The 288,358-nt window shown below is 44.7% G+C and overlaps 2 protein-coding genes across 4 annotated transcripts; one reads left to right on the plus strand and one right to left on the minus strand.

Annotated features, from left to right (window-relative positions):
- The first annotated feature begins 2,086 nt into the window (after positions 1-2,086).
- psmd6 (proteasome 26S subunit, non-ATPase 6) lies at positions 2,087-35,387 on the plus strand. The gene is made up of 8 exons (XM_070895224.1): positions 2,087-2,335; positions 4,298-4,503; positions 10,051-10,196; positions 11,709-11,928; positions 27,890-27,998; positions 28,288-28,456; positions 29,738-29,815; positions 34,961-35,387. The coding sequence occupies exons 1-8, from the start codon at positions 2,191-2,193 to the stop codon at positions 35,055-35,057; spliced, it is 1,170 nt and encodes a 389-aa protein (XP_070751325.1). The 5' UTR covers positions 2,087-2,190; the 3' UTR covers positions 35,058-35,387.
- An 11,412-nt stretch (positions 35,388-46,799) lies between these two features.
- Positions 46,800-193,701, minus strand: LOC139277153 (ataxin-7). Of its 3 annotated transcripts, XM_070895225.1 has the most exons (11): positions 193,492-193,701; positions 193,230-193,298; positions 121,223-121,327; positions 64,905-65,139; positions 62,216-62,487; positions 59,945-60,027; positions 57,679-57,944; positions 54,322-54,517; positions 53,222-53,343; positions 51,176-52,157; positions 46,801-50,165 (listed from the first exon to the last, which is right to left on the minus strand). In XM_070895225.1, exons 1-11 carry the CDS (start codon positions 193,655-193,657, stop codon positions 50,148-50,150), a joined length of 2,514 nt encoding a protein of 837 aa, XP_070751326.1. In that variant the 5' UTR covers positions 193,658-193,701; the 3' UTR covers positions 46,801-50,147. The 3 variants fall into 3 exon arrangements, with proteins under 3 accessions (XP_070751327.1, XP_070751326.1, XP_070751328.1); XM_070895226.1 differs by lacking the exons at positions 53,222-53,343; positions 54,322-54,517 and having other exon boundaries at positions 46,800-50,165; XM_070895227.1 differs by lacking the exons at positions 121,223-121,327; positions 193,230-193,298; positions 193,492-193,701 and adding an exon at positions 102,566-102,604.
- Between the last annotated feature and the right edge of the window lie 94,657 nt (positions 193,702-288,358).

A 288,358-nucleotide genomic window follows, 5' to 3' on the forward strand; every position in this document is an offset into this window, starting at 1 on the left:
AAGCAGTTGAAGATGGTTAGGCCTAGGACACTGCCCTGAGGAACTCCAGCAGTGATGTCCTGGGGCTGAGATGATTGGCCTCCAACAACCACAATCATCTTCCTTTGTGCTAGGTATGACTCCAGCCAGTGGAAAGTTTTAACCCTGATTCCCATTGACTTCAATTTTACTAGGGCTCCTTGATGTCACACTCGGTCAAATGCTGCCTTGACGTCAAGGGTAGTCACTCCCACCTCACCTCTGAAATTCAGCTCTTTTATCCATGTTTGGGCCAAGTCTGTAATGAGGTCTGGAGCCAATCGGTCCTGGCGTAACCCAAACTGAGCATCGGTGAGCAGATTAGTGGTGAGTAAGTGCCACTTGATAGCACTGTTGATGAAACCTTCTGTCACTTTGCTGATGACTGAGAGTAGCCTGATGGAGCAGTAATTGGCCAACTTTTCGAATCCCAACGCCAAGCGCAGGCAGCGGAAGGGGTGTGCGGCAAACCAGTCCCACCCATCCCTTCCCTCGGTGAATGTCTGACCAACCTGTGACAGAGTCTGTGGCTCTCGTATTGGACTATTCAGCCACCAAAGAACTCACTTCAGGAGTGGAAGCAAATCTTCCTCAATTCCGAGGGGCTGCCTATGATGATGAGTGATGGTACTGACCGCCAGGCACTTCCCTCCAGACTGTCTGCACATTCTTTTTCTGGGACATGATTCCCTGGGTGCCAAAGAACCTGGCCAAAAATCACCTCCACCTTAAAATCTTGGGGCCTTGGTCATTGCGGACCCTCAAGATCATGCTTCTCCTTATGCCATCACTCTTATACCTACAGCTCCAGTGCGCTCTCTCTCCTCCCTTTCTTAGTCACATGCACTGCTTCTGGCCATTACAGCTGCAGTAGCCGTTTAATTGATTCAGCTAATCCTGATTTCCAAACCTCCCAATGTCTGGGGAGGGGACTCGAATTCGTGGCTGGGGTAAAATTTGGGTGGGAGGCTGAAGACAATAGCTTTGCTTTTTCCAATGTTTAACTGAAGGAAATTATGGCTCATCAAAGATTGGATATTGGACAAGCAATCTGACTCCATATTGGCAGTGGAGGGAGAGAGAGATGATGGAGAGGTAAGAACTGGGTGTGATCAGCACACATGTGAAAGTTAACCCCATGTCTGCTGATGATGCTGGATGTCAAAGAGGGTAACAATGATAGATGCTTAGGAGACTCTAGAGGTAGCATTGCGGCAGTACAAAAATAAGTCATTGCTGGAGATGCCCTTACCATGATCAGATAGGTAAAAGTGAAACCAGTGAGGGCAGTCCACTTAGCTGGATAATGAAGGAGAGGCATTGGAAGATGAGATTTGGTTGACCATGTCAAAAGCTGCAGAGAGGTAAGGAGAATGCAGAGGGATAATTAATCATTGTGACTTTGGTTAGGATTGTTTTGGCTCGGTGGCAGGGATAGAGACCCGATTGGAGAGATTCAGCGTAGAATTGCAAGATGGGCACAGATTTTGAAGAATTATAGGAATTTGGAGAGGAAGGTTAGAGATGGAGTGATTTGCATGGTTCTTGATCACTGATTTTTAAGATTGTTAATACCCAACCTGAGGTGCACCACGTGCTATACCGATTATAAACCTGGTTAACATCTGAGGAACCCAGCACTCCAATGCGGCGTCCAGACAGAGTGAAACTGTCCCCTATTGGCAGAAGGTTCGAGAACCTGAGAACACAGATTTAAGGTGATTAGTAGAAGAACCAAAGACCACACGAGGAAAAACGTTTTTACGCAGCGTGTGGTTAGGATCTGGAATGCACTGCCTGAAAAGGATGCTGGAGGTAGACTCAATCGTGGCTTTCAAAAGGGAATTGGATAAGTGTCTGATCCACTTGATCACAAGAAGGAAAACAAATTGCAGAGTTATGGGGAAAGGGACCAGCTGAAGTTGTGTTGCAGAGAGCTGGCACAGGCTCGCCGGGCCGAATGGCCTCCCTCTGATGCTCTGAGTTGGAAAGCGACTGTCCGGGCCGATGCTGCAAGGCCAGTCGCTGAGCTAGGCGGCGCTGTCGCGGGAGGCGAGCCAAGCCGAGCCGCCGGCTGGAGGCCCCTCGGTGCGGCCGCAGACACGGGGGAAAAGGCTGGTTGTTGGCGAGTTCAGTGTGAGCGAAGAGCCGGAGAGGGGGAAAAAAAGAAAAATGCCGCTGGAGAACCTGGAGGAAGAGGGCCTGCCCAAGAACCCGAGCCTGGGCATCGCGCAGGCCAAGTTCCTCCTGACTCAGGACAGCCACAAGAATGACCCGCAAGTGCGGAGCGAGCTGATGGAGTCGGTGAAGGAAAACAGTGAGTGGCGGCGATCTGCACAGTCACGGGGCGCGGGGCCCGAGCCAGGCGCCGCCGCTCGGCCCGGGCCTGCAGCCGAGGCCTAGCGCCCGGGCGGCGGTCGGGACCATCACGACCACAGGCCGCGGGTTTGCGGGGCTGGCTCGCTCGCTGTGTGGGTGAAATCCTTGCTGGGCAATGTCGGCCCGGAGAGGGAGAGGCATTTTAAACATGGGCTCGGGCCAACGGGCGGCGGCGGCGGCGGCGGCTGGCCCAGGGCCGCTCTCCCCGGCACCGTGCTCATTGTCCCCTGCTCCCGGGTGCAGTGAGCCGCCTGCCGAGTGAGACTTACTTTGGTGTCCGGGCTGTCGCTTGTTGCAATGCCTGTCACCCTTGAGCTTTGGTCCACAAACTGGCACCAGTCGCCCTGAGCCCCCCCCTCGGCAATGTTGGACATCAATAACTTGGGGTGGCACCACATGTTGGTTCCTGCTACTTTTTGTTTTTTTTTAAAAATCATCCCAAACTTCTAAATAATGAGTGACCCCTGAGGGGCCGGGTGTTTTGGGGTCAATCTCTCTGGGCTGTTGCATTAGTTGATCTCACTCAGGGCAGGGTATGTTTGCGTCAGTAACTGGAGAGGAAGAACATTATCCAGTGGCCCTTCCTGGAAATGTTAGTGTGCGAGGCCGATTTGAACTTGGTTTTGATGCTACCGCTCATTGACATAGCTTGCAGAACTTCATTACCTGGGCCTACCTGACTGCTTACTTGAACGAGGTGTTGGAGGGTGACCTACAATCGCGGAACCATATGAGCCACTCACTTAAGGTGTTGCAGCATAAAGGAGCACAGTGATTTATAGACTTGTTTATTTTTGTTCCGTTGTAGATTATCATTTGATAAACTTGTAGTGATTTTGACACATTTGTTCAGCCTGTGTGGATGTCATTGCTTGAACTGTATCTTGGTGTCTGTCATGACAGCCACTACTAGGGCGGGGCTGGGAGAAGGCAAACTTAAATTAAAACTTCCTCATTAACACTTTCTCTTGTCATCTGTCTTTTCTTTAGATGATAATTACAAAGTGCTGGAACCTTTCTGTCAAAGTTACTGGTGTCACCTGGCCCCTCACTATTTGCTTGTAGTTCATGCCTATTTTCTCTACAAAATCTTGAGACTTGGCACCATGCATAGGATATATCGTGTTCTGTTTAAAACATATGATAAATAATGAATCAACAATAAATAGTTTTGGTTAAAATTTACATCTTTTGAAGGACAGATTGTGGGCCTGTTCAGATGGCGTTACTCAAAATTGGTGCAGCGGTGAAAATGCGGAACCCTCTGGACCGAAGCCGTTCTGGATTCTGGGCGTTTCCGGACTTTCGATCATCTATCTTTCGGCACGAATCCGGAAACACCCGAGCCCAGGTTTGGGTATTTCTGGATTTTGGAACATCCAGAAAAGGGGGGGGGCCCTGCCGTGGAGCTGTCTGGGTGGGTACCCACCGTGCTGGAGTTGTTCAGGCGGGGCCCTGCCGTGGTGGAGCTATTTGGGTGGGTGGGTGGGCGGGCGAGGCGAGCAGCGGCGAGGCGGCAAGGCCCAAGGTTGGGCAGCGGTGGAGCGACAGGGTCGCGTGTTCGGATTCCGGTCGACCCTGCCACCACCAATCGGTCCTGATTCTGGAACTCTTGGATTTTTAACTCCTCACCTGTACCATGTGGCCTATTCCTTGTCATGTAATCTTCAATACATATGAAAAATGTTTTGTGGAAATGCCATTGTTGTAAAAATAAATGAAGATGTGAAATATTCAGATCCATGAGCCTGAGAATCAAGTGAGATAGTGTGTTGTCATGGGTGCATTTTGTATATTCATGTGGTGAAAGTTATGTGTTACTGTGCTGTACACCATGGAGTACAGTGAAGTTGAGCATTGTAAAATCCCTGAATTCCAATGCTTTCTTTTTGTTATACAGATATGGCACCATACTATGAACAGCTTTGTAAAGATATCGGGTGGTCAATTGACACAGATCTGTTGAGCAAAATGAAAAAGGCAAATGAGGAAGAACTAAAACGTCTGGATGATATACTGGAAGATGCAGAAAAGAACCTTGGGGAAAGTGAAATCAGAGATGCTATGATGGCTAAGGCTGAGTATCTCTGCAGAATTGGTAACAAAGTAAGAATAATCTGTGCTATATACTTCACAGTGTTGGTTATTTCAATTTTTTGGCCTTGCATATAGTTTGACAGCAAACAAGGTCTGAATAGATTAATTAGCCATAGAAGCTGATCATTTAGTCCCCATCACCTGACTTGAATGTATAGAATCGAGATGAGGTAAAGTGTTGATTTGGAGGATACATTAAATCTGGTAATGCCCAGGTTAGCTTAGTAATTAAATATCACAACTATTATATCAAGGATTCCATTAATGAATATTTTTTTTTTTTGCAAATGCTGTGGTTTTTGTTGAAGTTGAAAGATGAAATCTGGAATGCAAACATATACCATTTTGTTAAAATAACAAATTAAAGACATTAGAGGCTGTTCGGATAATTCTGGTACCCTAACTCTCCTATTATAACATTGTGTGTCCATTTGTAATTGTATGTTGCTGCATAATGTTTTTCCAACTACATAAAATAGCTTTGCAAGCTAATAATTGTCCAGTAAAATCTAACATGTTTTGGGATGGTGGTGTATATCGTGTTAATACTGTAAAGCAAGGAATGTTTGAGATAAAGACAGTTTGTATGGCTTTTTAATTTTACACATGCGTTGCCAGCTTCTGTCGTAAGCATAAACAATTGCAATTACTTCAATTTTCTCTCAAAAAAACAGGTACAAAACCCATAAGTACCCACGTGAAATTTTCTTGGCTTACAATCACTTTAAAAGGATAGCTCCAATATCTAAACAAGTCTAAATTTAATAAATAGAGCACTTGTTCAGTATGTGAAGAAGTTCATGCAAAATGATCAACACTTGGAGTGATCTGGATAAGGTAGTGGAGGCATTAATCTTAGATTTGTTCTAGGTACACTTGAATAAGTGTGTAGGTTTTTGGATGGTGAAACGGAATGGTGGTTAGATCATTAGTAGCCTTTTGGTCCTGGATCTTACTGAGGAAAATGTTTTCGCATGCAGTATTGGTTAACTTTATAAGAACTGGTATTACTTTACACGGTAGAAAGTTCATCAGTCCATCTAGCCTACCAGTTCAATTATCTCCTTTCTTTTCATGCTTGACAAATCTTCTAGAATTTTTTGAGGATGTAACTAGTAGAGTGGACAAGGGAGAACCAGTGGATGTGGTGTATTTGGACTTTCAAAAAAGGCTTTTGACAAGGTTCCACATGAGATTAGTGTGTAAAATTAAAGCACATGGTATTGGGGGTAATGTATTGACGTAGATAGAGAACTGGTTTGCAGACAGGAAGCAAAGAGTAAGAATAAACGGGTCCTTTTCAGAATGGCAGGCAGTGACTAGTGCAAGGTTCAGTGCTGGGCCCCCAATTATTTACAATATACATTAATGATTTGGTCGAAGGAATTGAATGTAATATCTCCAAGTTTGCAGATAGCACTAAGCTGGGTGGCAGTGTGACCTGTGAGGAGGATGCTAAGAGGCTGCAGGGTGACTTGGACAAGTTAGGTGAGTGAGCAAACTCATGGCAGGTGCAGTATAATGTAGATAAATGTGAGGTTATCCACTTTAGTGGCAAAAGCAGGAAGGCAGAATATTATCTGAATGGTGACACATTAGGAAAAGGGGAGGTGCAACGAGATCTGGGTGTTATGGTACATCAGTCATTGAAAGTTGGCATGCAGGCACAGCAGGTGGTGAAGAAGACAAATGGCATGTTGGCCTTCATAGCGAGAGGATTTGAGTATAGGAGTAGGGAGGTCTTACTGCAGTTGTACAGGGCCTTGGTGAAGCCACACCATGAATATTGTGTACAGTTTTGGTCCCCTAATCTGAGGAAGGACATTCTTGCTATTGAGGGAGTGCAGCGAGGGTTCACCAGACTGATTCCTGGGATGGCTGGACTGACATATGAAGAAAGACTGGATAGACTAGGCTTATATTCACTGGAATTTAGAAGAATGAGAGGGGATCTCATAGAAACATATAACTTTCTGACTGGATTGGACAGGTTAGATGCAGGAAGAATGTTCCCGATGTTGGGGAAGTCCAGAACCAGGGGTCACAGTCTAAGGATAAGGGGTAAGCCATTTAGGACCGAGATGAGGAGAAACTGCTTCACTCAGAGAATTGTGAACTTGTGGAATTCTCTACCACAGAAAGTTGTTGAGGCCAGTTCATTGGATATATTCAAAAGGGAGTTAGATGTGGCTAAAGGGATCAAGGGGCATGGAATGAAAGCAGGAATGGGGTACTGAAGTTGCATGATCAGCCATCATATTGAATGGTGGTGCAGGCTCGAAGGGCAGAATGGCCGACTCCTGCACCTATTTTCTATGTTTCTATATCATAATTTATAAAATTTTATATAAAAGAATGTGCATTTCCTTTTTTGAAATCCGTTAAGATATATTAGCTTGGTATATTCTGGAGAGTGGCTTATATTTGGACTCTTCACTGGTCTTCTGTTGGCCAATTGTATTCATAGAACATCGGCAACATCTTCTCCGAGGCGTATGAAAGCACGGGCCTTACACTAAACATCCATAAGACAGAGGTCCTCCACCGACCTGACCCCGCCACACAGCACTGCCCTCCGGTCATCAAAATCCACGGCGCGGCCTTGGACAACATGAACTACTTTCCATACCTCGGGAGCCTACTATCAGAAAGGACAGACATCGACAACGAGGTCCAACACTGCCTCCAGTGCTCCAGTGTGGCCTTCGGTCGCCTGAGGAAGAGAGTGTTTGAAGATCAGGACCTCAATTCTGGCACTAAGTTTATGGTCTACAGGGCTGTAGTGATACCCGCCCTCCTATATGGCTCAGATGTGGATCATATACAGTAGACACCTCAAATCGCTGGAGAAATACCACCAACGCTGTCTCCGCAAGATCCTGCAAATCCCCTGGGAGGATAGACGCACCAATGTCCGTGTTCTCGATCAGGCCAACATTCCCAGCATCGAAGCACTGGCCACACTTGACCAGCTCCGTTGGGTGGGCTACATCGTCCACATGTCCGACACAAGAATCCGAAAGCAAGCACTCTACTCTGAACTCGTAAACGGCAAGCGATCCCCAGGTGGGCAGGGGAAACATTTCAAGGACACCCTCAAAGCCTCCTTGATAAAGTGCAACATCCCCACGGACACCTGGGAATCCCTGGCCAAAGACCGCCCTAAGTGGAGGAAGAGCATCCGGGAGGCCGCTGAGTATCTCTAGTCTCGTGGCCGAGAGCATGCAGAAAACAAGCGCAGGCAGCGGAAGGAGCGTGTGGTAAACCAGATTCCCCACCCACCCTTTCCTTCAACGACTGTGTCCCACCTGTGACAGAGACTGTAATTTCCGTATTGGACTGTACAGTCACCTGAGAACTCACTTTGAGTGGAAGCAAGTCTTCATTGATTTCGAGGGACTGCCTATGATGATGATGGATTCATAGAAGTAGTAATTCCAGTGGCATATCTGAAAACCTATGAAAAATAGGTTCATACTGCTACCGGAACAAGATAGATAAGGGAGATTTACACTGACTTCATGATACTAAAACTGCCTTTTTCCACCTCTGTAATATTGCCTGCCTCCGTCTCTGCCTCAGCTCTTCTGCTGCTGAAACCCTCATTTGTGCCTTTGTTACCTCTAGACTTGACTACTCCAACTCGCTCCTGGCCGGCCTTCCACATTCCACAACGTAAACTTGGAAGTTATCCAAAACCCAGCAGCCCGTGCACTAACCCGCACCAAGTCAAGATCACTCATCACCCCTGTGTTTTCTGACCTACAGTTAAACAGCGCCTCGATTTCAAAATTGTTTACAAATCACTCCATGGACTTGCCCCTCCCTATCTCTCAATCTTTTTCAGCCTCACAATCCCACAAGATATCTGCGCTCCTCAAATTCTGGCCTCTTGAACATCCCTCATTATAACTGCTCAACCATCGGTGGCCGTACCTTCGGCTGCCTGGGCCGCAAGCTCTGGAACTCCCTCCCTAAACTTCCGCGTCACTATACCTCTCCGCCATTAAAATGCTCGTTAAAACCTACCTCTTTAAACAAGCTTTTGATCATCTGCCTTAATTTCTTGTGTGGCTCGGTGTCAAATTTATCTGTTTGTCTGGAACACTCTTGTGAAGCGCCTTGGGACGTTTTACTACGTTAAAGGCGCTATATAAATAAACGTTCTTATTACTCGGGTGGTAGAAGTCAATAGCAATACGGTACTGTAACAGCGGTGTTCAGATATCCTGTTAAGTCACCTCCATCAGCAGTTTGTTCCATGTGTTGTCGCTCTTTTTAATAAAAAAAACTTAAAGGAGAGTAGATCTAAAACATTATGTATATGAATTACTATTTTAAAGCAAAAGTGTTCAGAAAAAGCAGGCCCAATACCCATACAGCCAGCACCTACTGTGTGTGACACAAATGCAGGTGAATCTGTAACACCTTTAACATTGAAAAATCCCATCACATCCCACCTGCAGACATAACTGATATTCCAGGTACTATAATGGGATTGCCCATAAGAGCAAGGGTCCCATGAATGTTTTCAATGAAATGAAGTACCAAAATTGATATGTAGTAGATAATTTAATATTACTAAGAGATCTCCCATGGATTTAGAAATTGTCATTTGCTATCCGTGTAACTATAAATGGTTTCCCCTCATAATGGATTTTGTACAAAGTTCTTTTAAATGTTAAATGTTTTCTTCATTATAAATATTGATGTAAAAAGTCTGACTCCAACATTGTGACAGAGATAGCGGAGAATTTTGCGTCTCCTAGGTTACACTTCACTTAGCTCTGTCTCTGCTTCCTAAATTGCCACAAGTTTTGCTATTTAACTATAATCTTATTTAATACAATACTTGGGTTTTATAAGAGTAGGCTGTAAAGTGAGTACCGAAGTACATTTTTTATCCCTTGCCCTCTAATCACCTGAAGATTACTGTTGATCTTCACTCTCCCTGTGTAATAGCACGAGAGATTGACTAGTCATACTTCGATTTTATATTATTTGTGGTTAAATAACACATCCTATGGCAATTTGGAAAGCAGAGTTGGTTGGAACATGGGAACCTTTCTGCAGTGCAGGCTGAGGTAAAACTTAGGCACTACAGTGTCACCACTGGCTGAAGGGTACAATGTGACCAATTTACATGGGTAGTTTCCACTATAAATGTAGGCTGGTATTTATAATGGGAAAAGTTGACTTGATTGAGAAAAATGTGACAACAGGAAATGAAGGTTTTGTAGGCTGGAAGTGCATGCAACAGTAAGATTTGATATATTATAGCTAGATATTTATAACAATTGCAATTGTTTTCAAAGATTAAAATATTTACTATGTAACTGTTAATTTGGTTGCCTACTCTGGCGAAATTCATTTGGATCCAATCTGGTTGAATGAGTTGGTCAAATCTGCCACTTTGTAACATTAAATGAGCTGATTGGACCATTATTAATAAGTAAACGGAGTTTATTATAATCTTGTTGAATGTTAAACGTGCTCAATTCGTGACTTGAAATGATTCAGTTTGTTTAGTGTAATTAAAAACATTTTGTTTTTAAGGAAGGGGCTTTGACAGCCTTTCGGAAAACATATGACAAAACTGTGGCTCTGGGACATCGCCTAGACATTGTGTTTTACTTGCTGAGAATTGGCTTGTTTTACATGGATAATGATCTGATCACACGTAACATTGAGAAGGCTAAAAGGTACTGCAACATTTGATTTTTGGCTTCGTATGTCTATTCATTTTGGTTTGGCACACATGCATTATCTAGCATGCCCGCCCCCCCCAACCAAATGTGGCACTAAGCCATACATCTGATGTGAGTCATACTCCCTCTCAAAAACACTTTCGGCAGGTACAGTATTATCAAATGCTCATGCATATGTTATTCACGACTGCCTCTTTGTAATTGGTCTTTGGATAATGAATTTGAGGTTGAGTAACTGGGTACATAACACAACACATTTGCCTGTAACATATTAAAATTTAACCTATTTTAGGAAAATAATCAGTTCTTTGCTGTAAAGCTATAACCCTGGAATTTGTGGTGGGTAATAACAGCGAACTCCCCTTTGAAATTGACCGCATGTTCAGGATGTAGTGCATGTGCATCCTAATTCAGAAATCCTGAAGTTGTGGTCAGTCATTCACTGCTCCAACACAGGCGGCAATCTGTGTAATCGGTGAAACTGACAAACATGGGCTTTTCCATGGTAATACAGCTGTTCGGTACCCCATTAAAGGTTGGGCCTTGTTAGATTCGATGTAACTGTGGTTTTAACAGTGTATTGACTGCTAAACAAACAGTGTGGTCCAGAAAAACTAATTTTAATATTGTGGAATGTCAAATTTCTACATTATACAGGTTGAGTGTCCGAAATTTGGAATGTTCCGGAATCCGGACACCGGGTGGATCTGTGGCGGGGTCGTCCAGAAACCAGAAAATGTTCCAAAATCTGGACTCGCCTGCCTCGGGCCGGCCCACCTTGGCCTGACCCACCTCGGCCCTGACTCGCCTCGCCTTGCCTTGCCCCGGCCCGCCCCACCCCACCCCGTTCAGGTTTATCTATTCTCCATGTGAAAGCCTCAACCGTTGTTTTGCTTTCTAACATTTTTTAAAAAGTCAAAATAAAAGCAACTTCTTCACTTCCTGTTTCCCTGTCTGTAAGAATTCAGTGTTGTGATTGGCTGCTTAGACAGCTTGTTGACGTCACAGTAGATCGAGCTATGGGATTTCCACTATGCTACACTGATCTTAATTGCACGTCAAAAGAGGCAAACTTCTCACAGAGATCGCAAGATCTTGCAAATTCCGGTCCAGCGTGTTGTGGTTCATGCACTTTTGTCAGTCCATATCAGCAGCAGCTTGTAGTGTATATGTAAATCAAATTGTGTAAAACGTTTTACAAAGTGTGCTGTTCACACAAATATGTGGTGGCAGGAAATTTAAAGCCGAGCTACTGGCTTTGAATACCAATGGAATCAACAAAGCTTCAAGGTTTTGAAACATCATTCTGACTTCACTGGTATTGTATAGGTTTCTGATTCCGTTGATCTGCGGTGGTTCTGGTGTATCTCTGGCACAGCTCGCAGCTGCTGGCTACAGAAGCGACATTGGCAGAAAGGATGTTAAATTACTTGTAGAGGTGATGAAAAGTAATAAAGTTTTAGAATGTCAACGTGAAATTTTTCAGTGTTATATTCCATTTTGCAGTTTAATTGAAGAAGGTGGTGACTGGGACAGAAGGAATCGTCTCAAAGTTTATCAAGGGATGTATTGTGTGGCAATTCGAGACTTCAAGCAGGCTGCAGAGCTATTCTTAGATACTGTCTCTACATTCACTTCCTATGAACTCATGGATTATAAAACCTTTGTAACTTATACTGTTTACGTCAGCATGATTGCACTAGAACGGCCCGACCTTCGTGAAAAGGTAAGTGTCATAATGGTAACATTATTCAGGGGCAAGTGCATTTGTCTAGTTTAGTTCCAATGTACATAGACATGGGAAATTGTAAAGATTGCATTTGTGCTTGAACTATAAAGTTTTCAACATCTGGTCTAGAATAAGCATGTTCACTTTCTTTTCAATGGCTATTAATATTTTACCCCTGTGCAGAACCTCTACTTAACTTCAAGGCATCTGAATTTGTGTTCTGATTTAATGGAAAAGTGTACTGTACTGTTGTGCTGGATGCACTCAAATCCAGGATACAACCAAAAGTGCAAATTTATATATTGGTGCCGGTTCTTTGAAATGGACACAGACTGGAACAAAGTCTTTGCATTTGTAACACTGTCTTTCCATCTACATTATTTCCCATTACAGACTTTTATTTCCTCTTGCTTGAGTTGGATGGCTTTGGGTTTCAAATTCCCATTCAGATGGATAAGTAAAAGGGTAGCCAGTATAGAGTTCTGTTCATGCATGGTCTTATTGAATAAAGTTGGGAAGCCTATTTTGGCCCTGCAGTTTATGAATGGAGCACAGTGTGCTATTCATTTAATGCATGGTACAGCTACTCTTAAACATAAAAAGAATATAGTAGAGAGGACATTAAAAAAAAATGGACTCCTTTTACTGGGTCTGGATAAAACTTCAGTAACTAAAACTGACTCCTTGTTGGTGATCATTCTCTTCAGGCTTACTTCATTGAAACTGCAGTCCTAAACAAAGGTGGCGAAGCAAGTGATACAGGTTGAACCTCCCTTATCCAGAACCACCACTCGTCCAGAACCATTCCCGGCCACTGAGTGGCGACATGAGAACTCCGACATGAACAAATTGAAGTCCTTCCTTGCTGCCGACTCCTGCAATCGCTGGTCTGACTCCGTGATCCACCCCCCTCCCCCCCCCCCCAAATGATATCTCTGCCGCACTCACAACCCCAAGCCAGCCAGCCCTGATATCCCCTTGCTCGGTACCTGTACCATCCAATTTAACGTGACCACCTCTCGTCCGGAAAAATCCCTTATCCAGACCAGGCCAGATCCCAATGATTCCGGATAAGGGAGGTTCAACCTGTACATTTGTCACATATATATATATATATATATATAACAGCCCTATTCAAACCAAAAACAAAGGAAAAATCCCATTATTAGTTTGTGCAATTTATATTCATTTGAGCATCTTTCTCGCACTGTAGCACAAGTTAGCTCAGTTTAATTGGGGTTTTTTTGTATTAGAGTCCTAGGACTTGTGCAATAATGGGGGGTGGGGGGGGAAATTGCGGTCGGAGGCTTCCTTCGGGCAAAAGCCTCCGACCGGAATTTTTTTTGCGAAAATACCTGGTGGTCCCGGAGGAACGCAGGATTGCGGTTGGAGGCCTAGTTTCGCAGTCCATCATCTGCTGGGATCACATGGGCCTGGACCACCAATGAACATCTAGTATTCTCATTGATAATAATGGGAACACTGTACGAGCTCCCATTGCTATCAATGAGAATACCCCCAAAAACAAGAAACCCAACACAATAAATAAATAAAAAAAACACCTCACATATTTAAAATTAATTGAAATTGAATGTAATTAAATGTTTTAGAAAAAAAAATATTTTTTTAGAAGTTTTGTTTTTTAAAACACGGTTAAAAATAAACTTGCCTTAATGGACAGGGTTTTTAATATAAAAATGAGTGATTAAATTACATCTTTCTATGTTTTAAAACTTAGGCCTAGATTTTCGGAACTTTGCGACCGGGTTTTCGCCACGATTTGACCCTCCGCGGCGAAAACCCAGTCGGCGGGATCCTCGGTGACCTCTGCGGTGGCGCTTTCACCTATCACCGGGGAGAGGAGCGCGACGTGAAACAACATGCAACACCGCGGATTGCGTTACCGTCGTACTTTCGGCTCTCTGGACCCGTACGCCATGCGCAGAATAACGACGGGGTCAAACCTGTCGGTACAGCCCTTCCAGCAGCGGTAAGTATGAAGACCTGCAAAAAGGTAAGTTCAAAGTTTTTATTTTTGAATTATTTTGCAGTGATTTAGTAGGTAAGTGTTTTTTGAATGTGTTTTGCAAGTCGTTCCCCCCCCCCCCCCCACCCCACAACAGCCTCTCGCAGTGCTACCAGCCTTGGACTAAAGTTGCTGAAACTTGCGGTTTGCGCCACGAATCTTCGTGCAATACCGATTTTACCGATGGAAGTAAAGAGCAAAAGTTAGGCCTCAAAACGGTAGCGCAGCGAAAATGGTAATTTTGTCGTAAAATTACCGGTTTCGCAAAAACCCGGAAAATCTAGTGTGTATGCTGGTAAAAGTAGGCTATACACCTGCTTTTACCAGGTGTAAGAGCTTGAAGGATAGCCCAAATCTCTTTCCCGCGAATGTCCTTTTCCCGGGGATGCGTGCGATCTGTCAAAAGCCGGTTCTTGACGCATGCGCATTGTGCACCGAGTACCGGCATTTGCGAGGCCTCTTCGGATGCGTTTGCACATCGTACACACCCGGAGAGGCCACAATTTTTGGCCCAATGTTATTTCAAATCTTCTAGTTTCAGTAGAGCTTCTCTCTCCCTGCCATTTCATCTCTTAACTCCCAGAGCCACTGTCTGCAGTTTCTAGTGTTGTGGGGTAAATAAGATTAGTATTTGATTAGTTTTATATTGTTTTGCTGTGTTCTGTATTTTCACAGGCTGAACTGGGTCCTTGTGTGGAAACCCTTTTATCAATGGAAAAACTTTAGAGCAGAAATCACCCGATCTGCCCAGATTCTCTCAAGATATTGTGTGGACATTAGCCATTTCAAAGTATATTAAAAGCTGAAGCATAATAAATACAGAAGTACAGCTAATCAGTGGCTGGGGCAGAAAAGTTTCTCAAACACCCAGATACCACAATCGTAGGATGTTTCTTAAAGCAGAGCTCAACATCTTTGCAGTAGCACATAGACCCGTGACCAATAGAAAAGAACTAAAAATCCAAGTGCGCCATAAACAAGTTGTAAAACCAGTCCCTAGCAATTGCTCTAAGTATGCATCTGCAGTCTCCCCTAACTTGCAAGGAGAAAATATATAGTAAGAAAAAGACAACACCGAGGCTCAGCTGTCCTGTTTGGTGGATGTTTCCGTGGCCTGGGTTTGAGCTCCATTATACCTGTTCAGATCCCAGAACAAAGAACACGGATGTATTTATATACCTACAATTAAGAAAAGAGCGAATGGCTACTTCATCTGTTGCCAATAGCTTTATACAAGTCCAGATAGTGTCACCATTCCTTGCAGTGTTCTGCTGACTGTGATGCACCTACCCCCTTCCCAAGGCGAAGAGCTAAGAACTTCTGGGTAGCCATTGATCTAGAGAATGACTGGTAAACTCCCCTGGACATTGAGGGCAGAGCCAGGTTACCAGCCTTTGTCAGTTAGCTTAGTTGGTAGTGCTCTCTAATCTTAGTCAGAAGGTTGTGGTTCAAGAAGCACTACAGACTTGAATACTTAAGCTAGACTGACACTTCAATGTAGTGCTGAGGGAGTGCTGCAGTGTTGGTGCTACCATCCTTTAGATGTGAGTCTTAGTCTGCCTGCCCATGTTGATGAAAATAATTCCATGGCACGATTTAAAGAAGAACAGGGATTCACCTGTTATCTTAGTCAACATCCCTCCCTCAACCATCACCACGAAAAAAAAACATTGGTTATTCATTCATTTGCTGCCGGTGGAACCATGCTGCATTCAAATTAGCTGCCACATTTGCCTACATAAGTGACTGCACTTCAGAAAGTAAATCCATTGGTTATGAAGTATTATGGGATATCCTGAGCATGTGATAAGGACATTACAACAGTGGTTTTTAAATTTTCTGAGGATCCCCAGCAAGTATTGCTTCCTCTATGTCCTAATTTCAGAAAGATGGTGTTAACCACTCTAAGGAAAGCATCGATAATTGTAGGTAGTTTTATTAGTATACATCAATGGAAATTATTGCTAGTAAGTGAACAAAATTAAAAATGGGTGCCACCACAGATTTAAATCTTGCTCAGACTAATGGGATGTATCTTTCTCTATTGACTAAGGGTCGTATGTGAAATTAGGTCTTAATCCAATTCCTAGTGGGTATATAGCTATGCCCTGACTTTGGATGATTGCTGTGTAAAATGGTGAAGGAGATACTACATTACTACAGTAGGGGGAGCACTTCTGAGTTTGGGGCTGAGACACATTGTTGGGACACAGCGGAGAGCTTTGCTATGCATCAGGTTGTAATATACCTAACCTGGGCATGCCTTATGTTAGAACTGGGAAAATATTCAATTTTCTAGCACTCATCCCTCACCTTGATGAGAGAAAAAAAAATGCAGAAATTTGATCCTTTTGCCGACTGCTAAAGTCTCAGGATCCTACTTTGAAAACCCCATTATTATAGACATTTACTCTGAAGCAAAAAAACTTATGCTACTCAACAGCAAAAAGCCTTTTCTGTGAGGAGTGTCAACCTCCAGATCATCAGCTAGCACTGCTGAACCCAGCAACCTTTAAAGGGAAAGGCAGGGCAATACATTGACAGCCTTAATAAGAAGCTTCTGCTATCTCCCTGGCACTTTGGGAGCTACTGTGCTCAAAGCAGCCTTGTATCCTGTTTAAAAATTAAATATGTCTGACTGTTGGGGATTGTTCCGTGCTACAGCAGCTGTTAAGAACCTATTTAACTAAGACTAACTGAAGTATCTGCAACTAAAGCTCTTATTCACATTTGTGTTGGCACTAATTTATTTTTCTGTTGCCAACCTGTGACATCTCATTTTTCACCTTCCATAAACTTCAAAATGCAGCAGCCTATATCCTATCCCTCTCTACGTTCTACTCGCTGTTTATCCCTGTACTCACTAACTTACTGCCCCCAATGCATGAATATCCTCATCAGCTGTTTCCATGACTTTACCCCATCGCATCTCTGCACTGTCCTCCATCTTTATGTCCCGTCCAGCACCCTCGAGTCCTTTGACTTTGTGTGCATCCCCTTCCTCTTTGCCTCACCATTGCTACTTTCTGGAACTCAAAAACCCTCCACCTTGCTCTTTTATCCCTACCTTTTTAAAACCTGCTCAAAATACATATTTTTGACTACGTTTTTGGCTCCTGTTCCTAATCTCTCCCTGCAGTACTTAGTATCCATTTCCATATCTCTTTCTACTGTGAAGCACCTTGGGATTTTTTTTACATTAAAGAAGCTGCATAAATGGATGTTGTTGACCGAATAGCCTTCATCCATAGCTATCTTACCTTTTTGCCATGAATTATTTTGTTATGCTCAAGAATCTTGTATTTACCCTACAAAAGGGATAATGCATCATGGCACAAACTTATTTGCACGTTGGTGGGGGTAGAACTTGCCTTCGGGGAGAATGGGAATGCTGTCTGCATCACTTGCAGCTGATGCAGACAGCAGAATGGTGGATGTCTGCAGTTGCTTCACAGTTCATCTGCATGAATAGAAGGTTCACATATCAAATTTAGGAGTGTGGGAATTTGAAGCAGATAGGTGTCTTACGTGAAACAGAGTCCTGGATGTGTATATACACCAGTCTTGGAAGGTAGCGGCAATTGAATATTGGGAAGACAGAAGCCATTGTTTTCGATCCCCGCCAGAAACTCCGTCCCTAGCCACTGACTCCATCCCTCTCCCCAACTTCTGTCTGAGGCTGAACCACACTGTTCGCAACCTCGGTGTCATATTTGCCGTTGAAATGAGCTTTCGATCACATAGTCACAGCATAACCTAAGACCGCCTATTTCCACCTCCGTAACATCGCTCGTCTCCGTCCTTGCCTCAGCTCATCCGTTGCTGAAGCCTTCATCCATGCCTTTGTTACCTCTAGACTGGACTATTCCAACGCACTCCTGGCTGGCCTCCCACATTCTATCCTATGTAAACTAGAGGCGATCCAAAACTCGGCTGCCCGTGTCCTAACTCTCATCAAGTCCCGCTCACCCATCACCCCTGTCCTCGCTGACCTACATTGGCTCCCAGTTAAGCAACGCCTTGATTTCAAAATTCTCATCCTTATTTTCAAATCTCTCCATGGCCTCGCCCTTCCCTATCGCTGTAATCTCCAGTCCCACAACCCCGCGAGATGTCTGCGCTCCTCTAATTCAGCCTTCTTGAGCATCCCTGATTATAATCGCTCAACCATTGGTGGCTGTGCCTTTTGTTGTCGAGGCCCCAAGCTCTGGAACTCCCTGCCTAAACCTCTCTATCTCGCAACACCTCTTTCGTCCTTTAATACACGCCTTAAAACATACCTTTTTGACCACCTGCGCTAATTTCTACTGATGCCTGGCTCGGTGTCAAATTTTTATCTCTTGATACTCCTGTGAAGCACCTTGGGACGTTTCACTACGTTGAAGACACTATATAAATACAAGTTGTAGCAGGACAAGTGGAGAAGATTGTTAAAAACCATGGGATCATTGGCTTTTAGAGGCATAGAGCACAAAAGCAAGGAAATCATGCTAAACCTTTATAAAATACTAGTTAGGCCTCAACTGGAGAATTCTGGGCACCACACTTTAGGAAGGATATCAAGGCCTCAGAGAGGGTGCAGAAGACATTTACTAGAGTGCTACCAGGGATGAGGGATTTTGGTTATGTGGAGGGACTGGAGAAGCTGGGGTGGTTCTCCTCAGAACAGATAAGGTTTAGAGATGTTCAAAATCGTGAATGGTTGATGGAGTAAATAAGGGGAAACTGTTTCCAGTGGCAGAAGGGTCGGTAACCGGAGGACACCGATGCAAGCTGATTGGCAAAAGAACTGGAGGCGACATGAGGAAACATTTTTTTACACAGCGAGTTGTGATCTAGAATACACTGCCTGGAAGGGTGGTGGAAGCAGATTAAATAGTAACATTCAAAAGAGAATTGGATAAATACTTGAAGGAAAAACATTTACAGGGCTATGGGGAAAGAGTAGGGGAGTGGGATTAATTGGATATCTCTACCAAAGAGCCGGCACGGGCACGATGGGCTGAATGGCTAAGCAGTAACTACTACCGTCAAGCCTCAATGTGTGTCCAACAGCAATGGTCAAAGGGAACCATTGAGGCTTGACACTGGATCATGTGCACTGCCAGCTTGGCATTTGATTCCCTAGAACCAGTGCATGGCTAACTTCCGATGGTGTGTGAAGGATACACTCCATTTGAAGAATGAAGACTGTTGTGCGGAAGGTAATCTGTTTTATCATTTATGATATTGCCTTAAAGTAATATGTTCTGTGAAATAGAGGAACAGTGCTGGAAAAGCAGTGGGTGCAGAGACTTGCAATGGGACTGTTTTATGGTACATTATGTTCCCATTGTACGAGAACAATTCTTTATTAACCAGCAATAAACCTGCATGATATTTTGAAAACGTGCTATTCCAAACCATCAAAAGCTTTGTAATAACCTTTTTAAAGGATTTTGAAGAATTCAGATGTGGAACAGTTGCAAAACTGCTGGTTCTTTAACAGAACAGTAACATCTGAAGTTATGCTGGTCTGTTTTAATAGAACATAAATAGGAGCAGGAGTAGGCCATTCGACCCCTTGAGCCTGCTCCGCCATTCAATAAGATCATGGCTGATCTGATCTTGGCCTCAACTCCACTTTCCTGCCTGTTCCCCATAACCAATGACGCCCCTGTAGTTCAAAAATCTGTATCTCCGCCTTGAATATATTCAATGACCCAGCCTCCACAGCTCTCTAGGGTAGAGAATTCCAAAGACTCACAACTCTCAGAAGAAATTCCTCCTCATCTCCATCTTAAATGGGCGACCCCTTATTCTGAAACTATGCCCCCTAGTTCTAGATGCCCCCATGAGGGGAAACATCCTCTCAAGCCCCCTCAGAATCTTGTATGTTTCAATAAGATCACACCTCATTCTTCTAAACTCCAATAAGTATAGGCTCAACCTTGCCTCACAGTACATATAAGAACATAAGAATTAGGAACAGGAGTAGGCCATCGAGCCCCTCGAGCCTGCTCCGCCATTCAACAAGATCATGGCTGATCTGGCCGTGGACTCGGCTCCACTTACCCTCCTGCTCCCCATAACCCTTAATTCCCTTATTGGTTAAAAATCTATCTCTCTGTGACTTTACATTCAATGAGCTAGCCTCAACTGCTTCCTTGGGCAGAGAATTCCACAGATTCACAACCCTCTGGGAGAAGAAATTCCTTCTCAACTCTGTTTTAAATTGGCTCCCCCGTATTTTGAGGCTGTGCCCCCTAGTTCTAGTCTCTCCGACCAGTGGAAACAACCTTTCTGCCTCTATTTTGTCTATCCCTTTCATTATTTTAAATGTTTCTATAAGATCACCCCTCATCCTTCTGAACTCCGACGAGTAAAGACCCAGTCTACTCAATCTATCATCATAAGGTAACCCCCTCATCTCCGGAATCAGCCTAGTGAATCGTCTCTGTACCCCTGCCAAAGCTAGTATATCCTTCCTTAAGTAAGGTGACCAAAACTGCACGCAGTACTCCAGGTGCGGCCTCACCAATACCCTTTTCAATTGCAGAAGGACCTCCCTGCTTTTGTACGCCATCCCTCTTGCAATGAAGGCCAACATTCCACTCGCCTTCCTGATTGCCTGCTGCACCTGCAAACTAACTTTTTGGGATTCATGCACAAAAGAGTTTCATGCACAAGGACCCCCAGGTCCCTCTGCACCGCAGCATGTTGTAATTTCTCCCCATTCAAATAATTTTCCCTTTTTTCTGTTTTTTTTTCCCAAGGTGGATGACCTCACACTTTCCGACATTGTATTCCATATGCCAAACCTTAGCCCATTCGCTTAACCTATCTAAATCTCTTTGCAGCCTCTCTGTGTCCTCGACACAACCCGCTTTCCCACTAATCTTTGTGTCATCTGCAAATTTTGTTACACTACACTCTGTCCCCTCTTCCAGGTCATCTATGTATATTGTAAACAGTTGTGGTCCCAGCACCGATCCCTGTGGCACACCACTAACCACCGATTTCCAACCCGAAAAGGACCCATTTATCCCGACTCTCTGCTTTCTGTTAGCTAGCCAATTCTCCATCCATGCTAACACATTTCCACTGATCCCGTGTACCTTTATCTTCTGCAGTAACCTTTTGTGTGGCACCTTATCGAATGCCTTTTAGAAATCTAAATACACCACATCCATCGGTACACCTCTATCCACCATGCTCGTTATATCCTCAAAGAATTCCAGTAAATTAGTTAAACATGATTTCCCCTTCATGAATCCATGCTGCGTCTGCTTGATTGCACTATTCCTATCTAGATGTCCTGCTATTTCTTCCTTCATGATAGTTTCAAGCATTTTCCCCACTACAGATGTTAAACTAACCGGCCAATAGTTACCTGCCTTTTGTCTGCCCCCTTTTTTTAAACAGAGGCGTTCCATTAGCTGCTTTCCAATCCGCTGGTACCTCCCCAGAGTCCAGAGAACTTTGGTAGATTATAACGAATGCATCTGCAATAACTTCCGCCATCTCTTTTAATATCCTGGGATGCATTTCATCAGGACCAGGGGACTTGTCTACCTTGAGTCCCATTAGGCTGTCCAGCACTACCCCCTAGTGATAGTGATTGTCTCCAGGTCCTCCCTTCCCACATTCCTGTGACCAGCAATTTCTGGCATGGTTTCTGTGTCTTCCACTGTGAAGACCGAAGCAAAATAATTGTTTAAGGTCTCAGCCATTTCCACATTTCACATTATTAAGTCCCCCTTCTCATCTTCTAAGGGACCAACATTTACTTTAGTCACTCTTTTCCGTTTTATATATCTGTAAAAGCTTTTACTATCCGATTTTATGTTTTGCGCAAGTTTATCTTCGTAATCTATCTTTCCTTTCTTTATTGCTTTCTTAGTCATTCTTTGCTATCGTTTAAAATTTTCCCAATCTTCTATTTTCCCAGTAACCTTGGCCACCTTATACGCATTGGTTTTTAATTTGATACTCTCAATTTCCTTGGTTATCCACGGCTGGTTATCCCTTCTCTTACCGCCCTTCTTTTTCATTGGAATATATTTTTGTTGAGCACTATGAAAGAGCTCCTTAAAAGTCCTCCACTGTTCCTCAATTGTTCCACCGTTTAGTCTGTGTTTCCAGTCTGCTTTAGCCAACTCTGCCCTCATCCCACTGTAGTCCCCTTTGTTTAAGCATAGTACGCTCGTTTGAGACAGTACTTCCTCACCCTCAATCCTTATTACAAATTCAACCATACTGTGATCACTCATTCCTAGAGGATCTTTTACTAGGAGATCGTTTATTATTCCTGTCTCATTACAGAGGACCAGATCTAAGATAGCTTGCTCCCTTTTAGGTTCTGTAACATACTGTTCTAAGAAACAATCCCGTATGCATTCTATGAATTCCTCCTCCAGGCTACCCGTGCGATTTGATTTGACCAATCGATGTGTAGGTTAAAATCCCCCATGATTACTGCCGTTCCTTTTTCACATGCCTCCATTATTCCCTTGATATGCAGCCAATTTTCTGGGAGGAGACAGGTAAGGGAAGAACAAAAGCACAATTTTTATCTTTGTCATTGAATATCTGCACATTTGATCTGAATATCAGAAATTTCTTTGGGTTTGATTAACTTAAAGATACTGTCACTGAACAGTAACTACTTTTGTTTATCTAAACTTAATGTGTCCTTCCTAAAATGTTAATCATACATCTAATTTAAGCGATATATCTGTTTTGTGATTTACATCAAATTCAAGTATTTTTCCCATCATTCATTTGTAAATTGGCATTGTGGAACGATCAGTGCATTATAAATTTCTTCGGTGTGGTTGTTTCCTATAAAAAACTGGATTATCTATAATGCCTTGAGTAGTGTTAGTAAACTTGTGCAATAACCTTAACAGGTTTTCAGAAATGTTATTGCTTACATTCTTGTTTGTAGGCACTTGTTACTCAGACATTTTGACTGATTTTCACTGATCAACAACAACTTGTATCTATATAACGCCTTTAACATAATAAAACGTCCCAAGGTGTTTCACAGGAGTATTATAAAACACAATTTGACACCAAGCCACATAAGGAGAAATTAGGGCAGATGACCAAAACCTTGGTCAAAAAGTTATGTTTTAAGGAACATCTTAAAGGAGGAAAGAGAGGCGGAGAGGTTTAGTGAGGGAATTCCAGAGCTTACTGCTTTGGCAGTTGAAGGTAGGGCCACGAATGGTTGAGCGATTAAAATCCGGGATGATCAAGAGGCCTGAATTGGAGGAGCGGAGATATCTGAGGGTGAAATTTAGTGAATGCTGCTTGCATCTCTAACTTAAATACATGAAGATAATCTTACCCTGCTCAACAGTTGATTTCAAATGAGGCAGAAGTAAGTGAGGATTTCTAAATATAAGCAATTGTATCCCAATTTAACAGTCACCATCAGTTATAATTGAATGGTATTCTAGAACTGCTTTAAGAAGCATTCCTACAATATTGTCTGAGATATCTGTTGCTATGGAATCTGAGATAATCAGAGAGTTAGCATGAATTTGTGATGGGTAGAATATGTCTATAGTTGATTTTTTTTTGAGGCCACTAACGTGGTGGATAAGAGAGTATCTGTGGATATTATCTATGTAGACTTCCATGTACACAAATTACAAAGCTTGGTGACTGGTACTAAAAGTAATCAAAAAGGCTAATGAAATTTGGGCTTTTATCTCATTGGGCTGGAATACAAAGGGCAGGCAGTTATGCTTCAGTTGTACAGAGCTTTGGTCAGACTCCCATCTCTTACAATGCAGATTCACTAGAATGATTAAAGGATTAAATTATGAGGACCGGTTGCATAAATGGCTTGTATTCCCTAGAGTTTAGAAGGTTGAGAGTGATCTAATTGAGGTGTTTAAAATGACACAAGTATTTGTTAGGGTGGATACACTATTTCCTCTGGTGAGGGATTCCAGAACGAGGAGGCACAATCTTAAAATCAGAGCTAGGCCATTTAGGAATGGAAATGCATTGTCACACACAGAATAATCGATATATAGAACGCTCCCCCCACAAGACTGGATCAATTAAGATTTTCAAGACTCCATTAAGATTTTCAAGACTGAGCTTGATAGATTTATTGTTAGGTAAGTGTATCAGGGCATATCGATTAAAGGCGGGTTAATGGAGTTGAGTTACAAATTAACCATGATTTCATTGAATGGCGGATCAGGCCCGAGGGGCTGAATGGCCTATTCCTGTCCCAATGTTCTTAACCTGTGTATTATATGTGGCAGATACCATAACACCATAACAATAGAAAAGACGGGCAGTTGTTTCAAAGTTGCTGCTGTACCATCCCCAAAGGGTGGAATAGTTGGGCACTTCAGCTAGTCGCACTCCCCTGCCCTTTCCCTGTAGTCCTGCAATTTTTTTCCTTCAGGTACTTATCCAACTCCCTTTTGAAATCCGTGAATGTAAAATCGTATTGTATTGCATTGCTGGCCTGTATAGTCAGGCTAAGCCACTTAGCCTACCATCAGGTAATAGAGAGGATTGATGAGGGTAATGCGGTTGAACATAAGAAATAGAAACAGGAGTAGGCCATATGGCCCCTCGAGCTTGCTCCGACATTTAACATGATCCTGGCTGATCCGATCATGGACTCGGGTCCACTTCCCTGCCCGCTCCCCATAACCCCTTATCATTTAAGAAACTGTCTATTTCTGTCTTAAATTTATTCAATGTCCCAGCTTTCACAGCTCTCTGAGGCAGCGAATTCCCCAGATCCACAACCCTCTGAGAAGAAAACATTTCTCCTCATCTCAGTTATAAGATGAGATTATTCTAAGATTATGCCCTCTAGTTCGAGTCTCCCCCATCAGTGGAAACATCCTCTCTGCATCCACATTGTAATCTTATACGTTTCGATAAGATCACCTCTCATTCTTCTGAATTCCAATGAGAGGCCCAACCTACTCCACCTTTTCTCATAAGTCAACCCCCTCATCTCTGGAATCAACCTAGTGAACCTTCTCTGAACTGCCTCCAAAGCAAGTATATCTTTTCGTAAATTTGTAAACCAAAACTGCACGCAGTATTCCAGGTGTGGCCTCACCAATACCCTGTATAACTGTAGCAAGACTGCCCTGCTTTTATACTCCATCCCCTTTGCAATAAAGGCCAAGATTCCATTGGCCTTCCTGATCACTTGCTGTACCTGCATACTATCCTTTTGTGTTTCATGCACAAGTAGCCCCAGGTCCCGCTGTACTGCAGCACTTTGCAATCGTCCTCCACTTAAATAACTTGCTCTTTGATTTTTTTTCTGCCAAAGTGCATGACCTCACACTTTCCAACATTATACTCCATCTGCCAAATTTTTTCCCACTCACTTAGGCTGTTTGTCCTTTTGCAGATTTTTTGTGTCCTTCTCACACATTGCTTTTCCTCCCATCTTCGTATCGTCAGCAAACTTGGCTACCTTACACTCAGTCCCTTCTTCCAAGTCGAAAATATAGATTGTAAATATTTGGGGTCCCAGCACTGATCCCTGTGGCACCCCACTAGTTACTGATTACCAACCAGAGAATGAACCATTTATCCCGACTGTTTTCTGTTAGTTAGCCAATCCTCTCTTCATGCTAATATATTAGCCCCAACCACGTGAACTTTTATCTTGTGCTGTAACCTTTTATGTGGCACCTTGTCAAATGCCTTGAAGTCCAAATACACCACATCCACTGGTTCCCTTTTATCCACCCTATTCGTTACATCCTCAAGAATTCCAGCAAATTTGTCAAACATAACTTCCCCTACATAAATCCATGCTGACTCTGCCTGACCGAATTTTGCTTTTCCAAATGTCCTGCTACTGCTTCTTTAATAATGGACTCCGCAACATTTTCTCAACCACAGATGTTAGCTTAAACTGGTCTATAGTTTCCTGCTTTTTGTCTGCCTCCTTTTTTTTTAAAAATAGGGGCATTACATTTGCAGTTTTCCAATCTGCTGGGACCTCCCCAGAATCCAGGGAATTTTGGTAAATTACAATCCACAATCTCTGCTGCTACTTCTCAAGACCCTAGGATGCAAGCCATCAGGTCCAGGGGATTTATCTGTCTTTATTCCCATTATCTTAGAGTACCAACTCCTTAGTGATTGTGATTGTGTTAAGTTCCTTCCCCCCCCCCCCCCCCTTGACTATCCACTGTTGGAATATTGTTTGTCGAACGCCTTTTGGAAATCCACTAAGTACCACATAATAGGCTTGCAAGCAAAGTTGAAGCCCATGGAATAAAAGGGACAGTGGCAGCATAGATACGAAATTGGCAAAGTGACAGGAAACAGAGAGTAGTGTTTTTCGGTCTGGAAGAATATATGCAGTGGTGTTCCCCAGGGGTCAGTTTTAGGACCACTGCTTTTCATGATATATATTAATGACTTGGATTTGTGCACAAATCGTTGAAGGTGGCAGGACCGGTTGAGAAAACAGTTTTTTTTTAAACTGACTGGATCCTGGGCTTCATGAATAGAGGTAGGTATAGAGTACAAAAGCCTGGTCAGCCACAACTGGAGTATTGTCCAGTACTGGGCACCGTACTTTAGGAAGGGTGTGAAAGGTTTGGAGAGTGTGCAGAAAAGATTTACAATAATGATTCCAGGGATTGTTCTTCGAGCAGCGAATGTTGAGGAGATTTGATAGGTGCTCAGAATCATGAGGGGCCAGGATAGGCCAGATAGAGAGAAACTGTTCCTATTAGCGGAAGGGTTGAGAACCAAAGGACGCAGATTTAAGCTGATTGGCAAAAGAACCAAAGGCGGCATAAGAAGAAAACTTTTTTACGCCACTAGTGGTTAGGATCTGGAATGCACGGCCTGAAAGGGTGGTGGAGGCAGACACAATTACAGCTTTCAAAAGGGAGTTGGATAAGTACCTGAAGGAAAATAAATTGCAGAGCTACAGGGAAAGGGCGGGGGAGTGGGACTAGCTGAAGTGCTCTTGCAGAGAGCCGGCACTGGGTGAATGGCCTCCTGTGCTGTAACCATTCTACGCTTCTGTCAGCGAGAACAGATGTTGGCTTCTGCTACTACCCTATAGTAGTAATCTTCATTTGAAGAGCGCCACTATATCCAGAGGTGTTGACAAAATCACATTTTTAGATGGCACTAAAAATGAATTTGCATTTATAATAGTGCCTTTCATATCCTCAGAACTTTACAACTAATGGATTACTTCTGAATTGCAGTCATTGTTATGGAAGCAAACATTGCAGTCAATTTGCTCACCACAATTCCCCATAACCAGTAGATGGAACACCAGACAAATCTGATTTTTTGGGGAGTTGGCTGTGGAATGTTATGCTGAGGGACCTTTCTGAGCAGGCAGACTTTGTTTAACATCTCATCTGAAATACAATGCAGTACCATCTCTACTACACTGAAGTATCAGCCTAGAAGATGTATTCAAGCCAGTAGTGGGGTAAGAACCCACAACGTTCTGACTCGGGTGAAAGTAATTCAAAAAGGAGTTCGATGTAGTCCTTACTCCTAGGGAGATCAAGGGGTATGGCGAGAAAGCAGGAATGGGGTACTGAAGTTGCACGTTCAGCCATGAACTCATTGAATGGCGGTATTTCTATATTTCTATAATACCAACTAAGCCGTCTGTGAAAGACAATATACCGCTACCTCATTTATCTTGTAGCACTCCCACTGAACTCGGGCCTGTAGTCAGTGGCAAAGCTCCAAGTCACATACAACATTTTTTTAAATCCTGTTGATCTTTATCTATCATCTTTGCTGAATAGTTGCTCAATAGCTCTAAAATTGCTTAATTGTGTAATAAGCTGATTTTATAAGACCTTTTGTGGTGTGTGTATGCAGACACACCACAATACAAAGTGCAAAGGAATCTGATTAGTTTGAGAATTAAAGTTTTTTTTTAACATTTAAATCCAGGTCATCAAAGGTGCAGAGATTCTTGAAGTACTGCATAGTCTCCCGCCAGTCCGGCAGTACCTGTTCTCACTGTACGAGTGCCGGTACGGGGTTTTCTTCCAGTCTCTTGGTGAGTGTCCCTTTATTTAATGTTCCGATTCTCTACTAATAGGAAAGTTGCAAATTGGGGGCTGGATGTGGCGAAAGAAAAGCATTCATTATGATCAAAGTAATTTCATAAAGCAAAAGGTTTCATCATTGCAATAAATACACAAAGATATCTGTATTGAGGGATATAGTCATTTAGCACTGCACAGAGAGAATGGTTTGGGGAAATTAATGGGATTAATTGTTTTGTAATGAAAAATAATGTTTTTCCAAGTTCCTGTCAATACAATTTACTTTTCTCTCATCTTTAGCCACCGTAGAACAGGATTTAAAAAAGGACTGGCTCTTTGCTGCTCACTATCGCTACTATGTACGTGAAATGAGAATTTTAGCGTATAGTCAGCTCCTGGAATCTTACCGTTCATTAACGCTTACCTACATGGCAGAGGCCTTTGGTGTTGGTGTTGAGTTCATTGATCAGTAAGTTCATTTCTAACTCTAGTGTGCATATAATTGAATTGAGAAATTGTTATACCTCAACATTTAGGCTCGAGTTTTAAATGCTCAAGTGGTTTAAAATGTTTTGTGCTTGCAGTGCTTTAGTCTAAAGTCTGTTTAACTTAATTTTGATTTGCGTTGTTCTACTCTTACTGTGGAGATTATTATGCTTCCTGTTTAACATGTGACTTAAGATCTTGTGGATTTGTGGGTGACCAACAAATAGTAAAATTCATAAGCATGTGGAAAGGAGTCTTTTAAACCTGTCCGCAAGTAGAGTTGGATAGGCCCATTATAAAAATAGGAAGTTGCAGGATTAATGTCCCTTTAAAGAGAGCTGGGCTTACTGTCATTCATGAGAACTATCTCCCTATAAAAGAATGTATGGATCCAACCAAGACCATTTGGCCCATCAATCCTGTTCCTTTTACAATTTAATCTGACCCGATTCTAGCAAAACCACAGAATATTCTGTTAACTTTTGTGGAATTAGCATGGTCAGAGGAAACTATCGTATTTTTAAAAAAATACAGTAATCCCATTCCCAACTAGATATTGGCTTTTAAAAAAAATAACTTAAAACAATATTAGTAAAGCTACTGTGCTTGGAGGAGAAGGGACTGCTTGAAAGTTAATTGCGTACCAGTGGTTCAAATTCAGTAACTGTGAACTAGAAATTCGTTTTTTGGACATAGTGGTATTTTTTCAGCATTTTTTGCCAAAAATACTGCTAATCACATTGCCATTTTTTTAAAGGCCGAAGTTTAGTCACAAAATGTGCCCAGTGGTAAAAATTGGCGTTACACGAGGATTCGCGGCAGAAACTGTGGTCCTCGCCAACTTTAGTCTGAGGCCAATTACCCTTGGGAGGGAGGAAAACACACACAAAGCAAAAATAAAAACATTTACAAGACCCTTAACTAAGTAATCGTTGCAAAAAAATGTAAAAATAAAAACTTGAACTTGCCTTTTTTGCAGATCTTCATACTTGTTGCTGTTTTTGGGGCTTCAACGCAGGCTTTTCTTGGTGTTTTTTTCATTCAGAATACAGGTGTGCCAAACGGCCAATTTAAAGTGATTAGTGCTTTTTTTTGTCTTGCACGCCGGCGGTGCGGTATTTCAAAACCGTCGGCACAAGACTTTGGCCAATTTAGCTGATTGCCTTTTTCCGCCAAAAATGGGTGCAAGGCTGTCCAATCTCCAGCCCCACGTATTCATAGATCAGTCGAATGTTTTAATAAAATATTTGCATTTGATTTGCAGGGAACTGTCTCGTTTCATTGCTGCTGGTAGACTACATTGTAAAATAGATAAAGTGAATGAAATAGTAGAAACCAACAGGTATGTAATAGAGAATATTGACTGCAAAACTGATGTAACTTAGTTTAAAGTTGATGCACTGTTACTGTTCCAATAACGTGATCTATAAGATGTGTGGGAAAGAGGGATTGCATTGTATTGGGACAGGAAGGAACTGTACCATTGGCACGGGCTCCACCTGGACCCGTCTGGGACCAGGGTCCTCGCAGAAAGGATAAATAGGCTGATCACAAGGACTTTAAACTAGTAAATGGGGGGAGAAAGGCTCAAGTGAAAATTGTAGTACAAAAACAAACAAAAGGGAAGAGTAGAGTAGCAATCAGAAATTGAGCTTTAGGCTCTACAGGTAAATGGAAAACTAAAGATGTAAAGTGATTTAAACCAGGAGGCATAAATAAGAAACATGAGTTGAAGAACAAGTTAGGGTGTGTGACCCAAAGAAGTGTTGTTTATACAAACGCACGGAATACAAGGACTAAGTTGAATGAACTGCAGGCACAAGTTCAACTTGGAGGGTATGACATGGTAGCTATTACTGAGACATGGCTGCAAGATGGTCAGGACTGGGAACTAAATATACCAGGTTATAAGATCTACAGAAAAGATAGGGAAAATGGCAGAGGGGGAGGAGCATCCTTAGTGATTAAGGATGCAATCACTTCAATGATGAGAGGATATAACGAGGGGTAAGCAGGCAATGGAAACTTTATGGGTAGAATTAAGAAATAGGAAAAGATTTAAGACTAGTGGGAATTGTGTCTTGGTCTCCTGGTAGCAGCTGAGAAGTGCTAGATTGTATAAATGCAGAGATTAGACAAGCGTATAGCAACGGCAGAGTGGTTTTAATGGGGGATTTGAACAAGCAGACTAGCACCTGTCAAAGGTAGTGAATTTCTTCAGTGTGTCCGGGATAGTTTTCTACAACAATATGTCCTAGAGGCAACAAAGGGGGCAAGCCGTATTAGATTTAGTCATGAGCCAGATTTAGTTAACAGCCTAACTGCGTGAACATTTATCCAATAGCGATCATAACATGGTCGAGTTCAGCGTAGTGTTTGAGAGAGAGAAACATAAAACAGCTACTAAGATTCTAGATTTTGTAAGGCCGAGTCAGCGGGATGTGGCAGAGACTGTTTACTGTAAAATGGACAAATCTGTTAATGGGTAAAACAACACCAGATCACTGGGAAGTGTTCAAAAAATAATGTGATACAGAACCAGTTTATACCCGAGGGGCAAGAGCTCTACTTGCCACAAAAAACAGCCACGTACATGTAAAGACGCAAGAGACAGCATAAAACAAAGAAAAATCATACAAAAATGCAAAAAATAGCACAGATCCCGGTGAAGGCGAAAGATAGAAAGAACAGCAAAGGGTGACAACAGATAATACGATCTGCAAAAAGGGAGTATGGAGAGAAAGTGGCAAGGATATTGAAATCAACACAGAATTTTTAAATTATATTAGGAAGAGGACAGTCAGGAGCAATGTTGGCCCCTTAAACTGATATTGGTGGTATTGTCAGTGATAAGGAAATGGCGGACATGTTGAATAATTACTTTGTGCCAGTATTTAAAGTAGAGGAAGAGAATAGCATGCCGGAAATCCCAAATAAACTAATATTGAATCGGGGACAGGGACATGACAAGCAAAATAACAGTAATGAAGAAAATAATGGCAATAAAGAGTGACAAATCCCCAGGGCCAGATGGTTTCCATCCCATAAGTAGGTGAGCACATTGCAGATGCCCCAACTGTAATCTTCTAAAGTTCTTTCGATTCAGGAATGGTCCTTTTAGATTGGAAAATGGCACGTGTCAATGCACTATTTAAGAATGACGAGAGGGAAATCAGTTAGCCTAACATCTATTGTCGGGAAATTACTTGTCTATAATTAAGGAGAGAGTGACTGAACACCTTGAAAATTTTCAGCTGATCACAGAGAGCCAACATAGATTTGTGAAAGGTAGGTCATGCCTGACAATGGACTTCCAGAAAGCATGTGATAAAAGTCCTGCATAAGACTGTTAACTAAGGTTGAAGCCTATGGAATTGAGGGCAAATAATTGACCTGGTTAGGAAATTGGCTGAGCAGCAGGAGAGGGTAGCGATAATGGGCAGCTACTCTAATTAGCAGGAGATGACTAGTGGTGTACCGCAAGGATATGTGTTCGGGCCACAACTATTCACAGTACTTATTAATAACTTAGATGATTGCATAGAAAGCCACATATCCAAATTTGCCGATAACAAAGATAGGTGGCATTGTAGGCAGTGTAGATGAAAGCATAAAATTACAAAGGGATATCGATAGATTAAGTGAATGGGCAAAACTGTGGCAAATGGATTTCAACATAGGCAAATACGAGGTCATCCACTTTGGACCTAAAAAGGAGCAGGGTACTTTGTAAATGGTGAAGTGCTAAAAACAATGGAGAAGTGCTAAAAACAATGGAGGTTTAAAGAGACTTGGTTGGTTGGGGGGGGGGTTCAGGTACATAGATCATTAAAATGTCGAACAGGTACAGAAAATAATCAAATGGAATGCTAGCCTTTATATCTAGAGGACTAGAATACAAGAGGATAGAAGTTATGCTGCACAAAGCCCTGGTTAGACCACACCTGGAGTACTGTGAGCAGTTCTGGACACCACACCTTAGGAAGGATATATTGGCTTTGGAGGGAGTGCAGGTGCAGCGTAGGTTTACCAGAATGAAACCTGGACTCATAACAAGAAATAGGAGCAGGAGTAGGCCATCGGGCTCCTCGAGCCTGCTCCGCCATTCAATAAGATCATGGCTGATCTGACGCCAAGGATTAAATTACAAGGAGCACTTCACCATTTACAAAGTACCCTGCTCCTTTTTAGGTCCAAAGTGGATGACCTCGTATTTGCCTATGTTGAAATCCATTTGCCACAGTTTTGCCCATTCACTTAATCTATCGATATCCCTTGTAATTTTATGCTTTCATCTACACTGCCTACAATGCCACCTATCTTTGTTATCGGCAAATTTGGATATGTGGCTTTCTATGCAATCATCTAAGTTATTAATAAGTACTGTGAATAGTTGTGGCCCGAACACATATCCTTGCGGTACACCACTAGTCATCTCCTGCTAATTAGAGTAGCTGCCCATTATCGCTACCCTCTCCTGCTGCTCAGCCAATTTCCTAACCAGGTCAATTATTTGCCCTCAATTCCATAGGCTTCAACCTTAGTTAACAGTCTTATGCAGGACTTTTATCACATGCTTTCTGGAAGTCCATTATAGACCGGTCAGCCTGACATCGGTAGTGGGTAAAATGATGGAATCAATTATTAAGGATGTCATAGCAGTGCATTTGGAAAGAGGTGACATGATGGGTCCAAGTCAGCATGGATTTGTGAAAGGGAAATCATGCTTGACAAATCTTCTGGAATTTTTTGAGGATGTTTCCAGTAGAGTGGACAAGGGAGAACCAGTTGATGTGGTATATTTGGACTTTCAGAAGGCGTTCGACAAGGTCCCACACGAGAGATTGATGTGCAAAGTTAGAGCACATGGGATTGGGGGTAGTGTACTCACATGGATTGAGAACTGGTTGTCAGACAGGAAGCAAAGAGTAGGAGTAAATGGGTACTTTTCAGAATGGCAGGCAGTGACTAGTGGGGTACCGCAAGGTTCTGTGCTGGGGCCCCAGCTGTTTACACTGTACATTAATGATTTAGATGAGGGGATTAAATGTAGTATCTCCAAATTTGCGGATGACACTAAGTTGAGTGGCAGTGTGAGCTGCGAGGAGGATGCTGTGAGGCTGCAGAGCGACTTGGATAGGTTAGGTGAGTGGGCAAATGCATGGCAGATGAAGTATAATGTGGATAAATGTGAGGTTATCCACTTTGGTGGTAAAAACAGAGAGACAGACTATTATCTGAATGGTGACAGATTAGGAAAAGGGGAGGTGCAAAGAGACCTGGGTGTCATGGTACATCAGTCATTGAAGGTTGGCATGCAGGTGCAGCAGGCGGTTAAGAAAGCAAATGGCATGTTGGCCTTCATAGCAAGGGGATTTGAGTACAGGGGCAGGGAGGTGTTGCTACAGTTGTACAGGGCATTGGTGAGTCCACACCTGGAGTATTGTGTACAGTTTTGGTCTCCTAACCTGAGGAAGGACATTCTTGCTATTGAGGGAGTGCAGCGAAGGTTCACCAGACTGATTCCCGGGATGGCGGGACTGACCTATCAAGAAAGACTGGATCAACTGGGCTTGTATTCACTGGAGTTCAGAAGAATGAGAGGGGACCTCATAGAAACATTTAAAATTCTGATGGGTTCAGACAGGTTAGATGCAGGAAGAATGTTCCCAATGTTGGGGAAGTCCAGAACCAGAGGTCACAGTCTAAGGATAAGGGGTAAGCCATTTAGGACCGAGATGCGGAGGAACTTCTTCACCCAGAGAGTGGTGAACCTGTGGAATTCTCTACCACAGAAAGTTGTTGAGGCCAATTCACTAAATATATTCAAAAAGGAGTTAGATGAGGTCCTTACTACTAGGGGGATCAAGGGGTATGGCGAGAAAGCAGGAATGGGGTACTGAAGTTGAATGTTCAGCCATGAACTCATTGAATGGCGGTGCAGGCTAGAAGGGCCGAATGGCCTACTCCTGCACCTATTTTCTATGTTTCTATATTACACAAGTTAGTTTTCCCTAGAATTTAGAAGGTTAAAGGATGATTTGATCTAAGTTTAAGATATTGGAGAACAGATAGGGTCTAGAGAAACTATTTCTGCTGGTTGGGGATTCTAGGACTAGGGAGCATAGTCTAAAAATTAGAGCCAGACTTTTCAGGAGTGAAATTAGGAAACACTTCTACACACAAAGGGTGATAGAAATTTGGAACTCTCTTTTGCAAATTGCAACTGATGCTAGATCAGTTGTTAATTTTAAATGTGAGATTGATAGATTTTTGTTAACCAAAAAGTATTAAGGGAAACGGTCCAAAGGCCCATATGGAGTTAGGTTACAGATCAGCTATGATTTCACTGAATGGAAGAACAGGCTCGAGGGGCTAAATGGCCTACTCCTATTCCAAAGGAAGTGTGGACCAACTTGAGTTTCAGATGACTTCATTTCATTTTACTTAAAGCATTTTAACTTAATTTTAACCATTATTATTGCAGGCCTGACAGTAAGAACTGGCAGTACCAGGAAACCATAAAGAAAGGAGACCTGCTATTGAACAGAGTCCAAAAACTGTCGCGAGTAATAAATATGTAATCTGTTTAACGGATGATGGCTCTCAGTGTTATGCAATGGCCATTTAGGTTTTGAATTGTTCTAGTTATTTCTCCAAACTTGACCTTTTAATATTTACAAATCATGGGTTTAGTTTGTGCCATTGTTAAACATTTATGTACATGTAGTCCAAACATTTTGAGCAACTGTATATAATAAACACCCAGAGCATGTTTTCAAAATCGTGGCTCATGTATTTCAAAGAGAATTGGTATATTTAAAGATTAGGCTGAAATTCCAATAATGATATCAAAGGATGTATTGTTTCTGAACTTTGGTACACTGGGAAATTATTAAATGTTTTCTACTGCCTTTGCATTTTTTCACTTTATAATTTATGGATGAATATTATTTACAGCATGTTTAATGTTGCTATCACTAAATAATAGTTAAAATACAGAATTGGCTGGGGCTGTTGAGAATTTGAGGGATGTTTGAATGCTTGTTAACCAAGTAGCTACAGGGAGAATTACAGGACAGCTAAAGGCTGGATGAAAGAATAAGAACCTTTGTTAGAGAGAGAAAAGACTGACTGCAAACAGCAATCTATGAGGAACAGATTACAACTAACATACATACTCTAAAAGAAGCAGCAGAGTTATTCATGACGAACAACAGTAAGTTTTGGGTAAAGATGCAAATAACTGGATTTCTAAAGCATAAGCTGGATAATTGGGTACTATAAACTATAATAGTATAGTTAAACGGGAAATCTATTCTGCAATTCTTGCAACAAAAAAAGATGAGTGTTAACATTTTGGACGAGGGAACCGTTGGTACAATTTCTAAATTTGTGGATGATACCAAATTCAGGATATAGTTACTGAGGAAGACTACGACAAAATACAAGATACAGCAGAATGGGAGTGTAAATAGCAAATGAATTTCAATATAGATAATTGTGAGGTGGTGCATTTTGGTAGGAGAAATAAGTAGGCCACATCCTCCTGTCCTAATAGAGCAAAGATCGAGGAGTACTGATTCAAGAATCTATGGCCCCAAGTTTCCACATGATTTGCTCCTGATTTTTAGGAGCAATTGGTGTAGAACGGAGTATCTTAGAAATCGGAATTCTCGTCATTTAGTTTGCTCCAGTTCTAGTCAGTTAGAACAGTTTCACTTTGGAACAGAATTTTTTTTTCAAAAGGGGGCGTGTCCGGCCACTTATGCCTGATTTCAAAGTTTCGTGAGTGAAAACTTACTCCAAACTAACTTAGAATGGAGTAAGTGAAGATTTGTGTACGCTCGAAAAAACCTTGTCTACACTTTAGAAAATCAGGCATAGGTTACAAATCAGGCGTAGGGAATGGTGAGGGGGTGTTTAAAGGGAAGTTTACAAACATTAAACACTTCAGTTTTACAAATAAAGAGCCATCATCAATAATAAATGATAAATACATCAATAAATCAATCAAAAAAAACATAAATAATTAAAAAAAATACAACATTTTCTACTTACCGACTGCAGCACCGGGAGCCCTCCAACAGCGTGCTGGGATGCCTCCCTCAGTGTGTCTGTCAGTGTCTCTATCTCTCTGTCTGTGTGTCTCTGTTTCTGACAGGGAGGGGGGGGGAGAGGGAGGATGAAAGGGCCGGGCCCGTCCCCAGCACCATATGTACAGGTAGGTGGCGGGTCGGGTGGGAGATTCGGGGAGGGAGGTCAGGTCGGATCCAGTCCGGGGGCGGGGAACGGGTGTCTGGTCCAGTCCGGGGGGGGGTGGCAGCGGGTGTCGGGTCTGGGGGGGGGGGGAAGCGGGTGTCGGGTCTGGGGGGGGGGGGGGGGAAGAGCGGGTGTCGGGTCTGGGGGGGGGGGGGGGGGGAGAAAGAGAGTGGGTGTCCGGTCCAGTCGGGAAGTGGGAGTCGGGTCGGGAGGAGCCTTATTCACGCAGCCCCAGTGAGGCCATTCGGCCAGGGCTAGGGGCTGCACACCACTGAGATGGAATGCGATTTGTTACAGTCTCGGTAGCCTGGAACTACTGAACTTGCGTGCCCACTGTAGCGCGCATGTGCAGAGGTCCCGGCACTGTTTTTGGCGCAGGGACCTGGCTCTGCCCCCTACAGCTCGTGCTGCGCTGTGCCGAGGGCCAGAGGACCTGCAGGGAGGTGGAGAATCTGGAGGGTTTTTTTAGGCACACTTTGTGGCGCGAAAAACGGGCGTCCAAGTCGGGACTGCGCCGTTCTAGGCGCGTCTCGAAACTTGGGCCCATTAAATGTAGCAATGCAGGTTACCAAGGCCATAAAGCACCGAGGTTCATTTCTAGAGGAATAGAATTGAAAAGTTACATTAAACTTGAATAGAACCTTGGTTAGACAACACTCGGAGTACTATGCAGAGTTCTGGTCACCGTATTTTTTAAAAAAAAAGAGGCAGTGGAAAAGCTACACAGATATCAGAAGTGAATCATAGAATGGTTACAGCACAGGAGGAGGCTATTTGACCAGTCAAGCATATGCCAACTCTGCAAGAGCACTTCAGTAAGTCCCGCATTTTCCCTGTAACCCTGCAAATGTTTTTCCTTCAGGTACTTATTGAATTTCATAGATTTACACCCCTCAAAATAAATTTCTCCTCATCTCTATTTTAAATGGGTGGCCCCTTATTCTAAGATCATGCCCTCTAGTTCTAGTCTTCCCCCATCAAGTGATCAGGAAGGCCAATGGTACCTTGACCTTTTATTGCAAAGGGGATGGAGTTTAAAAGCAGGGAAGTCTTGCTACAGCTATATTATAAGGTATTGGTGAGGCCACACCTGGAATACTGCTTGTAGTTTTGGTTTCCATATTTACAAAAGGATATACTTGCTTTGGAGGCAGGTCAGAGAAGGTTCACTAGGTTGATTCCAGGGATGAGGGGGTTGACTTATGAGGAAAGGTTGAGTAGGTTGGGGACTCATTGGAATTCAGAAGAATGAGGGGTGATTTTATCAAAACATGTAAGATTATGAGGGGGCTTGACAAGGTGGATGCAGAGAGGATCTGATCTTATTAAATGGCGGAGCAGGCTCGAGGGGCCATATGGCCTACTCCTCCTCCTATTATATTTATGAAAACCACGATTAAATCCTAACCACTTGCCGTATAAATGTTTTTCCTCGTGTCGCTTTTGGTTCTTTTGCTCATCACAAAATGTTTCCACTGGTTCTTGACCCTTCTGCCAATGGAATCAGTTTCTCTCTCCAGACACATTTTGAACACCACTATGAAATCTCCACTCACCCTTCTCTGCTCTAAGGAGAGCAACCCCAGCTTCTCCAGTCTATCCACGTAACTGAAGTCTCTCATCCCTGGAACCATTCTTTTAAATCTATTCTGTGCCCTCTTTAATGCTTTCAGATCCTTCCTAAAGTATGGTACCCAGAATTGGACACACTACTCCTGTTGGGGCTGAACTAGTGTTTTAAGGTTCATCATAACTTTGTACTCTATTCTACTTATGAAGCCCAGCATTCCGCATACTTTTTTAACCGCTTTCTCAACCTGTCCTGCCACCTTCAACAATTTGTGCCTATACCTCCTTTAGAATTGTACCCTTTAGTTTATATTGCCTGTCCTCGTTCTCCACATTTTTCTGCATTCAATTTCACCTGCCATGTATCTACCCATTCCACCAGCCTGTTGTCTGTCCTCTTGAAGTTTATCACTATCCTCACTGTTCACTATACTTCCAAGTTTTGTCATCTACAAATTTTTTAATTGTGCACTGTATATCCAAATCTTAAGTAATTGATATCCAGAAAAGCAGTGGTCCTAGTACTGATCACTGGGGAACCCCACTGTAATTTACTCTAATAAACAACTTTTTAAAATGTATTCATTCACGGGATTTGGGCGTTGCTGCAAAGACCAGCATTTATTGCCCATCCCTAATTGCCCTCGAAGGTGGTGGTGAGCTGCGTTCCTGAACTGCTGCAGTCCATGTGGTGAAGGTACTCCCACAGTGCTGACTTTGTTTTACTGGTTTGTTACAACTGAGTGGCTAGCTAGGCCATTTCAGAGGACAGTTCAGAGTCAACCACATTGCTGTGGGTCGGGAGTCACAAAAAGGCCAGACCAGGTCAGGACAACAGGTTTCATCATTCTTCTTCGGCAGTCCCTTGGAGTCGAGGAGGACTTGCTTCCACGCTAAAATGAGTTCTAAGGTGACGGATGAGACCAATGCGGGATCTACAGTCTGATACAGGTGGAGCAGATGGTGGGGGGTGGGGTGCTGGATTTGTCATATGCTCCTTCCGCTGTTTGAACTTGACTTCCAAGTCTTTTCATCAGGAGCACACGGAAGTGTTCGGCGCCTTCTTGGATGCTTCTCCTTTGAGCAGGAGACCAGGGATGCCCAAGAGTCGGGGAAGTAACATTTTTTCAAGGAGGCTTTGAGGGTGTCCTTGAAACATTTTCGCTGCCCTCGTTGGCCGTGGCGTAGCTCGGAGTAGAGTGCTTGTTTCGGTAGTCTAGTATCAGGCATACGAATAATGTGGCCAGTCCATCGGAGTTGGTCGAGTGTGGTCAATGCCTCGATGTTGGCCTGAGAGAACGCTAACATTGGTATGCCTAGCCTGCCAATTCATTTTCAGGATTTTGCGAAGGCAGCGTGGGTGGTACTTCTCCAGTGCTTTGAAGTGCCTACTGTACATAGTCGATGTCTCTGAAGCATATAGGAGGACGGATATCACTAGAGCTCTGTTGACCATGAGCTTGGTGCCGGGTTTGAGATCCTGGTCTTCAAACCCTCTTTTCCTCAGTCGACTGAAGGCGGTGATGGACTTCGTCATCGATTCTGTCCTTGCTGATAATAGGCTCCCAAGGTATGGGAAGTGGTCCACATTATCCAAGGTCTTGTCATGGATCTTGATAATCGGGGAGCAGTACTTTGTGGCCGGGGCAGGCTGGTAGAGAACCTTTATCTTACTGATGTTTAATATAAGGCCCAGATTCCCGTACGCTTCAGTGACGGTGTCAACGATAGTTTGGAGTTTGGCCTCCGAGTGTGAACAAACTGTAATTACAGTCTGCATACTGTAATTCAATGACCGAGCTTGGAACAACCTTGGATCTGTACTGGAGGCTACAGAGGTTGAACAATTTCCCACTTGTCCTGTAGATTAACTCCACTCCAGTGGGAAGCTTGTTAATGGTGAGATGAAACATTGCAGCGAGGAAGATTGAGCAGAGCGTTATGAGACAGCCTTGCTTAACCCCGGTCTGCACTTGTCTGTGGTTGTTCCATTGATAAGAATTGCGGCTTGCATGTCATCATGAAGCAGGCGGAGGATGGTGATGGACTTGAGGAGGACGCTCCATAGTCCCTCGATTGACAGAGTCAAAGACCTTTGTGAGGTCAAAGAAAGTCATGTACAGAGGTTGATGCTGCTCCCTACATATTTCCTGGATTTGTCACAAGGTAAAGATCATGTCCATTGTGCCCCTTAGTGGGCAGAATCCGCATTACGATTCTGGGAGGAGCTCTTCAGCCATTGGGAGGAGTCGGTTGAGGAGGATTCTTGCGATGATTTTCCCTGCGGCAGACAGCAGGAAAACGCCTCTGTAATTACCGCAGTCAGACTTGTTACCTTTCTTGAAGATAGTCACGATTACGGCATCTCTGAAATCCCCTGGCATGCTCTCCTTCCAGATAAAAGAGGTGAGATTGTGGATTCGCGCCAAGAGTACTTCTCCGCTCTGCTTTAGTACTTCGGCAGGTTTAGTTTTTTTTTCAATTGTCGGATGGCCTTTTCAACCTCATGCCGCTGAGGTGGTGGCGGGTATCATGCTGTGGGATGGAGTCAAGGACACTCGCGTCAGACAGAGTCTTAGTTAAGGAGATCTTTGAAGTGCTCCTTCCAGCAGGCACTGACTGCCTCTCCGTGGAACAGGACCTCGAGTGCTTGGGCCATAGGTGGCCTTGACTGCGCTTACAAAATCTACACATGTCGTGATTGTCGGCTAGTTGCTGGATCTCCTGCACTTTTTCCACCCACCATCTGTTCTTTAGGTCACAAGTTTTTTGTTGGCCCTCGGCCTTCAGTTGGCTGTAGGTCTGCTTTCTTTCACTCAAGTTATGGTGTTGTTTCCAATTCAAAAATGCTTGCATTTGCAGTTTATTAGCTCCTGGATCTCCTGGTCATTCTCATCGAACCAGTCTTGATGTTTTCTCATAGAGTAACCAAGTGTCTCTTCGCAGGTGCTAATTATGGACACTCTGTGGCTCCAGTTCATTGGAGGTCGTCAGGCTGGCTGTGAGGCGTTGGCTGAATAGGGCTTTGTTTTCACGGTCTTTGAGTGCTTCAGCATTGATTTTTCTGCGGCAGCATTTCTGTTGCCGTCACTGTTTAGAAACTAGATTGATGGAAATAACAGAGCAGATTAGGCGGTGGTCAGTCCAGGAGTCGTCAGCTCCCGTCATGGCAGATATCATTGCGGTTCCTCGCTCGGACGATGATTTAGTCTAGCAAATGCCAGTGCCTGGAACGAGAGTGTAGCCATGAGGCCATGTACTTAGCTTTCTGACAAAACAATGTGTTGGTTATGACAAGATCATGTTATAAGCATTTCATCAGGAGGATGCCATTGGAGTTGGTTTTCCTTACTCCTTCCCTGGCAATCACACCTCTCCATATGTCTCATTATAATAGTGATTAAACTCCAAAAATACTTCATTGGCTGTAAAGTGCTTTGAGACGGCTGGTGGTCGTGAAAGGCACTATCTAAATGCAAGTCTTCCCTTGCCTGAAGGACATTAGTTAACGAGTTGGGTTTTTCCAACAATCCACTAGTTTCATGGTCACTTATGGATACTAGCTTTTTAATTCCAGATTTATTTAATTAACTGAATTTAAATTCACCAGCTGCCATTGTGGGATTTGAACTCCTATCTTCAGATTATCAGTCTAGGCCTCTGGCTTACTAGTCCAGTAACATAACCACTATGCTACTATACCCCTACTACTCTCTGTTCCTGTCACTTAGCCAATTTCATACCATGCTGCCACTGTCCCTTTTTATTCCATGGGCTTCAACTTTTCTGGCAAGCCTATTATGTGGCACTTTATCAAATGCCTTTTGGAAGTCCATGTGCACCGCATCAAAAATCTCACAATTAGGTTCATTAAACACAATTTGCCTTTTAACAAATCTGTGCTGGCTTTCCTTGATTAATCCATACTTGTCCGAGTAACTGTTCATTTTGGCCGGGATTACTGTTTCTAAATTCTTCCCCACTACCGAGGTTAAATTGACTGACCTGTAGTTGCTGGGATTATTGTTCACCTTTTTTTGAACAAGGGTGTAACATTTGCAATTCTCCAGTCCTCTGGCACCAATCCCATATCTAAGGAGGATTGGAAGAATAGGGACAGTACCTCTACAATGTCCACTTTTACTTCCCTCAGCATCCTAGAATGCATCCCATCTGGTCCTGGTGAGTTATCTGCTTTCAATACAGCCAGCTTTTCTAGTGCCTAATCTTTATCAATTTTTAGTATCCAGTATCTCAACTACCTCCACTATGACTGACTGCATCTGTCTTCACCAAGGAAGAAGATGCTAAGTAGTCATTTAATATCTCAGCTATGCCCTCTGCCTCTTTGCGTCAGCCTCCCTTCTGGTCCCTGATCAGTTCCACCCCATCTCTTACTACCAGTTTACTATTTACATGCCTCAAGATGATTTTTGGATTCCCTTTTACGTTAGCTGCCAATCTATGCTCATACTCTTTGTCCCTCATTTCCTTTTTCACTTCCCCTCTGAACTGTCTATATGCAGCCTGCTTCTTGTATTCTCAACCCAACATTGAAAGACTTGGATTTATATAGTGCCTTTCATGGGACCCCAACTATTTACAATCTATATTAACGACTTGGAGGAAGGGACTGAGTGTAACGTAGCCAAGTTTGCTGACGATACAAAGATGGAAGGAAAAGCAATGTGTGAGGAGGACACAAAAAATTTGCAAAAGGACAGACAGGCTAAGTGAGTGGGCAAAATTTTGGTGGATGGAGTATAATGTTGGAAAGCATGAGGTCCAAAAAAAATCAAAGAGTAAGTTATTATTTAAATGGAGAAAGATTGCAAAGTGCTGCAGTACAGCGGGACCTGGGGGTACTTGTGCATGAAACACAAAAGGATAGTATGCAGGTACAGCAAGTGATCAGGAAGGCCAATGCAATCTTGGCTTTTATTGAAAAGGGGATGGAGTATACAAGCAGGGAAGTCTTGCTACAGCTATACAGGGTATTGGTGAGGCCACACCTGGAATACTGCATGTAGTTTTGGTTTCCATATTTACGAAAGGATATACTTGCTTTGGAGGCAGTTCAGAGAAGGTTCACTAGGTGGATTCCAGAGATGAGGGCATTGACTTATGAGGAAAGGTTGAATAGGTTGGGCCTCTACTCATTGGAATTCAGAAGAATGAGGTGTGATCTTAACGAAACGTATAAATTTATGAGGGGGCTTGACAAGGTGGATGCAGAGAGAATGTTTCCACTGATAGGGGAGACTAGAACTAGAGGGCATGATCTTAGAATAAGGGACCACCCATATAAAACTGAGATGAGAAATTTCTTCACAGAGGGTTGTAAATCTGTGGAATTCGCTGCCTCAAAGAGCTGTGGAAACTGAGACATTGAATAAATTTAAAACAGAAATTGTTTTTCTTAAATGATAAGGGGTTATGGGGAGCAGGCAGGGATGTGGAGCTGAGTCCATGATCGGATCAGCCATGATCTTATTGAATGGCAGTGCAGGCTCGAGGGGCCGTATGCCCTACTCCTGCTCCTATTTCTTATGTCCGCCGGATGCCAATTAGCACACAAGCAAGCTCCCACAAACAGCAATGTGATAATGACCAGATAATCTGTTTTTGCAATATTGATTGAGGGATAAATATTTGCCAGGACACCAGGGATAACTCCCCTGCTCTTAGAAATAATGCCATGGGATCTTCTATGTCCACTTGAGAGAGCAGATGAGAACCTTGGTTTAATGTCTCATACAAAAGATGCACAGCACTCCGACAGCACAGCACTCCCTCGGAGTGGCAGCCTAGATTTTCTGTGTTCAAGTCCCTGGACGTGCGTCATATGCCCCTTTTTCTGCTTCATACTATCTATTTATCATCATCCAGGGAGCTCTGACTTTGGTTGCATTCTCTTTCCCCCTCAATGTACCTCAACTGTACCCAAACCATCTCATTAGAGTGAAGAGTGGTTAGAATGTGGAACTTGCTACCACATGGAGTAGTCAAGGTAAATTGCATAGATGCATTTAAGGGAGAAAGGAAGAAGTTATGTTGATAGGGTTAGATGAAGTAGGTTGTCAGGAGGCTCGAGTAGAGCATAAATACCAACATGGACTAGTTGGGTTGAATGGTTTGTGGGTGTTGTAAATTTTATGTAGTTTTGAACTCCAAGAGAAACCAGTTATCAATGTTCCAACAACACAAGCAGCTTACCATCCAGATCATTACCCCATCCACTACCTTAAACATTCACTCACTCCTCCAGCACCGGTGTACTGTGACTGCAGTGTGCCAGCTACAAGATGCACTGCAGGATTCTCAATCCCATGACCTCTACCACCTAGAAAGACCAGAGCAACAGACGCACAAGTCACACGCCATCCTGACTCGGAAATATATCACCGTTCCTTCATCAACACTGGGTCAAAATCCTGGAACTCTCTCCTTAACAATACTGTGGGAGCATCTTCACCACACGGACTGCATCAGTTCAACAAGGCAGTTCACCAACTTTTGAAGGGCAACTAAAGATAGGCAAATAATGCTGGCCTTGTCAGCGACACCCACACCCTGTGAATTAATAAGGGAGCCAGACCCACACAGGTCACGGTTTCCTGGCGTGGAAGCAGCCTACAAACCGGCCACTACAAAAAGGAGAGTTCTCTTTTTTTCCCCCTCCAAAAAAACAATAATCATGGAGTAAGGAGGTGTGTGCCTGTCCTCCCTCAACCCCCGGCACTTAACTGAGGGTCACTTCCAGTGAGGCAAGTGACCCAAAATTCTGAAGAAACTGTTTCACCCAGAGGGTGGTGGGGGTCTGGAAATCACTGCCTGAAAAGGATGGTAGAGGTAGAAACCCTTGAAGTGCCATAACTTACAAGGCTATGGACCAAGAGCTGGAAAGTGGAATTAGGCTGGATTCTAACTAGGCGAGTTGCCTATGTTATTGAAATGAGGCCGGAGGCCCAATTTCTGGCAGGCACTGGATCTCCTGGTTGGGGTGCGTTTGTGGGCCCAGCTGAATTTTGAACTCAGTCTCTCACTTGGAAGACCAGATGGGAGGTGTAAAGAAGGTGCACTTCTTAAAAGCATAAAGCTAAGGGATGAATATTACTGTAAAATAGAAGCACAAGAGATAGTGACCAAAAATTTGCTGTGGCAGGGCTCCCACTATTAGACGTCCGTTTAAATGTTGGTATTTTTCACTGCAAGTTGCTAGAAGTGCAAGATGGAACTGCGCCCTCTACAGGGCATCTGGGTGAACAGGGTAAACAATTATGGGAGGTCTGAAAGGGTAAACAATTATGGGAGGTCTGAAAGAAGGAAAGGGAAGGTAAAAGTTCAAGTCCACAGTGGTAGTGTTAAATCAGTTGTGTTATGGTTTAAGCTAGCTAAAGGTTGATCTCTGCCTATTTTAGACCATGGCTTAGTTAAGACATGTACAAGCATCTCACTTTTGGATTAAATCCACTATAGGGATTAAGAGTATCGTATGGCATGGCAGGGTCTAATCTAGGTAGATTTAGACATTTTCCATTCTTGCAGATGTTGACTGAAGACCAGTGCACATCAGAATTTCTCCTAATTCCCAGCTCTCACTATACCTAAAATGTTACTGCTCACTAATACTGTTGCAAGACGTCAGAAATGTGATATCTTACTCATTCAGATTTAGCTTATTTCATCTCCCCATTTTATGGAATGGGAGTGGGGAAACGAGACTGACCCATCAGCACTGTGGACTATGTATAGTACGTGTGTACCCAGTGAACCACATTCATCTTTCTAACTGACATCAAACCACCACTACACAGCAGAATTGCCTGCATTAAGACGGCTTCAGATTGATCTCGTGTAATAACACTGACACTTGGACAGGGAATAAATAGACAAGAGGCCAAATAGCAAGTTCTGGGATTTTTCTTCAACTAAATCAAAACAAAAGGGGTCATATCACAGAAATGTTATTGCATATAGCTATAACCATCTCTGACAACTGAAAAAATACATTGTTGGTCAGCTCGACTCCTCACTGATGAAATGAGCTGGAGTTCCTGCAACAACTTGACTTCTCTGTACAACCAACAATTTTTTTTTAAAGTGTGTAAAGAAAGGGTTGATGCAAAAAGAGATGTAATGCAAACAGTTTAGAAATTATTTTTCACAAATCTACACAACTTTAAAATAGTCATTTCCTAAAGTTCCCATTCCAGTAAAAGTCCAAAAGAAAGAAAATTGCATAAATTGTAACATGTATCTATTCCAAAACACAGTAAAATCTGAGCCTGTAAATAGTGCAGGCAATGATCCATCCATTCCAAGTTTCCCACCAAACTAATCCCCGACATTTCTAGCTGACTTCAAAGACTGAACAAGTCGTTTGTGCATTTTGTACCCCAGGATTCATATCCAGATCTTGGATAGTTTAATTCTCATAAATGGTACGCAAAGAATCAAAGACTACATTTGTTATAAATAACAGTATAAATTATTTTTATTTACAGAACTTGTTACAAAACAAATAGACTATACATTTTCAAATATCGAAAGATTCTGACCCATGACATTTGTTCATGAATTATACAGCAGGCAACACAAAGTCCAGCTGATACCATAGCGACCAGGTGCGCTTGATTATGCATACTTCTGAAACTATTCACACTTTACACAGGAGGTTGCTTTTAGAACCAGGCTCAAATAATGAGCAGGAGCAAGATGCTTTGCTATCAGGCTTACATTCACATGAGATGTGTAGTGTTAAACTCTTCACTTATGTCTGTATTGCTTTTGCCTTTGCAATTGTTTTATTCCTTACATTAAATAAACCTGAATTATTAAACAGGTCTGAGTGCCTATTTTAAGACAAGAATACTTCTCCTATGTTCAGAATGTTGATCTCAGCTTTTCATCTTAAAATAAATTTTATTTGAATTTGCAGTATTAGTATAGGATCCTGTCGAGGACATTTTTTTTTAAAAAGAGGAAGACTTACTCCTGAAACATTGCATTTTGTGACCCTATTAATCCAAAGAATTTTAGGAGATACTCAGTGAAATCCAAGATATTTCCTTTCCAAAAGGCACCATCACCTTCAAAATATAGTCAGGATGAGAATATTTACATTCCAGTAGTATTAGATACTTATGGGTCAAACTCAAAATTACAATTATTTTAATGAGCCAAGTTATACAGCAATAGTGCTTTAGACCTTTCACTGTCAATTATTTAAAACATGGTGCTTCAACAAAAGGTACAGAAATGTAAAGGCCTTTTTTTTGCTCTTGGCTGGTGGTACAACCATACCCACACACACACACATTATACAATCATAATTTGAAAGAAATTGGTATATATTCATTTCACAATTGAGAAAGATTCAATCATTCCAAATTAATTTGTTGATAAGGTTTAAGCATAATAAGAAACATTAGGAACCCACAGGTGGAAAAAGCAAGCTCCTAATCTAAAACTGAACATTCAATATTTTTTTTTTAAATGTTCAATTTAAACAGTCGTTTTGAAGCAACTATCAGGCACTTTAATTTTTGACTAAAAGCTGCAAAAATGATGTAGTTAAAAAGCAGTTTCTTTTCAGATGTTGTGTCTGGGATGATTTTCTGTTGAATGCAATTGTTACATTGGGAGTTAGGGCAAATGAATATTTTATTACAGTGAAATAGTTGAGGCTTTCATCTCTTTCCCTCCCCCCCACTTCCAAAAAATAAATCATTTCACTCCCAAATTCCAAAATGGACAAAAGTTATATAAAAAGTGCCCCATAAATCTTATACTGTAGGTATTTTGCATTATTGGCTGGGCAGTGAATCTCTAAACAATAAGGTACTTTACCTGTTATTTATTAATTCCTAAATAAATAAATACCAGATGATTTCAAAATTGTACCAAAACTGGATATAAGAAAATGACCTGTGCAAAAATACATATTTAATATGTACAATTTTAACAAAATATGCATTCTGAAATAGGGATATTTCCATACTTTTGTATAATCCATTAAACAAGAAAATTCAAAATAAAAAGGTACAAAAATTGTGACATACTCTTAGTTTGTTGAAAATTGGGGTAAGAAAACTGTGAGTTACAATTGATAACTGTCCCAAAGGAACAAGTAAGCTTCAGTAAAAGCCAGTCTTAAAAATATCTACTTGGATGCAGAAAGTGTGCCATTTTATTACAGCAGAAAGGAGCAGTTTTCTTTCCTTTTTTAATAATTTCCATAGAAGCCTTTACAATCTAAAAGGAAATGGCATTACTTGGTCACCAACTTAAACTGTATCACAATAAATTGCATTTACAACAGATGGCTCCTTTTATTGATTTCCTGCCATTTGTCCAACAATGATTCCAAGAGTATATTTAACTATATACGAGTTTTATATATTTTTTAAAAATCTGTCTATATAGAATTCACTAAACTGTCCTCAAAAATCTGTGTTAAGATTAATGTAACAGATTATGTTAGTGTATGCTCACATTCTCCATACTGTGCACACATTGTTCCTTACATCTAGATTGGGGAGAAAGTGAAAGATGCAACACTAAATTGATGTTACAAACATTTGCTTTCACCAGTTATACTCCCCAATTTGTAGACCAATAGGGAAAATGTTGAAAAGTGCCCAAATTCTCAATAAAGTGGTCATTTAGAAAAATTTGTGGAATTTTTATTTTGAAATCCCTGATTTTACACATATTATGTTCATCTGACATGAAAATTTACAACTGTATCCCTTTTTACTAAAATCTTTTCCAGAATAGTTGGGAGTATGGATATAATCTATTAGTGCAAACATTATCTGGACTACAGATAGGCCAAAGGGGAGGAAGCAGCGTACACTAAAATCATTTTATTTTCTTACCATTTTCTACAGGCAAGACCGAGCTGCAAATGCCACTGAACCCCAGCAGTTTGTACCACATTCATGGTACAAAATGTATTCATGGATCCATTTAAGCAAATATGAATGTTTTATTCATAAAGATAAAATTGTTGCATTTATACTCCAAACATGATGCAATTTCTTTCAGCTCACCAGTCTGCTGTATTTCTAACCAGGGAGCAGTTAGAATTTATGCACAAAATTCTTAAAATAAATCACTATAAACAGAACTTGATAGCATTTGCTGGACTGTAACTTCCCAATTTTGTCATTTTAGTTCCACAATTTTTTTTCTGCTCAAAAAAGCCAAGGTTTGTGGATTTAACAAAAATAAAACAGTAATTTCAAAGTAACTACCTGACACAAGTCATCATACTTGGCAACTGTTTAGTTCAAATGTAGACACAATACACACAAATCTAATGAAAAAATAAATACAACATATCTGCTTTGTGATACAAATTTCCAGTAGATGCCAAGGGGCTTTGGAACAAAGAAACACCCCAATAACTAATTTGTCATTATGCTTATGCTTAAACTCTTGGCAGTTCTGAATCCAAAACTGTTCAGCAAATGCACCTGTGAATAGCGGTAAATAGTTTAAAAACTGCACCTTTGCATAAATCTCATAGATCAGTAGTCATTTCTTCTATCAACGTACCCAAGGTTTAATACTGATTTGAACAGTTGCAGTGGCCAAATTATATGCAGATGTCCATATCAACTCAATTTAAAATGTGCCACTACAGAAGGTGGCATTTCCACAAACTTGGCTTCAGAACCTGTATACAGTTTTGATTCTACTATCCACAGTACCTCTAGACCTGAGGAACAAGGGAAGTCGAGATAACTCCAAGGCCTCTTGCAGTTCAGAGTGCCTGTTTATTTTATTTTTTTAAATCAAAAGATGTCCAGTTTCTTCCAGAAGAGCATTGGTCATCAGGGTCGCGCCTTTGGCTGCAAAAGATAGAACGGTTTAATTAACCATCAAATTCGCATTGTAATTTTTCACAAGCATTCTTATTTTAGAAGAAAGCAACCTCACGTGTACAAAAAAAGTTTACCTCGTTTATTAGAAATATTGCAACAATTACAATCCTCCACAGAAATGGGAACACCCATTCCTTTTTCCTGCAGAACCCAACTACGACCATACTCTGAGCTGGGTTCACCAGGCCCAAGTACCCTGTTATCTGGCAAGAATGCTGGTCTCAATAGATCATTTTTATGAATGGATGCCTTGTTCTGCAATATTAGAAATAAGGGGACGATACAAAAATTATTCAACAATAATGGGCACTAATAACCATCATTGGCCAAACACCATTTTGCCAACAAAACAATGTGAAGTTTCCACATAACCGCAGGTGTTACTGAATTTTCCTCATGGAAAAAGGGTGCATAAGGGTCCTTCTCCCCCACCTGCTCCGAGCATCAATAGCAGCACTTTACTACTTTTGTGGAGGGGTCGGGAGAAGACAAGTAGATGCTACCATTGGGATATTCCAGTTGACATTAAAGCACTGACTCTTAATTCTGACTTTCCAAATAAAGATCAAGGTAATAAGGTACAATTTTATAGTTTATAAATTCTTAAACATCCCTCGCTGATATTTATGGACATCAGTTTGCTATATAGCATAAACTGTAAATGACAAGTTTACAATTACACAAATAAATCTGGGCAAATGGACTTGTAAAACTTGTGAATTATAGTTTTGGTGCAAAGACCTAGGAAGTCCATCCTTGCAGGAATCCAAGAATTTGTCGGTCGTTCCAGCAACAAATAGGCAAGCATTGTTAGTCCACAACAGAGATTCATGAAATTCAAAAGTAACATTTGCACAATTATAATGCAATTTAATATTTGCCAACCCCTAAAACCTAACCAACACCCATGGGGGAAGCTGCTCTTAAAGAACCACAGCTTGCTCGTAGTCACTTATCCATTTCTCAGTATTTCATACCTGATGAAGGAGAGAGTTGTTGGAAAGCCCTGGTGTTCCTGGGATCACACTGGGATGTTTTGAATGAACATTGTTTACCACAGGCGGTTTGGCAATCTTGTTCGATTTGTTACCACTGTTTATGGTGCTGGAACCTGGTGAGCTCTTCCGCTTTTTCCCTTCCAGCTTGTCCAGTGGGGTATGTGGATGTGAAAAGCCACCATGTAAATTTAAAGTCTGCTCATTTGACTGATGGACAAATGGCCCGAGTGAGAGAGTGGAATCACTGCTGTTCATAACCACACTCATCCGTTTAATTGATTCTGCAGGGATCCCCATTTGAAGCCCCTTTCCTGATTGGTCATGTTTGAGGCCTAAAGAGTTCACCTTGTTCGTACAATTGAGGCCAACATTGTGTGTACTGCTATAAGAGGAGGAGACAGATGAGTAGTAAGAGGTCACCAAGCTCCCAGAATTCACACAATTTTTCTTCAGCGATTCTGTGGAATGAGTGGAAGAAGAATGCAGTGGCAGTGCAGAAATATTTTTTCTTTTCTTTCCAGAACTGCTGCTGTTACTGTTGCTACTGATGTTGCTATTACTATTACTGCTGGTAGATGATGGATCTTTAGGTTTAAAAGACTTGCTGAGCTTCACTTTTTGAGGTTTATTAAATACAGGTGAAGGAACCGAAGAAACAGGCATCACAGAAGGTGAAGACACGTGTCTAGATTGCATACAATAAGCAGGGTCCATGATGCCCAAGGCAGCAGGGTGAGCATTTAGAGTAGTTGCATATGATAGCACAGATTTACTGTCAATGGATGACATAAATGGCGAAGAAACTAACACTGGAGATGTCATTAATGATGAGGACAATGATGTAGACGAGATAAACCCTGCAGCGTTAACACTGTAATGCGATAGCGGTGAGGAGTTCATGCCAGTGCTGTGGGGGTTTGACTGTGCTGATGTCGGACTATCCACTGCAGGAGGAATTTTTCTGAAAGAAAAAAAGAAAGCAAATTATTTTGCTCAGGTACAAGAGAAGGCAAATTTCAACCATAAAAATATTTATTAAAAAAATACTCAAAAACTGATTTCACACAATACTCATCCAGGATAAAACTAGACTTTGAAAAACCATGATGATTTAACCTATCTACAAATATCTATCCAGTTAACAGTTATAATTAAAATTTAAGGTTCACGCTTTTTAAAAAAATTTTGATTTTAATTTTAATTTTTTTAAGTTTGTATCTTAATAAAATTTCTCATCACTAATAAATCTTTCAATTAAACAAGCTATAGTTTAACATTACATTTTCAGAGTTCGTTGTCTTTGATTTAAAAAGTTAATGTAATTGCACTGTTGCAGTTTTTCACACTCCCTGCATTTGCACAATCCTCTCCATTGGAAGATCGTCAGTCATTACCAATGCCATTTCTCAGCTGGTCCAGCAGAAGGTGGATTTAGTCAGGAAGAGGTTAATCCAACATTTTTTGGGTAGATTTTCAGTTTAGGATCATTTGTGGCAGGAAAATCAGCAGCAGTTTTAAATAACTAAATATTGTAAGGTTTGAAGTGTCAGCCTCGGCTCATTCAAAGTACTCCCCCTTCCCCCTTTAAGTCAGAAGGATGTGGATTCAAGTTCCACTCCAGAGACTTGAGCACATTATCTAGGCTGATTCAGTAATGCATTACTGAGAGAGTGCTGCACTGCTGGAGGTGTTGTCCTTTAGCGGAGTCTGCCCTCTCAGGTAGACGAAAAAGATTAGATTGGCACTATTTTGAAGAGAAGCAGGGGAGTTCTTCCTGGTGCCCAGAACAACATTTATGCCTGAACCAACACCCTAAAAACAAAATATCTTATCTCATTGCTGTATGTGGAACCTTGCTGTGTGCAAATTGGCAGCCCCATTTTCCCAACAATAAATTGTGACTACACTACAAAAATACTTAATTAGCTGTATAGCGTTTTGCGATGTCCTGAGCTTATGAAAGGTGCTATATAAATGCAAGTCTCTCTTAAAAAGAAAGGTCGCAACCATTTGTTTTATACTTACTTCCACATCTGTGAATTAAGATGCTTTTCAACCATAGAGCTAAGTGCACATCGAAAGTGGTCCCATCGCCTGTCAAAGACAAAGCAACCTCGACCAACCTGCCGGCTCCCAAAGGTGCAAAGCTAATTCAAAACAAGAATGTTGAGAAATTCTGACAATTAAAACAAAAAAAATCTGAAGGAATTGGGAGTCAAAATGTATATTGTAGATTATGTATAATACAATTGTAATTTCAATAGTCACAGACAAAAAGAAAAAGTTCTGCTTGAAATGCGTGCTGTATCTGGGCCGAGAGTTTCCGCTTTGTATTTTTCTGCCACCCCCCAATTTTACACAGACTTATTTGCATTTCATCTGCCACAAAATCTGCTGTGAATCAGCACAATCGGTCAGCGTTTTAAAAACAGTTTTTTGAATAAATGTTTTTAAATATATTAACTGTAGCAACTTGCTGCAGTTTGATTAATACAGCTGAAAATTAGCTTCACAAAAAAATAAGCATTTTTAGTCTCAATTCTCCACCTGTGAGTAACCAGATTCTAAATGATTGAAAGTGACAAAAAAAAATACAGAACCATTTACTAGTTATATTAGGGTACAGTAGTCAATGTCTTCGTAAATTTACGAAAAAATTAAATTCAAAAGCTTTTGCAACGTTCCTTTAGTGTCCTTGTGCTGAAAATATCAAGTTGAATTTTTGGAGCCTCCTCGAGGACCTGCAAATGGGCGCAATTAGCGGAAACTCCCAATGGTGATTAATTCATCCTGACATGGCCAGTTGTGTGGGCGGGGCCTGTTTCTAGCATTATTATTTAAACTAGCGCAAAAGATCGCTGAAACTCTTTGCGCTGAACGTAATTTGCACTTAAAATTCTGCGATTGTGTGTTGGTTACGCCGATTTCAGGCAAATTATGATGGGGGAAAAAAAATGGGCGCAACCGAGCAGAAACACTACCGCCCCCACTCTCCTCCCCCCCCCCCCCCCCTTCCCTCCCCCGATGCTAAATAAGTAGGCTGCACAATGAACAAAAAACTGAAAAAATCTGGACATCAAGAACTATTCCCATTTTGAATTTCATCAACAATTTGCTAAACTTACAGCTGCTGGTCTAGGGTGATGTCCAGAATAATGGCAGTCTAGTTTTTCTGCAGATTCCTCTTTCTCATCGCATTCTCCCTCATCACTAGACAACCTGGATGCGGAGTCTGGTCCTACTAGTGAGGGGTGAAACTCGTGTACCGATGCAGCGTCAGTAATGGTATTGCCACTGTGCTGTAATGTACAACTGACAGGCCTTTAAAAAGAGTCAATTAATAGTGGTTAGAGATGTGGTTGCTCTCCATTACATTGCACTTTTACAACAATTATATCTGGAGTAATGTGAACACTTTTGATACCACAAAGAAAATACTCGCATCTGGAGCCAATTCAATACTGTACTACAGTCCTCCACTATGTTGAGCCTAGCAGTAATCCACATCAAATGGTGCTTATTTTGCCAGGTCATGAGTAAACTGTGTAGTACTATTCAAACAAGCACCCAAGCCACAAGCACTTTTGTAATAAGTAGAAATAAGTGACATAGAAACATGGATCATCAGTTTGACAGGTTACACTCATTGAATGTTTATTGTATTCAATGCCTTTCCATCAAGTCGGTATAAACTGCTCAGAAATGTTCCTGTGCCAACTACTATATAATGTTGGTTGTGTTCAAATATTCACGGTGAAAAAGAAATTGCCACTAAGCTTGACTGCTTTGTCATATTTAGCAAAACTAAATCATCAAAATAACCTAGTATTTGAAAAGCATGACTTCAGCAAGATTCCTATGAGAACATGGTGAAAATGTGTTCTTAAATTGAGGTCATAATGCACACCTCTTTACAGTACATGCTTAATCAAAATGGTGCACCAAAATGTTGGAACAATGAAACATTAAATTCATGTCAATTTAATTTAGCAAAATCAGACGTTTTTGACATTGGGAATATCTGCACCCCATTCCAGTGTCAAGTATAAGATGCTTAAATGCAATTCTTGTATATGTGAAAACTTTCCAAACGAGTACCTAAATCCGTGGTGTGCAGTATTGTGGCTCTCTCTCCCCCTCCCTCCCCCATTTCTATTAAGCAGTTCCCTTCAACTGGGAAAACAAGGCAGACAAATCACCAAATTATTTGCTTTGGAAGTTAAGTGCCAGAGCACACCCATACATTGAGTTTCCATTTATAATATTGCCTATTTTTATTGGTATTTATATAGCTGATTTGAATAAATTAATAAAACTGTCTAAACTACATGTTTATCACAACTCAAAAGTACCAGAGGTCACCATCATAACCATCTCTAACCTTCTCAGGACAAAATGTTCTTGGTTGAAAATAGGCATTAAAGCTTCCAGTCATTCCATCTACACACCCATTCTCACCAAGTTGGGAAGCATTCATGTTAAGTGAAATTGGAGGCAACATAATGAATCATTGAACATCTCGTACTGTATTCTGTAAACAAATCTGAATGTGTTGCAATCCTTGAATTGTTAATTTTGAGTGGGAAGTGGAGCAATGCTCTGAAGAATCAGGGTGGCAGAAAGGAACGTTAGCAACTAGAGTTGGAAGATCCAAGCTATTCTAAAGTTCATTCCAATCTGGAAATGTTCAGAAACACATTAATAGTGACCATATTTTCCTATTATGCATTAAAGAAAATGTTTTAAGTTCAATACATGCATAGCACAGGTTCAGCGTATTGTAAAACTCATTACAGATTGAGAACTATGGAAACAAGATTCAGAAATAAAAAGGCCCGTTCTGGAGCAATCACATTGGATATATTTACGCATTGTAATACAGGTTGGACCTCCCTTAGCCGGCACTACCCCTCGACCGGCATGATTCCAGTGCCCGGGGGCACATGCAAAGAACGCGGCCGACCTCCACCCTGACTTTAGGGCCGCTCCGACACTCGGCCTGCCAACACTTTGTGGTCTGCCGAGGGCCGGCCGACACTGCGGGCCTGCCGGGCCACCGACCTCCTCCCCTCTCCCCCCGACCTTGGACCGCTGACCTCCCCTCATCCGGCAAATTCCCTTATTCGGCACAGACCAGGTCCCGAGGGTGCCGGGTAAGGGAGGTTCAACCTGTAATATAAAAATTCAAGTATCTCAAGCTCTTGTGCGACTTTCCACAACACTGCAACTGTGGCTGGCTGACAGAAAATACAAATTAACCAGTGCAAGTCCTAAATTTCTAGTGCCTACCTCCACCTTCCATCACAAAGACACTACCCCACTTGCATGTTGTGCTGTGCAACATCCAAATTGCGGGTGCCAACTCTGGTTGGACGTATTCCTGGAAGTTTCATCACATAATCTCCTGCCTCCAACCACCGCATCCATATAACCCTTTCGTTCCCCCTCCCCTCCCCTCCCACCGCCCGGCCTCCCAAATCTCTAATGTATTTATAACGAATAAATTAAAGTGTTCGAAGAACCTTTTAAAAAAAAAAGTCACTTCCCCCCCCCCCCCCCCAATGCCCATGATTATTCTCCCAAGTTGCTCGCAGCAGTGACCAGGAGAACAATCTTTCATTTCTGGAGACTCCAGAACAATCCTGGAGCGTTGGCAACCCTACTCCAAACACCCAGCTGTATTTACACAGCCATACATTAGAGTGGCATGCAGCCCTGGGACCAAATGGCTGGCTTACAATATGCATTATTCACACACTCAGAATTTCCACTTTTTTTTTTCCCTGTTTGCCCTATTTAAAAAGGAAATCCATGTCTCAAACACCTTGGGCTGGAAATTTGGCGATTTTTGCGACCAGGTTTTTGGTGCTATTTCATCCTTTTTGGCGAAAACCCGGTCGGAGGAAATTTTATTGACGTTTTGCGGCGGCTTTTTTCAAATTCCGCCGTGCAAGACTAAAAATATGGCTTGCCCCAAAAATTTGGCTCTCTGCGCACCCGTATTTTCCACCAAAAAGACCGACAGGGGAAAAAAAAACTGCGTTGCAGCACTTGGAGCAGCGAGAAGTATGAGGACCTGCAAAAAATGTAAGTTAAAGTTTTTATTTTTTTTTTTAAATTCGGTTGCAGCAATTTGCTAGATAAGTGTCTTATAAATGTTGTGTGAATTTTTTGGCCCTCCCTAGGCCCAACTTGCAGCGGTATCGGCCGCGGACTAAAGGTGCCGAAATTTGCGGTTTACGCCGCGATTCATCGTGCAACATCGATTTTTACTGCTGCGCAAATTAAACCTTGAATTTACAGCCTCATAGCGACAATGGTAATTTTGGCGAAAAAATACTTTTATCGCTGAGAACCGAATCTCTAGCTCTTTGTAAAGCTAAGTTTTGATTAGCCATGTTCACAATGCTTTATTAATTTTTTTTTTTAAATATAAAAAAAAAGTCTGACCACAACACATTCAAATTTTAAAATCACCATACCTTGGAAGACTTGAATTGTGAAGTTTGGCTTTGCCAGGCACCGTCTGTTTTACATCCGATGCAACATTTCCATGGGAATTCTGATGCAATTCCTGGGAAGCTTTTGATGGCGAGGGATGCGATTCCCTGAGAAGGGGTGCCTGGTGATGATGCTCAGAGATTCGATGAGATTCTTTTTCCCTGGGTTTGTTTTTGTGCTCAGCCAACAAAAGGTCAAAATGTTTCCTACGACCTGGTACAGCTCTCCGTTGGCTCAAGGAATGTGTCTGAATGTTTGAGAATAAATTCACTTGAATGCAGGCATTACAAAAATATTTGCCATAACATTTCCTTTAAATATAGTAACTTTACTAGTCCCATCTTGCAGATGGAGTAGAATGTTGGAAAGTGTGAGGTCATGCACTTTGGCAGAAAAAAAAAATCAAAGAGCAAGTTATTATTTAAATGGAGAAAGATTGCAAAGTGCCGCAGTACAGCGGGACCTGGGGGTACTTGTGCATGAAACACAAAAGGATAGTATGCAGGTACAGCAAGTGATCAGGAAGGCCAATGGTATCTTGGCCTTTATTGCAAAGGGGATGGAGTATAAAAGCAGGGAAGTCTTGCTACAGCTATATAAGGTATTGGTGAGGCCACACCTGGAATACTACGTGCAGTTTTGGTTTCCATATTTACGAAAGGATATACTTGCTTTGGAGGCAGTTCAGAGAAGGTTCACTAGGTTGATTCCGGGGATGAGGGGGTTGACTTAATGGGGAAAGATTGAGTAGGTTGGGCCTCTACTCATTGGAATTCAGAAGAATGAGAGGTGATCTTATCGAAACGTATAAGATTATGAGGGGGCTTGACAAGGTGGATGCAGAGAGGATGTTTCCACTGATGGGGGAGACTAGAACTAGAGGGCATGATCTTAGAATAAGGGGCCACCCATTTAAAACAGAGATGGAGAAATTTCTTCTCTGAGGGTCATAAATCTGTGGAATTAGTTGCCTCAGAGAGCTGTGGAAGCTGAGACATTGAATAAATTTAAGACAGAAATAGACAGTTTCTTAAATGATAAGGGATTATGGGGAGCGGGCAGGGAAGTGGAGCTGAGTCCATGATCAGATCAGCCATGATCTTATTGAATGGCGGTGCAGGCTCGAGGGGCCATATGGCCTACTCCTGCTCCTATTTCTTATGTTATGTAAATGTGTACTTATCAATGCACATTTGTAAATATTAAACACTTAAATGAAGTTTACAGAAATAAATGTAAATTATTTTTGTAATGAATCATACAAAAAGTATTAGAAATGAGCTGACAAATACCAAATACACTGTTAAATGTGCAAAATCAAACTGAATGAGCAAACACTTTGTTCTGTACAAACAAGACCAAACTATCATCTTTTCACTATTATCTACTTTTGGAATAGTTTTTCCACAATGTTTCAATAGATCATGGTCATAGGCAGTCCCTCATATCGAGGATGACTTGCTTCCACGCCAAAAAGGGATGAGTTTGCAGGTGTTTCAATGAAGGACCCAATATTCCAGATCCTGAACTACATGTTGAAGATGCCAGTGCATGATTTATTTTTTAAACGTGTAATGGCCGTTGCACACCAGCCAGCACACGGGCTTGACAGAGCTAGGTCTTGGTCCAGTGGCAAGGGTTAACCAAGACAACTGGAGACCAGCTCTGCTGTACAGATCTAGTGCGCACACATATCACAGTGTGGGCTGACGATAACTCTCACCCTCTCCTGGGCCCTGATCACGTCGCTCTACAATCTCTCGCCGCTCCTCCTGTACCTGCCCATGCTCCAATCAGCAATCTGGACCTTGGTGACGTCCAATCCAGTCGCCCTCTTCACAGCCGTCGCCCTTTCTGAACCGGCTCGTGCTGCACCTTGAAGTGGTATGCCGTCACGTTGCTCCTTTGAAGGCCCCGACCTGCTGATGGTCCTTGCAGGTCAATACAATTCATCTGCCACAGACTTCAGGATAACCCAAAGAGAGGAAAGGAAGTTGCTCGAGTTTCATCTTCTGAAATCTTCTCATTCAGCCTTCCTCCAGTCTTCCTGTACTCCCAACCAGATCTCAACTACTACTTTGTAAATCAAATGACAACTCGCATGAAATAGTACGAATAGGTCCAATTATAGCTTCTGACATTATGCTTAACTAGTGGCAGTGATTCTGTTCTCACAGCCGTGACAACACAAATCAAACCAACATGACTCCTTCGCAAAGAAAAACACAAAAGTCAACAGTAACCTACCTTGCATGTCAAAGATCTTGTACATGGTTTCTTGGTTTCAAGATCGACAACACCACAGTGTCTGTTTGGGTCAAACTCCCGTTCTATCAAAAAACAAAGATGATGTTAAATGTGTAATACAGAACATACTATTGATTTTCTCTTTTTGCCTGGTTAATGGAGAACTATTGTTTACAAAATAAACAGGTAGGAAAAATTCTGCTGCTGGCCTGACATTTTAAGATTAATTTCCCCACAAATATTTGTCTGACAAGACAAACATTAGTGACAAAAAAAAACTCCCTTTCCGCCTCTCATCCTAGCTAAAATTGCAAATGGCTCCCTCTCCTCAGGCACTGCCCCCTCCCTTTCAAAACTGGAGTTATTACCAATGTTCCTCCTAAGGTGCGTGGCCAGTTATTATTCCCCCTTTCAAAACTGCCGTTATCTCCCAAACTCCTTCCCACACACAAAATACCCACCTCGATGACTCTATCCTTCAAAACTACCGCAGTTGTGCCTCATGTTAATAGTGTTTTACAGTCAGCTTTTATAAAGACTGGAGAACGCATGTGTGATATTGCAGTATTTCAGGAGCCAGTATATGAAGAGTTTTGCCGTTATTTAACTAGATACTGGGCAGCACGAGATGCATTTCAGGATGAGGGGTCAGCTTACAAGAGAGTGACTGGTGATTGTGAACCGGAGAGAATATCTAGCACAAAACTCAATTTTGACAGAGGCTAATTGTAACAACCCTTTGTCTGCCCCATCAGGATCAGTTAACTCAGCACATACTGAGGGCCAAACATTCCTGGTCTAAATAGCTTAACTCCACACTGGGTGGTGTACTCATCAACTGAGCTATCAGAACTCACTGGGGCCGAAATTCAGGTGCACCAGAAAGCTGGCACACCTATGACTTTTTTAAACTATTAATCACCGTTGGAACTCCTGGTGCGGTGAGTAGATCCATTTTCAGGACTTAATTTTTTTCAAAGTCCTACAGGAAATGGATCATGGGGGGGGGTGGGGGGGCAGGGCGGGTCCTGGACTCTCAGCCAGGCTGACTGGCTGAAAATGGGTCATCCGCCGCTGTCAATCAATGTGATGTCACAGCACGTGTGCGTCACCCCGCTCTCTCCCCTTTAAAAGGGAGAGATTCTATCATTTTTTTTAAACTTTGGCTACTGGGCCACCAGGGCCGGTTTCAGCCGGGCCAGCAACCTGGCACCCAAGAGGAGGCACCAGGCTGCCCGGCCAAACCTGGAGGCACTATTTTGCTGGCTGATCGGCAAGCAAAAACTCTTCCATTGCGGCCGTGGCAGTGGACCCTCCACTTTAAGGGCCGTTGCGCTGCTGGGCCGCACAGTCTTCAGAGGATGCACCGGCAGAAAAACCTGCCAGGGGCACCGCGCGGCGGGGGATCGCCGCATCGAGCTGAAAATGGATAGGTATTTATTTGATTTTAATTGGGCGGTGCATCTACTTGGGCGGGTTGGGGTCCAGGCCGAAAAATCCCCGACCTGAATTTTGATCGGGCGGCCTGTTGACCCCAAAGCAGCAGCCATTCGATTTTTAGGAATGGCCGCCACAAACGGGGACCAACGGGTCTTTTTGAGACCCTGAGTTTCAGCCCCCACTATGTTCACCTGGTCTCTTACTTGACAATTATACTCTCTCCAGACTGCGGTAACTGAGGTTTGGTAATCTTTCCTCATAACTCGTCCCCTTTACACTGCTTTCTTTTCTACAGGTTTGTGGTGGTGTAGTAAGCAGAGCTGCTTCCACTTTGCTTCATGTGGGTTTACTGTTCAGCCAATCAATACAATGGCAGCTTCAAGTTAAAATCAAGTAACTGATGATTCAAAATGTATTTACCCAAATCAGAAAGCAAGGATGTCGGCCTGTTTTACCATAGCTAACCTTTGATTCACACACATCTGCTCTACACAATCATTCCTAATAGGTGCAAAGAACAGTGTTTAAGTGAAAGGAGAGCTGTATATGGTTGAGCTGACTGTCCCTGTAGTAGAGAATCCTACCATCGACTTTATCCACAATATATTCAAAGAAGTTAAGGAGGATTTCCAGGTGTGATCTTTCCCTTCTAATATCCTGACAAATAAACAAGATGCATTGTAAAAGATGATACAGTTGAGATGTTTAAGTCCTAACTATCCTCTGCAACTTCTAGGTTAGTTTTCAGCAAATTAATTTTTTAAGCAGTTATTTGATATCCAAAAACATTACGACAGTTCCACTGTTCTATAAACATCTATTAGGACTCACCTGACAATCGCTTATGAGAAGAGGACTTCTTGATATTTTTACCATCTTCAAGTTTCTTTTCTGAGGATGAAGGAGTTGACAGAAGATTTTTACCATTGGGTATCTGTCCAGTGGAGGGCAGGGGTGCCTTTGGTATTGTAGGACAATTAAGGCCAGTTTTTATTGAAGCACTCACAGTGGTGGAATTAATGGGAACTGGCATCATTTTCAATGATGTGCCATCAATCTTCACATTAGGATGCATCTTCTCTGGTTTAACCACTGAAGTCATGCTGCAGAATATGACGATTTTTTTTAAAAAATGGAACACACTGCACATTTTGTACCTTTGGTCTTAAATTGAAGTTTAGGATAACCAGCTCCTTTACTGACTATTTCTGGTCAAAATTTAAAATATATAGATCATGAACTAGAACGCTCCTTATAAAAATATAACTTATTTTAAAAATATGTACTTACTGTTTGCTAACCTCTTAACCAGAGCCATCACTCCATAAATGTTCAGAGGCCAAGCGGTCTGCTGTCTCAGCCAGGAAACAGCCTGACAACTTTTAAAGATTTTTAACTGTACCTAAAGCAAATATTTAGACACTTGAGCTTTACCAATTGCACCTTTGTATTTTTGGATCGGAGTGTATAAATCTACTTCCCTTTTTAACCAACACTGCCCTTGTCTAACCTGAAGATTCCCCATCCGATTTTTTTCTCCACTCTATAAAAGGACACACCAGCGTTGCTATAGGTATGGAATAGATGATAATGGAAAATAACTTGAGGAAACAAAGCCTGGAATTAATACTGCACTGGCCAGAACAATTACGACTTACTGGTTTTCAGTAAACAGAATATGAACAACAACTCTTGGAATAGTTACCGGGAATGCCTATAAAACATGCATATATAAAGAGCTTGAAAAGCTGACAGGTGCTGAGCATCACAGTGCAATCTATGAGAAAGGGCGGGTTAGCTGATAGGAACATCAGCTAGGTACTCAATCTTTTGATCAAGTGCCACAATCCCAATTGATGTCTTGTTTGAGGGCCATAGGAATGTTCCAACATTGTACGACAGGAATGGGCAGGAGACTGCCAGTTCTCTCGATTACTTTATACTGCTATCGAGTGTCACAGTGTGAAGGTTAGACAGATATCAATGACATGGAGGTGAGGAGATGATGAGCCCCAGTCACTAGAATGCAGCGCCTAGCTGTTGGGTAGAGTGAGCCTAGTTTCCAGTCCAGCTTCTTGGGAAAAGGCACTATGTGGTACAATAGAGGAATTTTTTTTTTTTTATAAATGAAGCTGAAGTGGGAGGGAAAGAAAAGTCTGGAAAGATGAAGCATTTACTGGATGTTGCTCTGCATTGGAGTCTTTCTTTCTCCATCCCCCCCCCCCCTCCCCACCCCCATTTCTGTTCTCGCTTCCACCTCCCTCCTGTACCCATTTTCTTTCTTTTCATCTTTGTGCCGCTCATTAAGTGGGACATCCCAGCCTCAAAATGATTCTTTTAAACTGCAGATCCTGTCGACAAGTGCTAGGATATCTCGATCCCAGAAACATTCCCTGGCTTGGCTTTTTATTCCTGGAAAGCATAACGAGGATGGTGCTGAATCCCAGCTCCGGCAACACCCCACGAAGCATATGGAGATCCATTTCATAATGAGCACGACATATATAAAAATCATATAATCGGTATGATCGCGGAGGAAACGATTAGAAAGCATAGTATGGAGTACTTCCAACAATGTTCCTAAACGTGTGCAAAGTGAGCCTACTAAATTGATCAGATATATCAGCAGAATAAACGGTTACAGAAAGAGGAAATACTGGAAATACACAACAGGTCAGTCAGCATTGGTAAACAGAAAAGACATTACTATTCGGGGTGTAATCCTTCAGGTTTCCAGCATTTTGTTTTCAGATTTCCATTTTTTCTTTTTTTTTTTTAAAAACTATTCCTAAAACTGCATTCAGCCAAGCTTTCAGATACAAAGATTTCTCAAATTAAGACATTAATTTCCTAGTCTTTGATACATACATTGAAGTTTGAAGAATTTAATTTCCAGTGGCTAAATGAAATCCCAAATTGTATCAAGTATATAAGTTAGCAATTTGTTAAGCTTTCTAGAAATGTTTTGTAGTGACACTGTTTTAGAAATATTTAGAACGATTCTCACCAGTGTTTGATATCTGAATAAATTGATTTAAACAATCTTAAGCAAAAACCACTTAGCCAAGTTTGATCAACAACTCAACTGACTGGGACAGAGTACACTTGGAGGTCTAAATGCTTTTTTTTTTCTGGGGGTGAGGGAGCAGATGGATGAAATGAAGTACAATCATTATGGACAGTGAGTTACAACAAGTAAACATCAAGACATTTCTGCACTGCTAACCATCAACAAGATGTGAACAAAGACAAACCAGTTTGATAATCAAAGAACCCAAGCTACTGAATGTTCAGGAAAGGGTCACAGTCACCTTACTGGATAGTTCAAGGTTAATTTTGAAATGTTTAGCCGAACTGTTTGCGAACCTTGGCAGTCAGGGATGATAATCAAATTAGAAGTTAGGGTTAAATTAGCTGAAAATCGTGGTGCTAAAAATTAGTTCTGTTGTGAAAAGACAATGCAGCAGAAATGTTTTGTGAAATCAAAATATAACAACCAAAAAGAAAAGCATGCACTAACTTTTTATCATGGTGCATCTTGCCATGGTGAAGCAGGTAAAGTGGTCTGCTCATACCACTGATGTGAAGTTTATCTTTGGGGGATTTTTGTATCTTGGAGCTGGATGAAGCACAGTTTCCACCAGAAATTCGACTGTTCCCACAATCACTACTGCTTCTGTTTTTTGAGAGGATGGAAGGATAAGAGTATAATGGAGGAGTCACAGGTGGTTTGCTTGATGTACTGTGTCTTCTTTCTGTGTACAGAAAACAAAACAATTCAACTTCCAGCCAACAATGGGACAGCATCAACTAGATTCTTCTGTATCCAAATTTTCATTGTGAAATACGAATCCCAAAATAAGTCTCGGCTCTTGGGAAGTTTCAACACTTGTAATAATAACGCTGGAAGATTTCCATATAATAGCACAATATCAGGGGAGCAAATCTCCATTAGTCAGTTATGGCAAGTTGCATCTCAGTCGAGCTAATATTGCATCATAGAAACATAGAAAATAGGTGCAGGAGTAGGCCATTCGGCCCTTCTAGCCTGCACCGCCATTCAACGAGTTCATGGCTGAACATGCAACTTCAGTACCCCATTCCTGCTTTCTAGCCATACCCCTTAATCCCCCGAGTAGTAAGGACTTCATCTAACTCCTTTTTGAATATATTTAGTGAATTGGCCTCAACAACTTTCTGTGGTAGAGAATTCCACAGGTTCACCACTCTCTGGGTGAAGAAGTTTCTCCTCATCTCGGAAATATTTCAAGGACACCCTCAAAGCCTCAACATCCCCACCGACACCTGGGAGTCCCTCGCCAAAGACCGCCGTAAGTGGAGGAAGAGCATCCGGGAGAGAGCTGAGCACCTCGAATCTCGTCGCCGAGAGCGTGCAGAGAACAATCGCAGGCAGCGGAAGGAGCGTGCGGCAAACCAGTCCCACCCATCCTTTCTTTCAACAACTGTCTGTCCCACCTGTGACAGAGACTGTAATTCTCATATGGGACTGTTCAGTCACCTGCGAACTCACATTTAGAGTGGAAGCAAGTCTTCCTCGATTCCGAGGGACTGCCTATGATGATGAAGGCAAGTATGTCTTTCCTTAGGTAAGGAGACCAGAACTGCACTCAGTACTCCAGGTGTGGCCTCACCAATGCCCCGTATAATTGTAATTAGACTTCTTTACTCTTATACTCTAATCCCTTTGTAACATTTTTTCTTAATTGTAATTTAAACATAATTGTAACATCATTTCTTTCTCGGAATCCTAATTTTTTTGCATAAGGTATTCTCTACATACAAGACCTTTTACTTTCTGCTTCCCCTATTAAAATCATCTAGCAGTCTAATAGCTTTGAAATAAAATATAATTCCATTCTCCCAATCTAATATGGAAGTTACATTGATTCTATAAGATTTGTGAAACCACAGCCATTGCTCCAAGTTAGCATGATATCTCAAATACTGACTGCATTAAGTTTGAAATTGGCCAGACCATTCCAAGGGGGAACCAAGATGTGCTTTTACTTTATAGAGCTTCTGTTGAAGACAATCCAAACTTGCGTGGCAGTGCTAGCAACACCAAAATCCACCTAAAAGGTGACTTGTACTGCAGGCCCCAGAGATAACTAAGTGCCAGTCACCGTGCTTTCTGATCACGGCAGTTCCATGGTTCGGTATCAGGCAAGCAAGGCAATTTTCAAATCACTTGCTTGTATGGACTTTCAGTGGCCATTAGAAAAGGTGCAGCAGCCAGAAAGTCTTGAATTGCAAATGATCACATGCTCAAGTCTAGCTTATTGCTCTGGTGCTGTGGAATCCGTGACACAACAAAAAAATGTAACGTTTCCACTTGACCGAGAGCACATGGTATTATAAAACCACTGCTTCTTGAAGTAATGTGTTACATCAGCATAATACTTGACAGGTTTATGTTAAAAGAGGCCGACAGTTCAAAAACTAAGCAAGGAACTTAAATTATAAGATGTGAGCTAATGATATTTCTGCTGCAGGAGAAGATTTTTAGTGATTGTTAAAATTGCTCAGCAGATACCTGTGAATGTTGATAATTGCCCTCATAGTATAATGTACCAGAGGCCATGTCGAATACAGACCATGCTCTCCTATCGACTGACATGAAGCAGATAAGCAGACATTGATGGGGAGGATCCAACACTGCCTCCAGTGCGCCAGTGCAGCCTTCGGCTGCCTGAGGAAGAGTGTGTTCGAAGACCAGGCTCTCAAATCTACCACCAAGCTCATGGTTTACAGGGCTGTAGTAATACCCGCCCTCCTGTACGGCTCAGAGGCACGGACGATGTGCAGAAGGCACCTCAAGTCGCTGGAGATATATCACCAACGATGTCGCCGCAGGATCCTGCAAATCCCCTGGGAGGACAGGCGCACCAACATCAGTGTCCTTGTCCAGGCTAGCATCCCCAGCATTGAAGCACTGACCACATTCGATCAGCTTCGCTGGGCAGGCCACATAGTTCGCATGCCAGACACGAGACTCCCAAAGCAAGTGCTCTACTCGGAGCTCCTCCATGGCAAACGAGCCAAAGGTGGGTAGCGGAAACGTTACACCCTCAAAGCCCCCCTGATAAAGTGCGACATCCCCATTGACACCTGGGAGTCCCTGGCCAAAGACCGCCCTCGGTGGAGAAAGGGCATCCGAGAGGGCGCTGAGCACCTCGAGTCTCATCGCCGAGAGCATGCAGAAATCAAGCGCAGGCAGTGGAAAGAGCATGCGGCAAACCAGTCCCACCCACCCCTTCCCTCAACGACGATCTGTCTCACCTGTGAGAGTCTGTGGCTCTCTTATTGGACTGTTCAGCTATCAAAGGACTCACTTCAGGAGTGGAAGCAAGTCTTCCTCGATTCCGAGGGACTGCCTATGATGATGATTATGACAGAGAGCAAATATCTGCTTTTGTCCCAAATGTAAATCATCAATATTTCAACCTTCTGCGCTTGGAAGTGAAAATCTCAGTATTCAAGCACCTGTTTAAACGTTCTTGGACTTTGATCTTGAAAGCAGAATGAGAAGCAGAACTACACAGCATGTAATTTATCTCTCCTGTTCACTCCCAACATCGTTTCTTTCCTACACTGAAAGCAAAAAAGTGATCGCAAACACACTTCTCTGCAAATGTTTCTCTCCATCAATCAATTAAGTGAGAAGTGCTTAATCCGTTAACTCCCCCCTTTGCAGGGGAAATACCATGCCTCTGCTCAGGGCCAGATAGCATGGCCAAATTCAGGAACTGTTTGCAGAATCACAAGCACAAATCAAAACATTCCCTAAAACTCCTGACACTGTGTTACAGCAACATGCTAGAAGAACATAAGAAATAGGAGCAGGAGTAGGTCATCTGGCCCCTCGAGCCTGCTCCGCCATTTAATAAGATCATGACATTAGCTTGGATGATGTGGAATCTATATGGGTAGAGCTGCAGAAGACCAAAGGGCAAAAAACGTTAGTAGGAGTTGTGTAGAGACCTCCAAACAGTAGTAGGGATGTTGGGGAGGGCATCAAACAGGAAATTAGGGGTGCATGCAATAAAGGTGTAGCAGTTATAATGGGTGACTTTAATATGCACATAGATTGGGCTAGCCAAACTGGAAGCAATACGGTGGAGGAGGATTTCCTGGAGTGCATAAGGGATGGTTTTCTAGACCAATATGTCGAGGAACCAACTAGGGGGGAGGCCATTTTAGACTGGGTGTTGTGTAATGAGAGAGGATTAATTAGCAATCTCATTGTGCGAGGCCCCTTGGGGAAGAGTGACCATAATATGGTGGAATTCTGCATTAGGATGGAGAATGAAACAGTTAATTCAGAGACCATGGTCCAGAACTTAAAGAAGGGTAACTTTGAAGGTACGAGGCGTGAATTGGCTAGGATAGATTGGCGAATGATACTTGGGGGGGGTTGACTGTGGATGGGCAATGGCAGACATTTAGAGACCGCATGGATGAATTACAACAATTGTACATTCCTGTCTGGCGTGAAAATATAAAAAGGGAAGGTGGCTCAACCATGGCTATCTAGGGAAATCAGGGATAGTATTAAAGCCAAGGAAGTGGCATACAAATTGGCCAGAAATAGCAGCGAACCCAGGGACTGGGAGAAATTTAGAACTCAGCAGAGGAGGACAAAGGGTTTGATTAGGGCAGGGAAAATGGAGTACGAGAAGAAGCTTGCAGGGAACATTAAGGCGGATTGCAAAAGTTTCTATAGGTATGTAAAGAGAAAAAGGTTAGTAAAGACAAACGTAGGTCCCCTGCAGTCAGAATCAGGGGAAGTCATAACGGGGAACAAAGAAATGGCAGACCAATTGAACAAGTACTTTGGTTCGGTATTCACTAAGGAGGATACAAACAACTTTCCGGATATAAAAGGGGTCAGAGGGTCTAGTAAGGAGGGGGAACTGAGGGAAATCTTTATTAGTCGGAAAATTGTGTTGGGGAAATTGATGGGATTGAAGGCCGATAAATCCCCAGGGCCTGATGGACTGCATCCCAGAGTACTTAAGGAGGTGGCCTTGGAAATAGCAGATGCATTGACAGTCATTTTCCAACATTCCATTGACTCTGGATCAGTTCCTATCGAGTGGAGGGTAGCCAATGTAACCCCACTTTTTAAAAAAGGAGAGAGAAAACAGGGAATTATAGACCGGTCAGCCTGACCTCAGTAGTGGGTAAAATGATGGAATCAATTATTAAGGATGTCATAGCAGCGCATTTGGAAAATGGTGACATGATAGGTCCAAGTCAGCATGGATTTGTGAAAGGGAAATCATGCTTGACAAATCTTCTGGAATTTTTTGAGGATGTTTCCAGTAGAGTGGACAAAGGAGAACCAGTTGATGTGGTATATTTGGACTTTCAGAAGGCTTTCGACAAGGTCCCACACAAGAGATTAATGTGCAAAGTTAAAGCACATGGGATTGGGGGTAGTGTGCTGACGTGGATTGAGAACTGGTTGGCATACGGGAAGCAAAGAGTAGGAGTAAACGGGTACTTTTCAGAATGGCAGGCAGTGACTAGTGGGGTGCCGCAAGGTTCTGTGCTGGGGCCCCAGCTGTTTACATTGTACATTAATGATTTAGACGAGGGGATTAAATGCAGTATCTCCAAATTTGCGGATGACACTAAGTTGGGTGGCAGTGTGAGCTGCGAGGAGGATGCTATTAGACTGCAGAGTGACTTGGATAGGTTAGGTAAGTGGGCAAATGCATGGCAGATGAAGTATAATGTGGATAAATGTGAGGTTATCCACTTTGGTGGTAAAAAGAGAGAGACAGACTATTATCTGAATGGTGACAGATTAGGAAAAGGGAAGGTGCAACGAGACCTGGGTGTCATGGTACATCAGTCATTGAAGGTTGGCATGCAGGTACAGCAGGCGGTTAAGAAAGCAAATGGCATTTTGGCCTTCATAGCGAGGGGATTTGAGTACAGGGGCAGGGAGGTGTTGCTACAGTTGTACAGGGCCTTGGTGAGGCCACACCTGGAGTATTGTGTACAGTTTTGGTCTCCTAACTTGAGGAAGGACATTCTTGCTATTGAGGGAGTGCAGCGAAGATTCACCAGACTGATTCCCGGGATGGTGGGACTGACCTATCAAGAAAGACTGGATCAACTGGGCTTGTATTCACTGGAGTTCAGAAGAATGAGAGGGGACCTCATGGAAACGTTTAAAATTCTGACGGGTTTAGACAGGTTGGATGCAGGAAGAATGTTCCCAATGTTGGGGAAGTCCAGAACCAGGGGTCACAGTCTGAGGATAAGGGGTAAGCCATTTAGGACCAAGATGAGGAGAAACTTCTTCATCCAGAGAGTGGTGAACCTGTGGAATTCTCTACCACAGAAAGTAGTTGAGGCCAATTCACTAAATATATTCAAAAGGGAGTTAGATGAAGTCCTTACTACTCGGGGGATCAAGGGTTATGGCGAGAAAGCAGGAAGGGGGTACTGAAGTTTCATGTTCAGCCATGAACTCATTGAATGGCGGTGCAGGCTAGAAGGGCTGAATGGCCTGCTCCTGCACCTATTTTCTATGTTTCTATGGCTGATCTGATCACGGACTCAGCTCCACTTCCCTGCCCGCTCTCCATAACCTGTTATCGCTCAAAATAATCTATCTCCACCCCCTTGTTATCTTATATGTTTCAATAAGATCACCTCTCCTCCTAAACTCCAATGTGTATAGGCCTAACCTACTCAACCTATCTTCATAAGTCAACACCCTCATCTCCGAAATCAAACTAGTGAACCTTCTCTGAACAGCCTCCAATGCAAGTATATCCTTCCTTAAATACGGAGACCAAAACTGTACTCCGTACTCTCGGTGTGGCTTCACCAATACCCTGTACAGTTGTAGCAGGACTTCTCTGCTTTTATATTCTATCCCCCTTGCAATAAAGGCCAACATTTCATTTGCCTTCCTGATTACTTGCATACTGTGTTTCATGTACAAGGACCCCCAGGTCCCTCTGTACTGCAGCATTTTGTAATTTCTCTCCATTTAAATAATAATTTGCTTTTTTATTTTTCCCACCAATGTGGACAACCTCACATTTTCCTACATTATACTCCATCTGCCAAATTTTTGCCCACTCACTTAGCCTGTCTATATCCCTTTGCAGATTTTGTGTGTCCTCCTCACAATTTGCTTTCCCACCCAGCTTTGCGTCATCAGCAAACTTGGCTACATTACACTCGATCCCTTCATCCAAATCATTAATACAGATTGTAAATAGTTGCGGCCCCAGCACAGATCTCTGTGGCACCCCACTAGTTACTGTTTGCCAACTGGAAAATGACCCATTTATCGCGACTCTCTGGTTTCTGTTAGTTAGCCAATCCTCTATCCATGCTAATATATTACCCCCAACCCCATGAACTTTTATCTTGTGCAGTAACCTATTATGTGGCAGCTTATCAAATGCCTTCTGGAAATCCAAACACACTACATCCACTGGTTCCCCCTTATCCACACTGCTTGATTGAATTATGCTTTTCCAAATGTCCCACGACTGCTTCCTTAATAATGGACTGCAGCATTTTCCCCAACAGCTAACTGCTCCAATAGTTTCCTGCTTTTTGTCTGCCTCCTTTTTTAAATAGCGGTGTTACATTTACGGTTTTCCAATCCGCTGGGACCGCCCCAGAATCCAGGGAATTTTGGTAGATTACAACCAATGCATCCACTATGTCTGCAGCCACTTCTTTTAAGACCCTAGGATGCAAGCCATCAGGTCCAGGGGACTTGTCCGCCTTTAGTCCCATTATTTTACCTAGTACTACTTCTTTAGTAATTGTGATTGTATTAAGTTCCTCCCTACCTATAGACCATTGATTATCCACTATTGGGATGTTTTTCGTGTCTTCTACCGTGAAGACCAATACAAAATATTTGTTCAACGTCTCTGCCATTTCCCTGTTCTCCATTATTAATTCCCTCGTCTCATCCTCTAGGGGACCAATATTTACTTTAGCCACTCTTTTCCTTTTTATGTACTTGTAGAAACTTTTACTATCTGTTTTTATATTTCATGCTAGTTTACTTTCATAATCTATCTTCCCTCACTATCATTTTTTGAGTCATTCTTTTCTGGCTTTTAAAAGTTTCCCAATCTTCTGGTTTCCCACTAGTCTTGGCCCCATTGTATGCTCTTGTTTTCAATTTGATACCATCCCTTATTTCCTTAGTTAGCCACGGATGGTTATCCCTTCTCTTAGTCTTTCCTTGTCATTGGGATATATTTTTGTTTCGTGCTATGAAATATCTCTTTAAATGTCTGCCACTGCTCATCAACCGTCCCATACTTGAATCTATTTTCCCAGTCCACTTTAGCCAACTCTGCCTTCATACCTTTGTAGTCTCCTTTATTTAAGCTTAGGACACTGGTTTGAGATCCAAATTTCTCACCCTCCAACTGAATTTGAAATTCAACCATGTTGTGGTCACTCATTCCTAGAGGATCCTTTAAGAGATCATTTAGTAATCCTGTCTCATTACACAGTATCAGATCTAAGATAGCTTGCTCTCTGATAGGTTCCACAACATACTATTCAAGGAAACTATCCCAGATATACTCTAGCTTCCTCAAAGCTACCCTGGCCAATTTGCTTTATCCAATCAATATGAAGGTTAAAATCGCCCAAGATTATTGCTGTTCCTTTATTACAAGCCTGCATTATTTCGATTTATACCGTGGGATTTGCCATCTGGAACTACAGATTCTGAAATTAACAGCACTTGGGAGTTTAAAAAAAATACTTACATTTACACAGTCCATTATCATATCTCAATTCTCTCAAGGCACCACATCATGAACTGCTCTGAAGTGCAATTACTTGGGTGTACATTAAAAACTGTAATCGATGTGTACTTCTGATGGTGCACCTTGAAAAAGTAATCAAATATCCATGGGAACACCCAATTTTTTTCTCTTTCATACTGGTCGTACAAAATTGTCCTTAAAACCTGTTATCCCTCAGGCTATCACCACTGCGATAACTCATTGTGGCATGTCTGCTCCCCTGGATGGCTGACAATTTATTTTGAAAGGGCAGCTTTTTACTTAGCTGTTCCAATGTAAGCAGGTCAAATTTCAATGTTCGCTTTCTGAATTGGTCCTTCGGAATCTGTTTTCAGCTGGCTCTGGAGCCAGACAGAATTTCAGATGTCGGTTCCAGTTCCAGAATGGAGCATGGATTGGTGGAGGCATAGGGGCAGGTAAGATTTTAAATCTACAAAAGTTAAAAACTAAAATGAATATATAGAGACCACACCTGGAAAAAAAATTCAAAGGCGAAAATTGTATATTTTACTATTGTATTGATACAGTAATAAAATGCCTCAGTTAGGAGTTAAATATTGTTACTGTATTATTTTCTCGACCAAAAGTTTCTCTCCTCCTCAAAGCATCAAATTTTAATAAGATTTGGTTCCAGTGTGTTGATCAGTACCTTTGATAAATGTCAGCAGGCTATTTAACTACCAAAGGCATCATAGCCAAGCTCCAACTCTTCAGCCGATACCAATATGTAGACTTTAATTAGGGACGGTCAAATATATACGGGTAGGGGCCTGAACCTATTTCCTCTCCCCAACAGGGGTGCAGAGGCAAAATCTGACACTACTGTCAATCTAGTGACACTGTATAGATTGAAGATTGAACCCAGAGCGATTTCCTGGCCTGTATGGCTCAGATACCTGTGCAGAAACGTGCTGAACCATCAGGAGAGCATTTAGTGCGCTATTAATTTAATTTTAAGTACCATTGCTGAAATCTTGAAAAAAGCTAGCTGAAAGTACAGACTTTTCTGGAAATGCTACTTAGGGATTACAACTTTAATTAGCATTTTGAAACAAAGCATCATGCCAGAAATACATTAGAATCTTTAATTTGCAGTTACAAGAATGTAAGAGACAGAATGTCATGTTACTGTGTTCTATGATTTGTCCCAATTACATTCTGCACTCACTGAGTTCTTCTCTTCCCCCACATTTATTTCTGCGATTTTACAAGCTTTTCTTAGTTTTTTTCTATACAAGTAACGACCTTGTTTATAATTTAAATCAATAAAAATGCCACATATTAAGCAGGTCCATACTAAAAAGACATTTTAGCTATTGCATCTGTTTTAACAACTTTACAAGAAAACCAAAACTTAGTTTAAAAGTGTGTTATGGTGAGAAAATAGATGAAGGGTAAATTACAATCTAGAACACAATATGGGAAGTGAGATTTTAAAAAGCTAAACAATGCATATGTACAGTTACTGGCACACACGTATAATCCTAATTTACATGCGTCAAAACGCTCATCCAATTGGCTAGCTATCCATTCAAAACAGTTCAGAGAGACGGAAATTGGCACAGAACAGTACATGACAAGACTTTACTTTTCTGCAAAGTAGTCCCTCAGCATCACTCACTCAAAGGCACGCGTCGACACAGTGGGCCATATTTGTGGTTTCAGCTTTATCCCTGCTGGATTTGTTTTTAAAATGTATTAGCGATGTTGAGCAATGTTGGTAAGGCCCATTTATTTGTAGGATTATCCAAGGATTGCAATGCCTCAAGGAGAACGGTCCCCACCACCGGTTAGGTAGACAATTCCAAGGCTTTGACCCAGCAACAAAAAAAAGGAACATATGTAAATATTCAAGTCAGGATAGTTTATGATGTGGTAGGGAAAGAACAGGCGATTCCTTAGTGGGGAGTAGCTGTCAAAAGTAGCCAATGGTGGAGGAGGTGGATATCGAGATCAGTGGCAGGGGTACAGGCCAACTCGATTACTTTGCCCTGGGTAGTGTTAAGCTTCTTGAGCGTTGCGGCTGCACCCACCCAAGCGAGTATTCCATTGCACTCCAGTCTTGAGCCTAGTAGAGGGTTGCAAGGCTTTGACGACTCGCCACAGCGTACACAGTCTCCGACCTTCTCTTGTGGCCACGCTGTTGGAGACTGGTCTGATAAAGCTTCTGGCTCAATGGTGAGCCTCTCCCCGGATGATGCTGGGAGACTCCGATAGCAGTGCTATTGAAAGTCGGGGAGATGACCATTACATGGTACATTGTGGTGCAAACGTTATCTGTCGCTCGTCAGCGTGAGTCATGATGCTATCTAGGCCCAGCTCTAGGTTGGCATGAACTATTTCTTTATCAGAGGAATTGTGAACGGAACTATAGGTAAGCCCTACTGCCATCCCCACTGAACCTGGCTGAGGGTGTGTCGGAGGCAGCGGGAGTCCGGGGAGGCCTATAAAAGGCCCAATGTCGTCGGGAGGCCAGCTGGTGCAGCTGTAGCAGGGGTAGAAGGTAAACAAAAAGGTAGAAAGAAATCAAAAAGGTGACGTCACAGCCAAGGGTGTAAGTGATTGGCGAGTAGTTTTTCTTTTTCTTTTCCTTTATCAGTAGGTAACCTTCATCATTGTTGTTGCCAAATTAAGTTAATCTAGGGGTTAAGTCATGGCAGGAGCGCTCAGACATGTGTCATGCTCCTCCTGTGCTACGTGGGAACTCGGACGCTTCTAGTGTCCCCGACGACTATATATGCGGGAAGTGCAGCCTGTTACAGCTCCTGACAGACCGCATTGTGGCACTGGAGCAGCGGGTGGATTCAATCTGGAGCATGCGCGATGCTGCGGATGCCGAATAGCATGTTTAGTGAGTTGGTCTTGCCGTAGGTCAAGGTTACACAGACAGATAGGGAATGGATGACCAACAGGAAGAGCAGTGGAAAGAAGGTAGTGCAGGGGTCCCCTGCGGTCATCCCCCTCCAAAACAGATACACCGCTTTGGGTGCTGTTGGGGGGGGGGGGGGGTATGATTCATCAGGGCAGGGCAGGGTAGCAGCAGCCAGGTCCATGGCACAGTGGGTGGCTCTGCTGCACAGGAGGGCAAGAAAAAGGAGTGGGAGAGCGATAGTGGTAGGGGATTCTATTGTAAGGGGAATAGATAGACGTTTCTGCGGCTGCAATCGAGACTCCAGGATGGTATGTTGCCTCCCTGGTGCAAGAGTCAAGGATGTCTCGGAGCGGTTGCAGGACAGTTTGAAGGGGGAAGATGAACAGCCAGTTGTCGTGGTGCTAATAGGTACCAACGATATAGGTAAAAAAACAGGATGAGGTCCTACAAGCTGAATTTAGGGAGCAAGGAATTAAATTAAAAAGTAGGACCTCAAAAAGGTATAATCTCAGGATTGCTACCAGTGCCACATGCTAATCAGAGTAGGAATCGCAGGATAGCTCAGATGAATACGTGGCTTGAGGAGTGGTGCGAAGGGAAGAATTCAGATTCCTGAGACATTGGAACCGGCTCTGGGGGAGGTGGGACCAGTACAAACCGGATGGTCTGTACTTGGGCAGGACCGGAACCAATGTTCTAGGGAGTGGTTGCTAGTACTGTTGGGGAGGGGTTAAACTAATATGGCAGGGGGATGGGAACCTATGCAGGGAGTCAGAGGGAAGTAGAATGGGGGCAGAAGCAAAAGATAGAAAGAAGACAAGTAAAAGTGGAGGGCAGAGAATCCCAAGGCAAAAATCAAAAAGGGCCACATTGCAACAAAATTCTAAAAGGGCAAAGTGTGTTAAAAAGACAAGCCTGAAGGCTCTGTGCCTCAATGCGAGGAGTGTTCGTAATAAGATGGACGAATTAACTGCACAGGCAGCAATTAATATGATATCATTGGCATCACGGAGACATGGCTCCAGGGTGACCAAGGTTGGGAACTCAACATCCAGGGGTATTCAACATTCAGGAAGGATAGACAGAAAGAAAAAGGAGGTGGGGTAGCGTTGCTGGTTAAAGCGGAAATTAACGCAATGGTAAGGAAGGATATTAACTTGGATGGTGTGGAATCGGTATGGGTGGAGCTGCGGAATACCAAAGGGCAGAAAACGCTAGTGGGAGTTGTGTACAGATGACCAAACAGTAGTAGTGAGGTTGGGGACAGCATCAAACAAGAAATTAGGGATGCATGCAATAAGGGTACAGCAGTTATCATGGGCAACTTTAATCTACATATAGATTGAGCTAACCAAACTGGTAGCAATACGGTGGAGGATGATTTCTTGGAGTGTATTAGGGATGGTTTTCTGGACCAATATGTCGAGGAACCAACTTGAGGGCTGGCCATCCTAGACTGGGTGATATGTAATGAGAAAGGACTAATTAGCAATCTTGTTGTGCGACGCCCCTTGGGGAAGAGTGACCATATTATGGTCAAATTCTTTATTAAGACAGAGAGTGACAGTTAATTCAGAGACTCAGATCCTGAACTTAAGGAAAGGTAACTTCGATGGTATGAAACGTGAATTGGCAAGAATAGACTGGCAAAGGATACTTAAAGGGTTGATGGTGGATAGGCAATGGCAAACATTTAAAGATCACATGGATGAACTTCAACAATTATTCATCCCTGTCTGGAGCAAAAATAAAACGGGGAAGGTGGCTCAACCGTGGCTAACAAGGGAAATTAAGGATAGTGTTAAATCCAAGGAAGAGGCATATAAATTGGCCAGAAAAAGCAGCAAACCTGAGGACTGGGAGAAATTTAGAATTCAGCAGAGAACAAAGGGTTTAATTAGGAGGGGGGAAATAGAGTTTGAGAAGAAGCTTGCTGGGAACATAAAAATTGACTGCAAAAGCTTCTATAGATATGTGAAGAGAAAAAGATTAGTGAAGACAAACGTAGGTCCCTTGCAGTCAGATTCAGGTGAATTTAAAATGGGGAACAAAGAAATGGCAGACCAGTTGAACAAATACTTTGGTTCTGTCTTCACGAGGGAAAACACAAATAACCTTCCGGAAGTACTAGGGGACCGAGGGTCTAGTGAGAAGGAGGAACTGAAGGAAATCCTTATTAGGTGAGAAATTGTATTAGGGAAATTGATGGGATTGAAGGCCGATAAATCCCCAGGGCCTGATAGTCTGCATCCCAGAGTACTTAAGTGGCCCTAGAAAGAGTGGGATGCATTGGTGATCATTTTCTAACAGTCTATTGACTTTGGATCTGTTCCTATGGACTGGAGGGTAGCTAATGTAACACCACTTTTTAAAAAAAAGGAGGGAGAGAGAAAACACGGAATTATAGACCGGTTAGCCTGACATCAGTAGCGGGGAAAATGTTGGAATCAATTATTAAAGATGAAATAACAGCATATTTGGAAAGCTGTGACAGGATCGGTCCAAGTCAACATGGATTTATGAAAGGGAAATCATGCTCAACGAATCTTCTGGAATTTTTTGAGGATGTAACCAGTAGAGTGGACAAGGGAGAACCAGTGGATGTGGTGTATTTGGACTTTGCAAAGGCTTTTGACAAGGTCCCACACAAGAGATTGGTGTGCAAAATTAAAGTACATTACCCCCAATACCATGTGCTGACGTGGATAGAGAGCTGGTTGGCAGACAGGAAGCAGAGAGTCGGGATAAACGGGTTCTTTTCAGAATGACTAGTGGGGTGCCGCAGGGCTCAGTGCTGGGACCCCAGCTATTTACAATATACATTAATGATTTGGATGAAGGAACTGAGTGTAATATCTCCAAGTTTGCAGATGACACTGAACTGCGTGGCAGTGTGAGCTGTGAGGAAGACGCTAAGAGGCTGCAGGGTGACTTGGACAGGTTAGGTGAGTGGGCAAATGCATGGCAGATGCAGTATAATGTGGATAAATGTGAGGTTATCCACTTTGGGGGCAAAAACACGAAGGCAGATTATCTGAATGGTGGCAGATTAGGAAAAGGGGAGGTGCAACGAGACCTGGGTGTAATGGTACATCAGTCATTGTAAGTTGGCATACAGGCGGTGAAGGCAGCAAATGGTATGTGGGCCTTCATAGCTAGGAGTTTTGAGTATAGGAGCAGGGAGGTCTTACTGCAGTTGTACAGGGCCTTGGTGAGGCCTCATCTGGAATATTGTGTTCAGTTTTGGTTTCCTAATCTGAGGAAGGACATTCTTGCTATTGAGGGAGTGCAGCAAAGGTTCACCAGACTGATTCCCGGGATGGCTGGACTGACATATGAGGAGAGCCTGGGCCTTTATTCACTGGAGTTTAGAAGGATGAGAGGGGATCTCATAGAAACATATAAAATTCTGATGGGACTGGACAGGTTAGATGCAGGAAGAATATTCCCGATGTTAGGGAAGTTCAGAACCAGGGGACATAGTCTTAGGATAAGGGGTAAGCCATTTAGGACGGAGATGAGGAGAAACTTCTTCACTCAGAGTTGTTAACCTGTGGAATTCCCTACCGCAGAGAGTTGTTGATGCCAGTTCATTGGATATATTCAAGAGGGAGTTAGTTATGGCCCTTACGGCTAAAGGGATCAAGGGGTATGGAGAGAAAGCAGGAAAAGGGTACGGAGGTGAATTATCAGCCATGATCTTATTGAATGGTGTTGCAGGCTCGAAGGGCCGAATGGCCTACTCCTGCACCAATTTTCTATGTTTCTTTGCCACGAGCCTCATGGAACCCCAGTTTGCGAGATCTGTCCTTTAGTACGGTGATCATTTACACTATATGATGGAGGATATCGTCACTATGAATGTATGACCACGATTTGCCCACTATACTGAAAGACCAGTATAACTGGGTAGCGCTGTAATATGGGTGTCAAAGTCCTCTGCTCCTTTCTTTTTTGCTGAGTGACCAATCTTAATGAAAAGCGCTCTCATCGCAGCGGAGATGAAGAAAAGGCACTGAGTTTTCTATTGGTGATCGATCATCTGGACAAAAAAAATCTGTTTACATCAATCAATTTCATAGAAGCATTGATATTGTGGAACAGGAGCTTTAAAATGGCTTTACATTGTGGCTATCCAGACAACCAAACTGATTTCCCACCTTCGTATAACACGGGTGAGTGGTTTAGAGCAGGATTGCTCCCAGTTCTATAATCCCATCTGCTCTCACCATGACGGCTTTTTGGCCAACGACTGCATGGACTAACACACTCATAAAATAGTCAGATCAAGGCAGGTTGTTAACTTGAGCTAGCATCACTCCACCTGGAGAAATTGACTCTAAACTGACTACCGTGGAAACTAGGAGACCCGATAAATTTAAATCCTGCAATTCACGGAATCCACCTAATTGAATTATATATAAATTGGAGTTTAATTTAAATAAAATTCCACAATGCTTTGAAAAAGGGAAGATAAGAATTCATTAAATTGTCAGAGACCCTTAGTACGGCGGTCTCTGCCTGAAATAAATGGAGCAGTCAAGACGCTATAAGCAGCAACTTTGAAATTGACGTTAATGCAAATGGGTAATGGTTAGCGCTTTTTGGACGATATAAGCAACACCAAGTGGTGGGGACTGCAACAGAATAAATGACAAATCCCAGCATAAACCCAGGAACAAGGCAACAAACCAGAAAACAAGTAGCCATACAGACCAATCTTTTCAGAATATTTAGGTTTGTGGCAATTTTGCTGTATTAACTTCCCTTCAGGTATTTAACTCCCAGCAAATTTAAGGGCTCAATTTTCCTCAAACCGTTTTCTGGCATATTGTCAGAGTTTCACCAGGTTTTCTAGGCCAGAAACGCGGCAGAAATATTTTGCCAAACTTTCCCCGATGTATAATTCAAATTTGGCGCCGTGCAGCGTGTCCAGTCTCCTCCCTGGAGGGGGGGGGGGGGTGGAGCCTGCTATCTGCACCAAAAAACAATGCCACACCTTCTGCGCATGCTCGGGGAAAATAAAATTACTTTTTTGACATCGTTCCAATGGACGCGCATGCTCAGTGCAGCTCGGATTTGGCAATCGGCCATTTTTAAAGAGCCAGTTGTGTGTGTGAGAAGGAGTACTGTGAGAGAGCACTGGAAACAAAAAAATCACAGCTGGAGCAATCCAACAATGCAACGCAGACCAAGGACCAAGAATTTCTTATTGGAAGAATTGGAGGAACTAGTTACTGTGATTGAGAACAGACGGCAGGAGCTGGATACCAACAGAGGTCACATAAAAGTTCCACCAAATGAAAAGAAGAAACGCTGGAACCAAGTTGCAGAAGATTACTGTGCAATGGTGACCACCCCGAGATCTGGAAGCCAGTGCAAAAAGAAATGGCAGGACCTTGGTCAAGTAGTTAGTGCAAGTAATATTTTCATTTATTCAATGTAATTGTAAATGTGACCAGCCGTATATGTCCCATCCAGCAGAAAGATACCCTCTCTTTAAAAAGTTGCATTTTCATCTTTGCAGAGGAAAGTGGCACACTACAAAAGGGAAAGAACTCGAACAGGAGGAGGCCCAGCAAATCTGCACCCACTGACACCCTTGGAAGAGAGGGTCCCTGCTTTGATGGGTCCTGCCTGGAGAAAAGCAATCAGTACTGCACAAGCTGGGCCCACATTTGAGGGAGAGGGCAAGTCCTGAAAATTCATCGTGGCCCTTCAAATCAACCCGCTGCCTGGCCTGCTACGTGTGAGTCGACTCATGGCACCCATCCTGCCCCCTCCTGTGCTGCTAACCATTTGACTGTTATATTTTGCAGAACTTGAGGCCAACCCTGACGACGCAGAAGAAGATTCAGACGAGGATGAGCTTGGAGAACATCTTCCAATCCCACCCTCCAGACCAAGAGCATGGGGGTGAGAGGGATGGGGAGGGGGAGGGAATGGAGCTGGATGAAGCTCCCAACATTGCACTGAATATGGAGGAGGTGCTGCTCATGGAGGTGCCAGCCCTTTCCATGACTAGTGGTTTGAGTGTTGGTGGGACATTCCGTAGTTTCCCACTGCCCCAGGCTGCGGGTTCCAGTGGTGTGTTGAAAGCCACACCCTGGGGAGAAGGGGAAGGAGAGCTCGACCACGCTCTCGTGAGATGCGGGATGTAACAGATGTGATTCAGATGATGTAATTGAGTGCGGAAAGCATTGACCTTACCCGATCATTCCCGGACACAGTCAGTGGGGCGAGTGATGAGGTAAGCAGGACTGTCGGGAGAAGTAACAACACTCACGAGAAATGGAAACAATATCCGGGACCATCAGTGAGGGAATAGTGGCCATGAGGGAGGGAATGTTGCAGGCCACTGAGACACTGTCAGGGTGTGTGAGGGACAGCATGTGTGAGTTAGCTGCTGCAATAAGGCAACACGCCCAGATCCCGCGCCCATTGACAAAATCAACTGCCACTCCCATTCCAATCCCCACACCAATCTCTGAAGAGCCCCAAGCCTGGCCCTCCAATTTGACACCTGACGCTGACACCCCCCACCCTCAAGAGGTGCGCAGTACCCGAGATGTTAGAAGGAATAAGCTTGGTACCAAGCCCAGAAATGCTGTGCCACCGCCTGCGGGCAGGGGTGGTGGAGAGTCCAAGACTAAGCACAGCGGGCGGTCTTAGGATAAGGGGGATGAGAGATGGGGGCAGCCTTTCTTTGCTGTTGTTATTAATAGTTACTGTTGTAACAGTTCTCAAATTAAAAAATGTTTTTTATAAGTTATGTAAATTTACAAGTTTTTAAAGTGATCTTAAAGAGTGATCTTAAAGTGAAGTTTGATACAAGAATAATTTTATTAAAGTTAAGTCTTCTCCTCTCTTCTCCTCCCCCTGGAGGCGAACCCCGTGCCGCTGAATCTGGACAAGAGGCAGATTCTGCCAGCCAAACCTACAACTCTCCAGGCCTTCAAGACGTTTGATGGTGGCGTGTGAATGAGTTAAAAAAATAAGAAAACTTGTGAAATCAAAGAAATTCACACTTCTTCGTTGACAGGTTTAAAAAAAAGTTAAACTTTATTATTGATTTTGACAGTGTTCTCGACTCCCTCCAAAATCTTCGATTTAAAAACAACGGTGTCTTTTCAGCGGAGATTTGTGAATGTCCGCTGGTTTCTTAACTCACCAGAAGGTTTTTTGGGAGTGGCCAGATACGCCAACGTAATGGAAACATGTTGGCCAAACTGCAAACAATTGAAAAAAACTTGCGCAGGCATGAGGGAACGCCCCGAGGTGAAAAAAAACTGGCCTAGAAAAATCGTAACGAAGTCAGTTATGCCAGGGCAGATCGCAAGTTTGAAAAAAAGCACCAAAAATTTAACTCTACGCCAAAAGCAGCCTACTCCAAAAAAACGGCACAAATCACTGGGGAAAATTGAGCCCCAAGTCTTGAAAAGTACATGAAAAAACATTCATGAAAAAAAAACAGTTCTTAAACCACAATAAAACTACATTTTGGCTGGTGGCATATCCAAATATTAGTCCATGGGCAATCAACTCCTAGCCTGGGGAAACAGACATAGACCAAGAGAAACAGTGCACCAAGGGCTGCAGCTTCAAACTAGAGCTGAATGTGCAAAGAACTGAGCTTTCAAACTTTGTTACAGCTCTATTTAGATTTACAATCGCAGCTTAAAAGAACACGTTATTGTATGTATAAATCTGGCTAGACTTTAGCAGTTAATGATTGTCATGTTAAACCAATGTGCTTATGTAAATGAATGGTGAGCATTAACGAAAGTGAGCCAGAAGTCAATCTTTTGATTAAGTGAGCATTAACCATAAAATAAAATGAACGCCCAAGAAAGCAGACTATATTCAGGGACATTTCAGACTCCCAGAGCTAACCAGTTGTGTTCTCGGCATATGCATTTTTATTCTAAAGATGTAATTAAAAAACTGTACAAGTATCAGTAGTAGGCTCATTACTATGTTAACTCAACCCATTAAAATAGTTCACAAAATACTAATACGGCTCAGCATTTTACTCCACTCTTTCTTACTCCAATCTATTTTACTTTAAATTGTAATTTCTGCACAATCTAAATTAGTTCATAAGCACTCCCTAAACATGGTTCAAAAATGTTGCTTTGCCGTTTTCTTCTTACTTCAATGTTCAAAAAACTTATTTTCATTTGCTGAAAATTGGCTTTAAATTGTAGCTATCCAGACAACCAAAAGCCAGACTTGCAAGATTGACTAGATCAATTTCGCCTATTTCTCAAACATTAAAACTAGGAAGAGCTTTAGAAGTAAACTGATCATTGACCCTGCAATTAAAACATTTCCAAAACTATAAATCATTGCAGACAGCAGAATGCGGAGAGGACATTTAGTTCTAAAACACACATGAAAACTATGTCAGGATCGTACATTAAGATTTTATGGAATTCATTTTTAGGATTACAAAATGTCTAGTGCCCTGATGAATGCACTATTTAATTTTAAATATCTTCAGAACACCAATTTTCCACAATATGGATAGCCCTCACATGGTCCCTTATTGTCTTCCCCTTGCACTTCAATCTCGATTCACTTAATGCCACTTCATCTTTTACTGGCTTGCAGTTTATCACTTACTTATTGTATTTGTCACCCGTTTATCTGATCTTGCTTTGCCTTAATCCTCTGGTCTGCATCTGGATTAAAACTTCTTTTCCAGTGACAAAGTACTTTGCATACAAAAGGTGGTTCTCCCAAATAGAAGGGTGCAACAAAACACACTTGTTGTACTAGTCTTGCGACACTGTTTACTTACATCTACTTTGTGAAAATACAAAAAAGGAAAATATAGACCTTCTGTAACACAAATTAGAGTGAAAATTCCTCAAAAATATCCCCATTACCTTTTCAAATACTGTTTCAATACAAACACCAAAGTGGATCTTCCCCAAGAAGCCACAACAATTAAAGCAAGATATTTAACAGAAGCTTTCAATGAGTGAGCAATATGCTTTACACTAACATTTTATTTAAAAAAAGAGTACTATAGATATCAGAACACAGAGTGAAACAAAAAGCACCAATTTAAAATTAAAGCAATTTTGGGCTCTAACAGCTGCATACTCAAAAGGATAGGTCAACCAATTACAGCATACCCACTTCGAATAAGCATCTGATGTTTCCTCCTACATGATCATACTGATGCAATTGGGTCAAAGATCAGGGGCCAGGGCCTGATCAGGAATAACTTGCTGAGGCCCTCTACACGAACTTCTTCAATCAATAGTTGACGAGTATATTTTTGACCACATTAAGTTATTGATTTTATGCTCTACAACTGGTTTTTGCTCAAGAGACTGAAAAATTTAGGTTTACACAAATGGCTAGCCCTTTTGAAAACATTCAACTTGATGGATACCCATATATTAAAAACAATGTGTTCTCAAAATGTCGGCAAAACAGGCCAAGCACATTTATTGCCCATTTTTGAACGGCAGCATCCATAGTAATTTTTCCCTCTGCTAGCCCACTAATTACCAGATTTATTGAATACAGTTTCACAATTTTCTATGGTATGATCTAAATGCATGACCATAGAATCATAGGGCTCAATTTTGGCCCGCCCCTTTTTCCGGCGCACTTACCGGAGATGCGCCGCTTTTCTCCGTTCAGAAGTGCGGCGAAAAAATACCTCCCCACTTTAGCCTCTGTCCGGCCTCTCCCCGGTTGTCGGCAGCGTGGCCAGTCGAGTCAGAGGCGAAGCCAACGTCCTGCGCTGAAAACAGTGCTGGGACGTCCACACATGCGCATTGGAGTCGGGTCGCGATGTCCATGCATGCGCAGTAGCGCCGAAATTTGGCAATCGGCCATTTTTAAAGGGATACGTAGCTGCTTGTGTTTTGGTGCCAGAAGGAGTGCTGTGGAACGAAATTAACTGCTGGAATCAAGAAGCAGTGCTCTGTTTGTTAATATCAGTGCTGCATGCCAGAAGAACATAACATAAGAACATAAGAATTAGGAACAGGAGTAGGCCATTTAGCCCCTCAAGCCTGCTCCGCCATTCAACAAGATCATGGCTGATCTGGCCGTGGACTCAGCTTCACTTACCCGCCCGCTCCCCATAACCCTTCATTCCCTTATTGGTTAAAAATCTATCCATCTGTGATTTGAATACATTCAATGAGCTAGCCTCAACTGATCCTTGGGCAGAGAATTCCATAGATTCATAACCCTCTGGGAGAAGAAATTCCTTCTCAACTCGGTTTTAAATTGGCTCCCCCGTATTTGGAGGCTGTGCCCCCTAGTTCTAGTCTCCCCGACCATTAGAAACATAGAAACATAGAAAATAGGTGCAGGAGCAGGCCATTCAGCCCTTCTAGCCTGCACCGCCATTCAATGAGTTCATGGCTGAACATGAAACTTCAGTACCCCCTTCCTGCTTTCTCGCCATAACCCTTGATCCCCCGAGTAGTAAGGACTTCATCTAACTCCCTTTTGAATATATTTAGTGAATTGGCCTCAACTACTTTCTGTGGTAGAGAATTCCACAGGTTCACCACTCTCTGGGTGAAGAAGTTTCTCCTCATCTCGGTCCTAAATGGCTTACCCCTTATCCTCAGACTGTGACCCCTGGTTCTGGACTTCCCCAACATTGGGAACATTCTTTCTGCATCTAACCTGTCTAAACCCGTCAGAATTTTAAACGTTTCTATGAGGTCCCCTCTCATTCTTCTGAACTCCAGTGAATACAAGCCCAATTGATCCAATCTTTCTTGATAGGTCAGTCCCGCCATCCCGGGAATCAGTCTGGTGAACCTTCGCTGCACTCCCTCAATAGCAAGAATGTCCTTCCTCAAGTTAGGAGACCAAAACTGTACACAATACTCCAGGTGTGGCCTCACCAAGGCCCTGTACAACTGTAGCAACACCTCCCTGCCCCTGTATTCAAATCCCCTCGCTATGAAGGCCAACATGCCATTTGCTTTCTTAACCGCCTGCTGTACCTGCATGCCAACCTTCAATGACTGATGTACCATGACACCCAGGTCTCGTTGCACCTTCCCTTTTCCTAATCTGTCACCATTCAGATAATAGTCTGTCTCTCTGTTTTTACCACCAAAGTGGATAACCTCACATTTATCCACATTATACTTCATCTGCCATGCATTTGCCCACTCACCTAACCTATCCAAGTCACTCTGCAGCCTAATAGCATCCTCCTCGCAGCTCACACTGCCACCCAACTTAGTATCATCCGCAAATTTGGAGATACTGCATTTAATCCCCTCGTCTAAATCATTAATGTACAATGTAAACAGCTGAGGCCCCAGCACAGAACCTTGCGGCACTCCACTAGTCACTGCCTGCCATTCTGAAAAGTACCCGTTTACTCCTACTCTTTGCTTCCTGTCTGACAACCAGTTCTCAATCCACGTCAGCACACTACCCCCAATCCCATGTGCTTTAACTTTGCACATTAATCTCTTGTGTGGGACCTTGTCGAAAGCCTTCTGAAAGTCCAAATATACCACATCAACTGGTTCTCCTTTGTCCACTTTACTGGAAACATCCTCAAAAAATTCCAGAAGATTTGTCAAGCATGATTTCCCTTTCACAAATCCATGCTGACTTGGACCTATCATGTCACCATTTTCCAGATGCACTGCTATGACATCCTTAATAATTGATTCCATCATTTTACCCACTACTGAGGTCAGGCTGACCGGTCTATAATTCCCTGTTTTCTCTCTCCCTCCTTTTTTAAAAAGTGGGGTTACATTGGCTACCCTCCACTCCATAGGAACTGATCCAGAGTCAATGGAATGTTGGAAAATGACTGTCAATGCATCCGCTATTTCCAAGGCCACCTCCTTAAGTACTCTAGGATGCAGGCCATCAGGCCCTGGGGATTTATCTGCCTTCAATCCCATCAATTTCCCCAACACAATTTCCCGACTAATAAAGATTTCCCTCAGTTCCTCTTCCTTACTAGACCCTCTGACCCCTTTTATATCCGGAAGGTTGTTTGTATCCTCCTTAGTGAATACCGAACCAAAGTACTTGTTCAATTGATCCGCCATTTCTTTGTTCCCCGTTATGACTTCCCCTGATTCTGACTGCAGGGGACCTACGTTTGTCTTCACCAACCTTTTTCTCTTTACATACCTATAGAAACTTTTGCAATCCGCCTTAATGTTCCCTGCAAGCTTCTTCTCGTACTCCATTTTCCCTGTCCTAATCAAACCCTTTGTCCTCCTCTGCTGAGTTCTAAATTTCTCCCAGTCCCCAGGTTCGCTGCTATTTCTGGCCAATTTGTATGCCACTTCCTTGGCTTTAATACTATCCCTGATTTCCCTAGATAGCCACGGTTGAGCCACCTTCCCCTTTTTATTTTTACGCCAGACAGGAATGTACAATTGTTGTACTTCATCCATGCGGTCTCTAAATTGGAAACAACCTCTCTGCCTCGATCTCGTCTATCCCTTTCATTATTTTAAATGTTTCTATAAGATCACCCCTCATCCTTCTGAACTCCAACGAGTAAAGACCCAGTCAACTCAATCTATCATCACAAGGTAACCCCCTCATCTCCAGAATCAGCCTAGTGAATCGTCTCTGTAACCCCTCCAAAACTAGTATATCCTTCCTTAAGTAAGGTGACCAAAACTGCAGGCAGTACTCCAGGTGCGGCCTCACCAATACCCTGTACAGTTGCAGCAGGATCTCCCGGCTTTTGTACTCCATCCCTCTCGCAATGAAGGCCAACATTCCATTCGCCTTCCTGATTACCTGCTGCACCTGCAAACTAACTTTTTGGGATTCATGCACAAGGACCCCCAGGTCCCTCTGCACTGCAGCATGTTGTAATTTCTCCCCATTCAAATAATATTCCCTTTTACTGTTTCCCCCCCCCCCCCCCACAAAGGTGGATGACCTCAAATTTTCCGACATTGTATTCCATCTGCCAAACCTTAGCCCATTCGCTTAACCTATCTAAATCTCTTTGCAGCCTCTCTGTGTCCCCTGCACAACCCGCTTTCCCACTAATCTTTGTGTCATCTGCAAATGTTGTTACACTGCATTCTGTCCCCTCTTCCAGGTCATCTATGTATATTGTAAACAGTTGTGGTCCCAGCACCGATCTCTGTGGCACACCACTAACCACCGATTTCCAACACGAAAAGGACCCATTTATCCCGACTCTGCTTTCTGTTAGCCAGCCAATTCTCGATCCATACTAATACATTTACTCCGACTCCGCGTACGTTTATCTTCTGCAGTACCCTTTTGTGTGGCACCTTATCGAATACCTTTTGGAAATCTAAATACACCACATCCATCGGTACATCTCTATCCACCATGCTCGTTATATCCTCAAAGAATTCCAGTAAATTAGTTAAACATGATTTTCCCTTCATGAATCCATGCTGCGTCTGCTTGATTGCACTATTCCTTTCTAGATGTCCCGCTATTTCTTCCTTAATGATAGCTTCAAGCATTTTCCCCACTACAGAGGTTAAACTAACCGGCCTATAGTTACCTGCCTTTTGTCTGCCCCCTTTTTTAAACAGAGGCATTACATTAGCTGCTTTCTAATCGGCTGGTACCTCCCCAGAGTCCAGAGAATTTTGGTAGATTATAACGAATGCATCTGCTATAACTTCCACCATCTCTTTTAATACCCTGGGATGCATTTCATCAGGACCAGGGGACTTGTCTACCTTGAGTCCCATTAGCCTGTCCAGCACTACCTCCCTAGTGATAGTGATTATCTCAAGGTCCTCCCTTCCCACATTCCCGTGACCAGTAATTTTTGGCATGGTTTTTGTGTCTTCCACTGCGAAGACCGAAGCAAAATAATTGTTTAAGGTCTCAGCCATTTCCACATTTCCTATTATTAAATCCCCCTTCTCATCTTTTAAGGGACCAACATTTACTTTAGTCACTCTTTTCCATTTTATATATCGGTAAAAGCTTTTACTATCAGTTTTATGTTTTGTGCAAATTTACCTTCGTAATCTATCTTTCCTTTCTTTATTGCTTTCTTAGTCATTCTTTGCTGTCGTTTAAAATTTTCCCAATCTTCTAGTTTCCCACTAACCTCGGCCACCTTATACACATTGGTTTTTAATTTGATACTCTCCTTTATTTCCTTGGTTATCCACGGCTGGTTATCCCTTCTCTTACCGCCCATTTTCACTGGAATATATTTTTGTTGAGCACTATGAAAGAACTCCTTAAAAGTCCTCCACTGTTCCTCAATTGTGCCACCGTTTAGTCTGTGTTCCCAGTCTACTTTAGCCAACTCTGCCCTCATCCCACTGTAGTCCCCTTTGTTTAAGCATAGTACGCTCCTTTGAGACACTACTTCCTCACCCTCAATCTGTATTACAAATTCAACCATACTGTGATCACTCATTCCAAGAGGATCTTTTACTGGGAGATCGTTTATTATTCCTGTCTCATTACACAGGACCAGATCTAAGATAGCTTGCTCCCTTGTAGGTTCTGTAACACACTGTTCTAAGAAACAATCCCGTATACATTCTATGAATTCCTCCTCAAGGCTACCCAGTGCGATTTGATTTGACCAATCGTTATGTAGGTTAAAATCCCCCATGACTACTGCCGTTCCTTTTTCACATGCCTCCATTATTCCCTTGATTATTGTCCGCCACCGTGAAGTTATTATTTGGAGGCCTATAAACTACGCCCACCAGTGACTTTTTCCCCTTACTATCTCTAATCTCCACCCACAATGATTCAACATTTTGTTCATTAGAGCCAATATCGTTTCTCACAACTGCCCTGATATCCTCCTTTATTAACAGAGCTACCCCATCTCCTTTCCCTTCTTGTCTATCTTTCCGAATCGTCAGATACCCCTGTATGTTTAATTCCCACCCTGCAACCACGTTTCTGTAATGGCCACCAAATCATACCCATTTGTAATGATTTGTACCGTCAACTCATTTACTTTATTTCGAATGCTGCGTGCGTTTAGGTACATTGTTTTAGTATTAGTTTTTAAAGCATAATTTTTAGTTTTGACCCCTCCTGCAGCCCCTTTATATTCATACATATTGTCCCTTCCTATCACCTTGTGGTTTACATTTACCCCAGTGCTACTCTGCTCTGTTGCCTCCCGCCTTTTGCATTTTTTCTTGGGGTCCTGTTCATCTGAGCTCTCCCCCACTAACTAGCTCAGAGCCCTCTCCTGGGTTCCGAATACTCCTCACATTGAGGCACCAAGCTTTCATGCTTGCCTTTTTATTGCACTTTGACCCTTTAGAATTTTGCTGTACAATGGCCCTTTTTGTTTTTTGCCTTGGGTTTCTCTGCCCTCCATTTTTACTCATCTCCTTTCTGTCTTTTGCTTCTGTCTCCATTTTGTCTCCCTCTATTGGTTCCCATCCCCCTGCCATATTAGTTTAACTCCTCCCCAACAGCACTAGCAAACACTCCCCCTAGGACATTGGTTCCGGTCCTGCCCAGGTGCAGACCGTCCAGTTTGTACTGGTCCCACCTTCCCCAGAACCGGTTCCAATGCCCCAGGAATTTGAATCACTCCCTGCTGCACCACTGCTCAAGCCACGTATTCATCTGAGCTATCCTGCGATTCCAACTCTGACTAGCACGTGGCATGGTAGCAATCCCGAGATTACTACTTTTGAGGTCCTATGTTTTAATTTAGCTCCTAGCTCCTTAAATTCGTCTCGTAGGACCTCATCCCTTTTTTTAAACCTATATCGTTGGTACCAATGTGCACCACGACAACTGGCTGTTCACCCTCCCTTTTCAGAATGTCCTGCACCCGCTCCGAGACATCCTTGACCCTTGCACCAGGGAGGCAACATACCATCCTAGAGTCTCGGTTGCGGCCGCAGAAACACCCATCTATTCCCCTTACAATTGAATCACCTATCACTATCGCTCTCCCACTTTTTTTCCTGCTCTCCTGTGCAGCAGAGCCAGCCACGGTGCCATGAACTTGGCTGCTGCTGTCCTCCCCTAATGAGTCATCCCCCTCAACAGTACTCAAAGCGGTGTATCTGTTTTGCAGGGGGGATGACCGCAGGGGAGGGAAGCAATGCTGTATTTCTGAAAATCATTGCTGCATGCAAAATAAGGACTGTGTGTTTGGAAAAATCAGCATGTCCAAGAGCATTGGAAAAGTGCGGAGAGTGTCAATACAGCAATGCAACAACGTGCACCAAGAACGAAGAATTTCTTGCATGACGAAGTGGAGACACGAGTTAATGTCATTGAGAACAGATGGCAGGAGCTGGATACCAGCAACAGAGGTCGCACAAAAGTGCCACCCAAAGAAATGAAGAAACGCTGGAACCAAGTTGAAGATTACTGCGCAGTGAAGTGAACACCAAGAGATCTGGAAGTGAAAAGAAATGGCAGGACCTTGGTCAAGTAGTTAGTGTAAGTAATATTTTCATTTATTCAATGCAATTGCAATTGTAAACGTCACTAGCTGCATATGCCCCATCCAGCAGAAAGACACCCTCTAAAAAGTTGCATTTTAATCTTTGCAAAAGAAATTGTCCCACAACAAAAGGGAAAGGACTTGAACAGGAGGAGGCCCGCCAAATCTGCATCAACTGACACCCTTAGGAGAAGGTCGCTGCTTTGATGGGTCCTACCTGGAGAAAAACAATCAGTACTGCACAAACTGGGCCCATTCGCGAGGGAGAGGGTAAGTCCCGCAAATTCATTGTGGCCCTTCAAATCAGCCTGCTGCCTGGCTAGCTATGCATGAGCCTACTCATGCCACCCATCCTACCCCCTCCTCTGCTGCTAACCATTTGACTGTTGTGTTATATTTTGCAGAACCTGATGCCAATTGTGAAGATCCTGAAGAAGATTCAGACGCGGACAAGCCTGAGCATGAGAATATCTTACAAGCCAACCCTGCAGACCAACATTGGGGGGGGGGGGGGGGGGGGGATGGAGATGGATGAAGGAGAGAGTATTGTACTGAAATCGAGGAGGTCGCGTTAATGGAGTTGGCATTGGCAGCCCCTTCCATGACCAGTGGTTTAAGTTCTGGTGCGACATTCCTTGGTTTCAGCCAGTCCACGATTAGTGGTTTCAGTTCTGATGTGATATTCCACGGTTTCCCAGCGTTCAAGGTTGAGGATCCTGGTGCTGGTGAGATGCAGCATGGAACACCCAGGGCCCCACCGTCCGAGATTGGGGGTCCCAGTGGTGGTGAGATGCAGCATGGAACAGCCAGGGCTCACCGTCCCAGCCTGTGCCTCCCACTGGGGGGGGTGCCGTGAGGCAGACCCAGGGTGAGGGGAAGGAGAAATCGACCACGCTCTCCTGAGATGCAGAATGCAACAGATGTGGTTCAGATCATGGCATTGGGTGGGGAGAGCATTGACCTTACCCGATCACTCGAGGACACCATCAGTGAGGTGAGTAATGAGGTAGCGGGACTGTCGGGAGAAACGACAATAATCATACCCAGCCCCCCAAGCCTCTCCATTTGCTTGCTGCAGCCTGTCTGGTGATTTTGCTTCCTGCAGCCTGTGTGTGCTCCGATGTTGGTGGTCCAATTGTTCCCGCCCCTATCCCAGGCCGAGTGGCCTCCCGCACCGGCTGGCCTGCTGCCTTCCCGGGACAAGTTTTCAGATGAAGGTGGGACTTACTTGTATTTTTTATTTGTTATTGAATGCTTATTACTTTCTGTGTTTTATTTAGTGCTTTCTAAGTCTTGGTGCTTTCCGTTTCCCTTCCCGCCCCTATCCCAGGTCGAATGGCCTCCGATGTACCGACCTGCGCTGATTTCTTAACTCTCCGCAAGGGTTTTCTGAAGTGGTCACATACGCTGGCCTAAGTAGATCTGGAGTAACTATTAGCTGGCCAAAGTGGTCTAAATGGCCAAAACTGGCGTAGGTGGCTGGTAACGCCCCCTTAAGAAAAAAAAAACGAAACTAAAAAAATCTTAACTAACTCACTTACACTGGCGCAAAGTGAATGTGCAAAATGGGGATTTTTAAGATACTCCAGAAAAATCAAATTGCTCCAAAAAAAAAGAGCAACTCCTCGCCACAACTGAGCCCTTAGAATGGTTACAGCACGGAAGACGGTCAATCAAGCCCGTGCCAGCTCTCAGCTGTTCCCCTGTCCTTTCCCCAAAGCCCTTCAAATTTTTTCCTTCATATACTTATCCAACTCCATTTTGAAAGATAAAATTCAGTCTGCCTCCACCACTCTTAGGCACTGCATTCCAGATCTTAACCACTCGCTGTGTAAAAAGAGCTTTCTTACGTCGGCTGCAGTTCTTTTGCCAATCACCTTCAATCTGTGTCCTCTGGCTCTTGACCCTTCTGCCAATGGGAACAGTTTCTCTCCATCTATTCTGTCCAGACCCCTCATGATTTTGAACACCTCTTATCAAATCTCCTCTCAATCTTCTCTGCTCCAAGGAAAACAACCAGAGTTTCTCCAGTCTATCAACGTAGCTGAAGTTCCTCGTCCCTGGAATCACTCTCATAAATCTTTCTTGCACCTTCTTGAAGGCCTTCACATCCTTCCTAAAAAGTGTGGTGCCCAGAATTGGACACAGTACTCCAGTTGGGGCCAAACCAGTGTTTTATACAGATGCATCATAATTTCCACACTTTTGTACTCTTATAACCTTTATTTATGAAGCCAGAGATCCTGTAAGCCTTTTCTAACTGCTTTCTCAACCTGCCCTGCCACCTTCAACGATTTGTGCACACATACCCCCAAGTCTCTCTGTTCATGTACCCCCTTTAGGATTGTACTATTTAGTTTATATGTCCTCTCCTCATTCGTTCGACCAAAATGCATCACTTTACACTTTTGTGTGTTAAATTTCATCTGCCACATGTCGACCCATTTCACCAGCCTGTCTGTCTGTCTGTCTGTCTTCCTGAAGTCTATCACTCTCCTCCTCACTGTACATTATACTTCCACCCACGTCCAAGTCATTAATATGGATCAAGAAAAGCAGTGGGTCCTATCTTCGGGAACACCACTGTATACCTGCCTCCAGTCAGAAAAACAACCACTACTCTGTATCCGGTCACTTAGCCAATTTCGTATTCATGCTGCCATTGTCCCTTTTATTCATGGGCTTCAACTTTATGTGGCAAGCCTATTATGTGGCACTTCATCAAACGCCTTTTGAAAATCCATGTACACTGCATCAACCGCATTACCCTCATCAACCCTCTGTTACCTCATCAAAAAATTCTAAGTTGGTTAAACACAATTTGCCTTCATCAAATCCATGATGGCTTTCCTTAATTAATCCACCCCTATCCAAGTGACTTATTTTTGTCCCCGATTACGGTTTCTAAAAGCTTCCCGAGTACCGCGGTTAAATGGACTGGCCTGTATTTGCTGAGTTTATTTTTTAACACCCTTTTTTTTGAACCTCTGAGTTGCTGTCCAGTACCAGAACCACTACATCATATCCAAGAAAGTGCACCTGGCTGCAAGTTTAGATGAGGAAGAGCAGTAGTTCATGAGGACACCAAATGCAAGGGGGACCCTCATTCTCCTCCTCAAACTATGTTTGCTCCAACTTCAAATGCAGCACCAAACAATACTGATGCAAAGCCTTGTACAAACAAAATGGTTTTATCTACAAATAGCTCCCTCCACAGAAACAGAAACTAATTTTGCAAGACAAAAAATGCTACTAAATACTAGCTGGAAAAAAAACACAACTTTAGCTATAGAAACAGTCCTTTACAAAATCCAACGTCAGTAGGCCAGGGTAGTGAGTTAGTCATGCATCAGTTTTAAGTGAACAAGGCAATTCAGGAGTGATGACCACCTGAAAAACATACAAAAAGTCAGCATGGGAAATGATGCAATAAAGTTAGCAAATTACTTGGAGATTGGTACTGCCGAAAAGTTCAGCCTCCCCTTGCCTATTATATTTCTCTGACGTATAACATGCCAGATTTCATGAGCTCTCTCGCCCCCAGCAAGGCTTCATTGATTACACAGAGACTCGTAAAAATTAAAGCTATGGTCATAAGAGAACTGGTCATCCACCAAGACACAAATGGAAATCACAGCAAAAAAAACCAAACAAACAAAAAATCTCAGACCCATAACTTAACAGGTTTTGGCAACAGTATAATCAGTAAGCCACAATCACCTTAACCGACAACTACAGCATGTGTGGATTCTTTAGCGCAGTCAAGACCACCTACGGCCCAATCACCTACCCCATTGAGGGCCAAGAACGGAGAGACACTTATCAAGGACAGAGAGGCAGTTAGTGCCCGCTGGAAGGAGCACTTAGAAGATTTCCTTAAACGAGACTGTGTCTTTGACGCGAGTGTTCTCGGCTCCATCCCGCAGCATTCTACCCGCCACCACCTCAGCACAACCCCAGCCGACAGGAGGCTGAAAAGGCCATCATACAACTGAAGAACAAGAAGACTTCAGGAGCAGATGGAATCCACGTTGAAGCACAATGGACATGATCTTTACCGCACGTCAAATTCAAGAAAAAAGTGCAGGGAGCAGCACCAACTTCTGTACATGGTCTTCTTTGACCTCTCAAAGACCTTCTACACGGTCAACCATGAGATTATGGAGTGTCCTCCTCAAATTCGGCTGCCCTCAAAAGTTCGTCACCATCCTCCACCTGCTTCACGGCGACATGCAAGCCGTGATCCTGACCAACGGATCCACCACAGACCCAATACACATGCAGACCGGGGTCAAGCAAGGCTATGTCATTGCACCAATGCTCTTTTCGATCTACATTACTGCAATGTTCCATCTCACCCTCAATAAGCTCCCCGCTAGAGTGGAGATAATCTACAGAACAAAACGGGAAATTGTTCAACCTCCGTCGCCTCCAGTCCAGATCCAAAGTTGTCCCATCCTCTGTCATTGAATTATAGTATGCAAACAATGCTTGCGTTTGCACACACTTGGAGGTTGAACTCCAAACCATCGTCAACACCTTCACCGAAGCGTACGAGTGCATGGGCCTTACACTAAACATCCATAAGACAATGGCCCTCTACCTACCTACCTGCCCGCCACACAGTACTGCCCCCCAATTATCAATCTATGACGAGGCCTTGGATAACGTGGACCATTTTCCATACCTCGGGAGCCTACTATCAGCAAGGACAGAAATCGATGATGAAGTCCAACACCACCTTCAGTGCGCCAGTGTAGCCTTCGGTCATCTGAGGAGGAGGAGGAGGGTGTTTGAAGACCAAGACCTCAAACCCGGCACCAAACTCATGGTCTACAGAGCAGTAGTGATACCCACTCTCCTATTTGCTTCAGAAACATGGACTATGCACAGCAGGCACCTCAAAGCACTGGAGAAGTACCACCAACGCTGCCTCCGCACGATCCTGCAAATCCATTGACGCACCGTCGGTGTTCTTGCTCAGGCCACCATCCCCAGCATCGAAGCATTGACCACATCGTCTGCATGCCAGACACGAGACTCCCCAAAACAAGCGCTCTACTCAGAGCTCCCAAACGGCAAGCGAGCCCCAGGTGGGCAGAGGCAACGCTTCAAGGACACCCTCAAAGCCTCCTTGAAAAAGTGCAACATCCTCACCGACACCTGGGAATCCCTGGCCCAAGACCGCTCAAAGTGGAGGAGATGCATCCGGGAAGGTGCCGAACACCTCGAGTCTCTTCGCCGGGAGCATGTGGAAACCAAGTGCAAACAGCGGAAGGAGCACACGACAACCCAAGCACCCGACCACACCCCCCCCCCCCACTGTCCCTTGAACCAACGTCTGCCCCACCTGTGATAGAGACTGTAGGTCCTGCATCGGACTCAGTCACCTGAGAACTCATTTTTAGTGTGGAAGCAAGTCATCCTCGACTCAGAGAGGGACTGTCTAAAAACATAATGGAAAATGATGCAAACATTGTTCATGGCATCACACTCCGTAAAACCACTGCTACCATTCCTGAAAAGGTATTGCCCTGCAATATTGAAACTTTCTTGACTATGACTCAGTAAAAATACTACCTGAGATGAGCAAGTATAAAATGTTACAGCTGTAATCTTAAACTCCAGATTTTACATGGCAATTCACGTCCTCGCCATGGAATACTGCCAGAACAGAGACTTGCATTCTCAGAAAGCATCCACTGCCCCCTGGGGGGGGGATAAAAATGTTCACAATCAGTGTCATTCTTGAATTACTCGCAGTAAAAAGGGTCTACCTCCTTTTTCTTTGCTAACAGATTTGGGGGATGGGGGGGGATGGAAATTACTGGTTCGGCAGCTTTAAAACACAACCCAGTGAGCCTTCCTAGACAGATTTTAAGCACTTTTATCTTGGAGTTTTCAACTTGGTTTTGGGACAGCATTATACCAACCTCCATGCAACTTGCTCCCCACTGCATTATTCACCAGGCACCAGTCTTTGAAGGCCTGTAAGCTGACAATAGGGAATACAGACGCCCATTGGCTGTGTTGTGCAGTGCAATGGCTTCAATATGGGTCTTGAATTTCAGTTTTCATTGGACAACATTTGATACTATGGTCAAAAATCACTAAACCATCTCTGGATGTTCAGATCAGAACCAATAAATCCAGTAGCAGCTCACAAATCCCACAACAAATGGGCCTCCACTGTGGTTGGAACAAAGGAGGTCAGCTTTTTTTGGATTTACAAATCCATGCAAACAGGGGAATTGCATCTTTGACATTAGGATTTCTGAAACATTCATGAACCCAATAGCCAAACAGTGAGTCAATACAAGAGAATACAGACACATTATTTGAATCCTTTCTCCTTTTTACAGATCAAGGAAAATTGAATTAGATGCAGGAAGAATGTTCCCGATGTTGGGGAAGTCCAGAACCAGGGGACATAGTCTAAGGATAAGGGGTAAGCCATTTAGGACCGAGATGAGGAGAAACTTCTTCACTCAGAGTTGCTGACCTGTGGAATTCCCTGCCGCAGAGAGTTGTTGATGCCAGTTCATTGGATATATTCAAGAGGGAGTTAGATATGGCCCTTACGGCTAAAGGGATCAAGGGGTATGGAGAGAAAGCAGGAAAGGGGTACTGAGGGAATGATCAGCCATGATCTTATTGAATGGTGGGGCAGGCTCGAAGGGCCGAATGGCCTACTCCTGCACCTATTTTCTATGTTTCTATGCAAGTCCCTTCACTTCGAAAGTGCAATACAAGACCCACCGGTCATGAATTCCTAGTTCTGCTTGAGTCAGTGCTTGCACTCACACATCTGAGTCATAAGATTGTGGGAGAGGCTTCACTTTGGCATTTCAGTTCCAGGCCTAAGAAATTCTGCATTTTTATAAGGGTTGCCTTTCCAATGAGATGTTAAGCTAAGGCTCTGACTGCCTATAGAGATGGACATGAAAGATTCATGGCACTAACTGAAGAAGAGGACACTATTCTTGTATCCTGGCCAACATTCATTCCCTCATCCAATATCATCAATGCAGATTACTGGACATTTATCTCATGCATGTTTGTGGGACTTTGCTGTGTGAAAATTGGCAGATAGATTTATCTACAATACAAGAGTAATTCAGCGGCTGTGAAATGCTTGGATTGTCCTGCAGAAAAGATAGGGTTGTTCTTTTTATTGACTGGCTCACTCAAAATGGAGCTGGTAATGAGACAGAGTGGAAAAAAAAAACAGTAAAAGGGAATATTATTTGAATGGGGAGAAATTACAACATGCTGCGGTGCAGAGGGACCTGGGGGTCCTTGTGCATTAATCCCAAAAAGTTAGTTTGCAGGTAATCAGGAAGGCGAATGGAATGTTGGCCTTCATTGCGAGAGGGATGGAGTACAAAAGCAGGGAGGACCTGCTGCAACTGTACAGGGTATTGGTGAGGCCGCACCTGGAGTACTGCGTGCAGTTTTGGTCACCTTACTTAATGAAGGATATACTAGCTTTGGAGGGGGTACAGAGACGATTCACTAGGCTGATTCCGGAGATGAGGGGGTTACCTTATGATGATAGATTGAGTAGACTGGGTCTTTACTCGTTGGAGTTCAGAAGGATGAGGGGTGATCTTATAGAAACATTTAAAATAATGAACGGGATCGACAAGATAGAGGCAGAGAGGTTGTTTCCACTGGTCGGGGAGACTAGAACTAGGGGGCACAGCCTCAAAATACGGGGGAGCCCATTTAAAAGAGTTGAGAAGGAATTTCTTCTCCCAGAGGGTTGTGAATCTGTGGAATTCTCTGCCTAAGGAAGCAGTTGAGGCTAGCTCATTGAATGTATTCAAGTCACAGATAGATAGATTTTTAACCAATAAGGGAATTAAGGGTTACGGGGAGCGGGCGGGCAAGTGGAGCTGAGTCCACGGCCAGATCAGCCATGATCTTGTTGAATGGCAGAGCAGGCTTGAGGGGCTAGATGGCCTACTCCTGTTCCTAATTCTTACTTATATAGTGCTGTAAGGACCACTGTCCTAAGGCCCAAGTGTTTTCCAGTGCGCAAAATAAGCTGATCGCCTAATAATGGATGTGGGTGAGCGGTGTGGGGGACGTATGAGAACGAGCACTCCATCAATTTCAGTTTTGGCATTTTCAATTGATTGAGCCTCTAGGGATTGACAATAAATGCCAGCCTGCCCAGTGACACCCACATCCCGAGAATGACTTTTTAAAGAGAGAGAAACACATGAGAGAGCACAAGCAGAAGAATATAAGAGCATGCATATGAGCAAGCCCAAAGGGTCCCAACTCCCGAGGTAGTGGGAGGTTTTGACCCACTGATTCACCAAAGTTACCAACCTGATTAAAGGATAGACATTTCAGTGGAGAAACCAGAGCGGTACAAATAGCCGCAGTTAACCTACAGCTGGGCACATTGAATAAACAGACCCCCAGCCATTTAAGTATTGCAAAAAAAAAAACTGTGTTCAGAAATACTATCCAATAAATTATATCCAATAGCCTTCATTGTTTACTAATAAATGTTCCCAGTTACTTCAGAAACAGTCTGGATTCTAAGTTTTCTAGTTTTAATGTTAAAGCAAAATGATGGCTTTAATATTATAAGCTAATAAAATTCCATTTTGACAAAACCCAAAATGTTCAGCAGCATGCATCTTGGAGAAATGGACTCGCTTCAGACTAAAACTGAAAACACTCCACTCCCCATTTTGGCCACAAACATGTGTCAAACATTTATCTACTTTGCATAGTTAAAATCCCCTATTTTACAACTCTGTGTACTGAAGTGACTTGGAGACAACACCTCCAACCATGTTACATACAGCAAAACTAACAAACCGTAACAAATGAATAACTAGATATGGTACTGTTGGTCCAAGAGATTGGTATCGGCCAGCTCCCTGTCCCTCTCGGACTAGTTCCATGGAACCCGCAACATCTACCTGTACCACCAGGATAGATAGATAAGGTGTTAGCATGTCGCATCTGAAAGACAGCATCTCTGACAATACCGCACTCCCTCGGTATTATACTGGAGTGCCTGCCTGGTTAACGTGAAGTCCTGGAGGACTTGAATACACAAACTTGTTGCTCAGAGCCAAGGTGGCACTTGCTTTTGAACATCATCCCCATATAATACTGGGCAGTTTTGAATGAAACAAGTATCCAGAGCAAGTGTTGTGAAGTTAAAATCATAGGCTCCTCCAAATTCCCCACAAGGATTTATGTGAATAAAATAATTTGTAATTAACAAGACAGCACGAATGACACTAACAGCTCAACTACAGAACTGGAGTCAGGAGATGGGGAAGGAGAAAACAAATATGGTCACAAAGACTGGCCTTAAATGATCTTGCTTTTGTAAATACCCCGATTGTTTCAACAACTCACACATGGATACAGTACAATATTTGATGAAGATTATAAGAACACAATTTGAAAATTGTTGGCCTCCACAGTATGTAATCTGTGTTTAAATTTACACATTTGCATTGTAAAGGCAATTTCCAAAGAACAAAGGAACGAATAAAAACCAAAGTGCACAATAACTGGACAGTTCATATTAGAAGGGAAGTGAACAGCTTGTAAGCAAACCTTCCTGTGTGTTCATAGTATTTCCTGTGTCATGCAGCCACAATTACCACTGCCTTAAAAGGGCTCTTAAAAAAGAGATCAAATATCTAAAATCCCACTCGTTAGAATGTCACTGATATAAATAATTGCATCCGTTTACTCGATGGCAAGAGCTTGCAGCACGGAGAAAGGTTTATCCAGTGCAAACCTCAGCACTCTGGCACAGTTCACTGTAAGCTTTGCTCCATCCGCTTTTGCCAAAAGTACTCGAACAACATTTCAGAGTGGCTTATATGCAAGGTTGGTCACAGCAGTTAAACCCTCATTTTGAGATGATCTACTTTGATTCACTTACACCACTTAGGTTGTTAAGAGGAACTTCAACAACATTCAGCTGCAGATTAGTCTCGGTAACATAACAGAACACGGACGCCTCAGCTTCATGCACTGACAGTAACGTAGCCTACACTAACCTTCTGCAAACTCCATCCAGATCTGGGCGTTCTGCCAAACTCCTTTCATTGAAAGCTGCACAAGAAAATGCAACTGAAGCCTACGGCCCAACATAAAAAAGCAGAGGCTGATCAGAGGAGCCTCTTTATTAATTCCCATTTGTTTCTACTTTGATACTGAACTGGCCTGGAGGCCTCACATCATAACGTGCTTGCCCATGAACTAACAGGCATCATGTTTGGGATTATGCAACACTTGCTAACAGTAATATGCTCGAGACACAAAGGTCCTGGAAGATGGATACAAAAACAGAAGTTTCCAATGTTCTCTTATATGGTGATACCACAGGCTCTGGCTGGAGGAACTGTTTGTACTGCAAAAACTTGTGAATCTGTGAAGATTCACCGTTTAACTTCAAAATACTGATACCTTTGCTCAGCAGTAAAATGAGAGAGAATTGCTAGACTACTGACACTAATGGTCTCCCTCATTTCTGCACCCGTGAGGAAATGATCGCGAGTTACAACGCTATACAATATACAGGACAAAGTGGCAGGAAACCGAATAAATCCAAACATGCCAGATTCCAGGAAAATAAGATCGAACGGATGGGAGGAATCTCAAGCACCATTTTCTAAAAAAAAACGAACTTCAACAGTAAAAACAAATAGCATTATCTTGAAATGTTAAACACCTGTTCGCTCCACAGATGCTGCCTGATCGGGAGTGTTTGCTGTATTTTCTGTTTATTTTAGCATCAACATCCTTTTGATCTCTTCAGTTAATTAATAAAAGATATAGTGATGCCAGCAATGGAAATTACTCCTCCAACGTCCTCCCCAATAATGCAAGGGAACGGAATGATCACGGACTAGATTAAAGTATCCTGGGTGAATGACCATCAATATTCATTCAGTTGTTGCATGCTTTTGAGTTTAACACTTCTTTCAAACAAATTCCCCGATTACATCAACAGCAGCAACTCGCATTTAGATAGTGCCTTTGGTATTAAAATGTCCCCAGGCACTTCACAGAAGTGGAATCAGACAAAAGTCGATGCCAAGTCAAAGGCGACTATACAGGTGCAGCGTCCAGAATCTGGAGTCCCAGAATCCGGAATGTTCCAGAATCTGAACCGATCGGTGGCAGGGTCGTCCGGAATCCGTAAAATGTTCCGGAATCCGGACTCGACGACCCTGCCGACCTCGGGGCCTTACCTCGAGGTCTCCTCAGCGGGGCACTTGCCCGAACACCTCAGCGAGGCCAGCCCACCCGACAACATCCATTGCGGGTCCCAGACAGCCCGCACAGCTTCCTTGGCAGGTACCACCACCCCCCAACCCCCTTCTGACCTTCCGAAACACCTGAACCTGGGCTCGGGTGTTTCCGGATTCGTGACGTCAGAAAGATGTCCCAAGGTCCGGAAAACCGCGGAATTCGGAACGGCCTTGGTCCCAGATTCGGGACGCTGCACCTGTATTAGGAGGGCTGACTAAAAGCTTGGTCAAGGAGGTGGGTTTTATTAAAAGATCTTTAAGAAGTGAGATGGAGGAGTGGTCTAGGGAAGGAATTCTAGAGCATTATGGTGAAGATGGCTGAAGACACAGCCACCAATGGGGAGGGAGTGGGAGATACACCAGATCAGTCAGAGGAAGAGAGTGTTCCCCCAGGGGTTATAGATCTGGAGGAGGTCACAGAGATAGCGAGGGGAAAGACCACTGTTCCCTGGAGCTCCCACACAGCCGGCTTACTAGTTTTTAAATGCAGAAACCAGGCCATCGAGGATTTTTGAATGAGCCGCGCGGCCCATAGACAATTGGAGGGAATGGTGGGAGAGACCATTGAGGGATTTAAACCCAAAGGAAGAGAATTTAAAATTTAAGTCATTGGGGGACCAGGAGCCAATGTAGGTCCGTGTGATCCTGAGCGGGACCTGATGTTGAATAGGATACAGGCAGCAAAGTTTATGGAAGGTGACGGATGAAAGGCTTCGAGCCACAAGAATAGTCCAGTCCGGAGATGACAAGTGCATGGAGGAGAGTTTCTGCAGCAGATGGGCTGAGGAAGGGATGTATGGAGGTGAGCAATGTTAAGAGATGGAACTCGGCAGTTTTTCCAATGGAAAGGATGCAAGTTCGAAGCTCAGCTCACGGCCAAATAAGATGAGGTGATTGCAAACAGTCTGATTCCATCCCCTCCCCAGCCAGTGAGGTTGAATCAGTGGTAAGTATATTGAATTTGAGGTGGGGCCAAAGTCTATGGATTCAATCTTCCAATATTCCACTGGAAGACATTGAGTTTCATCCAGGAGTGCCTTAGAACACATACAAAAACAAAATTCTGGTGAATTGACCAAAAAATTGCCTTGTTTCAATTTTTTTTTTAAATTTCAATTAAAAAAAATATTTAGTGATGGTGAAGAGAATCTCTCGGTAAAACCAAAATGGACCATTACTCCAGCTAAAATCAAGATCCAATATTTTGAGAACTGAAATTCTGCAATTGGAGAAAAAGGCAATCAAATCTTAAACTTCAGTACTCCTTAAGCTGAATAACCTCCTCCTTTGCTGGAAAATTCTAAATGTATGGAAATTCCATCGTTTACATTAGGAAATAAGACAAGTACAGATATCAGCAGGATCGTGTAAGGCTCCGACAATCTTCAGGATTTTGTGCAACCTTGTTTTGTTCCGTCTTTTTAAAGGTCCCACGAAGATTCGTCAAGGAAACAATCACACACTTTCAATATTTAAAAAAAACCCACTGGTCATTTAAAAAAAGGTTTAAAATGAAAAATACAGGAAAAAAATGCATTGTACACATCCAGTCCTATTGAGCACTTCACAACAGACAACCTTTTTAGGCGTATCGCTATGATCACAAGATAATTGCAGATGAGGAAAGCCATTCAGCACATCTAACTTAATCCATCGAGAGAGATTGTAATGACACCCCCCTCTCCCCCATTGCAGCATCCAATTATTTGATTCCAGGGTTTTTGCTATCATCACTCATCCCAAGCCTTGATTACTCATTCTAGGAATTTTCTGTTATCAGTACCAAAATTAGGTTTTACTCGTTTGACCCCGTGTCCCCTCGTTCGATCTCCCCAGTTTAATCTGAAGTAATATTCTGGGTTAACATTTTCTATACCTCCAAGATTATCTTGCAGATGTCTCCTTTCTAGCCGAAACGCACATGTTTCTCCAACTTTCCTCATATCTCAGACCGACGACACCGGAAATTGGTCTTATGGTTCTACTCTGCACTGCCTCCAGTGCTTGAATGCCATTCTTATTCCTTGGCCAGAAAGGTAGACTGTATCCAAGGTGCAGTCTGACCAGAGTACAAATTAAGTCCACTTAAATGAATATGATAAAATAATAAAACGTTTAATCTCCATACACAAGTCCCTTTTTCACTTGATCGCTAGTCCTGTTAAATGAACAGTTAAATGAATAAAATGTTTAAATAAATTGCAAAATGTACTTATTCATTTAAGTGCCGCAATGCCACGCTAAAGCCAACTGGTTAGCCCGAATTGGCAAAAAGGGCTCAAGTTCTTTTTGCAATTGTTTAAGTTTTGGTGTAAAACTCACATAGTAATCAATCAATTCAGTGATTTCAAGGTCATTTTCACTTCATCAGTTGCTAGGGTTGAAACACTTTTGGCACTCAATGTGTCGAGCACTTTTTGTTCAGGTATGGAAACCCACTCATTGGGTACTAATACTCGAGCTTTGGTACGCTTAGAATTTAGCGGTGCACAAACCTGTGGCAACAAACTAACAAATGAATAATGGAAAAGCCACCTTTCTTAAAAATAAAGATTTTATAAGTTGTTTTTAAGAAGATCGTCTTTTTTTTTTAAATAGAGATTTGTTGTACTGCATTGTAATGTGTGTATTGCAACAAAGCAAATTACATAAACACACTTCGTTATCCAGAACAACTACAAGACTGTTCTTAGATCTGTCTTTCGGATGAGATGTTAAACCGAGGCCCCGTCTGCCCTGCCAGGCGGACGTAAAAAATCCTATGGCACTTTTTCCAAAGAAGAGCAGGAGAGTTCTCCCCAGTGTCCTGACTAATATTTATCTCTCAATCAACATAACAAAAAACAGTTTATCTGGTCATTATCACATTGCTGTTTGTGGGAGTTTGTTGTGCACAATTTGGCTGCTGCGTTTCCCACATAACAGTGACTACACTCCAAAAGTACTTCATTGGCTGTAAAGCACTTTGAGAAGTCCAGTGGTTGTGAAAGATGCTCATATAAATACAAGCCTTTCTTTCTTTTAGTGCTGTAATTGCAATTCAGCTTGCATTCCATTGTTAGCTCCTTGCCAAACTCGATACATTGGTTAAAACAGATAAAAGTATAGAAGAGTTAAGTGAATAAAATTACTTGCCAAAAATCATTATTCATTGAACCGTTTTGCACTATACTTCTTCTAGCTTGTATTCTACCATTTTGGCTATGTAGTTTAACATTCTACTGACTTTGTTGATTGCTGCTCTGCATTGCTTGGACATGTTTAGTACTGTAAACTTTTCTGCACTAAATCTAACACTGTTTACTTAACCTATTTTAATCTAAATCTTTCTGTAATTTGAGCTGCACCCTGGTTCCACTCACTGTCTTAATTTGGTCTCATGCAAATTTGACCATTTTGCATAGCGCTTCTGAATCCAGGATATTTATTCAAATTACAAAAAGCAGTTGCCCAAGCATGTTCTACAACCTTGGTTTCATCTCCCCCACCCTGACTCACCTCCCCTACCCTGACATGACTCCAAGTACTCATCATTCCCTAGCCTTCAGCCAGTTTCGCATCCATTCAAAAGCAAAATATGGAAATCTGAAATAAAAACAGAAAATGCTGGAAATACTGGGGTCAGGCTTCAATGAGTGTGTGTGTTTTAGGGCCAAAAATTGCGGTCAGAGGCTTCCTGCGGGCGGATGCCTCTGATTTTTTTTTAATGGATGCATCTGGTGGTCCCGGAGGAATGAACACTTGCGCTCCGAGGCCTGGATGCGCAGCCGAGAGGCCCACGTATTGCAGGAGTGTCTGCGTATCCTGGGATCACGTGGGCCTGGGCCACCAATCACAATTTAGTACAGGTTAAATCTCCCTTATCCGGCACCCTTGGGACCTGGTCTGTGCCAAATGAGGGATTTTGCCAGATGAGGGGAGGTCACCAGAGGACTGTGGCTACAGGAGTTCCAGCCGGGCGACGGAGGAGGCAGCTGATCGAGGAGCGAGATTATATTGGCGAGTAGGATTTTGACCGGCCGCGTTCTGCACATGCGCCGGCCAGGAATGATGCCGGATAAGGGGTTCAAGCTGTATTCTTGAATGGGAGCTCCCATTACTATCAGAGAGAATACCCCAAAAATCAAACAAAGCACAAACAAAATAAAAAAACATTGCTTATTTTTTTTTTTTAAATAGAAATTGCATTAAATTAAATGTTGAGAAAAATTTATTTTTTGAAATTAAAAAAAGTGTTAAAAATAAACTTATCTTCATAGACAGGGTTTTTAAATATAAGAATAAGTAATATTTATTTTTTCTATATTAAAACTCTTACGCTGCTAAAAGCAGGCCTTACCAGGCAGAAGAGTTTGAAAGACATTAACTGGGCAAGAGTTGGACAAATAGCCCAATCTCCACCCATGAAGGCCCTTCTCCCAGAGATGCATGCGAGACATTTTGACAGATCGCAAGTGCACATGCGCTTCGAGCACCTAAACCCAGAACTTCGTATGCACGGAGAGGCCACAATTTCAGGGCCAATGTTTCAGGTCGAAGACCCGTCGTCAGTTCTGACGAAAGATCATCGACCTGAAACGTAAACTCTGTTTCTCTCTCCACAGATGCTGCCTCACCCCCTGAGTATTTCTAGCATTTTGTGTTTTTATTTCGTATCCCTTCCATGGTTTGTCCTTAAAACCCCCAACGCTGAGTTTATTTAATAAACTTTCATGTTGAACTTTATCAAAACTCTTTGGAATTCAAGGCATGCCCTATCATAGGGCTTATTACATATCAGCTGGGTTGTAACTACCTCAAAGTAGAGGAGGTTGGTTAGGCAGGATCTTTGACTTCTGAATCCATGCTGCTGTTAACCAAGTATTATTATACAAATAATTCTCAATTTGAAATGGAATGGAAGGAAGACTAATGGGTCTGCAGTGTACGTTCTTCCAGGTACGTTTCCATTTTACTGCTCTTTTTGAATATGGGCATTGACTGTTCCCCATCTATTGGTACCTCCCCAGTGTTCATTAATTACCTCAATGCTGCCAGTGCCTCACAGATCTCCCCCTTAGCATCTCTCATTGGACAAATACTATCTATTCTTGGGGATTTTTTGTTTTGAGCCAATTTAGTTTGACCAGGACTTCCATCTCAGTTACAACTAAGTAACTACTAGTGTACTTGGGAATATCTTTGCTTGGATGAAACATGTCACAAATATCTTCACAGAATCATAGAATGGTTACAGCACAGGAGGCCAGTCGAGCCCGTGCTGGCTCTCTGCAAGAGCACTTCAGCTCGTCTCACTCACCCGCCCATTCCACATACCCCTGAAATTTTTTTTCGTTCAGGTACTTATCCAATTTCCTTTTGAAAGCCATGATTGAATCTGCCTCCACCACCCTTTCAGGCATTCCAGATCCTAACCACTCGCTGCATAAAAAAGTTTTTCCTCATGTCGCCTTTGGTTCTTTTGCTAATAACCTTAAATCTGTGTCCTCTGGTTCTCGACCCTTCTGCCAATGGGAACAGTTTCTCTGTCTACTGTCTCAACCCCCTCATGATTTTGAACACCTCGATCAAATCTCCTCTCAACCTTCTCTGCTCCAAGGAGAACAATCCAGATTCTCCAGTCTATCCACGTAACTGAAGTCCCTGGAACCATTCCTGTAAATCTTTTCTGCACTCTCTCCGAGGCCTTCACATCCCTCCTAAAGTGTGAATACTTGGGAGAAAGTAGATTACTATTTTCTTCATCCTGATTTTCAAGCTCACTCGTGACTTTTATGGTTTTCACAACTTAGCTGACTGTCCTCTTTCTGTCTCGGCACAGTGAAGAATGTTTTACTGCTTTGCTACCAAGAACTTCTGAAAACAACTAATCTTCAAATGGTCAGTGAGGAGAACCTACCAGTAAAAAAAAAACAAATTAAAAAGGCAATTGGGAGTGGGGTGTTTGTGGGGGGTATGACTGTGAATCAATCAAATCACATGTTCTTCAAAACAATTTTTGTCTGCCATTTGTTCCCCTCAGTAACTATTTTTATTTTGGACACAAATTTCAAAGAAGATTGTGTTTTTCACAATAACATGGTTGCACTTATCCACTGAATTGGCATTTTACTGTAGTTTTACCTGAAGGCTTCAGGCTCTCTCAAAATCTGTGTCTTGGACTTTGCCCAGCGTTGTGGTTCTATTAATTGAAGGCAGATCCTGCAGTCTGAGCATGTGCAGTGAGCAACCTTTCCAAGGACACAAGAGCGATGCTCCCTTTAAGCCGTGAGGCCACCCAACGCTCCGAAGCTCCCGCGTAGCCGCCTCACCGGCTTTCAGAGGGTGAAAACCACACATGTGCGGTATTTTCAATGGGCCTTGCACCCAAAGGAAAAAAAATTAACATTGCACATCAGTAGCATTTAGTTAGCCCAATTGGTACCTGCACAAAGCTTCTGTTCAAAGAGTTTCACAATTACTTAAAGAAAAAATTCAATAAGGTGATGCTTAGTGTTTTTGTTTGGGGAAAAAAAAAGACCAAAATAAAAATAAATGACCCACTTCAAATTATACATCCGGTGCAACAGCTTTTATGTCCAAATACGAATGATTTATTTTTCCCCTCAGTGAAAAAGTCAAATTGCGCCAATGTTTCAGCTCGTGTGTTTTTGAAAGTGATTGAATACAAACCAGACCTCTGAATTGGAATAGGTTTTTTTTTTTAAATATAGCTTAAATTAAAGTTATTCTTCAATTGTTACTTCAGAAAACACATGGGAGGATGAAGCTGTAGGAGAAATAAAGCATCAAATTAAAGCGTGCAATTGTAAAAAAAAAATTTATTTTTAAAATCTGAGTGTTCTTTTGTGGGGAGACTGGGTTTACAAATTAAATTAACCATTAGTCAGTTAATTACATTACCCTGTTTGTATTTAGCCGTTTATCTTGCAGAAATTAATTACATTGCCTCTTTACTGACTGTAAACATTCTAATTAAGTACAGCTGTTAGATTAAGTATACAGTTAGCAGCTACAGTATTAAAGTGCTTTTTGTACTTTACACCATCTTCAGGCTGGAAACAGGGATGACAGCTAGGGATTGTGACGCAGAATACCCAGAGCAGTTTCAATCACCTCCGGCAGATTCTCCTCTGCATTCTCTCCATTTCACCACCACCAGTCCCCGACTTCAACACCGCCACCCCTCAATACCACTGTGCCCAGATTCTCTCAGATCCTGGATATAGAAACATAGAAAATAGGTGCAGGAGTAGGCCATTCGACCCTTCATCGCCATTCAATGAGTTCATGGCTGAACATGCAACTTTAGTACCCCATTCCTGCTTTCTCGCCATACCCCTTGATCCCCCTAGCAGTAAGGACTATATCTCACTCCTTTTTGAATATATTTAGTGAATTGAGCTCGCCACCCCCAACGCAGAGCTCCCAAGCAATGTTTCCCGAAAGTTTCCAGACATTAGGAGACCCTTTCCACAGTTTCCAGACCCTGGGAATCCCCCTACCAATGCTCTGGTTCTAGACTTGGTACTACCCCTTCAGGATTCTCTGCCCAGATTACTGATCAATTCTGGTACCTCCTCACCCATCAAAAATCTCCAGAACTCTGGGACTTGCCCAAAACCCATGTGTTGCCATACCAGAGGCACCAGTCCCCTCGAGACATCCATCAATCCAGTCATATTGATGTGCCCCACTCCACTGTTCCCTCAATTCAGACATATTCCCCGTGCTGCCATCTGCTCTCCCAGCATTACCAGGCGCTGAGAGGTCGGTTAATACCATTACAACATTTCAATGGCATATTGTTAGTACATAAACTATTATATATTTTTAAGTTATGAAAATCTAAATTTTTCTCACAACTTTCTCCCCATCTCTCAGTGAGGGAGAACATAATACATTTGACCCAAAGCCTTTAATCTTGTGTTAAAATTATTCTTAATAATTTGCTCGTTATAGCTCATCTAAACTCAAGAACATTAATTTTGAGTCCGATGGGTGTCCGACAGGTTTAGGAATTTACAAACCAAGTTACTAGGAAAAAGTCACAATAGTAGTTTCTCTTCACTCAATATAGAACACGCACTCTAGGAACACACACCACTTACCTGACCCTAAAACTGTAGGCACAGGTTGGCAAGACACTTGCTCAGCAGCAAGTGCACAGAGGTACTGCTGGAGTTTAACCAGCTAAAGCTGTGCACCTCATCAGTACACATCATTGGTAAGCTTCCTGCTGCTTGTCCAGCTGTGGCCATCCTATCTGTTGGGGCCCTGGACTGCCAGATTATCTGGAGCAGAGAGAAAACAATCCCAATAGAATATGAAAAGAAAACGAAAGAGGAAAATTATGAGGGGGAGAGAGGGGGAAATAATTTTGATCTTAGATTATTCAGCCAATATTATTCTGGTTATACGATTTAGATAGACATGAAAACAGTACGGTTTTATTAAATTAGGTAGTGTTATGCTCTTTATAAATATATTTTTCATGCTAATCTTGCCCTACCATTATGCACTAAAAGATTAGTGAGTACCTTGCAAGTTTTTGATATTCAATTTAATAATCTCAATCTAATCAGTTTTCTCTGCTGCATTGCTCCTTTAAAATGCTTCAATTGCAATATTTAAATAATGAGCAACATGATACAAGTCTAATATTACAACTATTCTTCTCAACAAAGTAGAATGGGGCTATAAGCTCTGGCGTTTAAAAGAATGAGAAGTGATCTCATTGAAATATATAAAATTCTTAAGGGGCTCGACAGGGGTAGATGCTGAAAGTTGTTTCCCCTGGCTGGGGAGTCTAGAACTAAGGGTCTCAGGATAAGGGGTCAGCCATTTAGGACGGAGAGGAGGAGAAATTTCTTCACTCAGGAGGGTTCTGAATCTTTGGAATTCTCTATTGCAGAGGGCCGTGGATGATGGATGAGTCAATGAATATATTCAAGACAGAGATCGATAGATTTTTGGACACTAAGGGAATCAAGGGATATGGGGATAGTGCAGGAAAGTAGAGATGAGGTGGAAGATCAGCCATGATCTTATTGAATGAGACCATATGACCTACTCTGCTCCGGCTTCTTATGTTCAAAGCAAATCTGGTAGGCAAGTGACAGTTAATTTCTACAATTGAGAGTTACCCTGGATAGTTCTCAATTCATAATCTTTATTACTGTTGTTATAAAGGAAGTGTTTGTGTCATCGAAATGATGAAATGCACCAACAAGCTTATCAACTGCTCAAATTAGGCACCACCCTGTGGTACAATTCAAACACTACATTGCAGAACAGCTAGGTTTAGCAACATAAAACTTACAAGATCACAACATAATTAAGGACGAGGAAGGCCTTTTGGTCCAGCTTATTCATCAATCTAGAAAGACACTAAAATTCCCTCCATTGCAGCATTAAATTGTTTCTTAAACGACTCCAGGCTTTTCACTATCTATTCCTTCCACAAGATGATCATTCACTGTGTGAAGAATTGCGCTATCGGTCTTAAATTTACTTTTGATTACTTTAATCCTGTGTCACTCTTGCAATTTAATTTAAAGTAATATTCCTGGCTTACTTTTTCTGTTCTCTTAAGAATCTTGTATACCTCTTCAAGATCATCTCTCATACCTCGTTTCCAAGCTTAAAAGCCTAAATGCTTCCAGTTTTCCCTCAAAACTCAGACCACCCAGACACTAGGGATCAATTTTCTGTCCCATTGGTTCTAACTGCTGCTCTGTATTACTTGGGGATTGGGTGTGAAGACTCTTCCAGCTTTATCTTTAACTAGTACAATATCATTCATAGAGTACGTGACACTTATTTTTCCTCATGCACTTGTCTGCATTAAATGTCATCTGTCATTGTTCAACACACACACACACACACACATCTAACTCATTCTGTAATTTCTGAGCTGCCGCTTCAGATACTGCTACCCCTCCTAATTTAGCATCACCTGCAAATTTGATCGCTTGGCACTGATATTCCAGCCACAATTAACATGACACCATCTAAATAATCAGAGCAATATAGGGTAAACGCCACTGAATACTGGATTGCAGTTCTCCTTTCAGGGAAGCTTCACTCATTTAATTTTCTGGAAGTCAAACAATGTTGCATATATTTAACCTCCTTAAGCTCAACCGTCTGAGGTTAGGACATTATTGGAATCCCAAATGGACTATAATCTTGTAATTCACTCTGTGCAATTTGCTTTAAACAGTTTGGACTGTTTGTCTCAACCAAAATGGGATTTTATAGTGTGAAGAGTTTTGTATTCATGACATTAGACTAATATCAATGGACACTAAAGGGGAAGATTTCCTTCAATTCTGATGAAAGGTCATCGACATTGCCCAAAATTTGCTGGGAAAATAATGGCAAGCATAATGTGCACGCTGTTATTAGTGTATAGAGGACAGAGAGAGGCTGCAAAGAGATTTAGATAGGTTAAGCGAATGGGCTAAGGTTTGGCAGATGGAATACAATGTCGGAAAGTGTGAGGTCATCCACCTTGGGGGAAAAAAAAGTAAAAGGGAATATTATTTGAATGGGGAGAAATTACAACATGCTGCGGTGCAGAGGGACCTGAGGGGTCCTTGTGCATGAAACTCTTTTTGATTTTTTTTTTTTGAAACATCTGCCTCCCCGTCGGGGAATTGAACCCCTCCCAAAAAGTTAGTTTGCAGGTGCAGCAGGTAATCAGGAAGGCGAATGGAATGTTGGCCTTCATTGCGAGAGGGATGGAGTACAAAAGCAGGGAGGTCCTGCTGCAACTGTACAGGGTATTGGTGAGGCCGCACCTGGAGCACTGCATGCAGTTTTGGTCACCTTACTTAAGGAAGGATATACTAACTTTGGAGAGGGTACAGAGATGATTCACTAGGCTGATTCCGGAGATGAGGGGGTTACCTTATGATGATAGATTGAGTAGACTGGGTCTTTACTCGTTGGAGTTCAGAAGGATGAGGGGTGATCTTATAGAAACATTTAAAATAATGAAAGGGATAGACAAGATAGTGACAGAGAGGTTGTTTCCACTGGTAGAGGAGACAAGAACTAGGGGGCACAGCCTCAAAATACGGGGGAGCCAATTTAAAACAGAGTCGAGAAGGAATTTCTTCTCCCACAGGGTTGTGAATCTGTGGAATTCTCTGCCCAAGGAAGCAGTTGAGGCTAGCTCATTGAATGTATTCAAATCACAGATAGATTTTTAACCAATAAGGGAATTAAGGGTTACGGGGAGCGGGTGGGTAAATGGAGCTGAGTCCACGGCCAGATCAGCCATGATCTTGTTGAATGGCGGAGCAGGCTCGAGGGGCCAGATGGCCTACTCCTGTTCCTAATTCTTATGTTCTTAAATAACCCAGCAATGTGAGGCGAGGAGGAGATACAGTGCGAGTTACATGTTTCTGGACGATTTAGGCTGCTCCATTAGCCCAGTGAAAACGGAATCACGCCCTTAACCTCCCAGTGAGTTTTTTTTTTTAAAATTGCTGCATTCGCGCTGTTAAAACAAATTAAACGCACCGCAGAAAATTAGGGGGTGGTGCTTAATGACATAAGGATCCTTGTAAGACGCGATTGATGTTCCTGCAATGCCACTCAACCTTGGAGGCCCAGAAAAGAAACAACTGAAACTGTGGAGTATCACTCCTTCAGGTAGTAAATTATTCCTAGAGGTTTTAAAATGTAATTGAAAAAAATAATCCTTATTTTTCCCGTGTCTTTTTCTCTCTAAATCCAATCTTTCTTTTCTTCTCTAAATCCAATCTTTCTTTTCTTCTCTAAATCCAATCTTTCTGTATCCTATTTGACACTAATTCGCCGTATTTCCTTCTCCGTTGCTCCTCGATTTCTTTCTCTATCCTTAAATCTTATTGGTTAATTTTGTTTGATAATATTCCCATGAAGCACCTTGGGACGTGTTACGATGTTAAAGGGGCGATATATAAATGCAAGTTGTTGTTATTCAGGACATGGACTGTTTACATCCCGTAGATATCTCACATCGAGTTATCAGCTTGCACTTGCAACAATTTGTGGCGCAAAATGTTTCAGCTGAAGGGCGAGGAGAAGCAACGACATGCCCCGCTCCAGCAAGTCCTGGGCCACTGACTTGCTCTCGTCACAGATGTCTGACCTGCTGAGTGTTTTCAGCATTTTCCATTGTTATTTGGGAAGATTTCTTTATGTAAACAGGCTCTTTATACACATTTGTGATTTCACTATAAATAGCAAACAATGAAAGCATCATTCCTCCGCCCCCCCCCCCCGCCCGCCCTCCTCCTCCTCCCCCTCCACAATTAAAACAGATCTTCCTAAATTCTGGAATAAAAATCGGTATTGCAGTTAGAGAGTATTGTCTTATAAATTACAAAATCAAACAGAACTGAGCAATGTCAAGATGCACAAAATGATTGACAGTAATATGAACAGTTAAGTCAATTATTTACACTTGCTGGCTTAATATATACACTATAAGTAGTTAAGATTTTATCTTCCAGAATTGATGGACAGTGCCTGTATGCAGATCACCATTAATAATAACCGGCTTGTCATTCATTAAAGGCAGCATATTCAATGTTCACAATAAAGATGAAGGATTTCAGAGTGATGATCAAAATAGACATTCAACATGTGTCAATAATTCCCACACTTACAGGAGAGGTTCTGTTTGCATGTGTAATGTAACAAAGTCAACAACCACATTCCCAATAGGACTGGGCCTGGAGAATGTTCACTTTCAACATTACTGGTTTTGAAAAAAAATTCTATGCGCGGGAAAGAAAGACATCGGCCCCAAGTTTCCACATGATTTGCTCCTGATTTTTTAGGAGCAACTGGTGTAGAACGGATTATCTTAGAAATCGGAATTCTCGTCATTTAGTTTGCTCCAGTTCTAGTCAGTTAGAACAGTTTCACTTTGGAACAGAATTTTTTTTTTCCAAAAGGGGGCGTGTCCGGCCACTTACGCCTGTTTTCAAAGTTTCGTCAGTGAAAACTTACTCCAAACTAACTTAGAATGGAGTAAGTGAAGATTTTTGTACGCTCGAAAAAACCTTGTCTACACTTTAGAAAATCAGGCGTAGGTTACAAATCAGGCGTAGGGAATGGGGGGGGGGGGGGGGGTTTGAAGGGAAGTTTACAAACTTTAAACACTTCAGTTTTACAAATAAAGAGCCATCATCAATAATAAATGATAAATACATCAATAAATAAATCAAAAAAATTAAGAAATAATTATTTTTTTTTTAAATCAATAAAAAACAAAACATTTTCTACTTACCGACTGCAGCACCGGGAGCCCTCCCCCACACAGTGTGTCTCTGTCAGTGTCTCTATCTCTCTGTCTGTCTGTGTGTGTCTCTATCTCTCTGTCTGTCTGTGTGTGTCTCTCATTCTCTGTCTGTCAGTGTCTGTGTTTCTGACAGCGAGGGCAGGGGAAGGAGCAGGGGGGGGGGGGGGGGGAGGGAGCAGGGGGAGGGATTGGGGGAGAAGGTGGAGAAGAGGGGGAGAAAAGGAGATGGGGTGGGGAAAGGAGATGGGGGGGGGGGGGGGAAGAAAGAGAAAGGAGATTTGGGGGGGGGGAAGGAGAAGGGGGAGGGAGGCTGAACGGGCCGGCCCGAGACTTCGCGCAGGGCCCGTCCCCAGCACCAGATTTACAGGTAGGTGGCGTTGGGTCGGGTCGGGGGGGGTGGTGGGAAGAAGGTCGGTTCGGTTCGAATTAATAAAAAATGTGGTGTATTTTTTCTATTTTGTTTAATCATGTGTGTATTGGTGGGGTGGGGGGGGCGGTTTCTCATTCATAATGGGAACTCCAACTTATGGAGTTTCCATTATTATGAATGAGAACATACTTTACAGTGATTGGCTGCCCAGAGCCATGTGACTGCAGCTCCAGCCCTGCACATGTCCTGATGTGCATGCGCTGCGACGCAGTCAGTGGAGGCCTCAGGACCGAGAACTCGTGTGAGCGCAGCAGCTTCGGGTAAGTGCGCATCTTTAACTTTTTTTTTAAAAACCCGATCTCATATATATTGCATTGCAAATTTATAGGTGCTTTTTTTGTTTGACATGAGAATAATGCAAACATAGAATAATCAAGCAAGCGAAGAACCTCTCTCAACATAGCATTTAAGAGTCATGTAACAGAACCGTCATTCCCCCACCCCCCTACAATTCATTGATTGACTTTTGCTGGATTTCCCCAATGGTGGATTATGCATTCACAGATACACAGGCAAATTAATCTTGAAGACATACATCAGCTGTAAAAGATTTTAGCTCGACAATATACAGATAGTATGTGATGGCCCAAAATGTGATTCTCCTCTTACATCAGTTTAGCACACTTTATTTTCTTTCAGGGGACCATTAATACGGACAGAAACAATGGCTTATGACCTCAAAAGGCCGAATAGGACCATTGAGTCAGAAGTGCCAGACATCGGAAAAAAAATCTAAGTGCCTAGTACAGGTATAACCTCCAAAATCCGGAAACCTCGGGACCAAGGTCATTCCGTTTTTTCCGGATTTCCGAACAGAAATCTGATGTCCCGAATCTGGAAGTCCCTGGGCCGAGTTTCGGGTTTCTCCGGATGTTGGAGACAGGGACAGGGGCGGCAGGGGTGATTCGGGCCCCGAAGCCGACAGGGACAGATGCTATGGGTGATTCGGGTCCTGATGTGGCAGGGACGGTAACTGCAGGGGAGGGGATTAAGACCCAGATGCTGCCGTTCGGGGAGGCTGGGAGAAGAGGGGGAGAGAGATTCGGACCTGGATACCGACGGAGATACGTTTTGTGGGGGGGGGGGGGGGGAGATTGACATTAACCTTGACAGGGTCAGCAGCTGTGGGGTGATTCGGATCCCTTTGCAGATAGAGACAAGGAGTCGTCCAACAGCAGTACAGCGGTTGGCGCTTTGGATTCATGGGTGCCCGCGGATTCAGAGTGCCTCTTGTGTCTTTTGCAGTGCGAGTTGTGTGGGAGTGCTGGTGAGTGGGAGTGTTGTTTGTACAGGTTTCATAGTGCAGTCCTGTGCTGTTGGTGTTTGGAATTTTGTGCCGTTTAAGTCGCTGTTGAGGGGAATGTCGGGTTTCGAAATGGATTCCAGACGCTGACTCGTGCGATCTGCATGGTGTCCGGTTTTTGGAACTCCAGATTTCAAAAGGTTGTACCTGTACACAGCAAATTTTGGGGCCATTCAAGTAACTTTGATTACTCTAATGATGCCTTTAGTACTTTTAAAAAAAAAATGTATCCTAAACAGCAATGACAAATTTGTGAAACTTAAAGGTTTTAAACCAAAACAATTGTGGTAATATGGAAGGGTAACGTGGATGCCACATTTTACAATACACAGTCGTTCAGCTAAAATAGACTCTTCCATCATGAAAGGAAGCTAAACCAACCTTCCGGGGTCATCCCAATACAAAGAACACATCCCCATTGAACATTTAGTTTAGACCTGAAGTATTGAGATACTCTCAATTCCATAAAATGAAATATAAAATTGTTGACCATCACAAGTTTCCCACAAAAAACATTTCAAAAGCTAGGAAAACTATTTGAACTTTTGTTCTTATAAAATTTAAGATAATTTGGTTTCGCCCTTTTTTCCCAAAGACTTCAACAGTTCAAACATTAGGCCACGGAGTTGCAAAATGCTTCGTAGCACCTGGCTCTTCACGATGACTCAGAATTCTCATGAAATTAGACAATGGACATGCAGCAGTTCCTTCGGGAAACCACTGATCACAAGAGGCCAAAACACCATTACATAAATATAAAACATTTTCCAGAACCCTTAACAATACAATATTTTTCCTAGAAGGTGATTCATCGGTAAAGCCAATAGACTTTGGCAGTGGGTTAGGAACAGAGGTTAATGAACATAGAACTGAATCCAAGTCCAGGTGGTTATGCAACACTGTAGATGTTACAAAATGATGGGAAGAAATCTTATACTGACAGAAGACTAAATAATCCCTTTGCTTCTAATTAAAGCTCAAGCTGTTTTGAATGTCATGAATATTTTAACCAGAGTACTTTATATACACACACAACCATATTAGAAAGGCTTGCATAAAGCATCAACTTCCTGCAAATGTCACATTTACTTTCCCATCACACTTGGCTGACACCACCCCTATGGTTCTCTGGTGAGCAATGCAACTAACCCTGTATGATATTCCGACAGAGTAAGTCTCATTTTTAAGTTCAAAGTCAAAATAAAGCATTTACTGAGCTTGTGTTCCATATTAAAACAGAAGGCAAAACTTGTACTTATTTAAAAGTCCTGGTATATCACCTGAGCACCAGTTAATGATGATTTGTGTGTGGTTCCGATTTAATTTTGGGGAATAGACACCCAAGTAAACCATGTACAGCAGGCACCTGAAAGCGCTGGAGAAGTACCACCAGCGTTGCCTCCGCAGGATCCTGCAAATCCACTGGGAGGATAGACGCACCAAAGTCAGTGTTCTCGGTCAGGCCAACATCCCCAGCATCGAAGCACTGACCACACTCGACCAGCTCTGCTGGGCAGGCCACATCATCCATACGCCCGACACAAGACTCGCAAAGCAAACGCTCTACTCGGAACTCCTACACGGAAAGCGAGCCCCAGGGGGCCAGAGGAAACATTACAAGGACACCCTCAAAGCCGCCTTGATAAAATGCAACATCCCTACCAGCACCTAGGAATCGCCGGCTAAAGACCGCCCTAAGTGGAGGAAGACATCCAGGAGGGCGCTGAGCACCTCGAGTTTCGTCGCCGAGAGCATGCAGAAAACAAGCGCAGGCAGCGGAAGGAGCGTGCGGCAAACCAGACTCCCCACCCACCCTTTCCGTCAATGACTGTCTGTCCCACCTGTGACGGAGGCTGTAATTCCCGTATTGGACTGTAGTCACCCGAGAACTCCGAGCGGAAGCAAGTCTTCCTCGATTTCGAGGGACTGCCTATGAATTAATGGTACACCACCTGAAAATACTACCCCATTTTGAGCACCAGTTAAATGATAGGTAGGGGGTTCCGATTTAATTGAGAAATATAGACACACAAGCTGTATTGAAGCCAACAAAGTAACCCATGCATATGTAATTCATCCCCTTAACCATGTCATTTTTCATACAACCCAAGCTTTTCCTGCCCTCCATGGTAGCAATTTGTCAAATCCATAAAAGGACGACAAGTCAACTGAACAGATGACAGTGCAAATGTGCAATAATGTCAGAGGTAAAATATCACTAAGGACATCTTGCATTGAAGAAAGAATTACAGAAAAATTATCTGCATGCACCAATATAAAACCAAGAATAAAAAGGTTTAGCAAAATTACCTAGAATGTATCTATATATATTTAAAATGTATTGAGAGTAAACTTTGAACTCACCATAATGTGCTTGAAAGGCCTGGGGCTTTACAACCTGATTACAATGATTACACATCACCAGATAAAAATCATCATGAGCTGGACATTGACCAAATATTGGCATATCTGTGTAAAAAGATAACCAAGATTAAATTTAGTTTTATACTGAAGCTACTAAATGCCCCATCATGTTCAAAAATGAAAATCTACATCAACCAAAAGTGCATTTGTATTTTAAAATTTAGTACTCAAAAAACAGTAAATTACATGCACATTAAAAAAAAACTTTATATTTTAAACACACCCACGAGTGCAAGATGTCTTTGATAAATTATAGTTATCAGTTATTTCATGAATGTACAGTTAACATTTTAAAAACAAATAATCTAAATAAAGCCACAGTTTTCAAAGCAATATTAGCTACATTCTTCATAAAGCAAATTACTTCAAAGTGGTATCTGCAATAATAACAGTTAGATTTCACATCAGAACAGCCAGATCGACAAGCACAGAAAATCTCCTGTATCGCCTTCTCCTCCCCCTCCCCCAAAAGGAAGCCAAAATACTAACTAGTAAACTGCTGCTGCAAATAACCTGACCAGTAACAGTCATGTGATCACATTATCCAGGTCAAACCCTGCAAACAGCAGTTAAACCTTGGTCCTGCGTAATGCCACCTGAATCATCAAGCTGTGTTGTGCACGCCTGTGTGAAAATAATGCATTATTGTAGGATAGCAAACCCCAAGATGGAAGCTAAAGGCTGCAATTTGACATCAATACACAAACTGCTTCAGTTTTGCTCATGGTTTAGGAGATCTAAATCCCCAAAAGAAACTCGCTCCTAGATACACAGCGGAGGCATATTTATCTGACTACTAACGCTGGCAATACTAAATATTTAACCTCAGCTAAACACATTTGGAGAAGTAAAAAAAAATGCTGTTCCACTGCTGCACTTTTGCTTACTCACACGCTCAGCAAAGTACTGGCATGGCAAAGACTCAGCAATCATTTTTTTTTTTTAAATACCAGACTAGGAGCAAGGGTCCAGAATAATGAGCTAAATGAAATGTTGGAAACTTGCTGTACTAAATGCAGGCAGCAAGCAATGATGTGCCGTACTGGATGGAGGACTGTAATAAGCTGGGAGAATATACTAAAAAAAAACACAATTATGCAATAAAGCCCACACTTTCGTGGAAATTGAAAATTAGTGACCTTGCTTATTATTCATTTGGCAAGATACAAAATGAAAGATCCCGAACCAAGGGAAGATGCTCCATATTGCGTGCAGGAAGGTTTGCATTAGAATCATAGAAATTTACAGCACGGGAGGCCGCCATTTCGGCCCATCGTGTCTGCACCAGCCGACCAAGAGCTATCCAGCCTAATCCCACTTTCCAGCTCCTGGTCCATAGCCCTGTTAGTTACTGTACTTATGTGCACATCCAAGTATTTTTTAAAATGTGGTGAGGGTTCTTGTCTCGGTCACCCTTTCAGGAAGTGAGTTCCAGACCCCCTCTACCCTCTGGGTGAAGAAATTTCCCTTCAAATTCCCTCTAAACCTCCCCACAATGACTTTAAATCTATGCCCCCTGGTTGTTGACCCCTTTGCCAAGGGAAACAGGTCCTTTCTATCCACTCTATCCAGGCCCCTCATATTTATACACCTCAATCAGGTCTCCCCTCAGCCTCCTCTGTTCCAAAGAAAACAGACCCAGCATCTCCAATCTTTCCCCATAGCTAAAATTCTCCAGTCCAGGCAACAATCTGGAAATCTCCTCGGCAAGTGTGGAGGTAGAGCAATGGTCAGAAATGGTTGCGGGATATGGGAGCGATGGGAAGGATTTAGCAAGGCATGGATGTATTAGGGAGAGGGTTTGCTGTGTGTGGAAATACTGGGAGGAGTGGGAACAATGGAATGAGGACTGCAAGTGTTGCTATCAAAGGTGCGCCAAGGAGATTTTTTTTTTTAATTGCCAGAATGGTCAGTTAGGTTCATTTCACCGCTTCTGCAGTTTTAACAAAAATCGAGAGATTTTTTTTGTGGGTGGTCTTGAAACAAAAATCAATCCATTTTGTTAATAAGTTCTGTTGTTCCACAGAGGTTCAAACATCAGCACTGTGCTTTCAAAATGACTTACAGCAACAACTTGTATTTATATAGCACCTTTTAACTTAGTAAAATGATCCAAGGCACTTCACAGGAGTGATCAGACAGCGAGCCATATCTGAAGATATTGGGACAGTTTGCTCAAAGAGGCAGGTTTTTAAGGAGTGCCACAAAGGAGGTGACGGAGTCGTGGTGGCAGTGCTGCGAGTGTTTTTGTGGCGGAGGAGCAGCGAGAGATCGTGGCGGAGGTGCGGTGAATGAGGGCACGGGGCCCAGAAGAGCCGAGGGCCCAGGGGGCAGCAGGGGCCAGCCCACGCGGCGATAGGTGTGCGCACTAGGTCCGTGCAGCAGAGCAGGTCTCCAGTCGTCCTGGTTAACCCTTGCCACTGGATAAAGGCCGAGCTCTCGCAAGCCCGTGTGGTGGCTGGTGTGCAACGGTCACCACACGTTAGAAAAATCCACACACAGGCATCTTCCACCCCCTCAATTGGAGTTCAGGACTGGAACATCGGGTCCTTCATTGAAACATCTGTGGAAGCAAGTCATCCTCGTTCGAGGGACCGCCTATGATGATGTTGATGATGATGATGGCCACATTCACTGCCTATAGGTCCTTTAAATTTAGTGGGGTATTTACACGGTTTGAGCACCTCAGAATTTAAAGCCAGATCCCATGGAACAGTTGGGAATGCAGAGACAAGGATTTTTTTTTTTTTAAATGGGAAGAATCGGAAGTGGGGAGCATAAACAGAGAGGATGGAAGAACAGCACCACCATCTCCCTTGGAGACGGAGTTAGGGGAGGGAAGTCAACGTTTTTAAATTGTTACAGAAATAGTGCAACAGGGAAAAACAAGTACAGGAAGCAATTGCAACACTTGCAGGAAGTGCATGCCCATACACAAGACATTTAAAGTATTATAAAGATATAAATGCACATTATACTGAGACACAGAGTGGGAAAGGAGAGATCACATGCATGTTTGTAGAAGGATAGTAGACATATGTTACAGACGGACCAGGTTCAATATACATGACATCTTAAATGAATGTATTCAAAATATCAGCCACAATGACAGCTAAAATGAGGAAAAGCCAGACATATTGCTTGAAATTTAAAAAGCCTCCTCAGTATTAGAAGCACATCATAGAATTTTTATTGATTTGTATAATTTTAAATAGAGCCACCGAATGTTTATTATCTCTATGTTTACACGTGTAATTCAAATTCAATTATGTATTCTTTTTGAGCTTTACTTATATTCCAGCAATGAATTGTTAATAGCACAATATAAACATCAGCATGTGAACAGCCAACCAACAAGCTAATCTTTTAATCCTGCACACCTGCTGTACATTACTCACTTGTTTTATATTTTTACAGTAAACGTCTGCCATTTTATGAAGTCTCCTTTATAATATTTTCCCCTCTTCTCCTGAAGGCTATGACTCAGTCTCCGGCACAATTTCCCGGACAAGGGCCGACCGACCCCTGGTGCCTCACTCGAGGTCATTCTTCATGAATGAGTCAAGGGGCATGTGTCAGCAGGCATCACAACGGAGCTTGATCCCACTCCCAGCCCCACACACACACACACACACACACACACACACACACAGCCCGTGTCACTGGATAATGATCAGGAACCCTGGTATAAAGACACAAACAGCAGGGGAGGCCAGCAAACACTGCTCACAAAGGACAGTTCACTTTTCCAGCAGCAGTTTGTTTTAAAGTCAGGCGAAACTGGTAATACCTCTTTAGGCGGTCCCTCGTATCATTGAATCAGAAGTTTACAGCACGGAAGGAGGTCATTTTGGCCCGTGTCCGCGCCGGCCAACAAGAGGCTATCCAAGCCTAATCCCACTTTCCAGCTCTAGGTCCGTAACCCTGCAGGTTACAGCACTTCAGGTGCACATCCGAGTATCCCCACTACTCTCTGAGTGAAGAAATTTCCCCTCAAAGCCTTCTACCAATTACTTTAAATTTATGCCCCCTGGTTGTTGACCCCTCTGCTAAGGGAATTAGGCCCTTTCTATCCACAATATCCAGGCCCCTCAACGAGGTCACCCCTCAGCCTCCTCTGTTCCAATGAAAACAAACCCAATCTATCTAATCTGTCCTCATAACATAGATTCTCCATGCCTGGCAACAACCTCATAAATCTCCTCTGTACCCTCTCCAGTGTAATCGCGTCCTTCCTGTAATGCGGTGACCAGAACTGCATGCAGTACTCTAGCTGCGGCCTAACCAGTGTTTTATACAATTCAAGCATAACCCCCCTCCTCTTGTATTCCATGCCTTGGCTAATAAAGGCAAGCATTCCATATGCCTTCTTAATCACCTTATCTACCTGGCCTGCTACTTTCAGGGATCTGTGGACATGCACTCCAAGGTCTCTTTGTTCCTCTACACTTCTCAGTATCCTACCATTTAATGTATATTCCCTTTCCTTGTTAGCCCTCCCTGTGATATATTCACAGAGCACAGCACACACCGCTCCCAACATGGAGGCAGCTCTCTCGGAAGCCTCCAGAAACTGCCTAGTTCTGTTTAATGATCAACTATGCACTTGCAGTACACAATACGTCCACATCCACAGTGTGGGGCTACAAACATTACAAGCTTACAGACATTACACTTCTCCCTCCTTAATGAAGAAGCCATCATAACAATCATCATACATAACTTTCATGTTTCTACATAACAGGATATAAACTTATTTTTTTTCCATATTTACAAATTTAACTTCACCACTTGTTTTCTGTTTCGAAGAGGATACCTTCGCTCTCGAACAGAACCTTCCAAACATGGTGTCGAATCTAAACTCATTCGAGGCTCATCCTGAGGAACGTTTTCCTCCACGGAATTTCCTTGATTTTCATTTGAACTCACTAACTTCAGGCTCTTTGTTTTCCTGACTCGGACTCAGACTTTCATTCTGATTCTCTCCTGGATTTGTTTCCAGTACATTAAATTTAGGATTTGCTACTGGTGTATCAAAATTATCTGATGAGTCAGAAATAATTGAATCATTCCCACCTTCAACTCCTTCCATGTCTGTAGGTAAAATATCAATATGAACAAACCTAACCTGTCCATTATCAAACATCTTTACCAAATATGTGCAAGGACCACATATCTTCACCATTCTTCCTGGTAACCACTTTAACCATTTATGGTGATGGTTCTTCACTCTCACCTTCTGGTTTAATTTCACACTTTTCTCTTTTACTCTACCGTTATCATGATTCTCTCTGTCTTAATTGTGTCTCTTCTACGGACTGTGCCAAATTTGGCTTTAACAACAAGAATCTGGTTCGTGGCTGTCGTTTGAGAAACAACTCTGCTGGTGTTCGATCAGTAGTTGTATGAGGAGTATTTCGATATGTAATCAAAAAATTAGCCAATTTGTGATCCAATGACAACTGTCGTTTGCTTGGATTAGGATCTAACATTTGCTTTATGAGGGCACGTTTTATAATTTGTACAGTGCGCTCTGCTGCACCATTCGAAGCAGGATGGTATGGTGGAACCTTGGTATGTTTCACACCATTTTTGCTCGTAAATTGTGCAAATTCTTCTGAACGAAATTGTGGTCTATTATCCGAAACAATTTCTTCAGGGAGGCTAAATGCAGAAAATAATTTTCGCAAAATGTCCAATATTTTACTTGTTATTTTCCACATTAGAAACACCTCAACCCACTTCGAATGGCTATCACAATGAACAATTGTTGTCCTTCTAACTCAGCAAAATCAATATGTAACCTTTGCCACACCCTGGGAGGCCATTTCCATGGCTGTAATGGTACTGGTGGTGGTTGCTTGCTGACCTTACCATCGGACTTAGGTACAACAACAATGAGTGTAGCCCAATTACATCGATCAATCTTACATACAATGTTCTCAGTCTCTAGTCTTTTGAGTTATGCTCAACTTTCTCCTGGAGTGCATATGGTACGGAATGTGGCTTGTAGTAAACTGATCGAACGTACTTTTGTAGCCTGACACTCGCCTTGAAGCCTTGGATCATACTGCCCGTTTCACAGAACACCTTCGGATACTGCTTGATAACCTCATCCGTTGATGAAAATCTCGCTTCCACACAGAAACTCTGACTCCAATCCAGCTTCAGTGAGATCAACCAATTTCTTCCTAGTAAGGCAGGCTTGTCTCCTTTCACTACTATTAGAGGCAAGTTCTGAAATTGATCTTTATATTTCACCGGTACGGTGATACGACCTACCACAGGAATTTTCTCTCCAGAGTAGCCTCGCAGCTCTATCTTGGATTTCTCCAGTTGGAAATCACGCAATTTGTCGTGATATAATGACTCCGGTACTACACTCACGGATGCACCAGTGTCAATTTCCATTGGTATCTTGAATCCTGCAACATCCATGTGGATTTTGATGCTTTCCGAATCGCTGTCCGTTAACCTCATGCGCCTGATGATGTGTAACTCTAACATCTCCTCTTCCTGTTGTTGTTCTTCCATGCTATGAAGTCTCTTGGAATTTCTACTCATAGCTTTGAACGCTGGACTCAAAGCTTTAAAAGCTGGTTTACCCTTCAGTCGGCATGCCTTCGCAAGATGCCCAGTCTTCCTGCAGAAGAAACACTCTGCCTTCACGTATGGACAACTTTGAGCAATGTGTTGTCCCAGGCACCTATAGCACGACTTCAACGCTCTGGTAGAATTTCCAGTTTCTGAGACTTTCGGCCATGCCCGTCTTTTACTTTGAACTGCAGGTGATTTACCTCGGTTGACTGACAACCGTAATCATTATTTAATTCTCAGGAATATTGTTCGGCCATGCCCATCGACCTCACTGTCTGACAAGCAATCTCAAAAGTCAAGTCATCCGTCGTCAATAACTTCCTTCTGATCGCATAATTTTTCACCCCACAAACAAAACGATCCCGTAATGCTCGGTTTTGAAAGTTTCCAAAATTACAGTGCATCGATAGCTTTTTTAATGCTATGATGTAATCACCGATACTTTCATCAGCCTTTTGATGCTGAATCCCGAAACGATAGCTTTCAGCAATTTCTAACAGTTTGGGGTTATAGTGCTGCTCCAGCTTCGTTAAAATCTCTAAGCGTTGTGTCCTTTGGCTCATCAGGCACAAGCAGATTTACAAGGGTTTCGTATCATGCCGGACCTGCCTCCGATAAGAAGATCGCTCTCTCACGTTCCAACACAGCCCGGTTCTGGACTGCATTGTCTGGAACTTCGATTGTGTTATTTGCAGTGAAATACATTTCTAGCCAATCCACATACGCTTTAAAACATTCCCAGTCGTGTCTATATTCCCCCAAATGTCCCAATACACCTGCCATTTTAATCTCTAGCTGTTCACACCGTGTGCTGTATTTTACCTCGGACTTTTGTTGCTTTTTTCCCCCCCCCAAAGACAGAAACTTCCAAAGTGTCTTTGTCGGCTGGCTGAATCCTTCACCAACAAAAATTAAGCTTTAAATCATCCGAAAAATCCCATCTTCCGTCGCCAACTGTGATATATTCACAGAGCACAAGCACACACAACTCCTAACATGGAGGCAGCTCTCGGAAGCCTCCGGAAACTGCCTAGTTCTGTTTAATGATTAACTATGCACTTGCAGTACACAATACGTCCACATCCACAGTGTGGAGCTACAAACATTACAAGTTTACAGACATTACACTCCCAAAATGCATTACCTCACACTTCTCGGGATTAAATTCCATTTGCCACTATTCTGCCCACCTGATCAGTTGATTGATATCTTCCTGCTATTCAGCAGCTTTCTTCATTATCAACCACATCGTCGATTTTAGTACCATCTGCAAACTTCTTAATCATACACCCGATATTGAAGTCTAGATTATTGATGTATTTCACAAAAAGCAAGGGACCTAGCACTGAGCCCTGCAGAACCCCACTGGAAAACATCCTTCCAGTCGCAAAACCATCCATCAATATTACCCTTTGCTTCCTGCTTCCGAGCCAATTTCGGATCCAACTTGCCACTTTACAATACAAGAACATAAGAATTAGGAGCAGGAGTAGGCCATACAGCCCCTCGGGCCTGCTCCGTCATTCAATAAGAGAATGGCTGATCTGATCATGGACTCAGCTCCAGCTCCCCACCCACTCCCCATAACCCTTTATCCCCCTATCTTTTATTTCTGTCTTAAATTTATTCAAGGTCCCAGCTTCCACAGCTCTCTGAGGCAGCAAATTCCACAGATTTACAACCCTAAGAAATTCCACCTCATCTATTTTCAATGGGCGGCCCCTTATTCTAAGGTCATGCCCTCTAGTTCTAGTCTCCCCAATCAGTGGAAACATTCTCTCTGCATCCACCTTGTCAAGCCCCCTCATAATCTTGTACGTTCCGATAAGATCACCTCTCATTCTTCTGAATTCCAATGAGTAGAGGCCCAACCTACTCAACCATTCCTCATTCCCAGAATCAACCTAGTGAACCTTCTCTGAACTGGCTCCAAAGCAAGTATATCCTTTCGTAAATATGGAAACCAAAACTGCACGGAGTATTCCAGGTGTGGCCTCACCAATACCCTGTATAGTCTTCCCTGCTTTTATACTCCATCCCCTTTGCAATAAAGGCCAAGATACCATTGGCCTTTCTGATCCCTTGCTGTACCTGCATACTATCCTTTTGTGTTTCATGCACAAGTACCCCCAGGTCCTGCTGTACTACAGCACTTTGCAATCTTTCTTCATTTAAATAATAACTTGCTCTTTGATTTTTTTCTGCCAAAGTGCATGACCTCACACTTTCCAACATTCTACTCCATCTGCCAAATTTTTGCAGATTTTGTGTGTCCTCCTCACACATTGCTTTTCCTCCCATCTTTGTATCGTCAGCAAACTTGGCTACATAACACTCAGTCCCTTCTTCCAAGTCGTTAATATAAGATTGTAAATAGTTGGGGTCCCAGCACTGATCCCTGCGGCACCCCACTAGTTACTGGTTGCCAACCCGAGAATGAACCATTTATCCCGATTCTCTGTTAGCCAATCCTCTATCCATGCTAGTATATTACTCCCAACCCAATGACCTTTTATCTTGTGCAGTAACCTTTTATGTGGCACCTTGTCAAATGCCTTCTGGAAGTTCAAATACACCACATCCACTGGTTTCCCCTTTATCCTCGTTACATCCTCAAAGAATTCCAGCAAATTTGTCAAACATGACTTCCCTTTCATAAATCCATGCCGACTCTACCTGACTGAATTTTGCTTATCCAAATGTCCTGCTACTGCTTCTTTAATAATGGACTCCAACATTTTCCCAATCACAGATGTTAGGCTAACTGGTCTACAGTTTCCTGCTTTTTATCTGCCTCCTTTGTCCTGGATTCCATGTTATCGAGGATGACTTGCTTCCACACCAAAAAGGGATGAGTTCACAGGCATTTCAATGAAGGATCTAATATTCCAGATCCCGAACGACACATTGAAGGGTGAAAGATGTGCATGGATGATTTTTTTTTTAAAGTATGGTGGCCGTTGCACACCAACCACCACACGAGTTTGACAGAGCTAATTCTTGGTCCAGTGGCAAGGATTAACCAAGACGACTGGAGACCAGCTCTGCTGCATGGACCTAGTGCGCACATATAATCGAAGTGTGGGCTGGCCCGTGCTGCCCCTGGGCCTCTTGCCTCAGCTAGGCCCCGAACTCACGCCTCTGCTGGGCCCCGATCACATCGCTCTGCAATCTCTCGCCGCTCCTGCTGTACCTGCCCACGCTCCAATCACCGACCTGGGTTATGGTGATGTCCAATCCAGTTGCTCGCTTCACAGCCGTCGCTCTCCCGGACCTTGCAGTGGTATGCTCCTTTTATACTGGTAATACAGGAAAATGCTGAATGCGCCCATGTGGTTTTTCCTCAGAAGTTGACATAGGAACATTCAATGTAATTTGGGATGGAATATTATAACCTGTGATTTTGTCACCAAGATTCAGACCATTTGTTCAGCGGTCAATGCTGCTCCCCCACCAGAAAGCAAAACCTTGCCCCAAGCTCCTCCCTTGCCGATCCCTGAACCTGCATCTTTCCGCTCATCGTTCCATCTCAACTTTCCCACAACTGAATTGCTCCAATCAGGTTTCTGCCCCTGCACCAAAACAGCCCTAATCAAAGTCACAAACAGCATCCTGCGACCAATGTTCATCGTAGTTCTTTTCGGTGCGCAGTCCATTAAAAAGTTTGCACGTGCGCAGTTCCTCCGGCTGAAAAGCCGGTGAACAGCCTGCGCGGCACCTCCAGACCGCTGCACGGCTTAGCGGGAACATTGCCTGCGACAGTGACCGTGGTATATTCATCCTGGCTGATACAGTCAACCACATCATCCTCCTTCAACCCCACTGCGCAGCTTAGGTCTATCCTCTCCTGGCTCTACTCTCACCTATCCAGGGCATCTCCAGCAATGGCTTCTCTTCCTGCACCAATATACAATTACAAGTTGTTTATGCTGCACCATTACCTGGAGTCCTCCAAGAATCTTCTTGGCCCCCACCCCATCTACTTACTGCCCCTTGGTGACATCATCCACAGCCATGGGGTCAGCTTCGTTGTACACGATGGCACCCAACTCTACCTCGCCACCATCTGTCGCAATTCTCCTTCTGCGTATGCAACATCCAGCCCTGGATGAGCTGCAATTTTCACCAACTAAACACTGGAAAGGCTGAAGCCATCATCATCTTCGGCTCTCACCGCAAACTCTGTACCTTTGCCACCGATTCCATTCTCCACCCCATTCACGGTCTCGGGTGGACCCACACTGTTCACAAACTCGTGCTAGGCGCCCAGATCTGAGCATCAGAAAGCATATCCTCTCCGTCACAAAGATCACCTACTTCCATCTCTGTACATCGCCTCTCACAGCTGTGTGTGTGTGGGGGGGGGGGGGCGAGAAGAGAGAGAGAGAGAGAGAGAGAGAGAGAGAGAGAGAGAGAGAGAGAGAGAGAGAGAGAGAGAGAGAGAGAGAGAGAGAGAGAGAGAGAAAGAAAGAAAGAAAGAAAGAGAGAGAGAGAGAGAGAAAAAAAAGTTGGATCTGATATTTTTTTCCCCTCTCAAAAGACATCTTAAGCTGGATGGAAGTTCATTTATCCATGGCTATCCTGGGTCATTCTGACATTGGGTGCACTTTGTGGTGAGCTTGAGGCGATATGATCGATGCAAGGTCAGTAGGAATTGAATATATTTATACTTTCAAACATCACCGGAGTCATTAGGGGGCTTTTAGGGACTCAATGATGCTGTTTTTTTTTTAAAAAAAACAGCTGATTTCCTTATTTATTCTTAACCAGAAACTCATTCTGGTGCACAAATCACTAGGTGGCTTAGATACTGTACTCTGATGAACCACAATTCAACAACGGGACATCTCGCTCCTGACCCAAAGTTACACGACAGGTCGTTTAACATTGTGCTGGACTGTTACCATCACCGACAGGCATAACTTTGAGGTAAATATTGAGCTTTACTATGGGTTTTCACATTGACAGAGCCTAATATTTGCGACCCAGTGATTTTAATAAATGATAGTGGCTTTTAAAAAATATATATTTTGACATAAAGCCGACTCAAGCAGAGAACATACCCCAGTTTATTCCTCTAATGCAATAGTTACAATAATTAGCCACTCTATCTCTACCCTTTCCTTGAGTGACAGCCATTCAATTTGAATACAAACATTGCATCCAAGTGGTTTGAATTGTGTTTGATTGCCAGCTCATTGAGTTTGACAGAGTTGGTTAACTCTGCTCGGTAGTATTTTGGAGCATGGCTCAAATTGGACAAGCTGTCTGAAGACTTGAGAGAGGAATAGTCAGGCCAAGAGTTGAAACTTGAGGAAGATTATGGCTGCCAGCACTTCAAGGATCAGGAAGGGACGTGCATCCAAGCTTCTTGTGATTTATATACATTTCAGATTGTTCTGCAAAGAGAAAGGTTGCCAAGCTTTGCAAGGGGCTCATCTGCCACAAGTGGTGCTGCCAGTTACATGGTTATCCACCAAAGTAAGTGACTATGTTGTGTTTCTTTTTTTAAAAAAGCATGACCTCTTTCTGCAGATGGCTGCCACATCTGCACCAACTCCCTCACACGATGCTGAGATTAATGCTCAAACTGCTAACCATGTCAAGCTTTTTGCTGCCATTATGGAGAAAGCACTCGGCATTTCCTTAAACTGGTACAGCCAGGGTACAAAACACATACAAAACATTGCGAGTCATAACCTGTTAGGCACCTGTTCAGCCGCACCCACCACAAAAGGATGAAATCATGGAACATAAAACTCCAAAATAATTGGAGGCTATTAAAATCCTTCTAGAAACATTGGGAACAATGTGACTGAACTACAGCTGGAAACGCCGAGCACATGGCCCTCAGAAACATGGCTGCATCGTGGACGGGTCTGAATTTCACAAACCTGAAAGTACATAGACTGAAAAGGATAGCATAGGTGATTTGGGGGGGGGGGGTGGGCATAAGAGTGATCATCTTTGCACTACTCTTTCATTTCCTAGCAATGAGGCGATATTGCAAGTGGAGAAAATAATGAAAAAACACTCTGGTGTTTCTGATGAACCCCAGTTGGAGCCAGAGTGCTGTTGTATTATAGACCACCAAATGAAGACAAATAGCTCTGTTGTGTAGTCAAATCACTAAAGTAGCCAAGCTGGTAAAAGAAAGTCAAAAGATGCTATATAACTTGCAGTTATATAGCATCTTTTACGACCACTGAACGTCCCAAAGCATTTACAGCCAATGAAGTACTTTTGAAGTGTAGTCACTGCTGTAATGTAGGAAGCACGGCAGCCAATTTGCACACAGGTCCCACAAACAGCAGTGATAATCTGTTTTAGTGATGTTGGTTGGGAGATAACTATTGGCCATGACACAGGGGAGAATTCTCCTGCTCTTCCTCAAAATAGTGATATGGGTTACATAACAACATAAGAAATAGGAGCAGGAGTAGGCCATTTGGCCCCTCGAGCTTGCTCCACCATTCAATAAGATCATGGCTGATCTGATCATGGACTCAGCTCCACTTCCCTGCCCGCTCCCCATAACCTGATATCGCTCAAAAATCTATCTCAGCCTTAAATATATTCTATGACCCAGCCTCCACAGCTCTCTGGGGCAGAGAATTCCATAGATTTACAACCCTAAGAAATTCCTCCTCATCTCAGTTTTAAATGGGCAGCCCCTTATTCTGAGACAATGCCCCCTAGTTTTAGTTTCCCCTATGCGTGGAAATATCCTCACTGTATCCACCTTGTCAAGCCCCCTCATTATCTTACATGTTTCGATAAGATCACCTCTCATTTTTCTGAACTCCAATGAGTATAGGCCCAACCTATCTTCATAAGTCAACCCCCTCATCTCCGAAATCAACCTAGTGAACCTTCTCTAAACAGCCTCCAATGCAAGTATATCCTTCTTTAAATACGGGAGACCAAAACTATGCAGTACTCTAGGTGTGGCCTCACCAAAACCCTGTACAGTTGTAGCAGGACTTCTGCTTTTATACTCGACCCCTCCTTGCAATAAAGGCCAACATTCCATTTGCCTTCCTGATTACTTGCTGTACCTGCATACTAACTTTGTGTGTTTCATGCACAAGGACAGTCACTGTTTACCAACCAGAAAATGACCCATTTATCCCGACTCTGTTTTCTGTTAGCCAATCCTCTATCCATGTGTCATGTATGTACTTTTTGGATCACTAGCCACTAGATGGCGTCACCATTGGGCTGCATGCACAGGTGTGCAGCCCAATTATAAAAAGGCCAGCCATTTTGTATATTAGTCACTTTGGGCCTTAATAAAGCAGAGCCAAGGTTATACCTCTTGGGAGTTAAACAGTACTCAGTCTTATTGCATACATAACACCATGCTAATATATTACCCCCAAACCCGTGAACTTTTATCTTGCGCAGTAACCTTTTATGTGGCACCTTGACGAATGCCTTTTAAGTTTATCCCAAGATGACAGATGGGACCTCGGTTTAACAGCCCATCTAAAAGACAGCACCTCTGACACTGCAATAGTTCAACACGGAGAACTAGCACAAGATAGGATAATATCTTAGTGTTCAGAAATGGGCCATAGTTTATAGATGTCTTAGAGGCAGGGAAACACCATGCTGATTCAGATTTATCCTGAATAAATTTTTAAATGTGGGGCTACGGTAAGTTTAGGGCTAATAGTATGCTGTGGCTGCATTTTCAAAAGACGTGGCTCACTGAGATAGAGCCGCCTAGCCAGTTAAATGGGGGAAGGGAGCGCTAGTGGAGGATTAGTGCAATACGCAAGGGAAATAGGACACACAAAAATGTTCTCGTATGGATATACAAGGTTTCACAACCTACGAGAAGAATGTAGGATGAGAGAAACGCCATAATCGTTTTATGGGGATATCAGCAACTTACATTAATAAATGTATTTTAAAGGCCTATAAAAAGTGAGTAATAGTGTTCTGGACAGGGTATAAAAAGCAGTTATGTTACGAGTCAGACGGAGCTTGGTTAGAGAACAAATAGGACTGGTGCAGGTAGAATTACAGACAAGGGCAAAGCAGAAAGGTTCAACAGATACTTTGCATGTTTTTAAACTGAGAGGGGGTTCGACTTTCCTCTTGTATAGCAGGTAAAACTAAGCCTCCACAGTTTGTTGCATAGCTCAAAGACTATATTTAAGAGTCTCAACGTGGACAATCTATTAGCATGTGCACTCCAGGAGAGAGTCGGCGTATTTACTGAGGCGTATGAAAGCATGGGTCTTGCGCTAAACATCCGTAAGACAAAAGGTCCTCCACCAGCCTGTCCTCACCGCACAGCACTGCCCCCCCAGTCATCAAGGTCCACAGCGCGGCCCTGGACACCGTGGACCACTTCCCATCTCGGGAGCCTCCCATCAACAAGAGCAGGCATCGACGACGAGATCCAACACCGCCTCCAGTGCAGCTTTCGGTCGCCTGAGGAAAAGTGTGTTTGAAGACCAGGGCCTCCAAACTGCCACCAAGCTCATGGTCTACAGGGCTGTAGTAATACCTGCCCTCCTGTATGGCTCAGAGACATGGACCATGTACAGTAGACACCAAGTTGCTGGAGAAATACCACCAATGATGTCTCTGCAAGATCCTACAAATCCCCTGGGAGGACAGGCGCACCAACATCAGCATCCTCACTCAGGCGAACATCCCCAGCATTGAAACACTGACCACACTCGATCAGCTCCGCTGGGCAGGCCACATAGTCCACATGCCAGACACGAGGCTCCCAAAGCAAGTGCTCTTCGCGGAGCTCCTTCATGGCAAACGAGCCAAAAGTGGGCAGCGGAAACGCTACAAGGACACCCTCAAAGCCTCCCTGATAAAAGTGCCAAATCCCCACCGACACCTGGGAGTCCCTGGCCCAAGACTGCCCTAAGTGGAGGAAGTGCATCTGAGAGGGTGCTGAGCAACTCAAGTCTCAACGCCGAGAGCATGCAGAAATCAAGCACAGACAGCGGAAAGAGCATGCGGCAAACCTGTCCCACCCACCCCTTCCTTCAACGACTATCTTTCCCACCTGTGACAGGGACTGTGGAGGCACCCAAGGACTCAATTCAGGAGTGGAAGCAAGTCTTCCTCAATTCCGAGGGACTGCCGATGATGATGATGATGGTGGAAGAAGCACCAGGAGCAGACTTAATTTATCCTTGGGTATTGAAGGAAATGGTTGAGGTTGAGGTTGTTACTGTTGCTGTAGTAAATATTTCTCAACAATTCCTGAAGAACTGGAGAAGTATCAGATAATTGGAAGGCAGCACACAGTGCCCTTATTTAAAAAAAAATTTAAATCACAAGCTGGCATGGGTTTAACCTCCGTGCTGGGTATGTTGATGAAAAGCACTATTATGGACGTTTATTAATGATCACTTGCAAAGCTCAGGCTAGATAGGAAATACTCAAATACTGCTTCAGGAAACTCGTCATGTTTAACAAATCTTACCAGTTTTCTAAAGTAGTCACTAGAACAATAGATCAGGAAGATCAGAATGTCACCTACTCAGATTTCCAAAAAGCTTTTTCCAAAAGCGTCACAAGAGAAGTTGTGTGAAAATCAAGTCCACTGGTGTCAGGGGTGACACTGGAGGATGGATTGCAAATTGGCTACAAAGAACTGCAGGCAAATAGGGCTGCTTCCCAATTCCAATGTGTTGAGTCACTCAAGGTGTCCCAGGTTTCAGTGCTGGGTCCTCTCGTTACTTAACTATCGGAGCAGGGCATAATTAGTGGTGGTGTTAAAATTTGAGGAGGATCCTAAATTGTGTAGTAGAGTCAAGACCTTAGAAAGAAATAGATTACAACTGAATATAGATAGATTGAAAGCCGTTTGTCCACTTGGACCCACACCCCCAATGTAAATGTGTGCAATAAGTGCACAGAATTTAGGTAAGAAGTCATCATCATAGGCAATCCCTTGGAATCGAGGAAGGCTTGCTTCCAATCTAAAAGTGAGTTCTCAGGTGACTGAACAGTCCAACATGGGAATTACAGTCTCTGTCACAGGTGGGACAGACAGTGGTTGAAGGAAAGGGTGGGTTGGGAGTCTGGTTTGCCGCACGCTCCTTCCGCTGCCCGCGCTTGCTTTCTGCATGCTCTCGGTAAGGAGTATAACCTGGTTGGTGCAGGTTAAGGGAGGAAGACGAGAGTGGTCATTGACTGCTCCTCAATGTTAAAAGGAGCATCAGGCAACTACAATCAGAAACAACAAGGCTCCGGACACTCTTGCTCGAAGGGTTGATTATAAAACTAGGGCCATGGTATTATGGTTATACAAGGAGACACCTGGAGTACTCATACAATTTTGGACCCTTTACCTCAAGAGGAGGACATTTAGGCTCCAGAGAAGAGAGACAAGGATAATCATCAGTTTGAGACAAGAGCCTGGGTCTGAATTAGCTGGAGGTGCGTACTTATAGGCGATCTGAATCAGGTTTCCAAAATTATTAAGGGCATCAGTAACATACAAATGGATAGATTGCTTGAGATCGTGGAAGCAGGGTGAACTAATTAAATTGAGAAAGCAGGGAGTGAGGCTAGATGTGTTGAAGTTTTATTTTTCTCAACAAGGTGATCAACCAAGTGACCAGCATTCCAGTGTGAGTGGAAATGAATGACTCTTTGTATTCGATCAAGGCGGTGTTAGATGCATTTTTGGAAAACTATGAGGTCATGGCAGTAGTGACCAACGGATTGCGGCTTTTTAGTGTTTGCCCGATTGCCTTTCAGGGGTTTGAGCAATTTTTTGATGGAAGTTTTTCTGAATTAGCTATGGGGTTGTTTCTTTACGGTGTGGACTCAGGGAGGAATCCATAAGAAGTAGAGCGACATGTTTGGGCCTGATGGCCTTTTTCTCATCCCAAGTACAGTTACATTTTCACAGTTTAATAAGTTGTTTTGGCAGTTGAAGGCCAAGTCACTTTCCAGCATAATGTTATTCCACTAACTTCCAAAGTCAATCAGAACCCTTAATGGCACATGCTAAAACATGCAAGTAGATGAAACTAGAAAAGTGGAGAATTCCCCATTTCATTGCTAGCACACTTAAAATTTACCTAGATATCCGAGCAAGTGAATACACTCTAGGACATGGAGTGAAGGCTCACTAAGGAAGTGGTTGATGTCACTGAAGCCAAGAAAACATCTACAGTAAAATAAAGTCAACAGCAGTATTGTTTAACATGGTCCAGTGGAATTATTTAACATGGTCGAGATCTGGCAGTTGATACCGAGGTCAGCTGAATGCCAGGCACATGTGAATCATTAGCCCTTAGATCTGAGGTTGCAGAGTTGTGAATTGAACAAGGAAGGAGGGCCGAGGCTGATGTATGATAGGGGAAAGTGTCAAGAGCAAGGGAACTATTGACATGGTTAATAGCTGCAGCAACTGGTACAGCGCCAGAGGAAGGCAAGTTGGAGAGGGAGCTAGGAGTGAGAGTAATTGTTTCTTTTCCTGGAGTCTGCAGAGAGTCAGGTTGCTGGAGGCAGGCAGAGATATCAGGAAGATACACAGTCTTGACAGTGATCAAAATCCTGGTAAAGGAGGAGATACGCAAAAGCAGGAGAACGGTGACAGAAGCAGAGTCCGAGACACGCATGCGTACACACACACAGTTGAGTGGTACTCCCAATATCTAATTATACGACATTATAACCCAGAGGGGCAAAAATGCCTTCTCTCCTTGACATAGGAACTGGATAGTGTGTCTTCTGCACATACCCACTTATGCTTCTGCAATCTTTCTAGTAGCGGAATGTTTACAATAAAAAGTTATGCTTTTTTATTTTTCAGACGGCAAGTGAACATACAAACCAGTAGTTATGATCGAACTCAAATCCGTACAAGTTGTCTTTGCGTAAAAGTACAAAATAACAAACGTGCTACACTTCCACACATCAATAAATTATCTTGTTTGACTGGTGTCCTGACCAATATTTATCCCTCAACCAACATTACAAAACAGATTAATCTGGTCGTTATCACATTGCTATTGGGACCTTGCCGTGATTCCCATATTACAACAGTGACTCCACTTCAAAAGTACTTCATTGGTTGTAAAGCGCTTTGAGACATCCGGTGGTCATGAAAGATGCTATATAAATGCAAGTCTTTCATTCTTTTAAAAATAATTTCTAATTACGTTCCTGCATTTGAACTTTCGGCGTCTAGTGAATGCTTTCCCAAGCAACTTTCGGTTTAAAAACCTGACCATCAGCTTGTCTTTTTCCGATTTTTATCTTCCTGTGTTGACAACCCTTGCTGTTTGGCGGGATCGGGGATTTTCAAAGATAATGGGATGAGGTGTTTATCGATTAATGAGACAGGTTAAAGATTTATCGATCGCTTTTCGGCTTTGGGAACACATCTTCAATGTCTAGCTCACTCGCATTTTAGCTACCTTTTATCTCTGCCTTAAAAAATGAAGACACTTATTTTATTTTTAAAAAGACAATATTTAAATGCAACTTCTTTCCAAATACTCTGGAAAAATGGTGAAAAAAGTTGAAATTGTGTTGCAGGCCTTTGATTATGTAGGACATAAGAACATAATAGGAGCAGGAGTAGGCCATACAGCCCCTCGAGCCTGCTCCACCATTTAATACAATCATGGCTAATCCGATCATGGACTCGGGTCCACTTCCCTGCCCGCTTCCCATAACCCTTTATCGTTTAAGAAACTGTCTATTACGGTCTTCAATTTATTCAATGTCCCAGCTTCCACAGCTTTCCGAGACAGTGAATTCCATAGATTTACAACCCTCAGAAGAAATTTCTCATCTCTGTTTTAAATGGGCAGCCCCTTATTCAAAGATCATGCCCTCTAGTTCGAGTCTCCCCTCTCAGTGGAAACATTCTCTCTGCATCAACCTTGTCAAGCCCCCTCATAATCTTGTACATTGATAAGATCACCTCTCATTCTTCTGAATTCCAATGAGTAGAGGCCCAACCTACTCAACCTTTCCCCATAAGTCAACCCCCTCATCTCTGGAATCAACCAAGTGAACTTTCTCTGAACCGCCTCCAAAGCAAGTATATCCTTTCCAAGACTGCACGCAGTATTCCAGGTGTGGCCTCACCAATACCCTGTATAACTGTAGCAAGACTTCCCTGCTTTTATACTCCATCCCCTTTGCAATAAAGGCCAAGATTCCATTGGCCTTCCTGATCACTTGCTGTACCTGCATACTATCCTTTTGTGTTTCATGCACAAGTACCCCCAGGTCCCGCTGTACTGCGGCACTTTGCAATCTTTCTCCATTTAAATAATAACTTGCTCTTTGATTTTTTTCTGCCGAAGTGCATGACCTCACACTTTCCAACATTATACTCCATCTGCCAAATTTTTGCCCACTCACTGAACCTGTCTATGTCCTTTTGAAGATTGTGTGTGTCCTCCTCACACATTGCATTTCCTCCCACCTTTGTATCGTCAGCAATCTTGGCTACATTACACTCAGTCCCTTCTTCCAAGTCGTTAATATAGATTGTAAATAGTTGGGGTCCCAGCACTGATCCCTGCGGCACCCCACTAGTTACTGATTGTGAACCTGAGAATGAATCATTTATCCTGACTCTGTTTTCTGTTAGTTAGCCAATCTTCTATCCATGCTAATATATTACCCCCAATCCCATGATCTTTTATCTTGTGCAATAACCTTTTATGTGGCACCTTGTCAAATGCCTTCTGGAGGTCCAAATACACCACACCCACTGGTTCCCCTTTATCCACCCTGTTCGTTACAGCCTCAAAGAATTCCAGCAAGTTTGTCAAACATGTCTTGCCCTTCATAAATCCATGCTGACTCTGCCTGACTAGATTATGATTTTCCAAATGTCCTGCTACTACTTCCTTAATAATGAACTCCAACATTTTCCCAACCACAGATGGTCAGCTAACTGCTCTATAGTTTCCTGCTTTTTATCTGCCTCCTTTTTTTAAGTAGGGGCTGGGACCCATCGTGATTTTCAGCTTTCCCTCTCCCCTAAGGGCTCGGGGGCAAGACATTTATTCTCTGATTGACACCAGAAATAGGGGCAGAGAGCTACTGCTCCACGATGCAACTTTTGGTGATTACAATGCATCCCCCCCTTTCTGTTGATTATTTTTGTTTCCATTTGCTCATGAACAAGTTAGTTTTACATTGAAAAATAACAAAAAGTTATTGAAAGATATAACAAAAACAAAAAAATAATCTTAGTGTCTGATTACATAATTAAGAAAAATTACAAAAAATATAAACCTAAATATACTTCACTTTGGGCAAAGTGTCATTTTTTTTAACATCTCTAAATGAAGTAGGATATTTAAAACCAGGTGATCTAATCGGGGTGTTAAAAATGTTAAAAGGATTTGATTGACACATATGGAGAAATTATTTTCCTCTGCTAGGGGAAATCAAGAATGAGAGGGCATAATCTTATTAGAGCTAGACCACTCAGGAAGCACGATTTCACAGAACGTGTAGTAGAAATTTGGAACAACCTCCTCAAAAAGCTGGTGGACGTTGGGATATTTGGAGCTCAATACCAAGATAGTTTTGTTGAGGCAAGGGCATCAAAGGATTTAGAGTGAAGGCGGGAAAACTGAGTTGAGGCGTGGATCAACCATGATCTAACTGAATGGCAGAGCAGGCTTGAGGGGCCGCATGGCCTATTCCTGTTTCTGTTTCCAAGAAATCAAATAGAGAATTCAGAAGAAACGTCTTTAGCCAGAGTGGTGAGAATATGGAACTCGCTACCACAGGGAGTAGTTGAAGCGAGTAGTATATATACACACATTTAATAGGCAGTTAAATAAGCACGAGGGCGAAGCTAAGAGTTCGATGAGGAAAGACGGGAGGAGGCTCGAGTGGGGCATAAACGCAGGCATGGACTGATTGGGCCGAATGACGCTTTTCGGTGCTGTATATCCGATGTAATGTTCCTATATCGGGGTGTTTATCTTGATTTAGATAGAACTTGTGTTAGAACATAATTTGAAATCAGAAAAAAAATACTGAGTAGGAGACACAAAGGAGATAGAAAGACCATGAAAGAGAGACTGGGTACAGACTTGGAATTACAAGGGGGCATCGGATGAAAGGGAAAAAGATAAGGGGACTAGAAATTCATCGTATTACCGGCCAAATAATGTCCATTTATCGCCCAAAAATAGAAAATTGATGAAAAGCGTCATTTACCGCCCAAGTAACACCTGGCGGTAAATTCATTTAGCACCGGCCCTCATGAAATACCACCCACCCATCTTTTCCCAACGTTATTTTGGAGGTCATCAGTCGTGCAACGCCCAAATAAGGCCCAAAAATAACACCGGCAGTAAATTCATCAATAAGATCCATTTTACAGCCGGACTGAAATACTGCTCTGAAAACACACATCTTACCCAATCTTAAACCGGTCTTATCAACGCCATTTTGATTAAAGGATGATTTGACAGAAGGCTGATCAGCGTTAGTTATAGCTTTACAGTTATTATGGAGTAGGATTTTAAGTGTATTTAAGGGATTTTTATGATATTTTGAATTATAAGGAAATTTGAAGCCATTTTACAAAATGGAATGGACGTGTGTGTTTATTGAAGGGTATTTGAGGATACAGGTCGAACTTCCCTTATCCAGAACCCTGGGGACCTGGCTTGTTCTGGATAAGGGATTTTTCCAGACGAGGGGTGGTCACGTTAAATTGGATGGTACATGTACTGAGCAAGGGGATATCGGGCTTGGGGCTGGGAGTGCAGCAGAGAGATCATTGGTTGGGGAGGGGGGGGGGGGGGGCGGCGGGGGGCAGCGGATGGCGGGGTCAGGGCCCCTGATTGCGGGAGTCGACAGCGAGGAAGGACTTCAATTTGTTCAAGTCGGAGTTCTGCGCATGCGCCACCTGGTGGCCGGGAGTGGTTCTGGACGAGCGGTGGGTCCATATAAAAGGGAGGTTCAACCTGTATTTGAAAACATTTGTGGAAATTTAAATGAATGGCGCCTGTAACATCTCAGCCCTGTATTGCTGACTAATTGTCTAATGCAGAAGAGATGGAAGGCGGTTTATTGCAGAGCATTATGAAAGTAATCAAAGAGGTCGTAGACGGAAGAGGAAGAGGAAACGAGAAAGAGAAAGTCGCAGACGGAAGAGGAAGAGGAGGACTTCCCCCCCAATGAATTTTGAGGGAGAAGCGCTCATACCTGGACCTGACTGATACACAACACATTAGAAGGTTGCGGGACCACCTGAAGAGAGAGAGTGGAGGAGGAGGAGGAGGAGGAGGAAGGGGAGAATGTGGAGCCTGGCGATGAAACCATGCCACCCCCACAGCGGAGGCTTCGTGGAGCTTTCGCCACTGCAAAAAATTGTTACAACAGCAGCTCATAAATGAAGGCTTTGCTTGAACGGAGAAAGTTGCGTTTAAGTTTTGCCTGACCACTGCATGGAACCGTTGAGTACGGTTACCCCTCTTTTTCTAAAAGTTAGACTCTGTACAACAATGGTTTCGTTGAATAAAAAGATTTATATAAAATTTGTAAACTTTCAAAACTTTGTACAATTAACATCAAAATATTTTAAACAACTAACAATTAGTAATAAAAATTTTCAACGAAGAAACAGTAAAATAAAAATAAACACTGGCAACAAACAAACACGAACAAGAGCAACAGCAACAAAACAGCCTACACCCCTCCCACCACTCTTCCTGCGGCCACCCCTGGTCCCCTCCCCCACTTACGTTCTTTTACTCCCATTTCCCCTATCCCTATCTGCGGTGGGACCACAATGTTATGCAGCAACGCCTCGGGACCAACGCTGCTCTCGTCAGGGGATAGGCAGCGTAACCACCGGAGAAGCACGGGGTGTTGAAGACCCCATTTTTGAGTCGGGAGACTGTTGCTATGGCAATTGGGGGGGGGGGTTTCATTGCCATATTTTGGGCCCGTCAGTTGCCGCAGGGCATCGGCGGACTCAGGTGTTCCGGTCCACCGCCGCAAGCAGCCACGCGCGACATGTCCCTCCGACTGCCGGGCGGATCGTACGCCGACGTTCCCGGCAACCGCAGCCATGGCCTGGAGCGTCCACCGACCCACGTCGACGCTCAACCTCAACAGTCACCATATCCTGGTGCACGCCTGCCTGTAATCGGAACATTGCCCCATCAACCTCCGCGGATTTGGTATAGGGGTTCGTGCACTTGGGGTGCAGTGCTGCACACCGCTTGGTTCTGCGATTTCCGTGGCGGGGAACCCATGAAAAGTGGATCTCGAAGAGGAAGTGGTGACCACAGGTAAAGTGTGGAAGCCCTGCCCCTCCCCCTCTACCACCTCAACTGGACGAGTCATCAACACCCGGCAACAGCGTTCACTAATTCCTCTTCCGTCCCAACTCTGGTACTTGAGACATTCGGAAAAAATTTAGTGGATTTATATTACTGTATTTGGATTTCTCGTTCTCTAATTTATATATTTATGTTAATCTTTCTCTCTCTCTCTCCTCATAGGTCTTCTCTCCACAGTCGCTCCACTCAATACAACTAACTCAATGCGCATGCGCGACCCCAAAATGCGGGAAAAAAATGTGTGGGAAAAAAAAACTATAAAAGTCGCGCATGCGCAGAAATACCATCCATTTAAGTTAAGAGTCTTGCGTGAGCAAAAATAAGATCCAAATACCGCTAGCCCTACCACAGGTCATATTTTGACAAAAAGGGAGACCCTCAGTCATAGCTGTATTTTGATGGTTTAAAAAAAAAACGCGATCTTGGAATACCACCGAAAAACCGGTGGTAGGGCTAAATGATGAAAATACAGCCCAATGAAACAAGTAACCTGGTGACTAGTATTACACAAACCGACAGATCCAAAGATCAAGAGAAAAGTCAGGCACAAGAAAGGGCCATAAAAACAAAAATGATCTGATGGCTAAAGAGAACAGTTTAGAAAAACTAGTTAAGCTAAAGGAAGACAAAATGCCAGGAGACACATCCTATAATCCCAAGGGAGATGGAGGAAAGAGGAGGAAATTGCTATGGCCCTAGAAATTATACCTCACAGCTCTACTGAATGTGGATGCGTGGGTGCTGGAGGACTGGAGAGTGGCCAAGGTAGTACCCATTTTTTTTTTTTAAAAAAGAGCTAATCCAGATAAATACAGTTTAAAAAATTCATTTACAGGATGTGTGCATCGCCGGCAAGGCCGGCATTTATTGCCCATTCCCAATTCCCTCAAGCAGATGGTGGTGAGCTGCCTTCTTGAACCCCTGCAGTCAGTGTGGTGAAGGTACTCCCACAGTGCGCTTAGCAGGGAGTTCCAGGATTTTAAACCAGTGACGATGAAAGAACAGCGATATATTTCCAAGTCAGGATGGTGTGTGACTTGGAGGGGAGCGCAGAGGTGATGGTGCTCCCATGCGCCTGCGCCCCTGCCCTTTTAGGTGGAAGAGGTGGTGGGTTTGGGAGGTGCTGTGAAGGAAGCCTTGGCGAGTTGCTACAGTGCATCTTGTAGATAGTACACACTGCAGACACGTTGCGCAGATGGTGGAGGGACTGAATGTTTAAGGTGATGGATGGGGCGCCAAACGGGCTGCTTGGTCCTGGATAGTGTTGAGCTTCGAGTGTTGTTGCAGCTGCACTCAGCCAGGCAAGTGGAGAGCATTCCATCACACTCCTGTCTTGTGCCTTGGGGAGAGGCTTTGGGGAGTCAGATGAGTCACTCGCCGCAGAATACCCAGCCTCTGACCTGTATTTTTGGACCAAGGATGTAATGAGGTCTGGTGCATAGTGGGCCTGACCGAACCCAAACTGAGCACATTATTGGTGAGTGAGTGCCGTTTGATAGCACTGTCGACGATAACAATCTTCCATAAACTTTGTTGATGCTTGTACAGGTATATAAAAGAGAGTAGCTAAAGTAAATGTTGGTCCCTTACAGGATGAGACTGAGGAATTAATAAATGGGAAACAGGAAAATGGCAGAAACTTTTGAACAAATATTTTGTATCGGTCTTCATGGTGGAAGACACTAAAACTATCCCAATAATTGACAATCAAGGAGCTATTGGGAGAGGGCGGGGGGTTAACTTAAAACAATCACTAGCACTAGAGAATAGTACTCGGCAAGCTAATGGGACTAAAGGTGGACAAATCCCCTGGACCCAATGGCCTGCATCCTAGGGTCTTAGAAGAAGTGGCTGCAGAGATCGTGGATGCAATCTACCAAAATTCCCTGGATTCTGGAGAGGTTCCAGCAGATTGGAAAACTTCAAATATAATTCCCCTTTTTAAGAAAGGAGGGAGACAGAAAGCAGGAAACATTTTCTATGTTTCTATTACTACTCGGGGGATCAAGGGGTATGGCGAGAAAGCAGGAAGGGGGTACTGAAGTTGCATGTTCAGCCATGAACTCATTGAATGGCGGTGCAGGCTAGAAGGGCTGAATGGCCTACTCCTGCACCTATTTTCTATGTTTCTATAGACCAATTAGCCTATCATTTGGAAAATGCTGGAGTCCATCATTAAGGAAGTAGCAGGACATTTAGAAAATCATAACAGTCAAGCAGAGTCAGCATGGTTTTATGAAAGGGAAATCATGTTTGACAAATTTGCTGGATTTCTTTGAGGATGTAACGAGCAGGGTAGATAAAGGGGAACCACTAGATGTATATTTGGACTTCCAGAAGGCATTCGATAAGGTGCCACATAAAAGGTTACTGCACGAGCTCACGGGGTTGGGGGGTAATATATTAGCATGGATAGACGATTGGCTAACTAACAGAAAACAGAGTAGAGATAAATGTATATCATTTTCAGGTTGGCAAACTAACTAGTGGGGTGCCACAGGGATCAGTGGTGAGGTCTCAACTATTTACAATCTATATTAATGACTTGGATGAAGGGACCAAGTGTAATGTAGCCAAGTTTGTTGATGATACAAAGATAGGTAGTAAAGCAAATTGTGAGGAGGATGCAAAGAATCTGCAAAGGGATATAGATAGACTCAGTTAGTGGGCTAAAATCTGGCAGATGGATTATAATGTGGGAAAATGTGAGGTTATCCACTTTGGTAGGAAAAATAAAAAAGCAAACTATTTAAATGGGGAGAGATTACAAAGTGCTGCAGTACAGACGGATCCTGGGATCTTTGTATATGAAACACAAAAAGTTACCATGCAGGTACAGCAAGTAATTAGGAAGGCAAATGGAATGTTGGCCTTTATTACAAGGGGGATAGAGTATAAAAAGTATGGAGGTCCTGCTATAACTATACAGGGCTTTGGTGAGACCACACCTGGAGTACTGCGTATAGTTTTGGTCTCCTTATTTACGGAGGGATATACTTGTATTGGAGGCAGTTCAGAGAAGGTTCACTAGGTTGATTCCCGAGATGAAAGCATTGTCTTATGAAGAAAGGTTGAGCAAGTTGGGCCTATACTCATTGGCGTTTAGAAGAATGAGAGGTGATCTTATTGAAACGTATAAGGTCCTGAGGGGGCTTGACAGGGAAGATGCAGAGTGGATGTTTCCCCTCCTGGGGGGGGGAATCTAGAACTTGGGGGCATAGTTTCAGAACAAGGGGTTGCCCATTTAAAACTGAGGAGATAAGGAGAAATATTTTCTCAGTGTTGTGAATCTGTGGAATTCTCTACCCCAGAGAGCTGTGGAGGCTGGGCCATTGAATATGTTTAAGGTGGAGAGACACAGATTTTTGAATGATAAAGGAACAAAGCATTATGGGGAGTGGGCAGGGAAGTGGAGTTGAGGCCAAAATCAGATCAGCCATGATCTTATTGAATGGCGGAGCAGGCTAGAGGGGCCAAATGGCTTACTCCTGCTCTTATTTCTTATGTTCTTATATCAAGATTAGACTGATGGGGCGGTATTTGGCCAAATTAGTTTTGTCTGGCTGTTTGTGGACAGGACATACCTGGACAATTTTCCACTTTGTCAGGTAGATGCCAGTAGCTGTAGCTGTACTGGAACAGTGTGGTTAGAAGTGAGGCTAGTTCTGGAGCACTACAACCAGCAGGATATCGGGACCATCAGCCTTTGCTGTAGCCAGTATGCTCAGCCCTTTCTTGATATCACATGGAGTGAATCAAATTGCCTGAAGACTGGCTTCTGTGATGAAGGAGGAGGCAGAGATGGATCATCCACTCGCACTTCTGGCTGAAGATGATTGCAAAAGACAAGGCTGAAGCATTTGCATTCACTTGCTGGGCTCCACCATCATTGAGAATGGGAATGTTTATGAAACTTCCTCTAGCCATTCGGATGTTTAATTGTCCACCATTCACAATTGGATGTGGCAGGCCTGCAGGGCTTTGAGTTGATCCACTGGTTGTGGGAATTGCTTAGCGAGGTCTACAGCATGCCGCTTCCTCTGTTTAGCATGCTTGTCGACCTGTGTTGTAGCTTCACCAGCTTTGCACCTCATTTTTAGGTACAGCTGTTGCTGCTCCTGGCATGCTCTTCTATATTCCTCATTGAACCAGCATTAAGGCCCCTGGCTTGATGGTAATGGTAGCCATGAGGTTACAGATTGTGGTGGAATACAATTCTGGTGCTGCTGATGGCCCACATCGCCTCATGGATGCTCAGTTTTGAGCTACCAGATCTGTTCCAAATGGGATAGATTCAAAACGGTGGTAGTGCCACAAACACAATGGAGGGGGTCCCCTCAGTGTGGAGACAGGGCTTTGTCTCCACAAAGATTGTACGGTGATCACTCCTACTAATAGTCATGGACAGATGTATCTGCGACAGGTAGATTGGCGTGGACGAGGTCAAGTAAGCTTTCCCTAGTGTTGGTTTCCTCACCACCTGCTGCAGGCCCAGCCTGACAGCTATGTTCTTAAGCTCAGTCAGTATTGGTGCTACCGAGCCACTCTTGGTTATGGACATTGAAGTCCCCCACCCAGAGTACATTCTGTGCCCTTACTACCCTCAGTGCTTCTTCCAAGCGGTGTTCAACATGGAGGAGCACCGATTCATCACCCGAGGTGGTAATTTAACAGGAGGTTTCCTAGCCCATGTTTGACCTGAAGCCATGAGACTTCATGGGGTCCAGAGTCAATGTTGAGGACACCCAAGGCCACTCCCTCTTGACTGTATACCACTGTGTCACCACCTCTGGTTGGTCTGTCCTGCCGGTGAGACAGAATATACTCAGCGATGGTGATGGAGAGTCTGGGACATTGGCTAAAAGTTATGATTCATGAGTATGACTAGGTCAGGCTGTTGCTTGACTCATCTGTGTGACAGCTCTTCCAGCTTTGGTACCTGTCCCCAGAAGTTAGTTTAACATTTTTGGTAGGGAACATTATAGAAGCTTTAAGGGTGAAATTACTATTTATCTAGATGGAGAGAAAATAGTTAGAAGCTGCCAGTACAGATGTCAAATGGACACTCGCTCTTAACAAATCTCAGAATTCTTTGAGGCATCAAACATGGTTGAGGAAGGAAATGCAGTGGATGTATTGTACATGGATTTGATAGATTACCAGAGAAGATTAACCACTGTAGATTTACAAGAAGGATAGCAAACTAGATTAAAACGTTAGTTAGAAGGGAGAACACAGTAAGAGTTAAGAGCAGTTTCTCAGCGCCATTGGAAGTGGGTAGTGGTGTCTCAGAGCTCGGTTCTGTGGTTACTTCTGTTCATGGTGTACCTCCATGATTTGGATATAGGCCTAGAGGAAGAGTAGCTGAAATTTGATGATAAAAATTATATATATGTAATACTGTATAGGACCATAGGAAGCTTGAAAGGGAGATTAATAAAATGAGGGAATGAGCTAAAATAAATGCCAGATGAAATTCAATGTCAGTGAGCAGGAGGTGAAACATTTTGGTCGTCTCTGAATGGAAGGAGAGATTTGAGAGTACAGGTTCAAAGGGCATTAAAGGCAGCACTGTGGGCGGATAACATGTTAATGAAAGTCTACGTTTTATCACAAGACAGAGAATCCAAAAGCCAAGAGTGAATGAGGAGCCTATATAAAACTTTAAGACCTCAGTTAGAGTACTGTATGTGGCATTAAGCTCCACACTATAGGAATGATGGAGGCTTCGGAGAGCATACAACAAAGGGATGGTAAATGCAAATACAAAGACAGACTTGAAAAATTGAGTCTTTTGTCATTAGAACAACAGAGATTATAGGCCAATATGATACAAGCGTTTAAAGTTATGAAAATATAGAAAGGAGCAGACTTCCTTGAACAGTGTGTGGCTGTGGAATTCACTTCCAGGATTAGTGGTTGAGCCAGAAACGGTATTAACATTCAAGATTAGATTGGGTAAGTGAAGGAAGGAAAATCAAGATAAAGGGATGTGGGAGCAGGATGGGTAAAATCGGCTGAAATGGAGGATAAATGCTGACACAAACTGGATGGGCTGAATGGCCCGTTTCCATGTTGTAACGTCTATGTATTTTGATGTGGACCATCACCACTTGTGTGGTCACGTTTTGGCACTCCAGCTGTGAAGTTAGTGGTTAGATTCCGGGAGCTTGAAAGTTGGCAATCGATATTGGAGTGAAAAGAATGAATATATCAAGAAAAATTCTAGAGCTAGTTCTTCTCATGGGGAAAAAAAAACACCAGAAATAATTGAAATGGAAGATCAACTTATAATTACTTTTCTTTATTGCAACAGAAAATTGTCCAAGATTGTTACTTGTTATTCCTCACTCAAGGCAACTGTAGATTTAGTAATGGAAATGCAAATGTTGAAATTGTTCAGAAGGACCCTAATCACAGATTACTTCAGTGTTAATTACTTGAACAAATAATGAAGAAAAAAAAATCTTAATTCAGATAAATGTTGTCCTTATCCACAGGTAGCCAAGGTCGAGAATTATAGTAAGAGACAGATTCATACAATGAAGGATGACTCTGGTGTGCCAGTTGTGCACTTGTACGTGAAAGCATTTTGTACAGAGAATATTAGCATCTATATTCTTAGAATGCCATTAGGTTTGCCTAGTTTTCATGGTGTATATTTTTGTGCAGTAGTTTTCAGTAAAGCTAGTATGCTTTAGTGAACATAAATCATAGGAACATGTGGAACTGGTTGCTATGGTAGTAATGATGCTGAATGTGTGAGGAGGATGTGTGTTAGCTGTGTAGCACAAGCAAATATTTTATTTGTAGTGCTGACACCACACAAAGCTCAATCATTTGGTCATTTTGTTGCAACCAGCACTCACTATTAACAATGAGGTGGTAAGTTAGTATTTGAGAACATGTGAACACACATTTCAGAGAATCAAGAGGCCATAAGTTACTTTCAAATTTATTTTTTTCAAACATTACAGTACCCTCAATGCAAATGGATTCAAGTCAATGTTTTCCTTGGGTAGCAAGTACAGAAATGAGAATCAAACATAATTCCATCAGTGGCATTGCAACACACATGGGATGATTTATAATAAATCTCCTACACTGCTGATTTCCCACTTAGTTACAACACTGGGAGCAGGCTCCCAGCGGACGGGAAAATGCACAACACAGCCATCATCTGACTGCTCCCATGCACCACACATCTATCGGTTCAACAGGTTCCCACCCTCTCTTGGCTGCAGCAGAGAAGCAATGCACAAAAATCAGCAAATGCAGAAAAAGCAGAGTAGGAATTAAAGTAAAAGGGAGACAATATCAAGGGAGGTAGCACAGAGGTTACAGCTGAATAGTGTGAGAATCAGCACGTGTTGAAATCTTGATAAACTGACTGATGTGCCCTGTACTATTCAGGAGTTCTACAAAGTACGATTTCTAACGTAGCGAACACACATTCCCTCCCGCCCCGACAAATGAGTCTACCATTTTTTCTATTCCACTCTGCTCACTAGATTTTGACAGTTACAAATCTCCAAATCAAATGCCACATTCATTTGCAGGAAAACTTTTTAAATAATTAAAATGCCTTATGCAAATACCTACACTTTGGGTTTTAAAGCATCTTATCGATGGCTTTAGGGTCTGTGATTTATTCAGCAACTACTAGATCTCCCATGCTGTTGTTCATGGCTAGTTCAGGGCATAAAATACATGATTAAATAAATTCATAGTCCGCCCAAAGTAATCCAGCAAATTTATAGACAATATACATGACTTATAGAAGGGAAAGGTATTACATAATCTATAAAACGACTTGCATTTATATCGCGCCTTTCACAACCACTGGACGTCCCAGTGCGCTTTACAGCCAAAGTACTTTTTGAAGTGTAGTCACTGTTGTAATGTCGGAAACGGGGCAGCAACCAATTTGCACACAACAAACTCCCACAAATAGCAATGCAATAATGACCAGATAATCTGTTTTTGTTATGTTGAGAGAGTGTAAATATAGGCCAGGACACCAGGGATAACTCCCCTGCTCCTCTTCGAAATAATGCCATGAGATCTTTTACATCCACCTGAGAGGGCAGACGGGGCCTCGGTTTAATGTCTCATCCGAAAGACAGATGAAATGTACAAGCCTATAATGTATCGATATTGAAAGGTACAAGCCTTAATTTTAGAAAAGTTGATTGAAATGCAAATTTTGTTCAACAACTTGCATTTAAAGCACCTTTAGGTCAAAAATCATCGAGGCGTTTCACAGAAGTGCACCCTCCCCAAATTCTCTCATTTCTTATTATTTGCATTATACAACATCTTTTTTGTTTCCTTTCCAATAGTGGGTTTTCAGTATTTTCTTTTAAAAAAGTAGTTTAATTTATTTATCCCCCTTCCTGCCCAAAATTATACTAATTTATTTACGTCGTCATCATTTCTACCCCCCCGTGCCCCCCTCCGCCTTACTTCTCATGAAGAATTTATAGTTCTTGCTTAAGCTGCCACTGCTGAAACACTTCGCCAGGAGGACTGATCACTAAATCGCCAATGAGCAAGGTCTTGAATAATGGTCATTCACCACGGTCCATCTGACTTAGCATCAAGCACCTCACGCATCTCCTTCAGACCCTAGTGCAAACATCAGTCCCCTAAGCAACATGCGTTTTAAAAAAGGTGTTTGCAATGTTAGAAATCGTACTTTAGTATAGTTTCTCAGATTACTAACAAAAACAAGATGGCAACTGAAAACCTTTTTAAATAAGTATTTCAGGTGAATTCATTGGATCGCTTTTTTTATTCTTGCTAGCTGCTCCCTTAATCTTTATTGGTAGTTTTCTGACCCGTTGAGTTTTCTACTAGCTCTCCCAATCATTAATATGTCATGCAGTCAGCATCAGTTACCAGCAGTATGCTTTTTAAAATATTTTCCAATCAAATCAAGCAAGTGCATCACAATATGCCACATTGCACATGTAAAATTGCATGTACTAAATGTAATACTTAATAGATATACAGCTATATACAACGTTCAGCACTATAGAGGTCCTTGGTCTCAAATTTACACATCCAGGAAATTCGTTCTCTCAAGTGTCTCGTCAGGATCACCAACACATTCCAAGTATCAACTCCAAATATTAATTCTCAAAGTTATCGCTAGCTTTAAAACAGATTCATGGATTACAGGGTCCTGCATATGCAATTTTTAGGACTTTGGAAAAGGATAAGTTAACTACAATATAAATTTTAGCACCATATCATTTTATCCATTCATGGACTTTTTGGGTAAGATGCTGTTTCAGCTTTTTCCATACTCCACGCAGTCCAGTATGATTTACTAATATAGAGACTACTTGAAAGAGGGATGCTGAACAAAATTCAGCTTCCTTCTTGCATCTGATATTTCACTGCAAGCTATAAATCCTATGGGGATGGGAAAGAGTTTAAGTGTAATTTATTAGTGGAATAAACCAAGCTGGAGCCTGGTGGCGAGTTCTTGCGTGCCCCCAAACAGGGCAATCTCCCTTACTTCCAAGCAATCTCCTTACCTTGAACAGATAGAAGCATTATAAGATGGCCACAGTTAGCATTTCTAATTCCTTCACCATCCTCATTATAACCATTTCAAGGAAAGATTGGCCCGGATTTTATGGTCAGCAGTGAACAAATGGCGCTCGCAGCTGGCCAGAGACTATTTTGCACGGCAATTTACAGCAATTAGAGATCCATTTCAGAGTGGTACCCTCTACAGAGGATCTGGGACCTGTGTGAGCAGGTCAAGCAACAGCGTGTCTCTTCAACCAATCGGATTGAAGAATCCTCACTGACACACAGTTAGAACAGGGGTTCTCAACCTTTTTGCTTCCGAGGCTGCCCCTCCCTGGTTATAAAAATTCTACAGCCCCACTATTATTTTCTGTATAAAAATTAATTACAGTAATAGCTCTAAAGAAGAATTTATTAAGTCCTAAATTTACATAAGCAAAATACTGCGGATGCTGGAAATCAAATAACAGAAAATGCTGGAAATGCACAGCAGGTCAGCAGCCTCTGTGGAGAGGATCAGAGTTACCGTTTCAGGTCGGACGATAGATCATCGACCTGAAACGTTAACTTGGTTTCTTTCTACACAGATGCTGCCTGACCTAAGTATTTCCAGCGATTTCTGTTTTTAATCCTAAATGTACATTATGTGCCCAGTTTCTGCCCACGGTCCGCTCCATCCCATCAACCATTTGCTCAACAGGCTCAGCTGGTTTTGTGCACAAAGGCAGTAAGGATTCTTCAATCAGATTGGTTGAAGAGATACGCTGTTGCTTGTGGAATTCTCTGCCCAAGGAAGCAGTTGAGGCTAGCTCATTGAATGTATTCAAGTCACAGATAGATAGATTTTTAACCAATAAGGGAATTAAGGGTTACGGGGAGCGGGCGGGTAAGTGTAGCCGAGTCCACGGCCAGATCAGCCATGATCTTGTTGAATGGCGGAGCAGGCTCGAGGGGCTAGATGGCCTACTCCTGTTCCTAATTCTTATGTTCTTATGTCCTGCTCACACAAGTCCCAGATCCCCTGTAGAGATCAGACTGGACTAAAATGCCAGCTCCACGTCCTCCATTTCAGAAACAGAATTTCCCCCTTATTTTGATACCAAATCTGAATATAGCGCTGAAAGACAGTGATTTGATTAACAGCACCAGCGGATGACACGTGAGAAATAAACAACAACTTTTATTTATATAGCGCCTTTAACATAGTAAAATGTCCCAAGGCGCTTCACAGCAGTGTTATAAAAGCAACACAGATAAATTTGACACCAAGCGACACAAGAAATTACGACAGTTTGGTTAAAGAAGTAGGTTTTAGGAGAGTCTTAAAGGAAGAGAGAGAAGTAGAGAGGTTAAGGGAGGGAGTTCCAGAGCTTGGGGCTCAGGCAGCTGAAGGCATGGCCAGCAATGGTTGAGTAGTTTTAATCAGGGATGCTCAAGAGGGTAGAATTTGATGAGCGCAGACATCTCGTGGGGTTGTGAGGCTAAAAATGATTAGAGATAGGGAGGGACAAGACCATGGAGGGCTCGTAAATTTTGAAAATCGAGGCGTTGTTTAACCCGTAGCCAATGTAGGTCAGCGAGCACAGAGGTGATGGGTGAACATGACTTGTAGAGAGTTAGGACACGGGCTGCCAAGTTTTGGATGACCGAGGTTACGTAGTGTAGAATGTGGGAGCGACTTTACCCACCCGACCTCGTCACCATAAATCCTCCTCCTCAACCCTTTCACAAATAGCCAGCGGTATCTCAAAGGACACGAGTGCCCAGCCTAGGCCTCTACAGAGAAGCGCATGGCCATGGATATAAAGCTCAGAGTTGGAGGGCATTTTCTCTTCTCACCAGTTTGCTTCACCTCCATTTTGTGTGCAACATCCCCGTGCCTTACTCAACTATTTTCAAAACTGTGCGCTTTTACCTTTTTATTGCCTCATTCAAACAACTATTTTGGTGATCAATGTATTAACTGCTCCTCTGCGCCAGGCTGACTTGACTTCCGCCCTGCAGTTCCTTCCCCTGCCGTTTTGTTGCATTTAGTCAGATGAACAGATTTGTCCCTCTTCAAGTTCTGACAAACGCTCAACAACCGAAGCATTAACCTGATGTTTTCTTTTTGCGTGATCCGTCTTTATTTCTTTGACTCTTACCCTTTGAACTCAGCCCTCCCCTCTGCACTTGGTTCAGTGCAAGAAGCTGCATACAAGATTGGTTTCTTGCCATTTTAGTTGCTGCCGGTTCTGGACGTGGGTCTTGTGCAGCCGGCAGAAATTGGCAGGTAAACGCGCTGGATCTGCCCAGGCTGGTCGGTAGCTGGAATACCACTTTGGAAAAAAAATGTTTTAATTGAGTCTCACCAATAACTGACCTTAGTGTCTCAGTGGCCAGCTTCAAGTGTACCTGGTAAACTAACTCGAAGGTTGCCAACAGCTCCAGGAGAACAATAGGTCAGGAGCAATGTAAAAACAGCTGGAGAAGGAACTGGTTTATGTCCAGATACCGAAATGGAATGATCCAAGTTGAAACATTAGACAATCTCGTTGCATTCCAAATGGCAACTGCCCCGTCGTGTATTACCAGCAACTTGTGTTTTATTAATTTTCACCATTTAACTCTCCCTCTGTGCTAGTGGTGATGTTATTTACGGAGCGTGCGCAAAACTGGCTTTATTGCAACGGGGTTGAAAGACGTGCGCGCGGTACCTCAGCCCATGCAAATGGGATTTCTTGAACCAAACAAACGGTGTCCAACAGCAAGAACCTGAATTGATTGCGCACGCACAGACTTTGTATCGCTGAGACTATTCCACGCGTCTCAATATGCAGGGGAGACTACTGATGTTTATGCCATAAGTCAGTAGTCTCCCCTGTATATGGATAAGACAATCCAACTGGCAGACTCCCAGCTATCTTCTCGTGGACGCCGAGGGGGCTGAAGACCCTTGATTGGAAACAGTGCACGAGTGGAATTTTGAATGGGCCACACAGCCCCCCCACCACCCCCAAAAAGAAAAGGGGGAATATTGCTTATCGCACTGTTAAAAATTTACTTTCATTTGAATGGACAAGCCTGAACCTTTTCTGGCGTGTTTAGTGGGTATCTATTGAGCAAGTCCGCAACTTTACGCCCTTCGTGTATTTCAATGTCGAGGGTCTCGGCGAGGTACTGATGTAGCGAAGCTTGTGAACATAAAAACATAAGAACATAAGAACATAAGAATTAGGAACTAGGAACAGGAGTACCATCTAGCCCCTCGAGCCTGCTCCGCCATTCAACAAGATCATGGCTGATCTGGCCGTGGACTCAGCTCCACTTACCCGCCCCTCTCCCCGTAACCCTTAATTCCCTTATTGGTTAAAAATCTATCTATCTTTGACTTGAAAACATTCAATGAGCTAGCCTCAACTGCTTCCTTGGGCAGAGAATTCCACAGATTCACAACCCTCTGGGAGAAGAAATTCCTTCTCAACTCTGTTTTAAATTGGCTCCTCCATATTTTGAGGCTGTGCCCCCTAGTTCTAGTCTCCCCTACCAGTGGAAACAACCTCTCTGCCTCTATCTTGTCTATCCCTTTCATGATTTTAAATGTTTCTATAAGATCACCCCTCATCCTTCTGAACTCCAACGAGTAAAGACCCAGTCTACTCAATCTATCATCATAAGGTAACCCCCTCATCTCCGGAATCAGCCTAGTGAATCGTCTCTGTACCCCCTCCAAAGCTAGTATATCCTTCCTTAAGTAAGGTGACCAAAACTGCACGCAGTACTCCAGGTGCGGCCTTACCAATACCTTATACAGTTGCAGCAGGACCTCCCTGCTTTTGTACTCCATCCCTCTCGCAATGAAGGCCAACATTCCATTCGCCTTCCTGATTAGCTGCTGCACCTGCAAACTAACCTTTTGGGATTCATGCACAAGGAGGACCCCCAGGTCCCTCTGCACCACAGCATGTTGTAATTTCTCCCCATTCAAATAATATTCCCTTTTACTGTTTTTTTTTCCCCCCCCAAGGTGGATGACCTCACACTTTCCGACATTGTATTCCATCTGCCAAACCTTAGCCCATTCACTTAACCTATCTAAATCTCTTTGCAGCCTCTGTGTCCTCTACACAACCCGCTTTCCCACTAATCTTAGTGTCATCTGCAAATTTTGTTACACTACACTCTGTCCCCTCTTCTAGGTCATCTATGTATATTGTAAACAGTTGTGGTCCCAGCACTGATCCCTGTGGCACACCACTAACCACTGATTTCCAACCGGAAAAGGACCCATTTATCCCGACTCTCTGCTTTCTGTTCGCCAGCCAATTATCTATCCATGCTAATACATTTCCTCTGACTCCGCGTACCTTTATCTTCTGCAGTAACCTTGTGTGGCACCTTATCGAATGCCTTTTGGAAATCTAAATACACCACATCCATCGGTACACCTCTATCCTCCATGCTCGTTATATCCTCAAAGAATTCCAGTAAGTTAGTTAAACAGGATTTCCCCTTCATGAATCCATGCTGCGTCTGCTTGATTGCACTATTCCTATCTAGATGTCCCGCTATTTCTTCCTTAATGACAGTTTCAAGCATTTTCCCCACTACAGATGTTAAACTAACCGGCCTATAGTTACCTGCCTTTTGCCTGCCCCCTTTTTTTAAACAGAGGCGTTACATTAGCTGCTTTCTAATCCGCTGGTACCTCCCCAGAGTCCAGAGAATTTTGGTAGATTATAACGAATGCATCTGCTATAACTTCCACCATCTCTTTTAATACCCTGGGATGCATTTCATCAGGACCAGGGGACTTGTGTACCTTCAGTCCCATTAGCCTGTCCAGCACTGCCCCCCTAGTGATAGTGATTGTCTCAAGGTCCTCCCTTCCCACATTCCTGTGGCCTGCAAATTTTGGCATGGTTTTTGTGTCTTCCACTGTGAAGACGGAAGCAAAATAATTGTTTAAGGTCTCAGCCATTTCCACATTTCCCATTATTAAATCCCCCTTTTCATCTTCGAAGGGACCAACATTTACTTTAGTCACTCTTTTCCGTTTTATATATCTGTAAAAGCTTTTACTATCTGTTTTTATGTTCTGTGCAAGTTTACCTTCGTAATCTATCTTCCCTTTCTTTATTGCTTTTTTAGTTATTCTTTGCTGTTGCTTAAAATTTTCCCAATCCTCTAGTTTCCCACTAACCTTGGCCACCTTATACGCATTGGTCTTTGATTTGATAGTTTCCTTTATTTCCTTGGTTATCCATGGCTGGTTATCCCTTCTCTTGCCGCCCTTTTTCACTGGAATATATTTTTGTTGCGCACTATGAAAGAGCTCCTTAAAAGTCCTCCACTGTTCCTCAACTGTGCCACCGTTTAGTCCTTGTTTCCAGTCTACTTTAGCCAACTCTGCCCTCATCCCACTGTAGTCCCCTTTGTTTAAGCATAGTACGCTCGTTTCTGACACAACTTCCTCATCCTCAATCTGTATTACAAATTCAACCATACTGTGATCACTCATTCCGAGAGGATCTTTTACTAGATCGTTTATTTTTCCTGTCTCATTACACAGGACCAGATCTAAGATGACTTGCTCCCTTTTAGGTTCTGTTACATACTGTTCTAAGAAACAATCCCATATGCATTCTATGAATTCCTCCTCCAGGCTACCCCGTGCGATTTGATCAATCAATATGTAGGTTAAAATCTCCCATGACTACTGCCGTTCCTTTTTCACATGCCTCCATTATTCCCTTGATTATTGCCCGCCCCACCGTGAAGTTATTATTTGGGGGCCTATAAATTACGCCCACCAGTGACTTTTTCCCCTTACTATCTCTAATCTCCACCCACAATGATTCAACATTTTGTTCATTAGAGCCAATATCATCCCTTACAACTGCCCTATCATCTTTTATTAACATAGCTACCCCACCTCCTTTCCCTTCTTGTCTATCTTTCTGAATCGTCAGATACCCCTGTATGTTTAATTCCCAGTCTTGACCACCCTGCAACCATGTTTCTGTAATGGCCACCAAATCATACCCATTTGTAATGATTTGTGCCGTCAACTCATTTACTTTATTTCGAATGCTGCATCAAATGTGAAGGAGCAGGGCAGCTCGGATATCGACTGCCCAAATCCCACGTTTCACTGTGCATGTGTGAACGCTGGAAGTTGCTGTCCAATTTACTCCTTAGTAACACTGATAGCCTCACTGTTATTCTTACCGCAAAAATCCTGGCCATTGTGTAACAGGTTTTGCAACATAATATCCAAGGAATGTACTGCAAATTATGATTAAATGGTATACCCATGTTTTAACATGGGAAATGTACAATAATTGCCACGAGTGAATAAAATGGATACACAATTCAGTTAGTACAGCATTGGTTGCACAAGGCCACCCCCGTGACCCACCAACATTTATAATTTAGGCAAAAACTCACTACCATACTGCACGTTTGACTGCATTATAATCCAGAAGACTGCAGGGCACCAATGTATACATGCAGTACAATCTTTGACAGAAACTATCAATATTTAATTGGCGTAGACTCTGTGGTTCATATTGGTCCATATTTCCAGTTTCAATGACGGCAAAACGGCTCGCTGATGCACGCAGCCATTACTGTGTAAAACAGACAGCAACTTCTGGCGTCTGTACATGCACAGTTAAACATGGAATTCCCAAAGTTGCTGTCAGTGATACCCTGCTCCGCCACAGGGTGCGCTCTTAGTCTTCGCAGCTACAATCAACAGAATCAGTGATTTGATGTCAACTTCGGCTTTTTACGCACTATTCTCACTGTAAAAAAAACAAGGAAAATGTTTGGCCTTGTTCAAATCAGGAGCAAGTTTTTAAAACGGCAGACTGAGTCAAAATTAATGAACAACCTCTCTGGCCCTGAAAAACTAATTTAACAAATCATTCACTCAGACCATTTAAAAATTGCATGATTAAGAATTTTTTTTTATATATAAAAGAAATTATTTGAACTTCTCCCCTCATGCATGTGCATGTCCCAATTATTGTATTGCTTTCCGTACAATGAATTATAATCCATGCTTTTTATTTCCTACTTTGCGGTCTGCGAGAACTCATTTGGATTGGTTGATGCTGCTGGAAGCCATGGAGCCCCTATAAATGGTGTCAAATGCAAAGCAACGTCGGAATAGAGGAAATCCACACCACAGAGCCCGTTAAACCTTTGTGGGCAGCAGCGAGCTTCGACAATGACCGCAAAATCTAGGCGGGTCGTTATCCCAATTCTGATGGAGAACAAAGGTCTATAGTATGGGTTAATAGTGGGTAATAATAATGGGTTACAAGGACACCCTCAAAGCCTCCCTGATAAAGTGCAACATCCCCAGTGACACCTGGGAGTCCCTGGCCAAAGACCGCCCCAAGTGGAGGAAGTGCTTCTGGGAGGGCGCTGAGCACCTCGAGTCTCGTCGCCGAGAGCATGCAGAAATCAAGCGTAGGCAGCGCAAAGAGCGTGCGGCAAACCTGTCCCACCCACCTGTTCCCTCAACGACTATCTGCCCCACCTGTGGCGGGGACTGTGGTTCCCATATTGGACTGTTCAGCCACCTAAGGACTCATTTCAAGAGTGGAAGCAAGTCTTCCTCGATTCCGAGGGACTGAATAGGGCACGCTTTAAACACCCTATGACTGAATAATAGGGCACCCTTTAAAACAAGCTTCCAATGGACCTTTATATAAATCAGCATGTACAATTTACTTCGCAAAATATAGCAATGATTATTTTTTTTTTGACAGTCAGTTTACAAATATGTAAATTGTCTTCAAACTATCCTGCCTGTAGATCTCATCTCGTAAAAATTAGAACACTAAAATGAAGAAAAAGGAATTTAGCACCTCCTTACATCCTTGGGAGATTAGAAAGCGTTTTACAACCAACGATTTATTTTTGAAGTTAATTTTTGCTAATTTGGAAAGTGTGCACACAGCAAGGCTTCTCAAACAAATGAGACAAAGAAAAAAAGAATGACATTTAGATAGCGCCTTTCACAACCTCAGGACGTCCAGTTAATTGGTTTATCTTGGTGGGGATGGTTGAAAGAGGAATGGTGATCAGGATACCATAACTCACTGCTTGGTTTCAAATAATGCAATAGGATCTTCTACATCAACCTGTACAGGCAGACAGGACCACCGTTTAATGCCCCATCGGAAAGATGCCACCACTAGTAATACAGCAGCCCCTCAGTACTGGACTGAAGTAGGATTACTGGAAGCAGCTTGATAGGGATAATGACCCATGGTTACACAAGATATTTCTCTCGGAGGGAAACGTTGAGAGCTCAGAGACATCACAGGCTGGCTACATTACATCACAAAGTGTGAATAGTTATGGAAAGTCTGAAGTGCCGATTGGGTTAAATGGCCATAGATTTTATGTTACGTGGCAACCATTATATGTTGTTGCCAATATTGGCTGTACATTTAATACAGATAAAGGGAAGTACAGTAGGCTTTTTTTTTTTAAAGTCAGATTTTATTCCTTTCATCTTCTAAAGGGGCTTGGATTGAGAGAATCTGCTAACTGAAGGCAGCGATTCTTGGGTCACAGGCCGCTGGACTGCCCGATTTTCAGCCAGCAGAATTTGGTGTTTCGTGTTGGCCAGCAGAGATGTTCTATTAATTTTGAAACTTCAGTATGTTTCACAGTACAAGCAAGCTAGCTTCTGTATAGAGAGAGGAAGTGAATGGTGTCTTTATTATGTATTAGAGAATAGTGTGATTCACTGTTTTATACTATATATTTATTTACTCATTTTATTTCAGATACATTTTCTGCAGATTTAAAGTCCAAGCCTCTATTTGATTGAAAAGCAGACTGAATTTATATTCAAAGACCAGAGAATTACTTGGTAGCACGTGATGCACTATACAAGCGCTACTAGAACGCAAGGATCTGTTGCAATCCCTGGGACTTGCTATTTTTTAAACCTAGATCTTGGGCATGAAAAGGGGCACTCTAGAAAGATCATAGGGGATGTGAAGTCTACTTAGAGTGGGCGATGACACTAAGAAAATATCTAGCATAAAACCAAACGTTACAATAATGTACAAGATTTTTTTTTACAAAAAACTAGATGTTCAAAAAAACTGGACACTTTTTGTATGACAAATATTTTCATTGAATTTATATTTGATGATAAAGGAAATAATTTAGCAACACCTGTATATTAATTTTTTTTTTAAAAAGGAAGATTTACATCTATACAAGACCTCATCACAACTCCCAAAAAACTTCTCTTGTGCTTCACATAAAGTTACTTTGAATTGCTGTGACTTGTGTGGACAAATTATTTTGCACACAGAAAATATCCCAAGATCAACAATAAGATGAATGGCCAATTAATGTTTATGGTGACATTAGTGGAGGGAATAATTTCAGCCAGTGCACTGCGAGAGCTCCCTACTCTAGAATAAATGTCACGTCATAGTATTTTTAAATGTCTACTGATCCATCAGAACAGGCAACAGACACCTTGATTTTAAAAGGTCTGCTCTGAAGGAAGGCACTCCCAACAATGGAGCACTTCTTCCGTACTGCAGTACAGCATCAACACATGCAAAACCGCTCCAACTGTAGAGTTGCACTTCTGACTCGGAGGTAAACATGCGCTATAAGGGAGTCAAACTTAACAAGCACCAAACATTTCCCCCACATAGATAGTTCCGGATTCAATTAATGTGTGTAGTACTGAATGGGGAGGAGAAAAATTACAGCCAAATTCAACCTTCAGAAATGATTACATTTAGCAAGTACCACAATAACTATATTACAAAGACACAGAGCATGAAATCAAACTAGCTCAACTAAAACAGGAGGCGCGGGTGCAACTCAATCCCTACGCCAAACAGCTGCCTCGCATTAGGCGATCTGTTGGGATATTTCCCATCACAATATCTCTAAGGTTATCTCCAACATGACAGCAGAGTATATAAGGCACTTTGAGCATGCACCACAGGATTCAATTTGGAAACCCAAAACTCTCCACATAACAGCCAGCTCCAGAGAAAGTGATAAATGTGATTGGAGAAGACAGGTAATTGACATACAAGCCAAGTAAATAGAGAATATAATTTAAAAGTTGCATTTAATTTCAGATAAGATTGGTTTGGATTGACCAGCAGTTACCAAATACAGTAGTATCAGCTCTGAAGAAAACCAGAGATCGACCCAGTTAAGTTTTTGCAACAGCCTGCTGGGAAGTTATTTTAACATTTTCTTCAAACAAGTCAACCTTGTCCACCCTGCCTCTAACTCTGGGACCTAAAATCACTTTCAAACGCCTCAATTCTCAGCAATTCTCAGGATATAAAGCCGTCAAGACACCAGCAATTGCAGTTACTCAAGTACGAGCTAAAAGGACAACTCATTTGATATTACCTCAGAATATTCTGCAGGAGAAAAATGGAAAATGAAAAATTGGTCATTGCAGTGAAAGCATCTCCCTACATCAAAATGAAGTTTCCTACAGTGGAAAACCTATGTTTCATAAAGTAATCTATCTTCAGTTTCAATGAACTACTCCATCATTCAAATTGCTCCCCGATTGGTCTCCACTCATAGTGACAATTGCTTTGGATCATTATTGTTCATCATGCCTCAATCAGCAAAGCCTTTTTTAGGATGTATGAAATCAGGTAGGATTGTCACCAGTTCTGAGACGAAGACTGCAAAACCAGTTGCCAGATATTATGAAACGACATTAGGGAATTTATAAGTGACCATAGCTCAGACATTGATGGAAGATGGTGGCAGAATTACTTGCAAGAGAGAGATTCCAATTTCAGCTATCTGGAAAGCCTAGAATGCGTTGTTACTGTGTGAGAGAGAGAGAGAGAGAGAGAGAGAGAGAGAGAGAGAGAGAGAGAGAGAGAGAGAGAGAGAGAGAGAGAGAGAGAGAGAATACAAACTGGAGGAGGGAGCGTTCATGTCGGCCTGTGATATGCGCGGTTGTATAAATGGCCCCGATTTTGCGGTGGTAATGACAGCGAAACGGTCAGCGTTTACCGTCATCACTCCTCTGAAACCAACAGCAACTTCTGGAGTCAGTGCATGCAGATAAACACAGAAATCCAAAAGTTGCTGTCAATCATTCCTTGCTCATCAACAGGTTACGCTGTGGAACTCCCAAGCCAGAAATAAATTCTAAAATCACACTGTAGGACAAAAATCTCTCATTACTCTGGAATATCACTGTTAAACCTCCCTGAAAACAATAAGCCTTGTTGAAAGAGGTATAACTGGGTTTTTAAACAGTGTATTGACTGCTGAACTGCTCGGTCCCTGAAAAAAGTGTAAATTTTTTCCATTAATAAGAATTATGTGGTTTTTATATATAATGTTTAAGTTTATATTTTAGCTTCTACCTTAATCGTATGTATATGTTCCAATCTTTATTTTGCTCTCTAAAATTTATAATAAAGTAAATTACAATCTGTGCATTTTACTTCCTGGTTTGCAGTCTAAGAATTTTTCAGTGTGATTGGTTGCTTAGTCTGCTTGATGATGTCATTGTTTCTGGACGCTGGAGATTCACTTGATTTGGCACAGATTCAAACTAACCTCAGGAGAGCTGAAAGTCATGCCAGAGATCGAGATCTTTGTGGACAGCTTTCTTTCAGGTCAGCGTTGAGCGCCATCGCTTCGCCACTAACTGCAAATTCTGGGCCAACGTGTTTTATTATGGGAGTCAGTGATGCTTCCCCAAGGACAGAGTTTCCCCTCCCTGAAGCCAAGCTTCAGCAGTAGGGTGTGGGAATCAGTGAGTCGAGTTAGGTTTTGTTTTATTATTTTTATAACCTGCTGTGTATTGTGAAGTCATAAATTTGTACAAAAACTTTAATTAGAAGTTACTTATATTGATGCTTTGTTGAATCAGTGTTATTTACTTAGTATTTCTCATTGAGGCACATACTGTAGAAATGTCACAGAAGTAGTTTTTAAATTTAGACATTAGTTATAATTAAATCTTTCCAATCTTGTGTTCTTTCTTTGATTTATAAATTGTTATTCATCTCATTAACAAAAAGTCAAATGTTTTATTCGGGGCTTAGTGATAGTAAGACAAAGTGAAGGTAACTGCAATAACATTTGCAAACACTGGGCAAATGTCACATGATCAAATGTCACGTGATCAAACATCCAGGAATACATCAAACCAGAGTTGGCAACCCTACGCTCGTATCAGGAGGAAAGGAGAGAATATCCACGAATGGGAGAAAATATGTGGTTGCAAAATAAATTAAGGGTAGTACAATTATCAAATGCATTTTGCCATTGTATGTATCGTTAACAGAAACAAGACATTTTAACTTGCGAGCACAATTAAATTTGGGCACAGGATTTTAGGAATTAATATTTTCACATCTGCGTGAAGTTCGTGCTCATTGAACCGAGGAATGGAACAACTGCCATTCAGGCACCCACTGTCACCTACTACAGCAGTGTGCCTTTCTTCCAATTTCCACACCACCCATTCTGTAGCCTCCAGCAGTGAGATACAGTCAGGTTAGCAGTTTTATACAGTAGCCCCATAAGTGGGAGGAACTGAACGGAGACTACCTAAACGCATCTTCTATAGGACCCTGGCAGCAGACAAGAGACTTTCATCCCATCAGAGCGAGCAGGATCTGAATCCCGAGTCCTGGGCCTCGATTTAAAACACCCCTGCCCCTGACAGGCAGAAAAGGATCGGCGAGGGGTTAAAACGCTGAAAAGATTTGGCGCCACGCCGTAATTTAAATGTCCACACAGGCAGATTCATGGCCAGCCCCACATTCATCGTTCTTCTTCATTCCTTCTCCCCTCTTCTACTGTTTAAAAAAAATCAAGGCCCTGGTAGCTAACACACTGCACCAACTAATCTCCAAGGCTGGGGTATTTTAAGGAAGCAGAGAGAAAATGATGTTACCAGACAATACTGTATAATATTTAATTGTAGCTCTGTATAAATTACACAATTATAAAATTCTTTGTTTTATAAGTCATTATAGAACATGAGCTGCAACAGTGATCACCTTGGAGGAAACCAGTTGTATATAAAAATGATACCTAGGATTACTACAAGATACATATCCACGATAGAGTTCACAAGGATAGTTCTATTTAGATTTCTCTCTCATTTCCAGCAGCAGATATAATATGAACATTGGTGACTTGTAAGCTCCATGTAGCTGAAGTGATGGCATTCACAATGAATGATTAACTATGCCTTAATCACTACAGGTTTATAGAGTGATAAATTCAGCAGCTACTGGCAACAGACAATGCAAGATCCTGCAAATTCCCTGGGAGGACAGACACACCAACGTTAGTGTCCTCGATCAGGTCAACATCCCCAGCATCGAAGCACTGACCACACTCGACCAGTTCCGTTGGGCGGGCCACATTGCTCGCATGCCTGACAAGACTCCCAAAGCAAGCACTCTACTCGGAACTCCGACACGGCAAGCGAGCCCAAGGTGGGCAGAGGAAATGTTTCATGGACACCCTCAAAGCCTCCTTGATAAAATGCAACATCCCCACCGACACCTGGGCGTCCCTGGCCAAAGACTGGCCTAGGTGGAGGAAGAGCATCTGGGAGGGCGCTGAGCACCTCGAGAACTCATCGTCGAGAGCATGCAGAAATCAAGCGCAGGCAGCGGAAAGAGCATGCAGCAAACCAGTCCCATCCACCCTTTCCCTCAACGACTGTCATTCCCGTATTGGACTGTTCGGACACCTAAGAACTCAGAGTGTGGAAGCAAGTCTTCCTCGATTTCGAGGGACTGCCTATGATGAGGATGACAATGAACGCTGACTTATTTCCTGGTAATCTTTTATGGACCATAACATTCTCTTGGTACATACACAACCACTTCCAAACAAGACAATACCAAATCTCCAATGCTATTAATTCTACCTATTTATACTAAAAGGGAATTATTAAGTGGCACAGTCTCTGAACTGTTAATTCAGAATACAGGTTGAACCTCTCTTATCCGGGACTCCTTTCACCAGCACCACCCCTCGTCCGGCACCATTCCAGCCGCCGGGTGGTGCATGCGCAGAACGCAGCCAGTCAAAATCCTACTCACCAATATAATCTTTGTCCTTGATGCCGGGGTTATCGGCTGCCTCCATTCTCGTCATCCTGTTGGAACTCCTGCAGCCACAGTCCTTGGGCCTGCCGCTCCTCCCCACAGGTTGGGCCCGCTCGGGCCGCCGACTCCACTCCATTTGGGCGACCTCCTTTCCCCCCTCCGCCCAACAACCTCAAGTGACCTCCTCCCCTCCCCTCCCCTCCCTCCCCCCTCACCCCGGGCCAATGACCTCCCCTCATCCGGCACAGGCCAGGTCCCGGATAAGGGAGGTTGAACCTGAACTTATTTCTGGTTACTACACTACTTGAATCAACATGGAATATGAAATCAGTGTAAATAATTGAGGGCCAAGGAAAGTGACAAATTTATGCCATATTCTGTGTTAAATCTGTTTTATGCATGAAAATAAAAGTTTGAAACCATCAAACTCACATTAGGTACAGCATGTTTAAGAAAATGCAATTGTGGAAGTTTTCAATTTTTAATGCAAATTATTTTGATACCAGAAAGATGTATTAAAAAATACATTTGGTCTCAATGAGGAGGAAAAAATGCATGATAAAGCACGAGAAATGTGACTTTGGGTCTGTTGAGCCTAACATTTTGGGTATAAATTTACAACCAGTTCAGAGCAGGTGCAAGATCAGGAAACTCGCGCGAGCTGCACTTTTGCATGGGGGGGGGGGGGAGGAGGGCAGAGCCATGTTACTGTACAGAGGCTTACAGCATAAAAGAGCAAAGACATTTTGGCGCAGTGTAAAAACAGGTGCAAGTCATTTGCATCTGATTTTCCTCATCTCCTGCCCTAAAAATTGGCATTACACTGTTTACGACATTGCTTCGGGGCAAATTTTCAGGAGATAATTCTTCATGATGTCACATAAATTAGCCAACTGTTTCCAGCAGCCTATCAGAACAGGTTTAGAAAGGCTTAAAAAAAAGGTACTTTTTATACAAATAGAAACAGAATTTGATTCAAATCTCTTGTCCTTTGTGGTGCTTTTGATTAGATAGTCCCAGAATGTGCTCATCGCGGTTTTAAAATGCAACATAATGTTGGATGGCATGTTGCAGGCAACAAATCTTTCTGAAATGTGGCACGTTACAGTTAGCTAGTCAGAAAAAGTGCAAATTCTAAAGTGGCATGTTAATGCTGGATTTCTTCATAATGAAATGTTTTTAATTCTAAGATCTTTGCAAAACAACCTTATTTGTTGAATCAGCAGGTTTACTTCACAAATTGTGTTAATGTTCACATTTGTGGAATTGGTTTACCTTCAGTATGGTCATGAACTATTTGAGCATGACCAACACCACAAGCTGTTCCCTGCCCAGAGTCTACATGGTTATTTTATTTTTGAAGCAATCAGTCAAACACAGATTTCTCATTTCTGCATTTCAGTAATTAAATAGGAACTTGGAAGATGGATTTCTCCCCCACGGCCCTCACCATTAAAATTAGGGCTGTTCCGGCAAATGTTTTAGTATTGTAAACATTCATTATCTTGCAGCACTGTACCAAATAGCAGCAAGACACAGGTTCAAATCCACAACTCACCAAGTTAACAATCTCAACTGTGCAGTTCCTAGAAGACAAGATATAGAGGCCAGAAGTTTTGTCAAAAAGTAAACAAAAAAAGTACACACTCATGACTACAGCCCAGACTGGTTGGGCACATTTTCAAATGCATAATGGAGATCAAGTTATCAAGCACTTAGAGGACAACCAGCAAAAATTTGTTAAAGGCAAGTCAACTGACTGTATTGATAAATGGAATGTTGCAGATGTAATGTATATGGATTTTCAGAAGGTGCTGATAAAATGCCTCACAGGAGGCTTGATACAGCATCCCAGCTGCCGTGCACACCAGAACAAGTGTTTTGGCTCCACAATTGGTCGCAGCCTCGATTCAGACATGGATGCGGACACTGAATACTAGAGGATTAACGAGATCAGATGCATGGCACCAGTAACCTGCAAAACTGCGACCAAGGACAAAATCCTCTAGTAACTGGAGTCATACAGGACACAAAAAAGGAAAGTTGTTGGAAGACTAATCATCTTGGTCCCAGGACATCGCTGCAGGCATTCTTGCGGGAAGGGTCCTTGGTCCAACCCTTCTTTAGCTGATTCAGTAATAACTTTCCCTCAATCAAGGACAGGAATGGGGCCATTTGCTGAAGATTCTACAGTGCTCCGCTCCATTCTCAACTCTTCAGCGAACAAAGTATCCCAATGTCAGTCTACAACATCCAAGCTTGGGCTGACAAGTAGCAGGTAACATTCACACAAGTTCGAGATAGTGACCATCCCAAAACAACAAAAAAGCCCAACCACCTGCCCCTGACTTAACAGCACCACCATAGCCAAATCCCCAACCTTCAACATCCTGAGGGTCATCAATCATCATCACCCCCAAGTCACGCACCATACAGATGGACATATATTGTGATGACTAACATTAGTAGAGCAACATCCTGAATTCCCTACCTAACACTGAATGCCTTGCAGCATTCATCGAATATATTCAAAGGGCCGAATGGCCTACTCCTGCACCTATTTTCTATGTAAAGAATGCGTATTGGAAGGCTACCAATTTAGCAAGACAAATTTGCTAAAAAGGAGGATATGTCACAGCAGACAGTACAAGTCTTCACAATGAGGCTGATCAATTAACACAAAGATGGGCATATTAGTCTTTGCGGACAACTGCAATTACAACACATTCTGAAAGATGTGGGCATAACAAAATGTAGCAAAAAGTCGCTTTAGCTGATTCGCTTCAGTTACAAGAACCCACTGTTTCCACTCTTACTTTAAATTCCGTATACTAAATGACCGCACCTTCCCTGGTTTTTGTATAACTACACATACTCATTTTTCAAATATTTAATATACATTTAATTACCTTCTGTGGACATTAAGCATTTTCATAAAGGTTATTTTTCACCAATAAAATTAATTATATTAACTTAGTTTAATAGATTTTACTAAGTTGAAGCTTAAATAGGAACTTTGAAAAAACTTGTCTTTTGAAATGTGCTATTGAATAACTCAATTGCCAGCATTGTTTGGTACCCAAGTTCCAGCATTCAATAAACATCAAACCTGCAAATTGCAGAATTTTACACAGAATTACAGCACAGAAGCAGGCCATTCAGCCCAACAGTCTGTGCCAGCATTTATACGCCACTCGAGCCTCCTCCCATCCTTCCTCATCTATCAGCATAACCCTCTATTCCTTTTTCCCTCATATGCTTGTCTAGCCTCCCTTTAAATGCATCTATACCAGTTGCCTCAACCACTCCCTAAGGTAGCAAGTTCTACATTCTCACAACTCTCTGGGTAAAGAAGTTTCTTCTGAATTCTGAAGTATCAGCTGTGGCTCAGTGGGCAACACTCTCGCCTCTGAATCAGAAGGTTGTGGGTTCAAGTCCCACTCCAAGGACTTGAGCACATAAAAAAAATATATAGGTTGGTACTCCAGTGCAGTACTGGGGGAGTGCTGCACTGTCGGAGGTAGCGTCTTTCGTTTGGATGAAACGTTAAACAGAGGCCCCGCCTGCTCTCAGGTGGACGTAAAAGATCCCATGGCACTACTTCAAAGAAAAGCAGGGAAGTTATCCTCGGTGTTCTGGTCAATATGCACCCCTCAAACAACATAAAAACACAGATTAAATGGTCATCATCACATTGCTGCTTGTAGGAGCTTGCTGCCGCGTTTCCTACATTGCAACTGTGACTACACGTCAAAAGTCCTTCATTGGCTCAAAGTGTGGTCTAACCAAGGTTTGATACAAGTTTAGCATAACCGCTCGACTTTTCAATTCTATCCCTCTAGAAATAAACCCTTGAGCTTGTTTTTTTTTTAAATGGCCTTAACCTCATCGCTACCTTTAGTGATATGTATTTGTAATCGGATTGCTTTGTTCCTCTACATTCTTATTTTCCAAGTAATACATGGTCTTATTTTTCTGACTAAAATGTAATACCTCCCACTTGTTGAAATTCATTTGCCAATTGTATGTGCATTCTGCAAGTTTATTAATGTCCTCGAATAATTCATTGCAGTCCTCTTCAGTATTGACGATAACCCCCCACCCCCAAATTTGCTGTCATCCACAAATTTAGAAATTGTTTTTTGATTCCAAATCGTTAACATAAAATGGTGAATAAAAGTGATCCCAGCACTCATCCTTGTAGGACCCCACTTTCCACCTTCTGCCACTGTGAACCCTTTACCCCTACTCTCGGCATTCGGTCCTGAAGCCTGCTAGCTATCCGTTCTGCTACTTGCCCTCCGACTCTGCATTCTCTAACCTTTTTCATTCGTCTATTATGTGGCATCTTATCGAAGGCCTATAGGAAATCTAGACAAATTATATTATTGCATTACCCTTTCACAGTACCAATGTACAGTAGGCACCTCAAAGCACTGGAGAAGTATTAGTAGTAGTATTCGGCTGTCCCTCGTATCAAGGATGACTTGCTTCCACACCAAAAATAGATTTCACAGGTGTTTCAATGAGAGACCTGACAATCTAGGTCCCGAACTACGTACTAAAAGGTGGAAGATACCCGTGCATGGATTCTTTTAACGTGGGATGGCCGTTGCACACCAGCCACCACACAGGCTTGACAGAGCTAGGTCTTGATCCAGTGGCAAGGGTTAACCAAGACGACTGGAGACCAAGCTCTGCTGCACGGACCTAATGCGCACGCATGCTCCTACTATCCATAGATCGCAGTGTGGGCTGGCCCATGCTACCCTTGGGCCCTCGCCTCTCCTGAGCCCCGAACCAGTACCACCAAAGTCGCCTCCGCAAATAAATTGGCAGGATAGGCATACCAACATCAGTATCTCCTCTCAGGCCAACATCGAAGCATTGACCGCGCTCAACCAGCTCCGATGAGTGGGCCACGTAGTCCACATGCCCGATACAAGGCCCTCGAAACAGGCACTCGACTCAGAGCTCAGTCACGGTAAGCGAGCCCCTGGAGGGCAGAGAAAACGCTTCAAAAACATCCTCAAAGCCTCACTGAAAAAATGTAACATCCCCACCGACTCTTGGGAATCCCCGGCCCATGACCGCTCAAAGTGGAGAAGAAGCATTTGGGAAGGAACCGAACACGGAGTCTCTTCATGGGGAGCACGCGGTAGTCTAGTACAAACATCGGAAGGAACGCATGGCAACCCATTCACCCGTCCCTTCAACCACCACCTGCGGTAGAGTCTGTAGATCCCGCATTGGGCTCATCAGCCACCTTAGAACTCATGTTCGTGTGGAAGCAAGTCAGCCTCGACTCCGAGGGGTCATGTATCCTACATGGCCACTGTTGGTACTATCACAAGGTGTGCCACCAGAGGGCACAACAGTGGGAGACTTGTAGGTTACCTGTACAGGTGTGCCTGGCCTAGTATAAAAGGCAGGCCACCATGTGTGATCCTCACTCTGGAGTTAGCAAATAAAGGACTACGGTCACTACAGTTCAAGTATAACTAACACACTGCCTCGTGAAGTCTTTGGGGTCAAGTTTCGGGCCGCGCCTAGAACGGCACAGCCCTGACATGGATGCTTGTTTTGCGCGACAAAAATCTACCTCGTAATTCTCGGGCTCCTTGCTGGTCTCTGGGAACTCGGCGCGGCACACAGACAGCAGCGGGGGGCGGAGCCACAGAGGCATGCCGATTCTGCAAGTGGAGGGGGGGGGGGCCAGGCCAAGTCAAATGAGGGAATGTCGTGCCGGCAGCCCTGCGTGTGCGCGTTGGAGCGTGCGCATTGGAGCGCGCAGTAGCCCAGAAACATTGGCACTCGGCCATTTGTAAAGGAACTTAAAGAAAAGTGCTGATTTGTCTCATAGACCTCTGGAAAGGCTTGGGATTGAATTTTGGTGATTTTTTGGTGTCTGAAGGAGTGCTTTTAGCAGCACTGTTGAATAAATCACCCGCTGAAATCAGCGAGTGCTGCTTTTCACTGCTAAACTTCCAGAACAGGTGCTGCATAGGTGCATGCAAATTAAGGGCTGTGTGTTTTGAAAAATAAGAGTGCCAATTCAATACAATAGAACAACGTCCACCAAGAACAAAGAATTTCTTGCTTGAGGAAGTGGAGATATTAGTCAACGTAACTGAGCAGAGATGGCAGGAGCTAGATACCAGCAACAGAGGTCGCATAAAAGTGCCACCTAAAGAAATGAAGAAACGCTGAAACCAAGTTGCAGAAGATTACTGTGCAGTGGTGCATACCAGGAGATCTGGAAGCCAGTGTAAAAAGAAATGGCACGACCTTGGTCAAGTAGTTAGTGTAAGTAATATTTTCATTTTTTAATGTAATCGTAATTGTAATGTGACTATCCGTATGTCCCACCCGGCAGAAAGACGCAGTCTTGAAAGTTATATTTTACTCTTTGCAGAAGAAATTGGCCCACAACAAAAGGGAAGCAACTCGAACAGGAGGAGGCATGCCCAGTCTGCATCCACTGACACCCTTGGAACAGAGGGTAGCTGCCATGATGAGTCGTACAGGGAGAAAAGCAATCAGTACAGCACAAGCTGGGCCCGCACGCGAGGAAGAGGGCAAGTCCTGAAAATGCATCGTGGGCCTTCAAATCAATCTGCTGCCTGGCCTGCTATGTGTGAGAGGACTCATGCCACCCATCCTGCCCCCTCCGTTGCTGTTAAACATTTGACTGTTCTGATATATTTCGCAGAACATGATGATGATGATGCCAACCGTGAAGATCCTGAAGATACAGAACAAGAACCAGTACAACCAGATGCGGACGATCCAGACTGGATGATGGCGGCGATGACTGAAATGTCTTCAAGGAAGAGCTTCCAAATTAATGTTTATGAGCCCCCATTAAGGGGCATCAGAGTTTCAACCCCTTGCATAGGTTCTGGTTCCACCTTCCATGGTTTTGATTCTGATGTTGCGGGTCCCAGTGGTGCTGGTGATATCATAGAGCAGTTTACACCCATTCACCCACCGTCCCAGCCCACGCCTCTCGCTCTCGTACTGCCGTCAGCAACACCGAGCGTCCCACCGTCCCAGCCTGCGACTCCCAGTGTACTGGTGCCGCGAAGCAGACCCAGGAAGAGGAGGAGATTGGAGACACGCTCTCCTGAGATGCAGCGTGTAACAGATGCGGCTCAGGTTGTGGCATTGGGTATGGAGACCAATGAGCTTACCCAATCACTCATCGGTAGCGTCAGTGCAGTGGGTGAAGGTGCGACAGTCCTGACGGGAGAAATAGCAGTAATGACACGGGAACTTAGGGAGGGAATGTCCGAGGGAGTGCAATCGATGGCACAGGCCCTCATGGAGATAACTGCTGCAATAAGGGCACACAGCCCCGCCAATCAAATGACACCCCCATGAAGAAGTGAACATTCACTGAGATGTGGATGAGAGATGGTTGCAGCCTTTCTTTGCTGCTTTTGTTCTTGATGTAGCTGTAGTAGCGTTTCTCACATTGAAATTGTTTTGTAAGTTTTGTAACTTTACAACATAATTGATCTTAGGGTTTTTAAGTGATCTTAGTGTAAAAGCTCTCACTTTTTGTAACTTATTTAATTTTACACCTAAAAGTGATCTTGAAGTTTAAGTGATCAAGTGTAAGATTTTTCACATTGAAATTGTTCTGTAACTTTACAAGTTTAAGTGATCTTAAAGTTTGTGATCTTCAAGAGTCATATTAAAGTGAAGTTTGATACAAATATTTTTATTAGTGACGTTAACTTGTCAATAAAATATTTTTTCATTAAAACTGAATCATGTTCCATTAACACAACACAATGTAGGAACAACTCCAAAGAATAAACATGCCCATGCGCAACAGTGGTCGCAGAACCCTCAGGCATCAGTAATTGAAGGGTTCACGGATGAGCTGTTAGCGCAGGGCTCGAGCAATCGTTAAAGGAGCACGATGGACGGCCCTCCTCCAACCTCGTGCTCCGGCATCAGGCACTTGCATCCTTTCCTGATCGTCGTTATCATCCACATCCTACTCTTCCAAAATACTATCATCATGTACTGGACCCTCATGTGAGTCTTCTGGTTCCACTACCAGCTCCTGCTGCCTCATGATGGCTAAGTTATGGAGCATGCAGCACACAACAGTGAAGTGACCGACAATCAGAGGAGATTATTGCAAGTGGCCTCCAAAATGGTCCAGGCATCGGAAACGCTGTTTCAATGTGCCAATGGTCCTCTCAATGATGCTGCGCGTCGCAATGTGCGCCATGTTGTATTGACGGTCAGCTTCTGTCCATGTCACACGTAAGGGCGTCATGAGCCAGGTGGTCAGGCCATACCCTTTGTCTCCCAGTAGCCAGCTCTGCCCTTCTGGCTGCTGCTCAAACATGTCAGATATAACGCTGTCGCGTAGGATGAACGCATCGTGGGTGCTGCCAGGGTATCTCGCATCGACTGACATGATGCGCTGCTTGTCGCCACACATGAGCTGCACATTGATAGAGTGGAAACCTTTCCTATTCCTGTACTGCTCAGAAGCCTCCACAGGTGCTCGCAAGGCTATGTGGGTACAATCAACGCAGCTCTGTACCTTTGGGAAGCCGGCAATCCTGAAGAAGCCCACAGCCCTCTCATGGATCGCTTGTGCGGTCATTGGGAAATTGATGAAGTCATTCCTTTGCGCATACAGTGCAGCCGTGACATGGTAGACGCAGGCATGTATTGCACGTTGAGAGATGGCGCACACATCTCCAGTTGTAACCTGAAACGATCCCGAGGCATAGAAGGCAAGTGCAGCGGTTACCTTCACTTCAACAGACAAGGCAGTTGGCGTTCTGCTTCTGGGCTGCAAATCTGCTCTCAGCATATCACAGGTCTCAACGACAACTTCTCTGCGGAAACGCAGCCTTTTGACACAATCAGCCTCGCTCATGTCCAGGTATGAGCGTCTGGCTCGATATTGCCGACGTGGGTATGGTCTCCTGCCCATCAGCCTACGGGCTATGACGTTCCTGGTGCGGTGAGCTCTAATTAATTCTCTCCTATGCAGTGAATTGCTGGCGAACCATTGCATAATCCGTGGTGTTGACAATGCAGCACCCATTCTGCAATTACAAATTTAAGTTTCAAACTGGCTATCTGTCTGTCCCTGTCTCTGGCCGAATGGCCTCAGCCTCCCTCGCAGCTCGAAGGCTGCTTGCTGTGTCTTCGGCTGCCGTCGAGCCACTGACGCCACCCGTGTCTCGTACATGGAAGGAAGGCCTGCCTGAAGCACCGCAGCTCGAAGGCTGCTGTTGCTCACACAGGTAGCAATATTCAATATTTTGTATTTGCTTTGTTTATAATTTTTTATTCGGGATGGCTCTTTATTTGTATAAGTAAAACTGTTGAATGCTTGTAAAATTTAATTACTCCTCCCCCCCTCGTTCCCAATGCCCGTTTTGTAGCCTACGCCTGATTTCTAAAGTGTAGGCAAGGTTTTTCTGAGCGTACAAAAATCTACACTTACTCCATTCTAAGTTAGTTTGGAGTAAGTTTTCACTGCCTAAACTTTCAAAACAGGCGCAAGTGGCCGGACACGCCCACTTTTGGAAAAAAAAACTGTTCCAAAATGAAACTGTTCTAACTGACTAGAACTGGAGCAAACGAAATGCCGAGAATTGCAATTTCTAAGATACTCCATTCTAAACCAGTTGCTCCAAAAAAATTAGAGCAACTCAGGCCGAAACTTGACCCCATTATTAGACCATCCAAGAACACAACACAACACAAGGGACTGCCCAAGAAGCAGCATTACCCTTGTCTACACTCTTACCTCTTCAAAAGAATTCAGTGGCGTTGGTCAAGCAAGACTTTCCCTTTTGAAAATCAATGCTGACTATTCATGGTTATATTTTTGGTTTCTAGATGTTTTTCTATTTTCTCCTTCAGTACGGATTCCAATTTAAATCAATATGTTAAAGCCGTTTATATTAGAAAACGCATCTAAAGAAAGGAGGCTATCACTTGTATTTTAGAGATTAAATATGTAACTATGTTCAAACAGCAGAGATTTAAAATTTGCTGACATTAGGTCATTGTGATGCTAAAAGTGGTAATAACTTTAGAGTTATGTAATTTGGGCATGTTCTCACTGGAAGAGAATTGAGAAACAATATGATTGCTGTTTTTAGGATTCTAAAGGGATTAGATAATGTAGACGATGATAGGCTGTTTCACCTTATCCAGAACAGTCAAACCAGAGGGGACATGGCCTGTGCTTGAAAGGGGTGGTGGGAGCGGGGGAGGGGAAGAAAGGCAGCATAATTTCAAAACTAATCTGCGGAAACAATATTTCAGTGAGCGAGCGGTCAATCTATGGAACAGGCTCCCTAGGGGAAAAAATGGAAGCAGTTAATACTGATTCATTCAAATGCAAATTAGAGAGATCTCTTTCAGAAAATAACATTTTGGGATACAAGTAATCGGAGATATGACATGCTGGAGAGGTGACTTTGGACCGATGGTTCCCAAAGCTCGCCAGCACTGGGGGTTTGTGTCATGTCTGGGTCTGCTGTAGACTAATTGCTAGGATTTGTCAACAACCCCATTATTATATCATGGGATGGTAGATGGCAATCTGGAAGGTCCATGTTTTTTCTCATCTAGCAATTCCTACACAATGAAGTGGAGTGATAAATCATTTGCTTTTGCAGAATCAGGAAAAAAAAGAATCAGATTCACAACTCAGTATGGAGTTGACTTATAAACCTACTTTATAAAAAGGTGGCATTATTGATTGAACATACTGTAGCATGCACTGACGAGATGCAAGTTCACACCTGCTATTCCCCATACAATAAGTTTGCAATCTTAAGTGAAGCATTTATGCAGCCATGGAGAAACTGCTGTGTTTGGGGGCGGGGGAGAGAAAGGAGAAGAGGAGAAAGACTATTAGACATTTCACCTCATTGACCAAAGGCAAGTGCAACCAACAGAAACCCTGGTGCCGTCTATTTGTCTGGCCGCTGAACGGAAGGGTGACATGGTTTGGTGTACCTGAATGAGCCAGATAACATTTGGACTACAGATGTTATATACATGTAGGTAAAAGTGAATGTAGAAAATCAATGCTAAGTCACCCAAATATTTTAACAACCAAAAAACATGATTGGTACCTTATGAGAAATTTAGAAAATACAAGTAAATTATTTCCATATATACCATGCCAGTAGTATAAAGAGAGTAGCATCAGTTAGCCATCACTTGTGCAGTAAATAAGCTAAACTAGTGCCAGTCCATGAAGTCACTCAGTGGGTCCCAGTTTATCTCCGTTCCAGATACTGTGTCTATCCCCAATCTAATTAATTTCAGTACCAAAGTTTCTCTATGGATTTTTATAATGGCTGACATATGCAGGTTATCTGAAATAATTTTAGAGTAAGGAGCATCGCAATGTAAAGTTCTTTAAAGCACAACTAAAGTAATATTTTTAGCCGATTTCCTTTTTGCAGGACAACATTTGAGCTCATCTGAAGGCAAGCAAGTTTGCTGAATTTTCTAAAAATAAAAATCACAGGAAGCATATAATCGGCCTAGTCATAACTAATCTATTATGCAAGAATCAGAATTAGTTAAGTATCAGACTAAGTTGATCTTGCTACTTTTAATAGCTATAGGTTTATGAAAGCCACACATATTTGGAAATACTGCCACATTCTGGAAGAATTCCACCATTCCAATGTGTAGCCTGCAACGTACGTGTGTGACCAGTTAAATCAGAATCATGATACATTATAATTACTGTTCTGCTGTACCATTCTCTACAGCTTTTCCTTTCATGAAACTGTAATAATGTCAGTGACCCACAATTTTCATCTCAACCCTAAAAACACTCGAGCAGCATTGCTGCACTCGAAAAAAAAGTCAGCAACACTCTAAATGTCCATCATCAAGGGCACCCCTTTCACAATACACTCTGCCTGTTGTAGTCCTTGCTGTCTGGTACCAGAAAAACTGCTGCTGGGAAGGAACAGCCAGAAGGTTACAGTCGTGGGTCAATGTGGCACTGACTCAGGGAAAGTATTTCCGACGAGAAAAAAAGCAACTTTTTACAACCATAAGCTTTGAATGGAATCATCATCATCATCATCATCGGCAGTCCCTCGAAGCGAGGATGACTTGCTTCCACGCCAAAAAGGGATGAGTTCACAGGTGCTTCAATGAAGGACCTAATATTCCAGATCCCGAACTACATCGTGAAGGGTGGAAGATGTCTGTGCGTGGATTTTTAAATGTGTGGTGACCGTTGCACAGCAGCCACCACACGGGCTTGACAGAGCCAGGTCTTGGTCCAGTGGCAAGGATTACCCAAGACGACTGGAGCCCAGCTCTGCTGCACGGACCGAGCGCGCACACACATATCGCAGTGTGGGCTGGCCCGTGCTGCCCCTGGGCCCTCGCCTCTTCTGGGCCCCAGATTCACACCTCTCCTGGGCCCCGGTCACTTCCCTCTACGGACTCTTGCCCCTCCTGCTGTGCCTGCCCGCACTGCAATCAGCGACCAGGCTTCGCAGCCGGCGCCCTCCTGCAGCAGCACGCGCTGCTCCCTGCAGTGGTATCCCGCCGTACGCTGCTCCCTTCAATGGCCCCGGCCTGCTGATGAATAAATAGTGAAAGCTTGTTTCCACTGTTTGGCAACAAGGGGACTTAGTCAGGATTATAACTACAAGAGGAAAGGGAGAAGCTCGATTTCCCCCCCCCCACACAGATGTTTGTTTGAACGTGGAATGCTTTGTCATATGTGGCTATTAACACACAGACTATAACCTTATTTATAAAAGGAATTGGCAAGTATCTCAAACAGAAGGGCCAATTGGCCTCCTCCTGTTGTGAGATGGGATGGGTAAACTTGGGTTCAACACGTAAATCCTTAATGGCTGTATGATGGGGGTGGAAGTTTGAATAATGGAATCTATACGGAGCAACTGATGAATTACAAGTACACGGTGGTACCTTAGTGACCAGAAAAGAGGTGCTCACCCTCCCCCTCACTCAGTGAATAATGGAAATTGCCAGATATTTGAGCCCCTCTCATTCCCCATATTTCATCTGACAAAGTGAGCTTTAAGCTATTGATTCCACCATGTACAAAACTAACCCCAACTCCCCACTAAAATTCCTATGGATAATCAAGAAAATATGCATCCTGCAAGTTGTGATATGTCCATTATTCAAACTTCCACCCCGCCCACTTTCCAAATATCATAGCCATTAAGGATTTACGCATTGAACCCAAGTTTACCCATCCCATCTTACAGAACAGGAGGAGGCCTTTTTAAATAATGTTATTGTCTGTGTGTTAATAGGCACATATGACAAAGCATTCCACATTCAAACAAACATCTATGGGGGAAAAAAATCTAGCTTCTCCCTTTCCTCTTGTAGTAATAATCCTGACTAAGTCTCCTTGTTACTGAATTGTCAAACAGTGGAAACAAGCTTTCACTATTTACCCTTTCAAAACACAGCAACATTTTGAAAAAAACCATGAGATTTCTCCTTAACCTTCTCGGATCCAGCGAGTAAAAATTTTTAAAAAATTTCAAACCTTTTCCTATAACTAAAACCGCTTATTGTAGTAGCTTTGTTATTCCCTCTCTGTGGTTCAAATATTCTTTCTATAAATCGAATGTCTAAAACTACACACAATACTCCAGCTGTGGCCTAACCACCATCCTATGATGCAAACAATCCCATTTACTTTTTAATGGTCTTTTCTACCCACTCTCATCTTTAAAGATCTATGTTTCTGGGCCCATGAATTAGTGTTCCTCCAATAAACAGAATCTTACTACTTACTGTATACTTCCTTTCCCAGTTCTCTTTCTCAAAATGTATTGCATCACATTTCTCTGCAATGAATTGAGTCTGCTACTTATCTGTCCACGACACAAACTTCCTGTATTCCTCCTCACATTTTGCAACCACAAGCTTCAGTATCAATTCTCATGTCCAAAGCATTTATTAAAACAGGACCCAGCACAGATCTCTAAAGCACACCAACTACGCAGAACCGGTCAATCTAAAAAACATCTATTTATCCCAGACTCTCTGTTCCCACCCCACCCCTCTCCCTAGTCAACTCTCTATGGACACAGATACATTCCCTTGAATACCATGTACCTTAACCTTCAAAGTAAGTCACTTATGTAATACTTTATCAAGCTCTTAAACTGACCCGCTTTTTACAAATCCATGCTGAATGTCCCTAATTAGCCCATGACTAAGTACTACCTTATTTTGTCCCTTTCTAATTTCATATCTCTGTACTGACAACGATCAGTCCACACTAAAAATACTCAATTATAGCTTCTATTTATTCCTGAAACAAGTGCATTACATATTTCACCCAATACAGATTTGTGCCGAAGCATGAACTTCAAACTGAAAGAAGCTCTGATCATGCAGCCTGCACCAGTAACAGACATTCCTCCCTATAAATCCGATACCCTTGCTTCAGAATGACAGAAAGTCTAGAGCCCTGAATGTTGTAGACTCAGGTAAGCCTGATCTCAATAGTACAGTAGTATTTACCAAGTGTTGCTTTAGAATCAGAATGCTACAGCACAGGCAATATATCCCATGAAGTCTACATCAGTTTTTCTCCATGAGCCAGGCATGCAACTTTCTTGCTTGCTCTCCATTTATTAAAATTGGTCTTGCATATCACACACTCTTTATTTGGGCATTACCATTTCAGTCAGGGTTCTAAGTGGCACCTTGATAAGAGTTTTCATTATTAAGTGAGCAGCAACTGTGTATCACATGGTCCCATCACATGTGCACACCTCTAGCACTAGACAAGAGCTTCAGAAACTAAACCACCATTACCATCATCATAGGCAGTCCCTCGAAACGAGGATGACTTGCTTCCACGCCAAAAAGGGATGAGTTCACAGGTGTTTCAAATGAAGGATCTAATAATACAGATCCCAAACTTCATCCTGAAGGATGGAAGATGCCTGTGCATGGATTTTTTTTTATTTTTTTAAAAACATGTGGTGGCCGTTGCACACCAGCCACCACACGGGCTTGACAGAGCTAGGTCTTGGTCCAATGGTAAGGATAACCCAAGATGACTGGAGACCAGCTCTGCTGCACAGGCCTAGTGCACACACATATCGCAGTGTGGGCTGGCCCGTGATGTAACCATCATTACATAGCTTCAGGGACTTTACACCCCAGGACAGAACCAATATTACAACCTTCCTGTACGTAATAGATACAGGTATGATTTATTATATATTAACGAAAAAATTGTAATGGACAAGGTCATAAAAATTTCTAACATCAGCCCACCTCAGAAAACGTGACATTGGACCTCCTGAACCCTCCATTGCTCCTTTTACCATATGCTCCCTACCGTGGAATTTCTCCCCCACACTAGATTTTTATTTATTTTTCCCCTCCTCCATTTTTAAATGATCTTACTTCAGGCCTCTAGGCCCAATATGCCACTCGCCAACAATCGACTCTCGCGTTGCAACAGTTCGGATATCATACCTGAAAAACCATCAGTGTTGCCTTTTGCCCTCCCCACTGATATTTTTCCCCTTCCTTACACTACTCCAACTCCCGCCCGCCCACCCATTCCCGAGTGAGAAGCAGCCTTCATATTTAACATTTATAATTTTTAATAATTAATTTATTATACGTTTAATTTTTATTTAATATATTCACATTAAGTCACTCAAATTTTAAATTAAAATTAATTGGAAATAATGCGCCTCAAATTCTGGCCTCACTGGGTCTGTACGAAGCCCGTCGAGGCCTCGCAAAAGCCGGTTTTCGGGGCGCGGTGCGCATGAACCGAAAACCGGCTTTCCCGATCTGTCTCTTGACAGATCCTCCACATTGCCGGGAGAAGGACATCCGTGCAGGAGATTGGGCTATTTGCTTAACTCATATCCAGCGAATGTCCTTCAAACTTTTACGCCTGGTGAAAGCAGGCGCATAGCCAACTCTTACCAGTGTAAGAGTTTTAAAACATAAAAATTAAATTTAAACACACGCTTTTATAGTTAAAAACCCTGTCCATTAAGGTAATTTTATTTTTAACACTTAAAACACATTAAAAAAAAGTTCAAAAAAATTTTTTTTTTTTTCTAAAACATTTATTTATTATGCTGCGTTTGGGTTTTTTTTTAAAAAAAGGGGTTTTTCTCCTTGATAGTAATGGGAACTCATACAAATGGAGTTCCCATTTTTATCAATCAGAATACTGCATCGTGATTGATTGTCCAGGCCCATGTGACTCCAGCTTGGACTTGCGTACCTCAATAGGCATCTCCCCATGTGCTGCACAGCAAATCTAGGTCTCCGACTGGGATCTTACCTTCCTCCGAGGCCACCAGGTACTTCGTAGATTTTTTTCGGGTTCGAGGTATTTGTATGAAGGAAGCCTCCGACCTCAATTTTAGACCCATGATTTCAATATTTCATTTGTTTGCACTACATACTATCTTGTATTATTTCTATCATTTTACAATGTTCCTTAAAAAAAAAAGAGACATTAGCGCTTAAAATCGAGACACAATGTAGGAGCACTACTGGAAATTAGTACCATATTAGCATCACAGGATCCAATGTAGTGGACAGCAGCATAGTCAACAGCTCCAACGGGTAGTTAATTCCTTCCTTCAAAACGTATTTAATTGGCTATAAAACACTTTGGGATGTCCTGAGGTTGTGATAGCATGCAATTTATTTCTTTCTGTCCCACTCACCATGGGAAATGGTGTGGGAGATTGACTCTTACCCTTTAATAATCCTCTTTCAAGCCTGTAGCTGATTCAATTTTAAAATAACTTATTTTTAAAAAACATATATAGTATCTTTCATGACCTTACGATGTCCCAAAGTGCTTTACAGCCAATTAAATACTTTTTGACGTGTAATCACTGTTGTAATGTTGGGAAACATTACAATGATTGCGGACTTCAACAAAGACTTGCGGCAAATATTCCAACCACTTGTGTAAAGAAATTGTTTTTCACCTCCAATTCTTTGATCATCTTAAATTTGTACCCGCTCCTTCCCATCATGCCAACCATTCTTAAAAAAAAACTACTGAACTTCCATGGCCCTTCATAATTGCTTATTCTGATCAGCTCTAGTAAAAAGATCCAACTTAGAACTCAAGAAAATAATAGGAGCAGGAGTAGGCCATACAGCCTAGAGTCTGCTCCGCCATTCAATATCATGGCTGATCATCAAGCTCAACTCTACTTTCCTGCCCAATCTCCATATCCCTTGATTCCCCAAGAGTCCAAAAATCTATATCTCAGCCTTGAATATACTCAAAAACTCAGCATCCACAGCTCTGAGTGAAGAAATTCCTCCTCATCTCAATCTTAAACGGCCTACCCTTATCTTGAGACTATGCCCCCTAGACACTCCAGCCAGGGGAAACAACTGCTCAGCATCTACCCCATCAATCCCTTTCAGAATCTTATAGGTTAAACAGCTTCCCACTGGTTCTGTAGTTTAGTTCCACTTCAGCAGGGAGTTTGTTGATTGTGAGGTGGAGCATGGCGGCGAGGAAGATTGAGAAGAGGGTTGGAGCGATGACGCAGCCCTGTTTGACCCCGGTCCGGACGTGAATTGGGTCTGTAATGGATCCGTTGGCAAGGATCACAGCCTGCATGGCATCATGCAGCAGGCGAAGGATGTTGACAAACTTTTGGGGCCATCCGAAACGGAGGACGATGCTCCACAGACCCTCACGGTTGACAGAATCTTATATGTTTCAATGAGATCACCTCTTATTCTTCTACACTCGAGTATAGGCCCTTTCTACACAAACTATAAGACAGCCCTCTCATCCCAGGAATCAATCTAGTGAACCTTCATTGTACTGCCTCCAAGGCAATTATATCCTTCCTTAGAAAAGGAAAGCAAAACTGTGCACAGTACAAGTGTGGTCTCACCAAGGCCCTGTACAATTGTAGCAAGATTTCCTTATGCTCATACTCCAACCCCCCTTGCAATAAAGGCCAACATGCCATTTGCCTTCCTTATTGCTCGTTGTACCTGCATGCTAGCTTTCTGTGTTTCTTGCACAAGGACACCCAAATCTCTTTGCACAACATTTAAAAAAAAGTTTCTCACCATTTAAAAAATACTCTTTCTATTCTTCCTACCAAATAAGCTCACATTTCCCTACATTATACTCCATCTGCCATCTTATGCCCGCTCACTTAGTCTATCTATATCCCTTTGCAGGCTATTTGTGTTTTCCTCAGTTTACTGTCCTACCTAGCTTTGTATCGTCAGCAAACTTGGATACGTTACACTTCGTCCCTTTATCATTAATATAGATTGTAAATAGCAGAGGCCCCAGCACTGATCCTTGCAGCACCCCACTATTTACAGCCTGCCAACCTGAAAAAGACCCGTTTATCCCTACTCTGTTAACCTATCTCGACAGCCTCCTTTCATAACTAATCCCTGGTAATATCCTAGTGGAACTTCATTACACCTTTTCCATTGCTTCTCTCTCCTTCCTATAATGGGATGCTCTTATTGCCACAGATAACACCAATAAAAGTCTCTGGGTTCATTTAGCATTCTCTTCTCTCTTTCCCCCCCCCTCCCTCCAGAATGGCATCATTAAATCCCCAACAGGACCAATGAGAACACAGGCCAGTATTTTATCATTTCAGTTAAGTTCAATGAATGATCGATTAAATGTTGCTAAACTATAAAATTTTGTATACAATATGGTTAATTAATCTCAAAGTTCTATTGGAGGAGTGAAATGGGAACTACCATTTATGGTGTAACATACACCATTTCAGTCACCTCTAACCAGGTGGTTTTACTTTCTCCACGAGGAATCAGAGGGCAATGTGTGTAAATTTGCATTGAGACACAGCATGTAAATCTATAGGATTTGAAACTGAACTATCAGATATGACCACAATGTGTTAATTTGAAATTCCTCTCGCCCCTATTTTGGTGAATGTGCTAACCTATTTAAGCACTGTTAGCTAATGCCTCTTAAAATAGAAGAGGAAATTCAGACATAGAAACATAGAAAATAGGAGCAGTAATAGGCCATTTGGCCCTTCGAGTCTGCACCGCCATGTAATACGATCATGGCTGATCCTCCATCTCAACACCATATTCCCGCTTTTTCCCCATACCCCTGGATGTCTTTTGTTTCTAGAAATCTATCTATCTCCCTCTTAAATATATTCAGTGACTTGGCCTCCACAGCCTTCTGTGGTGGAGAATGCCACAGGTTCACCACCCTCCGAGTGAAAAACACGCTAATCTCGGTCCTAAATTTCCTACCCCGAATCCTGAGACTGTGACCCCTTGTTCTAGACTTCCCAGCCAGGGGAAACATCCTCCCCGCATCCAGTCTATCCAACCCAGTCAGAATTTTATACATTTAAATGAGATCCCTGCTCATTCTTCTAAACTCTAGTGAATACAGGCCTAGTCGGTCCAACCTCTCCTCACACGACAGTCCCGCCATCCCAGGAATCAGTCTGGTGAACCTTCGCTGCACTCGCTCTATGGCAAGTATATCCTCTCTTAGGTAAGGAGACCAAAACTGCACACACTACTCCAGGTGTTGTCTTTGTACATGTGTACTTATTATCCCACAAAAGATCAAAGCCACACTTTTCTTTAAGTTGAGGCAGAAATTTAAATGAACAAAAAAGCTTGCATTTGTACAATATTGTCTCCCTAAAGTTGTGGAGCAACAGGGTGAGTATCAAGATGCAGGAAAAACAAAGTAGAAGTTTAAAGAAAAAAATGAAAAGTGACATTTTGCTATAAATGTTTTTTTTTTTACAATTTCCACCTCCAGAGTCTTATGATACAATATACATTCAATTCTCAAATCCAAAGAGAAGGTAAAATTGACAAATTTGGGGTGAACAAAAAAAAACATAAGCGCAAAATGATTGAACTAACAATTTAATGTTCTAACAGACGTGCAGGAGCACTTGTAAATCACTTCTCAAAAAGAACAGAGAAGCTAAAGAAAGAAAGTCAATAATTAACTTTGTGAAAAGAAAGTTTGAGACTACCAACATTTCCAGAACTTACATTTTGAACTGAATAGTCAGCAAGAGAAAAATACTTCATTATTAAGGTATTGAGGAAATTTCCAGATATACAAAGAACAGGAATGATCAACAAGAATAGGTATAATGTTTTAAAGATTTATTTTTGTTTTAATTCCTTCAAAATCTGATGGAAGAGTTTTAATATTAAAACTTGTAGTAAGTGAGCAAAGTCATAGAATAAATTCCTCGTTTGATGGAGGAAAGCCATTTCCATTAAACTACAGATACATAATTTAGAGGGTTTAAAAAAAAACACGACATTACTCTACAATCGGTTTCATCCAGGGATTTATGGGTTTGCTTAGAAAAGCATAAATCATGATTTGGATTCTTGATTTAAATCAAGAAGTTTTCCTGAAGCTTTACTAGTACCAAGGCAAGGGAAATTACCTTTCAGATCAACTTAAAAATAAAGCTCTTTGTTGAAATTATATTCATTCAGGGTTGAGATATTTGTTGGTGTGTGTTAAACCAAGGAGCTACTGAAAATGTATTTGTCTATTGAATTACTTTAGTCTGAGGTAAAAGACTTATCAAGAAAAGGTGATATCAGGGCTGGTTGGACTTGCTGCACACTATGTTATTGAATAAATTCTCCATTTTTAAACTCATCAGTGAAAGCAGCTGGGTGGGGGAAAGAGTCGGTAAGAGACCAAGGCATGCCTATAATATAAATTTGGAGCCACTTTTTTAAAAAAAATTAACACGTACCGATTAAACAATTACAAATTTCACAGTCGTAGTTCGACGTTGAAGGAATAAGTTATTTGACCTTCATTGCATGTACATTTTGCAATAGCTGGAAAATTAAAAGCAGTTGTAAACCTTGCTACCACGATTAAAACAACATACATTTGGACAAGTTGAGGAAGAGTGTGTTTAAACTTCCAAAACTTCTGGAAAAATCAGACCTTTCCGTGGCTCAGCCACCTATTTATAAACTGGATTATGGAATTTAGGATTCCCCTTCCTTCTCTCTTTCTCTTCCCCATCCCAACCAGAGTCTTGGGCTCGATTTTAACTAAGCACCAAGGAGAAAACTGTGGCTGTGGACCGGCCGTCCGTTATATACCTTGCACAATTTACTTTTAACTGCGGGGGGGGGGGGGGGGGAAGAAGGAGGAGAAAATCGGGTAGGTTGTACAACAGGCAGCCGATCTGCTATCACTAGGTTTCCCTTCCAGAAGTGGAAGTGAAACTCTATCCATTAGTGTTTTTATTTGTATCTGGTGTGTACAGATCTACCAAAATCTTGGTGTTCATAAAACACAAATGAAGTCAGTCAACCTAGGACCAATAAATAATAAAACAGATAGAGCCTTTTCTACTGCCTTCGAGTGTTATAAACTGTAAAACAACTGCAGTTCAGTATATACAATGTGTTTGGTTTCCTCATCAGTAAATGATATGGAATTATGGAACAGGAGGCAACTCTTTCCCCAAGATTAATGTAACTTTTTCTATCCAGCCACTATGTTGGCTATATTATTTCCTTTATAACAAGTGACTACACTTGAAAAGTACTTCATTAGCTGTAAAGCATTTTGCAACATCCCAAGGTCGTGAAAGGTGCCATACAAATGCATGTCTTTCTTTTCTACCAAAAATAAGCATCTGTACAATGTTACTTGATACTGAATGCAAAGTAACTGACTATTCAATATATTGTACGGATGTATATATAGGCAGGGTAGATAATATTACATGAATCTTATGGAAGAGAGTGTGTTGCCTGTTGCACCAGTTTTTCCCAGTGTCATTTACTGAACAAGGAATGCAAGCACGTGGGGAATCAGGGCAAATTCAGAAAACATCACAAATAGCATTTCAAATCAGAACTCAAATAATTTAAGGTTACGGTGTTTAATGACCATCCACAATTTTTAGGTATTTATCCCTTACAGTCGACTAATCCAATTAGTCAGGCTCTGGTGATCAACGAGTATACTCAAATCAGCAGAGACCCTTTCTGTTTTCAGCATTTTTTTAAAAAAAGTGTCAAAGGTTGATCTGGTCACATCCATGTCGTCATCACGACAAACTCTATACTCAGGGCTCTGATTGGCTGGAAGGAGGAGATAACAAATTTGAATTCAGTAAATTAAGCCATATTTTGATACTTGTTCCAGTCTCCGATATGGTTGAAAAAAGCCAGGAAGGGGACGAAATAGGATAAGAAAAAAAGTTAAGGCTATTTCCAAAGTTAGAGAATTAGTTATAGGTTCATTAGATAGGAAGAGGGACTAATAAATAATGAAGTAGACAGGAAGACAAGCCAAAATATTTTTAAATGTTATTTCAAATTGGTGCAAATGCTTTGTTTCTGTAGTCTATTACAGTAATAAAGCAACATGTCATTTTTCATAGCTATCTGTTCAGCATCATTGTGCACAAGCTAAAAGGTTAACCAGACAAGGGAGATGTCATTTCCCCAGATCCAACAATTGAGGAGCTAAATGCAGCAATGATTTTCATTTTCCAACATTTTAATTCCAACAAGACTCAAGTCATATCCCAGAGGATATGCAGCTATCAACATGAATGCTAAAACGAGACTCTCCCAATATACAATGGCATTTTTAAGCCCAAATGTCTGACTTTTTAAAAACTGCTCATCATTTATTATATCTTGCACTGACATTCTAACCTGGGAAAATCATTTGTGCTGCGAGCGACATCTTGCATCTATCCATTCATTATTTAAGGGTGGTGTTGCTATGGTAAAATGCCTAGCAAGACCCAATAAACATGATCTGTGTCTTACATAGGAGTGTGCAATGTGATAATTACCAACAGCATCTGATTTTACAGATTTAATCAAATGTAGCTACAAATAAAGCAGCACTAGAAAAGTTTGCATTGCAGAACAATTCCAGAACCTAATGAATGTTGGTAATTAGTAATGGAATACTATTTGCACTCAGTGTCAACAAAGCTCATATCAGGTACATCTAGCTCACTCTGAACTATCCCAAAACATATTTCAATCCCAACTCAAGAGCAAACCTATTGCACCAGTGCAACTTTTCCAATTCCCACACCAACAGTGTGGCCGCTTATCAAAACCAAATTGATGTTGAATTATGGACAGTTTGTGCCATGACTTCATACTCATCATCTTGGAAAATAGAAACAACTGTCCAAATTCATTTTACTCAAGACCTTAACAGCCAGCAGAAGAATCATGTATCAGCTTGGATGGATTCAAACCAAAGTCCCAAACAGTAAAAAAAAAGTTGAAATGTAAATATGGCCATATAGTAACAGAGGCCAAAAAAATTCACCAGCAGCATATTTCTACTTAATTTTAAGATATAATATTTCATCAACACCTGTTCTAAATTTAAATCTGATAACTTTTAGATTGAAGAACAAGGAATGCAAGTCTTTTGTCCAATTTCACTCCCTCCTAATTTAAAATGGCTGAAATTTCATTCAACACCAACACTTATCTGTGAACCATACACAGATTGGACAATGTCTAAACTATAGTACGTGATTCAAGAAGAGCATAGAAGGTAAAGTGGGTAAATTCACATCATAAATTTACCCAGTGTTCAGGCCTACCAGTTACAAATCAACATAGATGGTTACCATAATACTAGAATTTGAAAATGAGTTATGGTACAATTTAAGTTTGATAAACTGTAAATTTACAACTTTTCTATCTGAACTTTAAATTGCCCATATGCCATTGCAAAACAAGCTGGGGTAACAAGTTATTAACGGGATATTACTGATCCTCAGGTTAGTTTGACATAAATGGAAGCAAGAGGAGCTAAAACCTTCACCTCTTGAAACAGTGTAATTGTGTGATAAGCTTCTGCGGAATCACCAAAACCTAGCAGAACGTCCCACTTACAGTGAATTATTGTTGCTGATTTAAAGTTTCAATTGCTCCAAAAAAATACTACTATCTAGAACCACTCCCTCATTACCTGACAAACAAGATAGCAATTGAACCTTAACACGTAGATCAGGGAAAGCAACTTTTGGAAAATAGGAAATGGTTACTTGGGGGGAGGAAGAGAATGGGAACTTTGAACGTTTTTTTTGGGGGGGGGGGTCAACCAAGCTGCCCCACAACATTTGAGCAAAGCATGCATCCATGTACCAGGCCCCCCTCTCAGTGTAGTTGCTAGTGCCTGCGAAGCAGAGTCGCCAGCCCGCCAGTGTGCGGTAAAGAGCCTGTGCAACTCACACACACACAGAGACAGACAGGAGCAAAAACACAGCAAACTTTGGAGCCGCCACTCACCTTCCCGGCTCAGCCGCATGACCTCGCGGTTCTTCCCGCACTCCTTAAAAGTTTCCGCCGATTCGGTGCCTGTGTAACAATTGGACACATCAGTCAGTGGAGTTCAGTCACATAGTTACACTTGCCTTCCCCTTGCCCTGCGCCAGCACACGGCTCAGGCTCAGGCTCAGCCCCGCTCACCACACGCAGATAAACCTCTCCCCCCGCCCCACACACCGCCCGCCGTTACCGGGGCCCCCCCCCGCCCGCCCGCTGGGCTCACCGTCCGCCCCTTGCTGCTTGGCGGCATCGATCCAGTGGCTCCACGGCTGCCCCAGCAGCGCCTCCGGACTGGGGAGTCTCCGCTCCACAGTCGCCATTGCTGATCCTTCTTGCTGCCTGGCCGCTCTTCGGGCCGCGCTGACGTCAGCCTCGGCCGTTTCCGCCATCTTTTCGCTACATTGTGCAAGGGCTTTCCTTCCCTTTAAGGAGGAGGCGCTGCTGGCACTTTCTGTGACATTCTCTGCAAACACTTGCCTTGCCTTTAAGGAGGCGGCGCTGCTGGGACTCATCATCATCATCATCAGCAGCATCATCCCTCCATGGCAGGCAGTGCCCCCTCATCATCATAGACAGTGCCTCGGAATCGAGCTGAACTCGCTTCCCATCATCATAGGCAGTCCCTCGGAATCGAGCTGAACTCGCTTCCCATCACCATAGGCAGTCCCTCGGAATCGAGCAAGACTTGCTTCCACTCCTAAAGTGAGTTCTTTGGTGGCTGAACAGTCCAATACGAGAGCCACAGACCCTGTCACAGGTGGGACAGATATTCGTCAGGGGAAGGCATGGGTGGGGCTGATTTGCCGCACGCTCCTTCCGCTGTCTGCGCCTGATCTCTTCATGCTCGCAGCGTTGAGACTTGTGGTGCTCAGCCCCCTCCTGGATGCACTTCCTCCACTTAGGGCGGTCTTTAGCCAGGCACTCCCAGGTATCGGTGGGGATGTTGCACTTTATCAGGGAGGCTTGGAGGGTGTCCTTGTAACGTTTCCTCTGCCCACCTTTGGCTCGTTTGCTGTGAAGGAGTTCCGAGTAGAGCGCTTGCTTTGGGAGTCTCATGGCTGGCATGCGAACAATGTGGCCTGCTGGGACTCAGTAACATTGTGGATGGAGTTTTCTTCCCTTTAAGGAGGAGTTGCTGCTGGGATTTAGTAACATTGTAGGTCAACGAGTACAGAGGCGATAGGTATATGGGACTTGGTGCAAGTCAGGACACGGGCAGCCGAGTTTTGAAAGACCTCAAGTTTACGTAGGGTAGAATGTGGGAGGCCAGCATTCAGTGCGGTAAAGAGCCTGTACAACAGCTCTGAGTTAAGCAACGCCTCGATTTCAAAGTCACAAATGACATCCTTTGTGACTGTGACAAAGGTAAATTATCCCTCCTTGTTCTTCTTGGCTTGTCTGCAGTTTGTCGACCAGGCCAACATCCCCAGCATCGAAGTACTGACCACACTCGACCAGCTCCGCTGGGCGGGCCACGTTGTTCACATGAGTGACACGACTCCCAAAGCAAGCGCTCTACTCGGAACTCCTACACGGCTAGCGAGCCCAAGGCGGGCCGAGGAAACGTTTCAAGGACACCCTCAAAGCCTCCTTGATAAAATGCAACATCCCCACTGACACTTGGGAGTCCCTGGCCAAAGACCGCCCTAAGTGGAGGAAGTGCATCCGGGAGGGCGCTGAGCACCTAGAGTCTCATCGCCAAGAGCACGCAGAAACCAAGCGCAGGCAGCGGAAGGAGCGTGCGGCAAACCAGTCCCACCCACCCTTTCCTTCAATGACTGTCTGTTCCACCTGTGACAGAGATTGCAATTCCCATATTGGACTGTTCAGTCACCTAAGAACTCATTTTTAGAGTGGAAGCAAGTCTTCCTCAATTTTGAGGGGCTGCCTATGATGATGATGATGCAGCGTTTAACATGGTTGACCACTCAATCCTTTTCCAATGCCTCTCCACCGTCATCCATCTGGGTGGGACTGCATTCACCTGGTTCCGTTCTTGTCTATCAAATTGTAGCCAGAGAATCACCTGCAACGGCTTCTCTTCCCGCTCCCGCATTGTTACCTCTGGTGTCCCTCAAGGATCTATCCTTGGCCCCCTCTATTTCTCATCTACATGTTGCCCCTTAGCGACACTATCGAAAACACAGCGTCCGTTTCCACATGTACACTGATGACACCTAGCTCTACCTCACTACCACTTCTCTTGACCCCGCCACAGTCTCTAAATTGTCAGACTGCTTGTCCGACATCAGTTCTGGATGAGCAGAAACTTTCTCCAATTAAATATTGGGAAGACCAAAGCCATTGTTTTCAGTCCCCGTCACAAACTCCGTTCCCTAGCCACTGACTCCATTCCTCTCCCTAACATCTGCCTGAGGCTGAACCACACTGTTCGCAACCTTGGTGCCATTTTTGGCCCTGAACTGAGCTTTCGACCTCATATCTGCAGCATAACTAAGACCGCCTATTTCCACCTCCATAACATCGGTCATCTCCGCCCTTGCCTCACTCATCCGTTGCTGAAGCCCTCATCCATGCCTTTGATATCTCTAGACTTGACTATTCCAACACACTCCTGGCTGGCCTCCCACATTCTACCCTACATATACTTGAGGTCATCCAAAACTCGGCTGCCCGTGTCCTCACATCAAACCTGTTCACCCATCACCTCTGTGCTCGTTGACCTACATTGGCTCCCAGTTAAGCAACACCTCGATTTCAAAATTCTCATCCTTGTTTTCAAATCTCTCCATGGCCTCACCCCTCCCTATCTCTGTAATCTCCTTCAACCCCATTACACCTCAAGATTTCTTCACTACTTGTTTCCCTCTGCCTCTGCACTGAACGACTTCTCATCCTCGGTGATTTCAACCTCCATCTCAATTCATCATGCTCTCTCTTCTTTGAGTTCACTATCCTCCCTTAATCTCTCTGTCCATGTAAATTCCCCAACCCATATTCACGGCCACCCGCTCAACCTTGCCATCTCTCATGGCCTCGCTGCTCCCATCGTATCAATCGCAGATAAGGCCCTCTCTGACCACTTCCTCATATCACTCTCCACTCACGTCCCCTTTCCCCCCAACCCCAACCCTACCTTCTTCTGTGTTTGCCCCTGGAAAAAACTGTCTCCCAACTCTTACAGCGGCATTTATCAACTCCCAACTGTCCAGCCTTTGGCCCTCCATTCACCAGGACATTTCTGCAGCCACCGATCTCTTCAATCACTCCCTCACCACCATCTTTGATGCCGTAGTCCCTGTTAAAACAATTTATTTCTCTCACCCTGGCCGTTTCCCTGGTACAGCCCTGATCTTCGCTCCCTTAAGTCCAAGGGACGAAGACTTCAACTGGTTTAGCCATTCACCGTCAGATCTGGCTGGACCACATCAAGTATTATAGGATCCTGGTCTCGTCTACCAAAATTGCTCACTATTCCAGAATCATTCTGGAATGTAAAGATAAACCCCGGTTTCTATTCTCCACTGATAACCATCTTTTTAAACCACTTTCCTCGGTCTCCGCCCTCACCTCTGACAATGTGTGAGGAGCTCATGGACTTATTTGTCTCTAAAATTGAGACCATCTGTTTTGCCGCCTCTGCCTCTTCCCTTCTTTCCCCTAGCCTACCAGGCCAAATCTCCTCTAAGGGTCCCCCCTGCCCTAGCACTGACCTCACATCTTTCTCCAGTTTCTCTCTGATCTCCCCTCATGACCTTTCTGAGCTCATCCTGCTCCCTTGATCCTATTCCTACCAAACTGCTGACCACCTAACTTTCTTTTCTGGCACTATGTTAGCTGACATTGTTAATGGTTCTCTCTCCTCAGGTACTGTTCCCCTCGCCCTCAAATCTGCCGTCGTCACCCTCAAAAAAACAAACCTTTGACTATACATAAATTAGAGATGATCCAAAACTTGGCTGCCTGTGTCCTAACTCTCACCAAGTCCCGCTCACCCATCACCCCTGTGCTCACTGACCTACACTGGCTTCCAGTTAAGCAATGCCTCAATTTCAAAAGTCTCATCCTTGTTTTCAAATCTCTCCATGGCCACCCCCTCCCTACCTCTGTAATCTCCTGCAGCCCCATAACACCTCCCCCCCTCCCCGAGATGTCTGTGCTCCTCTAATTCTGCCCTCTTGAGCATCCCTGATTATAATCGCTCAACCATTGGTGGCCATGCCTTCTGGTGCCTAGGCCCTGAGCTCTGAAATTCCCTGCCTAAATCTCTCCGCCTCTCTTTCCTCCTTTAAGATGAGCCTTAAAACCTACATTTTTGACCAAGCTTTTGGTCACCTGCTCTAATTTCTCCTTATGTGGCTCGATGTCAAATTTCTTGTCTTGTAATACTCCTGTGAAGCACCTTGGGATGTTTCCCTATGTTAAAGGTGCTATATAAATACAAGTTGTTGTTGTGGAAGGAGTTTCCTTCCCTTTAAGGAGGAGGCGCTGCTGGGATTTCAGTAACATTGTTGCAAGTGGCCTGCCACGGTGCAACTCTGCACTCTTTCCAACAAAGAGAAACACCACACACACAAACTAATAGACTAACAAATGCACTGCCTGAAAGGATGGTGGAAACAGATTCAATTTCAACTTTCAAAATGGAATTGAATAAATGTTTTTTTGCAGGGCTGTGGGGAAAAGAGCAGGGAAGGGGGGGTAATTGTAAAGCCTTTTCAAAGAGCTGGCCCAGGTAGGATGGGCAGAATGGCCTCCCTCTGCGCAGTGTCATTCTCAGATTCTGTGAGTTTGCCACTGGATTCCCCTCTGACCGCTCACGCGGGATCCACTGGATTCCCCTCTGACCAGTCGCTCGTGCAGGATCCAATGGTTTCCCCTCTGACCATCTGACCATGCAGGACCCACTGGATCCCACTCTAACCAATCACTAACACATGATCCACTGGATTCTCCTCTGACCAGCCGCTCACGCAGGATCCATTGATCCCCCTCTGACTAGCCGCTCACACAGGATCCACTGGACTCCCATCTGACCAGCCGCTCACTCGGGATCCACTGGTTCCCCTGACTAGCCGCTCACTCGGGATTCACTGGATTCTCCTCTGACCAGCCGCTCACACAGGATCCCATGATTCCCCTCTGACTAACCGCTCACGCGGGATCAACTGGATTCCCATCTGACCCACCACACATGCAGGGTCCACTGGATTCTCCATGACCAGATGGTCACACTGAATTCGCTGGGTTCCCCTCTGGCCAGTCGCCAATGCAGGAACCACTGGATTCCCACATGACCAGCAATTCACTCGGGATTCACCGGATTCCCCTCTGACCGATCGATCATGCACGATCCAATGGATTCCCACACAGCCAGTCGCTCACGTGGGACCCAGTGGGTTCTCCTCTGGTCAGTTGCTCACATAGGATCCACTGGGTTCTCCTCTGACCCGCTGCTCATACAGGATCAACTGGATTCTCATCTGATCAGCCACTCATACATGATCCAGTGGATTCCCCCCTGACCACCCGCTAACGCAGGACCCACTACATTCTCCTCTGACCAGCTGCTCACACTGGATCAACTGGATTCTCCTCTGACCAGCCGCTCACGCAGGATCCCACTGGATTCTCCTCTGACCACCCGCTGACGCAGGATCCACTGGATTCCCCTCTGGCCAGCCGCTGACGCAGGATATAACTGCAAATCTTTTGTCTGGTTTCCGGCGATCGGAAATAAGGTTAGGGTTGCAACTCAGATGTTTTCTGGCCATTTAATTGCTCAGTACCGCTGTATTGTCAAAATATTTACTCCTAACAAAAAGTGGTTACGGTTAGTAGTTAGGGTAGTTTTATTTTAGATGCTGACTGAAATAATGTTTTTTTTTAAAGTCACGAAAATCCGACAATTTAAGAGTAGTTATGCGCCTTTCAATGATTTTAAATGGGGCGCAAACCATCTTTCCCCAATATGAACGGTGTGGCGTACCTGTAGCTGGGGCAGGTGGCCCTTGTTCTGTACAAACACGCCAGTGCCACACTTCCTCAACTCACCTGCGCTGCACTCGCGTCACGGCGGAGCTCCAGCCCACAGCAGGAATGCTCCAAACTCCTCCATCAGCAAAACAGCCAGCCTGAAACTCGCAATGGGTGAGTCAGTTTGCAAATATTGACAAACATCTCCATTTAATGGTTAGTAATGCAGCTTGCCTCCCTAATACTCAAATCATTACTGTATTATCCAGGTAAAGCGGACCATTTTCTGTTCTTTCATGAGACCAAAATCATTTATTTCCCATTCAAACGTTTTACAATATCCACGTATTGCGAAAAACATAATACAGTTACAAAAAGTTAATTGTTTTAACATCCTTTTGTTTATTTCTGCTTGGTGTGTATTTCGGTTCATACAGATAGGGTATCAATAGGTCACTGACTAACGAGATTAAAGCTGTATCGTCTGGGTTAGGGATTGTTATCGACTGACATTCGCTCAATTAAGTCCTCAAACCAGCTCCCCTCCCCATTGGACCATCAGCATTGTGTAATAGACAGGAATAAAGCAAAATAATCTTAAAGTTAATGATAATTCTCCACCCCCTCTCCCTCCCTACACCCTCTCCCTCCCTCTTTCTCCCCCCTCCCCCCCCCCCCCCCCGTCCTCTCCACCCCCCCAGTCCTCTTTCTCCCCCCCCCCCCCCCGTCCTCTTCCCCACCCCCCCCAGTCCTCTTTCTCCCCCCCCGTCCTCTTCCCCACCCCCCCCCGTCCTCTTCCCCACCCCCCCCCGTCCTCTTCCCCACCCCCCCCCGTCCTCTTCCCCACCCCCCCCGTCCTCTTCCCCACCCCCCCCCCGTCCTCTTCCCCACCCCCCCCCGTCCTCTTCCCCACCCACCCCCCGTCCTCTTCCCCACCCCCCCCCGTCCTCTTCCCCACCCCCCCCCCCGTCCTCTTCCCCACCCCCCCCCCGTCCTCTTCCCCACCCCCCGTCCTCTTCCCCACCCCCCGTCCTCTTCCCCACCCCCCGTCCTCTTCCCCACCCCCCCCCCCGTCCTCTTCCCCAACCCCCCCCCCCGTCCTCTCTCCCCACCTCCCCCCCCGTCCTCTCTCCCCACCTCCCCCCCGTCCTCTCTCCCCACCTCCCCCCCGTCCTCTCTCCCCACCTCCCCCCCGTCCTCTCTCCCCACCTCCCCCCCGTCCTCTCTCCCCACCTCCCCCCCCGTCCTCTCTCCCCACCTCCCCCCCCGTCCTCTCTCCCCACCTCCCCCCCCGTCCTCTCTCCCCACCTCTCCCCCCGTCCTCTCTCCCCACCTCCCCCCCCCGTCCTCTCTCCCCACCTCCCCACCTCCCCCCCCCCGTCCTCTCTCCCCACCTCCCCCCCCGTCCTCTCTCCCCACCTCCCCCCCGTCCTCTCTCCCCACCTCCCCCCCCGTCCTCTCTCCCCACCTCCCCCCCCGTCCTCTCTCCCCACCTCCCCCCCGTCCTCTCTCCCCACCTCCCCCCCGTCCTCTCTCCCCACCTCCCCCCCCCCGTCCTCTCTCCCCACCTCCCCCCCCGTCCTCTCTCCCCACCTCCCCCCCCCGTCCTCTTTCCCCACCTCCCCCCCGTCCTCTCTCTCTCCCTCCCCCCCGTCCTCTCTCCCTCCCCCCCCCGTCTTCTCTCCCTCCCCCCCCCGTCCTCTCTCCCCACCCTCCCCCCCCCGTCCTCTCTCCCCACCCTCCCCCCCCCCGTCCTCTCTCCCCACCCTCCCCCCCCCCCCCCCGTCCTCTCTCCCCACCCTCCCACCCCCCGTCCTCTCTCCCCACCCTCCCCCCCCCGTCCTCTCTCCCCACCCTACCCCCCCTCGTCCTCTCTCCCCACCCCCACCCCCCCTCCGTCCTCTCTCCCCACCCCCCCCCTGTCCTCTCTCCCCATCCCCCCCATCCTTCCCCCCCCCACCTCACCCATCCTCTCCCCCCCCCCCATCCTCTCCCCCCCCACCCCCCTCGTCCTCTTCCCCCACCCCACCCATCCTCTCCCCCACCCGTCCTCTCCCCACCTCCCCCCTCTCCCCCCCGTCCTTCTCCCCCCACCCCCCCGTCCTCTTCTCCCCCCACCCCCCCGTCCTCTTCTCCCCCCACCCCCCCGTCCTCTTCCCCCCCACCCCCCCCGTCCTCTTCTCCCCCCACCCCCCCGTCCTCTTCCCCCCCGTCCTCTTCCCCCCCCCACCCCCCCGTCCTCATCCCCCCCCGTCCTCTCACCCACCTCCCCTGGTCCTCTCACCCACCTCCCCTGGTTCTCTCCCCCACCCCCCCGTCCTCTCCCCCCACCCCCCCAGTCCTCTCCCCCCCACCCCCCCCGTCCTCTCCCCCACCCCACCCGTCCTCTTCCCCCACCCGTCCTCTCCCCACCTCCCCCCTCTCGCCCCCGTCCTTTTCCCCCCACCCCCCGTCCTCTTCTCCCCCCACCCCCCCGTCCTCTTTCCCCCCCCCCGGTCCTCTCACCCACCTCCCCCGGTCCTCTCACCCACCTCCCCCGGTCCTCTCACCCACCTCCCCCGGTCCTCTCACCCACCTCCCCCGGTCCTCTCACCCACCTCCCCCGGTCCTCTCCCCCACCCTCTCCCCGCCCCCTCCGTCCTCTCCCTTCCCCCCCCCGCCGTCCTCTTCCCCCCCCCCCCCGTCCTCTCCCCCCCCGTCCTCTCCCCCACCCCCCCTCTGTCCTCTTTGCCACCCCCCACGTCCTCTTCCCCCTTCCCCCCATCCCGTCCTCTTCCCCCTTCCCCCCATCCCGTCCTCTTCCCCCCCCCCGTCCTCTCTCTCCACCCCCCCCCCCCATGTCCTCTGTCCTCTTTTCCCCCGCCATCCTCTATCCCCCCCCACCTCCCCCCCGTCCTCTTTCTCCCCCCACCCCCCCTCGTCCTCCCCCCCACATCCTCTTCCTCCCCGTTCACCCACCCTTTCGCTGCCTCTTACCCTCTCCTTCCATCCTCCCCTCCTGTCTTTTCTCCCCCCCCTTCCTCTGCCCCTCTTCTCTCCCTCTCTGCCCATCCTCCCACCTCCTCTCACCCCTGTCTCAACCCTTCTCTCTGTACCCCCTCTCCTCTCACCCTTTCCCCCACCTACCTTCTCCTTTACCTCCCCCCACCCCGGCCTTCAGCAGTGATTTGAACGTGAAGATCACATGTTGTGGCATAGTGAAAGAAATCATTCCTTCAGATTTCAGTCAGTAGTGAGGTGAGTACATATGTTTGGGAAATCTAGTCAGTTTAGCAGCTTACATTCACATGAAAAGAAGGCAATGTTGCCCAATTACCATGATTAATTGCCCCCCCATACCCTGGGTAGCATGTTCTACACATGCTCCCACTGACCAACAACATGCCCCACCTGAACATACATCCTGCCACACCACTGCCCCCGCCCCCCCCCACCCAGAACAGCTATGTGCAGCCCCCTCTACTTACAGTCCTACTTACCACCACCTCCACCACCTTCATTGTGCAGCAACAGTCATTAATTTAACCAACCTTGCTGCGCTGCAAGTTGCACCCAACTGAGCACTATGTATCTACCTCACCCTGATGAATTAGATGTCCTTCACATGTCCACCTCTCTCGCATCCCCCCCACTTTCCAGCAGCATTACCCTTCACTGAAAGAGAAATCACGATTAATAAATCTATTTAGAGTTTTTTGAGGATGTAACTAGCAGGATAGATAAAGGGGAACCAGTGGATGTAGTATATTTAGATTTCCAACATGCATTCAATAAAGAGCCACATAAAAGTTTGCATTGCAAGATAAAGGCTCATGGGGTTGGGGGTAATATATTAGCATGGACAGAAAACAGAGAGTAGGGATAAACGGGCTATTTTCCAGGTTGGCAGGCTATAACTCGTGGGCTGCCGCAAGGGCCTCAGCTATTCACAATCTATATTAATGACTTGGATGAAGGGATCGTGTGTAATGTATTTGTTTGCTGACGATACAAAGCTAAGTGGAAAGTAAGCTGCGAGGAGGCCACAAAGAGTCTACAGGTTAAGTGAGTGGGTAATAAGGTGGCAGATGGAGTATAACGTTGGGAAAGGTGAGGTTATTCACTTAGGTGGGAAGAATAGAAAACAGAATATTTTTTAACTAGTGAGAAAGTATTAAATGTTTCAAAAGCAAAATACTGCGAATGCTGGTATCTTGAATAAAAACAGAAAATGCTGGCAATCTCAGCAGGTCAGGCAGCATCTTTGCATCCAATTTCCTCCCTTCCTTCTCCTTCACATGGTCCATCTCTGACTCTTCCCTTCCCATCCTTGACTTCTCCGTCTCCATCTCTGGGGATAGGCTTTCGACCAGTATTCACTATATGCCCACTGACTCCCATAGCTACCTGGACTACACTTCCTCCCACCCGGCATTCTGTAAGGATTCCATTCCGTTCTCCCAGTTTCTCCACCTCTGTCACATCTGCTCTGACGACGCCACCTTTCACACTAGTGCCTCTGACATGTCTTCCTTTTTCTTCAACAGAGGATTCCCTCCGCCGTGGTTAACATGGCCCTCGACCGTGTTCTATTTCCTGTACCTCTGCTCTCACCCCTTCCCCTCCCTCTCAGGACCATGATAGGGTTCCCCTTGTCCTCACCTTTCACCCCACCAGCCTCCATGTTCAATGGATCATCCTCCTCCATTTCCATCACCTCCAGTGTGATCCCACCACCAAACACATCCCCTCCCCTCTCAGCATTCCGAAGGGGCTGCTCCCTTCGACACCGTGGTCCATTCCGCAGTCACCCCCAACACCCCCTCCCCTTCCCACGGCACCTTCCCGTGCAAGCGCAGGAGATGCAACACCGGCCCTTTTATCTCCTCCCTTCCCACTATCCAGGGTCCCAAATATTCCTTCCAGGTGAAACAGTGATTTAATTGTACTTTTTTCAATTTAGTATACTGTATTCACTGCTCACGATGTGGTCTCCTCTACATAGGGGAGACTAAGCGTAGATTGCGTGACCGCTTTGTGGAGCACCTCCGTTCAGTCCGCAAGTGTGACCCTGAGCTTCCGGTCGCCTGTCACTTTAATTCTCCACTGCATTCCCACTCTGACCTCTCCGTCCTCGGTCTTCCACACTGTTCGAACGAAGCTCAAGGAACAGCACCTCATCTTTCATTTAGGCACTTTCCAGCCTTCTGGACTTAACATCGAGTTCAAAAATTTCAGAGCGTAACCGCTGCCAACCTTTGTCTTCCTTTCCCCTGCCCTTCTCAGAGCCTGTTTCTTTCTTTTTTTCTGCTTGTCTCTAATGGCAGTTGGTCATAATCCCACCATTAACACCCTATCTCGACTAATGTTTTTCTAAATCCTGGCATTATCATTTGAATTTGGGCCATCATCCCTTTTGTCTCTCTAATCTCTCCTGTCTTCCAACCTATCACAGACCTTCCCTTTTGTTCTTTCTTCCCCTCCCCCTTTCAGTGCTTGTTAAGAATCTGTTCTTTTCGAACACTCTCCAATTCTGATGAAGGGTCATCGACCTGAAACGTTAACTCTGCTTCCTCTCCACAGATGCTGCCTGACCTGCTGAGATTTCAAGTATTAAATGTTGGTGCTCAGAGAGATTTAGGTGTCCTAGTACAGGAAACACAGAGTTAGCATACAGGTACAGCAAGCAATTAGGAACAACACTCAAGAAGCTCGACACCATCCAAATCAAAGCAGCCCGCTTGATTGGCACCCCATCCACCACCTTAAACATTCAGTCCCTCCACCACTGGTGCACCATGGCTGCCGTGTGTACCATTTACAAAATGCACTGAAGCAACTCGCCAAGGCTTCTTCGACAGCACCTCCCAAACCTGCGACTTCTACCACCTAGAAGGACAAGGGCAGCAGGTGCATGGGAACCTGCAAGTTCCCCTCTAAGTTATCCTCCATCCTGACGTGAAAATATATCGCCTTTTCTTCATTGTCGTTGGGTCAAAATCCTGGAACATCCTCCCGAACAGCACTGAGGGCATACCTTCACCATACAGACTGCAGTGGTTCAGGAAGGCGGCTCACCACCACCTTCTCAAGGTCAGTTAAGGATGGGCAATAAATGCTGGTCTTGCCACTGATGCCCACATCCTAAGAATGAATATTAAAAAAAAAAAATGGCATGTTGACCTATATTGCAAGGGGGTTGGCGTACAAGAGTAAGGATGTCTTGCTACAATTATACATCTCTCCACAGATGCAGCCTGACCTGTGTATTTCCAACATTTTCTGTTACAATTGTACAGGGTTTTGATGAAACCACACCTGGAGTACTGTGTACAGTTTTGGTCTCCTTATCTAAGTAAACATATGTCTTGGAGATGGTGCAACAAAGGTTCACTCAGTTGATTCCTGGGATGAGAGGTTTGTCCTATGAGGAGAGATTGAGTAGATTAGGCCTATACACTCTGGAGTTTAGAAGGATGAGAAGTGATCTAATTGAAACATATAAGATTCTGAGGGGAGACAAGGAGGAATTTCTTCTCTCAGAGGGTCGTGAATCTTTGGAATTCTTTACCACAGAGAGCTGTGGAGGTTGAGTAATTGAATGTATTTACGGTGGAGATAGACAGATTTTTGAACGATAGGGGAGTCAAGGGTTATAGGGAGCGGGCAAGAAAGTGGAGCTGAGTCCATGATCAGATCAGCCATGATCTTACTAAATGGCGAAGCAGATTCGAGGGTCCAAGTGGCCTACTCCTGCTCCTATTTCTTATGTTCTTATGTAGAAGTAGACCATACGGTCCCTCAAGCCTGCTCCGCCATTCAATAAGACCTCAACTCCACTCTCCCGCCCAATCTCCGTATCCCTTGATTCCACTAGAGTCCAAAAATCTATCTATGTCTGCTTTGAATATACTCAATGATTCAGGGTAGATGTTGAGAGGTTGTTCACCCTGGCTGGAGAGTCTAGAACTAGGGGGCATAATCTCAGAATAAGGGCTTGGCCATTTAAGACTGAGATGAGAAGGAATTTCTTCACTGAGTATTGTGAATTTTTGGAATTCTCTACCCCAAAGGGCTGTGGATACTGAATCGTTGAGTATATTCAAGATTCACGACCCTCTGAGAGAAGAAATTCTTCCTCATTTCCATTTTAAATGGGTGACCCCTTATTCTGAAATGATGCCCTCAGTTCTAGATTTCCCCCACTAGGGGAAACATCTACCCTGTCAAGCATGCTCAGAATCTTATACGTTTCAATAAGATCACCTCTCATTCTTCTAAACTCCAATGAGTATAGGACCAACCTTTCTTCATAAGTCAAACCCTTCATCTCAGGAATTAACCTAGTGAAACTTCTCTAAACTGCCTCCAGTGCAAGTATATCCCTCCTTAAATAAGGAGATTAAAACTTACGCAGTACTCCAGGTGTGGCCTCACCAATACCCTGTACAGTTGTAGCAGGACTTTCCAACTTTTATACTCCATCCCCCTTGCAATAAAGGCCAACATTCCATTTGCCTTCCTAATTACTTGCTGTACCTGGATGCTAACTTTTTGTGTTTCATGTACAAGGACCCCCAGATCCCTCTGTACCACCGCATTTTGTAATCTCTCCCCATTTAAATAATAATTTGCTTTTTTATTTTTCCTACCAAAGTGGATAACCTCACATTTTCCCACATTATAGTCCATCTGCCAAATGTTTGCCCACTCACTTAGCCGATCTATATCCCTTGTAGATTTTTTGCATCCTCCTCACAACTTGTTTTCCACCTATTTTTGTATCATCAGAAAATTTGGCTACATTACACTTGGTCCCTTCATCCAAGTCATTAATATAAATTGTAAATATTGGATACCCCAGCACCGATCCCTGTGGCACCCCATTAATTACAGTTTGCCAACCTGAAAATGGCCCATTTATCCTGACTCTCTGCTTTCTGTTCGTTAGCCAATCCTTTATCCAAGCTAATATATTACTCCATGAACTTTTATCTTGTGCAGTAACCTTTTATGTGGCACCTTATCGAATGCTTACTAGAAATCCAATTACATGACATCTAGTGGTTCCCCTTTATTCACCCTGCTCATTACATCCTCAAAGAACTCCAGCAAATTTGTGAAACATGATTTCCCTTTCATAAAACCATGCTGACTCTGCTTGACTGCATTATGATTTTCTAAATGTCCTGCTACTACTTCCTTAATGATGGACTCCAGCATTTTCCCAATGACAGATGTTAGGCTGACTGGTCTATAGTTTCCTGCTTTCTGTTTCCCTCCTTTCTTAAATAGGGGCGTTACATTTGCGGTTTTCTTGTCTGCTGGGATCTCTCTAGAATCCAGGGAATTTTGATAGATTACATCCAATGCATCCACTATCTCTGCAGCCACCTCTTCTTTTAAGAAGGATGGAGACCATCAGGTCCAGGGGACTTGTCCACCATTAGTCCCATTAGTTTGCCTCGTACTTTTTCTCTAGTGACAGTGATTGTTTTAAGTCCCCCCTTAGCCCCTTGATTAACAATTATTGGGATGGTTTTAATATCTTCTACTGTGAAGATCCGTACAAAATATTTGTTCAATGTCTCTGCCATTTCTTTGTTTCCCATTATTAATTCCCCAGTCTCATCCTCTAAGGGACCAGTGTTTACTTTAGCTACTCGCTTCCTTTTTATATACCTGTAGAAGTACTTACTGTTTTTATATTTCTTGCTAGTTTACTCTCATAAGCTATCTTCTCTCTCTTTATCATATTTTTTTAGTCATCCTTTGCTGATTTCTAAAAAATTTCCCAACCCTCTGGCCTTCTACTGTTCTTCGCAACATTGTATGCCTTTGTTTTCAATTTGATGCCATCCTTTACTTCCTTAGTTAGCCAGGGATGGTTCATCCTTCTCTTGGAGTCTTTCTTTCTGACTGGAATATATCTTTGCTGAGAGCTATGAAATATCTCCTTAAATGTTTGCCACTACTTTTCTACAATCTTACCCTTTAATATATTTTCCCAGTCCACTTTAACGAGTTCTGCCTTTATACCTTTGTAATTACCATTATTTAAGTTCAGGACACTAGTTTGAGAACTAGCTTTCTCACCCTCAAACTGAATTTGAAATTCTACCATGCTATGATCACTCTTCCCAAGAGGATCCTTCACTACAAGATCATTAATTAATCCAGACTTGTTATACATTACCCAATCTAAAATAGTCTGCTCCCTGGCTGGTTCCATAACGTATTGTTCCAAGAAACCATCCCACAAACACTCTGAACTCTTCCTCTAGGCTACCTTTGCCAATTTGATTTGTCCAATCGATATGAAGATTAAAATCGTCCATGATTATTGTCGTACCTTTGTTACAAGCCTCTATTATTTCTTAATTTATACTCTGTCCTGCAGTGTGGCTACTGTTTGGGGGCCTGTAGACCACTCCCACCAATGGCTTCTTCCCCTTTATTATTTCTTATTTCCACCCAAACTGATTCTACATATTGATCTTCTGAGCCAGTATAATTTCTCAATAATGTACTGATCTCACTCTTTATTAACAGAGCTACCCCACCTCCTTTTCCTTTCTGCCTATCCTTACGAAATGGCAAATACCCTGAATATTGAGTTCCCATCATTGGTCACCTTGCAACCACGTCTCTAATGGTAATCAGATCATACGCATTTATTTCTACTTGTGCCGTCAATTCATCTATCTTGTTACGAATGCTGCATGCGTTCAGATGTAGAGCTTTTAATTTTGCCGTGTGTGTGTATACACTCTGTCCCTTCCTGTCACACTCAGGTTATCATTATCCCTATTGCTACCCTTCATTTTGTCTTCTTTCTCTTTTTACATTTCTGCTCAGCGAACCCCTTCAACCCTGACCCATTTAGTTTAAAGCCTTATCTACAGCCCTAGTTATTCGATTTCCCCAGGACACTGGCCATACCAATGGAACAGCTTCCTCTTACCCCAGGCCCCAGTACTGTTGCCAATGCCCCATGAATTGAAATTCATTTCTCCTACACCAGTCTTCGAGCCACACGTTCCTCTCTCTGATCTTATTTACCCTATGCAAATTTGCCAGTGGCTAAGGTAGCAATCCAGAGATTATTACCTTTGTGGTTCTGCTTTTTAATTTAGCCCCTAGCTGCTCATACTCCCCCAGCAGAAATCTTTCTTTGTCCTATCTATATCGTTTGTACCTATGTGGACCACGACAACTGGATCTTTCTCCTCCCACTCCAAGTTCCTCACCAACCCAGAAGAGATGTCCTTAACCCTGGCACTGGACAGGCAACACAGCCTTCTGCTCTTAATTCTTAAGTTCTTATGCCTCCCAACCCTCATATCTCTCCCTCCTCCCATTCCTCTCTTTCCCTCATTTATCTCTTCCTCCTTCCAACCCCACCTCTTCTCCCCTCTCTTCCTGCTGGCTCATTTGTCGTCATCATCCTCATTCATACTCCTCCCCCTCTCTCCTTTCCTCCATCTGCCCTATCAAAGGTACGTTTCATTGTATATGATCACTGGAATTTAATGGAAATAGAATAAGATTAGAATGTATGACTTTAAAATGTGGTGAATTTGTCTGCATGCACAATGATCTCCCACCTCTTCACCCCACGTCACATGAAAATTACACTTGGTTTAGACTCACTGCGTGCAATGCAATGAGATATGCACATGTAATGAATTATATATTAAAAATGCTTCGGTAGATTGCAGCATTTCATTTCAAAATTTATTGAAAACCTCTATGTCGACTGTCTTTATGACTTTTTAAACATTAGATTTACCTGCAATACCGGATACACCTGTGGGTGGAACTGTGATAGGGGTTTGCAATGTTAAAGTTTTAGCCAATGTTTACAACGACTAATGGGATTAACATCTGAGCTGTTAACACTATAGCTACTATTTTATATCGAGAGTTTTATTCTGCATTCAGTTGTAAGGTTTGGTCACCAGGGTTGCTGTGGAGCAGCCTATAGTTCTGAGCCTCCCGTCTTGTCAGCCATGTTGGTAGACAGTAAAGGTAAGGAGGATGTTGTAACTGTAAATTTAAATCTATTTTCTTTGGCCCCATACAAGTCATCTAGTTCCTCCCATTTGGACAGTTTCCCTCCTCCCTCCCCATCATTCATTGGGTGACAAGCTTCTGGACAGTTCAAGTCAAAACAGCGTGGGGTTAGGTTTTCAAAAAGTCTGGCGCTAAAACATGACCTGACGTGACATGTCTATTTGAGTTCTCATCACTGCATTCTGTGTGGCTGGAATCTAGGGCTACTGTCTCCTTAGTCAGACACATTGGGCTAGACTTTCCACTTTTGTGCAGATCGGCCAAAAATGGGCGTTATTTCCAGTGTGGGTGGTAAAAATGGGTTTTGAGATCGCCGGAGTATCATCCATTTTCAAAACCCTAACTTTCCAGTTTTAAAAACGGACGTTACCACGAGCGATCTGAAATGGGTGTTAGCGTTAAATTTTTTTGACCTTCTGCCACAAAGTGCCGCCGATCATAGCGACGGCATGGCAACGCTCGTTTCCCGCATTTCAGGAGGTCAGGGGTCCTCATTACATGCGCATAAGAGGAGACGGGGAGAGAGAGGGAGCAGAAAGGGACTGAACATGTGTGTGGGTGTGGTGTGTGCTTCTTTGGCTGTTGTGGGAGGCAGGAGGGAGATTTACCAGCACCAAAAAGCCTACGAAGCAAAAAGAAGATAGTTGGCACCGAGTTTTTGTGGAAAAAATAAAACTTAACATGAAAGGGTATAATTACACTTAACTTGAATCAACTTAAACTTTAACTGTCACGAAGGTAATGCACACCGTTGATGCACATAGAACATAAGAACATAAGAATTAGGAACAGGAGGAGGCCATCTAGCCCCTCGAGCCTGCTCCGCCATTCAACTAGATCATGGCTGATCTGGCCGTGGACTCAGCTCCACTTACCCGCCCGCTCCCCGTAACCCTTAATTCCCTTATTGGTTAAAAATCTATCTATCTGTGATTTGAATACATTCAATGAGCTAGCCTCAACTGCTTCCTTGGGCAGAGAATTCCAAAGATTCACAACCCTCTGGGAGAAGAAATTCCTTCTCAACTCGGTTTTAAATTGGCTCCCCCGTATTTTGAGGCTGTGCCCCCTAGTTCTAGTCTCCCCAACCAGTGGAAACAACCTCTCTGCCTCTATCTTGCCTATCCCTTTCATTATTTTAAACGTTTCTATAAGATCCTCATCCTTCTGAACTCCAACGAGTAAAGACCCAGTTTACTCAATCTATCATCATAAGGTAACCCCCTCATCTCCGGAATCAGCCAAGTGAATCGTCTCTGTACCCCCTCCAAAGCCAGTATATCCTTCCTTAAGTAAGCTGACCAAAATTGCATGCAGTACTCCAGGTGCGGCCTCACCAATACCCTATACAGTTGCAGAAGGACCTCCCTGCTTTTGTACTCCATCCCTCTCGCAATGAAGGCCAACATTCCATTCACCTTCCTGATTACCTGCTGCACCTGCAAACTAACCTTTTGGGATTTTCATGCACAAGGACCCCCAGGTCCCTCTGCACCGCAGCATGTTGTAATTTCTCCCCATTCAAATAATATTCCCTTTGACTGTTTTTTTTTCCAAGGTGGATGACCTCACACTTTCCGACATTGCATTCCATCTGCCAAACCTTAGCCCATTCGCTTAACCTATCTAAATCTCTGTGTCCTCGACACAACCCGCTTTCCCACTAATCTTTGTGTCATCTGCAAATTTTGTTACACTACACTCTGTCCCCTCTTCCAGGTCATCTATGTATATTGTAAACAGTTGTGGTCCCAGCACCGATCCCTGTGGCACACCACTAACCACTGATTTCCAACCCAAAAAGGACCCATTTATCCCAACTCTCTGCTTTCTGTTAGCTAACCAATTCTTTATCCATGCTAATACATTTCCTCTGACTCCGCGTACCTTTGTCTTCTGCAGTAACCTTTTGTGTGGCACCTTATCGAATGCCTTTTAGAAATCTAAATACACCACATCCATCGGTACACCTCTATCCACCATGCTCGTTATATCCTCAAAGAATTCCAGTAAATTAGTTAAACATGATTTCCCCTTCATGAATCCATGCTGCGTCTGCTTGATTGCACTATTCCTATCTAGATGTCCCGCTATTTCTTTCTTAATGATAGTTTCAAGCATTTTCCTCACTACAGATGTTAAACTAACCAGCCTACAGTTACCTGCCTTTTGTCTGCCCCCTTTTTTAAACAGAGGCGTTACATTAGCTGCTTTCCAATCCGCTGGTACCTCCCCAGAGTTCAGAGAATTTTGGTAGATTATAACGAATGCATCTGCTATAACTTCCGGCAACTCTTTTAATACCCTGGGATGCATTTCATCAGGACCAGGGGACTTGTCTACCTTGTGTCCCATTAGCCTGTCCAGCACTACCCCGCTAGTGATAGTGATTGTCTCAAGGTCCTCCCTTTCCACATTCCTGTGACCAGCAATTTTTGGCATGGTTTTTGTGTCTTCCACTGTGAAGACCGAAGCAAAATAATTGTTTAAGGTCTCAGCCAATTCCACATTTCCCATTATTAAATCCCCCTTCTCATCTTCTAAGGGACCAACATTTACTTTAGTCACTCTTTTCCGTTTTATATATCTGTAAAAGCTTTTGCTATCTGTTTTTATGTTTTGCGCAAGTTTACCTTCGTAATCTATCTTTCCTTTCTTTATTGCTTTCTTAGTCATTCTTTGCTGTTGTTTAAAATTTTCCCAATCCTCTAGTTTCCCACTAACCTTGGCCACCTTATGCACATTGGTCTTTGATTTGATACTCTCCTTTATTTCCTTGGTTATCCACGGCTGGTTATCCCTTCTCTTACCGCCCTTCTTTATCACTGGAATATATTTTTGTTGCGCACTATGAAAGAGCTCCTTAAAAGTCCTCCACTGTTCCTCAATTGTGCCACCGTTTAGTCTGTGTTTCCAGTCTACTTTAGCCAACTTTGCCCTCATCCCTCTGTAGTCCCCTTTGTTTAAGCATAGTACGCTCGTTTCTGACACAACTTCCTCACCCTCAATCTGTATTACAAATTCAACCATACTGTGATCACTCATTCCGAGAGGATCTTTTACTCGGAGATCGTTTATTTTTCCTATCTCATTACACAGGACCAGATCTAAGATAGCTTGCTCCCTTATAGGTTCTGTTATATACTGTTCTAAGAAACAATCCCGTATGCATTCTATGAAATCCTCCTCCAGGCTACCTCGTACGATTTGAGTTGACCAATCAATATGTAGATTAAAATCCTCCATGACTACTGCTGTTCCTTTTTCACATACCTCCATTATTCCCTTGATTATTGCCCGCCCCACAGTGAAGTTATTATTTGGGGGCCTATAAACTACGCCCACCAGTGACTTTTTCCCCTTAATATCTCTAATCTCCACCCACAATTATTTAACATTTTGTTCATTAGAGCCAATATCGTCTCTCACAACTGCCCTGATATCATCCTTTATTAACAGAGCTACCCCACCTCCATTCCCTTCTTGTCTATCTTTCCGAATCGTCAGATACCCCTATATGTTTAGTTCCCAGTCTTGGCCACCCTGCAACCATGTTTCTGTAATGGCCACCAAATCATACCCATTTGTAATGATTTGTGCCGTCAACTCATTTACTTTATTTCGAATGCTGCGTGCATTTAGGTAGAGTGTTTTAATCCTAGTTTTTAAACAATGATTTTTAGTTTTGACCCCTCCTCCAGCCCGTTTATATTCAGTGGCCCGTTTTGTTTTTTGCCTTGGGTTTATCTGTCCTCCACTTTTACTCATCTCCTTTCTGTCTTTTGCTTTTGTCTCCATTTTGTTTCCCTCTGTTTCCCTGCATTGGTTCCATCCCCCTGCCATATTAGTTTAAATCCTCCCCAACAGCACGAGCAAACACTCCCCCTAGGACATTGGTTCCAGTCCTGCCCAGGTGCAGACCATCCGGTCTGTACTGGTCCCACCTCCCCCAGAACCGGTTCCAATGCCCCAGGAATTTGAATCCCTCCCTGCTGCACCACTGCTCAAGCCACATATTCATCTGAGCTATCCTGCGATTCCTACTCTGACTAGCACGTGGCACTGGTAGCAATCCCGAGATTACTAATTTTGAGGTCCTACTTTTTAATTTACCTCCTAGCTCCTTAAATTCGTCTCGTAGGACGTCATCCCTTTTTTTTTACCTATGCCGTTGGTACCAATGTGCACCACGACAACTGGCTGTTCTCCCTCCCTTTTTAGAATGTCCTGCACCCGCTCTGAGACATCCTTGACCCTTGCACCAGGGAGGCAACATACCATCCTGGAGTCTCGGTTGCGGCCGCAGAAACGCCTATCTATTCCCCTTACAATTGAATCCCCTATCACTATCGCTCTCCCACTCTTTTTCCTGCCCTCCTGTGCAGCAGAGCCAGCCACGGTGCCATGAACTTGGCTGCTGCTGCCCTCCCCTGATGAGTCATCCCCCTCAACAGTACTCAAAGCAGTGTATCTGTTTTGCAGGGGGATGACCGCAGGGGACCCCTGCTCTACCTTCCTTGCACTGCTCTTCCTGCTGGTCTTCCATTCCCTAGCTGGCTGTGGACCCTTCACCTGCGGTAAGACCAACTCGCTACACTTGCTATTCACGTCATTCTCAGCATCGTGGATGCTCCAGAGTGAATCCACCCTCAGCTCCAATTCCGCAACGCGGTCCATCAGGAGCTGGAGGCGGATACACTTCCCGCACACGTCGTCGTCAGGGACACCGGAAGTGTCCCTGAGTTCCCACATGGTACAGGAGGAGCATGACACGTGACCGAGCTCTCCTGCCAATGCGGTGGGGGAGGATTTCCTGGCGTGCATAAGGGATGGTTTTCTAGACCAATATGTTGAGGAACCAACTAGGGGAGAGACCATCTTAGACTGGGTGCTGTGTAATGAGAGAGGATTAATTAGCAATCTCGTTGTGCGAGGCCCCTTGGTGGAATTCTACATTAGGATGGAGAATTAAATAGCTAATTCAGAGACCATGGTCCAGAACTTAAAGAAGGGTAACTTTGAAGGTATGAGGCGTGAATTGGCTAGGATAGATTGACGAATGATACTGAAGGGGTTGACTGTAGATGGGCAATGGCAGACATTTAGAGACCGCATGGATGAACTACAACAATTGTACATCCCTGTCTGGCTTAAAAATAAAAAAGGGAAGGTGGCTCAACCGTGGCTATCAAGGGAAATCAGGGATATTATTAAAGCCAAGGAAGTGGCATACAAATTGGCCAGAAATAGCAGTGAACCTGGGCACTGGGAGAAATTTAGAACTCAGCAGAGGAGGATAAAGGGTTTGATTAGGGCAGGGAAAATAGGGTACGAGAGGAAGCTTGTAGGGAACATTAAGACGGACTGCAAAAGTTTCGATAGATATGTAAAGAGAAAAAGGTTAGTAAAGACAAAGGTAGGTCCCCTGCAGTCAGAATCAGGGGAAGTCATATCAGGGAACAAAGAAATGGCAGACCAATTGAACAAGTAATTTGGTTCATTATTCACTAAGGAGGACACAAACAACCTTCCGGATATAAAAGGGGTCAGAGGGTCTAGTAAGAAGGAGGAACTGAGGAAAATCCTTATTAGTCGAGAAATTGTGTTGGGGAAATTGATGGGATTGAAGGCCGATAAATCCCCAGGGCCTGATGGACTGCATCCCAGAGTACTTAAGGAGGTGGCCTTGGAAATAGCGGATGCATTGACAGTCATTTTCCAACATTCCATAGACTCTGGATCAGTTCCTTTGGAGTGGAGGGTAGCCAATGTAACCCCACTTTTTAAAAAAGGAGGGAGAGAGAAAACAGGTAATTATAGACCGGTCAGCCTGACCTCAGTAGTGGGTAAAATGATGGAATCAATTATTAAGGATGTCATAGCAGCGCATTTGGAAAGAGGTGACATGATAGGTCCAAGTCAGCATGGATTTGTGAAAGGGAGATCAGGCTTGACAAATCTTCTGGAATTTTTTGAGGATGTTTCCAGTAGAGTGGACAAAGGAGAACCAGTTGATGTGGTATATTTGGACTTTCAGAAGGCTTTCGACAAGGTCCCACACAACAGATTAATGTGCAAAGTTAAAGCACATGGGATTGGGGGTAGTGTGCTGACATGGATTGAGAACTGGTTGTCAGACAGGAAGCAAAGAGTAGGAGTAAATGGGGACTTTTCAGAATGGCAGGCAGTGACTAGTAGGGTACCGCAAGGTTCTGTGCTGGGGCCCCAGCTGTTTACATTGTACATTAATGATTTGGACGAGGGGATTAAATGTAGTATCTCCAAATTTGCAGATGACACTAAGTTGGGTGGCAATGTGAGCTGCGAGGAGGATGCTATGAGGCTGCAGAGTGACTTGGATAGGTTAGGTGAGTGGGCAAATGCATGGCAGATGAAGTATAATGTGGATAAATGTGAGGTTATCCACTTTGGTGGTAAAAACAGAGAGACAGACTATTATCTGAATGGTGACAGATTAGGAAAAGGGGAGGTGCAAAGAGACCTGGGTGTCATGGTACATCAGTCATTGAAGGTTGGCATGCAGGTACAGCAGGCGGTTAAGAAAGCAAATGGCATGTTGGCCTTCATAGCGAGGGGATTTGAGTACAGGGGCAGGGAGGTGTTGCTACAGTTGTACAGGGCCTTGGTGAGGTCACACCTGGAGTATTGTGTACAGTTTTGGTCTCCTAACTTGAGGAAGGACATTCTTGCTATTGAGGGAGTGCAGCGAAGGTTCACCAGACTGATTCCCGGGATGGCGGGACTGACATATCAAGAAAGACTGGATCAAATGGGCTTGTATTCACTGGAGTTCAGAAGAATGAGAGGGGATCTCATAGAAACGTTTACAATTCTGACGGGGTTAGACAGGTTAGATGCAGGAAGAATGTTCCCAATGTTGGGGAAGTCCAGAACCAAGGGTCACAGTCTAAGGATAAAGGGTAAGCCATTTAGGACCGAGATGAGGAGAAACTTCTTCACCCAGAGAGTGGTGAATCTGTGGAATTCTCTACCACAGAAAGTTGTTGAGTCCAATTCACTAAATATATTCAAAAAGGAGTTAGATGTAGTCCTTACTACTTGGGGGATCAAGGGGTATGGTGAGAAAGCAGGAATGGGGTACTGAGGTTGCATGTTCAGCCATGAACTCATTGCATGGCGGTGCAGGCTCGAAGGGCTGAATGGCCGACTCCTGCACCTATTTTCTATGTTTCTATGCTTATTTCGAATGCTGCGTGCGTTTAGGTAGAGTGTTTTAATACTAGTTTTTAAACCATGATTTTTAGTTTTGGCCCCTCCTGCAGCCCCTTTATATTTATACGTATTGTCCCTTTCTATCACCTTGTGGTTTACACTTACCCCAGTGCTACTCTGCTCTGTTGCCTCCTGCATTTTGTATTCTTTCTTGGGGTCCTGTTCATCTGAACTCTCACCCATTCTAACTAGCTCAGAGCCCTGTCCTGGGTTCCGAATACTCCTTGCATTGAGGCACTGAGCTTTCATGCTTGCCTTTTTATTACACTTTGATCCTTTAGAATTTTGCTGTACAGTGGCCCTTTTTGTTTTTTGCCTTGGGTTTCTCTCCCCTCCACTTTTACTCATCTCCTTTCTGTCTTTTGCTTTTGTCTCCATTTTGTTTCCTTCTGTCTCCCTGCATTGGTTCCCATCCCCCTGCCATATTAGTTTAACTCCTCCCCAACAGCACTAGCAAACACTCCCCCTAGGACATTGGTTCCGGTCCTGCCAAGATGCAGACCGTCCGGTTTGTACTGGTCCCATCTCCCCCAGAACCGGTTCCAATGCCCCAGGAATTTGAATCCCTCCCTGCTGCATCACTGCTCAAGCCACGTATTCATCTGAGCTATCCTGCGATTCCTACTCTGACTAGCACATGGCACTGGTAGCAATCCCGAGATTACTACTTTTGAGGTCCTATGTTTTAATTTAGCTCATAGCTCCTTAAATTCATCTCGTAGGACCTCATCCCTTTTTTTACCTATGCCGTTGGTACCAATGTGCACCACAACAACTGGCTGTTGACCCTCCCTTTTCAGAATGTCTGCACCCGCTCCGAGACATCCTTGACCCTTGCACCAGGGAGGCAACATACCATCCTGGAGTCTCGGTTGCGGCCGCAGAAACACCTATCTATTCCCTTTACAATTGAATCCCCTATCACTATCACTCTCCCACTCTTTTTCCTGCCCTCCTGTGCAGCAGAGCCAGCCACGGTGCCATGAACTTGGCTGCTGCTGCCTTCCCCTGATGAGTCATCCCCCTCAACAGTACACAAAGCAGTGTATCTGTTTTGCAGAGGGATGACCACAGGGGTCCCCTGCACTACCTTCCTTGCACTGCTCTTCGTGCTGGTCTTCCATTCCCTAACTGGCTGTGGACCCTTCACTTGCGGTAAGACCAACTCGCTACACATATGACCTGCACACCCAGCAGTGTTGCAGCTTTGTAAATAACAACAATGTTCTTTCAAGCAAAGCGTTCATTTAAAAGCTGCTGACTTAGCAGCTATGTAGTCATCACGGGCCCTTTCCTGTGGTCTAGAGTGGGCTGGGGGCATGGTTTCAGCATCAGCCTGATTGTCTGGCCCGAGTCCAGCATCCACGTCCTCGTCCTCCTCTTCCTCTCTCTCCTGAGGTGGACCGTCAGACCCTTCTGGCAACTCTTGTCCCCTCCTGATAGCCAAAGTTGTACAGCATTGAGCACAAATTGAGCTACCTGCTCAGGGTGGTATTGGAGCTCTCCTCCTGAGTGGTCCAGGCATCTAAAGCGCTGCTTAAGCACTCCAATAGTTTTCTCGACGATATTGCAAGTGGCTCTGTGGCTCTCAGCTTCTGTGTGGGTTTCAAGCAGGGGGGGGTCACACCTTGAGTATTGTGTGCAGTTTTGGTCTCCTAATCTGAGGAAGGACATGATTGCTATTGAGGGAGCGCAGCGAAGGTTCACCAGACTGATTCCCGGGATGGCAGAACTGACCTATGAGGAAAGACTGGATCGACTACGCTTATACTCATTGGAATTTAGAAGAATGAGAGGGGATCGCATAGAAACGTATAAAATTCTGACGGGACTGGACAGGTTAGATGCAGGAAGAATGTTCCTGATGTTGGGGAAGTCCAGAACCAGGGGACACAGTCTAAGGATAAGGGGTAAGCCATATAGGACCGAGATGAGTCGAAACTTTTTCACCAGAGAGTTGTGAATCTGTGGAATTCTCTACCACAGAAAGTTGTTGAATCCAGTTCGTTGGACATATTCAAAAGGGAGTTAGATGTGGTCCTTACGGCTAAAGGGATCAGAGAGTATGGAGAGAAGACTGGGGTGGGGTACTGATGTTGAATGATCAGCCATGATCATGTTGAATGGCGGTGCAGGTTCAAAGGGCCGAATGGCCTGCTCCTATTTTCTATATTTCTATGTTCTTAACGAATAAGTTGCATCTGTTTTCACAAAGGAAAGGGACAATGCAGATACTGCTATCAAGGATGGGTGTGATATTCTGGATGAAATAAATCGAGTGAGTGAGGAAGTATTAAGGGGTTTAGCAGCTTTGAAAGTTGATAAGTCCCCAGGCCCGGATGAAATGCATCCCAGGCTGTTGAATGAAGTAAAAGAGGAAATAGCAGAGGCCTTGGCCATCATTTTTCAGTCATTTTTGGATTTGGGCATGGTGCCGGAGGATTGGAGGACTGCTAATGTAGTCCACTTGTTTAAGAAGGGAGAAAGGGATAGGCCGAGTAATTACAGGCCTGTCAGCCTAACCTCAGTGGTGGGAAAATTATTGTAAAAAGTCCTGAAAGACAACATAAATCTACATTTGGAAAGGCAGGGATTAATTAGGGACAGTCAGCACGGATTTGTTAAGGGAAGATCGTGTTTGACTAACGTGATTGAACTTTTTGAGGAGGTAACCAAGAGGGTCGATGAGGGTAGTGTGTACGATGTAGTGTATACGGACTTTAGTAAAGCTTTTGATAAGGTCCCACATGGTAGGCTGGTCAAGAAGTTTAAAACCCATGGGATCCAGGTCAAAGTGGCAAGTTGGATCCAAAATTGGCTCAGAGATAGGAAGGAAAGGGTAATGGTTGATGGATGTTTTGTAATTGGAAGGGTGTTTCCAGTGGGGTTCCACAGGGCTCAGTGCTGGGTCCCTTGCTTTTTGTGGTATATATCAATGATTTAGATTTGAATATAGGGAGTATGATTAAAAAGTTTGCAGACAATACTAAAATTGGCTGTGTGGTTGATAATGAAGAAGAAAGTCATGGGCTGCAGGAGGATATCAATCTACTGGTCAGGTGAGCAGAGCAGTGGCAAATGGAATTTAATTCAGAGAAGTGTGAGGTGATGCACTTTGGGAGGGCAAATAAGGAAAGGGTATACACATACGAAACGAATTTAAGGAGCTAGGAGCTAAATTAAAAAGTAGGACCTCAAAAGTAGTAATCTCGGGATTGCTACCAGTGCCACGTGCTAGTCAGAATAGGAATCGCAGGATAGCGCAGATGAATACGTGGCTTGAGCAGTGGTGCAGCAGGGAGGGATTCAAATTCCTGGGGCATTGGAACCGGTTCTGGGGGAGGTGGGACCAGTACAAACCGGACGGTCTGCACCTGGGCAGGACTGGAACCAATGTCCAAGGGGGAGTGTTTGCTAGTGCTGTTGGGGAGGAGTTAAACTAATATGGCAGGGGGATGGGAACCAATGCAGGGAGACAGAGGGAGACAAAAAGGAGGCAAAAGCAAAAGACAGAAAGGAGAGGGCAGAGAAACCCAAGGCAAAGAACAAAAAGGGCCACTGTACAGCAAAATTCTAAAAGGACAAAGGGTGTTAAAAAAACAAGCCTGAAGGCTTTGTGCCTTAATGCAAGGAGTATCCGCAATAAGGTGGATGAATTAACTGTGCAAATAGATGTTAACAAATATGATGTGATTGGGATTACGGAGACGTGGCTCCAGGATGATCAGGGCTGGGAACTCAACATTCAGGGGTATTCAACATTCAGGAAGGATAGAATAAAAGGAAAAGGAGGTGGGGTAGCATTGCTGGTTAAAGAGGAGATTAATGCAATAGTTAGGAAAGACATTAGCTTGGATGATGTGGAATCTATATGGGTAGAGCTGTAGAACACCAAAGGGCAAAAAACGTTAGTGGGAGTTGTGTACAGACCTCCAAACAGTAGTAGTGATGTTGGGGAGGGCATCAAACAGGAAATTAGGGGTGCATGCAATAAAGGTGCAGCAGTTATAATGGGTGACTTTAATATGCACATAGATTGGGCTAGCCAAACTGGAAGCAATACGGTGGAGGAGGATTTCCTGGAGTGCATAAGGGATGGTTTTCGAGACCAATATGTCGAGGAACCAACTAGGGGGGAGGCCATCTTAAACTGGGTGTTGTGTAATGAGAGAGGATTAATTAGCAATCTCATTGTGCAAGGCCCCCTGGGGAAGAGTGACCATAATATGGTGGAATTCTGCATTAGGATGGAGAATGAAACAGTTAATTCAGAGACCATGGTCCAGAACTTAAAGAAGGGTAACTTTGAAGGTATGAGGCGTGAATTGGCTAGGATAGATTGACGAATGATACTTAAGGGGTTGACTGTGGATGGGCAATGGCAGACATTTAGAGACCGCATGGATGAATTACAACAATTGTACATTCCTGTCTGGCGTAAAAATAAAAAAGGGAAGGTGGCTCAACCGTGGCTATCTAGGGAAATTGGGGATAGTATTAAAGCCAAGGAAGTGGCATACAAATTGGCCAGAAATAGCAGCGAACCTGGGGACTAGGAGAAATTTAGAACTCCGCAGAGGAGGACAAAGGGTTTGATTAGGGCAGGGAAAATGGAGTACGAGAAGAAGCTTGCAGGGAACATTAAGGCGGACTGCAAAAGTTTCTATAGGTATGTAAAGAGAAAAAGGTTAGTAAAGACAAACGTAGGTCCCCTGCAGTCAGAATCAGGGGAAGTCATAACAGGGAACAAAGAAATGGCAGACCAATTGAACAAGTACTTTGGTTCGGTATTCACTAAGGAGGACACAAACAACCTTCCAGATATAAAAGGGGTCAGAGGGTCTATTAAGGAGGAGGAACTGAGGGAAATCTTTATTAGTCGGGAAATTGTGTTGGGGAAATTGATGGGATTGAAGGCCGATAAATCCCCAGGGCCTGATGGACTGCATCCCAGAGTACTTAAGGAGGTGGCCTTGGAAATAGCGGATGCATTGACAGTCATTTTGCAACATTCCATTGACTCTGGATCAGTTCCTATGGAGTGGAGGGTAGCCAATGTAACCCCACTTTTTAAAAAAGGAGGGAGAGAGAAAGCAGGGAATTATAGACCGGTCAGCCTGACCTCAGTAGTGGGTAAAATGATGGAATCAATTATTAAGGATGTCATAGCAGCGCATTTGGAAAGAGGTGACATGATAGGTCCAAGTCAGCATGGATTTGTGAAAGGGAAATCATGTTTGACAAATCTTCTGGAATTTTTTGAGGATGTTTCCAGTAAAGTGGACAAAGGAGAACCAGTTGATGTGGTATATTTGGACTTTCAGAAGGCTTTCGACAAGGTCCCACACAACAGATTAATGTGCAAAGTTAAAGCACATGGGATTGGGGGTAGTGTGCTGACGTGGATTGAGAACTGGTTGTCAGACAGGAAGCAAAGAGTAGGAGTAAATGGGTACTTTTCAGAATGACAGGCAGTGACTAGTGGGGTACCGCAAGGTTCTGTGCGGGGGCCCCAGCTGTTTACATTGTACATTAATGATTTAGACGAGGGGATTATATGTAGTATCTCCAAATTTGCGGATGACACTAAGTTGGGTGGCAGTGTGAGCTGCGAGGAGGATGCTATGAGGCTGCAGAGTGACTTGGATAGGTTAGGTGAGTGGGCAAATGCATGGCAGATGAAGTATAATGTGGATAAATGTGAGGTTATCCACTTTGGTGGTAAAAACAGAGAGACAGACTATTATCTGAATGGTGACAGATTAGGAAAAGGGGAGGTGCAACGAGACCTGGGTGTCATGGTACATCAGTCATTGAAGGTTGGCATGCAGGTACAGCAGGCGGTTAAGAAAGCAAATGGCATATTGGCCTTCATAGCGAGGGGATTTGAATACAGGGGCAGGGAGGTGTTGCTACAGTTGTACAGGGCCTTGGTGAGGCCACACCTGGAGTATTGTGTACAGTTTTGGTCTCCTAACTTGAGGAAGGACATTCTTGCTATTGAGGGAGTGCAGCGAAGATTCACCAGACTGATTCCCGGGATGGTGGGACTGACCTATGAAGAAAGACTGGATCAACTGGGCTTGTATTCACTGGAGTTCAGAAGAATGAGAGGGGACCTCATAGAAACGTTTAAAATTCTGACGGGTTTAGACAGTTTAGATGCAGGAAGAATGTTCCCAATGTTGGGGAAGTCCAGAACCAGGGGTCACAGTCTGAGGATAAGGGGTAAGCCATTTAGGACCGAGATGAGGAGAAACTTCTTCACCCAGAGAGTGGTGAACCTGTGGAATTCTCTACCACAGAAAGTAGTTGAGGCCAATTCACTAAATATATTCAAAAGGGAGTTAGATGAAGTCCTTACTACTAGGGGGATCAAGGGGTATGGTGAGAAAGCAGGAATGGGGTACTGAGGTTGCATGTTCAGCCATGAACTCATTGGTGCAGGCTCGAAGGGCTGAATGGTCTACTCCTGCACCTATTTTCTATGTTAAGCGCTAGGCCACTTAATAGTGTCGATGAACAAAGGAACCTGGAGTGCTTGTCCACAGATCCCTGAAAGTAGCAGGCCAGGTGGATAAGGTGGTTAAGAAGGCATACGGAATGCTTGCCTTTATTGGCCGATGCATAGAATATAAGAGCAGGGATGTTATGCTTAAATTATATAATACTTTGATTTGACCACAGCTGGAGTATTGCGTCAGTTCTGGTCACCGTATTATAGGACGGACGTGATTGCACTAGAGAGGGTGCAGAGGAGATTTACTAGGCCGCTGCCTGGAATGGAGAATCTAAGTTATGAGGACAGATTGAATAGGCTGGGTTTGTTCTCATTGGGACAGAGGAGGTTGAGAGGAGACCTCATTGAGGTGTACAAAATGTTGAGGGGCCTGGACATAGTGAATAGTAAGGGCCTATTTCCATTGGTGGAAGGGTCTTTTAAGAGGGGGCATAGTTTTAAGGTGGCTGGTGGAAGGTTTAGAGGGGCTTTGAGGGAGGGCTTCTGTACGCAGAGGGTTGTGGGGATCTGGAACTCGCTGCCTGGAAGAGTGGTGGATGCAGAAACCCTCATCACTTTTAAGAGATGGCTGGATGGGCATTTAAAGTGCAGGGTTATGGACCTCGAGCTGGTAATTGGGATTAGACTGGATGACCTTTTGTTGGCCGATGCAGTATTAATGGTAAGTACTGCAGGGAATTGAATACGGCCAGGGTGATCTACTGGACTAGTTTCCATCGCCTGGATAGGTCAGAGGGAAATTTTCCCAGATTTTCTTCTCCTTAAATTGGCCTGGATTTTTATCTGGTTTTTGCCTCTCCCAGGAGATCACATGGCTCCGGTTGGGGTGGAGTGTAGAATGTTTCAGTATAAGGGGTGTCGCAGTTGTGTGAGCCGGACTGGTTGGGCTGGGTGCTCTTTGCCTTTCCGTCATTGTTCATCGGTTTATATGTAACCTTCAGGGCTGCTGACCGAGGGCCGTGCGGCTCTTTGTCGGCCGGCGCGGACACGATGGGCTGAAATGCTTCCTTCTGCGCTGTAAATTTCTAAGAAATATAGAAACAATGTCAACATGTGGTAAAAATTACCTTTTTAAAATCAAAATTCTGTGTACACAAATGGCAGTGATTCAGTGGTGTGTGTGTTGGTTGGGTGACATCAGCCTATACATACTGATTCAAACATAGAATACTAAGGTACCAGATCAGTTGCCATTCACTATCATTGTATAGAATTCCTAATCCTGGCATCAAACTTGCATATAAAATCCTGATCCATAAAATGTTAATTAAAGCATCTATTAAATGATCTTTTTCTTTAATATTCGGTGCAATAAATATTGGGATCCATCTGCTGCAGAATTGCACAAGAGACCGGAACATTTTTCAAGTCTAATCACTTCTGAGTAAAATACTGCTTTTGTTGTTAAATATTATCTATTCACCACCAGGGATAAGAGAAAACAATTGGTCATTCTTGTATTATTGCATTTACTTTCTATCATTAAGTCATGAAAGTCATTAAAGCCCTTTTAATTATTCTTTTTATTGCAGTAGATAATTTGAAAAGAATGATGCACAATGAGAAATTCAAAGCTGATTTAGTACAAGAACATTTATTGCATGGTCAACAAATCATATTTTAATAACATTGTCAATGTACCCACAAAGATTCTCACAACAATGATAAAATTATTGAAACAAAGCAGAATGATTCAAGGTTACGCTGATGTTTTGGCAGATCATCCATATCCAATGTAGTTTTAGCCACACCAGTCAATCAGATGTAGGTCCATTTGAGAACACACAATGATTTGCGAAAATACTTAATCTGTGTATAAATTATGCTTTTAGTGGGCAAAGCAACCACCACTGCAGAAGCATGAGTTATATTCACAATTATTAAAATTGTCTGCTATGTTTGTGAAAACATAGTCAGTTAATACACACACAGTACTTCCTGTGTGACTATTATATATTAAAAATGTTGAGTGGTCTCAAGATTCCAAAGGTATTGTACCAGCAGGTAGTGCTGTAAATATAACGTTATGTGACAGATTGGAAACAATGGGGTGCCACTTAACATTGTATAACCACCCTAAACTGAGACCTGAACAATTCACCTGTATTTAATTATTTTAAAAGTTCATGATTAGGAGGGGGAAAATAAAGTATGAGAGGAAGCTTGCAGGGAACATAAAAACTGACTGCAAAAGCTTCTATAGATATTTGAAGAGAAAAAGATTAGTGAAGACCAACATTGGTCCTTTGCAGCCAGAATCAGGTGAATTTATAATGGGGAACAAAGAAATGGCAGACCAACTGAACAAATACTTTGCATCTATCTTCACTAAGGAAGATACAAATACCTTCCGGAAATACTAGGGGTTCGAGGGTGTAGCGAAAAGGAGGAACTGAAGGAAATCCTTATTAATCAGGAAATTATGTTAAGGAAATTGATGGGATTGAAGGCCGATAAATCCCCAGGGCCTGATAGTCTGTATCCCAGAGTACTTAAGGAAGTGGCCCTAGAAATAGTGGATGCATTGGTGATCATTTTCCAACAGTCTATTGACTCTGGATCAGTTCCTATGGACTGGAGGGTAGCTAATGTAACACCACTTTTTAAAAAAGGAGGGAGAGAGAAAACAGGGAATTATAGACCGGTTAGCCTGACATCAGTAGTGGAGAAAATGTTGGAATCAATTATTAAAGATGAAATAGCAGCGCATTTGCAAAGCAGTGACAGGATCGGTCCAAGTCAGCATGGATTTATGAAAGGGAAATCATGCTTGACAAATCTTCTAGAATTTTTTGAGGATGTAACTAGTAGAGTGCACTAAGGGAGAATCAGTGGATGTGGTGTATTTGGACTTTCGAAAGGTTTTTGACAAGGTCCCACACAAGAGATTAGTGTGCAAAATTAAAGCACATGGTATTGGGGGTAATGTATTGAAGTGGCTAGAGAACTAGTTGGCATACAGGAAACAGAGAGTCAGAATAAACGGGTCCTTTTCAGAATGGCAGGCAGTAACCAGTGGAGTGCCGCAGGGTTCAGTGCTGGGACCCCAGCTATTTACAATATACATCAATGATTTAGATGAAGGAATTGAATGTAATATCTCCAAGTTTGCAGGTGACACTAAGCTGGGAGGCGGTGTGAGCTGTGAGGAGGATGCTAAAAGACTGCAGGGTGATTTGGACAGGTTAGATGAGTGGGCAAATGCATGGCAGATGCAGTATAATGTGAAGAAATGTGAGGTTATCCACTTTGGTGACAAAAACAGGAAGACAGAATATTATCTGAATGGTGACAGATTAGGAAAAGGGGAGGTGCAATGAGACCTGGGTGTCATGGTATATCAGTCATTGAAGGTTGGCATGCAGGTACAGCAGGAGATGAAGAAGGCAAAAGGCATGTTGGCCTTCATAGCTAGAGGATTTGAGTATAGGTGCAGGGAGGTCTTACTGCAGTTGTACAGAGCCTTGGTGAGGCCACACCTGGAATATTGTGTTCAGTTTTGGTCCCCCAATCTGAGGAAGGATATTCTTGCTATTGAGGGAGTACAGCGAAGGTTCACCAGATTGATTCCCGGGATGGCAGGACTGACATATGAGGAGAGACTGGATCAACTGGGCTTGTATCCACTGGAGTTTAGAAGAATGAGAGGGGATCTCATAAAAACATATAACATTCTGACGGGATTGGACAGGTTAGAGGCAGGAAGAATGTTCCCGTTGCTGGGCAGTTCCAGAACCAGGGGTCACAGTCTAAGAATAAGGGGTAAGCCATTTAGGACTGAGATGAGGAGAAACTTCTTCACGCAGAGACTGGTTAGCCTGTGGAATTCTCTACCACAGAAAGTATTTGAGGCCAGTTCATTAGATATATTCAAAAGGGAATTAGATTTGGCCCTTGCAGCCAAAGGGATCAAGGGGTATGGAGAGAAAGTAGGAAAGGGGTACTGAGGTTGAATGATCAGCTATGATCTTATTGAATGGCGGTGCAGGCTCGAAGGGCCGAATGGCCTGCTCCTGCACCTAATTTCTATGTTTCTATGTTTCTATTATGGCTTCTCCAAATTGACCAGAGCGTGCTGCAAATCAGAGTGTGCAATGTGAATTTTGGTGTCCTTTTATTTTAAACAAATCTGAAAGAGCTAAAAGTGATTGTGACTCGTCAAATCATGAGTGGGAATCACTTGAAGGCGTCTGCAGAGAAGCCATAATGGCAAAACGAAGACTGTGCACAGAAAAGGAAAGTGAGTCTCGTTCCAATGCAAACTGACAAAGAAAGCCAATGGTATGTTGGCCTTTGTTGCAAGAGAATTTGAGTATAAGAGTAAAGATATCTTACTGCAATTATATAGGACCCTGGACCAAGACCGAGCTCTGTCAAGTCTGTGTGGTGGCTGGGATGCAATGGGCAGCACATATTTAAAAAAAATCTACGCACAGGCATCTTCCACCCTTCAGGATGTCGTTCGGGATCCGGAATATCATTGAAATACCTGTGAATTCATCCGTTTTTGGCGTGGAAGCAAGTCATCCTCTTTTCGAGGGACTGCCTGTGATGATGATGATGATGATGATGATGATGGCCCTGGTTAGACTGCACCTGGAGTATTGTGTACAGTTTTGGTCTCCTTACCTAAGGAAGGATATACTTTCCATAGAGGGAGTGCAACGAATGTTCACCAGACTGATTTCTGGGATGAGGGGATTATCCTATGAGGAGAGATTGAGTAGGCTAGGCCTATATTCTCTGGAGTTTAGAAGAATGAGAGGTGATCTCATTGAAAATATAAATGCAGGGAGGATGTTTTCTCTGGATGAGGAGTCTAGAACCAGGGGTCACAGTCTCGGAATAAGGGGGCAGCCATTTAGGACTGAGATGAGGATAAACTTCTTCACTGAGAGGGTGATGAATCTCTGGGCCGTGGGGGCTCAGTCTTTGAGTATATTCAAGGCAGAGAACTATAGATTTTTGGTTCAGGGAATCAAGGAATATGAGAATAGTGCAGGAAAGTGGAGTTGAGATAGATCAGCCATGATCTCATGAATGGCAGAGCAGGCTCGAGGGGCTGAATGACCAACTCCTGCTCCTAATTCTTATGTTCTTATGACAAGTGGCAGAACTGTACCAGAAGCCGTATAATGGAAGAACTGATAACAACGCTGACACAAAAATTGTGAAATAACGATGGGAAAAGGTGCAGAATGGAATGGCAATGATATATAAACCAGGCAGCTGCCCTCTCCGCCATACTTGTAGAACTAGAGTTGTGCCCCACCACGCTCAGCAAGGATGTTACTAGCAACTCTAATAGTCATTGTCCAAGTGAAATCATGCCATATCTGAAGCTGCTGTGTCCTGTAGTCTGCAGGGGAAATGGCTGCAGTGATATTGATGATTGATGCGGCAATGATAGTAAAGGAAGAGACAAATATGGCTGCTTCATTCCTATGTCCACAGCATCACCTGCAAAGTAACAAACAGAAAATCATCTTAAACTAAGTTGACAATGTCTTGGGTAGAGCTCCTGCTTATAAAAATATTGACTATACAGCTGTAATGTGTCCTAATGTGGCTCAGTTGGTAGCACTCGCATCTCTGAGTCAGAAGGTTGTGGGTTCAAGTCCCACTTGAGCACATAATCTCGGCTCACACCCTTAAGTGCGGTGCTGAACTATCGGAGCTGCTGTCTTTCTGATGAGACCCTGTATGACCTCTTGACTATTTTGAAGAGGAGCAGGGGAGTTCTTCCTAGTTCCCTGATTAATATTTATCATTCAACCAACATTATTAAAACTGATTTTCTGGTCATTAGTGTTTGTGGGACCTTGTGCAAAATGGCTGCTGTGTTTCCTACCATTCATCTATCATAGGCTGTGCTGTGGAATTCCCCATAGCCGGCAATCAGTGAAATCAGTTGAACTGATAAACTTAAGCTTTTTTATCTAATATTGCTGTTCAACAACATAAAAAGTTAAGCCTTGTTGGAATAGGTGTAACTGAGGTTTTAATGGCGTATTGACTAATCATCATCATAGGCAGTCCCTCAAAATCGAGGAAGACTTGCTTCCACTCTAAAAGTGAGTTCTCAGGTGACTGTACAGTCCAATACGGGAATTACAGTCTCTGTCACAGGTGGGACAGACAGTCGTTGAAGGAAAGGATGGGTGGGGAGTCTGGTTTGCCGCACACTCCTTCCGCTGCCTGCGCTTGTTTTCTGCATGCTCTCGCAACGAGACTCGAGGTGCTCAGCGCCCTCCTCCCGGATGCTCTTCCTCCACTTAGAGCTGTCTTTGCCCAGGGATTCCTAGGTATCGGTGGGGATGTTGCACTTTATGAAGGAGGCTTTGAAGGTGTCCTTGAAATGTTTCCTCTGCCCACCTGGGGCTCGCTTGCCGTGTAGGAGTTCCGAGTAGAGTGCTTGCTTTGGGAGACTTATATCGGGCATGCGGACAATGTGGCCTCCCCAAAGGAGCTGGTCGAGTGTGGTCAGTGCTTGGATGTTGGCCTGGTCGAGAACACTGACGTTGGTGCATCTATCCTCCCAGGGGATTTGCAGGATCTCGCGGAGACACTGTTAGTGGTATTTCTCCAGTGATTTTGAGGTGTCTACTGTATATGGTCCACGTCTCTGAGCCATACAGGAGGGCAGGTATCACTACAGCCCTGTAGACCATAAGCTTGGTGCCAGATTTGAGATCCTGGTCTTCAAACATTCTTTTCCTCAGGCAGCCGAAGCCTGCGCTGGCGCACTGGAGGAGGTGTTGGATCTTGTCGTCTATGTCTGCCCTTGCTGATAGTAGGCTCCCGAGGTATGGAAAGTGGTCCACGTTGTCCAAGGCCACACCATGGATCTTGATGACTGGGGGGCAGTGCTTTGTGGCAGGGTCAGGTTGGTGGAGGACCTTTGTCTTACGGATGTTTAGTGTAAGGCCCATGCTTTCGTACGCCTCGGTGAAGGTGTTGACGATAGCTTGGAGTGCTGCCTTTGAATTTGCGCAGTTGCAAGTGTCATCCGCGTACTGTAGTTTGACAAGAGGATGGGACGGTCTTGTATCTGGCCTGGAGGTGACGAAGGTTGAACAGGTTCCCACTGGTTCTATAGTTTAGTTCCACTCCAGTATGTTTCCTACATTACAACAGCGACTACACTTCAAAAGTACTTCATTGACACTTCAAGTAAACTGCTTAGGCACATCCTGAGGTCACGAAAGGCACTATATAAATGCAAGTGTTTAAATGTGGACATCCACGTGCATGGCCCAAATCTGCTGATGAACATTTTACATTTTGCAACCCAGGATATGGACATAAATGGATGGATTAAATTTCTTATACAGTGAAACCAAACATGAAGATAAAAACATTGTGGTGCGCAGAATTGTACTGAAATGGGAAAATGAGAAGAAGGAAGAAACGACTGAATTTGGAACAATATTTAACCTTATTGCTTTTGTAAATGTGTTTCATTGAATGGTTAAAAGCTTCAATCTGTTTACAGTGGAGTTTGGAAGCGTCTAGTTCTATACAGCAAGTTTAGTAGATTAGTGCTGCTAAAATTATTACCCCCTCTTGGATGCCAGGCCGCTGGCCCAGTGGAAACCCTTCCTAGTGGCTCAGTGGACTGAATTTAAAGAATCGCACCGATCTCCCCTTTAAGCGAAGAGGTGGGATGTGTTGACACGGCAACCGTGATTACATCATCAATGTTACGCTGATGACTGACAGCAGCGGACACTCCGTCCGCCCCCCAACTTCTGCCCCTCGAGTGTGTGAACCTCTGCACAAATGCCCCCATTATGACCGACTTCCGGTCCGCTGAAAAAAAAAAGGCCAAAGAGCGGAATTTCACTCGAGGCCACCGCATCAACCGCACCGGTAAAAACAGTTGAAACACAGTAAGTGCACCGCCTTTCCAGCCGTGGGCAATTTCAGCCCCTCAATGTCTCCTCTCCATATGAAATTGGGCCCTGGCCTAGTGCAGCTCCTCCCCTGCTACCGAGAGGAAAATTGGCCGTTCTCCATCCACCATTGCTCGCTCACCTCCATCTCTGGCTCCCTCCTCTTCCTTTTTCTCTCCTTCCCTCTCCCCATCGGTCCTCTTCCCATCCACCTCCTTTCCTTTCTTCCTCCACTGAAGTAATGGATCCCGATTCAGTGCCACACATCTCTTCATTGTCCTGTGTTGCTCCATCTTCTCCTACACTATACTCTTTCCCTCCTCATTTCCATCTCCTCCTCTCATTCCCATCTGTATCCTACCCTTCCCTAGGCACCCCCTTCCCCTCCCATATACGGACTTCTATGCTTGACCTGAATACTGGACTTGGCTTTGATTCCGATGTGTAACACCATGGGAGATTGACTAGTTTTATTAAATGATACTCTTTTAGTCCTTTTAGGTGGATCTCCCAGCTATGGCATCAATCTTTACTGATAATTATTTATGATTGGCTGGAGAGGGTCAAGTGATTTGGTCCTCTCAGCCAAGACAATTAGACTAGTAGGACCCACCCACCATTTTTAATTATAAACAGAAAATTGACCAGTTCTGACGAAAGGTCACCAGCCTGAAATGTTAGCTCTGTCTGTCTTTCCACAGATGCTGCCTGATCTGCTGAGTATTTACAGCATCTTGCTCTTTGGATCTTTTGGTTGATTCATTGTGCCGCCTTGTCATTTTTGCAACACTGAGTGGAGACACGAACACTAAAGGGGGGCGAAATGAGGTAGCACCGCGTTTTGGGGTGCTAAGTTTTATCTGTTTGAACATTTAGCGCCCGGCGAGATGGGCTGCAGAATTGTGGTAAATTGGGTACTTTTCCCTCAGAAATGATGGGAGGCAGTATCTGAGGTGCTAATAGCCTCAGTGGGGCACTGCAGGGGCACTATTACCAGAGCTGCACCCAATTTCAGCTGACTTTCATTCGGTGATAATCAGCCTCCTGCTCATTCCAGTTCTTAAAGGGGATGTCGTTTCAGACAGCACTTGGTCATTTTCATCATTGCTGGAGTTGACTGAGAGCTGCAAGGAGTGTCTGCGATGGCTGCTCCAATACCTCAAAGAAGGGCCACTCATTTCAATAACCTGGCATTGGATATATTGCTGGGGACAGTGGAGAGAAGGAGGGATGCACTTGTTCCCTCCATCTGGGAGAAGGCCAATGCCACAGGTTTTTATGACCATGTGGGCAGAGGTGGCCGTGGAGGTGTCGGTCAGCACCGTGGATGACAGAAACCCAGCACCGTGCCAGAAGAAACTCCACGACCTCAGTTGGGTGGTCAAGGTGAGTACATGTTTGCACAAGTCTTGCATACCAACCTCTGAGCCTCTGTCTGTGCACACTCTGCAAACCAACACTTAACCCAGCAGGCAACCACCAATCATCTGTACCTACTCACAGTCATTCTTCATTTCACACCTTGCCTACATTCACAGCTATTTAACCACAGCAGGCATATCTTCCACATATATAACTGGACTCTTATTCACACAGGTTCCTTTCTTTTGCAGGCCAAGATGGCACACAACAGAATGAAGCAGCAGCGGACTGGAGGGGGGAAGCTGAACTGCACCAGCTGACTGACCTGGAGGAGCGAGTACTGTGGCTCACCATGGAGCCCATCATTGCCAGAGAGACCGTGTGGATCCAGAACTCCCGATTCGTGTCATGGGCGATGTGGCAGCTTCCACTGCGGCACAGCCGGCAGCACCACAACGTCTTGGTTTTGCATGGAAACTCAGACTGCTCTCATGCAGTCTCAGCTGGATTCCACGCAAGCTCTGACTGCTGCCATCACCGCTAGGTCCACCACAGTCCACTGGGGAACTCATGGTGTTGTAGCAGACCAGCAATCTGTCCTGCAGCAGATTGGTGGAGATGCTGAGGTGCTGCTCTGTGGGGAGTGGCAGTGGGTCAGTGGAGCAGGAACCTGTGGTGCTCCCTCACAATGACAGCATTCCTGATCCCACCACTGCCACCCCGCCAGTGCACTTGTTGCTGCCTGTTACCCAGCCAGCCCAGACTGCCGCTGCCCAGCCTGGGGTGGTGCAGTCTACAGCCGGGCCTTCCAGGCCCAGAGCTGGTCGAGGGCGCCCTGCAAGGCCATCTGTAGTCTCTGGCCCTGATACATAGCAGCCTTCCACCAGCCATTCTGCAGCCACAGGGGATACACTGCAGAGGAGTATTAGAATAGGTCAATGAAAAAAGGGCTTTAAAGAAATGCACAAGGGTGATGAATAAATACAGTTATACATTTTATTGTTGTTTGATAAATGGTGATTGAAATGTTTAATGTTTGCTGTTGTCTCTCATTTCAGTCTTGGGGCTTTGGTATGGAAGGGCAAATTGATGTGGTGATGGGGGCATCCAGAGGAACCGGGAAATGGGATGGCAATCAGTGGAAACAAGCTCCGATGAGACGGTCGTGGACCTCCTTTACAGGATCACCTGAGGTGGTGCGGCTATGCCTGGTGGCAATGGCTGTGCCTTCATGATGGCCAAGTTGTGCAGCATGCAGCAGATGACGACGAATAGGGACATTCGCTCAGCCAAGTACTGGAGGACTCCTCCCGAGCGGTCAAGGCAATGGAACCGTTGCTTCAGCACTCCGATAGTCTGCTCAATGATGTTCCTGGTGGCGGCATGGCTCTCATTGTATAAGTGCTGGGCAGGAGTGGTGGGGTTGCGGAGGGGAGTCATGGGCCAGGTGGATAGCGGATAGCCCTTGTCTCCGAGCAGCCAGCCGCAAGCTTCATTTGGAGGCTGGAACAGAGCTGGCACACCGGTCTGGTGCAGGATGAAGGCATTGTGGCTGCTGCCAGGATAATGGGCATTGGCAGTGAGTATTCTACGTGTATGGGCGCACACCAACTGGACATTCGGTGAGTGGTAGCCGTTGCGGTTACGGAAGATCTCAGGATTGTGGTGCGGTGCAGTCAATGGCACCCTGCACCATGGGGAAGCCCACTATCCTGCCAAAGCCACATGCATGCTTGTACTGCTTCTCTCTACTCATGTGGAAGGAAATGTAGTCCCTCTTCCTTCTGTACAGAGCATCTGTGACCTCGCGGATGGAGCAATGGACAGCAAACCAGGAGATGATGGAGATGTCTCCTGTTGCTCCCCGGAAAGATCCATTGGCGTAGAAATTGAGCAATGGTGACCTTGACTGCCACGAGAGAGTCGTCCTCACCCTGGTGTGAGGCTTGAGGTCTCTTTGCAGCAGATGGCAGAGCTCTGTGACCATGTCCTTGCTGAAAGGCAGTCTTCGCACACACTGCTCCTCAGTGAAATTAATGTAGGAGAGCTGCTGCCGGAATACCCTGGGAGAGGAAGATCTCCTGTTGCCGGTCCTGTGGAGCCTTCTTCCTCTGGCAACATGTTGCTGTGGTTCTCTCTGTGCTGCTGCCTGTCTTTGTGCCTCTCCCTGTGCCTCACTCCTTGGGCCTCTCCCTGTGCCTCACTCCTTGGGCCTCTCCCTGTGCCTCACTCCTTAGGCCTCTCCCTGTGCCTCGCTCCTTGTGCCTCTCCCTGTGGTTTCCTATCTCTCTCCCCCTCTCTATGCCTTTCTCTCGCTAATTGCCTTTGTCTCCGGCGAAGCATCCTCTGATGGTGACGTCAGAGCAGGAGGTCGAGTGCCAGCACAGCCTCCATGAAGTGACAGAAATGGTTGAAATTCAAAACTGCTGAGTGTTATACAGGGGAAAAGTTAGGAGGCAGAAGACTCCTTGAGGTAAAAATCGCTGCTATGGGTCCACCAGACACTCTACCTATCTGCTGGAAAGCAGTACCAAGTAATGGCCGACAGAAAATAGTTTCCAAGACGGCGCCTTTAAACAGCGCTGCTCCATCCGCTGCAACTCGACAGCTGAAGTTGCCATTGTCATCGGCAGGCGTTAAGGTAGGTTGCGCGGGGCAATTTCACTTCCGGAGCAGTAATGGGGTGATGCGCACGGCGACGACTGGGCGCTCCCGGCAGGAGCGCGGCGCTACCTTGTAGCACCTCCGCAAAACACCCGCCCAATTCCATGGGGCGATTTTTGCGCCGTGCCTGGACGAAATCTATTTTTCAGCCCGTCCCATTGATAAAAGTGGCAATTACACCACCTAACTCTTTAACAGTTTAATCTGTTTATGCTGTTCAATTTAATTCTCTAAGTGGCTGGAAGGCATAACGTTTCTTTCCTCCAGGAGCCTTTGAGGATTGAAGTGGCCCTCATTTCAAGGAAACTGCAGGCCCAGTCTGGTGTTGCAAGGGATGTGTGATGCTGTCTACTTTCTGCTACGTGTACAGGCATCTGAGAGACCTGGCAGAAGGGCACACGTGTGTGCTAAGAAAAAACATCATATTGAGCACATACTTGCCAGGGCACTAGTATTGGCCAATAATAGTTGGCCAATGAACAGTAGGAAAGCTGCCAAAATGGTGACTAATCAGAAGTCCTGAAAGATACTTGTCTGCTTTAAGCCTCAGTCTCTGAGTCCAGAAGAGACAGTCTACCACTGGCAGCAATCACAACTTTAAAGCCAGAAGATGTGACTGCTGATGGGTACTCTGTTGGGACGGAGCGAGCTGCGCTGCGGAACATTCTGCCATTGTCACATGCTCCACGGTTGACTGCAATATTAAATGTACATCCATCATAGTGCTACAATTGTGGATAGAGGACTCCTCCAACCAAGCCACCATCTGCAGCACATTTTGGGACACCATCTTCACAGCTTATATCTCTATTTGATGCTCTACAAGGATCCTTTAAAATGCTAGACCCCTGAGATCTGGGTTCCTGGACCCCTTAGCCAAGAGCAGTCATCTCCTGGCTTTCCAGCCAACAACTACTGCTTCCTCAACATTTATCCCAGCAACTTGTGTCCACTCCTGCTCAATGCAATCCCATCAGGCTTCCTAACTACTCTTCCAGGATAATTGCCTCTAGCCTGGAGCTTGGGAGGGGCAAAGTGACCAACAGGGTTGGTGGAGAGGGCTAAGTGACACTGGAGGAGGGGGTTCTGGCTTGTCTTGCTCTTCCTCTGCTTGTTGTCACAGCAAAAAAGAAGAGATAAGCATGGGTAGGTGAATAGCCGATTCAGGTATATAATTAGCTTATGGGTTCACATTGTATTGTGGTGACAGATAATAGGCATGATAGAGGAACAAAAGAGACAGGGGAAGATGGATGTTATGCACAGCCTGAAGCGGGTGCCTTCCATAGAAACAGAGAAGTTTACACCAGAGAAGAATCCATTCTGCCTATCATGTTAGTTCTTTGTTAGAGCAATATAAAATGAATCCTTCTGCCTTAGACTTTCAAGTAGCTTTGTGTCATCTTCTGCTTCAAATATTTATTCAATTTTCCCATAAAAAATTAATATTCACTGTCTCAATGATTCCCTGTAGTATTGTATTCCATGCTCTAACAACCCTCTGCATAATTCTATTCACATTCTTCGTGACAATTTTAAATTGAAAACTCCTCTTCACGGACTTTTCAACCAGAAAACATAGTCTTTCCCATCTCTACCAAATCATTTTAAAAACCTTTGTTAGATCCCTTTTAGTTTTTTTTCTATTCCAGTGAAAATAATCTCTGTATTTTAAGTGACTCCTCATAAATATTGCTTTTCATACTTGGCATCAACCTAGTGAATCGACACTACGCACTGTCCATGGATTTGATGTCCTTTCTATAACGGGGTGCCTAAACTGCACACACTACTTTAACTATGGCCTAACAAATACTTTGTACAAACTTACCATTACTTTGTCATTCTTGTGATATACGCTCTATTTATAAACCCATAATATTGTTGGCCTTTTTTATAGCTTTATCTACCTATGCTCATACTTTCAGGGAATTGTGTATTTTAACCACTAGGTCTGTCAGTCTTGTATACTCCCGTCTCCCTCCTACTTTGCATTCTCCCACTGATTTTCCTGTATGTCTGCCTAAAGGTTCCATGGCTTTCTGCTTGTGAGAGGCTAGGGATTCCATCATCGGTTGCTGCTCTCTGACATCGGTTATGAGCTACTTTTTCCTGTAAGAAGACAGTAGACTGTGTGAAGGCCTTCCGCTTGCCAGTACATGGGATGCAACTCCGGTGCATTCCTTTATGGGGGTGATAGAAGGTGCAGGAAAGGAGCAAATACATATCACGTGAGTCTTTCACTGTTTTAATAGGCAGTGAGTGAAGGAACACTTGCAAGGTGTGGAGGTTGTCGTGGTACCTCTCATCATCATCATAGGCAGTCCTTTGGAATCGAGGAAGACGTGCTTCCACTCCTAAAGTGAGTTATTTGGTGGCTGAACAGTCCAATACGAGAGCCACAGACCTGTCAGAGGTGGGACAGACATTCGTTGGGGGAAGGAGGTGGTGGGACTGATTTGCCGCATGCTCCTTCCGCTGCCTGCGCCTGACCTCTTCACGCTCGCGACATTGAGACTCAAAGTGCCCAACGCCCTCCCGGATGCACTTTCTCCACCTAGGGCGGTCTTCGGCCAGGAACTCCCAGGTGTCAGTGGTGATGTCGCACTTTACCAGGGAGGCTTTGAGGGTGTCCTTGTAACGTTTCAGCTGCCCACCTTTGACTCGTTTGCTGTGAAGGAGCTCCGCATAGAGCAATTGCTTAGGGAGCCTCGTGTCTGGCATGCGAACTGTGTGGCCTGCCCAGCGAAGTTGATCGAGTGTGGTCAGTGCTTCAATACTGGGGATGTTAGCCTGGATGAGGACACTGATTTGGTGCACCTGTCCTACCAAGGGGCATTTCAGATAAATAATGTTCAACACACGGAATGCAAGAAGGGTGCAAATGCAAAACATGCTTTTAGAATTGCATTGTTACAAGGTATAATTGTCTCCTCTTACCTTAGATAACCTTGTGTGAACATGAGATTTTTTCAGTACTGAGCAGGTGTGCAGGGATTCCTGGAGGTGGCACTCACTGCCAAGAATACTACCTTCCAATAGGTCTGTGCTATGCCTTTGGTTGACCTCCATTCCTCAGCTCCAAATATCTATTGCCTCCTTTCTCTTATTTGGGCCAATAAAATCTTTATGGTAGATTCAGAAGGCCATGTGTCTGGGCCCTGCTACACTCTCAGACATGGTTCATTGCTCTCCAATTTCACTCCTTTCTGCTAAGTAGTCATTGGCCTTTCCTTCAAGCTGCATAAATTCTTGATCAGCACTAGAGTTCCCTCCTTCTGCCCAGAGGTGAGCTCCCCATAGAGGGTACTGGGAGTTAGGCCTCAATATTAAAAGTAACCTGACCCAGGAAAATAGGATAGGGTCACATTGGGTTCGGGGTGGAAGTGTAGGCCCAACCCCGCCACAGAGAACAATTGTGGCCGATGAGTCCCAATAGCATCAGACATCTGAAACCGCTTACTGATCAGATGCCATGGGGTCTGTGATAGAAGCCATATCAAAACTGATAGGGATGAGAAGACTAGCCTGCAGGATAGTAAAGGAAATCTGAAAGGCCAGGATTCCAGGAAAATGCCCACATGAGGCAAAACGCACAACTCCTCCCAAAATTCCATATCCAGCCAATCCAACCAAAGAAAACCAAAGCCTTTTTTAAATTCATTATTCAAAGAAAGGGATTCTTTGTCTGGTGTTCCGCCAAGATAACGCATAACCCATAAGCCATATTAATGTTGTTTGCTGTTGAGAAAAAAATCCAGAGAAAAAATATTTAGCAGGAGAACAGGCACGTTAAATTTAATTAGTACCTTAGAGATAAATAAAGCACTGGACAGGCTTGACCCAAAGAAGGGAATTTGCCAGCCAACACAGCTCTCATTTAAGCATTGGCTTAATCTTTTACTAGAGGACTGATCTAAAAGTAAGGCTGCAGCTCTTAATTTGAAGGTGGGGATCTTTCTACCAATGCTATAGTACTAAAGCTACTTAAGCTAGTGGTGCCAATTTTGGCAACAGCTGGAGGAAGTAAACTGCAAAGAGCCATATTGCCTTCTCCCCAACCAAATGAGTTGACATGAAACATGATTTGATCAAGAGATTGCGGTGACATGTTTGAGAACTGGCTACAAGCTTCTAAATTAAATTCTTGGTTTGTGCTGAAATTTTCAAGCTTCTACTCTTCTGAAATTTACTAATAGAATGTGGAGAATTAAGTCATGCATCCTTTTTTTTCCCCAAGATAACTTTACTGTGGTTCAAGTGTCCTGGGCATTTTTGAAAAGCTTTGGAACAGTATGTGCACTGTGACAAGTCATATAGTGTTGGACGATAACACCAATAATGTGTCTATTGCCGATGGCCATTGTCATTTGATAATGTCAATGTTTAAATGGTCCAAATGAAACTTAAATTGAGGTAGAAGATCATAGGTTCAAGCCCCACTGCAGAACTTGAACAAAACCGAGGCTGACACTTTGGTGCAGTATTGAGGAAGTATTGAATTGATGAAGCTGCTTTCTTTTTTAGATGAGATGTTAAACCTGTTCAGGTTTGTGTAAAGATCCATGGCACAATTAAAGAGGAGCAGGGGAGTTGTCCTCGTATCCTGCTCCAACATTCATCTCTCAACCAAAACCACCAGAAATGTATTATCTGGCCATTTATCTCTTTGCTGTTGCGGGGCCTTGCCAGTTGGTTGCTGCGTTTGCCTACAATACAACAGAGATTACTTCAAAAGTAAGTTATTGGCTGTGAAGCGCTTTTGAGAGAAAAAGGAAAGGCACTATATAAATAGTTTTCTCTTATTCTTTAAACTACAGTATAGGAATGCAGTTGTTGGTTTCTGAACCCAAGAAAACGACAACAGCCTTACAAAAACTTGTTCAAAACTGCTAGCAAAAGAAAATATAGCTACTAACTTACAACATGATAAATGACAAGAAAGAACCAAGTTAATTGTGAGTTGAAGAGTTTCATTCTGCTGTAGAAAAATAGTAGAACCACTACTGACGATAGCAGAGAAAAAGACTGAGGTACAGATCCGGATCCTTGTATAGAGCATACATTGTTGCAAAGGACGAAGAGTCTTAAATAAATAGTGTCCTGTTCATTTTGATTTTTAGAAAATTGACACTTAAGTAGTGTATGTTGGATTCATTATTAATCTGCTGCTTTCTTCCAGGATCACTTTTCAGTATTTCAAGTGTCCTAAGGGCTTTTCAAAAGTATTGGAATAGTTTGTAAATGCATATGTTCCTTAATGTAGGAAACCACTAAGGTTGAAAGAGAGGACAAGATAAATCAGGAAGTGGTGCTGGTAACACTAAGCCTTGGTTTCCTTTTAATGATACCGCAAGACACTCTACACACAATTAAATTCACACTCCATCTCGGGGCCCTAAATCGGTGTTGATCTGTGGTTGAGCCGAAAGGCTTTTTCCTAAAATTTTAGAATGTTACATACTGCAACAGTGTAAGTGAGACCATTAATTAATCTCAATTTACATCAACCTTGTGCTGCAAACTCATTTTCATTAGGAACTGGTTTAAGACTACCTAAACTCATTTCTTACAGGAATCTTGGAAATTCCTGTGCCCTTTCTCCAATATCATAAATTACTAGGAACACAATCCCCACCTACCAGAACCCCCACTCCAAATCCCAGGAATGAGGTCAGTTGCATAACCGGGTTGGGCTGCCAGTGTCTGCAAGGGCACATCATGGCATGAGTTGATGAACTCTTAAGAAAAATATTTGACATCCTTTTAGCTCCCTATGGGAGCGGTTACCATAGTCTAGTAAATTTTGGAGTCTTCAGAAGTCCTCAAAAGGGACTCATGCCAGCTATTAACTGGTGTGAATTCCACAGAGACCTGCCAAGGGTGTAAAGAGAAGAATTCCCCAGGGAAGCCTGGGAACTCCCATGACACAAACCACCCATCGCCTAAGCCAACATTTAAATGTCCTATCTAAATGAAAGTAGAGCCATGTAGTGCCAAGTTCTGCCCATATTTCATCAGAATTGAACCCAGATACTGGAGGTGTTTCAACCCACTGTATCCCCTGCAACATGGGTATAATGCAAAATAACTTCTCAAATGGGTCACAGCTATTCAAATTTGTGTTTATTTTTTCTGCAGTTTGTTGGCAAGTTCCTAGGCACTGAATATATTAGTACAAAATTGATACAAGATATTTCCACTTCCGGTACAAATCTGATGCATTGTTTTACTTTAAATTGTAAAGTGGGAGGGAGAGAAGAATATACAGGGTGGAATTAATAGCAAATTAAACATACAGGGAACACATTAGCCACAAAGATCTTTGGATAATGCGCATGACTACATGAGGTGGATAAATGTAAATTATACTACTTATTCCAAATCTAATTTTGGAATAAAAGCTCTTATCTTTTCCCCTTGAATTGTTTCAGTCCTGTCACGAGGGATATTCAAAACAAGTTTAAAAATATCAGATACAAATTGTCACAGCAATTTTGGTCAACATCAGATCATGCATCAAGCATGTAATGTGATACTTCTGGCTGGGACAGACCTCTGAAGTATGTGCAACTGTATTTCTTTTGGGTCATCCTGACCTGAAGTCAGTTTGTCTGAAAGGGTACAGAGTATTTTAGACAACTGGAAGTATACTACATCCAAAAGAATCCCTCGGATGTAGAGATGACCATAGTTCGGTGACTCTGAATTGAGAATCTAGATCAATATGTACGCTTCCTTTGAGTCCCAACTGTTTTATTCTGGTGCAGCTTCAGTTTTCCTTTTAGTTTCGACACCACTTTAAAACTGGTAGCTTCACCTTGCTTGAACTGGTCAGCAAGTGGCATTCAAAGTCCAAATGAATCCAAAATGATCTAATATGAATTATTCAAATACATACAAAATCATCCAATTCAGATTATGAAATTACTTTGGAGTCCGTGCCTGCTTAGAAAATGGATCAACTAACTATTAACAGGCATTTTGTGCCATAGAAATTATCAACTGGAAAATTTGCATATGGATCACTAAAATATAACTTTATTTAAAACACTGGTAATCCTTAGGATTTCATTGTAAAACAAAAATATGGTGTAAAAGTGAACCATCACTGCTTTGACATCAAGGCAGCATTTGACCGAGTGTGGCATCGAGGACCCCGAGTAGAATTGAAGTCAATGGGAATGAGTGGAAAAACTCTCCACTGGCTGTTCTTTCTCTCTCATTTTACAATTTAAAGTAAAAACAAAGGAAGATGGTTGTGGTTGTTGGAGACCAATCATCTCATCCTGAGGGCGTCACTGCTGGAATGCCTCAGGGCAGTGTCCTAGGCCCAACCATCTTCAGTTGTTTCATCAATGATCTTCCCTCCATCTCAAGGTTAGAAGTGGGGATGTTCGCTGATGACTGCACAGTGTTCAGTGCCATTCGCAACTCCTCAGATAATGAAACAGTCCGTGCTCACATGCAGCAAGACCTGGGCAACATTCAGGTTTGGGCTAATTAGTGACAAGTAACATTCGTGCCACACAACAACCTCGCAATGACCATCACCAACAAGAGGGAGTTCAACCATCACCCTTTGACATTCAATGGCATTACCATCAATATCCTGGGGGTCACCATTGACCAGAAACTAAACCGAATCAGCCACATAAATACTGTGGCTACAAGAGCAGGGCAGAGGCTGGGTATTGTGCAGCGAGTGTCTCACCTCCTGACTCTGCATGATCGGCACCCCAGCCATCATCTTAAACATTCACAATCTGCACCACCGGCACACTCTGGCTGCAGTGTGTACCATCTACAAGATGCACTGCAGCAACTCGCCAAGCTTTCTTCGACAGCACCTCCCAAACCTGTGACCTCTACCCACTAGAAGGACAAAGGCAGCAGGCACATGGGAACATCACCTCTAGTTCCTGTCCAAGTCACACACCATCCTGACTTAGAAATATAACGGCGTTACTTCATCATTGCTGTGTTAAAATCCTGGAACTCACTCCTTAACAGCACTATGGGAGTATCTTCACCACATGGTCTGCAGTGGTTCAAGAAGGCAGCTCAACACCACCACCACCTCAAGGGCAATTAGGGATGGACAATAAATGCTGGCTTTGCCAACGACGCCCATATCTGAGGAACGAGTAAAAAAAAATGGTATAAATCATATATCCTAATCAGTTCTCCAAATCTATTACATTTTAAGATCCTATAATCCAGATATGTAAAACATTTTATAGCCACTGGACAACAGCAGATTTTTCATGACCGTAGCTATTTGATGACTGTTTTTGGTACAGATACAGAAATCAACGAAGTCATGTATTTTTTAATTAACCAACAAGCAACTATACATTAGCTCATAGTCAATCACATGGCTCTCACTTTTAGGTCAGCTCATCCTCTCCAATTTTATAGCTGCCTTATTAGTCACAATATATTTAAGTATCTGCTTAATCCACAATTTAATTAAAATCAGCATCCGATTGTGTCCCCCAAACAAAGTATGGATTTCAAAGGATTGTGAAACAGTAATATGCTGAGCTCTTTTTCCGCTGCCTTCGCCTCCGTTCCCAGTTCTTCGGCCAGGAGTCTTCCCCAGCACAGCTGACCCTTTCTCCCGTTTTCATAATTTTCGCTCTACCTGGACCCCTCCCTCTTACATAAGAACATAAGAAATAGGAGCAGGAGTAGGCGATTTGGACCCTCCAGCCTCAATAAGCCCCTCAATAAGATCATGGCTGATCTGATCTTGGCCTGCTCCCGATAACCCTTTGTAATGTCTCTGCACCTTGTTACAAACTCACACGAGGCATGGATATATCAGACACGGTCACTCTGTGACCTTCACTTTATTTCCAGGACTGAAGAGTACTGATCCTGGGTGGGACCTCCCCTTTTATACCTGGAAGCCCAGGTGAGGAGCTCACTCCCTGTGGTCAGTGTGTGCATTACAAGGGTACAGGTACAGTATGCATGAGTTACAGTTACATACTTATAGTCATTGCAAGATGGTGAAATACATGACATCACCTCCGCCCTTAGGTCTTTTATTTTCAGAGGTTAAGTCTATCGGGTGGTCAGCGCTCTCTCGTGGAGCGCCGCAGTTGTGGCTGAGCCTCAGCACGCGTCTCTGTCACTTGAGGTGATTCCGGCCTGTCCGGGCTGGCCGCAGGGACTGTGCATGCTGAGGGCTGTCTTTGTTGCTCATACGCTGGCAGTGGTGTGGGTGCTATCTCATCATGCTCTTCTTCCGGTTCCTCCGTGTCTGCACTGAACCTTGTCTTTACTTGGTCCAAGTGTTTGCAGCATATCTGCCCATTGTTTAGTCTGACCACCATGATCCTGTTTCCTTCTTTGCCAATTATGGTGCCCTCAAGCCATTTGGGTCCCAAAGCATGGTTAAGAACAAATACTGGGTCATCTATTTCTATACACCTCCCCCTTGAGCCTCGGTTTGGGACTGGCGCTTGCCCTCAACAATGTCTGCCAGGGCTGGGTGAATGAGGGACAGCTGCGTCTTGAGCGTGCGTTTCATGAGGAGTTCCGCTGGCGGGACTCCCGTGAGTGAGTGCGGCCGGGACCTGTAGGCCAGCAGGAGGCGCGATAGGCGCTACTGAAGGGAGGGTCCTTGGATGTGTAGCATGCCCTGCTCTATGACTTGGACCGCCCGTTTCGCCTGGCTTGAATGGCGCTGTCCGGACGTGCTTGATCCCATTGCCCGACATAAACTCCTGGAATTTATGGCTGGTAAAACACGGGCCATTATCGCTGACCAGGATGTCCGGCAAGCCGTGGGTCGCGAAAACCGTACGCAGACTCTCCACAGTGATGGATGTCGTGCACGAGTTCAATATGATGCACTCGATCCACTTCGAGTATGCATCGACAACGATCAGTAACATTTTTCCCATGAACAGGCCCGCATTGTCCATGTGAATACGTGACCATGGCCTGGTGGGCCAGGGCCACGGGCTGAATGGGGCCTCCCTGGGGGCATTGCCCAACTGGACACACGTCGTGCACCTGCGAACCCAGTGTTCCAAGTCTGAGTCAATCCCCGGCCACCACACGTGTGACCGGGCAATGGCCTTCATCAACACAATGCCAGGTGCTCGCTGTGGAGTTCCCTGATGAACGCTTCCCTTCCTTTCTGGGGCATGACTACCCGGCTGCCCCATAACAGGCAGTCGGCTTGGACGGAGAGTCATCCATCCATCTCTGAAACGGCCTGACTTCCTCGGGGCACGCCCTGTGTGCGGGCGCCCAGTCCTCAGTCAGGACACATTTCTTTAGCATAGATAGGAGGGAGTCCCTGTTGGTCCAGAGTTTGATCTGGCGGGCTGTGATGGGGGAGCCCGCAGTGTCAAAAGCCTCAACGGCCATGACCATCTCGGCACTCTGCTCCGCGTCCCCTCGGTGGTGGCCAGTGGGAGCCTACTAAGCGCGTCAGCGCAAGTTTCGGTGCCTGGCCAATGCCGTATGGTGTAGTCATACGCAGCCAGCGTGAGGCCCCATCGCTGTATGCGAGCTGACGCATTAGCGTTGACAGCCTTGCTGTCGGACAACAGGGATGTTAACGGCTTGTGGTCCGTCTCTAGCTCGAACCGTCTACCGAAAAGGCACTGGTGCATCTTTTTCACACCGTACACACACGCGAGTGCCTCCTTCTCGACCATGCCGTATCCACGCTCTGCCTGGGAGAGCGACCTGGAGGTATAAGCCACCGGTTGGAGTCGGCCGTCATCGTTACCCTGCTGCACAACATACCCAACTCCGTAGCATGACGCATCACATGTTAAAACCAGTTTTTTTATAGGGGTCATACAAAGTCAACTGTTTGTTGGAACACAGCAGGTTCCTCGCCTTATTGAAAGCCCGTTCTTGACAATCCCCCCAAGACCATTCACAACCTTTACGGAGGAGCATGTGTAACGGCTCTAACAATGTGCTTAAGTTCGGCAGAAAGTTCCCGAAATAGTTCAAGAGTCCCAGGAATGATTGCAACTCCGACGTGTTGCCAGGCCTGGGTGCCCGGCGAATCGCATCAGTTTTTGATTCAGTGGGCCGGATCCCGTCTGTGGCAACCCTCCTGCCCAGGAACTCGACCTCTGGGGCCAAAAACACACATTTGACCTTTTTCAGCAGCAGGCCTAACCGTTACAATCGCCGTAGCAACTCCTCCAGGTTGCGGAGGTGTTCCTCAGTGTCTCGACCCGTTATAAGGATGTCATCTTGGAACACGATCATTCCAGGGATGGACTTGAGCAAGCTTTCCATGTTTCGCTGAAAGATAGCTGCTGCCGAACGAATGCCAAACAGGCACCTATTGTAAACAAATAATCCTTTGTGTGTCGTGATGGTGGTCAGACACTTGGATTCTTCAGCCAGTTACTGAGTCACGTAGGCCGAAGTGAGGTCCAACTTTGTGAACAGCTTGCCACCTGCCAGCGTGGCAAAAAGATCCTCTGCTCTCAGGAGTGGGTATTGGTCTTGCAGCGACACTCGGTTGATGGTGGCTTTGTAGTCGCCACAAATCCTGACCGAGCCATCTGCTTTGAGGACGGGAGATGTCATGTATTCAACCAGCATTGTAACCCATGTATAATCTGACCTAAGTTGTACACTGTGAGAACAATGACCACTAGGTGGTGAACTTGTAGGAGACATATAAAAGGGGAAGCTCCACCCACTTCCTGCACTTGAGTGCTATGAAATAAAGGTCAGGTCACAGACTGACCTTCTCTCAAGCATGGGCCTCGAGTGCATTTATACTGTATAGTAAGGACGTATCAATGGCGACAAGAAACTGGGATTTAAACCACGCGAGCATGGCCACTAGCAATAACAGGGGCAGTCAGGGACGATCGACTGGCAAGGGACCTTTTGTTTCAAACAGCAGCTCATGCTGGAGGCGTGGAGGCACACACTCAGCCAGAGTTTGCAGAGGTGAGCAAAATACTTGCAGAAATTGCAGAAATGAACGCTGGGGGAAATCGCTGGAAGCTGAAGTTCAGCGAGTTCATGTGGAGCACGTATACAGTTCATACACCAGGACGCCACCGATAATGATGAAAGTGCTCCTCAATGGCATCCCAGTATCAATGGAGCTAGACACGGGGGCCAGCCAGTCCCTGATGGGTATCAAACAGTTCGAAAAGTTGTGGGCGTCCAAGGCCAGGAGGCCAAAATTATCGCTGATTGACGCACAGCTACGGACATACACAAAGTAGATCATTCCGGTGCTAGGCAGTGCCACGGTAGTCGTGACCCACAAAGATTCGGAGAACAAACTGCCACTCTGGATTGTCCCGGGGAACGGTCCCGCACTACTGGGGAGGAGTTGGCTGGCTGTCATGAACTGGAAATGGGGCGATGTCAATGCAATTTCCTCTGTGGAGCGAGTATCATGCTCACAGATCCTGGACAAATTTGACTCATTATTTCAACCCGGCATTGGCACTTTCATGGGGGCCAAGGTAGTGATTCACATAAACCCGGACGCCAGGCCAGTACACCACAAGGCCAGAGCGGTGCCGTACGTGATGCAGGAAAAGGCGAATTGGACCGCCTGCTGAGGGAAGGCATCATCTCGCCAGTCGAATTCAGTGACTGGGCGAGCCCGATTGTGCTGGTGCTCAAGGCGGATGGGTCGGTCAGGATTGTGGCGATTACAAGGCCACCATCAATCGGGTGTCACTCCAAGACCAGTACCCGCTACCGAGAGCGGAGGACCTCTTTGCGACGCAATCCGGTGGCAAACTTTTTTCAAAATTGGACCTGACCTCAGCTTACGTGACCCAGGAGCTGGCGAGTGAGTCGAAGAAGCTGACCACCATCACGACACACAAGGGGTTGTTTGAGTACAACAGATGTCCGTTCGGATTCGCTCGGCCGCCGCGATCTTCCAACGAAATATGGAAAGCCTCCTCAAGGCGATTCCAGGGACGGTGGTTTTTCAGGACGACATCCTCATTACTGGTTACTATACTGAAGAACACCTCCACAACCTGGAGGAGGTGCTACGCAGACTGGACCGGGTAGGGCTGCGACTGAAAAAGGCGAAGTGCGTCTTCCTAGCTCCAGAGGTAGAATTCCTGGGGATGAGGGTAGCAGCAGACGGGATCAGCCCTACTGCGTCCAAGACGGAAGCGATCCAGAGAGCACCCAGACCCCATAACATTTCGGAGCTGCGTTCATTCCTGGGGCTCCTGAACTATTTTGGTAACTTTCTTCCCAAATTGAGCACACTGCTAGAGCCGCTACACGTGCTCCTACGCAAAAGTCGGGATTGGGTCTGGGGGGACAGCCAGGAAAGGGCTTTTAATAGAGCAGGCAAATTGTTATGTTCATACAATCTGTTAACGCTATATGACCCATGTTAGAAACTTGTGTTAACGTGCGATGCGTCGTCCTATGGTGTCGGGTGTGTGTTGCAGCATGTCAATGCCAAGGGTCAGTTACAGCCGGTAGCTTATGCCTCCAGAAGTCTTTCCCAGGCAGAAAGGGGCTACGGGATGGTAGAAAAGGAGGCGCTCGCATGTGTATATGCGGTAAAGAAAATGCACCAGGAGCTGTTTGGCAGGAAATTTGAGCTGGAGACACATCACAAACCCCTAACGTCCCTTTTGGCCGACAACAAGGCCATAAAAGCAAACGCATTGGCCCGCATACAGAGGTGGGCACTCACGTTAGCCGCCTATGACTACACAAATCGGCACAGACTGGACACCGAAAACTGCGCCGATGCACTCAGCAGGCTCCCACTAGCTACCGCTTTCAGAAGCGAAGGCTCACCCATGACAGCCCGTCAGATTAAAGTCTGGACAAATAGAGACTCGCTATTGTCTCTTGTCAAGAAATGTGTCCTGAATGGGGACTGGGCAGCCACGTACAGGGCATGCCCTGAGGAATTTAAACCATTTCACAGGCGCAGGGATGTGCTCTCGATTCAGGCCGATTGCCTACTGTGGGGAAGCTGCGTAGTCATGCCCAAGATGGACAGAGAGGTGTTCATCAGAGAACTCCACAATGGGCACCCGGGCATTGTCACGATGAAGGCAATTGCCAGGTCACATGTTTGGTGGCCAGGGATAGACGCAGATCTGGAACTTTGTTTTCGCAGGTGCAACACGTGTGCCCAGCTGGGCAATGCGCCCAGGGAAGCCCCCCTTAGCCCCTGGCCATGGCCCGCCAAGCCTTGGTCACGCATCCATGTGGACTACGCAGGTCCTTTCATGGGGAAAATGTTTTTGGTTGTCGTAGACACCTACTCCAAATGGATCGAGTGTGACATTTTAAATTCAAGCACATACTCTGCCACGGTAGAAAGTCTACGGGCAATGTTCGCCGCCCACGGTCTACTGGACATCTTGGTCAGCGACAATGGCCCGTGCTTCACAAGCACTGAATTCCAGGACTTCATGGCAGGCAATGGAATTAACCATGTCAGAACGGCACCGTTCAAGCCGGCCTCAAACGGCCAGGCAGAACGAGCAGTGCAGATAATCAAACAGGGGATGCTCAGAATCCGAGGGGGTTCCCTACAATGCCGCTTATCACGCCTCCTGTTGGCCTACAGATCCCGACTATACTCGCTCACAGGGGTTCCACCCGCAGAGCTGCTAATGAAAAGGACGCTCAAAACCCGGTTATCCCTTATACACCCCACCATGAAAGAAATTGTCGAGAGCAGGCGCCAGTCACAATATGACTACCATGACAGGAATGCGAAGGCGCGATGTATTGATGTCAATGACCCTGATTTTGTTGCAATAACGCTGCAGGGCCCAAATGGCTCGCAGGCACGGTGGTTGCCAAAGAGGGAAATGGGATTCTGGTAATTAAACTTATCAATGGACAAATCTGCCGCAAACAAGGAGGTTCAGCAACCCTATAGAAGAAGCAGAGGAAGAACACGATGTAGAGTTCACTCCACCACAGGTGACCGAACACCGGAACCAAAGGGAGGAGAGCCCAGTCACTGTGGGCAGTCCAGACAGGCCTGAGGCACCGCAAACAGCAGACATTCAGGCCAGCGCCCAACAACTGGAGCCCCAACTCAGACGCTCTACAAAGGAGCGTAAACCACCAGAGAGACTCAACCTGTGATCCCAATAAGACTTTGCGGGGAGAGGTGATGTCATGTATTCAACCAGCATTGTAACCCATGTATAATCTGACCTAAGTTGTACACTGTGAGAACAATGATCACTAGGTGGTGAACTTGTAGGAGACACTCCTAACCTAGACCTTCAGATATAAAAGGGGAAGCTCCACCCACTTCCTGCACTTGAGTGCGATGAAATAAAGGACAGGTCACAGACTGACGTTCTCTCAAGCATGGGCCTCGTGTTCATTTATACTGTATAGTAAGGACGTATCAGGAACAATGGGACTTGCCCAGTCGCTGAATTCAACGGGCGAAAATATGCCCTCTCTGAGCAGTCTGTCCAGTTCACATTCAATTTTCTCACGCATCACGTACGGCATCGCTCTGGCTTTGTGGTGCACTGGTCTGGCGTCTGGAGTGATGTGTATCACTACTTTAGTGCCCTTGAACGTTCCGACACCGGGTTGAAAGAGTGACTCGAATTTTTGCAATACCTGCAAGCATGAACTTCGCTCCACGGATGAAATGGTGTGCACATCCCCCCATTTCCAATTCATCTCAGCTAGCCAACTCCTCCCCAAGAGCGCGGGGCCATTTCCCGGAACAATCCAGAGTGGCAGCCGGTTCTGTGATCCATTATGCATTACCACCAAGTTTGCACTGCCCAGCACTGGGATGATCTCTTTGGTATACGTACGTAGCTGCGTCTCAATGCGTTCCAATTTGGGCCTGCTAGCTCTGTGTGGCCATAGTCTCTCAAATTGTTGGGCGCTCATGAGGGACTGGCTAGCTCCGGTATCTATTCAGTAAGACTTTCATCATCATGGGTAGCGTTTTGGTGTATGAGCTGTGGACATCGGCCACATGAACTCTCTGAACTTCAGCATCCATGGTAGTTCCCCAGGCCTTATCCTGCATTTCAGACCCCTCGTCTGGTTCATCTGTCTCGCAGACTAGCCTTGCTACTGCCTTTTTGCACATCCTGGCCAGGTGTCCCTTGACATTACAAATCCTACAGGTGTAAAGTTGGAACCTGCAGATTTTTGGAGTGTGTCTGCCTCCACATCTCCAAAATGAGCTGTGATTGCTGTTAACAAACGGGCTATTCCCAGGCATTCCTCTCTGATGGCCCGTTTGGCTGTTTCTAATCACTCTAATGGAGGGTGTTAATTGTCCCATCACAGGATGCATTGTTCCTCGTGATGGCGTGAATTGCCGATCCCCTTTCCATTGTCCCTGTTGCAGGCCCACCCTGGCTGCCTGGTTGGTGTCGAATTGCCCTTGCCTGCCTGTGGGGTTCTATGTCCTTTTTACAACATTAACTCCCTGGTTCATCGCAACATTGAAACCAGGGCTGTGTGCGTAAATTAACTTGGTCTCCTCTTCCCCTGCCATGAAGGTCTGAGCTATCAACGCTGCCCCTTCTAAAGTCAAATCCTTAGTCTTTATGAGCTTCCTGAAAATGCCAGCATGATTAATGCCCTCGATGAAAAAGTCCCCTGAACATCTCCCCCCTGCAGGCATCGGAGAACTTACAGGTGGCCAATAGCTGCAGTTCCGCCACGAAGTCCGAAATGTTTTGACCCTCCCGACGCCGGTGAGAGTAGAACCGGTGCCAGGTCATGTGTACACTACTTGCCGGCTTGAGATGCTCACTGATCAGCTCGCTGAGCTCTTCCAAGGACTTGTTCATCAGCGCATACGTCTGTGGACCACAGCTGGTCAGTAGATGCGCCCTCCGCTTGTCAGCCGCTGCCTCTTCCAGCCAGTCCTTTGTGACAAAGCTCTGCTGGAGTCTTTCCACAAAGTCGTCCCAGTCCTCACCCACACAGTAGCATTCCTCTGTGCCACCGGTGGCCATCCTCGTGGTTCGGTGCTTCCCGATTCTCGTCGCCAGATGTAATGTCTCAGCACCTTGTTACAAACTCACACGAGGCATGGATATATCAGGCACGGTCACTCTGTGACCTTCACTTTATTTCCAGGACTGAAGAGTCTTGATCCTGGGTGGGACCTCCCCTTTTATATCTGGAAGCCCAGGTGAGGAGCTCACTCCCTGTGGTCAGGGTGTGCATTACAAGGGTGCAGGTACAGTATGCATGAGTTACAGTTACATACATATAGCCATTGCAAGATGGTGAAATACATGACACCCTTGACTCCCCTATTGTTCAAAAAACTGTCTGTCCCTACCTTAAATATATTCAACGACCCAGCCTCAACAGCTCTCTGGGGCAGAGAATTCCAAAGATTCACGACCCTCAGAGAAGAAATTCCTCCTCATCTCCATTTTAAATGTGCGACCCCTTATTCTGAAGTGATGTCCCCTAGTTCTAGATTCCCCCATGAGAGGGAACGTCCTCTCAGCATCTACCCTGTCCAGCCCCCTCAGAATTTTATACGTTTCAATAAGATCACCTTTCATTCTTCTTAACTCCAATGAGTATAGGCTCAAACTGCTCAACCTTTCTTCTTACACCCTCTCTAGATCTTTTCATTGCGATCTGCCGATGGGACAATGGCTGTTTCAATTTCTCTGCTCCCCTCACTCACTCTAACCTACCTTCCTCTGAACTTGCAGCACTCCGCTTTCTCAGATCGAACCCCAACATTGTAATTAAACCTGCTGACACGATAGTTTATTGACAAACATTCACTATAAGTCCACTGACTCCCTCAGCTACCTGGACCACACTTCCTCCCACCCCGCATCCTGTAAGGACTCCATTCCATTCTCCCAGTTTTTCCGTCTCCGTCACATCTGCTCTGATGATGCCACCTTTCACACTAGTGCCTCTGATATGTCGTCCTTTTTCCTCAACCGAGGATTCCCCTCCACCGTGGTTAACATGGCCCTCGACTGTGTCCATTCTATTTTCCGCACCTCTGCTCTCACTTCTTCCCCTCCCTCTCAGAACCACGATAGAGTTCCCCTTGTCCTCACTTTTCACCCCACCAGCCTCCACATTCAACCGATCATCCTCCGCCATTTCTGCCACCTCCAGCATGATCCCACCACAAAACACATGTTCCCCTCCCCTCCCCTCCTCTCTCAGCATTCCGAAGGGACCACTCCCTCTGCGACACTCTGGTCCACTCTGCAATCACCCCCAGCACCCCCTCCCCTTCCCACGGCACCTTCCTGTGCAAGCGCAGGAGATACAACACCTGCCCTTTTACCTCCTCCCTCCCCATTGTCCAGGTCTTGAAAGACTCCTTCCAGGTGAAACAGTGATTTACTTGTACTTCTTTCAATTTAGTGTACTGTATTCGCTGCTCACGTTGTAGTCTCCTCTACATTGGGGAGACCACTTTGCCGAACACCTCTGTTCAGTCCCTAAGCGTGACCCTGAGTTTCCGGTCGCCTGTCACTTTAATTCCCCGCTCCACTCTGATCTCTCCCCACTCGGCCTCCTACACTGTTCCAATGAAATTCGACACAAACTCGAGGAATAGCACCTCATCTTTCGATTAGGCACTTTCCAGCCTTTTGGACTCAACATCGAGTCCAACAATTTCAGACCATAACATCTGCCCATATTTTTTTTTCCCTTTTCTCCACTTTTTTTTTACAAACCCCCCTTTTTTCTTTTCTTCTCTTTCCCAGGGCAGCTGGTGATGATTCCGCCATTCACACCCCATCTAGATTCATCTTTTGTTTCCTAACTTGTGCCATTACCATCTCATTTTTGCCCATCATCCTCTTTTGTCTCTTAATCTCTTCTGTCTTCCACCCTATCACAGACCTTCCCTTATGTTCTCCCCCCCACCCCCCCACCCCCGCCTTTCACTGCCCCTGCACTTCCTTAAGAATCTGTAACATCTCGAACTTTTCCAGTTCTGAAGGGTCACAGACCTGAAACGTTAACTCTGTTTCTCTCCACAGATGCTGCCTGACCCGCGGAGATTTCCAGCATATTCTGTCTTTATTTCAGATTCCAGCACCCACAGTATTTTACTTTTGTATTATATATGCATGTTTTCTAAGGCACAAAAATCACACCTGGTTGTTTTTGAACTTTGTTAAATCCAACTACTGTGGTACATGTAAACAAGATGTCAGCTAATTAGTTTGCTTTCTACCACGTGATAACAGAACATGGGCAAAGATAATAAAAGGGCTTTTCCCCTAAATACTGGTTACTTTTTTTCTTCCAATATAATTTTTTATTATAATCAGGTTTATTTAATATCTTTCAGTGTGTTTATAACTGCTGCTTACGACCGAGGGGCTTAACTGAGAACAACTTTGCAGAAATCTAATACCAACTGTTGTAAGCACGTAAACATGAAGCTAAACTCTTATAAAAATTAGCCATTACTTTATTAAAAAATAGTTAACACTGCAGAATATGTGTGTACCAAACATTCAGCTCAGAGCTGGTGTTTATATATTATACCTCTCAGAAAATTTCTGAAATATCTCAATCTGAGTACAAAAGAAAGTGAATCAGTCACCTTTTATTTAAGTATTCTTAAAATCAATTTGCTTAGGTGTTTGTTTCATGAATACATATGAGTATGTACCACATTAATGTTACACGTTCTTCCTTGCAAAAACAAAATTGGAGTCCGTTAATTCACCCTATTCTCCATTTTTATGCATTTCCAAACAAACTATCCAAATCCTTGGTTAACTTACTGAACTACATTTTTATCAGAAGCAACATTACATTACATTTAACACAAGTAAAAAATCAGGGAAATTTCACGTGTGATTAGAATAAAGTATAATAGTTAATGTCTGGAGACTAATATATTTCAAACTGACCTCACCGATCTTGTGGACACAACCAATAGTGTAAATCTGTTTTCATTTTGAGTCAATTAGCCTTTGTGTCGTATGTTGCTGTACAACATGCGTCACGAGATGAAGAACTACACGTTCTCTGACCAACTTTCATATTCAGTGTTTTCCTGGAGAGACTGGCAGTATGCCATCAGACTCTGAAGTAGTTTCATATTCCCCATTTACATTCAGATTACCCTCAGGGGAAGGAGTGGAAAGTGTGCTGAACTGCACGGGGATTATGAAATCAGCAGTGTGTGCTACAAAAGCTCTCCACAAGAAGGCAGTCTCCATTCATCAAACCTTGAGCAGATGGCTTCAACTGCTGTACACACACACACTGTGGCTGAATTAGTGTAACAATGTTAACTATCAGATACATATAACACTGGGGACCAATTTGAAGTTTATGAGCTCGAAATTGGTCGATACTGATGGTCCGCCCATTTTTTGGCGGCATATTGTTTCATACTGCCGGCATACCGCCGGAGAGCGAAGAAGGAAAAATTGGTGAAAACATTTTCACCGGTATGTCGGCAGTATGTCAGCGGTCTGCATCGAATGGTAAACACCTTAGTAGTCGATCAAGATCGACTCTCTGTTTGATGGGCAGTGTGGCACGGAACTGTGCATGCGCAAATTTTTTTTCCGATTTTTTTTCACAAGCGTTTTACCTGTGATTTCAGGGGTCGGGGTCACCCACGCATGCGCAGTGAGTTGAGGAGGAGAGAGAGAGTGAGAAGGAGCAGCAAACTAGTCGAAGGCCAGTGAGTTTGAAAATAGATAGCACAGTGAAAAAAAATTGGTCGCAACTAATAATTATTCAGTTTCAACACAAGAACAGATTATTTAAGAAGGGAAAATTAATATCCAGAAAATAATGATGCCAATGTTGAAGAAAACATCCAAGCGCAGGAATATCGCGAAGGAGGGGAGGTTGAGAGCACCTGCCTTCAATAAGACAGGGTTACCTGCCCTTCTGGAGCACATCAGAGGGGTTCTCCGACCTCACCAAGGGTGGTAGGGAAAGCCCCTCCCAAAAGAGTACAACCCAATTTGGGACGAGATCGGGGAGGCTATGCCCTCAAAGTACAATGGTATGCAATGGGGAAAGGTGCCGTAAGAGATGGAACGACCTGGTGAGGTTCGCAAGAGTAAGTAATGATTTTATTTATGCACTCCTCCCCGCTCCCCTCATGTGCTATGTACCATGTAAATGTAGGTTCAGTGTCACATGGATGATGTTATTTATCTTAAGGTTATGGCAATGTATTCTTGCTTTCAGGCAATGACAAGAGGATCAACGCAGTGCTTTTTTAATGTGTGTGTATATGTGAATCTGTGCGATGTTAAATGGATTGAAGATTGATACTTTGATTTACTTTACTTTCTGCAGAAGACGACATCTGCAATAGCGGCCGATCAGTGTCGCACGGGGGCGGCCCCACAACCCAGGAGCTGCTTACGGATCTGGATCCGTGCCCTGTCCCTGGTTGGGGATAGCAACCGTGCCATCACTGGCATTGGAGCTGACCCACTCATATAGGATGGTAAGTTGAATAAAATGCAGTCTGTGTTGCGGTCCTATCATGTAATGTAATCTGACTGTAACTGTAATGTGGCCTTGTTATATATGTGAACTTGTATTTACTCTGCACAGCCACCAGAGAGCTCATCCCCTGATCCCATAATCCCTTGGGAGGACAGGTATTTAAGGAGGCCTCACAAGTTGGAGAGGCACTCTAGAGACCTGCAATAAAAGACTAAGGTCACACTTTAAGCTCACAGTGTTCAGTCTGACTCTTTCTCCATACATAACAACTGGCGACGAGATACAGATAGCGAACACAAAGATGCAGAGAACAGTGGGCATCCTGGAGAAATTCTCGGAGGGAGATGATTGGGAAACTTTTGTGGAGCGACGCGACCAATACTTTGTAGCCAACGAGCTAGATGAGGAAGAGAACACTGCCAAATGAAGGGCAATCCTCCTCACCGTCTGTGGGGCACCAACGTATGGCCTCATGAAGAATCTGCTCACTCCAGCGAAACCCACGGAGAAATCGTACAACAATTTGTGCACACTGGTCCGAGAGCATTTGAACCCGAAGGAAAGCGTTCTGATGGCGAGATACTGGTTCTACACCTACAAAAGGTCTGAAGGCCAGGAACTGGTGAGTTACGAATTTGAAGGACATTTGGAGCACATGCTCAGAGACTTTTTCGTACTTGGCATTGGCCATGAAACCATACTTCGCAAACTTTTGACTATAGAGACCCCAACCTTGAGTAAGGCCATAGCGATAGCCCAGGCGTTCATTGCCACCAGTGACAATACGAAGCAAATCTCTCAACACACAAGTGCTGCTACAAGTACTGTGAACAAAGTGATGTTGTTTTCGAATCGTAACATACAGGGCAGGTCACACATACCTGTAGCTGCACATCCGCAGATGTCTCCGAGTCCACCATCAAGGGTGATGAATGCAAGGCCATTAATACCTTGTTGGCACTGTGGAGGTGATCATCGTTTCCATTCATGTCGATTCAAAGGGTACATTTTCAAGGGCTGTGAGACAATGGGACACTCCAATGAGTGTGCAGGCGAGCTGCAAATCCTGTTAAACCTGCAAACCACCATGTTGCAGAGGAGGACAGATCCATGGAGGATCATGGTGAACCAGAGCTTCAGACCGAGGAGGCTGAGGTACATGGGGTGCACACATTCACCATGAATTGTCCCCCGATAATGCTGAATGTTGAACTAAATGGACTCCCGGTGTTAATGGGCGCGAGCCAGTCCATCATGGGCAAAAAGACTTTCGAAAAATTGTGGTGCAACAAGGCCTCAAGCCAGTCTTAACTCCAGTTCACACGAAACTAAGAACTTGCACAAAAGAACTGATTCCTGTCATTGGCAGTGCTACCATAAAGGTCTCCTACGATGGAGCGGTGCACAAGCTACCACTCTAGGTGGTACCGGACGATGCTTCCACGCTGCTTGGCAGGAGCTGGCTGGGAAAGATACGCTGGAACTGGGACGACGTCCGAGCGCTATCGCCTGCTGACGACACTTCGTGTGCCCAGGTCTTAAACAAATTTCCGTCGCTGTTCGAACCAGGCATTGGGAAATTCCAAGGAGCAAAAGTGCAGATCCACCTAATTCCAGGGGCACGATCCATCCATCACAAGGCGAGAGCAGTACCGTACATGATGAGAGAGAGGGTAGAGATCAAGCTAGACCGGCTGCAAAGAAAGGGCATCATTTCACTGATCGAGTTCAACGAGTGGGCCAGTCCGATCATTCCAATCCTCAAGGGAGACGGCACATCAGAATCTGTGGCGATTACAAAGTAACTATCAATCGTTGCTCCCTGCAGGACCAATACCCACTACCAAAGGCCAACGACCTTTTTGCAACGCTGGCGGGAGGAAAGACGTTCACGAAGCTGGATCTGACTTCAGCCTACCTGACACAGGAACTGGAGGAATCATCGAAGGCCATCACCTGTATCAACACGCACAAAGGTCTTTTTGTTTATAACAGATGCCCGTTTGGAATCCGATCAGTGGCGGCGATATTCCAGAGAAACATGGAAAGTTTACTGAAGTCAGTTCCGCACACCGTGGTCTTCCAGGACGACATCTTGGTCACAGGTCAGAACACAGTCGAGCATCTGCAGCACCTGGAGGAGGTTCTTAGTCGACTCAACCCCGTCGGGCTCAGGTTAAAACGCTCGAAGTGCATTTTCCTGGAGCCTGAAGTGGAGTTATTGGGAAGGAGGATTGCGGCAGATGGCATCAGGTCCACCATCGCGAAGACGGAGGCAATCGAGAACACATCGAGGCCACAGAACGTGATGGAGCTGCGGTCGTTTCTGGGACTCCTAAACTACTTTGGTAACTTTTTACCGGGTCTTAGCACACTGTTAGAACCACTGCATGTTTTACTACGAAAAGGGGACGAATGGGTTTGGGGCAAAAGTCAAGAAAATTCCTTTGTAAAAGTGAGAAAATTGTTATGCTCAAACAAATTTCTTGTGTTGTATGATCCATGTAAGCGTTTGGTACTAGCATGTGATGCGTTGTCATATGACGTCAGGTGTGTATTGCAACAAGCTAATGATTCTGGGAAACTGCAACCATGGAGTCTGTCTAAGGCTGAGAGCCTGCAGCATGATTGAGGAAGAAGCGTTAGCGTGTGTCTACGGGGTAAAGAAAATGCATCAATACCTGTTTGTGCTAAAATTCGAATTGGAAACTGACCATAAGCCACTTATATCCCTGTTTTCCCAGAGTAAAGGGATAAATACCAACACATCAGCCCGCATCCAGAGATGGGCGCTCACGTTGTTCACATACAACTATGCCATCCGCCACAGGCCAGGCACAGAAAACTGCGCCGATGCTCTCAGTAGACTGCCATTGCCCACCACGGGGGTGGAAATGTCGCAGCCCGCAGATCTAGCCATGGTTATAGAAGCATTTGAGAGTGAGCAATCACCCGTCACTGCCCGGCAGATCAAAACCTGGACAAGCCAGGACCACTTATTATCTCTAGTCAAAAGCTGTGTGCTTCACGGGAGCTGGCCCAGTGTCCCAGTGGAAATGGAGGAAGAGATAAAGCCGTTCCAGCGGTGCAAAGATGAAATGTCTATGCAAGCTGACTGCCTTCCGTGGGGCAATCGAGTAGTGGTCCCCAAGAAGGGCAGAGACACCTTCATCAATGACCCCCACAGTACCCACCCAGGCATCGTAATGATGAAAGCGATAGCCAGATCCCACGTATGGTGGCCCAGTATCAATGCAGACTTAAGAGTCCTGTGTTCACAGATGTAATACATGCTCGCAGTTAAGCAATGTACCCAGGGAGGCGTCACTAAGTTTATGGTGTTGGCTCTCCAAACCGTGGTTTAGGATACACGTTGACTATGCAGGCCCGTTCTTGGGTAAAATGTTCCTGGTGGTTGTAGACCAAGTGGATTGAATGTGAGATAATATCGGCTAGCACGTCTGCTGCCATGACTGTAAGCCTGTGGGCCATGTTTGCCATTCACGGCTTACCCGATATCCTGGTGAGCGACAACAGGCCATGTTTTACCAGTGCTGAGTTCAAAGGATTCATGACCCGTAACGGAATCAAACATGTCACATCAGCCCCGTTTAAACCAGCGTCCAATGGTCAGACAGAGAGAGCAGTGCAAACCATCAAGCAAGGCTTGAAAAGGGTAACTGAAGGCTCACTGCAGACTCGCCTATCCCGAGTGCTGCTTAGCTACCGCACGAGACCACACTCACTCACAGGGATCCCACCTGCTGAACTGCTCATGAAAAGAGCACTTAAGACAAGGCTCTCGTTAGTTCACCGTGATCTACATGAACAGGTAGAGAGCAGGCGGCTTCAACAAAATACATACCATGATAGCGCAAATGTGTCATGCGAGATTGAAGTCAATGATCCTGTATTTGTATTAAATTATGAACAAGGTCCCAAGTGGCTTCCCGGCACTGTCGTGGCCAAATAGGGGAGCAGGGTGTTTCGGGTCAAACTTTCAAATGGACTCATTCACCGGAAACACTTGGACCAAATCAAACTCCGATTCACGGACTACCCTGAGCAACCCACCTTGGACCCTACCTTTTTTGATCTCCCAACACACACACCAATGGCAACCAGCACCACGGTTGACTACGAAGCAGAACCCATCATCCACAGCAGCCCAGCAGGGTCCAACACACCAGGCAGCCCAGAAGGGCCAGCTGCACAGCAGCCCAGTAAGGGCCCAACAAATGATCCAACAACACCAGCTTTCACACCAAGACAATCAACCAGGGCAAGAAGGGCCCCAGATCGACTCGTATTGTAAATAGTTACACTATTGACTTTGGGGAGGAGTGTTGTTATATATGTAAACTTGTATTTACTCTGTACAGTCATCCCCTGGAGTCCCAAGGGATCCCGTAATCCCTTGGGAGCACAGGTATTTAAGGAGGCCTCACAGGTTGAAAAATTGTTAGATCTCTTAATTTGCAATGAAATGCGAACTCCAGTTGTAGTTTTAATGCAACTTTATTCTGGCAGCTGCAACAAGCTCTTGGCTTTAAGCCAGGCCTTTGTCCTTCTGAGACCACATGGCCAAAATGGCTGGTCATATACCTGATCAGTTTACAGAAAATAACTTGCCTTCTTTGACCTTATTAGCTCAATTGATAGTCTGTTAACCTTTAATTGGCTCGCTACCAAAGGTCCTAAAATGTCAAGTTGATTGATGACTTAATGCAACATGCCGAGTTGCACGTAGCAGCTTTGACTTGGGGTCTGTGAATTTTCACAGCCTGTCTGAATGCAGTCTATTTGAATTCTGTATCAGAGGCACTCTGGAGACCTGCAATAAAAGACTAAGGTCACACGTTACTTTGAGCTCAGTGTTCAGTCTGACTCGTTGTCCATACATAACAGGCCTGATGTAATGTAATGTAAGTTTATTGCACTGTATTGTTGGCCTCGTGATGTACTGCAATGTTGGAGTCATGTAACGCAATGCATAAATGTATTCTGTCTGCGATATGTAATGCAGTACTGCAGCAGTGGTGGACATTTAAGTAAGACTGCGATAAGTCACTGTACGATGTACTCATGTAACCCTGACCCCTCCCCTGTGCCAAGCTTTTTAAAATGTTGTTTTATACTTCCAGACTCCGATGATTCAGACCACCGTGACACCGATGACAGACCCACTACCTTCATCTCTGGCGTCACCCAGTCCTCTCCTGACGAGGAAGAGGAACAGGAAGAGCCGCTGATCCTGGAACCAGTGGAGGTGGAGCTGGTGGTGGAGATGGAGGAGGATGCAGCAGCTCCATGTGGGACAGCTGGAACATCCTTCACCACGGAGTTTGTAGTCAGGGGATTCCCCCATGGCTACTCTGAATCTGCCAGACCAAGCCGTGCGCAGCAAGGCACCCCCAGTGTTGCAGCGCCTTTGCTGCAGCGATGGAGGTTGGTGCAGGAAAGGTTGGTGGTTGTTGATGTGTACCAGGACATGATGTGTCTGTCACAGGCCAGCGTCGACATAGGTCGAGAGCTGCTCAAGGCCACGGCCACAATAGCCACCAACATTGCAGCTCTATCAGAGCGGCATTGGAGGATATGTCGTGTATGATCGCCGTGATGGAGCAGATCACCGACGCCGTCGAAGCCATGCGGGAACGTGACATGGCGCGGAATCCCCCCATGCTAAAGTAGTCAGGTGGGGAGCTGACATCATCTTCCAGCCCTGAAGCCGTGCCTTCCACATCACGAGCTTCTCCTGAGGCCCCAGTTATTGCGCCTGCAATATCTCATAGAAACATAGAAAACATAGAAAATAGGTGCAGGAGTAGGCCATTCGGCCCTTCGAGCCTGCACTGCCATTCAGTGAGTTCATGGCTGAACATGCAACTTCAATACCCTATTCCTGCTTTCTCGCCATACCCTTTGATCTCCCTAGTAGTAAGGACTACATCTAACTCCTTTTTGAATATATTTAGTGAATTAGCCTCAACTTGTGGTAGAGAATTCCACAGGTTCACCACTCTCTGGATGAAGAAGTTTATCCTCATCTCGGTCCTAAATGGCTTACCTCTTATCCTTCGACTGTGACCCCTGGTTCTGGACTTCCACAACATTGGGAACATTCTTCCTGCATCTCACCTGTCTAAACCCGTTTCGAAGAGGGTACCTTTGCTCTCGAACAGAAGCTTCCAAACATGGTGTCGATTTCACACTCATTCGAGGCTCAACCTGAGGAACGTTTTCCTCCACGGAATTTCCTTGATTTTCATTTGAACTCGCTCTAACTTCAGGCTCTTTGTTTTCCTGACTCGGACTCAGACTTTCATTCTGATTCTCTCCTGGATTTGTTTCCAGTACACTGGATTTAGGATTTGCTACTGGTATATCAAAACCATCTGATGAGTCAGAAATAATTGAATCATTCCCACCTTCAACTCTTTCCATGTCTGTAGGTAAAATATGATCAATATGAACAAACCTAACCTGTCCATTATCAAACATCTTTCCCAAATATATGCGAGGACCACATATCTTCACCACTGTTCCTGGTAACCACTTTTACCATTTATGGTGATGGTTCTTCACTCTCACCTTCTGGTTTAATTTCACACTTCTCTCTTTTACTCTACCTTTATCATGATTCTCTCTCTGTCTTAATTGTGTCTCTTCTACGGACTGTGCCAAATTTGGCTTTAACAACGAGAATCTGGTTCGAGGCTGTCGTTTAAGAAACAACTCTGCTGGTGTTCTACCAGTAGTTGTATGAGGAGTATTTCGATATGTAATCAAAAAATTAGCCAATTTGTGATCCAATGACAACTGTCATTTCCTTGGATTAGGATCTAACATTTGTTTTATGAGGACACGTTTTACAATTTGTACAGTGCACTCTGCTGCACCATTCGAAGCAGGATGGTATGGTGGAACCTTGGTATGTTTCACACCATTTTTGCTCGTGAATTGTTCAAATTCATCTGAACGAAGTTGTGATCCATTATCCGAAACAATTTCTTCAGGGAGGCCAAATCAAGAAAATAATTTTCGTAAAATGTCCAATGTTTTACTTGTTATTTTCCACAATGGAGACACCTCAACCCACTTCGAATGGCTATCACTCACAATGAACAATTGTTGTCCTTCTAACTCAGCAAAATCAATATGTAGCCTTTGCCACACCCTGGGAAGCCATTTCCATGGCTGTAATGGTACTGGTGGTGGTTGCTTGCTTACCGACATGTCGCACACTGACTCACGATGTACTCTATATCTTTATCAATACCTGGCCACCATAAATAACTGCATGCAAAACTCTTGGTCAAGCACATTCCCAGGTACTTATCATGGAGGTCTCCTAATAATTTGGACCTGAATTTATTTGGTATAACCACTCTTTCACCCCACATGATACAATCTTTATTGACTGATAATTCATTCCTACGATTGAAAAATGGATGTGTATCGTTATCTGTTACCTGGTTTAGCCATACATTTGCAATATAATCATACACCTTTGACACCACTGGGTCACTTTTGGTTGCTCTACCAATCTCTTCAGCTGTGACTGGCAGTTTATCAATGTATGAAAAATAAAACACTTCTTCCCTATCGGGTGTAACTTGTGATGGGGAAGGCAACCTAGACATTGCATCAGCATTACTGTGATCAGCTGATCGTCTATATTCAATATCATATGTATATGCTGACAAAATCAAAGCCCATCTCTGCATTCGGGCTGCAGCGAATGTTGGAACTGGGGACTTTGGATTGAGGATTGCTGTTAGGGGCTTATGGTCCGTAACAATGGTAAACTTACGACCATACAAGTATTTGTGAAACTTCTTGACCCCAAAAATTAATGCCAAAGCTTCCCTTTCAATTTGCGCATAATTACTCTCACTGGCACTGAGAGTGCGTGAAGCAAAAGCAATTGGTCTCTCCTCCCCACTACTTAATACATGAGAGATTACTGCCCCAACTCCATATGGAGAGGCATCACATGCTAGCTTAATCTCCTTAGATATGTCATAGTGAACTAACATGGTGCTCTCTACCAATTTGCTTTTACACTCCTTGAATGCTGTATCGCATTCTTTTGACCACTTCCAATGGACCTGTTTTTTTCAATACTTCATTCAGTGGATGTAATACTGTAGCCAAATTTGGTAGGAACTTCCCATAATAGTTCAAAAGACCCAAGAATGAATGAAGTTCAGTGACATTCCTGGGAGTGGATGCATTTCTAATTGCATTCAAATTTTCCATGGTTGGATGTAAACCAACTTTGTCTACTCTGTACCCTAAGTACTCCACTGAGTTTTTAAATAACTCACACTTACGAGCAGACACTGGTACTCTGTGCTTCTCTAGCCATTTGAGGACTTCATTCAAGATGTTATTATGAATTTGCCTATTTGGTGCTGAAATTAGTATGTCATCCAAATAACATACTACCTCTTCAATACCTTGCAAAATCTGGTTCATCACCCCTTGGAATATGGCAGGGGCGGAAGACACTCCAAAAAGTAGCCTATTAAATTGATATAGGCCTAGGTAAGTATTTATAGTCAAACATAACTTGGACTCCTCATCTAGTTCAAGCTATAAGTAGGCATTCGTAAGATCCAGTTTTGAGAAGATCTGACCACCTGTCACTGTTGTAAAAAAATCTTCTATATTTGGCAATGTATTGGGGACATTATCCTCTAGAACCTGGTTTACGATTACCTTATAATCACCACACAATCTTACCTTACCATCTGACTTAGGTACAACAACAATAGGTGTAGTCCAATTACATCGATCTATCTTATATATAATGTTCTCAGTCTCTAGTATTTTGAGTTCTTGCTCAACTTTCTCCTTGAGTGCATATGGTACGGAACGTGGCTTGTAGTAAACCGATCTAGTGTCCTTCTGTACCCTGATACTCATCTTGAAGCCTTGGATCGGACTGCCCGTTTCGCAGAACACCTTCAGATACTTCTTGATAACCTCATCCGTTGATGAAAATCTTGCTTCCACACAGAAAATCTTACTCCAATCCAGCTTCAGTGAGCTCAACCAATTTCTTCCTAGTAAGGCAGACTTGTCTCCTTTCACTACTATTAGAGGCAAGTTCTGAAATTGATCTTTATATTTCACTGGTACGGTGATACGACCTACCATCGGAATTTTCTCCTGAGTAGCCTCACAGCTCTATCTTGGATTTCTCCAGTTGAAAATCACACAATTTGTCGAGGTACAGTGACTCCGGTACTACACTCACGGATGCACCAGTGTCAATTTCCATTGGTATCTTGAATCCCGCGACATTTATGTGGATTTTGATGCTTTCCGAATCGCTGTCCGTTAACCTCATGCTCCTGATGACGTGTAACTCAAACATCTCCTCATCCTGTTGTTGTTCTTCCTTGCTATGTAGTCTCTTGCGATTTCTAATCATAACTTTGAACGCTGGACTCATAACTTTAAAAACTGGTTTACTCTTCAGTCGGTATGCCTTCGCAATATGCCCAGTCTTCCTGCAGAAGAAACACTCTGCCTTCACGTATGGACAACTTTGAGCAATGTGTTGTCCCAGGCACCTATAGCACAACTTCGACGCTCTGGTAGAATTTCCAGTTTCTGAGACTTTCGGCCATGCCGGCCTTTTACTTTGAATCTGCAGGTGATTTACCTCAGTTGATTGATGACCACAATCATTATTTAATTCTCGGGAATATTGTTCGGCCATGCTCATCGACCTCGCTGTCTGACAAGCAATCTGAAAAGTCAAGTCATCCGTAGTCAATAACTTCCTTCTGATCGCATCATTTTTCACCCCACAAACAAGACGATCCCGTCATGCTCGGTTTTGAAAGTTTCCAAAATTACAGTGCATCGATAACTTCTTTAATGCAACGATATAATCACCGATACTTTCATCAGCCTTTTGATTCTGAATCCCGAAAAGATAGCTTTCAGCAATTTCTAACGGTTTGGGGTTATAGTGCTGCTCCAGCTTCGTTAAAATCTCTTTAAGTGTTGTGTACCTTTGGCTCGTCAGGCACAAGCAGATTTACAAGAGTGTCATATAATGCCGGACCTGCCTCCGATAAGATCATCGCTTTCTTACGTTCCAACACAGCCCGTTTCTGGACTGCATTGTCTGGAACTTCAATTATGTTATTTGCAGTGAAATATAATTCTAGCCGATCCACATATGCTTTAAAACGTTCTCGGTCGTGTCTATATTCACCGACCCAATACACCTGCCATTTTTATCTCTAGCTGGTCACACAGTGTGCTGTATTTTACCTCGGATTGTTGTAGCTTTTTTCAAAGACAGAAACTTTCAAATTCTTCTGTCAGCTGGCTGAATCCTTCACCAACAAAATTTAAGCTTAAATCATCCGAAAAATCCCATCCTCGTCACCAAATGTGATATATTCACAGAGCACAGCACACACAACTTCCTAACATGGCAGGCAGCTCTCTTGGAAGTCTCCGGAAATCTGCCTAGTTCTGTTTATTATTAACCCTGCACTTGCAGTACACAATACGTCCACATCGACAGTGTGGAGCTACAAACATTACAAGCTTTCAGACATTACACCAGGAAGGTCCATGCCCACAGGCACTGGGAAAGGGAAGGGCGACAGAAAGAAATGGGAAATAGTCCCAATGGTGGTTTACCACGTGGCTGGGGAAGGGGCAGAGGGCATGGGCGGGGAAAGTAAAGGGTTTGTTGTTAAAGTTGGTATTAAAGTTTTGTAAGTCTTGTTAAAGTTTTTATTAAAGTTGTAACAGTTGTAAATTTTTATAAAGTTTTGAAATTGTTGTATATTTTTAAAATTTTCAGAAACATTTGAAATTAATTTTTCGCACAGTGTCAAACTTTTGGGGTAAGTCATGAGGGTCCCAAAACACAGCTCTCCACATTCAAGCAAAGTGCTCATTTATGAGCTGCTGATGTAACAATTTTGCAGTGGCATACGCTCTGCGTGCCCTCTGCTGTGGTGTTGGTGGGGGGGGGGGGCGGGTACCATGGGTTCATCTGCAAGATCCACGTCATCCTCCTCCCCCTCATTGACCTCTTCTTCCTCCTCTGTCTCCTGCACTCTCTCCTCAGGTGGTCCCACAGTCCCCTGTTGCAATTCCTGTCCCCGCATAAATTATGTAACATGCAGCACACTACTGTGAACTGAGCAACCTGCTCAGGGTAGTATTGCAGCCTGCCTCCCGAGCGGTCCAAGCATCGAAAGCTCTGCTTCAGCACTCCAATTGCCTTTTCAATTATGTTACATGTGGCTATATGGCTTTTATTGTATCATTGCTCGGGTTCTGTGTGAGGGTTCCGCAGGGGGGTCATGAGCCAGGTAGCGAGGCCGGACCCTTTGTCATCCAGCATTTATCTTGTGGCTTAGACTACAACATGTCAGACACAGTGCTCTCCCGCAAGATATGCACATCATGGATGCTCCCTGGAAAGTTGGCATTCATTGCCATTATCTGCTGTGTATGGTCACATACCAGCTACACCACCCGACCTGCCAGAGGACACCACCTCAGGTCGGGAGGATAAGAGTTGGAGCGCGTGCCCTGGGACAACGTGGGCACGCCGACCTGTGAGAGGACACCACTGCAGGTCGGGTGTATAAGAGTTGGAGCGCGTGCCCTGGGACAACGTGGACATACCGCTACAACTTCTAGCGCAAGCTGCTACAAGTGTGCGACAGCTTCAAGGAGGGCGACTGGGTAACGTCATCAAAACCCAGGTTGCCGTTTGGAGCGTGGGCAGGAATATTGGCGGGGCCCCGGTACAGCGGAGGAGCGGGAAGGTCGGGACGGATGAGCGGCGAGAGATTGAGGCAGAAATGCGGCGGATGATCGGAACGGAGGAGCAGTGAGGGATCATGGCTAAGATTCGGTGAGTGATAGTGGCGGAGGTGCGGCAAATGGGGGTACAGGGCCAAGAAGAGCCGAGGTCCCAGGGGCATCATGGGCCAGCCCACACTGCAATATATGTGCGCACTAGGTCCATGCAGCAGAGCAGGTCTCCAGTCACCCTGGTTTACCTTTGCCACTGGATAAAGGCCTAGCTGTGTCAAGCCTGTGTGGTGGCTGATGTGCAATGGTCACCATACGTTAAAAAAATCCACGCACAGGCGTCTTCCACCCCTGGAGTTCAGGACTGGAATATCGGGTCCTTCATTGAAACATCTGCAAACTCATTCCTTTTGGTGTGGAAGCAAGTCATAGAAACATAGAAACATAGAAAATAGGTGCAGGAGTAGGCCATTCGGCCCTTCTAGCCTGCACCGCCATTCAATGAGTTCATGGCTGAACATGCAACTTCAGTACCCCATTCCTGCTTTCTCACCATACCCCTTGATTCCCCTAGTAGTAAGGACTTCATCTAACTCCTTTTTGAATATATTTAGTGAATTGGCCTCAACAACTTTCTGTGGTAGAGAATTCCACAGGTTCACCACTCTCTGGGTGAAGAAATTCCTCCTCATCTCGGTCCTAAATGGCTTCCCCCTTATCCTTAGACTGTGTCCCCTGGTTCTGGACTTCCCCAACATTGGGAACATTCTTCCTGCATCTAACCTGTTTAACCCCGTCAGAATTTTAAACGTTTCTATGAGGTCCCCTCTCATTCTTCTGAACTCCAGTGAATACAAGCCCAGTTGATCCAGTCTTTCTTGATAGGTCAGTCCCGCCATCCCGGGAATCAGTCTGGTGAACCTTCGCTGCACTCCCTCAATAGCAAGAATGTCCTTCCTCAGGTTAAGAGACCAAAACTGTACACAATACTCCAGGTGTGGCCTCACCAAGGCCCTGTACAATTGTAGCAACACCTCCCTGCCCCTGTACTCCAATCCCCTCGCTATGAAGGCCAACATGCCATTTGCTTTCTTAACCGCCTGCTGTACCTGCATGCCAACCTTCAATGACTGATGTACCATGACACCCAGGTCTCTTTGCACCTCCCCTTTTCCTAATCTGTCACCATTCAGATAATAGTCTGTTTCTCTGTTTTTACCACCAAAGTGGATAACCTCACATTTATCCACATTATACTTCATCTGCCATGCATTTGCCCACTCACCTAACCTATCCAAGTCGCTCTGCAGCCTCATAGCATTCTCCTCGCAGCTCACACTGCCACTCAACTTAGTGTCATCCGCAAATTTGGAGATACTACATTTAATTCCCTCGTCTAAATCATTAATGTACAGTGTAAACAGCTGGGGCCCCAGCACAGAACCTTGCGGTACCCCACTAGTCACTGCCTGCCATTCTGAAAAGTCCCCATTTACTCCTACTCTTTGCTTCCTGTCTGACAACCAGTTCTCAATCCATGTCAGCACACTACCCCCAATCCCATGTGCTTTAACTTTGCACATTAATCTCTTGTGTGGGACCTTACCGAAAGCCTTCTGAAAGTCCAAATATACCACATCAACTGGTTCTCCCTTGTCCACTCTACTGGAAACATCCTCAAAAAATTCCAGAAGATTTGTCAAGCATGATTTCCCTTTCACAAATCCATGCTGACTTGGACCTATCATATTACCTCTTTCCAAATGCACTGCTATGACATCCTTAATAATTGATTCCATCATTTTACCCACTACCGATGTCAGGCTGACCGGTCTATAATTCCCTGTTTTCTCTCTCCCTCCTTTTTTAAAAAGTGGGGTTACATTGGCTACCCTCCACTCCATAGGAACTGATCCAGAGTCAATGGAATGTTGGAAAATGACTGTCAATGCATCCACTATTTCCAAGGCCACCTCCTTAAGTACTCTGGGATGCAGTCCATCAGGCCCTGGGGATTTATCGGCCTTCAATCCCATCAATTTCCCCAACACAATTTCCCGACTAATAAGGATTTCCCTCAGTTCCTCCTCCTTACTAGACCCTCCGACCCCTTTTATATCCGGAAGGTTGTTTGTGTCCTCCTCAGTGAATACCGAACCAAAGTACTTGTTCAATTGGTCTGCCATTTCTTTGTTCCCCGTTATGACTTCCCCTGATTCTGACTGCAGGGGACCTACGTTTGTCTTTACTAACCTTTTTCTCTTTACATATCTATAGAAACTTTTGCAATCCGTCTTAATGTTCCCAGCAAGCTTCTTCTCGTACTCCATTTTCCCTGCCCTAATCAAACCCTTTGTCCTCCTCTGCTGAGTTCTAAATTTCTCCCAGTCCCCGGGTTCGCTGCTATTTCTGGCCAATTTGTATGCCACTTCCTTGGCTTTAATGCTATCCCTGATTTCCCTTGATAGCCATGGTTGAGCCACCTTCTTTTTTTTATTTTTACGACAGACAGGAATGTACAATTGTTGTAATTCATCCATGCGGTCTCTAAATGTCTGCCATTGCCAATCCACAGTCAACCCCTTAAGTATCATTCGCCTGTGTCTGACCTGTTGTAGTCTGAGCCACAAGATAAATGCTGGATGACAAAGGGTCCGGCCTCGCTACCTGGCTCATGACCCCCCTGCGGAACCCTCACACAGAACCCGAGCAATGATACAATAAAATCCATATAGCCACATGTAACATAATTGAAAAGACAATTGGAGTGCTGAAGCAGAGCTTTCGATGCTTGGACCGCTCGGGAGGCAGGCTGCAATACTACCCTGAGCAGGTTGCTCAGTTCACAGTAGTGTGCTGCATGTTACATAATTTATGCGGGGACAGGAATTGCAACAGGGGACTGCGGGACCACCTGAGGAGAGAGTGCAGGAGACAGAGGAGGAAGAAGAGGTCAATGAGGGGGAGGAGGATGACGTGGATCTTGCAGATGAACCCATGGTACCCGCCCCCCCCCCCCCCCCCCCCCCCCCCCACCAACACCACAGCAGAGGGCACGCAGAGCGTATGCCACTGCAAAATTGTTACATCAGCAGCTCATAAATGAGCACTTTGCTTGAATGTGGAGAGCTGCGTTTTGGGACCCTCATGACTTACCCCAAAAGTTTGACACTGTGTGAAAAATTAATTTCAAATGTTTCTGAAAATTTTAAAAATATACAACAATTTCAAAACTTTATAAAAATTTACAACTGTTACAACTTTAATAAAAACTTTAACAAGACTTACAAAACTTTAATACCAACTTTAACAACAAACCCTTTACTTTCCCCGCCCATGCCCTCTGCCCCTTCCCCAGCCACGTGGTAAACCACCATTGGGACTATTTCCCATTTCTTTCTGTCGCCCTTCCCTTTCCCAGTGCCTGTGGGCATGGACCTTCCTGGTGTAATGTCTGAAAGCTTGTAATGTTTGTAGCTCCACACTGTCGATGTGGACGTATTGTGTACTGCAAGTGCAGGGTTAATAATAAATTTCAACATTTTTAAACAGGACAAAAATAACCTAAACTAATTTTAAATGTAACTGAATGTGTAAATCATGTAAAACATTATTTTAACATTTATTTTAACCCTTACGCTGGTAAAAGAAGGCCTTGTGCATATACCCTCACCTGCCTCTCCAAATTCTTCCTGAAGATGGACCAAGAAAACAGGTAAGATATAACCAGCCATGAATGATTATTCACAGCAACAGTTATGATCAAATTCACTTCACTCAATCAGTACATTGTGTTCTTACACAATACAGGCAACTCTCGATTATCCGTACACCGATCCAACGGGAAACCGTTGCAATGGGATTTAAAATTCTGTTTCTAACAAGTATCGGACAGTTCAGCCATCAAAGAACTCATTTTGGGAGTGGAAGCAAGTCCTCCTCGATTCCGAGGGACTGCCTATGATGCTAACAAGTGACAAGACAGCTCCAAATAATTTGGAAAAATCACCTTCCAAAAACTGTGCTCAATTGTATTTGCTCATTCTCTCACTCTCACTCACACACTCACACACACACTCTCGCTCACTCACCGTAAATAGCACCCTCCTCTGCCCTTGCTTTTGGTGTGTGTGTGTGTGTGTGCGCTGCTGTCTCTCGTGGCCGCCGCTGACATTGGGAACGGGGGCAGTGCCGACACTGGGTTCCAGGCACAGAACCTGTACATGCATGCTGGTAATATCCATCTTTTGTTACTGTTTGTAGTTGATTGTATTGATTCATTAAAGTTTTAACTTATAAATGTAAACTTGCCCTAACGGAAAAATCGTTTACCTGGAATAGCCCAATCCCTGAGGGACCCGGATAATCGAGAGTTGCCTGCAGTACAAAATAAAAAATATGCTTTACATCCCTACATCAGTGGCTCACCTTGCGAGACTTAAACAAACAACTCCTAACTACTGTCCTACATGCCAAACTTTTGAGTCTGGCCAAAACGGAACCAACGACATAGGTAAAAAAAGGGATGAGGTCCTACGAAACGAATTTAAGGAGCTAGGAGCTAAATTAAAAAGTAGGACCTCAAAAGTAGTAATCTCGGGATTGCTACCAGTGCCACGTGATAGTCAGAGTAGGAATCGCAGGATAGCGCAGATGAATACGTGGCTTGAGCAGTGGTGCAGCAGGGAGGGATTCAAATTCCTGGGGCATTGGAACCGGTTCTGGGGGAGGTGGGACCAGTACAAACCGGACGGTCTGCACCTGGGCAGGACCGGAACCAATGTCCTAGGGGGAGTGTTTGCTAGTGCTGTTGGGGAGGATTTAAACTAATATGGCAGGGGAATGGGAACCAATGCAGGGAGACAGAGGGAAACAAAAAGGAGGCAAAAGCAAAAGACAGAAAGGAGATGAGGAAAAGTGGAGGGCGGAGAAACCCAAGGCAAAGAACAAAAAGGGCCACTGTACAGCAAAATTCTAAAAGAACAAAGGGTGTTAAAAAAACAAGCCTGAAGGCTTTATGTCTTAATGCAAGGAGTATCCGCAATAAAGTGGATGAATTAACTGTGCAAATAGATGTTAACAAATATGGTGTGATTGGGATTACGGAGACGTGGCTCCAGGATGATCAGGGCTGGGAACTCAACATCCAGGGGTATTCAACATTCAGGAAAGATAGAATAAAAGGAAAAGGAGGTGGGGTAGCATTGCTGGTTAAGGAGCAAATTAAGGCAATAGTTCGGAAGGACATTAGCTTGGATGATGTGGAATCTATATGGGTAGAGCTGCAGAATACCAAAGGGCAAAAAACGTTAGTGGGAGTTGTGTACAGACCTCCAAACAGTAGTAGTGATGTTGGGGAGGGCATCAAACATGAAATTAGGGGTGCGTGCAATAAAGGTGCAGCAGTTATAATGGGTGACTTTAATATGCACATAGATTGGGTTAACCAAACTGGAAGCAATACGGTGGAGGAGGATTTCCTGGAGTGCATAAGGGATGGTTTTTTAGACCAATATGTCGAGGAACCAACTAGGGGGGAGGCCATCTTAGACTGGGTGTTGTGTAATGAGAGAGGATTAATTAGCAATCTCGTTGTGCGAGGCCCCTTGGGGAAGAGTGACCATAATATGGTGGAATTCTGCATTAGGATGGAGAATGAAACAGTTAATTCAGAGACCATGGTCCAGAACTGAAAGAAGGGTAACTTTGAAGGTATGAGGCGTGAATTGGCTAGGATAGATTGGCGAATGATACTGAAGGGGTTGACTGTGGATGGGCAATGGCAGACATTTAGAGACCGCATGGATGAACTACAACAATTGTACATTCCTGTCTGGCGTAAAAATAAAAAAGGGAAGGTGGCTCAACCGTGGCTATCAAGGGAAATCAGGGATAGCATTAAAGCCAAGGAAGTGGCATACAAATTGGCCAGAAATAGCAGCGAACCCGGGGACTGGGAGAAATTTAGAACTCAGCAGAGGAGGACAAAGGGTTTGATTAGGGCAGGGAAAATGGAGTACGAGAAGAAGCTTGCAGGGAACATTAAGACGGATTGCAAAAGTTTCGATAGATATGTAAAGAGAAAAAGGTTAGTAAAGACAAACGTAGGTCCCCTGCAGTCAGAATCAGGGGAAGTCATAACGGGGAACAAAGAAATGGCAGACCAATTGAACAAGTACTTTGGTTCGGTATTCACTGAGGAGGACACAAACAACCTTCCGGATATAAAAGGGGTCGGAGGGTCTAGTAAGGAGGAGGAACTGAGGGAAATCCTTATTAGTCGGGAAATTGTGTTGGGGAAATTGATGGGATTGAAGGCCGATAAATCCCCAGGGCCTGATGGACTGCATCCCAGAGTACTTAAGGAGGTGGCCTTGGAAATAGTGGATGCATTGACAGTCATTTTCCAATATTCCATTGACTCTGGATCAGTTCCTATGGAGTGGAGGGTAGCCAATGTAACCCCACTTTTTAAAAAAGGAGGGAGAGAGAAAACAGGGAATTATAGACCGGTCAGCCTGACATCGGTAGTGGGTAAAATGATGGAATCAATTATTAAGGATGTCATAGCAGTGCATTTGGAAAGAGGTAATATGATAGGTCCAAGTCAGCATGGATTTGTGAAAGGGAAATCATGCTTGACAAATCTTCTGGAATTTTTTGAGGATGTTTCCAGTAGAGTGGACAAGGGAGAACCAGTTGATGTGGTATATTTGGACTTTCAGAAGGCTTTCGACAAGGTCCCACACAAGAGATTAATGTGCAAAGTTAAAGCACATGGGATTGGGGGTAGTGTGCTGACATGGATTGAGAACTGGTTGTCAGACAGGAAGCAAAGAGTAGGAGTAAATGGGGACTTTTCAGAATGGCAGGCAGTGACTAGTGGGGTACCGCAAGGTTCTGTGCTGGGGCCCCAGCTGTTTACACTGTACATTAATGATTTAGACGAGGGGATTAAATGTAGTATCTCCAAATTTGCGGATGACACTAAGTTGGGTGGCAGTGTGAGCTGCGAGGAGGATGCTATGAGGCTGCAGAGCGACTTGGATAGGTTAGGTGAGTGGGCAAATGCATGGCAGATGAAGTATAATGTGGATAAATGTGAGGTTATCCACTTTGGTGATAAAAACAGAGAGACAGACTATTATCTGAATGGTGACATATTAGGAAAAGGGGAGGTGCAAAGAGACCTGGGTGTCATGGTACATCAGTCATTGAAGGTTGGCATGCAGGTACAGCAGGCGGTTAAGAAAGCAAATGGCATGTTGGCCTTCATAGCGAGGGGATTGGAGTACAGGGGCAGGGAGGTGTCGCTACAATTGTACAGGGCCTTGATGAGGCCACACCTGGAGTATTGTGTACAGTTTTGGTCTCCTAACCTGAGGAAGGACATTCTTGCTATTGAGGGAGTGCAGCGAAGGTTCACCAGACTGATTCCCAGGATGGCGGGACTGACCTATCAAGAAAGACTGGATCAACTGGGCTTGTATTCACTAGAGTTCAGAAGAATGAGAGGGGACCTCATGGAAATGTTTAAAATTCTGACGGGGTTAGACAGGTTAGATGCAGGAAGAATGTTCCCAATGTTGGGGAAGTCCAGAACCAGGGGACACAGTCTAAGGATAAGGGGGAAGCCATTTAGGACCGAGATGAGGAGGAATTTCTTCACCCAGAGAGTGGTGAATCTGTGGAATTCTCTACCACAGAAAGTTGTTGAGGCCAATTCACTAAATATATTCAAAAAGGAGTTAGATGAAGTCCTTACTACTAGGGGAATCAAGGGGTATGGTGAGAAAGCAGGAATGGGGTACTGAAGTTGCATGTTCAGCCATGAACTCATTGAATGGCGGTGCAGGCTAGAAGGGCCGAATGGCCTACTCCTGCACCTATTTTCTATGTTTCTATGTTTCTAAAACATACCCTCACAGCTTTCTGTGGATGAATGAATTACAAGTTTTCCTGGATCTGACTGTCCTAGCAGCATGACTGTCTGTGTCGCTGTCTCTGATTTTTTATTTCTCTCTGCTCACAGCTGGGAGAAGGCCTGCCAGACAGCCCCTGCTGAATGCTTGAGACCAGAGACTTTGCAATATAATGGGTAGGAGGTGCTTATTGATTACTGAGACAAGCTAAAAAAACTGCATTTAGTCAGTCTTTGGGGGAAAGAAATTACCATAAGCATATTAATCACATTTTGTCTAGGTGCCTTTTTCCTAAACTTGTGAATATACATTGGTTTAAAACCCCAACGTTAAAAAAGGTCATACTTTTCCCAAATAATTTCTGTGGAAAAGTGGTCAAAAACCCAAAATGTATCATGTACCAAATCAAATATTAGCTGCTGCTGAGCCAGAACTTTAGAGACATATACAGGTAAGAGTTTGATCATTGCTTTCAATGTAACTTCCTTAAATTACTCATGTTCCTCCACACTTAACAGCTGTCGCAGTCTTTTTTGCTAAGGCACTTTATTGGTGTATAACAGTTTCTGTGTCGATTTTGTTTTTGCCACCCAACTTGTAGTTAAATTATCATCCTGCAGAGGGCTTAGGTTACTACAGTGTTGCAAGCTGACTTCGAATTATTAGCCTTATTAGCAACATTATCAACTCCAGAAACAGATGAATTACTGCTTGTTTGTATCACTGATCAGATGAGGACAGAGTTTGCAGGACATACCTGTAATTCTACAGTTGTGTCATATCCTTAAGCAATTTTTCAAAAGAACATGTTCTGCATTTCACTCCGGTCTTTTTGGAGGGGATATGGGAGGAGAGATGAAATCCTTCCGACTGAAAATGTAAGTGAAAACATTGGTATGAATACAAGATAGGAAATCGCATTTTTACTCACTCCAAGTTTTGCTAAAATTATTTACAGGAATAATACAGGCAGCTTAAAAACTTTGAAGTAGAAATATAAGCTCATAAAAAACTGAAGCTACAACATCTAGAAGTAATTTTATTACTCTTATTGATTTTCTGCTTGTTTCTGAATTCTTGATTGTGTTCTATTTATTTCTTTGCACGTTTCTGCCTCTTACACCTTCCACGCCTTCCCTCCGTCCCCTCGGGACCTGCACTACTCCCTCCCATCCGCACTGACTCCCCCCTCACTAAGGGCTGCTCCTGGAAGAATTCCCTCTCATTTGGGGCCGCTCCTTCAATGACCGGCTGATCCCCTCCTAGGCTACTCCCTCATTCCCGCATATAACTCCCTCATTCGGAGGGGGAAAATAGAGTATGAGAGGAAGCTTGCTGGGAACATAAAAACTGACTGCAAAAGCTTCTATAGATATGTGAAGAGAAAAAGATGAGTGAAGACAAACGTATGTCCCTTGCAGCCAGATTCAAGTGAATTTATAATGGGAAACAAAGAAATGGCAGACCAGTTGAACAAATACTTTGGTTCTGTCTTCACGAAGGAAGACACAAATAACCTTCCGGAAATACCAGAGGACCGAGGGTCTAGTGAGGAGGAACTGAAGGAAATCTTTATTAGGCTGGAAATTGTGTTCGGGAAATTGATGGGATTGAAGGCCGATAAATCCCCAGGGCCTGATAGTCTGCATCCCAGAGTACTTAAGGAAGTGGCCATAGAAATAGTGGATGCATTGGTGATCATTTTCCAACAGTCTATCAACTCTGGATCAGTTCCTATGGACTGGAGGGTAGAGAATGTAACATCACTTTTTAAGAAAGGAGGGAGAGAGAAAACGGGTAATTATGGACCGGTTAGCCTGACATCAGTAGTGCGGAAAATGTTGGAATCAATTATTAAAGATGAAATAGCAGCGCATTTGGAAAGCAGTGACAGGATCGGTCCAAGTCAGCATGGATTTATGAAAGGGAAATCATGTTTGACAAATCTTCTAGAATTTTTTTGAGGATGTAACTGGTAGAGTGGACAAGAGAGAACTAGTGGATGTGGTGTATTTGGACTTTCAAAAGGCTTTTGACAAGGTCCCACACAAGAGATTGGTGTGCAAAATCAAAGCACATGGTATTGGGGGTAATATACGGACGTAGATACAGAACTGTTGGCAGACAGGAAGCAGAGAGTCGGGATAAACGGGTCCTTTTCAGAATGGCAGGCAGTGACTAGTGGGGTGCCGCAGGGCTCAGTGCTGGGACCCCAGCTATTTACAATATACATTAATGATTTAGATGAAGGAATTGAGTGTAATATCTCCAAGTTTGCAGATGACACTTAACTGGGATGTGAGCTGTGCGGAGGATGCTAAGAGGCTGCAGGGTGACTTGGACAGGTTAGGTGAGTGAGCAAATGCACAGCAGATGCAGTATAATGTGGATAAATGTGAGGTTATCCACTTTGGGGGCAAAAACACGAAGGCAGAATATTATCTGAATGGCGGCAGATTAGGAAAAGGGGAGGTGCAATGAGACCTGGGTGTCATGGTACATCAGTCATTGAAAGTTGGCATGCAGGTACAGCAGGCGGTGAAGAAGGCAAATGGTATGTTGGCCTTCATAGCTAGGGAATTTGAGTATAGGAGCAGGGAGGTCTTACTGCAGTTGTACAGAGCCTTGGTGAGGCCTCACCTGGAATATTGTGTTCAGTTTTGGTCTCCTAATCTGAGGAAGGACATTCTTGCTCTTGAGGGAGTGCAGCGAAGGTTCACCAGACTGATTCCCGGGATGGCAGGACTGACATATGAGGAGAGAATGAATCGATTGGGCCTGTAATCACTGGAGTTTAGAAGGATGAGAGGGGATCTCATAGAAACATATAAAATTCTGACGGGACGGGACAGGTTAGATGCGGGAAGAATGTTCTCGATGTTGGGGAATTCCAGAACCAGGGGTCATAGTCTAAGGATAAGGGGTAAGTCATTTAGGACTGAGATGAGGATAAACTTCTTCACTCAGAGAGTTGTTAACCTGTGGAATTCTCTACCGCAGAGAGTTGTTGATGCCAGTTCATTGGATATATTCAAGAGGGAGTTAGATATGGCCCTTACGGCTAAAGGGATCAAGGGGTATGGAGAGAAAGCAGGAAAGGGGTACTGAGGTGAATGATCAGCCATGATCTTATTGAATGGTGGTGCAGGCTCGAAGGGCCGAATGACCTACTCCTGCACCTATTTTCTATGTTTCTATTCCCTTATAACTCCCTTATTCCTGCATATAACTCCCTTACAAATTAGATCGCATCCCCTTTCTCCATTAATTACACCCCCTGCTTCACCCCTCAATAAAGCACCTTGGATCTAACACTTCCCCCCCCGCAACCCATCTCACTAACTCCCCCCATCCTCCTCCTCACAAACTCCTCCCTTCCAGCTCCCCCCTCCCATTAATTTCCCACTCCCACCCCTCACTAGCTCCCCCCTCACTATCTCACCCCTCAGGAACTCCTCTCCGCTTACGAACTCCCCCTCCCCCAACTCACTAACTTCCTCCCTCCCCCTCACTAACTCCCCTACTCTCCCCAACTCCTCTGCTCTCCCCAACTCCTCCCTCACTAACTCCCCCCTCCCTCCACTCACTAATTCCCCCTCCGCCCCTCTTACTGACACCTTCCCTCACAAACTCCCCCCTCACTCCCTCAATAACGCTCCTCCTCCCTCCCTCACTAACTCCTCCACTCCCTCCCTCACTAACTCCCCACCTCACCAACTCTCCCCCCACACCCTCACTAACCTACCTGCTCACTAACGCCCCCTCCCTCACTAACTTCCCTCCTCCTTCCCTGACTAACTCCTCCCTCTCACTAACGACCTCTCCCCAATTCCCCCCTCCCTAACTCCCCATTCACTAACACCTATACCCACTCACTAACTCCCCCCTCACTAACACCTATATCCCCTCACTAACTCCCCCCTCCCGCCTCACTAACCATCTCCCGCTCCCGCCTCTGCCCCTCTGACCAACACCCCAGCTTACTAACTCCCCCCTCACTAACTCTCCCCTCGGTCCCGAACTAACTCCCCTCTCACTAACTCTTCCCCTCCTCACTAACTCCCCCCTCTCCTTCACCAACTCCCCCCTCCCTCACTAACTCCCTCCCTCACTAACTCGGCCCCCCTCCCTCACTAACTCGCCATCGCTCCCTCATTAACTCCCCACCCCGCCCTTAACTAACTTCCCACCCCCACTTCACAACTCTCTCCTCCCCCAACTCTCTCCCACCTACCCCTCCCTAACACTCTCCCCCTCTCCCTAACTCTCTCTCCCCTCGTCCCTAACACACTCCTCCCACCCCCAACACCCTCTCTTCCCCACCCCCCCCCCGAACTCTCGCCCCGCCCCCCCCCGAACTCTCTCCCCGCTCTGTCCCAAACTCTCCCTCCCCCCACTCCCCAACTCACACACTCTCTCTCTCTCTCCCCCCACCCTCACTCTCTTTCTCCCCCCCCACTCCTTCCCCCTTTCTTCCCCCACATCTCCCTCTCTCTCTTCCCCCCTTCCTCTCTCTCTCTCCACCCACCCACTCTCTCTCTCTCTCTCCCCCTCACCCGCTCCATCTCATCCCCCCCCCCAACCCCCTCCCTCTCTTCCCCCCACCCCTACCCACCCCCTCCCTCTCTTTCCCCCACCCCTACCCACCCCCTCCCTCTCTTTCCCCCCCACCCCTCCCTCTCTTCCCCCCCCCACCCCCTCCCTCTCTTCCCCCCCCCCACCCCCTCCCTCTCTTTCCCCGTCCATCGCCCCACTCTCCCCCCATCCCACTCCACTCTCTTCCCCCCCCACCCTCTCCCCCCCACCCCACTCCACTCTCCCCTCCCTCTCTCTCCCCTCCCACCCTTCCCTCTTCACACCTCCCTCCCTCCTCCCCCCACCCCTCCCTCTCCCCACCTCCCTCCCTCTCTCTCTCTCCCCCCCACCCCTCCCTCTCCCCACCTCTCTCTCTCTCTTCCCACCCCTCCCTCCATCCCTCTCTCCCCCCAACCCCACCCCTCCCCCTCTCTTCCCTCCCTCCCACCCCCGGCCTCCCCTCCCTCCCCCTCTCTTCCCACCCCCACCCTCCCTTCCTCTCTCTCTCCCCACTCCCCTTCCTCCCTCTCTCTTCTACCTCCCTCTCCATCTCTCTCTCTCTCTCTCTCTCTCTCTCTCCCCCATCTCCTCTTCCCCACCTCCTCTCTCTCCCCACTTTGTCTCCCTGACCCCCCCCTCCCTCTCTTCCCCCCCTCACCTCCACCCACCCCCCTCCTTCTCTCCCCTCCTGACCCCCCCCTTCCTCACTCCCCCCCCAACTCTCTCGCTCTCTCCTCCCTCTCTCTCTCCCCCTCTCTTTCTCTTTCTCCCCCCCCACTCTCTCTCTCTCCCACCCCTCCCTCCCGCCCTCTCACCCCTCCCTCCCTCTCCCCCCCACCACTCCCTCCCTCTCCCCTCCACCACTCCCTCCCTCTCCCCCCCCCACCCCACCCCTCCCTCTCCCCACCTATCTCTCCCCACCCCACCCCCCCTCTCTCTCTCTCCCCACCCCTCCCTCTCTCTCTCCCCACCCCTCCCTCCCTCTCTCCCCACCCCTCTCCTCCCTCCCTCCCACTCTTCCCACCCCCGCCCTCCCTTTATCTCTCCCCCACTCCCCTCCCTCCCTCTCTCTCCTCCCCCCTCCATCTCCCCACCCCTCCCTCCCTCCCTCCCCCTCTTCCCACCCCCGCCCTCCCTTTATCTCTCCCCCACTCCCCTCCCTCCCTCTCTTCCCCCCCTCCCTCTCTTCCCACCCCCACCCTCTCCCCCCTCTTCCCACCCCCGCCCTCCCCCCCCTCTCTTCCCACCCCCGCCCTCCCTTCCTCTCTCTCCCCCACTCCCCTCCCGTCCTCTCTCTCCCCCACTCCCCTCCCTCCATCTCTCTCCCCCCTCCATCTCTCTCTCTCTCTCTCCCCCCTCAATCTCTCTCTCTCTCTCTCTCTCTCTCCCCTTTCCCCCCTCTCTCCCCTTTCCCCCCCACTCTCTCCCCCCGCCCACTCTCTCTCTCCTCCCCACACTCTCTCTTTCCGCCTCCCACTCTCTCTTTCCGCCTCCCACTCTCTCTCTCTTTCCGCCTCCCACTCTCTCTCTCTCCCCCCCCCACTCTCTCTCTCTTCCCCCCCCCACTCTCTCTCTCCTCCTCCCACTCTCTCTCTCTCTCCCCCACCCCACTCTCTCCCCCCGCCCCCACTCTCTCTCTCTCTCTCTCTCCCTCCCTCTCCCTCCCCCTCCCCACTCTCTCTCTCTCTCTCTCTCTCTCTCTCCCACCCCCCCACACTCTCTCTCCCCCCGACCACCACACTCTCTCTCCCCCCCGACCACCACACTCTCTCTCCCCCCTCCCTCTCTTCCCCGACCCCCCTCCCTCTCTTCTCCCCGACCCCTCTCCCTCTTCCCCCAACGACCCCCCTCCCCTCCTTCTCTCTTCCCCCCCTCTCTCTCCCTCCCCCCTCCCCCCTCTCTCTCCCCCGCTCTTCCCCCCCCGTCCCCGCACTCTCTCTCCCCCCCCGACCCCCCGCACTCTCTCTCTCCCCCCCACGACCCCCCGCTCTCTCTCTCTCTCTCTCTCTCCCCGACCCTCTGCTCTTCCCCCCCCCGACCCCCCGCTCTTCCCCCCCCCCCCGGCCCCCCGCACTCCCTCTCTCCCCACACTCTCTTCTCCCCCTCCTTCCCTCCCTCTCCCCACCTCCTTCCCTCTCTCCCCACCCCAACCCTCCCTCCCTCCCTCAACCCTCCCTCCCTCCCTCCCTCTCTCTCTCCCCACCCCACCCTCTCTCCCCACCCCACCCTCTCTCCCCACCCCACCCCTCCCTCTCTCCACACCCCACCCCTCCCTCTCCCACCCCTCCCTCTCCCCACCCCTCCCTCTCTCTCCCCACCCCTCTCTTCCCCCGCTCCCTCTCCCCCCTCTCTTACCACCCCGCCCTCCCTTACTCCCCCACTCCCCTCCCTCCCTCCCCCCTCCCTCTCCCCCTCCATCTCTCTCTCTCTCTCTCTCCCCCTCAATCTCTCTCTCTCTCTCTCTCTCCTCCATCTCTCTCTCTCTCTCTCTCTCCCCTCCATCTCTCTCTCTCTCTCTCTCTCTCCCCCCTCCATCTCTCTCTCTCTCTCTCTCTCTCTCCCCTCCATCTCTCTCTCTCTCTCTCTCTCTCTCCCCCCTCCATCTCTCTCTCTCTCTCACTCTCTCCCCCTCCCTCCCTCTCTCTCTCACCCCCTCCCTCCCTCTCTCTCTCTCTCACCCCCTCCCTCTCCTCTTCCCCCCCCTGTCCTCGCTTTGTCTCCCTGAACCCCCTCCCACTCTCCCCCCCCGACCCCCCTCTCCCCCCCACTCTGTCCCCCCCCACTCTCTCTCTCTCTCTCTCTCTCTCCTCCCCACTCTCTCTCCTCCTCCCACTCTCTCTCTCCCCCCCCACTCTCTCTCTCTCCCTCCCACCCCACACTCTCTCTCTCTCTCTCTCTCTCCCTCCCCACACTCTCTCTCTCTCTCTCCCTCCCCACACTCTCTCTCTCTCTCTCTCTCCCTCCCCACACTCTCTCTCTCTCTCTCCCACCCCCCCCCACACTCTCTCTCCCCCCGACCCCCACACTCTCTCTCCCCCCTCCCTCTCTCCCCCGACCCCCGTCCCTCTCTTCCCCCCGACCCTCCTCCCTCTCTTCCCCCCGACCCCCCTCCCTCTCTTCCCCCAACGACCCCACTTCCTCCCTCCCCACCATCTCCCCCTACCCTCTCTCTCTCTCTCCTCTCACCCTCCCCCCCTCTCTCTCTCTCTCTCTTCCCCCCGACCCCCCTCCTTCTCTTCCCCCCGACCCCCCTCCCCTCTCTCCCCCCCGACCCCCCTCCCTCTCTTCCCCCCGACCCCCCTCCCTCCCTTCCCCCCGACCCCCCTCTCTTCCCCCAGAACCCCCTCTTCCCCCAACGACCCCACTCCCTCCCTCTCTTCCCCCAACGACCCCACTCCCTCCCTTCCCTCTCCCCCCACCCTCTCTTTCTCTCCTCTCACCCTCCCCCCTCTCTCTCTCTCTCTCCCCACCCACCCCCGCTCCCTCTCCCCCTACCCTCCCACCCCCCCTCCCTCTCTCTCTCTCTCTCTCTCCCCCCACCCACCCCCCCTCCCTCTCCCCCCCTCTCTCTCCCCACCCACCCCCCTCCCTCTCTCTCCCCACCCACCCCCCCTCCCTCTCTCTCCCCACCCACCCCCCTCCCTCTCCCCCCATCCTCTCTCTCTCTCTCTCTCTCTCGTCTCTCTCCCCACCCACCCCCCCTCTCTCTCTCTCTCTCTCTCTCCCCCCCCCCACTCTTCCCCCCGACCCCCCGCACTCTCTCCTCCCCCCCGTCTCCCTCCCCTCTCTCTCTCCCCCTCCCCCACTCCCCCCTCCCCCACTCTCTCCACCCCCCCTCCCCCACTCTCTCTCCCCCCCTCCCCCGCTCTCTCTCTCTCCCCCCCCTCTCTCTCTCCCCCCCTCCCCCACTCTCTCCCCCCTCCCCTCTCTCCCCCTCCCCTCTCTCCCCCTCCCCTCTCTCCCCCTCCCCCACTCTCTCTCCCCCCTCCCCCCCCACTCTCTCTCCTCCCTCTCCCCCCACTCTCTCTCCTCCCTCTCCCCCACTCTCTCTCCCCCCCTCACCCCACTCTCTCTTCCCCCCCCACTCTCTCTCCCCCGACCACCCTTTCTCTCTTCCCCCCCGACCCCCCTCCCTCTCTTCCCCCCGACCCTCCTCCCTCTCTTCCCCCCGACCCCCCTCCCTCTCTTCCCCCCGACCCCCCTCCCTCTCTTCCCCCCGACCTCTTCCCCCAACGACCCCACTCCCTCCCTCCCCACCCTCTCCCCCTACTCTCTCTCTCTCTCTCTCCTCTCACCCTCCCCCCTCTCCCTCTCTCCCCCCAACCCTCTTTCCCACAACCCCTCTCTCCCCCACCTCTCTCCCCCCCTCACACCACTCTCCCTTCCCCCCCCACTCTCTCTCCCCCGACCCTCCTCCCTCTCTTCCCCCCCCCGACCCTCCTCCCTCTCTTTCCCCCGACCCTCCTCCCTCTCTTCCCCCCGACCTCTTCCCCCAACGACCCCACTCCCCACCCTCTCCCCCTACCCTCTCTCTCTCTCCTCTCACCCTCCCCCCTCTCCCTCTCCCCGCCAACCCTCTCTCCCCCACTCTCTCTCCCCCCCTCACCCCACTCTCTCTTCCCCCCCCACTCTCTTCCCCCGACCCCCCTCCCTCTCCCCCGACCCCCCTCCCTCTCTTCCCCCCCCGACCCTCCTCCCTCTCTTCCCCCCGACCCCCCTCCCTCTCTTCCCCCCGACCCCCCTCCCTCTCTTCCCCCCGACCCCCCTCCCTCTCTTCCCCCCACGACCCCCACTCCCTCCCTCCCCACCCTCTTCCCCTACCCTCTCTCTCTCCTCTCACCCTCCCCCCCCCTCTCTCTCTCCCCACCAACCCTCTCTCCCCCCCCTCACCCCACTCTCTCTTCCCCCCCCCCACTCTCTCTCCCCCGACCCCCCTCCCTCTCTTCCCCCCGACCCTCCTCCCTCTCTTCCCCCAACCCCCCTCCCTCTCTTCCCCCCGACCCCCCTCCCTCTCTTCCCCCCGACCCCCCTCCCTCCCTTCCCCCCGACCTCTTCCCCCAACGACCCCACTCCCTCCCTCTCTTCCCCCAACGACCCCACTCCCTCCCCTCCCCCCCACCCCCTCTCTCTCTCCTCTCACCCTCCCCCCCCTCTCTCTCTCTCTCTCTCCCCACCCACCCCCGCTCCCTCTCCCCCCACCCTCCCACCCCCCCTCCCTCTCTCTCTCTCTCTCTCCCCCCACCCTCTCCCCCCTCTCTCTCCCCACCCACCCCTCCTCTCTCTCCCCACCCACCCCCCTCCCTCTCTCTCCCCACCCACCCCCCCTCCCTCTCCCCCCATCCTCTCTCTCTCTCTCTCTCTCCCCCCCACCTTCTCTCTCTCTCGTCTCTCTCCCCACCCACCCCCCCTGCTCCCCCCCCTTCCCCCCCACTTCCCCCCGACCCCCCGCACTCTCTCCTCCCCCCCCGTCTCCCTCCCCTCTCTCTCTCCCCCTCCCCCACTCCCCCCTCCCCCACTCCCTCTCTCTCTCCCCCCTCCCCCACTCTCAATGCCCCCCCTCCGCCACTCTCTCCCCCCCTCCCCACCTCTCTCTCTCCCCCCCCTCCCCCACTCTCTTCCCCCCCCCCACTCTCTCTCCCCCTCCCCCACTCTCTCTCCCCCCTCCCCCCCACTCTCTCTCCTCCCTCTCCCCCACTCTCTCTCCTCCCTCTCCCCCACTCTCTCTTCCCCCCCCACTCTCTCTCCCCCCGACCCCCCTCCCTCTCTTCCCCCCCCGACCCTCCTCCCTCTCTTCCCCCCGACCCCCCTCCCTCTCTTCCCCCCGACCCCCTCCCTCTCTTCCCCCCGACCCCCCTCCCTCTCTTCCCCCCGACCCCCCTCCCTCTCTTCCCCCCCGACCCCCCTCCCTCTCTTCCCCCGACCTCTTCCCCCAACGACCCCACTCCCTCCCTCCCCACCCTCCCCCCTCTCCCTCTCTCCCCCTCCCTCTCTCCCCCCCAACCCTCTTTCCCACAACCCTCTCTCCCCCACTCTCTCTCCCCCCTCACACCACTCTCCCTTCCCCCCCCCACTCTCTCTCCCCCGACCCCCCTCCCTCTCTTCCCCCCCCGACCCTCCTCCCTCTCTTTCCCCCGACCCCCCTCCCTCTCTTCCCCCCGACCTCTTCCCCCAACGACCCCACTCCCCACCCTCTCCCCTACCCTCTCTCTCTCTCCTCTCACCCTCCCCCCTCTCCCTCTCTCCCCGCCAACCCTCTTTCCCCCAACCCTCTCTCCCCTACTCTCTCTCCCCCCCTCACCCCACTCTCTCTTCCCCCCCCCACTCTCTCCCCCCCGACCCCCCTCCCTCTCCCCCGACCCCCCTCCCTCTCTTCCCCCCCGACCCTCCTCCCTCTCTTCCCCCCGACCCCCCTCCCTCTCTTCCCCCCGACCCCCCTCCCTCTCTTCCCCCCGACCCCCCTCCCTCTCTTCCCCCCACGACCCCACTCCCTCCCTCCCCACCCTCTTCCCCTACCCTCTCTCTCTCCTCCTCTCACCCTCCCCCCCCCTCTCTCTCTCCCCACCAACCCTCTCTCCCCCCTCACCTCACTCTCTCTCCCCCGACCCCCCTCCCTCTCTTCCCCCCGACCCCCCTCCCTCT

Source organism: Pristiophorus japonicus, chromosome 12 (genome assembly GCF_044704955.1).
Source record: "Pristiophorus japonicus isolate sPriJap1 chromosome 12, sPriJap1.hap1, whole genome shotgun sequence".
Classification (NCBI taxonomy): domain Eukaryota; kingdom Metazoa; phylum Chordata; class Chondrichthyes; family Pristiophoridae; genus Pristiophorus; species Pristiophorus japonicus.

Excerpts from the sequence above, each read along its gene's own strand:
- LOC139277153 (XM_070895225.1), bottom strand. The coding sequence starts at position 193,657 with ATGGCGGAAACGGCCGAGGCTGACGTCAGCGCGGCCCGAAGAGCGGCC. Across the intron at positions 62,488-64,904 it reads AAGATGCACCATGATAAAAA|CATGACTTCAGTGGTTAAAC; the intron begins GTTAGTGCATGC and ends CATATTCTGCAG. Across the intron at positions 52,158-53,221 it reads CTTAATTCACAGATGTGGAA|AAAAATTCCTCCTGCAGTGG; the intron begins GTAAGTATAAAA and ends TTTTTCTTTCAG.
- psmd6 (XM_070895224.1), top strand. The coding sequence starts at position 2,191 with ATGCCGCTGGAGAACCTGGAGGAAGAGGGCCTGCCCAAGAACCCGAGC. Across the intron at positions 11,929-27,889 it reads GGCCCGACCTTCGTGAAAAG|GTCATCAAAGGTGCAGAGAT; the intron begins GTAAGTGTCATA and ends ATTTAAATCCAG. Across the intron at positions 27,999-28,287 it reads GGTTTTCTTCCAGTCTCTTG|CCACCGTAGAACAGGATTTA; the intron begins GTGAGTGTCCCT and ends TCTCATCTTTAG.